This window comes from Camarhynchus parvulus, chromosome 21, assembly GCF_901933205.1.
Source record: "Camarhynchus parvulus chromosome 21, STF_HiC, whole genome shotgun sequence".
Lineage (NCBI taxonomy): Eukaryota > Metazoa > Chordata > Aves > Passeriformes > Thraupidae > Camarhynchus > Camarhynchus parvulus.
This window is the reverse complement of record NC_044591.1, coordinates 7,093,314-7,327,282: the sequence shown is the minus strand read 5'-3', so window position 1 is coordinate 7,327,282 and position 233,969 is coordinate 7,093,314. Positions and strand designations below refer to the sequence as shown.

Here is a 233,969-nt window from a genome sequence, read left to right as displayed (position 1 = left end):
ATGGAGGGATCCAGGGATGGATGGTTGGATGGATGGTTGGATCGATCCATGGATGGATGATGGATGGGTGGATGGATAGAGGGATGGATAGAGGGATGGGTGGGTGGATGGATGGATGGATCCATGGATGGATCCATGGATGGAGGGATCCATGGATGGATGGCGTGAATTTGTTTTCTGTCACAAGCTCTGGCAGACACAGCTCAAGGTCCGTGTGGAACTGCCCTGAGGGGACGAGGTGGCCCAAAATGAAGCTGTGTGGATGTTGCAGGGATGTGTCACCTCAACAAGATGGAGTTCCCTGCTTTTGGATGCCAAAGTGGGATCCAATGGGCAGGAAGAATCCTACCCAGGAAGGGAACAACAATAAAATATCCCCGTAACCATGGGACAAGCAGTGTGGCCCACGAGTCTCTGGCAGCGGCAGAACAGTGGGAGCTCTGTGTGAGCTCTGCCTCAGAGCTCCCAGAGCCACACAAAGTTGCCAGCTCTGTCCCAGGCTGTGTCCCCTGACTTACCTTCATGCAGAGCGGGCTGGGGGCAGATTGACCTTGCCTTGCAGCCAGTGAGGAGTGGCTTTGCTGTGTGACATCAGCCCCTGGCACAGCTGGCAGGGTCATTGCTGAGCTACCTCAGCACCATCCTTGTTTTGTGCCATTTTATTCTCAAGGAGCTCCAGCTCTGGGATCCATCTTTGGCTCTAATGAAGGAGGCAGATCCACAGACCCATCAAACCCTCTCATGGAGGCTTTCAGGCTTAGGCTCTTATTCTTAATGCTCCTGATTGCTCGAGATGACAGGGGAAAAATCACTTTCTATTATCACCTAATGATCCAAGGAGAACGCTTGGAAGAAGCTGTGGGAGACACAGACATTTCTGTGGCAGTCAGAGCATCCTGGATGGAGGGCAGAGGGGCTGTGTGGTGAGAGGGGCTCACTCTTAGCTCCCAGAAACCTTCATTCCTGGCACATCCATCTGCACTGGGCTCTTGAGAGCTTTGGGCTCTTCTTCAGCCTTCCCTTGACTCCATCTTCTTTGGAACTTCCTGGGCCTGACTTCCTTGCACTTTTTTAAGGGAGTGGGGATTTTTTTCTCAGAGCTTCTTTCCTTTACAGCCATCAGGGTTGTTACTCTCCCACCTCCAAGGGCAGGGACAGCTTGGCCACAGCCTTCTCCAAGGGAAGGCCCCGTGTTTGCTCCAGGAGAGGCCACAGGAGAGCAGGACAGGAGTGGCCTCCATCCTGCAGGAGCCTTTCTCACCTGGGGAAGATGCTCTGGCGGATCTCAGGGAGGTTTGGGGGTGCAAGAGGCACAGGCTGGGACTGATGCCATCCCTGTCCCAAGCACTGGGTCGCTGAGGGGTCCTGCCTGCAGAGCAGAGAGAGCCCTGAGCTCCCAGCAGAGCCTGGGGTGGTTCAGCTCCAGTCTCTAATAGCAGAGCTTTTGGGATTAGTGTAAACAGATTCACCACTGGAGAGCAGATCAGAGAGCAGCAGGCAAATCCATGCACATGTGGAGAGAGGGGAGCCAGGTTTGCTCTGCACACTCCCCAGGGAGCAGCTGGAACAGGTTTCCCGTCTGGGGCAGGAATCTCTCCGAGGCTTTCTGTTGTTGTGTGTGTTTCCAGGGCACCAGGCAAAGTGAAAGCATGAGTCTTCATTTGCTCACAGAGCACAGCAAACAGAGTAAATAGTGATCATTTCTCAGCATTCAGTTCCCCACCTCTGGGATACATCACCCGGATTGAAACAAAACCTCTCTCAGGTCAAATGTGTCAACAACTGCCAGGAGTTACCTGTGCCAGAAAGTGCTTTCTAAGTGGAGATAATGCTCCAAGCACAGCTCTTCAACTTAAGAAAGAAAGATTTTCCTCCACATCCTATCACCAGTTTCAGGGACAAATTCCTTATCCTGGACATTCCTCCACTACTCAACCAATAAAAGAAGGGAAAACTCCCTAGATGTGACTTATTTACATGTGTTTCAGCAAACCTCCGAGTTTCTAACTCACATCAAAGGTCCTTTGAGCTGTTTTAAAACCTGATTGCAGATGCAGGCCCTCATTGCAGGTACAGGAAAGACAGGTTGAGGCTGGGAGGAGAGAGAATCCCAGCTACCTGTCAGAGGAGCAACCTGAGCCCAGCAAGGGATCCAGAGCTCCTGTCTGTGCAGGATCCAGCACAGATTCCATCCAGAGCTCCTGTCTGTGCAGGATCCAGCACAGACATCATTGTCTGTGCAGATCCAGCAGCCTCCAACCTGTCTGTGCAGTGCATTCCAGGCTCCTGTCTGTGCAGGATCCAGCACAGATTCCATCCAGGATCCAGCACAGATTCCATCCAGAGCTCCTGGATTCCTGCAGGATCCATCCAAAACTCCTGGATCCCTGCAGGAATCCAGCACAGATTCCATCTCCGGCACAGATTCCATCCAGAGCTCCTGTTTGTGCAGGATCCATCCAGAGCTCCTGCCCCTGCAGGATCCAGCACAGATTCCATCCAGAGCTCCTGGACCCGTCCATAAACCCATCCATAAACAGATTCCATCCATAAACCAATCCAGGAACAGATTCCATCCATAAACAGATTCCATAAACAGATTCCATCCACAAACAGATCCCATCCATACCCCCATCCTCTCCCTACCAAAGGACAGGGAGGAGAGCAAGGAGCCACCGCAGCACCTCCTGAGGCAGCCAGAGCCATCCCTCGGGCTGTCCCCAGCCTCGGGGACAGCGGGGCTGTGCCACAGCCAGGATTCCCTGGATTCTGCCCTCCCCTCCCTGCTCCTGCCAGGGATGGGGATTGCAGCACGAGTAGCCTCGGGCCAGACTGCTCCATTAGCAGAGATGTTCTGACAGCCCAGCCTGGGGAGGGCACTGGGAAGGGCTCTGCCTATAAAAAATGCTTTCCCAGGAAAGCTGGGCCATTCCTCCCTTAATCCTGCTGCTGCAGAACGCTGCCTTTTGTTGGGGTGGAAGTGCAGCACCGTGGTCCCTTCTGCACGTTTGTTATATTGGAACAAAACCCACCAAGAGCATCCCCACAAACAGTCCCGGGCACGAGCAGTGAGCTCACAAACACAGTCCCAGAGCATTGGACTCAGCCCTCACGCACAGCTCGTCACTGAGGAGCTCCTGGGGCAGGACCACACCAGGGCTCCTCTTGTTTGGTTCCATTTTCTCTGAAATCCTACAAACCAATAAAAACAGTCTGCTGGATATAAACCATGACTACGCTGCAACAGAGGGCTTTAATCAAACAGAAACTTAGATAAGAGATAAGGAAGGGATAACCAAAACAAAACAAAGGGAATTTCAAAAAACATGTAAATAGGCATTTGCATATTTGGATCTTCTCGTGGTGATTTGAGTTTCTTACAAGAGGAGCAACTTCTCTGCTCCTTCACAGCCAGTGCAGAGCGCAGAGGAAAGCTGCTGCTGCTGCAGCTGCTTACCCCTGAGTTTTATTTGTTGTCAGACTTCCAAAAGGGATCTTTTCTACGTGTGGAGTCAGGCATTCCAACCTCTGCCTGTTCTGTGGGGCTGCAGCAGCACCTGGGGACTCCAGACTCAGGTGCTTCACTCGCCAGCCTGGGAGAAAACATCTCAGTAAAACTCCCGAGGCGTTTCCAGCCCATCCTGTGCGTTTGCAGAGCTCTGTTTCTCTCAAGTTCAATAACTCAGCCACTGAGCAAAACCAGGAATTGTGAGCAGCACCACAGCACACGTGGCAAAGGCAGAAATGTCAGAGCAAGCTGCTTACAGATCATTTTAATGCCTGATGCCTAAAATTATTATCTAAGCCCTCTGGCAAACACAAATCACTGTTTTGTCCACAGCAGGAGGGAAGGGTTTGTTTGTCACACATCCTCCTTCAGCCAAAACTGCTGCATCCAGCCATGGCAGCCCTGCGTTCCAGCACACATTTCCTTCCTGATTACCTGGGAAAGGCTGGGGAGGAAGGTGAGGCCCATCCCTGAGGATGAGGAGCAGAGGAAGGAGATCTTTAGGAGGTCCTGTTGTCCCTTTTGAGTCCAGCAAGCAGCAGCCACTCCTCTGCACCCATCAGCCACAAACCACTGCTCAGGGGTTAAAGCTGCACTGACCCCCAAATAAAAGAGCCTAATGCACTGTAAATATCCAGGAGACCCCCAAGTCTATTACAGCCCAGTTTTTCAGGAGTCTGTCTCTCTGCTGTGGTCTGTACTCACAATTGCAGCAAAAACACTGATTAGGGTGCACATGGGAGCAGCACAGGAAGCAAATATAAAATTGTCCTAACCAAGTAACTGCATTTGTAAGGATGGTATTGCTTTTAATTAGCCTGAATTTCCAAAGAATTATTGCTTGCTCAAAAAAATAAAAATCTTTATGGATCCATGAATTATTGAGTACAGGATTCTCCCCCTGCCTCCTGCTGATACCTGGGAGAGCAGCCCCAGCATAACTCACCAGGGAATTCTCTGAGTTTGACTGCAGGAATGCCTGGTGCTCCAACCCATTCAGTATTTCTGTCAGAACCCCAGGGACTGGATCAGCTCTGGCTGAGTGAAAATGGAAATCAAGTCTCAATCTGGATTCACTTTCAGAGCAGCACAAGTGTGCTGTGTTTGTTGGGAGAGTTATGTGTTTGCACACAAAAAAAGGAAACTGTAAAGATGTATGTGACAAAGAAGAGGCCATTGGAGAGAAAACAGGAATAAATCTTAGCAGTACCTCAGCAGGGACTGGAGGGTGAGTGGTGCCAAGCATTCCTTCAGCAGAGCACTGGAAATCCCTCTGGGATTGTCCCTTGATTCAGGACACCTCCTTCCCTCAGCTCCCAAACCCCCAGCAGCAACCTCTGGAACCCCCTCCAATTATCAGATGAGATGCAGGAGGATCAAAGGGAGAGTTCCCTGCGCTCCCGAGGATAAGCAGGACTGGGGGGTAATTAGTAATTAGCAGCCCTGAGTGCTGCTGAGCACCTCTCCCTCAGTTAGCAATCCCCAGCCCCAGGTCCCCTCCTGTCCCTCCTCACCAGCAGCTGCCCTGACCCAGCCCCAGAGGGACCCCTGAGTGTTTGGGACTTGGTTTCACTGCCGGCAGTGGGGACAGGAGGGAGAGAGAGACAAGAGTTCAGGAGCTCTGGGGAGCCTGGACGTGGCCACAACCAGGGGACACCACGACAGAAATAAATAATAAACAATATACAGCTAAACAATATTTCCACTGCTGCCTGCTTTCCCTTGTGTCCCAGGAGCTCTGCTCAGGGTGGGAGAGGTGTTCCCACTCTTTTTCACCCGGGCAATGCCCTGCAAGCAGCACACAAGTTCAAGCCTGAAAGGCACCTTAAGGATCACGGGATCAGCTGTCAGGAGCGAGGCTGAATTCTGAGTTCCTTGTCCTTGCAGAAGAAATGGGGTGTCCTGTCTGTCACACGTGGGGACCCTGGAGCTGTCTCAGAGGACCAGGGTTAAGGCCTGAGCTTTCCAGGGAGAGCAGCAGCCAGGAGCTCTCCTCCATGCAAGGGACAGACCCGGCCAGAAGGTGCAGAAGGGAAACCTTAGCCTGCAATCCCCATCACAAACAGAAGCATCCCCCCCAAAAAATGGGGGAATTTCCAGCCAACAAATCAGGCCTTACCCTGATGTCCCTGTCCCAACACCTGGAGCAGCCTCGTGTCCCAGTCCCAGGGACAAAATCCACGGGAGGACACACTGGCTACTGCCAGGGGAACCAAACTGATGGGGCTCACAAGGAATTTGCATGCAAGGAATCAGGCGGGCTGAAATGAGGCTGAAATGTTAATGAACGTCTGGAAAGCACTGGGAAATTCTTGGATTAGAGGTATCCTAGGAACACAACACAGCCTGTGACAGCAGATAAGGTCAGCCTGGGGACTGCATCCAGTTTTATCTAAAAATCCAACTTTGCATACGGTGACTCAACAAAAATGCCATAAATGTAAATCGTGTAACAGTGCTGCCCTGTGGATTTTGAGTCGTTTTTCATCAGGCCTGGCTGGCAGGATGCCACAGCTCTGACCCCACTGCCCGGAGCCCAGGCCGGGCACTGCTGGAGCCCAAGCAGACAAGCACAGCCCCAGGGCTGTCCCAGGCAAGCAGTGCCTCACTTTTACCGTCTGATCTCAGGTATGGGCAAGAGCCAGAGTGAGCTGCAGCCCCTGGTCTGCAATCCAGCTTCCAGAGCTGAGAACCCACAGTGCCCACGGAGTGCAGGCTCTGCCAGCCTTGCCCAGCTGCCCTCCCTGCAAGCCTGCAAACCCACATTTCTTGTGATTAAGGAAGGGCTGAGTGTGTTTGGGGAGCCAGGAGTCTCAGCCCAGCGAGCCTCTGGGACGCTCTGCTGGAACTCTGTCTCCAGCATCACCCACCCAAACCACGGGCACAGAGGCACCAAACTCCCTTTGCCCGAGCTTAGCCGGGGAGCTTTTCCACATCAGCCTGCAGAAAAGCCTTTCCCTGCTGCCTGTCCCGTTCCGAGCAGCGCCGGGAACGCTCCGGGAGTGCCCCGGGACAGCGGGCCGGGGATGCTCGGGGACAGCGGGGGCACCGCGGGCCGGGAACGCTCCGGGACAGCGGGGGCACCGCGGGCCGGTGCCGAGCGGGGACAGGGACGGGGCACAGCCGGGCTCGGAGCGGCTCGGAGCGGCACGGCCGGGCCAGGAGAGGCACAGCCGGGCTCGGAACGGCGCTGCCCGCCCGTCGCTGCTCGGGAACCCCCCGGCCGGTCCCCGGAGCCGCCGCGGGTTGCTGGCAGCGGCCCCGGAGCCGCAGCGCTGCCGCCGGGGAGAGAGGTAATAAATAACCCGGGGAGCGCGGCGCGGAGCCCGGCGGGCGGCGCAGACTCTGACCTGACAAATACCCACTGGAAAATCATCACCTCCCGCCCCCGGGAGCCTGGAGCCAGCCCCGGGCCGGCCCCAGGCGGGGGCGGCGGAGCCAGCCGGGCCCGTCCGGCCGCGCCGCCGGGGGTGGCGGCAGCGGGGGCGGCCGCGGGGCCGGGCGGGGCCGCCATGGGGACCCGGGGATGCAGGGAGGGGATGGGGATGCAGCACACACACACACACACACACACAGACACACACAGAGCGGGATCTCGCCTCGCCTCCGCCGCGGCTCCACCCGGCCCGGGGCGCGGGGAGCGGGCGGGACCGTCCCGCACAGCGGCGGGGAGGGATGGGGATGTTCCTGCTGGGAATGGGGATTTTCCTGATGGGAATGGTGCTGTCTCTATGGGGAACGGTGCTGTCCCCACTGGGAACCGGCATATTCCTGTTGGGAATGGTGCTGTCCCCACTGGGAACGGGGCTGTCCCCACTGGGAATGTCCCTGCTGTCCCCCCACGCTCTGCCTGTGCCGTGGTGGGTGCTCAGCCCCGGAGCCTCCTCACCTGCCCCAGGAGAAGGCAGCACCCAATTTGCCAGGGGTGGCAAGGAGGAAAAAGGGGGGAGGATGGAGAGAGAGACGCTTTATTTTCTGCCCCATGCAATAAAGTGTGATTATAAAGAATATACCAGGGAGCGCAGCTTGAATTCCAATCGGTGGAGGGCCTGTTGTTAACCATCAGGGACCTATTTATTCTCCAGCCTTACTGGTGCTCCTTGGTCAATAATGATAAAGGGGGGAAAGGAGAAGAAGTTGAAGCCATTATAAAGCAGCAATCCCATTACAGAGGAGCAGCAGCAACAGCCCCCCCAGAATCTATGATTCCCTCAGGTCATGTCTCATGTGCTCAGACCACTGGCCACTGTCAGGATTTACCCTGCATCATTAACCCACCAAAGAGGGTTTTTTTCCTTGCCAGAAATGACTGATTTCGCCAGCCTGATGGCAGTCGTCGTTTGGGAGACAGAGCAGCGCTCCCCTGCTGCTGAACTATCTCCAGAGATATTTAATAAATAAATAAAATAGCTGGATGCTCGACCAGCTCCTCGGGAAAAGGGAAGACAATGTGGCTGTTTATTGTGATTAAATACTTGCTGCTCCCTAATTCTGACACTTATTCACCCACACAGGCAGCACCCGTGTGTGCTTGATCAGCTCCCCAAACATTATTTATCATTTGCATTTCTCTTCCACCCAGGGCCAGGCTGTCCCAGGCTGTGCAAGGAGCAGCCCCTGTCCCACCCAGCTGCTCTGCTCTTCCTTTGCCTCACTGGATTCCACGTGAGCTGTGCCGAGGTTTCCAGCAGGATCAGATCCACTTTGCGCCAGCTTTAGAAACTTCTGGCATCCAGCGTGGATGCCAGATCAAAAACCCCAACCCCGGCACAGAAACCTAAGCCCAGAGCTTGTCTCCTTTGCTCTGCCCCAGGGGAAGGGGCTGGCCTGGAAGGTTTTGGCTCCCTGGGGGCTCCACGAGCCCCTCTGGCTGCACAGCCAGGGCTGAACACCCAGCAGAGGGGCCCGGAGCCTCCTCACACTGCCCAGCCCATGGAAAACTGAGCTGTCCTGGCCTCGGCCACACCTCAGCCCCTCATGCTGCATTCCCGTTCCCAGGAAGGGTCTCAGAGCCTTTCCCAGCTCAGCCCCATTATTTCCCCAGTGCAGACTATCCCTGGCTGTGTCCATCGCCATGCCACAGGGAGTGGAGGCTGGGGTGGGGCTGTTTTTATGGTTGTCATGGCTTTGCCATAACTCACGAACAGCTCTGGGAAATCACTGGTTCCTGGCAGCTTTGCCTTCCCTGTGCATCCAGGAAAAGTCCTCCAAGCACAGCAGTGGATGGGGGAGAGAGAGGAGGAGGCTGAGGGGAGCGTGGCTCTGGCAGAGGATGGGATTCGGGGGCATGAGCTTCAGCCTCCTTTACATTTCTTTAAATGTTCTGCCCTTACCTTCAGAGCAAGCTCCTTCTTCCAGCTGAGTTACCCTGTTACCCAAACAGGACCTTTTGGCTCAAAACCTGTCACTTACAGGCTGAGGCTCCTCCGGGCAAACACTGAAACGTTTCTGGCAACTCAGGAAGCATTTTGCACTTGATCACTGTTGTTTACACACGAGGACCCAGGTGGGCAGCTCCCACTCTTGTTTTGAACGTTGGAAACGTCCCTCAGCTGTGACTGATTTGTGGAGGGGCACTGGGTGAAGCTGCCCTAAAGCAGCCAAGGAAGTTCCTCCCCAAACAGAACACAGATTACTTCAAGGGCAATCATTGAATTAATCTCTTTTAATAGGCAAGATGGAAATGAAGACCTACAAGAAGCAGAAGGAAGGACAGCAGCAGAGGAACCGGAGACCACGAGTTTAGATAAAAGCTTGACTTGAAGCCTTGGTACAACTACACCCAAATCCTTTTGTGGGAGCCCAGGAATGAGGTTCCTAATGGCTGAGGAGGAGCATTAGAGCTGCTGCTGGGGGACAAAGCCATGTTTCTTCCCCTGAACAGGGCTGCTGTCTTCTTGCTGTGTGATGCCTTCCATAAGCTCTTCTGGAGATGGGGGTATAAATCATAATAAAGCCGTGGCACGGCATATAAATCATAATAAAGAATAATGATACGTAATAAGGATGAATAATATTAGGGGGAGAATTGTGTGAGAGAGCCCTGCACACACACACACCCACAAAAACACACACAGAGCTGTGCAAACACAGGCAGCAGAGGTGCCTGCTCCTGTTCCTGCCAGCACACTGACCCCAGCACACTGCAGCCCTCCCTGCACACGGCAGGCCAGGGAACAGCCCTGTGCCGGGATTTCAGTGCTCACAGGGCCCCAGGAGCAATCACAGAGCAGTTTAAACCCCCAGCCCCTGGGGCTGCCTGCACACAAAGCTTCCCCTCTGCCAAACTGCACATGAGCCCCACCTGCCCTGCCCGTCCCAGGCGATGGGACAGGGACACTGCTCCGTCTGCAGCCTCCAGGGAGGCAGGGATGGCAGGGCAGGTTCTAATTCCCCATTCTGCTGATTGCAGCCCTGGATTAGCACTCCAGGTTCCCCCTGTGCAGATGTGTTTGTCAATGTGCAGCGAGGGAGGGAAATAAATCCTGGCTTGAGATCTTCAGGGCTGGATGCAAAGAGCAGCTGAAGTCAGTCCCCAGTGCTTGGAGAGCGCAGGAATCCAAGTTCCACATCCTCCTCCTCCTCCTCCTCCTCCTCTGGCCTGCTCAGCTCCTCTCACAAATGGATTCATCCCCTGCCTGCAGATCAGCCACATTTGGGGGTTTTGTGTGTTTGGGTCGGCAGCTTCTCCACAAGAGCCTGACTAGAAAAGCTCAGGGATCACGAGATGGCAGGATCTCTGATCAGCCAAACAGCAGGGCTGGTGTAACTTACAGGATACAGTTACATTTACAGTGGAACTGACTAAATTTGGGCTACTGGTCAAGACCCATCCAAAATTATCAGCTGGCTGAGCAGGGCAGTTCCATTCTGGGCAGGAGGAAACAGCTCCCAGGCACTGAACATCAGCAGCAGAAACAGCACCAGGGGAAGATTGTTAAATCTCCCTGGTTAAATGTGTATTTAAAATGCTGATAGCCCACACCGAGACCCCAGGAAAAAATGTATTTATCATTGTTATTAACAGTAATAGAAATAAAACCAGTTCTAATAGCATGCAGGGGTTGATGCATTTCCCAAATAAAAGGATTTATTAGTTTAGAGCCTGGGTATTTATTTGTTTCTCTCTCCCCAGTCCTGCCCCCCCCCTCCCAACCCTGCTGAATTTTTAATGCCCCTTGTTTCTAATGTCAGCCGTTTTTCTTGTAAAGGTTTTTTGACATAACTTTATATTGCTGCATCCTTTTGTTGTTGCCGTTCCCCATCCTTGTTAGAGACTCCACTTCCCTAATGAAGCTCGGCTCCTGCCAGGATAATAAAAGGAAATAGATGCAGGGCTGAGGAGAGCCAGGGAGAGGGGAGTGCCTGTGAGAGCTCAGAAATGAGGGTGGCACAACACAAATGCAAGAGAAGTGTCCTCTGGGGGACCCACGGCTGTCCCTGGGACTGAGCGTGTGTGACATGCACAGACACACAAATGCACAAAGTTTGTGTGGGTCTGTGTGCACACTGAACATGCACTGATGTCATTTTATACACACACACTGACGGGGTGGGAGGACACACTGGGAAAATGTGCCCTGCAGGTGCCAGAAGCTGGGGACTAATTCTGCCAAATTAAAAAAAAAAAATAGGATTTAAACTATCCCCCTTGTGCTTTTGGGGGCAACTCACAATCTTACTGAAAAAAAATTTACCAAACTGTACAAAGCTCCTTTCTCTTCTGTCCATTCAGGATGAGAAACTCCTCCAATGACAGCCAGGTCTGGGGCTTCAGCAAGAACAGAAATCCAGAGCCAGCCAAGCATTTGCAGCAGGCAGGAGCCTTTCAGGGCTGCTTTGGACCCTGTGCAGCAGCACGAGCCCTGCTGGGGCTGCAGCAATGCCTGGAGTGCCTCTGCTCCTTCCCAAAGCAGGGCAGGGAAAGCAGCACCAGGCGAGCCCTGGCCCCTCTGCAGGAAACGTCTCCAAAACCATGAGCAGAAAGGGTTGAGAAGGGCCCAGCAATGCACAGATCCATCCCTGAGCCCAGCTCACCCTCCTGGATCCTTCAGCAATGCACAGATCCACCCCTGAGCCCCAGCTCACCCTTCTGGATCATTCAGCAATGTACAGATCCATCCCTGAGCCCCAGCTCACCCTTCTGGGTCCTTCAGCAATGTACAGATCCATCCCTGAGCCCAGCTCACCCTTCTGGGTCCTTCAGCAATGCACAGATCACCCGGCCCCAGCTCACCCTCCTGGATCATTCAGCAATGCACAGATCCATCCCTGAGCCCCAGCTCACCCTTCTGGATCATTCAGCAATGCACAGATCCATCCCTGAGCCCCAGCTCACCCTTCTGGATCATTCAGCAATGCACAGATCCATCCCTGAGCCCCAGCTCACCCTTCTGGGTCCTTCAGCAATGCACAGATCCATCCCTGAGACCCAGACATCACCAGCTCCACGTGCACTGGAATTACCTCAGGGACAGCTCAGTGCCTGCCCAGAGAGCACAGTGGCTCCAGCTGAAACTGCAGGGCCTGAGGATCTGTTCTGCCTTATTTCCAGGGGGATCTCGGGCTTTTAAACCCATCAGACACATTAACATGAGGAGAACCTCCACATACTTGTGGCTTTCAGCCTCTGAAATATTTAGGGCCGTGCACGGCCCCGCTCAGCTGTCGGCAGCAGTGCCACAGGCTCGAGAGAAAACTCTAATTTCTCCCCAGCAGAACAATTCCAAAATTCAAACCCCAGAGTCATCATGTCTAGGCTTGGCTTACACGCTAATTCTACCCTGAAAAGCTTAATTGAAATTTCAGGTGGAAATTAATCTGGCCACCTCTTGTTCCCTAATGGATTTTGATCTATTTCTCCACACTGTGACAATTCCTGGCATGGTAAGTGATGTCTGTTTTGAAGAAGGCTGTAATTATGAAGTCTGCGGGGAACTGCAGGTCAGGCCAGAGATGCAATGACATAGCTCTTACTAGACCAGAAAAACAGGAATGACGAGGACTCCTGACACTGCAGGAACAGTGACAGATCAGGAAGGAAAATCCTTGCAGCAGACCTGTCTCTATTTCGTTTTTTGAGATGCATTTTCAGAGCTATGGAAAAACATCTCACTAATTTTTATAACTAGAACATCATTTACTGTTCCCCTTCCAAAATTCTGTGGCCTGTGCTGTCCCTGAGGACAGGGCACACAATCATCTCCTGGTGACAGGAACCAGCCCCACAGTGCCTCAAGGTGTGCGTGTTCCTCAAAAGCCTTTTTTGGCCTCAAAGAGCTACAGAGACCTTTACCAAATCAACCCCAGGGTTAGCTTAGTCCTGCTCCCTTCTGCTTTCTGGGACTGAAATTCTCCACCCTTATCTCATGGTCTCCTCTTATTCACCTGTTTTGGCATCCTGTCCCTGGCCAGCAGCTCCTGACTCGAGGATGTGCCCAGGTAAAATTACCTCCGCCTTTGCTGGAGAGCTTTCGTGCTCCCGCAGGGCGGGGTCCGTTCCCGAGGGCTCTGCCCGTGTCCGAGCCCGGGATGGGCTCGGGGTGGGTTCGGTTCTTGCAGGCTTTGCCCGGTTCTCCAGCCCGGGATAATCTCACACAGGCTGGGTTCGGTTCTTGCAGGCTTTGCCCGGTTCTCCAGCCCGGGATGGGCTCATTTAGGCTGGATTCGGTTCCCGTGGGCTTTGCCCGGTTCTCCAGCCCGGGATAATCTCACACAGGTTGGGTTCGGTTCTTGCAGGCTTTTCTGGTTCTCCAGCCTGGAACTCTTTCCCCGGGGCTGGGTTCTGTTCCCGCAGGCTTTGCCCGGTTCTCCAGCCCGGGATGGTCTCACGGGTTGGGTTCGCGGTCTTTGCCCGGACCGCGTCTTTCTCCCGTCGGGTTCTCCGGCCCGGACTGCGTTCCCCTTGCAGGGCTGTGTTCCCCCCGGTTCTCGGCAGGGCTGTGTTCCCCTCAGGCTGTGTTCCCCCCGGTTCTCGGCAGGGCTGTGTTCCCCTCAGGCTGTGTTCCCCCCGGTTCTCGGCAGGGCTGTGTTCCCCTCAGGCTGTGTTCCCCCCGGTTCTCGGCAGGGCTGCGTTCCCCTCCGGCTGTGTTCCCCCCGGTTCTCGGCAGGGCTGCGTTCCCCTCGCAGGGCTGTGTTCCCCCCGGTTCTCGGCAGGGCTGCGTTCCCCTCGCAGCCGCCCCGGGCCCCTCGGGGATCGGATCGGATCGGAGCGGGGCGGGCGGTGCCCGCAGCGCCCGGGGGAGGCAGCGCCGGGCCCGCCGCGTTAATTGAGCCGTGGCGGCGGCTCCGCTGCGCTCCGACCGCGGCGGCGGCGGCAGCGCCCGGGGGACCGAGCGGCGCCAGCCCGGGCCGGGCCCCGGCCGAGCCCCCGGGGCCGAGGCGGCCCGCCCGCCCCGCATCCCGCCGGGATGGCCCCGGGATGGCTCTGGGGTGGATCCGGGATGGTCCGGGATAAATCCGGGATAAATCCGGGGTGGCTCCGGGATAAATCCGGGATAGCCCCGGGATGCTGCCCTGCCCCCGGGATAGCCCCGGGATGCCCCCGGGATGCTGCCCTGGTCCCCAGATGGCCCGGGGATGCTGCCCTGCCCCGGGATGCCGCCCCGGCGGGGAGAACCGGGGGGAGCCCCCCGAGCTGCTGATGCCGGGAAGCAGGAAAATTCTAAAATTCTCCCCTAATTCCCGTCCCCACTGTGAAAGTAATTCCGCACGGTGGAGCGTTCCCAGAGATGGCGCTGGGATTAGGGGAAAACCTCTTCGCTCGCTGCTTTGATTCCGGAGAGGAGATAATCGGATTACTCGCAAAGTCCCTCTGATGCACAGCCTACACGGGAAGTACAATGCCGTATTGTTTTGTCTCCCCGCGGATTCCCACACCCTGCCAGAGACACACCTGGAGATGTTCTGCCTCTGTAGCATGGATTTTTTATTTATTTCCCCCACTGTTTTCCATGTGTAGTCACCACAGAGATTAAAAGAGGGCCTTTACCCCAAGGGGCTGCAGGAAGGGCATCCTGAAAGTGTTTAGACATGGGGGGAACAGTTCCCCTTCTGGAAATCCTGGAGTCAAACATCAAACGTAAGGAATGGGGTGGAGGGATTGGGAGGGCGTGGAATTGTCCCAGGTGGGGATCACCCACAGGCAGCATGGAGACCCTGTTTGACACGTCCTGCCCGTGGCACAACTCCAGCTTGTTCTGCAGAAGGCATGGCCCTGGCAGGTGCTGATGGCAGCAAAACAAATGTGGAATAGGTTGTGATAAAGGGAGTTCTCCTGGGAAGTGGAAAAAGCAGCGATAAATATCTTGGAACTGCTGGATCACAGGAAGACTGAGGATGTGTTTGTTGGAGCACTTGGGGACTGTCCTCCAATGCATCAAATGTTTCATCTGGGGGCCCGATGAAAGCCCAAGGTTTCAGTTAAGTTTGTTTTCTTTTTTTTCTTTTCAGTATTTTCCTCTCCAAGGATAGACATTTGCCTGTCCCAAGGAGTCACAATAAATTTGGTGTTATTCTGGGACCTTTTTTCTAAAGGAAGACGTGATTTTGGGTCCCCTCTCAGCTGATTTGGGTTAGAACCTGGTGGCTCCATTTCCTCCTTATCTCTGGCTCTTTCTGCTGCCATCTACCTTCCTACTCAACCCTTTTTCCTGTGTCTGCTTCCCAAGCATCCACAGCCACAGCCAGGCCTCAAACTTCTCAATCTTCCCCTGGAGCAGCATCCATCCTGCGCAGGGCCTGCCTCTGTGCCAGGGCTTCCCTCCTCCTCTCCCCAGGATGCTCTGAGCCCCAGCCTCCCTGTGCTGAGCTCCACCCGTGCAATTTGCTCCCAGCAGCTCGGTGACAGGAGCTGGCAGGGCGCTGGGGCTGTCACTGCCTCAAAGGACGGGATCTTCACCCAAAACCTCGCTGGCAAACAGCACAGGAGCCACGGCCCAGCCCAGCTGGGGACGCTGGCAGGGAGGAGAGCAGGAGGGAGCAGTGTAATTAAAGATGGAAAAGCCATCCTTGCCGTGCAGCATGAAATAGGAGCGAGGCTGAGGGGCTGGCTGCCGGCGATCCGGCTGTGGCAGCATGAAAAATGAGGAGGAGCGCGATAAGAAACTAATAATTTATGTTCCAAGCACAGCCTCACACCAGCGCGGAGGGAAATTCATGCCAATAACTCCTACTAACTCAGAAAGGCACGCAATCTTTTATTGCACAAATTATTAACGACCAGGAAATAAATGACTCTGTAATCAGATTGGTGCTGCCGGCGCTCCTCGCCTCTCCCTCGTTTGTGTAAATCCTGCAGCCTGTCCCCCCCCGAAGCTGAGGCAGGGGGAACACAGGGCCCAGCGCCCTGCCTGACAGCAGAGCAGATTGAACGAGGTCCTGGTGTCTCTCTGCCATCTGAGACGGGTTTGCTCCACAGGCGTTGCCCCAGCAGCAGCTCTGTAGCTGCACGGGGCTCCTGCTCTGGGTCTCCAGTGCAGAATGACTGGAACAGTCAAAGAAGAGCACAAATGACAGCTCCCAGCGTCTCCTCTGTGTTGTCTTATGTATCAAGTATTCTATCACCCTCACAGTGCAAGGATTCCATATCACCAGAGCTTCATACCTCCTCGATGTTTCTCACACACAGCTCCTCTAAGCACAGACTGTTCCTGCTCCTTGCAGTAGTCATCATCTGACTCCAGATCCCACCAACCCACTCTTTTATACCACTGTTCTTATTGCCTACAGGCGCGGTCTGTTGAGATCTGGCCTGCTCCTCATCTTTAGTAATTGGTCCAGCTGCACCTCGTTGGGGGATGAGATGACATTCTATACCACCTTCATTTACCCTCACTGCATCCCCCTGCACCTCTGGGCCCTGGCCTTCTCCAGGCTCCTTTCTTCACGTCCTTCCTTTGCCCTTGGGCTGCTGCTGTTGCATTCCCTGTGCTCCTGCTCTGGGTTTTCAGCAGTTGTGCTCCATGCTCAGGAGTGCTGAGCACCTCCAGCAGTCACCAGCTGGACTGGAGCTGGGGATCCTCAGGCCAAGGGGAACTTGGCCCCTGTGCCTGCATGGGGAAGGGAGCACGAGGAGCTGATTTATTTACCTGGGAACACAGCATGGAGCACTTCCCTGCCACTGCACTGCATCCTGTGATCTCTCCTGAGTGACAGTCTTTATTAGGATGATGAAGAAAAGAAGCACTGATGAGAACGAGACACCCTGAAGAGGAAAGCCCTGCCTGTGACAGCCCAGAAAAGAAAAGCCCTAGGCTGGGATGTGGGCAGGAGGCTGTGGGGAGGCTCCTGACTCTGATTCCCCAGGTGTGCTGTGCTCCAGGTGAGCTCTGCCAGCCCAGGTGAGCTCTGCCAGCCCAAACTCCTCGCTCTGATTCCTCAGGTGAGCTGATTCCCCAGGTGTGCTGACTCCCCCAGGTGAGCTCTGCCAGCCCAGCCCCTGGCTCAGCCCCTCTCAGCCCCCTGGCCAAGGTTTGCAGGTGATGTTTCCTCACCCAACAGGACCCTGGAGGATGGGAATTCTCTGCATGGCACCAGCAGCTGCTCCTGTACTCCCTGTGTTTCTCGGCTGGTGGAGGAGACTCCGGAGGGGCTGAGACTTCTCCTCTCCCCTCGCACTCCCCTGCCCTGTTTTGATTATGTGCACCATATGATAAGGGAGAAAAGTGTTCCCATTGTTAATTCAGCCCATTTGTTATCAGTGGCACCATCTCCCTGATGGCTTCATCTGCAGGGAGGAGGGAGAGCTGCTCCCCCTGCCCTGGTTTATGGTCAAGGGGTGCTGGGGAGGCTGCAATAATGAATAATGTGCAGATTGTTCCCGGGCCTGGGAGTGTTTTATTAAGGCAGGTTTGCTTAGACTGAATGCCCAATCACCACAGAACCATGAAACTCAAATTGCCTCACAGCTCTCTCATGAACATAGTTTTAATCTCATTGACCTGTCGTTATACTACAACACATAAATCCACATTTGGAGATCTTATGTCCAACCATAAATTGGGCTGGCAGACTTCCGACCCACAGAATAAAACTGTCTCCTCTGAGGGGGGGTTTATTCATCAGTGCTGGGGGTGCAGTCAGCTTTTCTTAATAAACCATTCCTTAAAAAAAATGGAGGGAAGTAAGAAACCCATCGTGAAATTCACAGAGAGGAAAAAAAATAATAATAAGGTGACGTTTAAATAACGTGAGCATTAGACATAAAGGCAGAAGGTGGAAAGCTGGGAGTTGAGGGATGTTGACTTGTGCTAACATCACAGAGAAAGCAGAGGAAAGAAAAAGGAAAGGGGAAAGGAAAGGGGAAAAAAGGAGAGGAGAGGAAAAAGGAAAGGGGAAAGAGGAAAGGAAAGGGGAAAAGGAAAAGGAAAGGGGAAAAGGAAAAAGGAAAAGGAGCAGAGGCTGGGCAGTGCCAGGCTGACAGCTTTGGCCACAACTCAGTGTTTTTGGGGCAGGCACGGATGTGGCAGGGTCAGAGAATTCCTTCCTCTTTCCCTGTGTCCTTTTGTTCTTTTACTGAAGTGAACAACCCAGAGGAAATCTGATTTCTCCCCCGCTCTCGCTCTGCTGTGTTTTACCTGCACTCGGATGTGGTTTGGTGCTCCAGCAGGAGCCTGGATGTGCAGGGAGGCTCTGCTGGGCCGGTGCCAGCTGTGGCTGCTCCTGCAGGAGGGTTCCCTGCGTGCTGGCAGCTCACAGCCCCTGACCCCTGCCCAGGAGCTCAGCAGGGCCCCTGTGCGGGCTGGCACTGCACAGGGACAGCTCCTGCTGTCCCCAGAAGAGATGTGACACCTGAGATGGGAGCACAGCTGGGAGATTCTGCCTCTGCACGGATGGGCACCCTGGGCACCTGCACCTGCGGCTCGTTGCTGCTCAAAGACCAAGAACAGCTCAAAAGGTCTCCTCAAACCTTGGAGACCTTTCCAGCAGAGCCTGTGGTGGGAGAGGCTCATTCCAGGAGCATCCCAGGCTGCTCGTGGCCCGTGGAGAGCAGCTCTGGGAGCTGCAGAGTTACTGCATGAACTCCTCAGGCAGCTGTGCCTGCCCTGCGGGCCGGGCTGTGCCCTGGGCTGTGCCCTGGGCTGTTCTCCTGCCCCCAGGGCCCAGCAGAGCCTGGCTTTGGGCAAGGAGCAGCTCCTGAGGTGCCCCTGCCTGGCTTCTGCTCCCTCCTCGTACCTGGGGCACAGCAGCAGCCGCAGGGGGGTGGGTGAGGCTCTCTGGAGCCCTTCCCCAGGGCTGTGCTGTCCTCACAGCCACTTCTGGGAGCTCCCTGCTTCCCCAGTGCTGGGATGGATGGAGCCTCACGCTGCAGAGCCAATTCCAGAGCAGAACTGATTGGGCTCTATCCCAGCTGGGGCTGGAAGGAAACCCACGGCAACTGGGAGTGGCAGTGTGAGCATTAGGAACCCCAAAAACACGCCTGGCTTTGCCATCCCTTTGAGTTAAATGCAAGCTGTGAAACGGGGGCAGGGAGTGCCCTGGTGACTGCAGAGCTCAGAGGCAGCAGCAGCAGGGAGAGGGGACTGCCAGCCTGGGCTGGGCTCAGAGCAGGGCTTAGAGGAGGGTTAAACCTGGGGCTGGGCTCAGAGCAGGGCTTAGAGGAGAGCTAAACCTGGGGCTGGGCTCAGAGCAGAGCCAGCAGGGTTAAACCTGGGGCTGGTTTAGAGCAGCCCAGGCAGAGGAACCCTGCACTCAGTTATTCACGTTTCCTGGTTTATCTCCTCATCTCCAGGGCTTTAATTGTAAATTATCCAGCACGCTGCACCTCTCCCTGGGTTCCCTTCTCTGAGCCCAGAGAAACTGCTGATGCTGACAAGTGCAAGGGGGCTCAGGAAAAGCCTGCCCCCTCGGAGCTCTGCCTCAGGGCTGTGCAGCTCTGAATTGTGGCGCTCTGTGGGCTTTCTGCTGGGATTCATCCCTGCTGCCCCCAGAAAGAGGGGCCAGAGCTGGGCTGCAGTGAGCAGCTCCTGTCTGAGAGCCCAGGATGAGGCACCTCCTGCAAACAGCTTCCTCCTTTCCCCCCTTCCTGGCATTCAGGCATTTTCCCTTTCCCAGCTCAGTTCCTCCCCCTGTGCTCCTGTGGGGCTCCTGTGTGCAGCAAATAAAGCCCACGGTTCAGCACTATCCATCTAATATCCTCTGACTGCCTTTAATCATAGCATTTTCCATTTAATTGGGAAGGCAGGCACACTTTGCATATTAATCCAGCCCAGCCTGCACCTCCTGAGCGCTGCAGCCGTGGCTGGGCTGTGTTTGTGAGCCTCACTGGGGCTGGGATGGGTTCCACCATGGCTGGGAACCTGCTGGGGCCCTTCAGCAGCTCTGTCAATGAAATTCAATTCAAATCGACAGCCACAACAAATTCTCCCTTCCAAAAACCACATTTTTATGGATTGTCCCCATTTAAGGAGCTGCTCTGCAGGCAGGGCCGCTGTGCGTCTGGCTGCTGCGCCCATGGCCTGCCTCAGATCCCAAAGGGAAACAGATCATCCTGCCTTGAGGGGCTGCTGGCTGTGGAGCACATTCCCCTTGTGTCATCCATCCATCCATGGATCCATCCAATCCATCCAGGGATCCATCCATCCATCCATCCATCCATCATCCATCCATCATCCACACTCCTCCCCCCCCCCCATCATCCATCCATCATCCTCCATCATCCATCCATCCTCCATCCATCCATCCATCCATCCATCCTCCATCCATCCCCATCCATCCATCCATCCATCCATCCATCATCCATCCTCATCCATCCATCCATCCATCCATCCATCCATCCATCCATCCATCCATCCATCCATCCATCATCCATCCATCCATCCCTCCATCCATCCATCCATCCATCCATCCATCCATCCATCCATCCATCCATCCATCCATCCATCCATCCATCATCCATCCATCCATCCATCCATCCATCCATCCATCCATCCATCCATCCATCCATCCATCCATCCATCCATCCATCCATCATCCATCCATCCATCATCTGTCCATCCATCCATCCATTCCTCCATTCCTCCATCCCTCCCTCCATGAACAATTCTTTCTTCTCTTGGCTTCACCCTGGCACCCTGAGTGAAACCCCTGGGTTTCTCTTGATGTCCCTGTGCCTTTGATGAGTTGGTCGGAATTGCAGCAGCCTCACCCCCATGCACTGGGGTTAGGGTTATGCCCAGGGCTAGAGTTGGGGTTCTGAAAACCACCAATCCCAGAGCTCCAAGCACACTGCAGCTGATATAATTTCCCCCCTCAATTCAAGCCCTTAAAAACCTCAAAACTTAAACCCAACCCTAACCCTAACTTATTCACCCAATATATTGGAAAACCAGGGGTTTTCCTCACTTTAAATTTCTTATATGATGGGAAAAGGGGGGTTTTTCTCCCCTCAATTCAACCCCTTAAGAACTCTAACCCTTATATAATGGGAAAAGGGGGATTCTCCCCCTAAGTTCAAGCACATAAAACCCCTAAACCTAACCCTAACCCATCAGGAATTCCTGCACAGCTGCCCTGTTTCAGGCCACAGCCACCACACTGAATGCATTTAGCAGTTAAAATGATGTTATTGCACGGTTCTGTTCAGTGGGAACAGCTCCAGCTCCTGAGCCCTTCACCGAACCCTGCCCGTGCTCTGGTGGCATCTGGGCACTCAGGCACAACATCAGTTCAGGAATATCCATGTCCTGCCATGCAGCCAGCCCTGCCCAAAGTTCCCACACTTTTCCATGGAAAAAGTGGGAAATATTCCTCCATTCCCCCAGGCACCAAGCACTCCAGGCATTGCACAACACAGCGGGGACTTGGCTTGGTAAAAGTGACTGTTCCTGTCCTCGGGGAGCTCAGCTCACTGACTCCACCAGCCCTGTTTATGTGAGCAATAATTACTGCTCTGAAGGAGGGATTAAATCTCCAGCTATTAGACTCTAAAGTAAAAGCCCCAGTGACAGACACTAATCTCTTCAGGGTATAAAAGGAGTTTTTAACTGGCTGGGTGGCATCTTCCAGAGCCCCTGTTCCATGCTCAGGGTGTGTGCCCTGTGTCCTGCCAGGGCCCAGCCAGCAACCCCAGTTCTGTTATATATATATATATTTATATTTTTAAAAAATATATATATAAATATATAATATATATATTTTATATATATTTATATTTCTATATATAAAATAAATATTTTTATATATTTATATATTTTATATATATTTATAGATATAAATTGAAATATATATAGAATTTAAATATATATATTTAAATATATATATATATATATATATATATATATATATATATATATATAAAACAGAATTGAGCATTGATGTTTTTCCACCCCAAGCTGCAAATTCCTGCATTATGACTCTCCCACCATGCCCCCAGTTTTTTTCTGCTCAGACTTTTCCCCTTCTCTGCCAGACTCTGCTGCTGCAGAGGGGGATTCAGGAGGGCTGGGTGAGCTTTTAACCACGCCGCTGATGGAAATATTTCTGATTGCATGAATAGATCTCTCTGCTGCCTCCTCCCCAAGGCTGGTTACTGCCTTGCTAACAGACAACACTCCAAACTCAGTGATTACCTGGAAATTACAGGTTTGGATGAGAACTCCGTTTCACTCAAGGGTGTTTCACACTGCACTGATCTAAAAAGAGCTGGGTTTGTGACTGATCAGGGCTCTTAATTTTCCCACTTATTTTGCAGCTGCCTCTTTGAATGATTGGGGGTTGCAGGGCAGGCACATGGAGCTTGTTCCTCCACAACCACAGAGCATCATTGTCCTTTATTTCTTCAATTTGTCTATCAATCTGAGTGGGCTTTTATATATATACATATATTTTATATATATTTATATATAAAACACATACACATATATATATATTTTAATATCTATTTATATAAAATATATATTTATATATCTATTTAATATATATAAACACATAAATATAAATATAAATAAATATATAAATATATAAATATATAAATATAAATATATATAAATATATAAATATATAAATAAATATATATGTGTGTGTGTGTGTGTGTGTGTGCGTGTGTGTGTTTTAATTGACCACAGGAGCAGTCCAAATTTACATATGCAGGAGATGCAAAAGAGTTAATGAATGCACAGCATTGCCACCACACCTCTGGAATTCCTTACCTTTCTGCTGTGTTTTGTTTCTGAGCTCCTTTGGGTCCCCCATCTCTGGCCATCCCTGGCACATCCTAAGGGCTGGTGCTTCCACATTCCCTGCCCAGAGTTTGTAAAGTGGAAATTGGAGCAGAGGGAAGGGCACAGCAGGGCTGGTTGGAAAAACACTGTTATTTCCTGTATTTAAGCACACTTTATGTATTTAAGCACACACACTATTCCATGTATTTAAGCACACATTATTCCATGTATTTAAGCACACACACTATTCCATGTATTTAAGCACACATTATTCCATGTATTTAAGCACACATGTTATTCCATGTAGTTAAGCACACACTATTCCATTATTCAAGCACATGTTATTCCATGTATTTAAGCACACACGTTATTCCATGTATTTAAATACACACTATTCCACGTATTTAAGCACACACTATTCTATGTATTTAGAGAGAGAAGGAGGGGATAAACCCCACCTGCCCTCAGCAAGCAGAAACCAAATTAAACAGAAAGAAAGGGCAGAAAAGGAGCAAGGAAAGGGAAAAGCCTGGGATTAACTCTGGCCCCAGAAAGGAGCAGCTTTAGGAACACTCAGCTTCCATCTGTGTCAGGAATGAGCTGCACCTCCTGAGCCACTGTTGGTGTTTTTCATTCTGGAGAAGTTAACAACAAAACCAAAATAAAGCCCCCCTGGCACTCGCAGCCCAGCTTCAAGGAATGGGATCCAGACACACTGCTGGAGGGAAGGAAGGCTTTTGGATTCTGATTTTATTTTATTAGGTGCAAGTGAGTTATTTTGATTATGTTGGCAAGGAGAGGGAAGAAAAATCCTTATGGCAGCAGCTCTGTCCCCTCTCTGCCCACATGTGCACTCCCAGCACCACAGCCACAGGGCTTGGCCAGCAAAGGCCTCCACAGTGCATCTGGGAGGCAGGAAAACCTCTTCTTAAAAAAAATATTATATTTTAAATCAAAGCATGAAGGCAGGGGAAGGAAGGGGAGGAGCAATCCCCCCCAGTTTGGGGCATTGCCCTGGGGGTTTGGCATGAATGAATGAATGAATAACTGGAGTTCTTTGCAGGCTGCCCTGGAGCTCAGGGTGTGTGGAGCTCTGTTTGCACCCTGAACCCTGCCAGGGGACCTGGGGTCATTGTCTGTCTGTCCCTGGAGCTCTGTGTGCACCCCCAGCCCTTCAGTTCCTGTGCTCATCACATCCTGGTGCTTCTCACCTTTCAGAGGGACCAGGGAAACGGGAGCTCTGCCCTCCCAGCACTGTCCAAGTCATTAAAATTTTAATTTCTGCAAAGATCTGGAAGATTGGCCTGCCTGGGAATGCTGTGTGCAGGAATAGATGCATAGCAAGGGCTGATCCCAATGGGAAGGGACACAAAGGGATGGAAGCGCTCAGGGGCAAGGAGCCTTGCCAGGAACAGCAACCCAAAAGTGAAAAGTGGAGCTTTGACTTCCCCAACCGGGGAAAGGGAAAGCTGTGCTGCTGCTCACAGGGGTTTCCTGGGTCATTTCCCACAAGATTTTAGAAGCTATTTATTATTATTGTTTCCTGGGTCATTTCCTACAAGATTTTAGAAAATATTTATTGCTTACCTTCTCAAGACCGCTCTCAATCAGGAATCACTCACAGCGCACATCTCACACCAGCAGCATCTCTGTCCTGTCCCTGGCAGGGAAGCAGAGAAGAACAAAACTGCATTTCTCCACGGTGAAACCAGTGATTATAAACGCCCAGATAAGAACTTGTCAGCATCTGTGCCCCCAGGCAGCACCAGAGAGGCAGCTGAGGTGGCTTTGAGACCCTGCAGAGAGCCAGACACTCAGGGGAGCACCCCACCCTTCCCTTCCCAAAGGAGCACAGACCCTGAGCCCAGCAGGGGGATGGAAAATCGCAGCTCAAGGAGGAGAACTGTCCCCACAGAGCCCTCCAGAGGGTCCCAAACTCCCAGGAACCAGAAGCCTGAGGTGTGGCTGTGGAGCAGAGTCCTGGCCCAGCTGTTGTGCGCATCAGGCTGGGCTCTGCTCCCAGCCCAGCAGAGGCTGCAGGATCAGCCCTGGGCTGAGCAGAGCTCCCCCTCACCTGGCATGGCTCAGGGACGGGAAAAGCTGCTCAGCTCCCCTTGCTGGATGCTGGGAAGGGTTGCAGCTGGAATTCCTCACGCTCCAGCCCAGCCTCCCTGCCCACGGAGAGGGGTTTGTGCATTGAGCACCCCTGGCAGGTGGAGAGGAGTGATGGAGCAGGCAGATCGCACTCACAGAACAAACCTTCCTGCCTCAGCCCCCAGCTCGGGTTTAACAGAGCTAATCTGTAACACATCTATAGCATATCTAGCTGTAAGATATCTATAGTATATTTATCTGTAAGATATCTATATTATATCTATCTGTAAGATATCTGTAGTACATCTACCTATAAAATATCTATGGCATATCTATAGCTTATCTGTAAGATATCTATGGTACATCCATCTATAAGATATCTACAGTATATCTGTAAGATATATATAGTATATCTATCTGTAAGATATCTATCTGCAAGAAAGATATCTATGGTATAGCTGTCTGTAAGATATCTATAATATATCTATAAGATATCTATGGTCTATCTATCTGTAAGATAGCTACAGTATATTTATCTGTAAGATATCTATGGCATATCTATCTGTAAGATATCTATAATATATCTATAAGATATCTATGGCATATCTATCTATAAGATATCTATAATATATCTATAAGATATCTATGGTCTATCTATCTGTAAGATAGCTACAGTATATTTATCTATAAGATATCTATGGCATATCTATCTGTAAGATATCTATAATATATCTATAAGATATGTATAGCACACCTATCTGTAAGATATCTATAATATATCTGTAAGATATCTATGGTATATATATCTGTAAGATATCTATAATATATCTGTAAGATATCTATGGTATATATATCTGTAAGATATCTATGGTATATATATCTGTAAGATATCTATAATATATCTGTAAGATATCTATGGTATATCTATCTGTAAGATATCTATAATATATCTGTAAGATATCTACACTATAAGATATCTATAGCACATCTATCTGTAAGATATCTAAGATATCTATAGCATATAAATGTGAAAGATGTCTATGGTACATCCATCTGTAAGATATCTACAGTATATCTATAAGATATCTATGGTGCATCTATCAGTAAGATATCTATCTGTAAGATATCTACATATATATGTGTAAGATATCTATGGTACATCCATCTGTAAGACCTCTGAGCTCCCCGGGGCAGTGAAGCAGAGGAGGGAAGGAGCCCAGGGAGGTGTTTTGCAGCTGCTGCTGCTGCTGGGGCAGTGCTGCCCTGCCCTGGTTTCCTCTCACAGCCCCAGCACTCTCAGTTTCAGTCACAGACTCTCCGTGTTCCCCCAGGGGAGGGCTCAGCCAGGCTGGGTAACCCCAGCTGCCACCCACCCAGGGGTTTTCTCTGCTGCTGTCTCGGTGTTTCCCTGCTGCCCAGGCACCCTGTGTTCAGAGAAACCCCGTCCCCGCCAGCCCTCAGCCCCAGCTGGCCCTGCTCTGCACCATCACCTGCTTCCTCTGGCCTTTCTGGGCTTTTTATAGCCGGCCCTGAGAGGCAGGGCAGCACCGTGTGTGCCGTGGGGTGAGCACGCACCCCAGACACCCCGGTGTGTTTACTGGGGGGTTTGTGTGGTGGGTTGTGTGCTGTGGGGTGAGCACGCACCCCAGACACCCTGGTGTGTTTACTGGGGGGGTTTGTGGGGCAGGGCAAGGCTGGGTTTTCAGTTCGGTTTTGGTTTTTCCCCCATGAAGTTCATAAATGGGTTCCTGCTCACAGCACCTGAGATGCTGAAAGGCTCAGCGAGGCTGTTGGCTTTAACAACCTTTATCAGGCAGTAAGGCAGTGAGACCTGGGGGTTTGAGGGGAGGGAGGACAGGGAGCCACTGTCACCCTGTGTCCCCTCTGTGTCCCCATGGCACCAACGGGGCTCAGCCAGGCCTGGCTCAGGGCACCTGGGGCTGGTTTGTGCACAAGGGGGAATGTTTGGTGTGAGCAGGGGCAGGGACGGCAGAGACTGGGGGGCTGTGGGAGAGGAGAGCCAGCAAAGATGGCTGTTATTTACATTAATGTTAACGTTGTTTACATTAAAATGTAAATAACACCAGGGGAAGGATGGAGGAGAGCCTGGAGAGAGGAGCAGCGCCCACACATTGGGGGTTCCAGCTCAGAGAGGCACAGAAGCTCCCCCAGCAGCCACGGGGGCTGCAGGGCAGAGCTGTGTGCAGCTGAGGAGACAAGGGGTTAATGAGACAGGACCAGGGAGCAGCACAAATAAAATCAGAAATGACATTCTGGCCAACAGAGCATCTCCGGGCTGGGGAAAAGCCCAGAGACCTCACTGGGTTCTATTTTCTGTCCTGCCTGGGGACGAGCTCTGGGCTCAAACTTCGCCTCCAATCTCCTCCCTGCATTTGAGCAGGGCTGTGGTGCCACAGCCAGGGCTTGTCCCAAAGGCTCTGGATGAACCCGGAGCTCTGGGGAGCTGAGCATCGCACAGAGCCCAGCCAAGGCCCAGCAGCTGCCCTGGGCTGCAGCTCCAGCCCAGCCCCAGTGCCCGGCACTGCCGGACCCTCCCAGAGAGCCCCCGGGTGACCCTGGCACTGGCCCCCACTGCTCTGTGCCTCAGTTCTCCAGCCCTGACCAAGAGATCGTTACACAGCCGCGAAATCCCAGCGCAAGTTAATGAATTCAGCGCTCCTGAGGCGCTGGCACAGCAAGGCCCCATCAGAACAGAAACATCCCAGGCAGCCCCACAGGAGCTGTGCAGCCCCAGGGCTCCCCGAGCCGCGTGTGGCCAGCCCGGTTCATTAACCTGGCCCCAGGTAATTAGCTAATTACCCTGGTGGGGCTCCCTCTCCAGCAGGCACTCTCTCCTTTTCCAGCAGGAGTTCCTGCTGGAGCTGCCAGGGCAGGGCTTGGCTGCGGCTCTCAGAGGCAAAACTGCAGGGTTGGTGCTCCTGGACGTGGCTGCTGCAGCACAGGGGTTCCCTGCTCCCGTTCCGCAGAAATTGCAATTGCAGGAGAAAACTCAGGCCTGCTGCAGGATTGATTCAAGGGGCACAACCCTTGCACAGAATGACTGAGGGCTGTGCTTGGGGCTGGCTCACCTGCCTGGGCTTACGGGAGCCCAGTGGATCCCAAGGAATATTCCAATAATATATATTTAATAGATATAATTGGAATATATATACAATAATATATAATAATTTAATATATATAATTGGAATTTATATAATGTATAATAATATAGGTTATCACTATATATTATAATATATTATTATATCATATATTATATATAATATATTATATATTACTTTATAGATAATAAAATATATATTTATTATATAAAAATATATATTATATATAAAATATTATATAATTTATATATATTGTTTATATACATTGTTCTATATATAAAAATATATATTTTTATATTATTATTTATATTATAAAAATATATAATATAATATAATATAATATAATATAATATAATATAATATAATATAATATAATATAATATAATATAATATAATATAATATAAATTTTAATATATTATATATAATTGAATATATAATATATAATTGTTCATATATTATAAATATATAATTAATTATATATATTATATATTATCATTATATATTATATATGTTTTTATATTTTATATATATGAATATATATCTATTCCAACATTCCGATGCCAAAATTCCAACAGCCAAGGGAGCAGCCAGTGGGCAGTGCTGACAGGAGCAAAGCCCCCAGGGAGGGCTGGGATGTCTCCTTTGCATCCTCATTTTCTTGCAATGGACAGAGTTGTCCAGATGGAAACGGATGGTGTGAGCTCCACCTTCCCAGAGGGAGAGCGCACCTCAGCTGCTGGCAGCACTGGTGATTTATAAGCAAAGCTTTGGATGTTCAGTGGGTTTCTCAAAGCCTGCACTCCTGCAGTCAGCGCCTGTGGCTGAGACCTGCATGCTCCTCACTCTCAAGGAGAGTTCCTGGCCTTTGATGTAGCAGCAAGATTTGAAAGCAGAACTGTTGGAATGTCAAAGTGAAGGGGTAAAACAGCAGAACAACAGAAACAGGGTGGAAGGAAACGCTCCTCCAAGTGTCTGTGTTTCATTTGCCTGACTTTGCTGCCAGCCCCAGGTTTTGGGTGCCTGACTCCTGAATACTGGAGCCCTCCCAGCTGACAGCACAACAGCCTGGCTCAGACATCAGCCCAGCAGCTGCCAGAAATGACAGGGAACTGCACATTCCTTCTCTTTTTTTTTTTCCTGAGGAGCAGAAGGAAAAGACAACAACCGAAAAATGAACTCCGGGGATGCAGGAAATGCGAGGGTTGGGCTGGGAACCTTCTGTGCAGGTGGAGCTGCAGCATTTGGAGTGAACAGCCCCACTTTGGAGGGCTGGGGGGTTCTCAGAAGGAACTATTGACAGTGCCTGCCAGCAGCCTCCCCGAGGGGAGCAGTGTCACAGCACATCAGCCTGCTGGAAAGGAAAAAGCACATGCAGGGGCTGAGGCTGGGGAGCAGCAAAGCTGGAGCACTCACAGAGGTCTCTGGGGCAGGAGGTGCCCAAATCCCTCCATCCTCAGCAATTCCATCCACCCTCAGTATTCCACCCCCTCCCAGTATCCCACCCCAGTGTGTGCCTGCACAATCCCATTCCCCTGAGCCACCTGAGCTGTGTTTAACCCACTCAGAGATGCCCAAATCCCTCCATCTGGGCAGGAGGTGTTCAAGGTGCCCAAATCCCTCCATCCTCACAGCAATCCCACCCCCTCCCAGTCTCCCAGCCATTCCCAGTCTCCCACCCCAGTGTGTGCCCGCACGATCCCATTGTCCCTGCCCAGCAGTGCCAGGGAGGCAGGGAGGGGATGTTCTGCCAGGTTTGCTGCCCCCCCCGTGCCTGTCCTGCTGTCTGTCCTGCTGTCTGTCCTGCAGTGATGGATGGCTGCTGGCTCTGCCTCCATCCCAGCACAGATCTGTCACCCCGTGCCAGCAGAGGTGACAGCAGATCCATCAGCATGGGGACAGCACTCACTGGCAGATTGCTCTCAAGGCCGCTGGGGGCTGGGCTCTGCCTTGCCTCCCACCCCCCTGCCTCCCCTGCTCCCCTGTTTTACTCAGTAAATCCTCACCTGAACAAACCATTTGGCCCCTGAGCGCAGCGTGGGTCACACAGCCCGGCTGGAACACTTTGAATTAGTGTGGTACTGAAAGGAAAGGAAACAAGAAGGAAAAGAAGGAGTTTTCCAGAGTCTGGGTTCAGGTTCTGGGTCCCCATGGGTTTATCAAGCCCAGAGCATTGTTTGACCCAGAGTTGGGCCAGGGCTGCTTCCCCTCAGGGCAGGCTCAAGGGTGGGAATGCAGAGAGGCAGGAAAGGGGGAGATGGCAAATATAAACCACAGCTGATAAAACCAGAGCAAAATGTGCCCATTCCACACAGCACTGACCTTGTTCAGCCCCTGGACAGGACAGGAGCACCCACCCAGCTGCTCCCACCTGCCCCAGGCTCCCCCAGCACAGGAGGATTTATCCTGCTGCAAGTGCAAGCTAAGCCAAATCAGCTGATTTAGCTGATTGAGAGGCTGCTGGAGATCCTCACAGAGGAGGTTTGACAAAGCCTGGCGGTCACAGACACCTTCCCTTCCCCTCCCCAGCACCAGCAGGTGATTCTTGGTGCTCAGAGAAGGAGCCAGGGCCAGCCTGGCCTTGCCTGGGGCTGGTGGGACTGAGCTTGTCCAGCATTATCCACACCTGAGGGCAGCCAGGGACATCCTGGTGGCTCCGAGGTGGCACAGGAGCACTTTGGAGGCAGCAAGGCCCCATTTCCCCATGGCACCCCAAACACCTCCTGCTCTGGCACTGCCAGCACAGCCAAAATCCTGCACCCAGCACAGCCAGGGCTGCCAAAATCCTGCACCCAGAGCGGGGCAGGGTGACAGAATCCTGCCCCCAGAGCAGGGAGGGCTGCAGGGTGACAGAATCCTGCCCTGGGAATGTGCCTGGGGAACCACCTGGGTGCAGCCCAGAGGAGCTGCAGAGAGCACCCTGCAGGCAGGGCCAGAGCACCCACAGGGCTGCTCGTGCAGGTGATTTAGGATCTCTGCAGGTGCCAGGTTCCACCACAGGGCTCTGGACCAGAAGCCCAGGGCCTGCTGCTTCCCCTGCTGCAGCCCTGCAAACTTCCCCTAAAGTCAACTGCTTTGGCATTTTAATATTTTAAGCGCTGACCCCTCATCGATTCCGTTCAGTCCTTTAAATCTTTAATTTACTGACTTCTTTGGGTTTTAAACCTTGCCTGCAATTGCAGCTAATTAAAAAGCTCGTTAGTTGGCATCCTGAGCTGGCTCCCTGGGCTTTATGTGCTGCACATTCTGCCTCCCGAGGCTCTGAGCCGTGCCTGGGGCTGCCCAGCCCGGTTCCCCCCTCCCCAGCTTTATGAGGTGTTCCATATTTTGGAAAGCTGCTCCCCTTTCCCCTGGTTTTGTTTGAAACCACCCATTGCTGCAGCCTGCAGGAGGCTCGGGGCCGGTCCGGCCATCCACAGGAGCTGGGCCACAGATTTACTGACCCAGCATGGAGCAGTGCATTCCCAGCCATGGAACCCAGCATGGAGCAGTGCATTCCCAGCCATGGAACCCAGCAGAGAGCAGTGCATTCCCAGCCATGGAACCCAGCAGAGAGAGGGATCAGTGCATTCCCAGCCATGGAACATAGAAGGGAAGGGAGGAACCCAGCAGAAAGCTTTCTTTCCCCAGCAGAGAGCAGGGATCAGCGCATTCCCAGCTATAAAACACTGCATGGTTAAGGAGAGGAGGGAGGAACCCGGCAGAAAGAAGGATCAGTGGATTCCCAGCCCTGAAACTCAGGATGTGCCAGGAGGGAAGGAAGCTTTCTTTCCCCAGCATGGAGCAGGGATCAGTGGATTTCCAGCTATGAGACACAGGATGTGTCAGCAGAGAAGGGAGGAACCAGGGTGGGAGCAGCAGAGAGCAGGGATCAGTGGGTTCCCAGTCATAAAACACAGGATGGTTAAGGAGAGGAGGGAGGAGCCCAGCCTGGAGCAGGATCAGGGCTGAGCCGGGTCTGGCTGAGCCCAGCCTGGAGCAGGATCAGGTCGGATTTCCAGCCCAGCCTGGAGAGATCAGGGTGGCTGGCTCCGCAGCGAGCCGGAGGAACAGGGTGGGAGCGCCGAGCAGCGAGGGATCAGGGCTGGGTTCCCAGTCAGCCCAAACGAGCAGGATGGTTCAGGGCGAGCGGGTTGGCGAGCCCAGCCTGGAGCAGGATCAGGGCTGAGCCGGGTCTGGCTGAGCCCAGCCTGGAGCAGGATCAGGCAGGCGAGCCGGGTCTGGCGGAGCTGCCAGGGCAGCAGCAGCAGCAGCACAATCACCACGCCGGGAGCACACGGTGTGTGTCAGAGCCCGGGGCTGCAGAGAGGCGATGTCCCGGGTCAGGAGCGATGCCCCTGGCACACCCAGCAGCTGCCAGGGTTTATCCCGGGCTCTGCGAGCTGCGGATGCTCGCACAGGGCACACCGGGTCGGATTTCACAGCCGGGCCCCGCTGCGGCGCCTGCCAGGCTCCCCCTGCCGCAGCAGCCGGGATTCCTGCGGGGACACACGGGACACATGGGCTCACCGGCAGGTGCCCCCAGCCTGCCCAGCCTCCTGCACGCCCTCAGACACAGCCCTGCTGCTCCCAACCTCCCAAAGACAGCCCTGCTGCTCCCAAAGGGGCTGCAGCCGGGCTATCTCCAAATCTGTTTCCCTGCCGAGCCCCCAGAGAGCTCAGGGAGGGGATGCTCCCGGTGCTGAGCTCCTTCCCGGCTCACTGGTGCCAGGGCTGTGCCAGCCCGTCCCTTCTGCTCCACAAATTCCAGCTGCTGGCACAGAAACTCCAGCAGCTGGCAGGGAAATTCCAGCTGTGGCACAGAAATCTGCTGTTCCCAGATCTCCATTTCCCTGCCTTCAATCCCCACTGCTGTTCCCAGATCTCCATTTCCCTGCCTTCAATCCCCACTGCTGTTCCCAGATTTCCATTTCCCTGCCTTCAATCCCCACTGCTGTTCCCAGATTTCCATTTCCCTGGTTTCAATCCCCACTGCTGTTCCCCAGCCAGTGCCAGGGAAGCCCAGCTGCCTCAGCAGGTATGCTCTCATTAATGAGCAATTAGCTCCCAGCCTAATTGGGCAGCAGCATGGCTAATGAGCCTGGCCTGGCTGGCTGTGCCCTCGTTACGCTGAGCTCAGCCAGAGGTGAGGCTGAACCTCTGTCCCATCTCCTCAGAGCTGCTCCAGGGCTGGTGGGTTCTGCTCTCTTTCCCCTGGAAAAGCTTCCCCGAGCCCTGCCCTGCCCAGCACACCCTCCCTGTCTGTCTGTCTGTCTGTCTGTCCGTCCCCTCTTGCTCACTCAGGGAGTTTCTGATCTCTCCTCTCCGTGTTTATGGCTGTGAGCACAGACACACACAGACCTTTAACTGGCTGCGCCCACATCAATATTTCTGTTGTCATTGGTCACCTGCACACAGGGCTGGCACCTGTGCAGGGAACAGGGGCTGTGCAAGGAACAAACCAGGGCTGTGCAGGGAACAGGGGCTGTGCAAGGAACAGGGGCTGTGCAAGGAGCAAACCAGGGCTGTGCAAGGAACAGGGGCTGTGCAAGGAACAGGGGCTGTGCAAGGAACAAACCAGGGCTGTGCAAGGAACAAACGAGATCAGTGCAAACCCCACAGCACTCCCAGGTCAGTTCCAACCTCAGAGCACTCCCAGGTCTGCGTGGAGGAGCCGGGGCACTGAGAGAGGCTGGGCCAGCAGTGGCAGATGAAGCTCCCCACACAAACCTGCAGTGCCCTGAGCCATCAGCAGCCCCAGCAGGGCCTTTCAGGGCTCTGTGATGGATGGGAGGGATGCTGGAGCACGAGGCACTTAGGGAAGCTCCTCACGTCCCTCCCCACCGTGTGCTGAGATCCTGCCTTGCCATGGGAGAGGAGAGGCTCAGTCCTGTGCCTGGCATTGATTTCCCACCAGCCCAGCCCTGCACAGTCCCAGCGTTCCAGCAGGCAGGCAGCAAATGGATTACTGTGTGCATGTTGGGCAGCCTTGCCTTCACTGTGGCCTTTCTTTCTAAAATCCCTCCCTGTGTGCACCTCTGGGCTCACCCACCTGCCCTGGCTGATATTTTATTTATTGCAGCCTCACCTGGCAGGGAGCTGGGTGTCCCTGCATGGGTGCAATGGGTGCAAACCAGGGCCAGGAGGGCAGGGATGGGCTCTGGCAGCCCCAGCACCATTCCCTGCCCTATGGACTGCCCAGAGCCCACAGCATGGAGCAGATGGATGTCACCCACCAGGCCAGGTACCAGCAGAACAATTCCTGCATTTCACTGCAAGCACAGCCTGGCCAAGCCTGGATACTGACGCAGAAAAAGCAACACAAAGCAGGAGACCTGGGGGAGTTGTTCCTCTGGTCCCTCTCCAAACACTGATTACCAGCTCTGGGTTGAACCTTGTTGATCCCAAAGTCATCTCCCTGCCTTTGAAACTGCCAAGAAGCTCACCCAGCTGGGATCCCAGACTTTGGGTTTCCTTCTCAGGGAATTCATGGCTGGTTCTCCTTTCTGTGCCTTTGAACCACAGTGGAGATGAGGGGAAGCTGTGGGTGCAGAAGGGGGGCTGAGCCCGGGCTGGGGGTGTGCAGGAGAAGTTAAATGGAAGGGCAGCTCTGGGAGCAAGAATGATGGAGTCTGAGGAAATGTCTCCAGAAAATCAGCAGTAAATCCTGTTCACTGCGTATAAGAAATCAATATTGCCATTGGAGCAGGGACATCAGGGAGAGCAGAAGGGAATTTCATCCTGAGAAAAGTATTTACAGCAGAGAGAGCTCAGCCAGGTGAACAGAGAGCTGCACCTCGCCCAGGGAGCTCAGGAACCACGGGGAATCACCAGCAGCCACTCCTCAGCCATTGGAAAAGACAAGAACAGCTCGGCCATCCCTGCCAGTGAAGGCAGGGCAACTCAGAGGAGGCGTTTCCTGCATGGTTTTGTACATGGACGCAGCAAGAAGGTGATGAAGTGGGCTCATTTACAGGGCAATAAATGAAATTTAACCAGAAGAAGCTGGTGGCAACTCAGGCAGGGGCTCTGGGAGAGCTTTGACACCTGCCTGGGGGGAACATGGAAGCCAAAGGGGGCCAAAGGGGGCCGCAGGAGGCCAAAGGGGGCCCAAGGGGGCCACAGGGGGCTCTCTCTGCCAGCCCTGGACGTGGGGCAAGCAAAGTGAATCAGGACTGGCACCACTCTGCATGGCCAGGCAGAGCCAAAGGTGCCACCCAGGCGGGGAAGAGCAGGAATCAGATGGGAGGGATGCGATGGACCCTGGCCCACGTCCCCCGGGGATGCCAGCCCCTGTCACACCTCTCACCTGCAGGAGGTTTTGCTGCTTCCATCATTCCAGGTAAATCCAGGTACAAACAGCTCCTCTACCTCAGGATGCTGTGACGGCTCTGATCATTCCAGTAATCCGGTACAAAGTTCTCCGCAGGGGATCTGCTGCCATCCTGCATCATTCCAGGTAAATCCTGGTACAAAACGTCACCCGCAGGGACAGCTGAGCGCCGCTTGCATCATACCAGGTACCTGTACAAACAGCTCACCACCTGCAGGAGATGCTGTGATCGCCGCTCTGCATCATTCCAGGTAAATCCAGGTACAAACAGCTCCTCTCACCTGCAGGGGATGCTGTGATCGCTGCTCTGCATCATTCCAGGTAAATCCAGGTACAAACAGCTCCTCACACCTGCAGGAGATGCTGTGATCGCTGCTCTCCATCACTCCAGGTAAATGCAGCTGGACTCCCCGAGCAGCTGCTCGGGCCGGGTCCCTCCAGGGCAGGGAGCCGGTCGGGGCAGTGAGAGCAGCGCTGCAGGGGCTGCAGCACCCCCTCCTCCAGCTGCACAGCACCACAGGACAGAGCAGGAGGTGTGAATAAGCCCAGCAGCCAAGGGTCCAACCACGCTGACATTGTGGCACTGCACTCACAAACCCTGGAGCCAAGAGGGTCCAAGGCTCTCAAAGCCTTCACTAAGTTCTCTTCCATCTCTGTTGCATAAATAGTGGAAATCCACTTGTCCACAGCTCTTTGGAAAGAACTCAAGTGTAATTTAGCGGCAGAAAGAAGCGTCACCTCTGTTCTGTGCACAGGGGAGCCAAGGCAGGGCAGCAGCAGCCTGGGAGTGGTGGCAGCACCCGAGGGCACCTGGACAGCTTGGCACAGGCATCAGCCAGCCCTGGGGACAGATTTATCCTCAGTCATTTGTCACGAATGCCGGGCTGCTGCTGGAGAGAAGGAAAAGCCTGGAGGTGCAGGCAGGGTTACACACCCAGCTCCCAGGGCAGAGCAGCTCCCGTGGGCATCCCCCCTGCCAGAACTCACCCGGGGCACCCCAAACCGCAGCCCGGGGCACAGGGAAACTAAACACAGGCACACCAAGTCCTGCTCATGGCTGCTGCTGGCAGGAGATGCACATACAGCATTCACACTTTAATGCAGAGCACAAAATACATTTAAGAAGTTGTTTTTGCAGTTTGGTGTGGCCCCTCCTACCTGCTTCCCCTTTCCAGGGGTGCGGTCAGAGAATGTCAAGCCGACTTTGTCCAGATGTGCAAGCAGATGTTTCTGCACTGGGGTGACTCAGAAAATCTCTGCTTGTGTCAGAGACTTTGTGTTTAACTCCCTCACTCCACCCAACCCAACCTGAGCCTGTCCCAGGCTCGGGGAGGAGCACCGGGAGTTCTCTCCTCTTTCCCTGTGTCCATTATTGAGGCACCTTCCTTCTGTCCCCCTCAAAACCCCAAACTGCACCTGCTCCCAGCCAGACCCACAGATCCCTTCTCCTCCTCCTCTATCTCTGCTCCATCTGACACACCTGCTCAAAAACAAACGCTGTCCCAGCGGCCCAGAATACATTTCAAATAAACATATAAAAGAGCTTTTATTGACATGAATAAATTGATTGGGACCATTGCTTTGGAGCTGCTTGCCACAGAAAAAGCCTCTCAAAGGCAGCCCGAGGCAGGGCAGCAACATTTACATTTAGATGAAGGCATTTCTGTCACAACACCTCCCAGCACTTTCTGGCCCAGAAACTCTCCAGAAGAAATCAGTGAAGCCAATGAGCTTGGCTTTAAATAACACAAAAGGAAAAGGGAGAATTTGTTTCTGCAATCCACTGCATGTTGTAGTCTGGAATCACAATCTGCAGCAAAGGAATCTGAAAGCAGAGTGGTGACACCACAGAGTGTTCCTTTACTCCTGAGGGTGCCCTGGCACTGCTTCAAACACTGCTGCTGATTCCATTTCATTCTAACACTGCTGCTGATGCCATTTTATTCAAACACTGCTGCTGATGCCCATTTCACTAAAACACTGCTGCTGATGCCATTTTATTATTTAAAACACTGCTGCTGCTGCCCATTTTATTTGCCACTCCATAAAGAGCATGAAGCTGTGAATGAGTGAACTGGAGAGAAGGACAGAAGTGACAGCTGGGTGACACTAAAACAATCCAACTCAGAGGAAGGAAAAACCCCCAGGGTTATTTTATCTGATCCCACCTGTGCTGTTGGAGCCTCCCAGGAGCTCTGCCAAGGTGCAGGTGACAGAGGCACACAGCTGGTGGTTCCAGCTCTCACCCTGCCACAGCACAACCCCATTAACACAGAACCACAATTTAATACCTGCACTGTTCCATTTATCCGGGGCTAAAAGTCCTCCCCAGCCCCGTCCCCGTGGAATTCATCATTTTACAGCTGGAAACTCAGGACCTGTTCAGCAGGACAGGGCAGCCCGAGCCCCCTCAAGTTCTGCACTGAGCACAAGGAATTAAAAAAAGCAACGTCAAAATACATAGCACAGGCTCGGGAAAAGCACTTTGAGAAGCTATTTGCAGCAGACAAGAGCTGACCTTCCCCTCATAAAATGCCAGGGGTATAAATAGAGCAGCCTCTCATGCCATTTGTCATGGAGCCCCCTCCAGCAGCAGCTCAGAGCTCTCTCTGTGTGCTCAGAGCAGCGATTACCCTGCCCCGAGCCCAAATTCCAGATTGCTTTGATATTCCTGATAAATCCCAGAGCAGGGAGGAACCTGCCCACCTCCCTCCTGACCAGCACTGCTCTGCAAAGCTCCCTGTGCCATCCCAAGGCTGCCCTGGCACCTGGAGATGCTGATCCTCACCTGCCACACACTGCAGCCCCTGGGGAGCACCAATTGATGGCACTGAAGGCAAATTTCAGCTTTTCAGTGGGGGAACATTGAGTTACTGTGCTGATCCTCACCTGTCACACACTGCAGCCCCTGGGGAGCACCAATTGATGGAACTGAAGGCAAATTTCAGCTTTTCAGAGAGCAGTGAGTTACTGTGCATCTCCCTCTCTGCAATTTCCCCTGTGCAGGGCAGCTCTGGCCAGCTCGGGGTCAGTTGTGTTCAACACTGGCACAAACAAGGAAAAATCTGTTTCCAGTTTCTTCTGTCAGGAAAAGCAATTCCCAAAAATGCAGCTGCTGGGGTATCCCCAGGGTATTACACTGGGAACTGAGCAGCAGAGCAGCAGTGGGACTCAAGGATGCAGAACTGGAACTGGACCTGATGTTGGTGTTTGTGCACTGTGTGTTAAAAACAAAATTATCTCAAAGACGGAAAAAATAAAGCCAAAAAAGACAGGTTTGAACCAGACAAGGTGGCCACGGCAGCGCCCACATCACCCCAGCTGAGAGCAGCTCCTCTCCCACCAACAACAATCACGAGACACATTTCACTTGCAGGCAAAACCTGGCTGCTGTAGTGTAGCTTGGTTTTATTTATGTCCACAAATATTTCAAAAAAATTACAAAATACTCAAATGGAGAGAACACAGAAGTCACGATTTCTGGGTTTCTACTCTGTTTACACTGTGTTATCCCATGGCAAACTACTCATATATACATTAAGCTTCAAGATATATATAAATGTAGCAGTCAGAATGTACACTCTGCTCAACGGTGCAGTGAAACAAGCTCAACCATGACGACATAGAACAAGAGAGACGGTTCAAAAACACTAAAGCAAAATCTTAAAATAAACTTTCGGAACAGAGGAAAAATAAAGAGAGATTTCTTGAAAGGAAATCAAAAGGTCTGGGTTGGTTTTTTTAACAGGGCATCGAACACCGAGATGGCTTCAGAAGCCACTGCAGGTAAAGTTGTAGTTAATCACTGGCTAAAACTGAGGAATTCCAATGCTTAATTGCTGAATGATGTGAACAAAAAAGCTCCCATAAAATTATTAGAATGCTCTTCTGGGAAAAAGAAAAAAATATCAATGAACAGCTTTAGAACAGACAGCAACTTCAGCTGAGAAATAAGGAATACAGAGAGGACCACTGGAGGGAATTAGCTTTTCCTTTTTCTGAAGAACTATGGCTAAAAAACAGCAAGAGAAGAGTCAGAAGAAACGGATCAAGTGGCTGAACTCTCCCAAACTCCCCAATTCCAGAGAGTAAAACAAAAGGAGGGGAGAAACGGAACTGAAATGTGCCTGATGAGACCTTTAAAGCACTAAAACTAAAACTGAGGCAGTCTCTGCTGAGCTGGCCCATCCTCCTGGCTGCTCAGCCCTGAGCAGAAATTATCCCAGCCCCACAAGGAACCCTCTTCACCCCAGCACTGCCACAGCCATGGAGCAGGAGTTCACCTCCCTCCGTTGTGCACTGACCTGGGGGTTCCCAGCCCAGAACACAACCTGTCCCTCCCAACGCCCAGAGTTAACACAGCAGCACTGATCAGACCCCTCAGCACTGCAGACTGGGGCACAGCAAAACGGCAATTTCAGCAGGAAAAGCCCCTGCTCTCCCCTCTACCCTCACCTTCGTGGGCCTAGAGCATTTGAACTGTGGGCTGAGCAGCCGAGGTGGAGGAGCACTGTGCCTGCAGCTGAGTAACTACAACTTTACCCGAGGGGCTCAGGACAGTCCTAGGACACGACCATCACACTGGACAGGCTACAACAGCAGAGAGCACTCGTGAGTGGAGAGAGAGAATGGGGGAGTTGTGCACCAGCAGGAAAAAATGAGCAGCAGGTTCAGATGTCCATTGGTCGCATCGCCCTCTGCTCCAGCAAAGAAAAATTCGGGAAAAAAACTTTAAAAATCTGCCTTGTGAGCAGAGCTGTCTCCTTTAACGCTCTCTGCGTGCTCCTCTCCTCTCCCCATCCTGGTGGAAGCAGCAAGAGGAGCTGCCCTGCAGGACTGTGGGGTGGGAGGCAGTGCCACTGTCCCAGAGCACTCAGTTCCTCGGGGACACTGCAGTGCTGGCAGTTAAGCAGTTTCTGCTTACAAAAAACCCAAACTCAAACAGTCAAAGAGAAAACCAGACTGGTCTTTGCAACACAACTGAATGAAAACCAAGTTGCCAAGTCCACTTTCCTTAAGAACTCGTGCAGCAGGAGGCCAGGAAAAGCACGTCCTCCCCAGGTATGCACTGCATGCACAACTCTGGCTGCACTGGTCTGAGCCATGGAACAGCTAAAAACGAGATTTTTACAACAGATTACTTCTCTGAACTTTCTGCCCAAAGTTAAACCCAATGGAGCTAGGTTAAGTTTCAAATCTCACAGGAAAGAAGTGTTTTATGGCCACACAAAAATGAACCGTTGAAGGTGGCACCCAAAGGGCCAGCGGGGTCCAAGGGACATCTGAGCTGCTGAGAAACCCAACTCAACAAAATCAGCTGCAGAACAGAGAGATGGAACACCAACAAAAACCCCCAAACAACCAAACCAACCGAAAACCAAGAACAGAAACAGTCATTTGCAACATTATCCCTGCAAATCCCTTTAATGCTTATTGTTGATATCAAACCAAATGTCAAGCTTTTACCCATTTGAAATTATTGATAACCCATCATTCCCTTTAACTAAAGGGATAATTATATATATATTTTTTATTAAAAAATCAACTCTGTATTCTGTCAATACCAGGTAGGAATTCACAATTTGTGATGTTACTGAAAATCAAGATAAATGTTTCTGGAGTTTGTTTTGTTTTGTTTCTCCCCTCTACCCAAAAAAAGTTATTTACAGACTTAAAAAGCCATGCTGCAGAACTGAGCTCTCTTTTAAAATTATGAAGATTTCCTACAATGTATTAAAATAAAAGTAGATTTTTTTTTATTATTATAGCACTTGGATTCAGAGCTTGTTATGTCACCTACTTGCAATCCTTGTTTTTTTTTTTAATTACCTATAGATGCATTGAGTGTCCCTTCACGCACAGTGACTTGTGTTGTGAACCTGATTCTAGCACCTACTGAAAACAAACTAGTAAGAAAAGAAAAGAAAAAAAAAAAACCAAGATTGCAGGAAGTTCTCTGAATGTTCCACACAGTCCTGTATTTCCAAGAGGCTTCTGAATACGTTTTCATGCAGGGAGACCCACACCAGTCTTGAGAAATCTTCTCTACAAATGAACACTATGCTGATAAGTCTCTACTTGTTGGGTGGTTGCTTCTGTTTTAAATATATAAAGAAATCTTTATAAGATATTCTTTTCCTTTTGTAGCTCTTCTTGTATGTAAAAATGTTCCACTCCTTCCCAAGGACTGGGGTTTCCATAGCCAGCGTTACAAATAAATAATTTATTACAACTGTTTGTCGCCTTCTTTTTTCAGTCGACTGCAAGAGAAAGAAAACTCATTTTAACACAACAAAGGAGGTGTGAGACACAGGAGACTGCCCTGCCCTCCTGCCACCCCTACAGAGAGCAGGGGCTGCAGGTTTGGAACTCTGAGCACTGTCACAGACATATTTTATGAAAAATCCTTTTGTTAGCATCTTTTCTCCTGAGAAGCTTCAGCTTCCCCATGTTTTGCTGCTTTGGAATGTGATTTGGAGGATTGTTTACCCAGCATGTGAACTTGTTTTTACCTGATGACCAATGACAGCCAGCTGTGTGGGGGCTGTGAGCAGTCACAAGATTTTATTATCATTCCTTCCTTTCTTTTCAAGCCTTCTGATGAAATCCATTTCTTCTTTTAGTATAGTTTTAATATATCATTTTCTTTTAATATAATATATATCATAAATCAGCCTTCTGAAACATGGAGTCAAGATTCTCATCTCTTCCCTTGTTGGGGATGCCTGCAAATTCCACTGAGCACCACCCTGGGCACTGCCCTGGCACAGGGAGCCCCACACCTGGGCATGGGCACCAGTGCCAGCTGTGCAGGTGGGACATGGTTGGGGATTCTGCAGTAGGAGACACTCAGCTACTTTCATGTTGTGTCAGAAACCTGGACCTCACTTCCACGTGCCCAGAGCAGGTCTGAGCACAGCCCTCACCTGTACTTGCATCGGGGCTCAGCGCACAGCAAGAGAGGTGAAAATTCCCAGGGAAAAAGAAGGAATGTGGGGAAATACCACGGAATTCCCAGGTGCCCAGAAGGCCTCCTTGCAGGCTCACCTGTAATAATCTTCCTGACTGGGTAGGTGCCCGCCGTGCATGTGGGGGTGGCCGTGCAGCCACTGCTGCTCCATTGCCAGTCTCTGCAGCTCTGCCGACTGCGCGTGCATGGCCTGCAGCTGGTGGGCTGCTGACATGGGAGGTGGGATGGCACCAGGCAGGTCCCGAGGGTAGGGGGTACCTGGGGACAGGCACCACGTTCACACTCTGCTTTGCTCCTTGTTCACCCCAATGAGTCACCACAACCACCCAAAGCCACAGCTCGCTACCCCCACTGAGACATGTTAAACCCCACAATAAAAAGTAACACTGCAGAACAAAGCCAAGCCCTGCAAAGCACCATAAAATGCTCTCACCAAAGACTGGATGCCGGAGCATTTCATGCTCGTGAGGTGGCTGCCCTAGCAATGGGTTGGGGATGGTCCCAGGCGGGTAGGGAAAACGTGCCAGGTGGGGTCCAGCTGCTAAAGGATCCACCAGGGGATGGACAGGTCCTGCTGAGCCTGAGAGAGAAGGAGAGAAAGAGTTTCCACAGGGGAAAGGAACAGAGAGCCAGAACAATTCCCAGCACCAATGTGGGGTCATTCTACCCTCTGTTCATCCCCACTCTGAGGAGACACAGGGGTTGTAAAGCCTTCATCACCAGTGGAGCAACCGGGAGCAAGAAGCACCCAAGAGCCCCTGACGGTGCTTGAACCTGGCAGAGCACAAAGCCAAATTACTGCTCAAACACACACAGAGAGCCTTGGCAGGGAATTGCCTTGGCTGTGTCTGCAGCAGCCTCTCTGCAGTGGAAGGGACAATTTACAAGCCATGGTTTTGTCCAGAACAAGCACCTGGGGAACATCCAGACTCACCTGCACAGAGGTGCTCCGTGACTGCCTCACCTGGCAGCAGAATCCTTGTACACACACGGCCTGGGTCAGACTTCCTGTGCTGTCAGGGGGTCTGCAAACCTGCCTGCACCTGAGCCCACCTGTGATTTCTGCAGTGAGCCTCAGCAGCTTCAGGAATGCTGATATTCAGCATTCTGACATCTCCTACCTGCAACCCCCCAGCCCTCAAGAACCTCACACTGCCCTGCTGCTTTCCTTGCTCACATTCCCTCCAACTCCAAAAGTGGGCATCCCAGCACATTTAATGGACACTGCTCCAGGGCAAAGGATTCTACATCTGCTTGCACAAACACTGCAATGGTAACCAGACATCAGAACCTGCATTTTAAGTACTCTGATTTTCCCCTCCCCTCCCTTGGCAGCTGCAGCACCTGGTGCCTGTTCTCTCCAGTCTGTCACCAGAAAATGTGAAAACTCCTGCTGAGTGCCTCATCTCCAGGGCTCCAGACCTCTGGAGCAGTAACCACGGATCTTGCTACAGAAATGGGCAAGGCACAGATTCACTTCTGAGACCATTAATTATTACTACTGTAAGGTGCTGCTCTAGGACAGCAGAACTTAAAAAAACCAACCCACAACAAACCAGCAAAGCTTTCACAGTGAGAGTCTGAAGGAAGATCACTGTGGTGTTACCATCACCCTACAAAAAGTAACTGCATTTTAGTTACCACAACCTTCCACAGCACAGAACCACAGCACAAACATGGCAAAAGGGACTTTTGCTGTTTGAGTTCCAGGGTCAGACCCATTCTGAGCTGCTCCCCAGGGAAGTGCCCAGCTGCCGGGGCTCAGGAATTTTACTATTTGAGTTCCAGGGTCAGGCTGGGCTCGTTCTGAGCTGCTCAGAGCTCCAGGGTCACACTGGGCCCATTCTGAGCTGCTCCCCAGGGAAGTGCCCAGCTGCCGGGGCTCACCTTGGTGTAGGGGGTCCTGCTGGTGTAGGTGTAGATGCGAGTGTATGTGCGAGTGCTGGTGGTGGTGGGGGGTGACGTTGAACATCTGCAGCCGCGCCAGGGGGTCGTTGGTGAGCGAGGCCATGCGCTCGGCATGGATGCGCTCGGCCGCCAGCCTGTCCGGGTAGCTCATCTCCGGCCGCAGCTGCGGCCCCGCCAGCGCCAGTCTCTCCCTCTCCAGCGGGTTCAGCCCCGGGTGGAAGGAGGCGAAGGGGTGAGGCCCCGCCGCGGGCGGGATGGTCAGCGCCCCGTGCCTGGCGAAGTGCTCCATGGGGTTGGTGGCCGGGTGCAGCGCGTCCAGCTCTGGGGGCTTCACCTCGAAGCCGGGCTTCATCCTCTCGCGCAGCTCCCGCTCGCGGATCTCGCGCTTGCGGATCTCGCGCTCGCGCAGCTCCCGCTCGCGGATGCCGGGGTCCACGTTGTACAGGCCGGGCATGTGGTAGGCCAGCAGCGGGTCCGTGGGGTTCAGGGGCACGAAGAAGGGGTGGTTGCGGTTGGTCGGGGACATGACGTGGGGCCGCGCGTACTCGCTGAGCGTCCGCAGCGCCGGCGTGTCCGGCCCGATGTACGGGGGCACGGCCGCGATGGTGGTCGGGGGCGGCTCGAAGGAAGGCCTCATGTGGGCCGGCCCGCTGAGCTGCGACTCGCCCAGACGGCCCTCGTGCGAGGAGCTGGACACCTTCTGCTGCACACAGCGGGGAAACAGCCTCAGGTCAGCACAGCTGCCTTGGAGCAGCTCAGCCTCACACACAAACACACCCCTCCCCTCCACCGCCAGCCCTCTCCCAGGAGACAGCACTCGTGTGCCTGCACAGGACACAAAGGCATCCACTGTGTCTGCACTGTGCTCTCCTGCTGCAAGGTAAATGCCAACAATTGGCCGCATTCTGCCCAGCTGCTCTGGCTTCCCACAGACCCAAACCTGGGGCAGAAACTCTCCATTTCCTTTAAGGAGAAGACAGTCCCAGGCAGGTCAGAGGTGCTCAGAGTGGGCTGGATTTCAGTCCATACACACAGCTCCATACTCAGAGAGCCCTGACAGGGTTAAAGTGCTCCTGGGGATCTGCATCCTGCAGCCATCACCCAGGTCAGACCCAGCCACCAATTCCCTCCCCCAGCTCTGAGCCAGAACTGCACCTACCGCAGCTCTTTCCGCTTCTCTCTCACGCTCACGCTCCCGCTCTCTTTCCTTCTCTTTTTCTTTTTCTCTTTCCCTCTCTTCCCTGGCTTTCTGCTCCGCTTCCCTTTTGGCCTTTTCGATGGCCTCTTCTCTCTTCTTGGCCAGTTTGGATCCTGCCAGAGGCATGAAGTACAGGTCTGCCCTGGAGCATGAATTGTAGCCACGGTCCAGGTGCTTATAGAACCTGAAAGGAACAAAACAGAGAAGAGCTCAGCTCTGGGAAAGGTGCAAAGTGTCCAAACTAAAAAATATCATTCTACACTCAGACCAAACACTACAGCTTCCCAGAAAGCCAGGAGAAAATTCACTGTACTCTACTGGTTTTATATATACACAGTGGAGTATAAAGCAGGGAAAGCAGAGCACTGCTGAAAGCTCCTTACCTGGCTGACTGACTGGCATGACTGGGGATGTCCACCACCGTGGGCTCTGGGGATGGGCTCCGCGGTGGAGGTGGAGGGCTCTCCGGCTCCTCAGCCTCATCGGGGACCTCCTCCTTGATCTGGATGGGTGGCAGCGTGCAGGCTGTCACCACGGGCACTGTCCCACTAGAAGCTGCTGACGTGGAGATGGGGGTCTGCAGAGGGATGCCAGGCACGGTGGGCGGCGTGGAGGTGGAGGGGCACGAAGGAGGCGTGATGGAAGGGGGGCCCCCAGGCACAAAGGGGTGCTGAGAGAAGGGGGGCTGCGAGGAAACCTGATGGAGTCCGGAGGGAGGGTGACTGGCAGGAGGAGGAAGGCTCTGGCTCTGGGTCAGAACAGGAGGCTGGGCCTGAGAGGACTGCAGAGGCTGGCTCTGAGGCATCAGCTGCAGGGGAGGAGGGTGCGCCGATGGAGGGTGGTGAGTGGACAGCGAGCTCAGCGGCTTCAGAGCGGGCGGCGGGGGCAAGTTGGAGTTCATGGAGAACGGAGACGGCCCCGAGAGATGGGGAGGGTGCTTGTGGGCCGGGGCAGTGGGGAGCTGCGGGATGGGGGTGGTGGGGGGAGGTTTGATGTGAGGCATGGCCATGGGGGCGGGCGGCAGAGGCTGCTCCCGGGGAGGCTGCGCCGGCTGCAGCGAGGCCGTGCCGGGCAGCACGGGCTGCGCCGCCTGCAGCCCCGAGTGCGAGTGCGACGGGGCCTGCGTCTGGAGGGGCACCTGAGACTGAGCGGGCTGGGCGGGCAGGGAGAAGGGCTGGGCAGGCCCGGGGCCGTGGGGCAGCAGCGGCTGCGCCTGCAGGCGTGCGCGGGGCAGGCTGGGGCTGGCCGAGCAGCGGGGCTGCGCCGGGCGGGCGCGGGCTGGCTCTGGGACACGCTCAGGGGCTGCAGGGGAGGGTGGGGTGACGGGATTCTCTGCGGGTGCAGCGCGGGGGCCTGCTGGATGTGCGAGTGGGGAGCTGGGGAGCAGAGGGCTGGGGCTGGCCCGAGGGCTGCGACTGCGGGCGGCGACGCCTGCGTGGGCGCCGGGCGGCGCTGGACACGGCGGCGCCGGCGCCGGCAGCGGGGCTGGCACCGGCGGCGTGGGAGCTGCAGCCTGGGCAGAGCCGCTCGGGGCCTGCAGCACCTGGGGCTGCGCCTGCAGCACTTGCTGCTGAGCAGAGGAGTCCGAGTCGCTCTCGTTGTCCTGGGGGCTGGGGATGCTGGGGGACGTGCTGCGGTTGTCCTGGTCGATGTCCTTGGGGTCGCTGCTCCCCTCGTCGTTGACGCTGCGGCTGTCAGAGCTCTCACCCTCGCCCTCTCCCTCCGAGGGGGAGTTGGGCCTGCTGATCTCCTGTGGGGAGAGGCAGCAGTGACCACTGAGCCCGGGACACGCACACCAGGGCACTCCAGGTGTGCCACAGGATGGGGTCTGTCACATGGGCTGTGCAGACACAGGTGCAGGTGCCCTTTGAACCTCCCACGGCCCAAACCAGCACAGGAACACAAATACCCAAGGGAAGTGCAAAGACAGCAGAACCAGGATCCCCCCCACAGTGCCCAGGGGCAATAGGAACAAACTGAAATACAGGAGGGATCCTGCTGAACATAGCAAAACTCTTCACTGTGAGGGTGACCAGCAATGGAAAAGATTTCTCTTGTGACAACTCCAGTGGTGGTCTTCTAACTTGTCAGAGAAGACAAAACCCAAATTTAAATTTACCAAAGAAATGGAGGAAAGGAATGGAGAACAATCCACTGTACTCCTATATGGTTGATTTCAATATTAAAACAAAGAAAAAATCCAACTTCTGGACTTACCCCATATCACTCCACTGTTTTCAGCAGGAGGAACACATTATAACATTGGTTGCTTTCCAGCCACAGATAAAGTTACAATTTGCTGTGGCTTAAACTGATTTAATGTTTTTGCTTTGTTACCAGATTTGCGCCCCCTCCCCACCTCAAACCATTCTCCTAAGAGGAAATACTCCTGTGTGGGACTCACTTGAGTTTTGGATTTTTTGGCATTGGACCTGTCAGGTTCTTCCGTGTCAGACGCTGCCTTTTCCCGCTGCCTCTTGGAGTTCTTGAGAGGAGAAGATACCTCTTCTTTTATCTTCTGCCACAAAGGAAACAGAACACAACACTCACCAGTGGTGTAAATGCAAAGTAAGTTGAGTGTAGGCCAGTGCCACTCTTTTTAACACAAATTAAGGAGCAGCAGAACTCAGGAGCTGACATAGTCAGTATTTAAGAGCACTCCAATGCACACCAAACCGGTAGGAAAAAGGCAAAGTTCATAAAGCATTCCTCATATGAAGGGATATTTTAAAGAGAGCTGGGCAGGACCAAGTCCATCAGGAACTCACAGCAGATCAAGTGGCCCAGGTTACCCTTCCAACACAGACCAACACAGTTATTAACTGGTGCAAGACAGAGCCAGAATTTCTGCAGGAGACAGGATAAACCTCCTTCTGCTGCATGAAAGTCTTGCTCTACTCTTGATATTTTGAGAGGAATATTTTTAGATCCCCTCAAATACAGGGCCAAGAGTGAATAGCTATTCTGAGATTACTACCTTCTCCCATGGCCTGGAAAAGCTCTGTGCATCACATAATTACCTAACTTTAAATTCTGCCAAGTTTTCAGTTTTATAATGTGAAAACTTGCTCCATGCTCATTTTGATTTTTTTTTTTGGGTGTAATATTTATTTTTAACTTGCTACTTCTCAATTCACACTGCTCAATGGTAAGCCTTCAGCTTCATGTGGCTTTGTTTCTTTAGAACTCTCTTGGAAAGGCACTCAATTCATTTGAACAGACTCAGCTGTCAGCTTGCTCTGAACAATCAAGCAAATACACCTCCAGAAAACAGTAGCAGAAGCAGACTCAATTACTGAATGTTCATACTCCATTGTAAACACAGATTAAGTACTGCTTACAAAAAATCCCCAAAACTGTCTACTTGTCTTAAATTCAGCATTTCTGATCTGCATTACTCCCCTGAGTTTAATGCTCACATTTGCATCCAAAGTGGAGGGATTACTTTACTGTGAGAGCAGTGAGGTGATGCGGGGCTACTGGAGAGGCTGGATCGCTCCCACCCCTCCCTGGCCAGGCACAAAGCATCTCCAGGCTGCCCCACACTCTGCCATATCCACACTCACAGGGTTTTTGGGTCACGGAGAGATTGCCCAGCCTCCTGTACCTGCTCGAGGGGCCTCAGGTGTGCAGCCCTGGCCAGGAGAGCCCAGGGGAAGGGTTACCCGCCCGAGGCAGCCCAGGTGTGGGGTTACCTTGGTGGATTTCTTGACGGACTCAGCCTTGCTGTCGTTGCTGGAGGTGCTGGCGGCGCTGGGCGAGTTGCGGCCGCTGGAGCGCACGTCCTCGGCGATGGGCGAGGCGCGGCCATCGGGGCTGGCTGCCTGCTTCTTCCTGCCACTGCGTAGGGTCGACATCTGGGGACAACAGCCGGGTCAGCTCAGCACCGAGACACCCCTCAGAGTGCTCTGCCCCGCCAGGGCCACGGGGAGCACAGCCCTGGCACAGCCCGGCACCAAAAACCTGCAGCATTTCCGCACTTCTTCCTTTAAAGCCCAACCGGACTCAAATGTAAAAGGAGGCAAATCCTTAATCTGCCTACTCATAAGCTTTAAGTGCTGATTATTTAATCAGCAAAAGCTGTTAGAAATGGCATTTAGGAAGATGTTCCCATACACAGCACACACACGAGGGGGCCTGAGGCAGGAGAGGACCCCATGTTCCATTAAAAATGCTCCATCTGCTGGCAGCCAAGGTCTAAACCCCCAGTTCCAGCATGCTCCTGCTATGCTTTAGAAAGCATAAAGCTCTATCTGACTACCTACTCTATCAGTAAGGGATCAGTAGAGTACATTTCAATAATTAATGCTGTTTCCCTGCCAGTTTGGCAGTTTTTGGAGGACTGACTACGAAAGCCAACACTCCCCAAGAGTGGAGCCTCACGAGGTATTTACAATCAATGGTCACATCATCCTCTTCAGAAAGACAGAGAGGGGAGGGCAAGGAAAGAAATCCATCTGCTGCTTTCCCTCAGCTAAACCCAAGTCCAAGATAAATCACCCAGAGCTGCTCCCAGGAAGGCTCCTGGTGCCCCACCCGAGTCACAACTCAGAGCACACCAACCACAGAGGCAAAGCAGAGCTCTCTGTAGGGAAGAGGCTTTAACTCCAGTAACATGAGGAGACCACATGAACACCGTCTGATTTTTTCTAACCCCTCCCAAGGGCACACCTCTGACAGGATGCAGCTGGAAGGAGGACATGTACTAGCACAGGATCTGTAATGCACTGTCAATGCCCCCTCATGGTGACAGCCCACTGCCAGTCATGACAGAGAAATAACACAGCCTGCAGGGACATTCCATCCTCCTTTTCCAGAGACAGCTCAGCCTGAGCAAAGCCCCCCCAGCACACACAGGCAGCAGGAGCAGCACAGCCCATGGCAAACCAGGCAGTTCAGGGCTCTGGCTCCTTCTACCCCTGCATTCAGGAGGGTGAGACGCACCGAGCCTCGACTGCGCCGTGTCCTCATGCTATGCTTCCCACTGAGGCCATCATCTTCCTCCTTCACAGGCTTGAACATAAAGGGTGGGGGGTCCACGGGCTTCTCGATGGGCGGCAGCTCCCCGTACTTCTTGAAGTGGATGCGGCAGTCCGTGCACAGCAGGATGTTCTCCCGGCCCCCGTGGTGCCAGTCCTTGGAGGCTTGGGGCAGGGAAAGCAACAGCTCAGCACCCCACAGAGCACCCAGCCCAGCACAAACACAGGGAATTGTTAAAAAAAGCTGCTTTTCTATGGGTAACGGAGTTGGAAAAGGTTCTGGAAAAGTTTGTCCTGTCCCAGCGCACATCCTCAATATTCAATTTTTACAAACTATGGTTGCTTGCTTAAGAAACTACAGCTTTGAGGCACAGAAAGAAACCTTATCTGCTCTACCTGGGAGCTAACAAGCAGCTGTTGTCCTTCAAACCTGTGGTTTCTGCAAGAGAAGTGAGCTCTGAACCTCTAATTTCCTTCCCCATTCTGGGGCTTCCACTTTCAGCTGCAAACTCCCCAGCATCAAACAACCTTCGGGAGCAGCCACAGGAAGGGAGGGGGCTGATGCACAGGAGATTTGGTGCAGCACCAGGAAGTTCTGTGTGTGACAGCCACAGCCCAACAGTGACTCATTAGGTCACAAATTGATTACATAGATTATGGATTATGCAGATTTAGTCCTGTCGAAATGTCTACCTCAGGCTCCTCCTTTGTATTAATTTGCAATGGCAAAGCCTGATTAGCTGTTAGGAACGCTGCATATTTTAGCTGATTCACCCCCACACTGCTGAGAACAGCTGTACCAGCTCAGGAGCTGCTCCTGCTGGCTGGAGCCAGCCCCAGGCAGCAGCAGAGGGGAGCCCCAGCAGGCACTGGCACTGGCACTGGCACGTACTGGTGGTGAAGCAGTGGCGGCAGGCGTAGCCCTTCAGCTCCTGCTCGCTGTCCTCGCTGTCAAAGTCATCTTCACTGGCCGAGCTCAGGTCCACTGAGGGTGGGAGAAAGAGGAAAATGGAAAATAAACACTCAGCAGGATTTTCTGTTTCCTCCTACTTGGCTAAAATAAGCATTGAGTGGAACAGATCGTGACTCCCCACGCCCCACCCTGCCTTGCATGGCCGTTATTTCTGATTTTTCACACTGAGCAAAGGCAGATCTCATCATGCTGCAGGTTAAAGAGGATCCCAGGAATGTGCCAAGGGATACAACTCCTGGAACCTCTGATTCAGCACGTGCCACATTTCCAGGTAAGTTGTCATTCAAATACCATCCATGGAGAGTTCAAGAGGTTGTGTTCCAAACCCACAATTTTCAAGAGAAAAGGCATTTATCTCTAGAATCTGGTCAAATTTGAAATCAAATATTCTATATTTAAAACCTGCAAGATTCTATTAACAGGTCCTGTAGTGGCTTTTCTGGTTTTTATTTTGTTACCCAGCAGTAGAGCTGTTTGTGGGTGGAGGAATCAATGCTTGCATACCATGGACCTCTCTGAAAAACATGTTGAGATCCTTTTGGATGAGAGGCACTAAAGGATAACTAACACCAGCTCTCCTGTCCTTAACACAGGACTCAAAGTTTTAACCTATGGCACACTTACACTGCAAAAATGTCATGTTCTGAAGAAGAAGAGAATATGCAAAGGGTCCCTTTCTTTTGTGGCAAATTAACTGATTCCACATCTATGAGCTCAAAAGCAGCATCTAAACCACTCAAAATACGCAGACATCACAAAAGCTGTATCTTACCTTCTAAACACCTCAGGAGTAAATATTTCCCTTTTGAGAGCACTGCATTTTTCTAGTCCCACCACTATAAATTCACAACGTAACAGGGCTATAATTTGGCACAAGCAGGAAGCCCTCAGGCTTCTTCTGTTCTAATCTTTAATTAGAAGAGAAGTCCTTGATACAGGAACAGTGTTTTTCTAAAGGTTCCAAGAGGATGTTTTGTACACGCAGGTTACAGTTTATGGATTAAAGCTTACAGATTCTCCTGTACTTGCCATCAGCATTTGTCAGCAACTCATTACCCTTCAAATTAACAGAGTTACATTTAATAGCTACCACTGCCCTGATTCCTACATTAATACTTGCAGGTGCTCAAACCCTGACTGCAGAGCTGACCCCAGGCCAGCACTTGCTTTCTTTGGCTAAATGAATTTTGATTCTCATGCTGCAGTCAGGTCCATAAGGATGGGTCCTCCCAGCCACAAGCTCTCACGTGATGGCTATCTTGGATTGAGCTGTGGAGTCCAGATCCTCACTCCTTGTGCACACAGAGACCAGCAGTAACTCCCACCAGTTCAGCAGGGAAAAGCTCCCAGCCCTTTCCTGCCCCCTCACTTGTGCCCAGGACAGAATTCTGTGTCCAACCTGCTCACCACATCCTCCACCTGCCCATGTTCATTTTTACATCTGCCAATCTGCCTTCCACAGCCCCTTTTCTCTGTGAGCAATGTGGGTTTAGGAAGATTTAAACCTTTCCCACATGGACAAAGGTTTCTGTCCCTGTAGGGACCCTGTGCAAGGCAGCAGGCACTGCACTGGGGAACTGCTTTGGGTTGGACACTTCTGCTCCAGGCAAGGCCACTGCTCCTCCAAGACTGCCTGAGACAGTGCTGGCTGCAGCACAGTCTGAGCTCCAGCAGAGGGTAGGGGTCACCCAGAAGGATGGAAGGGACTTATTTCTACAGGCAGGGAGCACTTCCTTCCTTCCTTCCTTCCTTGTGCTTTCCAATCCCCATTACTGTAACAAGCCTGGAGAAAATACAACACAGCACCAAGAAAAAGAGTAGGGAAACCCAACCCCAGGGCAGCATTTCCATCCTCCCAGGATGCTTTCATGTTGAAGGCCTGCACACATCCCTGGCTGATCAAAGGCACCTTCCACGTTCCAGCAGCAAGGTGCAGGAGCAGAGAGGGCGGCTGCCCCAGCTCCATTCCCCGCTGTCCCCGGGAGGTGTGGCACCATTCCCCGGCTGCTCCCTGCCCAGACAGTGCCCAGCTGGGGCTGCACTCACAGAACTCGCTGGAGGGGGGTCTGGAGGGGGTGTTGACGGGCGTGGAGGCCGTGCGGGTTTTGATCCTGCGGAACACGGCCTGGCGCCGGTGCCGCCGGTGCGCGCGCGAGCTCGCCGCCTCGGGGGTCTTCTTCCAGTAGTAATAGAAGGTGATCAGCTCCCCCTGCAAGCACACAACAGCACACAGCACGGGGTTACAGGGACCTGCCAACCTGGCTGCCAGCTCCCCGCCTGCCCCAGCTCGCTGGGATTTTCCCAGGAAGAATCACAACGGATTTCAGCCAGAAAAAAGAACTGTTCAGGTAAGATACACAAAAAAAACCTCTCAATATTTTCTGCCTGCTTTTGCAGAGGAGGAAAATAAGTAAATAAATGCTTTTTCACTCCTCCCCATAGGAAAGGAAAGAGGCTGGGAAGCACCAGGAGCCAGCCTCCACCTGGATGCCTCAGAAGAGGGTGCCCTTGTGTCACTGTCAGCATCCCCTGGCACTGAGCTCTGACAGCCACCCCAAACCCGACAGCCACCCCAAATCTGACAGCCACTCTAGATCTGACAGCCTCCCCAAACCTGACAGCCACTCTAGATCTGACAGCCACCCCAAACCCGACAGCCACCCCAAATCTGACAGCCACTCTAGATCTGACAGCCTCCCCAAACCTGACAGCCACCCCAAACCTGACAGCCTCCCCAAACCTGACAGCCACCCCAAACCTGACAGCCACCCCAAACCCCACAGCCACCCCAAACCTGACAGCCACCCCAAACCCCACAGCCACCCCAAATCTGACAGCCGCTCTAGACCTGACAGCCACCCCAAACCCCACAGCCACCCCAAACCTGCCCCAGTTCCTGCTGTCCACAGACAGAACAGGGCTCAGCCCAAGCACACTCTGCCATTTTGTCAGCCATTGTTCAATACTCTGTGTAAGGAGCTCAAAGTTTGAGTACAAACATGTTCAACAACAAGCCTATAACCGTAACACAACCCCACCACACTAAATCGTGTTTTAATTTGAATATATATACCCACATCTAAATTAATTAAGCAGTTAAAAGAGCACACCTAGAGAAATGAGTGATAATTTCACAGCATAATGAATCTGGCTTGCATTCAGGAAGTGCAGCAGCTGCCACTCAAACCTGGGTTTGCAAGGCTGAACCAAAGAACAGCATGTGGTTTTAATCTCTTTTCTCTTACTTTGAAACCCCATCATTTCCTGGCGACTTGTCTGCCTCTAAGGTAAAAGGTGTTGTTGCTTTCAAGTTGCAAGAGAAAAACGGAGAAGTTCTAACCAGCCCCTTGAAAAAATCAACATCAGAACAAACATACCTGAACTGCCCACAAAAAGGGTTTCTTTGAACTGTGTTTTATGTGATCAAATAACCTCAGCCTGCTGCCTCCGTGGGGAAATCCTGCAGCCCCTGCTCCGGGCAGAGCAGGAGTTAACTCCAATAACGACCCTGCCTGAATCCAAACCCTCCCCAGGGCCCCAAACAAGCAATTACAGCCACAACCAATACCTGCACCACTGAAACACTGCAAAGACAAAGGGAGGATGTTGTTCTAGACATTAACTGCTGACATTTGAGACACTTAAGAATTTTACCAGTGCCTAATTTAAAAATAGAAACCCCAGAAGAAAGAACATGACCACATTCTGGCAACAGGCAGAACAGATCATTTTTAATCTGTGCTGCCACAGACTGGGATGATGCTGCTGATCCTCACCATGGAACTATGTTTGAGTATCATATATTAAAATAACAAATATTCACAGCGATGGCTGGGGAGGAGGAGCAAGTGGGCAAAACCTTACCTACAATTCTTGATTCTGAAGGACTAAAGCCCTACTAAAAATATTAAAAATGTGTTCCTCTGTAGAGGATCTGCAGCTGCCTGGTGATGAGCAAACAATGCTCATGGCAAACTGGGCAGAACAGCAGTTCTGAGCCCAGCACCCTGCTCTGCCCCTGCCTGTTCCCTGCACGTGTTTGCTTTAGAAATGCCATTTCCCTGAGCCCATTAAGTGCGCTCAAAGTCCACCCAGGCCAGCTGTTTGTCCACTTGGGGCTGTGCCTGTGCCAGGAGCCAGGCTGGGCTCTGCAGGGAGGCTTTTGCAATGCTCTGCACAGGCTGAAAGTCTCTTGCAAATGAAACCAGTCGTTTTTTACCTATAAATTCATTTGTATCAAATCTGAGGTGTCAGCACCAAGGAGCAAGTCAGTAAATCCCATGTCTTTATGTCAGTGAATTAATGTGTCCTCTGACACATGGCAACAGCAGAGTGGGAACCAATCTGTTCTCCTCCCATCATAAAATAGGGAATGGGAACCTATTAGAGCTCCATTTACACATTGCAAAGCCATCAGGTCCCGAGGGAAGTTTAACAATTTATACATGCAGATCATAAACCAAAGTTTAAAAAAGAAACTGTGGATATTTATAGAAAATGCCAGCCTCATGACCATAATGCTTTTTCCCCCCGAGACTGGCTCAGAAGTGCAGTCACAACTGGGATAAAGATGAAGTCAAAGTCTATTTATTCAACAACCAGTTTTACCCCAGCTACAACGCACAGATGAAAAGACCAAAGAATGCTCTGTACTTGCAGTTCATGGCCAGAGTGCACAGTGCAGCACTCAGGAAAGGGCTCAGGGAGCAAGAGAGAGTCAGAGGGGGACACACACAGAATGCCAGGTTACACAGGTACCCACGGAAAGAATTCCCTGCAGGATCCCCTGGGCTGCCCAGGGTGCCACTGTGTGCCCAGGGATGAACTGCTGGGGCTCAGCCTGGCAGCATCACCCCCATCCTGCTGCCCAGGGATGAACTGCATGCCCAGGGATGAACTGCTGGGGCTCAGCCTGGCAGCATCACCCCCCTCCTGCTGCCTGCACGGGTGGCACAGGCTGGAGCACAAAGGGCTGAGTCAGGCAAGCTCTGGTTGCCCAAACAGGGAGCAAAAACAGCTTCCAGCCTCACTGCAAGAAGTCAAATGAGCTTTAATCAAACATGCACAGTGCGTGCTGCTGAAAGCCAGGGCACATAAATTCAGGAACAAAAGCTGCTGCAGAAATCAATAGCCTCCTGAAACATTAACACAGGCCAGCATTGATCAAAGGCCCTGGGACAAAAGGCTGCCTTGCAAATTAGCTGCTGCTTTTGCTTGCAAGCAAACACAGAGGCATGAACGCTCTGACATGAATGGCCTGTAATGATCATTTTGTTCCCGGTGATCTCACCTCAGCTCACCACAAGGTCTCGCAGTCAGCACATCCCACATCCCTGAGCTGTGCCAGCCTGGGAGGGCTGGGCAGCTGCTCCAAAGCTCTTTTTGTGGCTCCCAGGCCATCAGCAGGGCCAGCCTGCAAACACAGTGTCCTTGTCCTGCGGGTGCTCTGGGCAGGCTGGCCATGGCTGCAGCACACAGCAGAACCAAGGCAGGGCAATAGCCTGGCTGGCCATGGCTGCAGCACAGCAGAACCAAGGCGAGCAGGCCCCGGCAGGGCAATAGCCTGGCTGGCCATGGCTGCAGCACACAGCAGAACCAAGGCAGGGCAATAGCCTGGCTGGCCATGGCTGCAGCACACAGCAGAACCAAGGCACAGCAGCCTGAGCCACCCCTCTGTCACCCCCAGACTGGCCCAGCTCAGGGGGCAGTGACACCCCTCTAATGAGCTGTAATTTATTCCTTAATTAGGCAGGGTGAAACCTCTAGGGTGACAGTATGTGCCACATCCCTGAAGATGCTGTTAGTGCCCTCCCAAAGCACCTCCAAGGCCCAGCTTTCTCTTTTCCAGCACTGTGGGGAGAAGATTCCTTTCCCTTCCCGGGTTCTGGGCTCCCCTCCTGGTCACTCAGCCTCACCTTCCCTCCATACACCAGCGCCTCTTCTTTCCTGCACACACAGCTCCGTGTTTCCATGTTAACATCTGATTAACTGTCCCCAACACACAGAAAGCAAAATGAGAAGCGTTATTCAGGCTTTTAACGGCACATTTCCCTGACAACACCTACATTCCCAAGTTTCACGAGGCAGAGGGGATTGTGTTCCTCACTAAAAACACCAGCTCAGCTTTCAGCAGCTCTGAAATGCACGCAGAGCTCACGACTCCAGTCTCCTGCCTGCTCCTGCCAAGGCCATCTCACCCCACCTAGTAGGTGCATATAAAAAAGTCACACTTCATCTCCTTTCAGCTCTGCTCTGCAGGTTATTTCTGCCCAGGAAGATGCGGCTCAGATCCCTCCTGCAGGAGCTCACAGCAGGGAGGTTTCTCTGCAGCTCTGAGCTGACACCTGCAGTGCTCCCAGCCCTCACCTGCCCCAGCAGGGACTGTCCTTGCCAGGGGCCACCTCTCCCCTGCCTGTCCCACTCCTGTCACTCTCACCCGGGTGTTGTGCCAGCTCCATCCTTCCCCCAGCACATCACCCCCACCAGAGCAGCCCCTCTGCCTCAGCAAGGCCTGGTTTTCTATTTCTGATCAGCACTTTTCAAATGTAAAACCCACAGCCCGAGCTGTTTGTGTTCAGCCTTGCCTGGCACACCAAGGGTTAGGGCTGGGTGTGCACCCCTGGACAGGAGGGCCCTGACAGCTCCTGTGCAAGCCAATCACACACACACCAACTTCCCTGCAAGGATCTGTTAGGGTATAACACAGCGAGCAAACACAATAATTGCTGTTTAATTTCCCCAGAGCCGAGCTCTGACAGGGAAAAAAAAATCACGGGGGAGGGGAATAGCTTTGCAGTAATGAAAGAGAAAAGGTAAATGACAGCACTCCTCACTGGCTGAAACAGCCATGGCAGAGCACAGGGAACAGACTGGCCAGCTGTGGCCTTAATGAATTCACAATCTTTCTGGAATGCTTCAAGATTTTATTAAGCCAACTCAATTTAGCTAATATTCTTACAAAGTCCTGCAGTAAAAGCAGTCTCCAGTGCTTCCCTAGGATCCCCTGGCACAGGCTGCTCCCAGAATGTGCCCAGGGCAGGAGCAGAACACGGGTTTGGATCACGGCAGAGTGGAACACACTGAGCCTGAGCAGGGTCACAAATAAGCCAGGACATCGCCCTGCACTGTCAGGAGACAGAACTGAAAACATCCATCCCTTCCATCCCACAGCCAGGGCAGGGGGGAACAGCACCCAACCAGGTGTATGTGACACCTGGGGACAGGTGCAGGGCTGGGTTAAAGCCTGGCCTCGATGATCCTGGAGGCTTTTCCAGCCTTAGTGACTCTGTGCCTGGTTCTTCTTATGATCCATGCCCAGGGAGAGAAGAGGTGGAGCTCCTGAACAAGCTGGAGGGCTGCAAAGGGCAGCAGGGCCGGGAGGAGCAGCTGTGAGAGCCCAGGAGCTGCACTTGGCCGTTTCTGCAGTGAGGGGCTCAGCTCCACGCCTCTGCCAGCCACGACAAATAGCTCTGCACATGCTCTAATTAAGCACTAAGTCTCAGCAGCTTGTTCAGCAGCTCTGATTAATGTCCACCTTGGGTGCACAGGAATCCTGCATATTCCAACACATCACTGAGGTTTTAAGAGAGGCTTTTAAAAATCGAGCAATATTTTACTTAATACCACAAAAAACCCCATTAAAAATCGTGGGATGCTCTCTGAGGAATCCCCTGCATGTCTGGGCTCTCTGGCAGATTTCAGAAGTACAAGTTCAGCCATTTTACCTTGCAGCCCCTCTGGCCATTTGTCATCTCCTGGATGGCAGCACAGCCCTGGCTCCGTGGCCCCTGCTGGAACTGCACTCCAGTTTTGGGAGATTGGCTGTCCCCCACTGCCTCCCTGCCCTGCACACAAGAGGTTAAACTCCCCGGGTTCATTCATTTATGTGAAACTCCTGGCAAACAGGCTGAGCAAGTGGCAATCCAAAGAGGAGACAGGTGTGTAACAAACCCAGGCTGACTCCTTGGGTTTTATGCTCTCAATTTACTCCCAGCACAGGAACAGCCACAGAATTTCCTGGGAACCCAGCCGAGGCTCCATCTGCATCTTCTGGATTTCATTTTGTTGTGGAAAAATCCTGCAGTCAGACAGAGCTTTATGCTTTCTAATTGTTTCTGCTAAATGAGCACGGGTACCCTGCTCAGCCCTCACTCACCAGGGCAAGAGGAGCTCCTCTCTCCTACAAATGAGGGTCCTGTTCTGTCTGAAGAGCTGCCACAGGTCCTGAGAGAACTCCTGGGAGTGCCAAAATGAGCTTGGGACCTGAAGATTTCACTCCCAAGTTCCCCAAGCAGTGAAGAGACTAGAATAATTTCACTGTGCACCTAAACACACAGGTGACACTTCTGTAACTGCCCCAGGAGAATCTGTTTGCCCTTCTGAGCTCCTACTAATTGTCCCACAAAATGGGTGACTGATGGAATCACTGCTGGAGGAATGAAATCACTGCTAGAGGAATGAAATCACTGCTAGAGGAATGAAATCACTATTAGAGGAATCACTATCAGAGGAATGAAATCACTATCAGAGGAGAGAGTCAGTGCAGGGGCTGCAGAGTCAGGGGGAAAAAGGAAAGGAGAACATGAGCAGGATGTAAATAAACAATCTCTCCTTCAAAACAAACATTATCTGCAGTAACACAGCAACACTCCAGCACTGTACAGCATCTTCACTTGATGACAAAGTCAATGAAGTTTCACAAATGAAGTCCCAGCACGTCCTTTTGAAGTTTTATGGTGTGGGGAAACAAAGAGACACAAGATTTATAAATTGGCCGAGATCAATCCAGAGTGGGAAGGACAATTGTGCTGATTAACCTCCAGCTCTGTGAGCAGCTCCAGCACTGAGAGCCCCTGAAACTCCCTCAGAATTCCAGCCCAGGCCTGCAGGACAGGCTTATCCATCCTTGGAAAGGCCTGGCCCAGTGCTCAACATTCACTTTCCTTGTGCCCTACACGAGCTGCTCTTTCTGACAGCTGGAATCCCTGCTTTGCTCCTGCCTGCATGGCTTTGGCAAACCACAGAGAAATTGAAATTATCCCCAAAAAACCACCAGTAACTTCTCTGTGTGCCACATCGAACTCGCCATTTCCATGCAGTTCATTTGTTCATCTCTTCCAGTGTTTGTAATTAAGGTTGCACAAACTGGCAGCAAATTAGATAATTAACATTTTATGGAACTTACCCTGGCTATGCAAACAACTCTTTTCTCCCCTCCATTTTTAGGGATTTAAGTACCAGCTTTAGCAGCTCTGCCAAACAAATGCAGAGCACACTGGGGCATTGTTTTAAGGCTGAGCCCCAGTTAAAAGCTGCCACCCCTCTCTGCATCAGGCCAGAATGGGAAGAAAGCTTTTGTAATTAAGGCTTCTTCCTCCAGAGACTCCTCTTTGTTAATCAACAGAGTTCCCAATCCCCACAGGAACTCACACACTGTTGGCTGCATCCATTATTAATTATCAGAGCCTGTCTTTGGCAGTGGTGGCTCCCAGGCCTGTGCAGCCCTGCCAGGGTCACCAGGAACATCCCAGGGACATCCCTGGGGCTGGAGCCACCATGGGGGTATCAAAACACGGACAGCTCAGGACCTCAGCCTTATACACTGATTTTCTACTGTATTTATTTTTTATTACAAATATATTTTTATATAGGTATATTTATATATAAAATGATATAATATGTAATATATTACATATCATTATATATAATGACATATTTATATATAAATATATAGTTATATATTTATATTTTTGTATTTATATATATTATTTTATTTTTATTTATTTAAATTTTTGTATACATGTATACAAATTTGTGTATAAATTATATATATATAAATATATAAATATATAAATATAAATATAAATATAAATATATATATAAAATTTTTTGTATTTATTTTCTACTCAACTTTCCCCTTGCAACTTGCATTATCAACGTTCCTGGGGTTATAAATCCTGATTTTCTCCACCACTTTTATCTGCAATAATTTAACTTCACGTCTGGTGCTGCCCACACCTCTCAGCCCCTGCCCAGTCCTGCAGCCTTGCTGGGATGCTCTCAGCCCCGAGCACTCACACAGGGCCAGGGAATGAGGAGCAGAGCTGAAATGCCCCTGCAAGGTGGCACAAGGTGCTTTCTCCTGAGCCAGCAGAGCTCCTGTTCCATTCCCCAGCCACATCCACCCCTGGGGTGCACAGGCAGCATCTCCCTGCCAGCCCCTTGTGCAGGACAAACTCTCCAGCTCTGAACTCACACTCCAGGACTGACAGGGAGTGGGATAAATACCCAGAGAAACTGATGCCAGTTACTGAGGAAAGCTCTCAGGGCATTGTCTGCGCTGGATTGTGTCTCTCCCACTGCACTTCCACCTCCCCACCAATAGTGAGAATGACAATGAGAATTTAGCAGCACAATACCCAGAACAGGATCTGCTCAATGGAGGTGCCAATTATCCCTTTTACTGCACTCTCTCTTTGCACCAGCTCCATAATTAAGGTTCTTGATTGGGTATAGTTGGAGTTCAGGCCGAGGAACAAACCCCATTTCCCTGCTGCTGGCCACCCTTCCAGAGCCCAGGACCGATCCCATTTCCACTCCAAAGCCAAGGGAGCCTGGTTCCTGGGGGTGTGTCAGTGACACAGCCACGAAGCCATAAAGCGCTTCCAACCAGCACACTCCATCCTGTAAACATTTCTCTATTTATCTGCCCTTCATTACATGCACAATCTTATTATCCCTGCACATCCTCAAAGCGACAGCCGTCAGGGTCACCCATAAAATATACATGGGAATGCTGCAGCTAATGACTGGAGCAGGCAGGGAAATGAAGGATGGGAGGAGTGGGGAACCGCAGGATGCTTGAAAGGGATCATCAGTTATATCTGTGCATTTCCTGAGGTGATAATTGAATGACAGTGGCTGGGAGGAAAATCCATTTCTGAGCCTCGGAAAGGGCTGTTAAGAAAGAGCTGGTTTTGTGCTGGCAGCATGGAATGGCTGCCAGGAAATGGGAACAGCTCCTCTGCTCCCTGGGTTTTACACAACCACATCCAGCACCAGCAGCTACTCAAGCCAATAAACAAATATCGACAGATTTTGGTCATTTCAGCTGCCACCCAGGCTGCCTGTTGTTGTGGCTTGCATGTCAGCTTTAATTAATTTAAGTGAAAGGCCAATTTGTGCATGTGCATGAGAAAGGGACACTCCGAGCACAAGGACAGAGCATTGTCTACTTTCATAATTCCTGTTCAAACAAAGTATTAAAAATTTAATTCTGCTATTCAGCAGGGAACTTAATCCCCCTGCATCTCAGGAAGGTGTACAGATGCTTATTTGTTTCCCAACACCTGAAATTAGGCTTGTAATGATTAAGAAAGTTTTACTACTTCAAAAATATTTTCATTATTTCCTCATGCCAGTTTTACAAATAGAATCAAACTATAATCACCAAAACTTTTTCTGAGTTGTAACTGGGAGCTGTTTTTGCTGCTAGGTGAGTACTTCACAGCAGTAATTGCAGCTGGTATTTGAAGCAGCCCATTGCCAGGAAGTGTCCCTTGGGATCAATTCTGCCACCAGTGCAGCATCTTTGGGCCACCAAGGACTGCCTGCCTGTTGGCTGGAGCTGCTGCTTCTGTTTGCTGCCTTGTAGGAGGCTCCTGGGCTCCCCAGGTGAAGTTAGAACCCAGTATATTGGCAGTTTTGTATGACCAGGTGCTGGACACTGAGAAGATAACATCCCACAAAACCAAGGAGACAAACCCACTGAAATAAACAAAAAATACAGAATCTGAAATTTCCATTTTCGACAGGGCAAGGAGAGCTGAGAGGTGAGGAAGAATCAGCCGCTCGTTTCTCAAATGTCCCATTCTGTAAGTGCTTTTATTTAAACACAGAACTCAGGATGGAAGGTCCCCCAGCAGTGCAGCTGTGCCAGCAGCAGCACTGCCTGAACCCCTGATGTGCCTGAGCACTGACCTGCATTCCACACTTCCAGGCACCAGATGTTTCAGGTTTTCCAAGCACATCTGTGCTGAATCCCACAAAGCCTGGCCTGTCAAACGTGCACACTCCCCTCCCTGACACAGCTTCCTCCTGACCCGGGGGGGAGCTGCTGGGCTTTAAGGGTTTATTACAAACACAAATCAGAAAATACTCATCATTACGTACAGGAGACAAGCTCTGCGAGATTATCCCCACTGCTAACGAGGAATGGGAAGATTTCATCTCCTGGAAACAACAATTTGGAAAGTCCTCGCACCTGGTTATTTCACAATGTAAACTATCAGCCCCTCTGATTCCATGCTGAAGACAGACACAATGTGACCTCTTAATAAAAATCACTAGCACAGGATGTCCAACATCTGAGCAGGCCAGATGGAGGAAGAATCCCACCCCCTGACACCTGGAAAGTATCAAGTGAGCTCAGAGAAAGCAGCAGCTTATCAGTGCAAAGCCACCACGGCACACAGGGAGAGGGAGGATGGCTCCTGCCCTGAGTTATGGACACAGCAAACACAACTCTCAGCACAGTCCCTGTCATTAAACCCTGATTTTAAACAGACTCTGTTCTCAGATCTGCTCCCTGAACAGCTGTTTTCCTTTTACTGCTCTCCAAGAACAGCTCCCTAAAGCAGGAGATTTTCTAGATTAAGTGTGGAAGGTTGAGGGGTATTTCAGTGTTTTCCTGTTTATCAGAGCCATGTAAGAAAAGAGGAATATTGAAGCAGGACATCAAGCAACCCCCCACCCCCAAACCACAAAGAACTGCCACGTAAGCTGCTTATCCCTCACTTATTGTTGCTTCCCTCCAGTCTCAAATTCTTTCTGTCAGGAAAAATCCTTAGCAAGCAAAATGTAACTAGAAGACAAAGCTAAGAGTTGTAAAGCAGCATTAGGAAGAGCAATTCATTGTAGCTCACTATAATACCTATACAGTGAGCTCAGAAGTGAAAGAATTACCAATTCTTTCCAGTCCTGTTCCACCCTGGTGTCTCCAGCAAACATTAATCTGAGATCAGAATCCCTCAGAAGGTGAATTTGATCCCCACAACCAGGGTAAAGGAAAAGTACAGCAGGAGTTTGGGGCATGGCTCAGGGCTCTGACTCCTGAGGTGCTGCAAATGGAGCTGCAGCTGAGCCCAGAGCCCCTGCCCTCCTCTCACCCAAACACTGCAGGCTGGGGACAGGGACAGTGACCCTGGGGCAGGAATTGCAGCTCTGCCCCGTGCAGGAATCCAGGAATCCTCCTCTGTAGCAGCCAGGCTGTGCCAGCAGCCCTGGGCACAGGGACAGTGACCCTGGGGCAGGAGGGGACACCCCTGCCCCCTGGCCAGCCTGGCAGGAGGGATCAGTGTAACCCCAGCTCGGATTCAGCACTGAGGGGTCAGAAACCAGGAGAGAAGCCCCCAGAAGGGGGAACTTCACCCCAGCATGGCACACCAACACCTGCTGGCCTCCTCCTCTGGGAGCCTGCTGATGTTCCACTTGTGTGGCTCTTGGAAGGACAAACTGTTATTAACTGATAAGCTGCAGCCCCAGAGCTTCTCCAAGTGCTGGAATCCTAATCTCCAGCCCCTGCACTGTCTGCAAACAAAACTGCACACAGAAACATCCTGCTCTGCTTCATCCCTGATAGCCACAATTCCCCACTGCATTCTTCCCTTTAAACTTTATTTTTCTGGAACAGGTTTGCTTTCCCTGCAAACAAACCAACCATCCGGTGGTTCCACACAAAGCACAACAGCTTTCATCTGTTAGAAATCTCATTTCATTCTGGATTTCACTGACTACAGCAAAATATCACACCCTAAACAAATTCTTCAGAAAGATGCAGTGACCCAGAGGCACAGCTGAGTGCTGGAAAAAAGCCTGACATGGAAGTTCAGGGTGCTGATGTGTATGCATGGAAACTGGAGTGATAAAAGTGGATTGGGGGGGGACACATCCTGATTTTCCCTTCTGGCTGAGGAAGATTTCCATTTGTGAAACAAGAGCAGTGCCTGACACGGTGCTTGGGCTCGTGGCCAAGCTCAGCACGCAGGCACAGGCAGGGCACAAGGAGCATTTCCTGCAGACATGAGCACCTGCAGCTCCTGCAGGGCTGTGTCTGCGCTGCCCCTGTGCACCCACCCTGCAGGAGCAGCCCAGGAGGGCTGGGGACACTGTGACAAACCCTCCTGGGAGCCCCCAGCTCGTCCCCACCCAGCCTGCTCCTCCCAAGCTCCTTCTACCCTCCACAAACCCCAAATTTCACAGCCTTAGCAAAAACCCAGCCTCAGATGCCAGTTCCTGTTTAATTACAAACACATCCAAGCACCAGGCAGCTGCCACAAGCAAGGCACAGATCTGCACTACCAGGGATTGGAGACGTGACACAGCTCTGGAGAGGAAACCCTGTGCCATGTGAAAGACACACCACAAGAGCTATTTTCTCCTTAAAAAACCCACTTTACTGCGCTTGATCTGCCCACATGTAAGCACAGGGGAAGTTGTGAATGTCTCATGTATCATCCCACAAGTAATTCCACCTCTCCTGCTTTCCCCCTCATTAAACTCATCACAGCAACACTGCTAAGACACACAATCTGCTTTTGGTCCATCCTTGCAGGTGTTCTTTGTAAGGTAAACAGGCAATTTCTCTAATTATTTCCATTGCTCAGGCCTGACATGTGAAATCAGCCTGGAATTCAGCCCATTCCCACAGGATGTGAGGGTAACCAGGATTCTCTGTGCTGACACTGCTGTCAGCAACTGCTACCCAGCAAACAGGACAAGAAGTGGCATCTTTGGGGGAAAATGAAACCAAAGCTGCAAATTAAGACCCATGTTTTCATGCAAAAGGTGCCTATGATAAAACTAAAAGGGAAAACACTGAAGAAGATGCACTGAACCCCTGGAATCTGGAATTTTTCCAGGGTTATTTCTCGCAGCAGCACTGCCACCTCTTTGAAATGCCCCGTGGATCTTTCACACACAAACACCTGCCAGGCAGCCCAGGCACGTGGGGGTTCCTGGAGAGTTTCATTTGCAGCATGTGCAATTCCCTCCCACAGGAGCTGGGAATTCCAGGCCCTCCCCAGCCCGTGCAGGCAGGAACGGGACTTTGCAGGGAGGAGGAATTCTGCACCTCCAGCTCTGCAGCATCAGTGATGGCAGAGCTGAGCAGCACCCCAGGGAGAAAAGAGGAGCCTGGGGGAGCAGAATAACCCAGGAGTGAACCCACTCCCACCCATGCACAACACTGGAGGGAAAATCAGGGAGCAGCTCCTGGGAGGTTGTGTAAATGCTGATGGAGCTGAGGAGAGCAGCACTGCAAACCCTCACCCTCCAGTGAAATGGGTATGGCGAAGCTAGACAATTACTAAAACATTACAAGAGTAGGAGACGAGGCAGCAAATGCAAAGAAACACCCCTTGCAAATAAAAACCAAACAAAAAACCCCAACAGACCTGCAACTAATACAAATGATTTCCTCACAGTCACTCACAGGAGTTACCTTGAGCAGGCAAACACCCAATAAACCAGAGCTCAAACAGGCAGAAGTTCCCACAGCACCCACAAAAATTCAAGTTTTCAAAACCACATTAAAAGTGGAAAAAGTCTGTGTGTGAGTATCACACATAACTGAATTAGAACAGCTAAGCTCCTGCAGTGCCTGGGGAGAGACTGAAGCAGAAATATCTGAAAAATCAGAACTTCTAATTCCTAAAATATGAAGTCCCTGCTAGTCTGAGTTTGGGTTGGGGTTTTGTGTTGTTGTTGCTGATTTGTTTTGGGGTTTTCCCCTCATTTTGACGTGACCTTTATGGAATGGCAAACCCAGACTGAGCAGTGCCCCAGAAATGCTGTTTATCCACAGCCTGCAGGATTCCACCCACAATTTCAGCTCAGGGATGACAACTAAAGCAGCCAAACATAATGCCAAACTCACTTTTAAACGTTTCCCACACCTTTGCTATGTAAGTTCCCTTGAAAAGGTCAAAGCAGAACTTCAGCAGCTCCAAGAAATGTGAACCCTTAGCGCTGGCACAAAGAGCTAAGCCAGCAATTCCGAGGTGATTCACAGCATCTGTTCATGCTCCTTAATTGCCGCAGCCACGAGAACCCCGCAGTTGCAATGTGTAAGTGCCAGCAGGGCAGAGCTGTGACTCAGGGCTGTAAACAGGGCAGGAGGGCTATGAAGGAGTCACAGGGGACTGGCACTGACACACGGAGCAGCCCCTGGATGTCTCTCAGCAGCTCTGTTCAGGTGCTCCATGGAAAACCAGCCACAGAGGGGCAGGTGGGGTCATCCCAACCACAGCCAGCAGCTCACGATGTCCCTGCTTCTCTACAGCAGCTACATTCCTATTAAATAAAACCTTCTCAGAGCCCAATGCAGGATTTCCAAATATCTCCTGGGCAGTGCTGGGCTACAACTCCCTGGTTACTCAAATCCAGACTTCCCTCCTCTTCATCCTTTAGCTGAAAATCATTTGCATAATTTTTGAAGTCCAACAAGTTTAAGACACACAGATTTGCCTGAACCAAACCATTATGAACCTTAATATAAAATAAATAGGTGGCAGATTCAGGAAGAGCAGTTTTATGCCCACAGTGAGCAGATCAATTTCTTTTCAGAAGCTCTAAAAGCAATGTTTTTCTAAAGCCAGGCAACAAGAAGAAAAAAAATCTCTCCCATCAAATGGCACAGAGTAAGAACATGAGGTGGAATTGTTAAATCAATACAACTTTAGCACAGCACTGAGGGAGGGAGGCCTTTGTCCCTGTCACTTCTCCACAGCAAGGTGAAGGTCCAGTCACACAGCCCAGAGCTCCTTCAGCAGTGGGATCAGGAGAAAGGAGCTTTTCCATATGCTCCTTTAGAGCCCACTCTGTGCAAGGTTTATGGCACATATTTGCCATCACATCTCCATGGGCAAGGTTCTGCAGAGCAAAACCAGGGCCCAAACCAAGCCCTCCTGTTGCTGCCTGTTGTTCTCCCAGGTCCTGAGCCATTTTCCAGCTGTATTCCTGCAGTGCAGTGAAGGAACCCATGGAGCAAGCGCTGTCTGTGGGACAGAGCTGCAGAGGAGCCAGACAAGCTCCAGGGAAGCACAACCACCACAGGTGAACAGCCCTGCCCAGGCAAAAAACAACTTACTGCACAAAGTAAACTCTCCCTCAAGCCTAAAAGCAGCTTCAGAAAGGGAAAATAACAGATGGAAAGCAGCAGACTGCAGAACAGGGCAAGGAGAGAGAAAAGGCCTGGGTTTATAGCTTAGTGGGGTTTCTTTTGGTTTTACTTTGGCTTGTTTGTTGGGGAGGTGGCATGATTTACTTCTCCAGCTCCCTCTCATTGCAGCTGAGGTAATGAAAGACTTGGGCTTTGGCAAAGATCCCCTCCTTAGCCATAAAAATAAAATAGAACTGTAATTAAACTTACCAGAAACAAAGTTAATCAAACTCAACAGTAACAAAGGGCAGCAGAAACACGTTCACTGTATCAGATCTTCCTTGCTGGCCCAAAGCCCAGAGTTTTCATTACATTTTTTTCCTTCCCCCCCAATTTCACAACAGCATTAAGCAGCCCTGGCCCAGGATGCCTCAGCTTTACAAACTATTTGTAGGAGATCAGCTTTTCATGATCCAAAAACCCAGCATGTGGAAAGTGTTAAGTCTTTCATGTAGTACAGGAGGTTCTTAAAACTTCTACTGTTCAACTCAGAAATCTTGGAGCTCCACAGCCCATTAGAGGTTTGTGAACCACAGAGAAGGGCAGAGCTAGCAAAATAAATCAAGAGTTCCTGTGGGATGTCCTGGTGCTTTACACAAGAGGCACAAAGCAGGCCCTGGGTTGAACACCAGGGAGGAGTTCTCAGATTGCAGGAGCAGGAGCTGGTTTACAACCTGGAATGTGCTCTCCTCTCTTTGAAGGGTCTGGAGGCATCCTACAAAATCACAGTTTGTGTCAGGGGCACTGCAGGGGAAGGGGAGCCCACAGAGTGTCTGGGGGAGGGGGAGGATCAGCCCAGCTCCTCCAGCCAAGAACAAACCATCCCACCATGGCAATAAAAGCGCTGGCCAGCACCCTCTCCTTGCTGGACAGGAGTTTGGTAGTGGAAAACAAACAATCTTCCCTGCCAATGCTGCTCATCCCAGGTGACCACTCAGGAAGATTTCCCAACCACCAGGACGTCAGCAGCTGGGATTTTGTCATCATTCCTGTAACACTCTGTCTGTTTTTTAAAGCCCCAAGTCCTCAAATACAGCAATTACCCTGAGAGCAGCTCCTTCACTTACAGCTGCCCAGCTCCCAAAGTGTGCAAAGAAAAGGGCAATGGACAAACTTCACCTTGGAGGATCTGAATCAGAAGGAAACACGCCTGTCACCATTCTGGCATTTAAAAAAGAGATGCAAGAAGCAGAAGATTTTCTGTGGAATCTGCTCTGATCACTCAGGGGGTGCTGAGGCATCACCTGCACCCTCTTAGGCAGCCTGAAGCAGGAAGGGAGGGAAGGCTGGAATTCTGTTCTGCAGGATGCAGCCCCTCCTGGCTCCAGGGAAAAGGCACAAACACCACAAACGGGCGATCCCAGCCCTGCAGGATCCTTATTCCTCGTGAGCAGGAGTAGGAAACCCAAAGCCTGAGCACTTCACAGCTTTTCCACATACAGGAGACATTAATGCACCTTCTGGCAGGGAAAGGAATCCCTCCACATCCCATGTATCCATAAATCCCCCCTGGTGCAGGTGTGCAGGGCTGGGGCTGACACTTACAGCCCTCCTGGCACCCTGCAGAGCAGGAACAGGAACAGGAGAAGTTCACCCCAAACGACATCACCCTCACCTAGAAGTAATCACCAGCATGATTTTATGTGCTGACAATCTGAATTCCATCACACTCCTCAGTGTTCTCCCTTCAGATACAGACTGGAAAGGAAAAACAAAGCAAAAGCAAATGCAGCAGATTTCAATGTGTGATGTTAAATGTTTCTTCTGCTTACAGAGCCAGTTCTACCCACAAACTGCTTCACCTCCCCTATGGCACAGCCTCTATTCCAGCTCCCCATTCTCACTTTATTCCACCATCTCTGTAATTCCTGGGAGCCTTCCTTGGCATGAAAAAAAAAACCAAGCAGCAAAAAACCCCCAGTAATCAAGCACTGCTTCTTTTTTACAGCTGGCTGGAAACAAAACTGACAAAATGAGTGCATCTGTCTCCTGGAGTTGTTATTGTCTTTTCTCCCAGCTCCAGCAGCACATTACAGGGTATTTAGGAGTGACTGATGTGCTGGGGCTGCTTTGGGGCCAGGGGAGGGCAGTGGGTGCTGTTCTTACAGGCCCATCAGGGGCAGGAGGTGATGCCTGAGCCCACGGATCTCCTGAGCAAGAATACAGTTCATCCTGTGCTCTGTGGCAGCGAGGCTCACTCACAGCACACGTTGTTCTCTGCCCCCAGAGGGTTTTCCTATGCACAGTGCTCTGCCCCAGCTGTGAACCCCACAGAGGCCAGGCACAGCTCCCTGTGTGTTTACAGAACCAAGGTCTGCTCTGACTCCCCCAGAACACAGCTCACGTCTGAGCTGCTGGTGTTTATTTACTCCTTGAGCTCCAAAACTCCAAGCAAACTGCTGCGGTAGCTCCTGGAGCTGTAATCTGTGTCCCACACACTGTAAATACCCACGGAGAGCAGCACACACAGGATTACCTGCAGAGTTCCCCTCCTGAGCCATTTCCAAAGCCAGTCCCCAGGCAGGATTACACAGATGCATTTCCTCCAGGAGTTACCTGGATTTTAAAACATTAGCACTGCTCTGGGACAGGATGTCCCACAATCAGCACTGCTTTATTTCTGCCTTTCTGAAAGCCATTTTCAAGCTTTAAAGCTCATCTTCAGTCAGTGACTGGATGGGGAGCAAACACCACCAAGGGTTTGATGCATGGCAGCCGTGGAAAAGTCTTGCCAGGCTGGGACACTCAACCATGAAAATAAACTGCACAAATCCTTTACCAGACACCTATTTTATGTACCTGCAATTCACAGGACCTCAGGGTTGATGTCTGAGTATTTGATACAATCTGACAACTGCCAGGGAAGAAAAAAAGCTGCTGGTTTTCCTCACAGGGAAAGAAAACAGAGAATAAATATACAGCTGTTGATGAACAAAAGCATTTTAACCAGAGTCACACATACCCTTCAGCACAGATGCAAAAGAGAATTCACAATAGGAAAATAAACAGACTGAAATTCCTTAGGACGGTGAATTATAAACAGAAAGTAAGGAAAATGCAGGGGAACAGAACGCTGAGGAGCAGCATTGTGTTCTCTCAGTTGCTGAGGAAGGCTCAGACAATATTGTATCAATTACCCAAATAATCTTGGCTTGTATCTCTGAGTACAGACTTTTCCCTACAAAGCAGAAATTGTCCTTCCTGGCTCCCTGACAGAGCTCAATGCAATTGCCTAATGGCTCTCTTTTACTTGCAACAATATTTTACTCCTACCTACCTCTAAACCTTCAGAGAAAAATAAACAATGAGATCCAATCTTGTAATGTAAAATAATAAAAAAAAAGCCACTGGAGTGCAGAGCTGATTTATTGCCCATGCTAAAGTCAATTCTAGAGTCCAGCTGGCACAGTGAACACACCTTCTGCTTTAATGCTCTCCATCTACGAGGGTTTCTTAGGAAGAAAGTCAAATAAGCAGCTCATTTTTTGAGCTGATGACGCTGTAAATTACCTCTGGCATACAAAAGTAAAACGATACAATTGAAAATTAATCCTCTTATTGTCTTAGGAAAATGCTTAAGAGATTTAAAACAAAAACAGCAAAAACAAAGCACATTTTAGGTACTTCCTTTCTTTGGTTTTGTCTGCTTCAGCTGGAATCGAGACAGGCAGGTTTGGGAAAGGGTATTTTGGTCTTTGGAAGCTGGAGACAGTCCTTAATCAATCATTAATCAGTGAGCACACACGTGGCACAGGCCAGGGGAAAGGGCTGCTGAGAGGCAGGCAAGATGCACCTCCAGGAGATGGGAACTCACTCAGGGAGCTGAACTAAAGGAACACACGTGTGTGAGCACCTCCAGGAGATGGGAACTCAGGGAACTGAACTAAAGGAACACACGTGTGTGGGCACCTCCAGGAGATGGGAATTCACTCATAGGATACACCCAGGGAACTGAACTAAAGGAACACAGGTGTATGGGCACCTCCAGGAGATGGGAATTCACTCATAGGATACACCCAGGGAACTGAACTAAAGGAACACAGGGGTATGGGCACCTCCAGGAGCTGGGAATTCTGCCTGCCAGGATCCGTGCTCACCTGAGCACCTGCAATCCCTTCAGAGATGAAGAAAGACACCATGGTGTGTGTGAGTTAAACCTTTACGTCTCTTTAAAGGCCTTTCCAAACCTCCTGGTTTATTATCCAATAAAGTTATGGCATTTGCAATAGGTTTAACAGTTAAACTTCTGAAAACAAACCAGAGCACAGCGAACACACACACTGAAGATCCCTCTGCAAACAGCCTTCAGCTCAGAGCCACTTAAATTCAGGAATATCTCCATCTGAGCTCAGCATGTCATTACATTCCTTGGCTCCTGGTGAGCAGCACCAAGGGCCTGGCTGCAGCTGCCTCAGCACCCTGCCTCACCTGCAGCCAAACACTGACCCAGTGCTCCTCCTCCCTCAGCTGAGACTGCTCACAAAAACAGGAAAATAAAAAAATAAAAAGGCAGCAGGCTCCCTCCAGAAGAGTTTGTTATGCAAATGACTCGGTGGTTTCACTTACACAGGAAAAGCAGCTGCTGCCTCTGCCCATTTTGCTACCTGGACTGAAGCCCAGGAGGATATTTGCTGTGACACAGAGAGAAGTCTCAGGCTCTCATTTGAAATAATTTGGGGAAGGTGAAGCCCACGAGCCCCTGAGAGAACAGAGCAGAGCCCTGTGCCTGCAGTGGCCACGCTCTGGAGGCAGCAGCAGCAGAGAGCAGATGAAATGAAAAGAAGCAGTGGCTGTTTATGTTGGCAGTCGCTTCAAACTCTAATGGAAAATTTCAGCTCTGACTGCATCCAGGCTAGAACAAGTTATTAAAGAAAAAGGTTCAGCTTTCAAACAGAAAAGGCTTCCACAGCTTGTCCCTCTCTGAACAGCAAAGACAAGCAGGAAATAATGTGCCTTGACTGCAGTGTATTAATATTCCATCATTGGGGGAATATGGCCTCAAATAAAGCAGATTTCCTTGGGGAGAGCAGGCAGGGATAAAGCCCACGCCACAGCTCCTGCTACAAACAAGGCTCACCACTAAATGCAAATATTAAAAAGCCAATGTAGGGCTAAGTAATCACTTTATACCAACAGACCAAGAGATATTCATCTAATTATCCCCGTGCTTTGATCAAAGGCACTCTGCTATTTGAACAATTGTGTCGAGGGAGCAGCTCTACCTTTCAGATGCTCAGGAGAGCCTTGCACAAATATTCCTGGGGCTGCTGGCTGCCATCAGGAGGCCATGGGGAGGGGACAGACACCTTGCCAGCCTGCACATATGGTAACTGCACTGACCTTTCAGCCACTCCACGTTTGCACTATATTTAAGTGCTACTCAGGAAGCCAATATTGTGTATTATGTAACACGAGATTAAGCATTAATGAGGCAAGAATAAAATTGTTTATCTAAACCCCAATCTAAAATTAAACAGAAGTTTATGCTGAAAGCTCACACTGCACTCGTTCTGCCTCCTAACACTAACAGAGCACAGCTTATTTAGTCTCTGAGTTAAGTCCCAGCCTCATTTAATTTGAAGAAGAAGATTTTACTATCAGAAGAGAGACCATTTTTCCTAAAGAAATGATGCATATTTAGCTCTTCTGTGCATAGATACAGCACACTGCAGGTATTTCAGTGTCAGGAAACAGCCAATATTCATAACTCCTGTTTACACTGTGCTTCAGAGCTAAATAAAGGAGCATCCACCCAGAGGCAAGATCTTTGGATTGCACTCTGTCATCTCTTGCTCAGCAGCCAAACCCAGAATCACACACACCACAGATACCTATGTGCTCAGCAGGGAAACTCAACCCAAAATTAGCCTGGAGTCTGTGTGCCTGCACAAAGAGGCACTGTCCTCCTCCCGGGCTCCCTGCAGGGCCAGTGGGGAGCAGAGAGGGGCACGGGGACCTTGCCCACAGCCCTGGGCCTGCAACTGTCCCTGGGCACCACCGGAGCCTCTGCAGAGCCCCAGAACGTCCCCAGAGCTGTCACCCAGCTCCCAGGAGGGCTCAGAGCGCTCAGGCCCATCCCCAGGAGGGACAAGGTGGCTCCAGAATCTCAAGTGAGCTGCAGCAAAGGCCATGGCAGCGTGACAGGGTAACAGGACACCCCTGTTCCTGCACCTAGGAAAGGGACAGTCACACACACCCCCACTTGTGGGGCACTGCTCAGACAACTCCCCTGGCCAGGGCAGGCTGCAGGAAGCCCAGGAGAACAATCCTGATGCTGCTGGGACAGCTCACACAAACTGCAAGGGCAGCCTGTGCTCAGGAGAGCAGCACAAGGACAGGCTGGGCAGCAGGAGCCAGCCCTGGGTCCCAGCAAGGTGACACCAGGACCTGGCACCCTCCTGCTCTATTCCCTGTTTGCATTTACCTCCTGCACCAAGCCAACAGAGTAAAGCTGTTCCCAGGAACACAGGAAGGCAATTCCCAACCTTGGAGGCATTTAAGTACCTTTATCTCAGGCCTATCACAATGCTGGTGCTTCTAAAACTCTCCAATTCAAGTAGCTCAGTGTAATCATCTAAAGAATTCAGAGCAGAATGTTAAATACTCGGAAAATCCTGTATTATCACGAAGTTTTAGCAAATTATCCCAAAATGGGTGGATGGGAGGGGAATAAAACCACATTTAAAGCCAAAGCAGACAGTTAAGGAAACTGTTGCCAGCTGTGCACCTTTCATTGCCACAACATGGGAATTTAAATTAAAGTAATTATTGAAAACTGTTCATGCCACTGAAAAGCCTCCAAAATTCACTTCTTCCCATGCAGAGCAATCAGAAGTGCTGCTAAGCAGGAACCAAAGGGGAGCAGGGCAGTTCATCCCTGCAGCCAAGGGGAAACCACCCAGGGGAAGATAAAAGCAAAAAAGCTGCATGGAAATAGAGGAGAAGGGGCATTTCAGACAGGTCAGTGGAAACCCAAGGAAGTTTCATTTTAAAATCTCCTGGCTCAGGTACACGGAGGCACTTTTGCTCCAGGTTAGCACTGATCCTACATTAAAGCTGCACCTCCCTTGATCCACTGCAGTTATTCACTCCCACGCCCACTGGGAACCCCTCCTGGACATAAACATGGAAATAAACTGGAAATGTGAAATAAACCAGCGGAGTGGAGACCCAAACAAACACACCTTTGATATGGAATAAACATTCTCTTTCATAAAGCTTTTTTCCTCAAGGATTATCATTTAGAAGAAATCATTTAAAAAATTGTTGAAAAACTATGTTAAACTAGTTAAAACACACATTGATAAATACAGGGTTTTCTCAAAAGGTATTGCACACTAACTATGGAGGGGAAAAAAGCCACGGCACAACTGAAATAGGACATTCCTCAGCACACTTGTGAAAGCTCAATGCAGGATGGCCTGATTGTCATCTCACCACGGCCACGTTACACCTTCCCAAAGCAGACAAGAAATACAATGTCATGTTCACATCCTGATTTCCTGCACAGCAGCCTCAGCTTGGGTTAACATGAAATAACATGGAATAGGCCTGGTCTCTACCAGAATTCCCTGTTTCTGTCGTATTCCTTTTCTCCCACTGTTTCCAGGTTCAGGGGAGAATTTCCCCCAGTGAAGGGTCTAGGAAAGGACTCATTTTACAGAAATCATGGTAATAAGGAGATTTAACTTTTAGTGGGGATTGCTGAGACAAAACCCCCTGGGTCCCCTCCCCAAACCTTCAGTGACCAGGAAGGAAAACTGAATAAATGAGATGTCTAAGAGCCATTGGGGCAAGTCACTGCAAAAATGACCCTGACACATCTTTAAGCACCTGGAAGTTGCTTTAGTATCCATATAACAATTTTTTAGTTTTATCAGTTATCCATTATCCATTAGTATCCATTTAACAACTTTTTAGAGTTTTATTGATGCTAATATGGAGGCTGAACACGAGAATAAAGCTTTTTCCTGGTGTTTCTGGAATTGCTACAGGGTTACTTCACACTGCAACAGAAAAATGGCAGGCAAAGTATCTGAAATTATTCTGGTGATGAAAAAATGCAGACAGATTAATCCCACAGCCTTGTCATTTACATTACTCATTATTCCACTTTAAGGAACAGAAGCAAAACTGTACAGTCAAATATTTACTGCAGCCTTTATGCTGCAATGTCTTCCTACAGCAGAAGGGCTGTAAATTTTGGCTGGAAAAGATTGGGAATTAAAGAAAGCAGAAGTGAGGCCTGTGGGCGAAAATAGGAAGCAGAGATTATAAACAACCCATGGTAGGTCAAAGGTTATTTGTAGATCAGTTACCACAGGGGCTAAAAAAACCCCTGAGCCCAAACCCATCAACGTGATACTTCCCACAGCTCAGACTTAATATTTAGTCTTCTCTGTAGTAAAAAATTAGACCTAATGAAACAAAAATATAACACTTGAAAAATGAGAGCTTCTGTGAGGTTTAACACCACTTGCAAAACTTTTACAGAAACCCCAAGGCTGATATCCAAGCTCCAATGCAAGAAGTTAAGCAGCACAAACAGGGGCAGGCACCTGCCCCAAACTCTCCATTTTCAGGGCTTTTTTTTTCCTCCCCCCTGCAAAATGTTTTTTTCCATCACAAAACAAAAAAAAAAAACCAAAACCCCACTTTTCATATTAAAAACAGATATTTTAGATAATTATTTAGATTATTATAATAGATAATTTATAAAAACACAATATACTTCAGAGCTGCTGTAATTCAAACTCAGAAGATCACTTTTGCCCCTCAGCAACTTTACCATCAGCAGAATTCATTTCTAGAAGCAAACACTGATTTGTTCTAGACCCTTTCTGGGAGATATTCTGGAGGAAAGAGGAAAAGCACGATATGTGTAGGTTTGTACGATGCTGATAAGATCCACACTATTCCAGCATTCCCTCCCAGCTGTCACCTTTCCAGGCCTCCACACCTCAAAATCCAACAGGATCCTCGAGTCCACCAAGACTGAGCAGTAATCTGAGTTTCCTTTCTCAGCAGGATGAGTGAACTCGTAATTGTCTCATCCTCCCCTTCCTTTTTAACTCACACAGTGTTACTATTTACCACCCAGAGATTCGTGTTATCACAGCACTGTCTCACAGGAACCTCGGGGAGGAGAATGGAACCATCCCACAGAAACGGAGAGCTTTTTAAATATCATTACAGCCACGCTCTTCCCCAGTGCACATCCAGCCTGCACACCTACACAAGTCTGAGCGCTCCGTGACGCTTTAAATCACTAGCACGCTGCTAGAAAACAGTCCAGCTCCATTTTCACGGAGCTGCCTCCCTGCTAAACCCAGAACAAAAACGAAAGCGCTTTGCCAAAGGCTAGAGGACACCTGCAGGACAGAGCCCGAGGCTCTTTTGGGGCAAATGGCAAAGGGACCAGGGCTTCCCAAGGCTCCCAGAGCCCGTGTGCTGTGCGGGGTTTGGGGCGCAGTGACGGGGTTACATAACCCTGCAAGAACACCGGGACACGGCGCATCCGGGCAGGGGAAGGGTTAAGCAGAGCCCGGCACGGTGCGGGTCACAGGCAGACCCCGATCCCATCAGATGCTGCCTTGGTTTAGGTTTTCTTTATTTACCCGATGCCACTCGAGCCCCACCGGGTGACACAAAATGTATTATCCCGTCGTAATGTCAGAATTTAAAATTAGATTCGCTCTCCATAAATACACTTCAGCCAGGCTCAGTGGCTCCGTCCAGCCATGACGATTATTTTATGTAACATCTTTCACAGCCCAAGACCTAAAAACTGCACTAAAAACCAGCAGCTGCCTTGGCTGGCTGAGGATTTATCTTCCGTTTATCTGGGGAGAATTCGGGGTAAAAAGGAAAGAGTTTCGCAAGATCAAACAGCAAAGCAGCGAGAGAAAAAGCGAATTACATAAAGTCCAAATGTACTTACGGTCTCCTTATTGGGAAGCAACTCCTTTCGGATTCTGAAGAAGTTCTTGCCGTACTGCCTCAACCCCTTAATAAACCGTTTCTGTGATGAAAGATTAACAAAAACAGCGTGTCAGCAGCAGCAAAAAAATAATTGTTAAAAAAAAAAAGATTAAAAAAATTCCCCCAAAAGGCGGCGGTGAATCGGCGCGGGGAGCCCGGGGAAGCGAACGCACCTATAGAGCTGCGAACGGGGGAAAGGGCTCGGGAAAGACACCGAAAATCCCCAGCCGCATCCCCTCCTTCCGCCGGCAAGTTCAGCGCTCGGAGCTCGGCCGGGGCCGGAGCCGCTCGGGGCCGGAGCCGCTCGGGGCCGGGCAGTGCGGGCAGAGCGCGGCGCGGGGCTCGGGGCAGGTGCCGCAGGGGTTAAAGGCTCGCAGCCCCCGCGTTCCTCGGCGGGGCTCGCTCGGGCCGGGGCCGGCAGCGGGGCCGGGCAGCGGGGCCGGGCGCGGAGCGGAGCCGAGCCCCGGAGCAGCCGCGCAGGGCCGGGCGGAGGCGGCGGCGCCCAGCGTGTGATGGCGGCGGGGCTGGGCGGGCGGCTCCGCGGGGCGCGCCGCAAAGGCGGCCTGGATCGCCGGCCCCCCTCAGCCGCGGGCCCGGGCACGGCCCCGGCACCGCCGCCGCCTCCTCCGCCCGCCGGGCTCGGCCCCGACACCGCCCCCGGCAGCCCCGGCAGCGGCCGCCGCCCGGCCCCGGCCCCGGCAGCTGCCAGCGCCGAGCGGCCCCGGCACCGCTCCCTCCTCGTCCTCTCTCCTTCCTCCTCGTCCTCTCCCTCCCGCTCGTCTCCTCTCTCTCCCGCTCGTCCTCGTCCTCTCCCGGCCCCTTCCCCCGGCCCAGCCGCGGCCGGGGGGCTCCAGCCCTGCCCGCGGCCTCTCCCGGCCCCAGCACATCCCCACAGGAGCCAGCAGCAGCAGCGATGTAAGGCTGAACAAAGTGCCCCTCTCTATTCTAGAGAAGGACTTTCCCTGTGCACACCGAAATAAAAAGGGTTTTTCCTTTCCTATCAACACCGTACGCGGGTATAAACAACAAGCAAATAGGAAATTTCTGCCTGCAAAACTGATAGGGGATGGTGAATATGTGGGCCCTACTATTCCAGGGAAAGGAGGGAAATGACAATTCGTAATTCCCTAAAAAGAAACAAACAAAAAAATAAAAGGCCTTTTCCTTCCCTATAAACACTGTGTACAGCTATAAACAACAAGTAAATAACAAATTCTGTCGGCAAAAATGATAATGGATGCTGAGTACGCGGACCCTGCTCTTCCAGGGAAGGGAGGGAGACGAGATTTTAAAATCCCCTGGAAATAAACGCACCTCAAGTTGGCCTAATGTATTTTGGACCGCATCTTTTTGCAAACATCTGCTGGAAGGAGGTGGGCAGGGATCAGAGACTTCCATGTCGTGAAGGGCATGAGGACTCCCAAAAAGGTGAATTCTCTGCTCAAATGGAGCTCTCAGCTCCTCAGCCCAGGAAGAGCCTCTCTGGAGCCTCCAGGATCCTGCAGGTTTGCTCCCACAGGGATCTATCCTCACCTAACCCTGACCCTCAGAACCAGCAAGACTGCAGAGTTCGCCAAGAACGTGCCCGGGGCCACGGAGACGGGAATTAACCAGCGCTTGTAAAGGCTTGGAGATTACAGTGTGAGATTTACTCATACCCACCTGCTCCTTCCAAACAGCCCACACAGCACCCCCGAGTGAAGCGTTCAAGGGGTGCCTGAGCTCCCAAACATGGGAGGTTTTACTGTCTGCCCCCAGACACAGGCAGAAGTCACCCAGGTACCTGCAGAGCAGGATGCTGAGTGCCCACAGCTGGTCCCCAATGCACTCACACACTCATTTTTACCAGGTGAATCTTCCCAAGGAATTCTCATTATGCTGGGGTGGGTGGCTGGATCACTCCCCTGGCACCACAAACCTCTGGCTGGTGCTCTGGGCAAGAGAAGGTGGCAGCAGCAGTGACAAACACAGCCCAACACCACTGCCAGCATCCCAGAGAGCAGTGCAATTCCCATCTGCAGGAATTCACCCAGCTAAATGGGGAAACATGGAAAGGCAGGCACTGCATAAAATGAGAACACCCAATTTCTATTCCCTATTTTGCTCGAGACTTACTATGGTGCACTTGAATTCTTGGGTAACCATTTAATTTATTTTTTTAAGATTCCTTTTAACCAAACTATGTTATATTTGGGTTGTGTTGTGATTCAACTCTATTAATAAAACCTATGACAAACTGTTTTCCTTTGACCCCATGGGATGCCAGAAGCCCCTGCTGGAAATGCAAGCCTAGCACGGAGCCCATCAGAATAACAGAATTAGAGGGACCTTGAATGCTGCTCCAAATTTCCAAGTAGGAATGAAGTCAATCCTTCTGGCCAATTCTGCTGTCAGCTTTATTGAGGTACAGAACTCTCCCTGGGCCACTGAGGCACTGAGAGATACCCAACTCTAAAGGAGCTTTGTGCCCCTTGGAAAGGCAAGAGAGAGACACTTCTTAATATACAAATAACAACAAAGCACACAAAAATAATTTCAGAAGCTCAGACAGAAAGTCTAGAGCTTAATAATACTTTTTAGAAAACAATTTTCAGATTTTCCTTCCTATTCTAGACTTCAATTAATTCAGGAATCATGGTGCATTCTCCCTGCAGCAAGAATGGGACTTTTCTCCAAGTCAAGCCCAACACAGACCTCAAAATGGCTTTAAACATAGCAGAACAAAATAGCTGCACACCAAATCAGAGGTGACCTGTTGCTCCCCGGTGTCTCACAAAGCAGAGTGCCTGACACTGATTGAATTTGCTCTGCCCTGCACAGATGACATGCACCAGCGCTGCAGGAGATGCTGCACTGCTCACAGGAGGCATCTGAGAGCGACAGCTGCCAAGCTAAAACAGCCTCAAACACAGGGCTGAGGCTCAGGCCCATGGATAAGTTTGGGTAGGAAGTGGAAGTGGCTCTGAAGCACAATGGTTTCATTTTTACAAGTACATAATTTGGATTTTTAGGACAAACATTTCAATTTCAGCCCTTCTGTTTAACTTTAAAAGATTGCTTATGGCAGGATTCTGTCAGCATTATTGTTTGTGCCGCTCACTGAAGACAAACTGTGCCACAATTAAAGTGCTGTGGGTAATGAAGCAGCTTTAGGAAATCCCAGGGCCTGTGGGGCAGCCAGTGCTGACAGGCACAGCTCAGTTTTATGAGGTGGTTTCCATGGCTATTGACCAGCCCCAGCACGAGGCCTCCTCCTGCCATTTGATAATTTGATGAAATGCATCAGATGCTGCAGCATCCTGCGTGTCACAGGAGCTATAAATAACCAGGGCAGAACAAGGAACAAGCGTGGTAATGTCTGCCTGCTGCTGCTTGCAGGTCCCCTGTTTCACCCCGAGGAACAAACCTCCTGAAAGATCCACAGAGCCCTGCAGGTGCCCTGTTTCACCCTGAGGAACAAACCTCCTGAAAGATCCACAGAGCCCTGCAGGTGCCCTGTTTCACCCTGAGGAACAAACGTCCTGAAAGATCCACAGAGCCCTGCAGGTGCCCTGTTTCATCCCTCCTGACAAGATCCACAGAGCCACTCTGTGCCTGACAGAGCTCAGCTGGCACCTTTGGCACGGGGCTGGCACTGCCAGCCTGAGCTCCTGCGTCAGGGTTTCCATCATGCCCAGATCAGAGCCTGGCAGGAGGAGCTGCCTGCTGCAAACCCTGCACCCCGTGTGCTCCTCCACCCCAAAAACCCCAAAGAAAGCTGCTGCTGAAAGGGTGCACCAGTAACATCCACTGCCAAAACAACCACCAACCTGCTCAGTCAACTTCCAGCTGAAGATTTCCACATGAAACCTTCAGAAAGGCAGCACAGCTCTGATGAACCTGCAGATTCATCACTGCTATTAACGTGTCTCCTCTGACGTGGTGCTGCAATCCAGTTCAGAGCTCATTGTTTTCTCTAAGAAATTCCATGTGCTGCTTCATTCCCTCCCTATGATTTCCACCTGGTTAATGAGTGAAGAGCATTGTGTAATGCAAAACATTTACACACAGGGCCTCTTCTGATCTTTCTCAATCCAGGAAATGAGAATTTTATTTCTCAATCTTTCTAATAAAAAACAAAATCAAATCACCTCTTTAGACTATGTCCAAGAACAGTAAGTTCTTCTCTCAACCTTTTCCTTAATTCTAAGCAAACAAAATGGGAGATTTTGCTGTTATGAAAGCATTAAGTTTAGTGCATGTCTGGAAAGGCCAGGTTTTCCAGGCAGATGCCAATGGAAGTTGTCACCACCTTCCATATTTAATATGCATTTTAAAGTTTTATAATAAATATGGTAGGAAAATTTATGAGGTTTCCATTAACAGCAGATAAACAGTAAATACATGAAAGCATCTTTACTTCTTGATCTTCACAAGCTACAAAACTTCTGTTCAGCGTGCAGCACATTTAGATATCTGAAAATAAAATCACGTTTTCACCCGGTTCTCTCAGGCAAAGACACAGAAAACCAAAATGTTTTGGTGGCATTCATTAGACCCCAGTGTGTAGGACAAGGCAGGGATGTTCCCACTGGAAATTCAAAGCCCTGTGCAGAGTGCAGCCCTGGTCACCCACACGTGACACAAACCCTACACTCCCCAGGCCATCTGCCCGGGAGATCAAGTGTCCTCTCTAAACAAACTGACAAGGAATACATCAGCTGAAAGCCTTCAAGGTGCCCAACAATTTGCTCTCTCCCTCCCGACTGCATCGCTTTGTCTTTCTGAAAAATTATCCTGAAAAAGGAGAGCCTGGCCCCAGTGCGGGGGACTGAACCCAAAGCTCTGCGGGAGAGGCACCTCCCAGCCCGAGCTGAGTCCCTGCAGCAGCCACAGCCAGTCATTAACAGCTCCCTCGAGGGAATGCCAAAAGATCCTGGACGATAATGACCCCCCTTCCATGGAGCTGCTTTTGTTGGGAACAATGGAGCTCCCATGGTACCTCTCGCTGGCTGGAAATATTGGTATTAAGTGAGCGTGAGCACAGCTGTGTGTAAATGACACATATAAACAGATTAGATTTGTGTATTTATACTGGATGCAAACACATTAATAGCACATTTGCATACCCAGTTGGCTAAATGAGATTGCATGCAGAGCAGGATTACTGGTTACAAACACATTTATTTAGGATTTTCAATAAAGTATTTATATTGCCATTCAGGAGGTCAGAGTGGATTCATCATCCCTTTTCTCCTCCTTGCCTCTCAGGCACACAGAAATGCTCTTGTCAACATGCTCAGCCCTCCTCACAGCCAGGCTGGCAAAGGGCTCCAGCCAGCAGGAGCTGAACTGAGGTGCCCAAAGGCTGCCCCAGCTTCCTCCCAGCACCTCACTGAAGGGGATGCTTCAGGGGCTCTCCTTGTGACCACAGCATGGACCATCCCTAAATGCCAGTTCACAAACCTCCTCTTCCCCTGCTCTGTTTAATGCCAGGGATCAATGCAAGAGTCTGCATGAAAGGCAACACGATATTGAAGGTGACACAACAGCTCTCGGACATTTCCAGAGCTGCAGGAGAATTCAGCTCTTCCTTCACCCCGGGCCTGGAGCTGTCAGGGTGTTGCTAACCTTTTGTGCTGACCCCAGCTGTATTTTCCCATCAGGATTTTACCCAGAGCTGTTTTTACAAAGAGAAAGATTACAGGTTCACCCCAAGGACCGGGCAAAGTTTTGATTCCCACTCTGTGCTGTACCTGTGTCTGGAGGAGGCCTGATGGGAAAGAGAAAACAAAACAGCAGAAAAATAAAATAAAATAAAAAAAATTTAAAAATCAATTCTTTCTAAACGAGGAGCCTTTCTGTTTGCCCTAATTGCACCCTGATTATCAGCTCTGGGATCAAACACTCCCAAGCCCTCAGCCCCAGGCCCCTCCTGTTAAAAGCCCCACCATAAATCATCCCCAATAAATCATCCCCGGTGTTGGGAGGCACCAGGCCAGGTTGCCAGGCAACCTGAGCAGGAGGGATGCAGGGATGGACGCAGGGATGGATGGACGGATGGATGGATGCAGGGATGGATGCAGGGATGGATGGATGGACGCAGGGATGGAGGGATGGATGGACGCAGGGATGGATGGACGGATGGATGGATGCAGGGATGGATGGACGGATGGATGGATGCAGGGATGGATGGACGGATGGACGGATGGATGGACGGATGGATGGATGCAGGGATGCACGGACAGACGGATGGATGGGAGCTGCTGACAAACAGCCAAGGGGCTGCACCACCAGACTGTCCCTGTGCCTCCCCATCCCTCCTCAGGCACGGCTGTAAAACCCAGCTCCAAAGGCTCCTGTGAGGGACACCTGCCCCCTGCTCCATTCCTGACTGCTGTGAGCTGTGGGAGGCAGAGATCCCACAGAGATCCCAGAGATCACCCAGAGATCACCCAGAGATCCCACAGATCCCCCAGAGATCCCACAGAGATCCCACAGAGATCCCACAGAGATCACCCAGAGATCCCACAGAGATCCCACAGAGAGTGGCAGCAGCCATGTGATCCCCTAAAGGAGATAAAATCAGAAACCTGAGCCCAGCCCAGCCCAGGCAGAGCTGCAGCAGCAGCTGGTGCTGGGATCAAACCCTGCCCTGGGCATTAAAGCAGCAGCAGGAGAAATGAAACCTGACTTTCCTTTCCTGCAGCCCTGGAAGGGCTGTTGGATAAACAGCCTCCACTCTGGGCAGAACAGTTCCTGCATCATTCCAGGCATTTCAGCCCTGCTGACCTCACTAATGGTCCCACATTTCAGCAGGGGATGAAGAGGAGGCAGAGATGAACCCCCTCACATTTAAGGCTGCTCAGTTTGCAATTTCCTCTTCTCTGACCCTTTCCAAACCAAGGCACAGAGGGGTGAGGGCAGGAGGACCCTCCAAAGGGAACGACAAGTCCTGGGCCTGCCCAAAAAGAGCTTTTTGTTTATCCAACATCCTCTGTCTCCTGCAATCGACAGCTCAGTGCTGCTAACAGAGCCAAAATGATTTGAGTGTGTTTTTTACATAAATGATTTTTTAAAGGTGCCTTTTAAGAGTTAAACAGGACAAAGGTCTGGCACATTTGTGACCCAGAAAAGCAAAACAATGTGCTGCTGACAAGAGACAACAGAAAGCTTTTGATTATACTCCAGATTGCCTTTTCAACAATGAGATTCATTTCTGGTTGTTATTTTAAGCTGCTGTTAAAATGCTGGCATACCAAAAGCCTTCTTGTACCTCAAAACCAAAGAGCAAGTGAACAGAAAGAGCTGGACATGTTCCTTTTCAAGGACTACCTGAAATATCTTGTGTCATCCTTCAAGGCTCACACACAGCATTTCCAGTGAAGTTCCCTACTACAGAAATGTTGTTCCCTTGGGACTTCAAGCATTATTGTCAATTATTCTGGAGACACTTTCTGCAGTCAAACAGGGATTTTTATGCAAAATGGCAGAAGGAAACAAATAAAAGCACTTCAAGAGCCCCCAGACTTTGGAGCAATGAACAAATCCAAGAAAAATGAGACAAAATGGGAATGCTCCCTCTCAGAGGCAGGTATTTCTGGAGGTGCCTTCCCAGGTAAATCATTAACAGAGGGCCTGAGACTGCAGCCATGCCCAGGGTGGAATTCAGGCACTCAGATACAAATTCCAGGCTTTGACCCTTGCCAAAATGATACCAGGCAACCTCTGGAAACTCCCTAAATTCCTCTCAGAGCAGGCCTGGCTGCAGTGGAGTGAAGAGACACCTGAGCATGCAAAGCTCCATGAAAGAAATCCTGGGGATGGCAAAATCAAATCCCAGGCTGAGGGACACATCCTCAGCAAGGGGGAGAATGGGGCCAGGAGGGAATAAGGGACCACAAATAAGAGAGGAAATGATTAAAGATTTGAAAATGAAGGACAGAATTGCAGCTGTAACGAAGCTGAAGGCTGCAAAGGAAACCTTGAAGGTGGATATTGTGAGGGGCAGGGGGAGGGGGTGCTGAGGCTGTGGAATTGCCTCCCCAGACACGTAGAACTGGACAATGCCTCTCATAACAGATAAATGAAATATGCACCCTAATAAAGCAGAGGTGCCCTCTTTGCCTTCCCCAATTTGTGGCAAATGGGATGTTTGATTTGAGGGCTGAAGTTATTCCAGAGCACTGGAGGGGAATGTGCTGCTGGGCCATTTATCAGCTCCTCTAAATGCATGAGGCCGGGCTGATCAATCTCCCCACAGCCTAAAAGCCATATAAATCTGAGGGATGCAGCCAGAGGGCTGGGGCAGCAGGGACACAAGAACAAAAGGCTGGGGAAACCCAGGGTGGATTGAGCTCAGGGGGAGCAGGGGAGGTTCTGTGAAAGCTGAAAGCACAACCACAAACCCTCACCACAAAACAGTCACAACCACGAGGCACAAAGTACAAAAACAACACTGGGCAGAGCAGCACGTTTGAACTGCAGCCTGCTGGGCACAGATCAACACCTGTGAGCCAGCACGGGGACAGCACAGGGCATGGGGACAGCACAGGGACAGCACAGGGCATGGGGACAGCACAGGGCACAGGGACAGCACAGGGCACGGGGACAGCACAGGGACAGCACAGGGACAGCACAGGGACAGCACAGGGCATGGGGACAGCACAGGGACAGCACAGGGACAGCACAGGGACAGCACAGGGACAGCACAGGGCATGGGGACAGCACAGGGACAGCACAGGGACAGCACAGGGACAGCACAGGGCATGGGGACAGCACAGGGACAGCACAGGGACAGCACAGGGACAGCACAGGGACAGCACAGGGCACGGGGACAGCACAGGGACACACAGGGACAGCACAGGGACAGCACAGGGACAGCACAGGGCACGGGGACAGCACAGGGACAGCACAGGGCACGGGGACAGCACAGGGACAGCACAGGGCACAGGGACAGCACAGGGCACAGGGACAGCACAGGGCATGGGGACAGCACAGGGCATGGGGACAGCACAGGGACAGCACAGGGCACGGGGACAGCACAGGGCATGGGGACAGCACAGGGCATGGGGACAGCACAGGGCACAGGGACAGCACAGGGCACAGGGACAGCACAGGGACAGCACAGGGCATGGGGACAGCACAGGGCATGGGGACAGCACAGGGACAGCATAGGGCACGGGGACAGCACAGGGCATGGGGACAGCACAGGGACAGCACAGGGACAGCACAGGGACAGCACAGGGCACGGGGACAGCACAGGGCAAGCACAGGGCACAGGGACAGCACAGGGACAGCACAGGGACAGCACAGGGACAGCACAGGGCACGGGGACAGCACAGGGACAGCACAGGGCACGGGGACAGCACAGGGACAGGGCACAGGGACAGAACAGGGACAGCACAGGGCAGCTCCCCACGAGCAGACAGGAGCTGGGTGCTCCAGGAGCTGCTCTGGGCCAGCCACAGTTCAGGGTGAAGCTCCTCCATGGCCAGGGATGGACCCCAACTTCCTCCCAGGGGCATTTCCACCCCAAATCTGAGTTTCCTTGCAGCCCACAGGGAACCCCTCTGGTTGGGAGCAATGTGGGGCCAGGTTCACCAAGGAAGGCTCTGCAGCCCCAGCAGAATTCACAGGATGCTGGAGCATCCCGAGCTGGAATCCCCACAGGAGCACTGATCCAACTCTCGCCCTGCCCAGGACACCCCACAATCCCCCCTGTGCCTCGGGCAGTGCCCATTCCCTGGGGAGCCCCTCAGTGCCACCTCCCTCTGCCTTCCCCACTGCAAGGTGTGGAGCTTCCCCTGGATCCTCACTGCTGCCAAACCCCTTCCATGGCACCATCTCCATCAGCTCTGCTGGCACTGCTACCCTTGTAACTCATTAGGGATCTGGGATGGATGCACAAAATGATGAATATTTAGTCCCTACTCATCCACTACAGAAGCAGCCTATTATCAAACAAGTGACACCTTTACAAACTTAAATTAAATAATGGCTCCCGTGGAGGATTCCCAGCCCTGACAGGATGGCAAGTGATTTAAGGAACACGAAGCTGAGCAACTGGTGATGGATGGTGGCTGAGCACGGGCTCTGTTACAGCCTGCAATGGAACAAATGATCATTTCTCAGCCTAATTGAACGTGGCCGCCCCGCTCGTGCACTGAGGAGACAAAGCTCGGTAATTTGCTTCATTAAAATGCATTTTTATGTCATCGGAAAGATTAAAAAAAAAATTGGTTCTGTTGATAGGGGAGATTAGAAAAATAAAATTTATCATGCAAACAGCACTTGCAAATGAGGTGTATTTTGGCATTCATACTGCTTATGTTGTGCAAGAAAGATAAGCCCTGAGCACTAAAGCACACAGAGCATCCACATCGTGACAGTAATCAACGTTTCTTCAAGAGGAATTATGTCACTACACCTATTTGAAGAGCATTTTGTCATTTGCTGCAGCAATGGCCACTGGGCCAGACTAAATAATTCCCAGCTAAGCTGTTGGGCAGAACACAGAGAATCCAGTGACATTCAGGAAGTTTGGGGCTTTGGGGCTGTCAGCCTCCGTGTTCAAACCAAGAATCAAAGCCAAGACTCAGACACAGACCCAAACTACCAGGGAAAACAATTCAAAAATCAAATATCATCTTGTCAAGTGGCAGACAACGCTGTCATCTGTCTGCACTCGCTTTGTTTTAGGGGTTGGGGCTCTTGTGTTTGTAAAGCAATCTTGTTAGGAACAGCAAATTGCCATTCAGACAGCAAACAACTCCTCCAAAATAAAACAGACACTTGCCACGTCAACTGATCCATTCCTCTGTGAGTTTAATAAAGTGTAATTCCAACATAAGCATTTGAAAAGGAGATGCTTTTACCTATATCAACTTGGACTAAGCCCAAATCACTTGGAAAGAAGCTGCAGATTTCTATCACACACTAAACCCAGAAAAATACCAAAGCATTTCATTATTTATTACTCTATTCCAACTGCACTTTCACCACAAGCACCAGAGGTGAGTTACTGCCCCTCCCTTGCTTCTCCTGCTGTGCCAGAAGCACTAAGCTCAGCAAATCCCCCTTGTGATGATCCCTGCACTCCCCAGCTGCTCCTCAGAATGCCATGACTCAGTTTCCTTCTGGAGCAGCACAGGATACAGCAGGAGGTTAAATTTAACCCAGACTCCGGATCTATCCCTGAGCAGATAAAATCTGGATAAAAGGTCAGGGTGCAGCAGGCAGGAGCTGGGCCCAGGCAGGAGCCTGGGGCTGTTCTGTGCCCAGCACAGGGCTCTGTGCCCAGCACAGGGCACTGCTGGGCTCTGCTTTTGGGCTGGGACAGACCCACGGACACCAAACTGACCCTGCTGCTGAGCAACAACAGCTCCTTGAGCCCTCTCTGTTTATCAAACCACCCCTGTGCCCTGAGGGAGGACAAAGGCAGCCCCCAAGTCCCCCAGCACTGGCTCCCATCTGGAAATGCACACCCAGGGATGATGGAGAGCACCAGGGAGTGCCAGGGAGCTCCATTTTTGAGATGCCCTTGAAAATGAGCTGGAAAATTCTGACAGCCAAGCTCTGTGGTGTTTATTAATCCTGCAGGCAGCACATCCCTCCCCTTGGCGAGAGGGAGAGCTCAGGGGCTGGGAGTGCAAACCCTGCTCTGGAAAACACACCAGAGCAGCTCCTGAGAGCAAACCCTGCTCTGAAAAACACCAGGAACTCCTGAGTGCAAACCCTGAGTGCAAACCCTGCTCTGGAAAACACACCAGAGCAGCTCCTGAGAGCAAACCCTGCTCTGGAACACACCAGGAACTCCTGAGTGCAAACCCAAACCGCTCTGGAACACACCAGCAGCTCCTGGAGGAACCCAGGATGGTTTGGCCTGTGCTGGAGCTGGAATTTGGAGTTTCTCTCCCATCCCACCCAGAAACAGCTCCTGGCCAGGCCAGGTGGGCTGGTGATTTTGGGATCAGCAGCACAGTGAGTGCTCAATACATAAAAATATTCCACCATGAGGGCAGAGATGGCAGATCAAGGAGCACACACAGCTCAGCAAACCCCAAAATGATATTGTAAAGGAAACAGCAACTCCTCTGGCAGCTGGGCAAAGATCAACATCAGGGAAAGCACTGAAATCACCCACTCTGCAGCCAAGGTCACTGACAGGATTTATGGATTTATCCCTCAAGAGCTTTTGCTGAACATGAAATGCTGAAATAATTTTTTTTAATCTCTCCCCCCGCCCCTCTGGGCTCCCTCATTTGCTGGAGGCCTTTAAAATTCATTCCTTTTCACAGCTGGTTAAACAATGGAATCTTTTGGCAAACTAAAAGGACAGAATTGATTGCCCTACACAAACTTTTCTGCACGTATAATTGATTTTTAATTCACTGCCTTATTTCCAAAAGGACTTGACAATAAACTCAGTGCTGTACGTGCAGTATTGATCCCTCTCAACAAGGGCTCGGATCAAAGACTGATGCAAGTTAATCACAAACAAAAGATTGTTATCTTTCATCTAGGAACCTGTGTTTAAACCAAATTCCCCTTTTTCAGCTGTACTACACCTTGTATTTTCCAGCTGTACTGCACCTCAGCGTTTTGTAAACCTGCCAGCTACTCAGTAACTATAATTTTATGCAACCTTTAAATAACAACTTTTCCCCCCAAGCAGAATAATTTCATCCTTCACTGGTCACTTTTGACTGCGAGGGCTGACGGTTCTTTTCCACTCTGAATTCTTAGAATAAGACACAGACGAGACCTTCCCACATGTGCCTAAACTAAAATCTGATTTATTCTTAAAACACAGCTCCTACAAGGCCACAGCGATCTGAGCTTGGTGGTTTTTTATCTCAGTGCTCAGCTAAGTTTCAGTTGTTCCTGATTATCACACATGCAGACGTGGCTGGATCACTAAATCCCAGGAAATGTTCATTTAGGGGGATCTCACTGTTTGTTTTTTGGGGGTAGAACAATGACACTGAGCAGTCACTGGTGTCAACCTTCCAAGCCCACGGCAGGAGTCAGCCCTGCAATGTGCTCAGCTTTTCCAATACCCCTTTGTGATTTCTTTCCACTCCTCCATTCCACAGGCCCTGTTTCAATCTGGCTCTGAATTTCTGTAGCTGCCACATAAACAGTAAATAAAATCCATGGTAGTTTTGCCCCAGTAAGCAGCTCTGAAGAGCCCTGGTTTCAAAGGAGAACATGAGAACAATGTTTTCACCAGCACACACTCCAAAAAGGGTGGATGAGACCTTTGAGGATGATTCCAGGCAAAGAAGCCAAGCAAATAAGTCTGTGGGTTTTGCATAAGTAATTCCTTGACCTGCCACACTGGATTACAAACACTTGCAAACACAGTAGGAAAGGAGTTTGCTGTATCTTGTCCTTTCTGGCAGAAGCATCTCCACTTGTGCTTTATGATAAACGAGTTTAAGCTGAAGCCAGGTGTGGATATTTGAAAATGTATGAACTTGTAAATCGATGTACACGGCCAATTAGGATTTAGCAGCAGCCAGGATTAACCAGCCCTGCACATAAATGGAGGAGCTTGTTTGAATGGAGGTTGTTTACCTCAACTACTCGACATCAAGAGCCATGTAAAATATTCAAAGGCAGAATATGTCAGGATAAAAGGCAGATATCAGGGATGCACAGGGGTGCACATGGTCACAGAACCTTCCTAGGGAACACCAGGCAGCTTCCTCTACAGAATTTAACACGGATGGAGCAAAGTGTAGAGCAGAAGGAGGAACTGCCCAGCATAAAAGTTCAAGTACAGCTTCACCCAGGTCTCCTTCAGCTTGGGAAGACACAGCCCCGAGTTCCAAAGGTGCTGCAATTAAACCTCAGCAGGTCTCCATAATGCTAATGAGGAGCACAGCTCCATGCAGGAGAGCATCCCTGTGCAATAAACGGCAGCAGAGCAGCAGCAAGCTCTGCCTGCAGCAAGCATGCATAAATAAACAGAATTAATAACTACCCAAGTGTGGACGGTGACTTAATCTGTTTCCATTAGATGCAGCTCAGCCCCAGGCCTTTGTGGTATTTAAAATGTGTTCATCATGTTTAATTAAAAACCTAATAAACTGCAGGTTCCTGCAGTTCTGATTCAGATTTCTCTCTCCTGGAAGCCCTATTGATTTCATCAGAACTTTTGATAAAGAGAGAAAAAAGCACATTGGGAATGAAGAGATAGAAGTGTGAGCTGGACCTGGGCTGTGGGGTGAGCAGAGCCAGCTCCTGTCCTTCACACCTCAGCACATGAAGCACTCCAGAACAGAAAACCTTCCCATCAGGTTCCCCAAAGCAGAGATGCTCTCTGTACCCTGTATCAATCACACCCTTTGGTAGGTTATTGATCCCACAGGGGAGCTCACTTCAGCACCTGGAGCAGGCTCAGACCTGCACTGACACCACTGGGGTATAAAAGCCATTCTGCAGAGAGGATTTTCTCCCAGGATTTTTCATGGTAATTTTTTAAGGCCAGTTTGTCCTGGGAGATGCTCCCAGTGGAACCACACAGGGGATGGAACAGGGATGTTCATTTAACCTCAGCTGGAGCAGCTCCTGATCCCAGCTCCAGGTCTGGGACCTCAACTCCACCATCAGGGCAGGCAGCAGAGGAACAGAGGCACTGCCAGACCCACCTCAGGCTCCAAACCCCCTCCAGAGCAGGCAGCAGGGATTGCCCAGTGGGGCAGAGCAGAGCAGCCCCACTCCATCCCAGGGGGGTTCTGGCTGCCTGCACCCAAACCCCACACCTGGCAAAGACTGACAGGGGCATTTCCAGAGGAGACCTCGAGGTGCAGAGCAGAACTCAGTGCTCTGAGCCCCTGGGCTGGCTTTGAGAGGAGATTTAAACCTGCAGGAGGCACAAACCAGGAGGGCTTTGCTCCTGCCTTCTCCCCAAACAATCCCCTCCTCCATGCTGCTGCCTGTGGAGATGCTGCTGGGGCTGTGTGTGCTCAGAACATCTCAGCCAGGCATTAAATGTGACAATTGCTGCAGCCTGCCCACAGGAGGGAATTCCTGAGCATTGCCAGAGACACCAAGCCCTGCCCATCAAAGCTCTGCTGGAAATGGATGCTGTCAGGTGGGGAAGGAGCCCTCAAAACAGGAAACAGCTGCTGGAGCTGCGCTGCAGAGCAGAGCAGGAGGTGCCCTGGCCACTCTCACAGGCTGTGGGCAAGGCTGGCTCTCACCCTGGGCCTCTGCATTTACACACTGGGACAAAAAAAGCTTTAAAAACAGCCCCAGGTTCAGAGGCACGAGGGAAACAACAAAGCCCAGCCCTCATACTTACACAGCCCTCATGTAACTCCATCAGTGGCCAATTTTATCCTCTGTTTAATTCCATCTAAACATCTGCAACCACATCAGCAGCAGGAAAAATAACACACTCCCATCCTTGGTTTCAGTCAGGTCTGACACTGCCAAGCAGCTCCCACCTCCCAGTTTGGCAGCAGAGCTGCTCTAATGGAAAACAAAGGCTTTGTCTTGGGCCAGCTGAGAGCCCACAAGAAGTTCTAAATGTGCTGGCATTATTATCATTATCACTATTGTTATTATTCAGGTTAACTGACCAAAGCTCTGTATCAGGTGTGGGATCTGCTTATTCATCCAACTGCACACTTAAATCTCAGTATTTAAATTTAAAAAGGCCACATTTGCTGGGCTGCCAGGAGAGATTTATTACAAGTCCAGCCCAAATAAGGACAGGGATTGGACCTGGGTCTCCATTTCCCCCAGAACTCTCTGGGATTATCCCCCAGCACATCCCTGGCCCTGAGATGAAGGCACACACAGGGTTAATGCTGCCACCACAGTTTCACTGTTTGGGCCAGATGAGGGTTTGACACTCGGTATTTTGTGAGCAACACTTCACTGCAGAATTCCTCTGCAGCTTCAGCACCCTGTGGGTCAGAGCTCTCCCAGTTTCCCAGGGCTGCAGTAAGGAAACCTCCCCTGCAAGGCTCCCAGATGCAGCAGAGCTGCTTGGGGCTGCAGCTGCAGGGACTGGGAGGCTCTGAGGCTGTGCAGGTGGAGCTCTGCTGTCTGTAAATAAGAGCACAGTTTGATCTTTGGCTCTGCCCAGCCTGGAGGGCTGCCAAATGTTTCTGGAAACTTGGATGGAGCAGAACAAGAACAAATATGATAAAATGAGCTGGGGCTGACAATGATTTACGGAGTCAGTGATCATTACTCTGTGCTCACAGGCTGCACTCCTGCAGTAAAGCTTCACTTTTCAATAAACTTTGGTTTTTTCCATTGGTAAGGCTCAATTCTCTCCAATTTAACATGGGTGGATCACCCAAAGCCCTGAGTGCAGCAGCTCCAGCACCCACAGCTCAGGGCAGCTGATGGAAAAAAAGGAGAAAAAAGCTCCAGAGGGAGAAAAAGAGAGGGGCTGGCACAATTTACCCCTGTGAGCACAGGCTGGAGCCATCTCAGCCCAACCTCAGCAAAGCCAGGGCAGAGCCCTGCAAGGGTTGGTTCCAGCAGTGCCAGTCCCACACAGAGCTCCTTTTTGGGGTGGGGTAAGTGCAGAACTGAGCAGGGAGCGAGTCCCAGGCCCTGCCATCCTCCCTCCATCCTCAGGCAGCCACAAAGGGTCTTTGTTGGGCCTGGAACCAGCCCCAAACAGGGGCTCTGGGCTGGCCCAGCCCCTCCAGGAAGGTTTCAGTGAGGAGAGAGCAGAGCACAGGCCATGCACTGCAAGAACTCCCTGGAAGCCTTGCAGAGAACCTACAGCTCAAAACACCTCTCCAGCCACTGCCTGAATAATTAAAGCCACTAAGAGAACATGAGAGTTTCCTCCATTAATCAGTTCTATTTCCTAACACCAATGCCAGCTTTATTAGTAGCTTAACAAGATCACATTTTTATTTTTGCTTACTTCTTGAAACACTTCACCAATTAACCAGCTTAAAAATTGACTCACTCACGGCAAAAAAAAAAAAAAAAATCAACCAAACTTTTCTGCTGCCACTTTTCCATGAGTAATTAATTCTGTCATGCACTGGATCAGGTTTGTTGTTTGTTTATCATTTATACCCATGCATGTGTATTTTTATTTACACACCCACCCTCTTCCTGCTCATAAAGAAAACCTCTTTAGGGAAAAAAAAAAAAACCAACATAAAAAAGCAAGAGCAGCAAGGTGAACCATAAAGGCTGGAGGAGATAAATCATTTCCTACCACTTCATCTTCAGTCCAACACTTCTCAATCAGCTTTGGCACAGGTTTCTTCACCAGGCGCTGCAGGGCTTTCCCAGCATCGTAGTTGCTTTCATGGAGCTGAAAAAGAAAAAAGACAAATAGATCATCCAAAGGAATTAGCAGTGATCTGATATTGGAGGGGAAAAAAACCACTACAGGGAGCCACATGAGATGTTCTGTGCCTAATTATTGTTCCTGGTGATGTATGAGGTGCGTGTAAACAACCTGAGGGGTAACTGAGGCTTCTGAGGGGAAGCAGCAGCACCAAACCAAGCAGGGATCCCCCTCCTCCTCCACGTGCCCCAGGTAATGCCCAACCCAAAGTCTCACTGCTCCCTCCCCCTCACAGGGCTCAATGTCATGGCAGCCATGGCAAAATAAAAATTAATACAAGATGGGTTACACTTCACACAACTTGGCTCCAGTCTCCTGTGGTCAGCAGGAGGAAAAAATAAAAAAGAATTTAAAAAACCCAACTTAAAAGAAAATAGTTCTAAGGCTCCCGTGGTATGCAATGCCTACTTACAGGCATGAAAATAAGATGTTGCCTTTTCTGCTGGGTACACATTAATTTTCCTCCCTGTTTGCACTCCAGCACTGGGAACAAATCCATCTCAAAGAAAAAAGCACTGTTTGTTTTGCCAGCTCACCTTGCAAACGCCTCTTTTCTGTGCATGCCACTACCTAGAGGATTTTTCACTCAGGAGATGTGACAGTGCTGAGGAGAATGGGGCTCCTGTTTCCCTCCCCTCTCTGCTCCCTCCCCAACAGCAGCAATGCCAGAGCTCTTTGTAACTTGGAGGGCATCTTTGTCCTGCCTCAAGGACAACACGTGTTTTTCCCTGGCAGCCCCGGTGCCCAAGCAGCTCAATCTGCAAGGAAAAGAAACCAGACAAGCCCAGAAAGAACAGCCTGGGCTGACAGGCAGCTACTCCAGAAAAAGAGAAGTTTGCAGGCCAGCAAGGCTGTCCCAGGCCAGCCACAGATTATATGGGGTGAACTTCTGAGCAAGTAATTCATTCATAACAACCCCAAACCCCGACAGCACAGACCTGACAGAGGAGCCATGGAGCAGAGAAGACCCCTGTGAAAACATGATACAAGCTTAGAGGCTCCTGAAAAATGTTAATTTTAGCAGGTGGGAGTGGAAAAAAATGTTTTACAAATGCCAGGAGTAGAATAATGCAGCAGAAAGGGAAAATATTTTCTCTAAGTGCTGGAGTTAAATTTACATGTTCCAGCCTGGCTCTCTGCTTTCTACTTTCAGCCATTTAGTATTGCTGAGCACTTTATTGGCAAGATCCAGAGTATAAATAACAGCTAATGATGACTGCCTCTGGTTTCATTAACTTCTGCTTGAACTTCTCCAGGTATTTCTATAAACACTGCATCATTGTCCAGCCAGCCAGAGAATCTCCATTTTTAGCATTAACTCTGCATCCAAATTTGGCACCACCGTGAGATTTGATCTGTGAACAACTGCAACAAAGGGAACCACCACAAATGTACCTTGAAACAGAAAATACAGCAACTTCTGCACCACAGGACAGGATTAAAGCACAATTCTGCATGTGCACGTGCCCAAAAGGCTCCTTTACAATGCTTTACAGAAAGCCAGGTCCCAGGGAAGGGGTTTCACATCAAGGCTGCACAATCCCACAAGGTTCCAGTTCCCACTGCAGCCTCTGAGCAGAGCTGCCATTGCTGTCTGGGTGATGCTGCAAATAAATTCTCCTTTGGCATGGCTCAGCTGTCAGGCACCTCCAGTCTGTAATGAACCCATGAATTACATCTTGCAGCTCTGACATCTCTGGGCTTGCTCATCAAAATATTGTTCTTCAATTGTAATTTATAACTTAATTTAAATGTCCCTTTCCTGTGACCTTTTTAGAGCAGAGTGCCATTGCATCTGGCAGCTCCTGCTCCAGCAAGGCTTCCTCTGGCAATTACAGCCATTATGCTGTGCCTTGAAAAGCCCAGCTCAGGCAGGCTGCATGCAGGGCTCAGCATTAAATAATTGCACTCCATTAGGAGCACTGAGATCCCAGAGCCTTTTTCTCCAAGGAAAAATTGCTGCAATCTCCTGGGAGTGTTACTGAACTGCTTCAGAAGCAGAGTCCCAGCCTGGGCTGGGCCTTAGAGAGAAGGGATTGTTCAGCCAAACCCACTTTAATGGGGCTGCAGGACATCCAGCATTGATGGGACAGCCCTGAATTCCAGAGCTCCCCAGCTCCAGAAGGGAACTCTGGAACTCAGGGCTGTCCATGGGATGGTGACTTGTCCTGGACAAATCACATCCCAAGATGAGGGAGAAGGAAAGACAAGGAAAATGAGGAGCAGGATGGGGATTAGTGCCATGAGCAGCTCCATCTTTGGGTGTGATAACTCCAACCCAACACCTGATTTAATACAAAAATGTAATTCAGGCCACTTCTTTCAGCAGCAGAGCTGACAAATTTCAGCGAGCTGAGGATATTCTGTACAGCTATGGACATCTTGCCCTACCATGAAAATGGAAAATGCTCCTTTTAATTGTTATCATTTCTAAAACCCAGCAAGACAGGAGCCTCAAGTGCCCTTTGGGGTCTAATTTGGGTATCAGACAAAATCAAACCAAAAAAAACTCCAACTTCCATCTCTTTCCTCCAGCTCCAATCTATTTTAGGCACCTAAAGAGCTGCTGCTGAAGATTCAAAAGCCTGATGTTTGTGATGCAGCCACTTTGTTGTGCCAAAGAGCCCAAATGCAGCTGCAGAACAGCTGTGGGGCACTGCAGGCATGGCCAGGGCAAGAAATGCCAATTACCTGCAAAACTCACCACAGCACTTTCAAAACACCTTCCAAAAAGCAGCAGTATTTTGCATATTCTCCCAGAATTTTACCAGCAATCACAGCAGTGGGGTTTGGCCCTTTCTGACCTGCCTGTAAAGTGAGGATGAGGATGAATGGAAGTTCCAGAGGCAGAACTGTCTCCTGCACTGGGACAGGCCTGGGCAGGGAGCCCGGCCCAGCCTGTGTGAACCAGGAGAGCAGCTGCTCATTAACATCACCCACCAGCAAAACCAGTCACAAGGAGAAATGCTAACATATATTTAAATATTTTTTTTATGCTTTCAACTTTGTCTGTAGTTAATGAACAAGAAAATCTGGTCTAAGGGCAAGTTAAAACAGGGAGTAATTTGTCTGTGTGACATCTTAGTTAGAAGTGAATTTCCTTGCACTGAGATTAGCCTGTCATGTTTGTCACTCATAATGACACGTTCCCATGCAGCAGAGCCATGAGAAGGCACAACAACACTATTAGTAAAGAGAGATTTACACAATATTAGCATATCATTGTTTGGGCTCTCCTGCATGTGGCACTACATGAGCTTAAGTGGTGCTATTTTTTTCATCTGCTGAGGATAAATAGGAGTGGCTGGCTGTGACTTCCCCAGCAGAAACATGAACCAAACCCCAGAGATTCTGAGCTCCACACTGAGTTTGCAGCCTGCCTGCTCCAGGCTTTGCTGGTCCACACAACACCAGGCAAGGCTGACCTCTGGGAATGAATTCTTCCTCTGCAGCTCTGTCAAACCCGAGCACAAAGCAGGGAATGAATCCCTGCTTGGCCTGGGATCTGCACTGCAGAACCTCTGAGCAGCAGGCACAGGTCAGAAGGATGAAAGAGGTCATGAGTTCCTGCTTTGCACTGCTGTGGACACAGAAAGGATCTTAAACCACATCTGGTGCTAAATCAGAGTCTGGAGGCAGAGAAGGATGGAAGGAACTGCTCCCAAACCTCCCCCAGCTGTCCCTCCCCAGCTCTGCCAGCAGAGCAGGGTCTGTGCTCAATACTCACCTTGTTCCCTCCTTCCCTGCATTCCCAGACCTGGCACCACCTTCCCCCAGGGCAGGAGGAACTTTCTGGGATCATTTCCTCACCATTATTGTGGGGAAGACTTGCAGGAGCTGCCGTGTGCTCCTCAGCCCTCCCAGTCCCACCATCAGGAGGGCAGCAAACCCCAAATGAGAACTCCATTTCCCTCCTAAGGGTTACAGAGACAAACGGGGCAGCAACAGCCAAACAAAGGACCAGGAGCTGGAGTTCACCTGGAGTGCTGAGTGAACAACCCTTGCAGTGAGCTCAGATAGAAATACATGTATGTGATGTCTGGGTGTTGCATTGTGCCTTCCATGATCTTCATTTCTATCTGGCATAATTAACAATCAATCATTCTGGGGGCTTACAGCACCTGTTATCACATAAATAAAACAGCACCAAAGGAGCTTGTCAAGACTGATTTATGTGAAGTGGCTGCCCTGAAGTTTATTGGATTTCCATAATAAGAAATCATAGCACACCATTTTCTTTTACATTCATCTTCTGGGTTGCATATGGTAATTTCTAAACAAAGACACAACTTAGTGCAGGTTAAGAGGCTCACAAATCATTTATCAGATAAATCTGATCTCTTTTAAATAGGTGGTGAACTTAAAGACAAAAGAGGTACCATTTTGTCAGGACAACAGGTGAGCTATCTGAACTGTTTAAAGTCAAAAAGCAGAGTCTCAGAAATAAGTCAAAGTTTCTTAAAATATCCCTGACAGAACTATCATTGATAAGGAAACTCTTCTAGAAAAATTCAAAGTGGACAAAGAAAGCATTTCCTAAAATAGACATGCACTAGAAACACAAAGAGAAAAGAACCAGAAGAACAAAACCAAAATATTTTGGGACTAATCTAATTTCAGAAGCAAGAACTCCACAAGTGCAACTGCAGATCCTGGGGCTGCCAAGCCATTAAAGGGAGTAATTAAAGTAGATAGAGAGGCAGTGAAGTTAAATGAATTTTCTGCATTAGGCTATTATTATAGATAAGGGCAAAGAAATTCCAATTCCAAAAGCTCTTTAATGATTATTGACCTTAACAGAAATTTGAGTCTCTGAGAAGGAAGTCAGGGAAGAGCTCAGCCAAGTGCAGAGGGGTGAGGCACTCAGGGGCCTCCATCCCAGGGAAAGGAACACAGGAGCAGAGTGCAGGCATTTCAACTGCAGCTAAAACCCAGACTAGACCCAAGAGGCAGCTCAGGGGCAGCTGGGCCAGTCCCAGTCCCAGCTGGTGGCCCTGAGCTGAGCAGCCTCCCAAAAAAACCCACTGGGGTCACCCTCGAGGCACCACCCACGAGTTCATCACTGAAATTCTGCAGCTCAGAGCTCTGAAAGCCACCTGGTGTTTGAGAGCAAGTTCCCACCAAGAAATGGCATCCCAAAGCCCTGATGCCCTCAGTCCCTGCTGTGGGAGCCCAGAGGGGCAGAGGGCTGCTCCCAGGTCACTCACCGTGTTCAGGGCGTTCAGGGTGGTGTCGTCCCGCGAGGCAGCCACGCATCCATCCTCTGTGGAGCCCCCATCACACATCCCTGCAAAGGCTGCCATGCTCCTGCAAAGCCAGGGGACAGGGGACACTGCTCAGCTGGGCTGGGGGCACCCACAGGGCCCCACACACACACTGGGCTCACACCCCAAATCATGCATTTCAGGGCCTTGTGACACTGTGCATCAAACAAGGCAGCACAGAGCTGCAAAGCTGAGTCACCCCAGCACACAGAGTAAATCCAGCATTACAATCCAATCTCATTCGCTTCCGTCAGCCACAAGTCTGCCCTGCCAAAGCAGCAGAGCCTGAGCAGGATTACAGAAGCTGAAACCTGCAGACAGAACAGTCTCAGCAGACAGCAAACTTTGTGCTGTCATCTTGGTTTTAATATGTCAGAAAACTGACTGAAACTGCAGATTCCCCAGCCTCTGAATTCCTGCAAGCTACAAGTAATTTCCTGAGACTCTGGATTTCTGTGAAGCCCACCAGTGGTTTGCTGAGCCCACCAGGGAAGAACTGAAGTGCAAACTGGAGCTCCCAGGGGATTGACTCCCTGCAGGGATGCTCTGCTGCTGCACCCAGAGCAGCTCCTCCCTTGCACCCATCCCACCCCACCCTGCTGCCCTTGCACTGCATCTCCAGAGCCACAGAGGATGGGGGGTCCTGTGCTGGCCCAAATCTCAGAGTTCTCACCTCAAACCCAAGGTCTCAGCTGATGCCCCCACACCCACAGATCCCCGAGGGAAGCAGGGGCTGCAGCCAGGCCTGCCTGCCCAGCACACAGCAGGAAGGTGCAGAACTCACCTGGCTGCCCTGAGGTACATCAGCAGGTCGCAGTCGTTGACTCCTGGCATCCACACCAGCTCCTCGTGCTGGGTCACCGTGTCCCCGTCCGGGGATGGGAACGGCTGCAGCTCGGGGAGCTTGGCCTGCAAACAGGGCACACACACACACACATGGCACTGGGCTGCAAACAGGGCACACACACACACACACACACACACACACATGGCACTGGGCTGCAAACAGGGCACACACACACACACACGGCACTGGGCTGCAAACAGGGCACACACACACACACATGGCATTGGGCTGTAAACAGGGCACACACACACACACACACATGGCATTGGGCTGGAAACAGGGCACACACACACACACACACACACACACACACACATGGCATTGGGCTGGAAAAGGGCACACACACACACACACACACACACACACACACACATGGCATTGGGCTGCAAACAGGGCACACACACACACACATGGCATTGGGCTGCAAACAGGGCACACACACACACACACACTGGCACTGGGCTGCAAACAGGGCACACACACACACACATGGCATTGGGCTGCAAACAGGGCACACACACACACACACACACACATGCATTGGGTGCAAACAGGCACACACACACACACACACACATGGCACTGGGCTGCAAACAGGGCACACACACACACACACACACACTGGCACTGGGCTGGAAACAGGGCACACACACACACACACACACACACACACACGGCATTGGGCTGCAAACAGGGCACACACACACACACACACACACACACTGGCATTGGGCTGCAAACAGGGCACACACACACACACACACACATGGCATTGGGCTGGAAACAGGGCACACACACACACACACACACACACACACACACACACACACATGGCACTGGGCTGCAAACAGGGCACACACACACACACACACACACATGGCATTGGGCTGCAAACAGGGCACACACACACACACACACACACACACACACACACACACACACACACCCATTGGGCTGCAAACAGGGCACACACACACACACACACACACACACACACACACACACACACACACACACACACACATTGGGCTGCAAACAGGGCAAAAAAACACACACACACACACACGGCATTGGGCTGCAAACAGGGCACACACACACACACACACACACACACACATGGCACTGGGCTGCAAACAGGGCACACACACACACACACACACACACACACACACACACACACGGCACTGGGCTGTAAACAGGGCACACACACACACACACACACATGGCATTGGGCTGCAAACAGGGCACACACACACACACACACACACACACACACACACACACGGCACTGGGCTGTAAACAGGGCACACACACACACACACACACACATTGGGCTGCAAACAGGGCACACACACACACACACACACACACACACACACACACACACACAAATGGCACTGGGCTGCAAACAGGGCACACACACACACACACACACACACACACACATTGGGCTGGAAACAGGGCACACACACACACACACACAGAGGCAGCTGCTCCTGGCTCAGGAGCACTCACAGCCCCTGGAATTCTCTGCAATGGTGGCATCTGGCAGGGGAAGGTGTTCAAACAGCTGGTGAAGGATTTGTTCCAGGTTTCAGAACTCGGAGGATGCTGGGGCATCCAGCCCAACCCATCCCCTCCATCCAGCACTCCTGCCTCACAGGGGCAGTGGCTTTCCTGATGATAACCCCGGGCTAACACCACCTCAGCCCCCTGCCAGTGGAGCCCTTCTGTACACAGCAGCAGCAGAGATGGAAGGAAAGCCCTGTGCACTGCACAGCCCCTGCTTTGGAGCTCCAGAGCTGCTGGACAACTCCCCTCAGCCACAGCAGCTGCATTGTCACAGGGATGCTGATCCAGCTGCTGCCTGCCTGCCTGAAACCCTCCCAGAACACACATGGAGGGAGGCAGCTACCAGATGGGTCCCATTTGAAATCAGCAAGAAACCCCACAGATCTGACACCAAGTTTAAAATGAAATGCTCGGTAAATCACTGGAACTCTGAAGGGAAACAAAGACATTTCCTGAAAGGGAGACAGCTCAGCAAAATGAACACTGCCTCTAAATAAGTATTACACTCTATCCAGAGACCCAATTAGCATCTTTAGTCATCTCCTGCTCCGAGATGAGATAGCTGAGAGCCTCTTCAGAAACAGCTTTTAAGCCCTATAATTACCTCCTATGCTCACAACGCTAAACGTATTTGAGAGGCAACATTTATACATAACCAGTAATTACAAGTCACAGGTTCAGATGTCTTTCATGTTCTGCTCTTTAATCTGTACTTTATTTTACTTCTTGCCTGGGAAAACGGGGATGTCATTGAAGTTCTCTTCTGGCTGGGGCTAAGGCAGCGCTGGGATTTCTGAGAGAGGCACTCCAGCAAGCAGGGGCTGCAGCAGCCCAGGCTCAGCCTCCTGTACCCTTGCCATGCGCTCAATTATACCCCAGGAGCAGCTTCCTCCTCCTCACAGCATCACTGAGGCTGCAGGAGATCTCCAAGATAACCAAGCTGTGACCTGTGGCCACCTTGTCCCCAGCCCAGAGCACTGAGTGCCACCTCCAGGGCTGGGCACCCCAAACCCCCCTGGCTGTCCCAGGGGCACCCAAACCCCCCTGGCTGTCCCAGGGGCACCCAAACCCCCCTGGCTGTCCCAGGAGCACACCCAAAGGAGGGAGGTGAATTCTCAGACCCCTGCAATCCTACACAACATCCATCTCCTCTCGTGTCCCTGCTGCTGTGGGCACACAGGCAGGAGTGTGGGGGATCAGAGCACTGAGTAAAGCCCAACCCAACTCCTCTGAACCTGTCCTGGGCACAGCTGAGGGACAAGGAGGGCTCCAGAGCCTGCTGGGAGCTCAGGCTCTGCATTCTGCTGCTCTCTGAGGGGTGTCAGTGCTGATTTGTCAGAACCAAGGATGAGGGAGGGAACAATGGAAGTCTCAAGCAAGAATTAACAGTATTCTAAATCCATGGACCTTCTTCCTCCTTTTTCTTCCCCATCCATAAATGCACGTGGTAATTACACCTCAGAGCAGGGTGACTAATGCCTGCCAAAATATTAGATGACAATTTGAGATGAAAGTTGTTTTGAAGGTATCATTTACAGTACTCTTGTTATGACTACTGAAAAGAACACTACAGGTTTAATTGCCAAGGACTTTTTTCCTCTGAAGGCAAAACATCCTCAAGAATGTGACATCAGGTTCCATAAATATTTACTTTCACTAGTTCTCAAACAGGATTTTTAAGAGAGTCTGAATGAATATTCATCACTTGGATGCAAAACTCCAGCACTTGGACACTACAAAGTCAATTCCTCAGGAGAAGGAGAGGCCCCAGCTGCCAGGGACAGATCTGGCCCTATGAACCACAGCAAGCTGTATGTTAATACTCTTTAAGAACAGATTATTTCCAATGCTTATGAAGGATTTCTCTCAAATTAGAATTAACATACCAGGAACATCTAGAGTCTTAACCTTATTCTGCTTCCCAGTGTGTGAACTCACTCAGCAGCTCCCTCCATTTCTGTATTAACAATCCCAATGACTTAAAGCACTTCTTTAACTTCCAGCAGTTACTCACATTCCCTCAATCTTACTCAAGAATTAACCCAACAGCACTTCTGCTGCAGAAAATCATGAACATATCAACACCTGACACAGAAAAATCTCAGAGACTGAGCTGAGGAGGGCTGAGGAACTCACTGGAGTGAGTCACCTAAAGATGATCTAAAATCCCTCCCCGTGTCTGAACACAGCAATTGTAAACAACTGCACACATCGAGAGGCCAGAGCACCTCTGGACACTGAACACAAACAAAGCCCTTACCTGGTGGCTGGGTCCCACTCTGATTTCACCTTGGGTACTGTTTAGCCTCCTAAGGTACAAAGGAAAAACAGCAATGAGAAAGAATTGCAATCAATGAAATTCAGGGTGATACTCTTTTTTGTCACTGCATTTCCAGTGCAAATGGAGCAGGAGCAGAAATAAAACATCACTGAGAGAACAGGAGGGGATGTGCTCAGGTGTGCTGAGCAGCCTGGGCAGGTCACCCTTCCACCTGTGGGACAGTGCCACCCCCAGGAAGCAAATCCACTCCAAACAGGAGCCAAAAGCCTCAGAAAACAACCAGAACACGTCAACATGTCTTCCCCCAATGCATATTTTTGCAGGACAACCTGCCACTGTTTTCTTTGTTTTCAGGCTATGCAAGGAAATGACTGAAGTAGGAAATCGATTTTCTATTTACAAAGTCATGCATTAAATACCAGGTTACTACAAGGTGTCAGAATCCTTCCCTGTGAGGAGCAGAGGGGAAGCTGACAACAGAAAATGCTGATGCTCTTCCTTCCCTCCCAGAATTCATTTTAAGGCCATGCACACGCCTGCTCTCAGTGTTCTTGTGCAGGGTTTGTGCCCACCCTGAGCCCAGGGCTGGTTTCAGCTCGGACAGGAGGAACCAAACATCCCCCAGCTCCCCATTTCTTCAGCTGCACCACACTCAATATGACAAACAGACCTTTAAGAACCAAGGCTGGACCATTGCAAAGTTCAAATCAAAGTTTGGGGTGGGATTTCTGCCCCCAGCTCCCTCCGTGGGAACCCAGTGGGGCTCTCCAGCCACTCCTCATGAAGCATGGCCAGAAATATTTCTGTGTGTCCTTCCACCACCAATCCCCATTTCCTGGGAGCATCCCCACCTCGAGGGGCTGGGCTGAGCTGCTCCACATCCCCCTGGAATTTAACAGGGCACAGAGCCCCTGGCTGCTCAAGGACACAGGATCTGCTCTGTGATTCCTGCTGCTCCCACAGCCCCAGCCATGGCTTTCAAATGGAGAGGAAAATTCTCGCTATGGAAACTAAAATGCAGTGCAGATTTGGAGCTAAATCATATTGGTGAGGGCAATTACAATGAGAATGGAATGGCACCCTTGTTTATTCCATGGGAAAGGGAAAAAAGGAGCCAACGCTGGATATGAAATGTGACACAAAAGGAACTGCTGTAACAAAGCAGTATCCATAGCAACAACAACTTAATATTTCAGTCCTCCTCAGCTGCAGTGGATTAAATATAATGACAAGATGTTCCCTTTGAAAAGTAACCTGTTGCCATGGCAACGTTGTGTTCTGCAAAGTAAACAGGGGCTGGTCAGAAAGGAGCTGGGAGCCAGAGCTGGAATATCAAAGAGGCAGGAGGGGAGCAGGGCAAGCAGCAGCCCTGGTGCCCAGGGCAGTGCCCAGAGCCCAGCAGGGCAGGGAGCAGGGCCAGCTTCCCTTGGCCCCTTGTGCTGCCCCTCCTGAAGCACCAGGGCAGCCTGCAGGGCACTGAGGGCAGATCAGGTGAGCACAGCCTGGGGCACAGCTCTCCTCTCCCACCCTGGGAAGGAGAGAGGGAGGAAGCTGGCACTGCAGAGCCTGCACGATTCCCAGCACAGAAATGAGCTTCGTTCTCTGTTTGTCACCTGCCTTGTTGTCCCCACCACTGAGCAGTCACCCAAGGCTGGCACAGCAGAGCCTGACAATTCCCAACACAGAAACCATCTTCATTCTCTGTTTGTCACCTGCCTTGTCCCCACCACTCACCAGCTTCCCAAGGCTGGCACAGCTGGCAGCCCTGTCCATGGACACAGTGCCACCAAGGACTGGGACAAGGCCACCAGAGGTGCCCAGAGCACAGCAGAACAGCTCTGGGGAGCAGCTGGGCTCAGGGTTCTGCTCCAGAACGCCCAGAACTGGGCAGGAGGCAGGGCTGGCAACTCAGAGCACAGCTCTCCCCAGGCTGGGGCCATGGCAGAAGGGCCTGGGGGCTTGGGCACAGCCCTGTCCCTGGTGCCAGTCCCAGGCAGATTTCTGCTGCGAACACTGGGGCTGGATGCCCTGCAGGGCCAGGGATCACCTGCAAGGTGGGAGCTCAGCAGTGCTGCTGCTCCTTTCACCTTTCCCTTTCCACTGCCAGAGCTCAGCAGCAGACCTGCCTGCAGGAAATGCACATTTTTCACCCTCTGCAGCCGCCTGGGTTTATCTGTGCTGCTGTGGCCACCCTGCCCTCAGTGCTCTCCCCTGGGCTCTCTGCCATCCTCTGCCAGCCAGCTACAGCTCCAGCCCCAGAGATAACTCAGGGCTGCCATTCAGTTAAAAACAACCCAAACAAACCCCAAAGGCAAACCAGAGCCCCACATCACACACAGGACAGCATTCTGTGCCACCCACAGAACCACCCCGGGCATCCCTCCCTGACTCTGCACACTGAGGTGATCCCAAATTAAATTATAGGGATGCTTCAACAGAAGGAGGTTTTTAAACCAACCACAAACCTCCTGTCAAACATCTGAGGAGGTGTCCAAAACCAGCAGGAAAAGGTCATTATTTCTATATAGGCAAAGATTAAAAGAAGAAAGGCACATCTTAAGGCCATGCTATCGAGGGTTGGGCTGTATGTTTGTTTTTAATGGGCAATAACAAACTGCAGCACTGAACAATGAATCTCAGGAGATTTGGGGTTCTGTATCAGGCCTGGTATCAACACCAGTGGCTTTACTGAATAAAGCAGGCCCATGTTAGATACATGTGTTATAGAATAATTATCAACTGCAGTCCCACACTGGGCACTGACTAACCAGCCATTATTAATGGCCAGACAATCAGTTACATCCACTGAGAGTGGGACACAGCAAAGCAACTCCTAGATACTTGTAATTTCTGCAACATTAATAGAAACTCCCAAGAAAAGGCTCTTTTAAAAACAATCCTTTCATTCAAATAGTCCAATACCCAAGATGAAAGACCCCTGCTCTTAAGAGGGAGCTCTAAAAACATCTGGCAAGGATCATTTTGTTCCATCTTAGAGGGACAAAATGGGGGAGAACAAAATGACTCCACTCCAACTTGAGCAGATTAAAAAGCAGTTTATCAGGGCTGAGAGTGACTGGCACTGCAGCCAAGAGCATCTGTTTATGGTCACTGTTGGGAGGCAGGAAACTGAGCCAAGGGGATCTGTAATTTTAACCCAAAATTATCTTATGTCATGTTCAAACACTGCACACTCCAAAATACAACACGGACAAACACGTTCAGGCTGCAGAACCTTTAACCAAAAAACCCCACAACTGCCTCAAGCCTGAGTTAAATACCTCAGAGGAACAAGTCTCTGAATTCACCCGTGTCCTAAACCGTCATCTTTAAAGCAAGATTTTAAATTTCATTTTACAGAAATAGTATCCTCATGCTCAGAAAATATCCTTGCCCCTTGTATGCTTAAGCTTCATTTCAAACCTGTTGTAACTGTGCGTTGCAATAATTTTAAAAAAGAAAAAAGGAAAAAAAAAAAAAGCAGAAGCAATTTTGTCTTCTGGGTGAAAAATCCAAGCTGTATTTCAGCAGATGAGCTTGCAAGGAAGGCTCGGAGTGCCTGCTCCCCCCGAGCAGCAAGGAGCAGACGTGTCCCAGCTCCTGCGCTGCAGAGCGAGCCCCAGCCTGCCCCTGCTGCAGGGCAGGACCGAGGCTGCTCTGCACCCTGTGCTGCTGCCAGCAGGAAGCACTTGCTCAGAGAGACACACAGGAAAAGCTTTTTCAACATCAAGTTGTTCTTTCGTCATGTTTATAGAGGAGGAGGGAAAAAAAAGCCACAGAGAGTCCTCAGTGCTGTCCCCTACCCAGAGCTGGATGGAGGTGACAGAAATTCAGCCAAGTTCAGCCAAAGGAAGGAAATGTTCTCTCCACCCAGGAATTACCTGGGAGAGGAATGTTTGGCTGGCAGGTGCCATGGGGCACCTCTCTGACACCTGCTCACCTCCAGACAAGGCAGACACCTTTTTGCATTCTGATCACAAGTTCACATAAATGAATGACTGGGAACCACTGCACAATGCAAAGGTTTTTTATGTGCTCCCATGTTATTTAACAGAACCAGGGTGCTGTTTACCAGCAGCATTGGCACTGGGGAGTGATGTGTAAATGAGCTCAGCATGGACTGGTGCTGCTGAAGAGTTTGTCCTGAACAGTTCCTGAAATGGCCAGGCAGTGCCTTTGCACTCCCCATACTGCCAAATACTCACTGTTGAACCAGCCTGGGCTCCCCAGCAGCAGCACAGCCCCACTCCTGTGGGACCTTCTCCATGAAGCTCCATCAGACCAGGGGCAGTGATGAACCCTGGGCTCTGAACCTGCCTGAGAACACAACCCTGCAGCTCCCTGAGCAGCACACAGGGCACAGGCAGCAGCTCACAGGTGTCACAGGTGATAAGCATGAAGAATGGGAGGCATGAAAGGAGCTGGGAGGTATCCCTAGTTCCACCTGGAAACAAGCTCTAATTAAAACAAATTACATCCTAAGGAACTGGAAGGAAGGGGAAAGAGGTAATCCTGCTGATTTATGCCTGGAAAAAAAACTGAAATGAAGGCAGAACAAAGGGAAGAGACTATTCTTCATCCAAAGGACAATATTGAAGCACTTCCCAGGATATATCAGCAATTTCTAACAGCTGTTTGGAGTGGCACTACCTCCCCAGACCACCTAGCAGCAGTGCCTGAGCTGGGAGCACCTGCTGGGCACGCAGCCAGGACAAAGCTGTGCCTGGGGAGGGAATGGCTGCAGGAGCCCAGCTGCACTGCCAGGGCAGCTCAGAGCAGGGGGGAGCAGGGGGGTTGGGTTTCTGGTTCTGTTGTTTGGTTTTATTTTTTAAACCCAATTCACACAAACCTGAGGAGCTGCTTGCTGATGACCTGGCTGCCCAAGCCCTTCTCTTCTGTCCAGAAGGGAACATTTAAAACCAGTGCTAAGGACACAAGCTGCCACATCCCTGTGTTCCTGCAGAGCACTGCTGGATGCCTGCACACACTCGGGGAGCTCCTTTATTAGGAATAAGAATGTGTCCAAAGCTCAGGCCTATGGAGACTCCTCTCTGAACCATGAGGAGATCCTGCCAGGCTGAGCTCTGTCATCATTAGCAGGACTTTGCTCAGCCAATGGCCAAAGTGATCCACATCAAAGAGGTGTTCTTGGTTTTTTTATGCTCTGCAGGTACAAAAGGAGATGGTTACAGCAATGACACTTGGGGCAGGACACAGACATGGACATGGCACTGACATGGGCAGGATTCTGCAGGTTTATCCATCGCTCATTCCTCAGCTTCTGACAAGAATCACAAACTGAGTTGGGTTGGAAGGGAAAGGGACCTTAAACCCCATCCAGTGCCACCCCTGCCATGGCAGGGACACCTCCCACTGTCCCAGGTGCTCCCAGCCCCAGTGTCCAGTCTGGCCTTGGGCACTGCCAGGGATCCAGGGGCAGCCACAGCTGCTCTGGGCACCCTGTGCCAGGGCCTGCCCACCCTGCCAGGGAGGAATTTCTTCCTCTCTTCTCATCCCAGTCTCTGCTCTGTTAGTCTGAAGCTGCTCCCCTTGTGTGTCCCTCTGTGCCCAGGTGAGCAGCCCCTGCCAGGTGAGTGACAACGTGTGCAGGGCTAAGGGCCACCCCCAGCTCCCAGGTGTCACTGTGAGCAGCACTCACAGCCCTGCCCCCTTTCCACCCAAAGCCTGCCCAGCTCCAGAACAAGGTCCTGAGTCCTGCAGGGCAGGGCAGGCCAGGCACAGGGACAGACCCTGGCAATGAGAGCACACACACACAGGTGTGACCCGAGCACAGCCCCAGGTCCCCTCACCCCCATCTCCATCCAGAGTGACACTGCTGGCTGTCCCACAGGGACCAGAGCCCTGCCCTTCATCCCATCAGCCTGACCCCGTGCCTTCTGAGCCTTGTGGTGCTGCACAGCTGCCCCGAGCTGCTGCCCTGAGCTGCAGTGTTGCACAACTGCCCTGAGCGGCTGTCCTGCACAGGGCAGTGATGCTGTCCCGCACAGCTGCTGCCATTCAGATGCACCAGTGCCACCTGCACGGGCAAGACAGGCCAGCACAGCCACAGCAGCTCCTGCTCCTCTCTCTCACCTGGACGGTGCCAGGCTCAGTGCCAGGCTCAGTGCCCTCCATCAGCAGGTACCACCCATCCTGTAGGCCCCATCCTGCTGCATCCTCCCCCTGTCACAGCATCCCTGAGCTGCAGGGCGCTGCAGTGCCCACGGCTGCATGCCCACAGCTGCATGCCCACGGCTGCATGCCCACGGCTGCATGCCCACGGCTGCCCTGGAGCCCGCAGACCCCGCAGAGCCGCCGGTGCCCGCCGTGCCCCCGGCAGTGCCCGCTGCCGCGCTGGCAGGAGCGCCGGGGCGATGCCCCAGCCCCGCGGGGAGCAGCGGCAGTGCCCGGGGTGCTGCTGCCTACCTGCAGGGCCCGAGGGGATCGTCCATGGCTGTGCCAGGCGCCCGGGGCCGGCCTGGATCGCTGAGCCCGCCGCTCCCGGCCCGAGCTGCGCCTTTTGCCCTCTCGCAGCTCAAAATGGAGGCACATGCGGGCTGCCCGAGCTGCCGAGCCTGCACTGAGCTTGTGCTGTGACCTAAGCCCGCACGCAGAACGCACAAACTTCGCCCTCGGACCGGCGGCACTGAGCATGTGCTGTGACCCTCCCTCCCTCCCTCATCCTCCTCCCTCCTTCCTCCTCCTCCTCCTCCCTCCGGAACGGCTCCGCACGCCCCCGCTGCTCCGGCAGCGACTACGGCGGGGTCCGTAATACAGCGGGTGAATAAATACAGCGGGGATCCGTAAATACAGCGGGGATCTGCTGACAAATACAGCCGGGATCCGTGAATAAATACAGCGGGGATCCGCAAAACAGCCGGGGATCCGTGAATTAATACAGCGGGGATCCGTAAATACAGCAGGGATCCGTGAATAAATACAAAGGGGATCTGGAAATACAGCCGGGGATCCGCGGATAAATACAGTGGGGATCTGTAAATACAGCCAGGGATCTGCTGAGAAAATACAGCGGGGATCTATAAATAAATATAGCCGGGGATCCGCTGATAAATACAGCCAGGGATCCGTAAAAACAGCCGGGGATTTGCTGAGAAATACAGCAGGGATCTAGAAATAAATACAGCGGGGATCTGTAAATAAATACAGCAGGGATCTGTGAAAAAATACAGTGGGGATCTAGAAATAAATACAGCCAGGGATCCGCTGATAAATACAGCAGGGATCTGTGAATAAATACAGCAGGGATCTGTGAATAAATACATTCAGGGATCCGCTGATACAGCCGGGGATCCATGAATAAATACAGCCAGGATCCGCTGATAAATGCAGAGGGGATCTGCCAATAAATGCAGAGGGGATCTGGGAACAGAGCCAGGGATCCACTGGTAAATACAGCCGGGATCTGCGAGGCACATAGTAGTCTCCCATTTAAGGAATATTCTTCTCCCATTTAAGGAATATTATTCTTTGGCACCCAAGGAGCCAGGCTTGATTCTCCCTGCCTGAACCTCCTGCAGCAGCCTGCATCTCTGACCCTATTTATATGCTCTTGGGTACCCATTTATGTGAAGGCAACATCCCTCCCCCTCCAGCACACAGAGCTTTAGTTGGGACACATCCCTCTGTTTTCCAGTTTCTGAGATGCCTCCATCTACCATGAGGCTAAAGAAGGATAAAAAGTTCCCCAAATATTCTATTTTGAAAGACAGAGTAAGCAAAACAGATCAGGCCCCAGAAAAATCCTTTTTTTTTTTTTTTTGTAACAATCCAGTGAGGAATGTTCATTGTAGCAGAGATGGATACACAATTTCCTTGTGTATCACAAGTTTCAAACAGCTCAGAAAGGACAAAACAACCCTTCCTGGAGCTCTGCGTCCTCCAACAACGAAAGGGCCTCGTCCTACATATCCCCGCCAGTGCTGGGGATGTTTCTGCAGTCTGGGGTTTTTTCCAACTTATTTTGCAAATACAAACACACAGAAATAGCTTCTTTGCAAACATATAAACACACTGAAATAGATCCCAAACATGCTGAGCTGCATCTGAGAGAGCTGCAGAAGTTTCTGAGCCTCCCATGGTGAGCCCAGAGTGTCTCAGGCAGAAATCCCCTTACACACAGTGCCCAGCTCGGGATTGTTGGGGTGCCACCCCACACTGGAGCCTTCAGAGCCTTTATCACAACAATTTCACACAACCAGGGGTGTTTCTCACCCTCCATGGAACCAAAACACCTCCTTAGGAAAGCAGAGCAAGGGGAAGATGGAACTGACAAACCCCCAGAGCCTGCCCTGAAATGTGCCCCAAACACTTTCACTTCCCACAGCAGAGGAAATGCGGCAGCAGAAACTCACAGAGCGCCACGTGCACCAAAACACAGCTCAAAAATCACCAACAACCTCCCTGCGGCTCCTCTCTCTGAACCTCCCCCACTCCAACACAAAATACACGCCTGAGCTACAAAAAGAAACCTGGCTGCAACCAAATGAAGAAAAAGCGACCTTGCAGAGCTGGCTAATTGGAGTAATTAGCTGATCGCTAAGTGCTCTGCTCTGTCCTTTCATTGATCCTTTCAGCTCAGTCATCCTCTGAGAGCTGGAAGAATTAACAGCTACCTCTGCCCAGACAGTGGGTTTAAAACCACCCAGACAGCACCAAAAATGCTATTTCGCAGGAGAAATCATCCCTTAGGCACCAATACCAACACTCCAACCCCAAACTGCAGCACAGTGACAAGCGCGGGGGTCAGGGAGGATGCTGAACATCAGAGAGGGGCACCACAAAATCCTCATCCACAAAAACCTCACCAGGAACACCCCATCCAGGAAAACCCCACCAATGAAAACCTTATCAATTAAAACCTCATCCATGAAAACCCCATCCAGGAAACCCTCACCCATGAAAACCTCCCCATAAAAACCTCATCCAGGAAAACCTCCCCATGAAAACCTCCCCATGAAAACCTCCCCATGAAAACCTCCCCATGAAAACCTCCCCATGAAAACCTCCCCATGAAAACCTCCCCAAGCCTTGCCTCGTGGACCCCTCAGAAGAAGACAGCAGTGGTGTTCCAGAAGCATTTTGGGGCATGGTGTTTGAATTTGGGATATCCCCAGGGCTCAGCACCAAGAATTGCCAGAGACAGGGAGATGCCTGAGGGAGGGAGTTTCAGCAGTCCAGCCCACCAAGACAGCCTGGGACACCTCAGAGTGAGGCAAGGAAGCCTCATTAATAGGCAATTTCATAATAAACACCACTCAGGGAGCTCCTCCTAACTGCAGGCACTCAGTGGATGGCAATGCCCCCGAGCACAAAGATCCAGATCTGCTTTAGAAACAATAAATCCACTACAGAACAAGTCAAATATTTATTATTTACATGCTTATCTAACCCCCAGTTCAAATGAGACTTTTGTCCAGGATATCTCTGGAAATCAAGGAGCACAGCTGACTGTGTTCAAAGAACAATTCCCTTCAGTGGGCACAGACCTGAGCCAAATTCTTCATCTCTCACTCATGGAAATACCCCCTGAACAGCAAACTCCTCAAGGCTGGCACTTGTGGGGCATTTTCTGTGCTAGAAAATCCCACAAATGCAGAAAACAACCAAGCCACAGCCTGGACTGAGCTTTCCCTCCAGAGCTGCCCAAGGCTGGCTGAACAAACCCCAGGCAGACTGAAGAGCATGGACACACCTTCCTCAAGTATGAACTGATCCCAAAAAAATCCTTCCTGCGCCTCTCTTTGTTCTAGGCAGCAAGGCATAAACCAGGAATTCCTGACAGGGACCCTGGACAACCATTTACACATGAAAACAGCAATTTCCACACTTAAAAACTTTCCATTTGATTTCTTAGAAGTGTCAAAATTTCAACTTTGCTGACTAGAATATGCAAATGATTTTTAGAGGTATTTTCAAGGGTGTACATTCAGCCAACAAGACAGCCAAGGATTCCTGCTGAAGTTTGCAAGTTTTACAAAACTCCCATATTTCCAAGAATCTGTTTAGAAGCAGCACATTATTTACCCAGAGATGCACCTGGATATCAGGACTCACTGCACAATTTTATTTTCTGCTCTTATTTTTTTCCTGTATAAGCACACACTCAGAAATCTGCAGCTTCTACCTTGCATCCCTCCCAGCCCAGCTGGGTTTGAACCTTTCTTCCCCTGAGTGATTTTCATAGAATTGAGGTTGGGAAAGACCTCCAGGATCATCGAGTCCAACCTTTGAGTGAACAGCAGCTCAGGTCAGTGGTGAAGTGGAGTTTAAAAGCCATTTTCACTTACCTTGTCTCTGGATTGTAGCCCAGGATGTAGAAAAATGAATCCACTCGTGCCTTGAACTCTCTAGCAGCAAATATGTCAGAGAAATGGGAGATGTTGCACTTCCCTCTGCAAGGAAGAAAAAGGAGAAAATGGCATTAGAATTCTAGCTTGAGTAACAGCTACTTTAATTAAGTGCCACTGCAATCTGGGGAGAAGCCACAGGCATCCCTGCTCTCATAAATGTCCAAAACACCATAAATACAAAAATCCTTTAACAGAAGTGTGGGCTCTTCCCACGGTGCAAAGGGAAGGAGATGCAGTCCCAGTGGCTCAGATGCTGCTCTGCAAACATTCATTAATTCTCCTCCAGCCAGCACAGCCCAAATATCACCAGCCCAACAAACAACAGCTCGAAATGCAATGCTGACAGTCTCCAACGTGCAAAGCTGTTACTGTTACAGCCACAGCCTCCAAAATTCCCCTCTCCAAGGTCTGAGAGGCCCCCACACACCCTGAGTGCCAGCCTTGCTCTCTTCACACTCATTTCCTCCCTGCAGGCTCACACTGCTTCCCAAGTTTAGTCACTTAGACAGACAGAAAGTGAGCAGGGGGGTTTCTTTTGATATTTCACATTTTAGAAGTATTCTAGGGAAAGAGGTTTGGCTTCCTTTCAGTAATTCACCTGGTAGCTAACAAGCGCTTTGCAGCTAAGCTGCATTGTCTCTGTGGATGGCAGCAGCACCTCCTGTTCCCAGCACTCCAGACCAGGAGTTCTGCATCTCACCAGAGAGGTAAAAAGCACATCATGTTTATCACACACTTCCACAGAGATCTACAACTACCCTCTGGTTAAATTTTTCCACTGGTTAGAGCAGAATATTGCTGCTCTACAGTTACAATCACTGGTTTTTATTCCCCAGTTTGTCATCAATCCATTGTGTGTCCAGAGCCATTTGTTTGCAGAGGGCAGAAAAATAATCTGGCATTATAATAAATTAGAATCTCATGTTAACCTTTCATGCATCACGACACACAGTGCCTCCCCCATGTTCTCTGCAGGAACACCATGTGCAATTATCCTTCTGCTCATCCTCTGCACTCACAGGTTATTTTTCAAGTTTGTTTGGCACACATGTAAATTCCATTTTTATCTTTCCATCCCTATCTTTTCTTTAAAGGGAAACTGAGAGGATGTGACAGGGGAGTTAGAGCAGTCCCAGGGAAACTGCAGCCACAGAGCTGAGTTTGTGTGTTTGATTTCCAGATTTCCAGCCTGGCTCCTGGTCTAACACTGGGACTCAGCAGAGGCACTGGGGAGTCCCAGGGGCTCCCAGCACACCCTGCAATGCTCTGAGTTCATCAGAAAGGTTTAATATGTAAATCAGAGGCTTTCCCCCACCAGAACAGAAGCCAGTTTGTCTTGAAGTAAGTGGCTTCAGCAAAGTGACTCTGAACAAAAAAATGTCTCCAGATGGCTGTGGTGAAACACCATCTGAGCACCATTATCAGGGAGATTATTCAATTTGCATCTTGACAATATCCATGCATGTTTGGCATGCTGAAAATCAGCTGACAAATAATGCCTGGCTGCTGGGCTCTGAGAACATCTCCAGTGAGGGTGCCCCCCTCAGCCTGGGCAGCTCCAAAAGCCTGGAGGGTGCCAGGGCAGCAGGGCAGAGTGAGGGCACACACCTGGGCCACTCCCTGCTGGAAGCAGGGATCCCCCTCACCCTGGGCTGAGCTGTGAGCAGGGACAGCACCCAGAACAAGCCTTTAGTGCAGCTCAGCAGAGAGCCAGAGCTGCACGAGGGGCTCTGAGGGAAGGGCAGTGCTGCTGCAGGAACCAGCCATGCCCTGGGCTGGCAGGGGTGGCAAACAGCTCCTGACTGACTGCCTGGCACAGAGAGGAACCTGCAGGGCTGCCAGTGCTGCTGCAGGAACCACCCTGGGCTGGCAGGGATGGCAAACAGCTCCTGCTGGGCACCACTGAGTGCCTGGCACAGAGAGCAGCCTGCAGAGCTGCCGCTCCCTGCTGCACCAGGGCACAGGACACTGCAGGGGAGAGGACACAGCTGGGCTGGGGGGCAGTGACCCCAGAGACCTCTGTCCTCCCTGGCTGTCCCCACAGAGCCCCTGACAGCTCTGTCCCAGCCCCAGACTGTCCCCAGGCTGTCCCCAGCCCACTCCCAGCCCCAGGTGTCCCCAGCCCATCCCCAGCCCGTCCCCAGGTGTCCCCACCTCAGGGCAGCAGCGTGGTACGTGTCCACGTAGTCGGAGATGAAGAGCTCTCGGTTTTTGATCACGGGGTCTGTGATCACCAGCTCCCGTCCCGAGTCTGCAGAGACAAACAGCAGCACAGCCTGACACAGCAGCTGGGCCACCAGGGCCACCAGCAGCAGCAGCAGGGCACAGCCCCAGGTGCTCCTCAGGTGCACTCTGAGGTGACAAACACTGCTCGTGTGGGCTGTAGGAGTTAATGTGGAAGAACATCACTTCTATTCTCATCCATCAATTCTCCCAGGACTTCTGAAGGGAAAAACCTTTCCAGGGGCACTGGGACTCATCCTGACCACTGGGAGCAGTCACTCCCGGGTGGGAGGAACCAAGGAAATGAATCTGTTTGGTTTCCAGGACAAGGTATGGGCTCCTGTGCATATTTAATGCCAAATCTTCCACAAAATCCTGACAGTGGTAACTGCATTGTGCTCTGGCTTTGAGGTAAATATTGACATTCATGTTCAAACACAGAAAATTCTGAGTGCTAACAAAAGAACTGGAAGACAACTTTTTCCATGACTTCTTTCTAATACCTTTGAGGAAGACACAAAAATACTTCTCCACACACGGGAGACTGCATTAAAAGCAGCCATGCTATCAAAAATACTTTTTGACACTGTGCCTGTAATCTCATTGTTAGAAGCTTCAAATAAATTAGTAACAGAAATGTTAGATTTGTGGAGCTCGTGCTAAAAGCACACAGAGAATGTCCTTTAAAGGGGGAGCGTGTGCTCAACTTTGTTCTGTCAGGCACCAGAAAGTTGCTGCATTCCACATTTCAATCATCAACTTTTATCAGCACGGTTCACCTTGGAGTATCTTCAGAATTTTTAACAGTTGCCTCAAGGAAATTTCCTGGTAAGAACAGAAGCAAATGTTATGTCTTCCCTGGAGGCAGGAGATAAATGACACTGGGATATGTACTAAAGTTCCTTCTGCTTCTATGAAAGCCAAGATCACACTTGTTTTTGCAAAGAGAAAAGGGGAAACAGCTCCAAGTGCTTCAGTTCCATCCCTCACTGCAATATTAATCACAGTGAATATTCACTGCAAGGGAGCACGACTGAGAGACACAGTTCTCGTGGCACTGTTCATGGCAGAACCACAAAAACCAGAGGGGATCCCCAATTTCTGCAGATAATTTGGTGCTCAGTTCATTATCAGCACAGTGTCCATGAGGCCTACCAAGGATTCGGGGTGATTTTGCTTTTCTATTCTCTCTCAAGGAGATAATAGTAATCATCATCATAATCATCCTCATAATAATGATAATAATTTTGGTATGCTATTATTAATACTGTTGCTGCTGTTGTTATTAATTATTATTAATAATGCACCCCAGCACTTCCAGCACACGTGGAATGCCCCTGATTACAGGAACAGGACACACAGCAGTGACACCAGGCAGGTAGAGAGCACCATGTCCTGCTTCCATTCCCCAGTGCAAAGTGTTCTGTTAAACTGGGATTGGGGCAGGGCAGGGCAGGCTGGCTCTGTTAAACTGGGATTGGGGCAGGGCAGGGCAGGCTGGCTCTGTTAAACTGGGATTGGGGCAGGCTGGCTCTGTTAAGGCTGGGATTAGGCCAGGCTGCCCCTGTTAAAGCCAGGATCAGGGCAGACTGCCCCTGTTAAAGCCAGGATCAGGGCAGGCTGCCCCCACTCACCATTCTCGTTGTGCCTGTCCTGCACCAGGTGCTGGTACACCGAGTCGGGCACCTCGGACTGGCGGTAGTACCACTTGACGTTCATCAGCAGATGGTCCCTCTTGCTCTGAAAAACAACCCTGCAGTGTTACTGACAGGAATCAGGCACAGCCCCATAGCCCTCACTGGGAAACCCCCAGGTCAGAGGAATTTCTCCAGCCTGTGCTGGTGACAGATTGATTTCCAGCCCAGACAAAGGCAGGGAGAACCTCCTGCATCAGTTGTGTCTCTGCATCTGATCAGCAAACCCCAATTTACTCACTCATGTTAATTAACCCAAGGAAAGAGGCAGGGATCAGAAAAGGATTGCAATTTTTGGCCTCATGCAGGCTGCTGATTTCCACAAATAAGAAGTATTTATGGCCAAACATGCAGAAAAGAATACCCACAGTAACAGCATTCAGTGGAACCATTCTGAGCAGTGGGAACCAAGAGATAATAGATTTTTTCCCCCAAGGACAGATGGATCCAGACATAATCATAGATGTTCTTTATTACACAAAAGAATAGGATACTGCACTTCAATCACAATAATTACAGGCTTTGACTGCTCATCAACCTCACAGCAAAATTTACACAAAACTGTCTTCCCCAAATGCTCTTTTTTCACTGAGGCTCCAGCCACCAATTTGTTCCTTCTTAGAAGGAAACTGAACCATAAACACCACTTAAAGAGAACTTTTAGATGGAGTCGCTGCAGACTCTGCTCAGTTCATCTCCAAACCCCCTGGTCTGCAATTCTCCCTGCTGCTCCAAAACAGAGAACAACAAAGGCCTGAAGGGAAGGGAACATTCTTCTGGCATGAGGCAAGTGCAGCCTTGTTTTCCTCTGGGCTGCAATCCCCTAGAGCAGTCTAAGGCTGCTCCCGAGCTCCTAAACCCATTCGGGCCTCCCCTGCAGGTCACTGGGCTGTGGGCAGGTTCTGCTGGCTCCCCTGCAGCAGCAGCCTGGTGTCCGAGCTTTCCTGCTGAATAAACAAGAGCCAAACCTTCCCGGGAAAGGCATTTCCCGAGCAGAGCTGTGTAATACCGGCAGACCACTGCCAGTGGCAGCATTGTGCCAGGAAAGCTGGGACCGAGCCACTTCCACCATCCCCATCCCCAGAGCCTCTGAGCATCGCTGGGCTGAGCATCCCCAGCTCAGCCACTTCCACCATCCCCAGAGCCTCTGAGCACCGCTGGGCTGAGTCACCTCCAGCATCCACATCCCCAGAGCCTCTGAGTACCGCTGGGCTGAGTCACCTCCCCAGTCCCCATTCACATCCCCAAGACCTCTGAGCATCCCAGGGCTGAGCCACCTCCACATCCCAAAGCCTCTGAGCATCCCTGGGCTGAGCATCCCAGGCTGAGCCACGTCCACATCCCCATCCACATCCCCAAACCCTCTGAGCATCCCCAGAGCCTCTGAGCATCTCTGGGCTGAGCCACATCCTCAAACCCTCTGAGCCTCCCCAAACCCTCTGAGCATACTGGGCTGAGCCACCTCCACATTCCAAAGCCTCTGAGCATCCCGGGCTGAGCCACCTCCCCATCACCATCCCCAGAGCCTCTGAGCATCCCAGGCTGGAGCCTTTTAAACACCACAGCTGCAATCAGAGCCAACGAGCTTGGAAATGCACTGGGAAAATCAAAGGGACAGCAAGTGAGAGGCTCTGATTCCTGCTGCCTTGCTGCTCAGGAATTGGGGCTGCAGGCTCAGTTGTTCTGCTGAAATAATGCTCTGTGCACCACAGCTTCTATGGGCAGTCTCTCTGAATTCTGGAGACTAAAAAGCCCAAGTAAATAATCTGTTACCCTCTCACTAAGAGTTCATAAATTCTCTTAGTGGAGCTCGCAGCAATGACGGGAAACATCCACCCAGCATCTCTCTGCAAATTCTCTGGGTGTTTTTTGGGGGGAAGATGAGCTGATCTCTTTCCTAAACACCACTTTTTACCACTCTTGGTCATTTTGGTCCAATTCATTTAACAGCTGCACCCTGACAACCCCTCTTCTGTGCCCACTCTCCAGCACAGAGCATTTTGTGGGGTTTAACCCGAAGCTTCAATCTTGCTAAAAATACAAAATGTCTGTCAGAGTCTCCCTTCTCACATTTCCATCCCTCATGGCACAGAAATTCCTAGACATGAAATTTTGCCAGCCAACTTCCTAAATACTCATGTCATTTATAAAGCAGGCTGCACTCAGAGGTGTCAAGGCACCAACTCCTGTGGCAGACTCTTTATTTCCAAACCATGTGCACACAAAGGAAGTGCCCCCTCCCTCCTAAAAGTGTGACTTTTTTTTTCCCCCTTTTTTACACCTTTACATGTGAAAAGCTGCAGACAGTCACATGCCAAATCCAGGCTTGCAGAAAGTGCAGCCATGGCAAGAGCTTTAAATTTCAAGTGTCTTTGTGTCAGCTCAAACGATTCCCTGTGCTGCAAAACCACATTCTCCCCTTTAATGAAAATATTGTCTTTTGCTGCAGCGCTCACAAAGTGCTCATTTGGGGGTTTTATTCTCGCTGACATTTTGGGTTTTGTTCCTTTTAAACAGCATGAATCAGTTTTGGACATTGAACAAGAATTAGATGGGATCTGTAAATGGATTAAAGCATCTCCGTTCACAAGCATCTGGTCAACTTCTATTTAAAATGAGCCTCTGCCTTGAAGGGGAAGAAATAATGCTGCAAGTTCTCTTTAAAAAGCAAGAATGTCCTGATTTCCACAGCATTTGTGACAGTTCCAAGGTGCCTGTTTTCCCTGGGGAAGCAGAGTTTCAGAGCAGAGTTCCTGCACACCCACAGAGGCTCCGGGTTCTCCATCAGGGGTGAGAACCCAAGTGTGCATCCAGCACAGATGTCCTGCAGGGGGAACATTCACTGAGGGAATAATCACACTCCCTGCCCTGTTTAGAGCCAGGTTCAACCCCAGCCAGCTCTGGGAACAGCGTGCCAAGGGCTGGGGATGACAGATGGGCACAGACTAGCAGCAATCGCAGAGAAACAAACAGGACAAGGAACAGAACATCTCCATTCTCAGCCTGTTTGCCACAGGAAAGCTCACTCCTCCTCACTCTCAGTCCATTCTGACATTTACTAATAGTCCAAGAGAGAAAAGGAACAATAAAAACCACTCAAATTCACTGTTTTGGGGTTTTTTTTCCCCACGGAGGGGGCACAAATGAACCTATCTGGAAATCAGGAGCTAAGGAGACACAGCAAGGATTATTTCTCTTCCCTCTCCACAGCAGCAAGTGTAATCCAGTGTTCTCAGGGTATCTTTTTGTAGGCTGTTTGCTAATTAATTAAGAAAACTGATCAGCTGTTTGTAAGCCAAGCAAACCCAGCCTGGAAATGCAGAGGTTATTACTACAAATGAATGTTATTTTTGCAGCTTGATTATTTAATTCAGATCCCTGCATAGCAACACATAATTACTCCTTGCAAACAGAGCAGCATTGTCAGTGTTCAGCAAGAAACACAAATGTGAAATAAAAGCAGTGATGTGGGCACATGCAGATTAACCCTCTGTGCCCCTGCCCAGGGCAGGGCTGTGCTCTGACCCCGAGCCAAGGCAGAGCCTGCAGCCCTAAACCTGCTCCTGTTATCTAATGCTCCCTCTACAGGGATTTCCTGATGGAAACGTGCCTGGCTGGCTGCTCTGGGCACAGAGGCTGTGGTTTGTGTGATTGGGGCTGATGGAGGGCACTGATGGAGGCAGGAAATGAGAAGCCCTGGGAAAGCTGTGATCATCGATCAGAGGATCCACCGAGTGTGAGCTGAGCTGGGAACGAGCTGCTGGGGGAGCAAATATTGCTGTTTGCAGGGTAAAGGCCCATTCCTGTGATCTGTGCAGGGCACAGTGTCATTTATTGACAAAACAATATTGAATTTTTTCACAACTGACATTTGCTGACTGTTTACAGCAAGAGTTTTTCACGTGTCCTTTTGATTCACAAACAAAACTCCTTTTGGAATCCACTGAGTCACCTCAGCATGCCGGGAATGGATCCAGCCTGGTGTAGGAGGAGCTCTGAGGTGGAAAGCACTCCTCACGCTCACCTTGCCCTGAATTCCTCACACTGAGATGTAAAACACTCCTGACTCACCTTGCCCTGAATTCCCGGCTCTCAGAGCACTGCACAGCTGCAGGGACACAGCTGGCCCAGGCCTGGCACACTCAGGGACACTGCTCACAAGTGCTTGTTCTGCACCCACAGGATGGGAGGCAGCACTGGCTGCAAACATCACACACAGGTCATTTGTGTTCCTCACAGGAGGACAGGGGGAGGCACCAGAACACACCTGAGCCTACTGAGCCACCCCAGTATCAACCAGCAGCCTGTGCACACCTTTAAAAACTGCACGCTGTGCCCAAACCCACTCTTCCAGCAGGGCACATCATCTCAGGGCTGTTTGCGCCCGTGAGGCAGCCCCAGTCCCCAGGGCTGGAGCTCTGCAGAGCACTGGTGCCCGCCCTCCCTGCAGTCAGCGCCCAGGAGATGCCATCTGCTGTCTCCCAGCGTGGGAGCTTGGCACTGGAGCTGCCAGACTCGCTGAAAAACACAGCTCAGCACAGCCCTGAGCTCAGCACAGCCCCGAGAGCACAGCCCTGAGAGCATGGCATGTTCTGCTGCGACATGAGAACTGTGGCAGCTCTGCAGCAGGACAGACCCACCAGGAAATGCAATGAAAGGCACCAAACTGAGCCTGGGGAGCCCAGCAGTGAGACCCACCTGACAAGAAATGCAATGAGCAGCACCAAACTGATCCACCTCACAGGAAATGCAATAAAAGGCACCAAACTGAGCCTGGGGAGCCCAGCAGTGAGACCCATCTCACAAGAAGTGCAATGAGCAGCACCAAACTGGTTCTGGTGAAGGCAGCAGGGAGATCCACCTCACAGGAAATGCAATAAAGGAAATGCAATAAAAGGAAATGCAATGAACTGAGCCTGGCGAGCCCAGCAGGGAGATCCTGAGACCCACCTCACCAGGAAAGGCAATAGAAGGAAATGCAATGAACTGATTCTGGTGGAGCCAGCAGTGTGACCCACCCCACCAGGAGCCAGCACTGGAGCTCCCTGTGCTCCAAGCACAGTGCAGCTCTAAGGAAGTTCAGCAAATCCAGCAGGTTTTACAAAAGCTGAGTGATGCGGAACAAGTGTCAGCCCTTTGTTTTATTTAGTGTCACTCTCACGTCTCACCTTGAGCACAGCTTGTCCAGGGTTTCAGAGGAGACAAAGAACATGATTCATTTCAGGTGATGACTGAGAGATGTCTGTATTTAAAATCAACTCTACTGTTTATCCCATCAGCTTTCCAGCTTTACCAAAACAAAGCTGCTCACTGTGCTGAGAACCAGCAAGTCACCTGCTCTCATTTAAGTCAAATACACTTGGGTACAAAATACCCTTAAAATTTCACTGTCATCCTAAACGACACAAGATAATTTCATCTTGTTAAAAAAAAAAGCAGTTATGCTTAAAAACTGACTGGCTTAAAATAAAACTATGATAAGATGTTCCATGAAGGTTATGGGTCATTGCTTGCTACCTCATTTAATCCCTTTGTGGTCTCCTTCTGCTCCGTTTCCTTTTTCCCATTCAGGTTTCCTGGGTTTATTTCCCCCTACGCCTCCACATCCAGTGGAATTCCAGGAAATTGTGCAGTGAAGGTGCTGCCAGCCCCCAGAGCTGCTGCCCCTCCATCAGTGGGTACCACCCTGCACCCAGCTGGGCAGGGAAATCCCATTTACAGCAAACCCACCAATGTGCATTTCATATAAACTCACAAATCCAGGTGAGGCCTGGAGGTGCCACAGCTCTGCTGTAACTGCACAAACACCCCAGAGCCATTAATGGGCTGTAATTAACACCCCTGAGAGAGAAATCAGCTCTGGTTCTGACCACAGCATCCCTGCTCCTGCTGCCTGCCTCTCCCAGGCCACGCTGGTCACAGATTCGCAGATTTTGCCTTTCCCAGGAGCAGATGTGGGGGAACTGCTGACCCAGAAGTGCCAGGGACCCTCCTGAGCATCCCCTGCTCAGCTCAGCACCAGGAGCCAGCAGCCAGCACCACCCCATGGGATCACAAATGCATCTCACTGAGCAGCGAATGGATGCTCTGATAATTAAATTCCATTAAGGTTTTTTTAGCGTTGTGCCAAAGAAGTGCACCACTGAAATGAAGATAGCACTCGGGCCCCGCCTGACATTTGCCATTAAATGTCATTTATAGCACATAGCTCAGATCTAATTGCAGAGCAGCACCAGCCACAGTATTTATCACTTCTATTAAAACAAGCAGCACTCAGCAGTGGGGCTATTCAAAGCCATCATCCACAGTTTAAATAGATTTCTCACCTTTTAAATATCAAGAGGCCACATTTTCTTTACCATCTCACCGAGGGGTTTACCTTTGAACAAAGACACACCAAGAGCTGGAGGATAAAACAAGCAGGAGTTTGCTCTGCAAACCCAGCCCCGAGTTTGAACAGTCACTGCCTGCTAAAATATCACCTCATGGGCAGGCAACTTATAACAGGAAAAATTAAAGCACTTCGCCAACAGGCTGGGGTTGGAAATTACAGAAAGAAAAGGAAAGAAAATGCACTGAGCAGCCAGAGCCTGAGACTGGGCTGTTTCACCACAAAAGCAAACGCTGCTCCTGGGAGGAAACAAAGTGTGCTGGGAAGTGAATGTTTCCTTGAGCAGCTCCCCGGAGGATGCCATTCGCTGGTCAATGGTCACTCACTGAAATGTTCACCTCTAACGTGTGTGTCACCGACCAGCTGACGGCTGGGACCAGAGCAAAACCAGCTTTTCACACAGAATTCAGCAGGGCTGGCCAACAGGGCCAGACAGCCCCACCAAAACCCTGCCTGTAATTAACGGGCAACACCAGAGAGCTCATCAAGGAAACAAAGCAGCAATCTTAAAAATGTCAGTGAGCAGGAGGCACGGCTGTATCTCAGCACACGGGGAATTTCTGACACAGACTGGGGCTGCCTGCCCTGGTGTCAACAGCTGAATTAGCAGCACCAGGTTTTAGAGTTTTTGTGTTTGTATGTAAACCAGGACTAAATAAACATACCCCAAAGCAGCTCCACAGGCTGCAATCTAATCTGAACAGAAAGATTGCAAAGATGCTCTCCTTTCATCTGGAAATAGCCAGATATTGAAAACACTAAAACCAGAAATAACTACACTGAGGATAAACAGGATGCATTTACCTGCTGGAAGAGAAAAAATCTCAAAGGAAAAGTTGGGAGAGAGATACAAAGAAAAAAACAACTTTTCTTGGGTGCTGGAAGTGTAAACATATAGACAGCTGGGATGGTGCGCAAGAAAAGCAGCTCTGAAATAGAGAAATGTGGTTTTTAAACCTCATGGCCACCATGAGCACTCTGCTTTGAACTGCAGTGAACACAGGCAGCCAAGCTAATGCACAATTCCAAAGTGAATCGTTTGTCTTGGGCCATATAATCAGCACAGCATTACAACTCCAACAAATGAAGCCACTAATAACTTCTATTAAAGAAGTCAAGGTGTTAATTCACTGCCAGGTCCAGCAGCAGAAAGCTCAGAGCCCAAGCAGCAGAAAGCACTCGGTCCTCGTGCAGAACTCAAATTAATTTCCTCTATTACTGCAGGCACTGGATGCAACCCGCAGTGCCAGCCTCAAAGGCTCTGACTCCAGAAGCCTCCTGAGGATGATGATGATGATGAGGGCTGATGCCTCTCCCCTGGCCTGGGCACAAGGATTCACCCCAAGGGAACCAGCACAGCCTGTTCCCTCCAGACCCACTGCAAACAGGAGGATTCTCTGAGCTACCAGAAATGCAGAAACTGGCAGGGACCCTTCCAAAACAGAAAAATGACCAGAAGTCATTCAGAGAATTTGTAAAAAACTTGGTTTGATGGTTTAGAGAGCTCACGATTTACATCAGCTTCCTTTCATCAAAGAGAATCTTCTCAGAAAGGTTTTAACACTTCCATCAACTTGGTTCTGCAAACTGCCTGTCTTTGGGAAAATGGAATGTTAGAGATTGTGTAATCAAATGAGGAGCTCTGCCTCTCTGTGACACACAAGTCAGGGGGAGAAGCCTTTGGATCAAGACTGAAGCCCATATTCCAGCTGCCTGTGCAGTTGTCTGCAGTTCTGGCTGGGCCATCTCCCTGGGAACCTGCCCCAAAAAGCCCCGGAGCTCCCTGAGTGCTCAGTACCTTGGAAAAGTGCAATAAAATATTCATGCAGTGGCACCAGCAACACTGACAAATCCAGAGGCATTTCCCAGCACTTGAACTGGTGTAAACTGCAGCACTCGTCCCACAAGTGCTTCCCAAGGAGCACGTGAGAAACTCATCTGCAATGGGAGGCAGCATTAGCTCCAATTTCAATATTTACTGTGCCTGCTGCAAACGCAGCCATGCTCCAGATGTGCTCCCAGCTGTTTGTTCTCCTGGCCCCGTCTTTGGTAACAAACAGCCCCTTGGTTTAATCACCTCCAGATCAGAGATCGAGGGGGATATTTCACCACAGTTCATGGAATTCTGCAGCTGAAAGGCCCAAAGCAGCTCAAACCTCCCAGCGTTCGTGTTCTGAGGGTGCAGCAAAGCCACACCTGAAATTAGGAGGCACTTTTCAGGAATTTCCTCCCAGATTTGCCCCAGCTCAGGGAGGGCAGCTCTAATTCCCAATCCAGGCTGGTGCTCATCACCCTGGATCAAGAGCCCAGCACAGGCAGAGGGAATTCCTGGGAATGGGAAGCACCACAACCCCTCAGAACAGGAAAACTGGCACCAAATGGCAGCTCCCCTCCTGACAAACACCCCTCTCCATCCTGTCAGCCACAGGCATTGCACAGATCTCCCCAGGACAGCTCCTGCAGCCCTGGCTGCCATTCCCCAGCTGCTGCCCGCAGCCTCTGGGGTCACACATATCAAAGCACCCAATTGCCTTTGCTTTTCTTGCCTCCTTTTTTTTTTTTAAACACGAGGAATATGAAAGCACCCGCTGAAGCTGGTCCTTGTTAGCAGACCCATTTTCATCTCTTTAAACTCAAAGAGAGCAATTCCCTTGAAAACTGTCACAGCATTTTCCCAATCCATAAAGAGGAAGTTCAACAGCCTCGGGTCACTAATCGCAGATACAGAGCATAAATTATCTCTTTCTATTGCACAGCACTGAAACATACAAGTTCTTTTATCTTACTTATGTGATTCTCTCCATAAACTGAACCTTTTAGACGTGTTTGTAGTCTGAAAAGGATGTTTTACAAATAAAAGGGAAGCACTTTGCTGTTTACACAGCCTTCCTTCCGTGGGGTATATTAATGTATCACATCCAGGTGGGTGGACAAGAATTGCTTTACACAACAACACAACCTGGGTGTTTTCCCAAAGGAAAAACTTCATTTGAAGTTTAAGAGTTGCTCAGCACGGGTTTGTTGGTCTTAATAATTTTGCATTGCTTTTAACCTTAAAATGTGCCAACAACCAACTGAAGGGAATATGATTTAAAAACCCCTAGAAGTTCTGCTTAGAAAGCAGGGCAGGATGCTTACACACTACTAATTTAATTAAAGAGTTATTTTCCTTTCAAATACCCTCTAATGGCCCAAAACGAACTGAGGCTGCTTTAAAAATCAATCACTTTAATCAAAATTACAAGTCCAAATTCTCCATGGATTGGTGTTCAGTGATTGCAGTGTCAAAAATGCAGATCCATCACAGCCCTGGCTGCGAGTGCCAGGCAGGGACCCGTCCCCAGAGGTGACACCAGGGGACAAAACCCAGCCTGAGAGCATCTGCAGCTCTGCCAGGCACAAGGTGGAGCTGACTTGAAGGGTTTTCCTAAGTGGCTCTATCAGTCCCTGCTGAGGAAAAGGGAGATTCTGCCTTTCCTGCCACTCAGGTGCTCAAAAAAGGGAGATTCTGCCCTTCCTGCCACTCAGGTGCTCAAAAAAATGGAGATTCTGCCCTTCCTGCCACTCAGGTACCCATAAAAGGGAGATTTTGCCTTTTTTGCCACTCAGGCACAGAACAGGTACTCAAAAAGGGAGATTCTGCCTTTCCTGCCACTCAGGTACTCAAAAAAATGGAGATTTTGCCTTTTCTGCTCCTCAGGCACAGAACAGGTATTGAAAAGGGGGAGATTCTGCCTTTCCTGATACTCAGGCACAGATCAGATATTCAAAAAAGGAGATTTTGCTTTTCCTGCCCCTCAGGCACAGAACAGGTGCTCAGAGAGCATCCACACCTTTTCCCCTCCGTGTTCCTCTGTCCCTCTCAGGCTGTGCCTTTATTCCACAGCAGCACCAAGAGCGTCACCTCCTCCCCACAGAGCAATCCCAAGCACATCCCTGGGGGTGGGACACTCTCTGGAACTCAGTGACATTTCACATCCCTCAAGGAAACCCTTCGGAAAGCAGGAAAACAAATTCCTTTAATGAATTATCCTCAGCAGCTCACCAAGCATAACAATGTGCCTTTGGAGGCTGAGCAGAGCCACAAGAAATCTGACAGTGCTCAAGTAGCCCCAAATGACCAGAGAGAAAATTTCGACTTCAATAATCCTAAAGGTCAGAAGCATTATTAAACATGACAGATGCTCTCACTATTCAACACCAGAGGACATGGCTACATTTATCCTAACTCCATTTTCTCTTGCTACATAAAACCCAGCTAATGTACAATTTGATACTTTTTTTTCCCCTAAAAGCCAGAGATAACATTTTTTTTCTGGGTATTTTCCAGCTGGCACACGGTGATTTATTTAGCACTCAATTATCTCAGCACAGGTGGAGGAAACAGGTTTACCTTGGGTAAGGGGGAGGAAACAAGGCAGGAGAAAGGTAAAATAGAAAGCTAAAGGTGGTGAAGACACGCTGCCATGACAAAGGGCTTCATGAAATTATAAATATCAGCCCAGGGAAAGAGCCCAGGAGCCTTTCCTGGGGGAATAATCCTCCAGTGCTCCTGTGCCAACAAGCCAGCCATGAGAATTCCAACTGCTGGAGGCCAAGTGGGGCAAAAACAAACAGGGCAATCACATTAAAAAGGGAAAAAAAAATCAAAACAACCCCCAGTGGATTATTCTGTGGGGTTCTTTGTTTGTTTTGGTGGTTTGTATATTTGTTTGGGGTTTTTTTATGTAGCCCCTAAGTTGTAAGGGCTGGATTGCAGAGATCCAGGCCATATGGAAGGAATGGAGGCAGAGCTGGATTTGAGCCCTCAAAAGCACACATACAGCCTTAACTTCCAGCTGTTAATCCTCACTGTGAACAATGCTGCCATCTGCTTTACACCCCCAAACATGAACACTGCCTCTCCAAAGGACCACGGTGGAATTGTGACATAACTCTGCAGCTCTGGAGGAATTCATTCACTGCACTGGTGCATTACCCTGTCAAGGCTACTCAGAAAAACAAACCCAAAATCCCACAAAAATGTTAAACATCGGTTAATTGACAAAATAATGGCACTGATGAAATGACACATTTGAGCCAGGTCTGAGCACAGCATCTCCACACAGCCCTGAGCACCCTGGGAATGCAAAATATGCTGGGTTAGCAGCTTAGAATGGATGGTTCCTGCTCTGCCTTCCTTCCCAAGATGTACAACAGAATAAAAAGAATGTTGCTCTATATTTCAGCCGAGTCCAGTGAAACTCCAGTGCCCATAAATCCACAGAGCAGCCTCGTGCCTCAGTTCTGAGGCTCACCTGAGAGACACTGCAAATCCCCTGCTAATTTAACAGCCTGAAAGCAGCACTTAGAGAACAGCCTGCCATACAAAAAGGATTTATTTTTACACAGATGTGACAAGCCCAAACCTCACTGTGCAGCACAGCTTAGGATCTGTGTGAGAATTCAAAGTGGCATCTGGGTAATAGCAACTAAAAAAAAATACACAGAGAAGCATTGTAAAAAGGAGGGGAATTATCAAAATGGATTCATATGCATCTGGAATGATTTTAATACAAAACACCCAGCAAATCTCCCTGTGCTGCTGACAAATCACCAGCTGAGGTAAATCCCAGATAATGAAACATTGTAAGGAAGGCTCTATTTAATAATTTAGCCCCTGTCAAGGAGTTTGTATTGATTCTTGTTTCCAGCACAGGCAGAGAATGTTATCTGCAGCCTCACGGCTCAGTGACAGCATCAGAGGATTTAATCACTGAGCAGCCCCTGCCCTGCAATCCTTAAAGTGTCACCTCTGCCTCTCCATCAGCGCCTGCGCCCACATCCCCGGCCTCATCTGCCACCCCACCCTGCCCCACTGCAGCCACAGCAGCACCCCCATCTGCTGCACATTACACATAAAAGCCAACCTCATTTGCAGGCTAAATTTTTGATTTTAAATAATTCAGTGTCCCTTCAAAGGCCTCATTTGTCTGGCTCCCGTTAGCAAGGCTGCTCTGGCCCTTCGTGGCATTGTGAGCTGCTCCAAGCTGGGTCCAACCTCGCCTTGGAAAGGTTTAGCCGTGATCTGGAGGAAGCAAAAAATCTTTTTTTGCCTTTTTTTGGCCCTAGAAAGAGCGATGGATGTGGAGAAGCAGGGAAAAAAAAAATCTGTATTAATCAGCATTTTTTCCACACCAAAAAGGAAAAGGTCACGCTGCCTCGGAACTGGCCAGGAAAAATTTGCCACAAATTAATTCAGCTGCAGTTCAGGAACAGAACATCAATTCATCTGCAAACAGAACGAGGCTTTTAAATACATAAATGCTTGTGGCTACAGAAACCTCACCCAGATATTTGCATGCAAAAACCCCAGCTCCTGTAACAGTGCAGAGAATAACAGATGTAAATTTAACATGTTTGCTAAAATGCAAGGCCATATGCAGGAGGAATGCAAAGGAGAGGAAGCATGAACTGCATAATTTGGAAAAAACAAATTTCTTGTGATTTTCCCCCTCCTTTATTCCAGGTGAGGTGCAATCCTTTCCATTTTATAATCCTTGGGATGGGAGCAAAGCAATCCCAGGGGCCCAGGCAGCCAAGGTCATCACAGCCAGATTTTCTATTACAGGGCACTAGCAGCATTTCACAACTGTCTTTTTATGCACTTCTGCCTTTCCATGCAGACTATAAATTGTTACAAGGCCCTGGGGCAATCCAGCTGTACACTCCATTCAAATCAGGCTTCAAGGAGAAAGCTCCACAGTCAAGATGCTTCAATCAAGTAAACACACAGGCACAAAGGGCAACTGCATCACAATTAATAACGTTTCCTTTTGTGTGGCAAATTCAGCGTTTTCCCGGTGTAAAGTTTCCCTCTGATGCTCCCATTCAGAGTGTGGCCATTAGCATTTTAAATGTGACATCAAATTAAGGCAGGATGCAGAAAGCACAAACAGGCTGCTGAAATCCATCTGCTGGTGGTGTTCTGGGTCCCTCTGGAACACAGGAAAACCTTAAAAAGGCAATTTGGACTCATTTATCCAAGCTGGAAATTCACACCAGGAAAGGTCTGAACGGCAGGATGGGAGGGCAGGTCTGTAGCTCTGCTGTGTTTGTAGGAATGCAGAAATAAATGAGTGTAATTGCAGCAATGAGCTGCTCTCAGCTCCCACAGAGCCTGCAGCAGCTGCCTCTGCTCTGGCACTCCTCCCTCACCCCGTGCCTCTGCTGCTTCCTTCTCCACCTCTGCCTTCACCTGCACCTGCTGTCCCAGGGAAAAACGCACATCAGCTCCTAGGTTAGAGTGCCAGTGCTCCTGTGCCTGCGTCCCCTTCCCCTCTGGCTGAGCTGGGGCTGCTGGCGCCAGCAGAGCTCACCTGAGCTGCTCCACGACCATTCCCAAACCAGCAGAGCCATCAGAGCTCACCTGAGCTCACCCAAACCAGCACAGAGCTCACCTGAGCTCCAGGACCATTCCCAAAGCAGCACAGAGCTCACCTGAGCTCCAGGACCATTCCCAAACCATTCCCAAAGCAGCACAGAGCTCACCTGAGCTCCAGGACCATTCCCAAAGCAGCACAGAGCTCACCTGAGCTCCAGGACCATTCCCAAAATTCCCAAAGAACAGACTCACCTGGCTCAGGATTCCCAAAGCAGCACAGAGCTCACCTGAGCTCCAGGACCATTCCCAAACCATTCCCAAAGCAGCACAGAGCTCACCTGAGCTCCAGGACCATTCCCAAACCATTCCCAAAGCAGCACAGAGCTCACCTGAGCTCCAGGATCAAGCAGAATACCTGAGCTCCATTCAAACTTCCCAAGCAGCAGAGCTACTGGTCATTCCAGAACTTAAAGCAGCACAGAGCTCACCTGAGCTCACCCAAACCAGCAGAGCCTTCCTGGCCCAGCTCAGCTCTCAGGCAATCCCACCTTGTGCTCGTGCCCCTCTCCCAGACACCAGAACTCAGTGAACTTCTCCCACTCTGATCTCTGCAGCAGATAAAGCCCTTTTTTTCCCCACAGACATGGCTCTGCACTACTTTTGATATTTAAATTAAGCCTTAATCAAAGCTGGATCCGCATGGGTTTACAGGCACTACATAATTAATATAGTCATATCTGAAATGTAATTACTGCTGTTGCATCATATATTTAAAGCCAACAGCTGGCTATTCAGGTGAGGAAGACACTTTGATTGGGATAAAACAATCCTGTAACCAACACTGCAGGGCTTTATTGCTCACAAGCACTCTGAGGCAGCTTCACCAGGGACCCGAGAGCCCGGGACACTTCCCCTGGCTGAGCTCTGTGCTGAGATCCTGAAGGATTCACAGGGATATTCCTGGTGGATTTCCCATCACAGCCTGTCAGAGCCCTCCCTTAATCAGGTTTAATTTCTATATCCGGGGTGTGGGGCTATAAAATGTCCCTTAAGCCACTGGGTGCACACAGGAACTGGATTTCTGCACATTTATTGGATTTTCTCACACAAGTCACTCAGCTGAGTTTTAATTGTGTGTTTTCATCAGCCAGAAGTAATCACAATCAACATTTTAATTAAGATAAAGAGAATGGACAGAATTTTAGGACTTGTTAACCACAAACAAAGAGATAAAAGGAAATTTCACTGTTTATAATTCTTTGTATTACAATCAGTGTAAACTACAAAAGAAACACATTAAATACTACTATTTGATTAAAAACCCCTTTAGCTCTGAAGCCATACCCTCAGCCTGAAGCAAATACAAATCTGTTTCTTCAAATGGCCTGATCTGAAAGGAAATTCAGTGAGGATTTCCACTTCCAAAACACAGCACTGCTGAATTAAAAGAGAATTTTTGACAGAAGAATTTGTTTCCTTTTGGGGTGGAAGGAAGCAGCCGAAGGTGCTGGGTGTGAATGACACACAGGACTGGCTGAGCAGACCTTTTGCCATTTCCCCCACAAATTCCAGATGCCATTTTTGTGCCAGAAGCTCAGGAGATCAAAGAGATTTGGGGCAGGTTTGATGAATTCCCAGCAGAGCTCAGAGCCCACAAGAGCAGGATCAGCAGCTGCAGCCAGGCTGAAGGACATGGACTGAGTGGAGACTGGAACAATTTGGGGGAAATGAACTCTGAGGGGAGGTGAAGCAGCACTGGGTCCCCTCTCCCCAGAGCTGCAGCCAATTCCCAGCTCACACAGGGCTCAGCCAGCCCTGCTCTGCTGCCTGGGCTTTCAGCAGGTATTTGTAGCACCACAGAGCATTTAAGGAACACTTCGCCAAGCCTGCGGATTTTTAACGTGTTTGACTCGTGCCAAATGAGAATGAAGGAGAAGCATGCTTCCCTAACCTCCTGATGAATAGGGAATGGGCATTCCTGACAGCAGCAGGCTGCTGGGGGAACAACTGCACTGTTAAAAATGCACTGGTGCTGCTGCAGAATGAAGGGAAAAGAGCAGATTGACATCCAGGAGACAATTCCTGATGTAAACAACCTGAACGTTTTCCACAGGAAAAAAATAATCAGAGAAACTTATGTTTTTTTAATGCAGCAGAGCATTTACTGCTTCCATTTTATCGATTTGCCTGTGTAATTTAAACCCCAAGCTGTAAGATTGTTCTGGAACAAAAGCACCCAGAGCAAGCAAAGCCTGAATCCCAAGTTAAGGATCCCACTCTCACCATCCTGAAAACAACATTTTCCTCCTTAGAGCTGCTCAACAGGCAATGCCAGGAAAGTATTAAAGCCACATTACTCTGCCCCTTCACAGGCTTTCTCCACCTCCCAGCTTCCCAATTACATTCTGCTGTTTCCTTCTCTTAAAAACAACATTTTTAAAGTGACTGACATTGTAAGCTGGACAGGACAGGCTTAAACTGGGGAAAGAAGTGCTCCCCAAGGGAAAAACAAGGTAGGAAAGTTGCTTTAAAGCCAATTGTGACCTTGCATAATCCAGATTTCCAGGGGACCACTTGAACCCAAGCACTGGCTCAGCTGCCCCGACAGGAGGGAGAGCAAATACTGAATATCAGCAGTGAAGGGGGAGCTGATAACCAATAAAAACATGCAAGGCAATAGAGCAAGCTCAGATTGAATCCTGCCTCACCACAGCTTGTTCCTAATCAAAGTCCTCAAGAATAATCTGGTCTTGAATCCTGAAAGAGGATAGTATTAATCCAAAGAAAATGAACTAGCACCAAAAAGAGATTAATAAAATGTTCTGGGACACAGACAGCACAGAATAACCCAATCAGCAGAGAAAAAAATCATCCACTGCCTTTTTTTTAAATCCAGACAACTATCACATACTCTTCTGAGAGACAACAGCAATTTTACCCAAAATGTTTTAAGCTCAATAATTCAAACTGGTGAAGTGAAGCAAACAAAGAAAAGCATTTATGGATATGACACCTCCTCACCTGCCCTGCCACCCCATCCTTCTGTGAGGAGAGGAAAAGGAAGCTGCACTTTTACCAGCCAACACTCACACATTTCAGTGCTGGAGGGCAAAAATAAACCAGTGGATTCCCAGAGAGCTGCTCAAAGTTCTGTAAAATTCCAAACAAAACCCAAAGCGTCACAGTGATCCTGGTCCGGCAAGGACATCCTGATTATCACTGGGTCATCTGTAACTCCCTTTCATTTTTTAAAATATAACTTTATGTTCCTGTTTTATCAGTAAAACACCCCCATAATTCCTGCCCCCAGACTGCACCTAGAACCAGGGGAAGCATAAGGTAAGGCTCACACACTCAGCCAAAAACTTTTATTTTGTGACAACCAACACATAATGTATTTAATTAGTGGGCGACATTTCAAAGCTGTTGACTTTAACTTTCCTGCTTCACTTGACATATTTAGCTGAAGGCAAAACAAGGCTGTTTTCCTGTTGGTATCTCACACTAGAAGAGAAATCAAGTGTCCTTTCCACTGCTCATCCTCCCTTTCCCCAACAGGAAAATCAGCAGCCACACACACACTGGGGATTTAGCTTTGCTGGTATAATCAGCATCCAGAGGGTTGTGGCTTTGTCATTTATACAAGTTCCTTTTATGCATTATGTCAGTAAGAAAAATTAAATTAACAGAGAAATTCGAGAACTGTGAGCAGGAAAAAGTAAACATAGAACAGAGACACTGTTTCCATGTCAAAAATTATGCAAAATTGCCAGCAGCCCTGGCGCCAAGTCCTTTGTGCGCTGAAAACACAAGTGAAGAGAAACCACTTCAAAACCATCTAAAGGTACTAAAGCTGCAATTCCCTGAGCTGAAATGAGTGGCCCAGCCCCAGAGGCTGCAGCTTTTGTTCATCTCCTGAGCAATTCCTGCAGCTCAGCAGCACCCATGGGAACTGGAACCCAGGCAGACCCCAAGCAGCCCCTGCTGATGGGCAGGAGGGACTCCCCAAAAACAGGGGGAGCAAAGAGGGAACAAACCCACAGGTACCAAGCACCAGCAGCGACAGCAGCACTGAGGAACATCTCTGTGCCTCTCACAGAATCATTGGAAAAGCTTGGAAAGAAGGAGGGAATGAAGGCAGGTTTATTCTGATAGCAGCAGCCTGGGTGATCTATGGCTGTGGACAATACATTGATAAGGAGAGTTTATTATCTGCTCAGGACTCAATACAGCAATAAGGAGCAGCAGAAACAAACTCCCAGAGGTGCCCAAATCTCCTGCTCACAGAAGTCTGCCAGGTGCCAACCCTGTGCCCGGGCTGTGAGCAGCTCCTGCTGCAGCCAGAGGGGACAGGGTGGGGACAGGGGGACAGGCTGAACCTCCAGTGGGGACAGAGGGGACAGAAAGGGGCAAATCCTTCTCTGATTTGCTCCTGCTCAGCTCCCTGACTTCTCACTGCTAGACAATGAAGTGCTAACAGTCCTTCAATGTTATTTTCTGTTTCTCCCCACTAAACTGGCCGCCCTGGTGGGATGTCCCCCAGCCCATGGCCAGCTGGGATGCACAGGCTGCCAGGGCTCTGCCTCAGCCCAGAGCTGTGCTGGACAAGGCACAAATGAACTTCCTGAGCCCCAATTTGCCCACAACACAACTCAAAGCTCAGGTTTCTGTTCAGCTGGACACGCCAGGGATCTCAGCCTGAGCTGCTGAGGCTGCCCCAAAGACAGAGCTGGGGTTTAACCAAAACCAGCTCCGGGTTCAGAGGGCAAAGCCTCACTCAGAGGGGCTGCAGGAAGGGATCCAGGCTAAGAATATCCCCCCTGGAGCCTGGGGCAGGGGAAAGGAGGAGAGGTGAAAATGTTCCTTACCAGTTTGAAGTCTTGAATGCTGCAGATGAAATAGGGCGTGTTCGGCCGGCGGCTTTCGATATAAACGCAATCTTTAAAAACACAAGATTTTACAATAATGGGCATTAACTTCTGTGCCTCCAAGAAAGAGCATAACAACAGGATAAATTCAAATACAGCTCAAACTTTGAAAGAACCACCATTGCATTTGCATATTGTGTAATTTATTCTGAGGGTGATCTAAAAATAGAAACTATTTATGATGATAAATAAGGGAATCAACTGCATAAAAATTAACTTTGATTTGAATAGACATTTTGCTAGGAAAACAAAAAGAAAGGAATTTAAAGACCACTCTGGATTGAGTTAATAACAATGACCAGGTCACAGCCTGCGAACCAGACCAAAACAAGAGAGGAAAGTAATCAGATTTTTCGTGGTCAGCTCGCCATTAAGAACCGAGCACTAACATATCTGCTCTTCTAATTGTGAAGAAAACCAAGGCAACCAATCACAGATGAAACACAGCAAACTTAAATTAGATTTACCTCGGGGAAGGCCTGCGCTTCCTCGAATTACATTTGACAAGACAGAAACACAGTAATTATTTTTGTTTGCTTTTGACAACTGCGCTCTCCAAGGCTGCTGTAACATAAGGTCTGTTGTGCTCAAAACAGTCTTGGCAATAACTACAACAAAAGCAGTGCCCTCGGAATGAAAACACAGCACGGATGGGAGAGAAGTGCCTGATTAATGATCCTGACCTTGGAACTCAGCAAGCTCACACACAGCTTGCTAAACAGAGAGATGCCAACCCCAAAGCCAAGCACATATTGAAGGGAACGTCCTGGTGACCCCTGGGACACACAGATAAGGAGCTGCTGCTCAAAACACAGCAGGGACAACAAACACCGCTGTCCTGGGAGGGATTTTCCATGGGCTTTTCTGGATTTTCACAGAAAACCTCCAAAATCTCAGTGTTTTGTAAGACACATTTCAAATCCAGCTCATTTGGGAGATCCAGCAATTCCAGCACATCCCAGCACTCCCACAGCCCTGGTTCTCACAGATTTCCTGGCTGATCAGGAATTGTTCAAGCAATTCCTCCATATCCCAGCATTCCCACAGCCCTGGTTATCCCAGATTTCCTGGCTGATCAGGAATTAATCCAGCAATTCCAGCACATCCCAGCATTCCCACAGCCCTGGTTATCCCAGATTTATCCCAGATTTCCTGGCTGATCAGGAATTGTTCAAGCAATTCCTCCATATCCCAGCACTCCCACATCCCAGATTTCTTGGCTGATCAGGAATTAATCCAGCAATTCCAGCACATCCCAGCACTCCCACAGCCCTGGTTATCCCAGATTTATCCCAGATTTCCTGGCTGCCCAGTGCATTGGCCAAGGCTGCAGTCCCTGCTCAGGACCAGCTGGACCTTCCATGCACATCCTGCTCCTCCAGCAGCGAGTGAGATTCCACACGCACACACAGCACCACAACTTGCAAGATCTTTATTTTATTTTATTTCTTCCCCTTGGTATGCGGGCTGTGCAAGGCTCATTTTGCAGAGTTCGACCAGGCAGCAGGCAGAGCCAGCAGCCCAGCATCCCTGTGAAATGGCTGGCACAGAGTGAGGGGCTGTGGCATCTCCCGTGGATAAAAACTCGCTGGGTTGCACTGAGGGAGGCACTGCTGGCTGCCTGCCAAGCCTAAAACAATGATGACATCCAGTTACAAGGCTCCAAAGCACCAGAGGCCAGGCAGATAAGAAAAACAAGTTTATCCAGGTGCACAGCGATGCTGGGGATGGCAGGAACTCCAAAGATGCCCCCCAGAAAAGGAGAATGTTTACAGAGGCACTCACATCAGCCACCCAACACTCAGAAAAGTTCAACACCTGATGTGTTCAACCACTGAGTTTAGCAATGCCAAAGCAGCAAATGCTCTGAAAGGAAATTAACAAAAATAAAAATAAAAATAAAAATGCTTTCCATAAGCTTTGCAAAACAGAGTAAGGAAACGCTGAGTGCCCCGCACAGCCCCTGGATTCCCTGCCAGCCTGAGCCAGGAAAGCATTGCTCACTTCCCTATCTCGTGTCAAACGTCCCACTGGAGATGAAGCATTTCCCTGACACATGGCACAGAGTCATTCTGCCTTTGGGCTCGTGATACTCACCAGATGTGCCCTACTTCTGAAGGGTTACATTAATATTCCCACACTAAAAGCTGCTTTTCAAATTAGAGCTTCAATGCATGGATGTAAAAAATTCTCTTGGAAAATCACCCCAACCAGCCCCATTTTCTGAACCTTTAGCAGCCTAAACGCTGCAGTTTTTGTAGTAACCATCCTCACAATTAAATCCTTTCATGTTTCACCTAATGAGTCAACACTTCCATCATCCAAGGAACAAAGCCACGGGCTCTGTGCACGGCACACACTTCCACAGGGAGGATATTCCTTGAAAGCCTTTGTCAAGGAATCATCCACAATCCATCCCCATCAGGCCTCACCAGCCACAGCTCACTCTGCATGTGTGTACAGCCATGTACAAACCCTGAAATCAAGCTGTGGGACCCAGCAGTGGGAGGATATTTGCACTCCTGAAATAAGGAATATTTACGTTCCTCATCCTGGTACCTGAAATGAAAAGGCCCAGTGGTCCCAAAGCCCTGTGCCAACCCCTGACCTGGCCCCTTCTGCAGAAACTGCTCTGAGCCAGAGCCAGTGGGAGGCCCAGGACCCTCCCAGGTGCTCCAGCACCCCTGAGCACCCCCAGAACAGTTAGATGTGAATAGGGTTAATGTCAGCACCCCCAGAACAGTTAAATGTGATCAGGAGCAGGGTGCCAGCAGTTACAGATCATTAATGAGCAAGAGGTACTTCCCAAAGGATCAGAATCAACATTTACAGCACTCAGGGAGTTTAAAGGCTGAAATGTGAACTTGCCTGCACCCCAGGCTCAGGAGAAGTGCCAAACCCTTGCACACAAAGGTCAGCACTGAGACAAACCTGCAGCAGCAGCAGCAATGCATTGGGAAGGGGCTCAGTGCCAAACCTGCAGCAGCAGCAATGCATTGGGAAGTGCTCAGTGACAAACCCACAAGGCAGCCAGGGGGGCTGGCACTGCCAAACCCGTGCTGGGGCTCCAGCAGCATCCCCACTCACAGGTAGGGATCTGTGCATCCCCACTCACAGGTAGGGATCTGTGCATCCCCACTCACAGGTAGGGATCTGTGCATCCCCACTCACAGGAAGGAGATGTTCATCCCCACTCACAGGTAGGAGATGTGCATCCCCACTCACAGGAAGGAGATGTTCATCCCCACTCACAGGAAGGAGATGCTCATCCCCACTCCCAGGCAGGGGCTGTGCAAGCCTCTCCTCCCCACGTGGCTGACAACACACAATTTGCCAGGCTGATCTTGCAGTGGCACTTCCCGCTGAGCAGATTTCAGGCAGCGCTGCTGGCTCCTTGTCAGGGAACAGGAGCTGGAGCCCTCTCTGCAATAAATGGCTCAACCAATTTACTGTGTTCATTTGAAGCTCACAGGAGTATTCCCAGTGCCTGGACTATAGTTCTTATTTGGCAAATGATTTTATTATAAACCGGTATCATAGTGAATCCATTTTCTTTAAGGGGTTTTGCTGCTGTTTAATGGACTGTCAGTATAATTTAGATTTCATCTATTTAAACTCATTCAAGCCTGGCTCCTGATTGTACAATAAATGGAACATATTTCTATTCAACAAAATTAATGACAGCTAATTGTACTCTGCAGTTCCCAATTTCATAAAAGCAACTGTTCTGCAGCTCAGGCCCCCAGCTACATCATTTCCCACACCAATTATTTTCCTGCACTTTTCAAGCATGTCCACAACACTGCACAGTTCTCCTTGTAAGGTGCACCCACACATGCTTCATTAACAGATCTGTACAAAGCAAATACTTTTTCACACCAAGCTGTGTCCCCAGCAATGCCCCACTGCCAGCAAAGACCCCATCTCCTGCCAGGGCTCCTCCTGCCTTGGACTTGTTTTTTCAATTAAACACATGAAAAGGGAGGAGGGGTGGGAACAAGAATCCAGGCTGATAAAATAAATTAATTAAATAACCAGTTAGTCTGAAACTCCTCCTCTAGCACAGATAGGTTTTGCTGCACGTGTGCCACTCCTAACAGGCTTTTCCTGCCCTTTTAGGGCCACAGGAAACTTTTGCTGGAGGTGCCAGACTTGCCCCAGTGCTCCTCAGTGATGTCTCACAAATCCCCATGGGAAATCCCACCCCTCCCAAAGCTCTTCATGGCCAGTGTGGGGGACACAAGGACAAACGGCACCAAAAGTGCACCACAGGACTGCAGGACCTCAATGATTTATTCTGAACAGCCTCGAGCACACCAAGAGAGCTCAGAGAGAAAACTCTGCTGCTCCCAAGGCCACCGCAAACACCAAGTGGCTCCTTAACTCCCCTAAAGTGTGACACACCTCAGTACCTCATCAGCATGGGGATGGGCTTTATTTGTGTAGCCTCAAACAGAAACAAATGTCAGCATGTCCCATTTCCCTGCTAATGACCCCTCCCTTCCCCTTGCTGGTCAGACACAGAGCACAGCCCTGGCCACAGCCACGTCCAGAGGAGGAAAATCAGATGTGCCACTGACGAGCAGCTGCCCTCCCCAGCCCCAGGGTTTGCTGCCTGGCTCCTGCAGGCATTCCAGCATTCCCCCTGCCTCAGCTCCTGCTGAAGGGCTGTTTGTGCAGCCACTGATGTCACTGCAGAAACAGAGCCCCACAAATCCCTTTAATTCCTGCAGATCCTTTTAAATGGCTCTACGTAGGCAGAGCAAGCAATGTTGTCCCCAGCTGCAGGTGACAGTCACCTGCTCTGCCAGGCTCCAAACCAAGGCAGATTTAAGCCAGCACTCCAGGTGCCACCATAGCACCACAATATCCTCAGCACTGATCCTGTGGCGTTAATTCAATCACAGCCCTTCCTGAGGTGGATTTTGGCAGAAGCCAGGGACATAGAAGGGATCAGTCTGCATGGGAAATGGAAGGAAAATCAGCATTAAATGGTCTAACTGAAATCCAAGAGGAGAAAAAAAATAACTCTCGGTTTTAACACAACTCTCTTTCATTGCCATCTCCCTGGGCTAAGGAAGACCAAACCAAATTTGAACATCCACTGTGCAACAGAAATTAATGCTACTCCAACAGGCAATGTGACAACAGCAAGGTGAGAACTGCAAGGGAAAGAAGAAGGAAAACCCCAGAGAGAAGATTTGGAAGGAAATGGGAGGGAGGGTGTGGAGACTGAGAGGACAGATGGGGAACTGGGCCAACAAGCTTTTAGGCTAGGCCTGTGTGATTTCCAGCAAAGTAGAGAAGATTAATTGCACAGCGTTGTCTAAGCCCTACTCAATTCTCTTTAATACATTATTTAAAGCTGTGCATGCATTCATTATATCTATGCAAATTAATAAGAGCAGTATTTACATGGTAACAATACAGTGAAACCTTTCACTCGAAAAAAATTTCAATGATCTTGATTATCTGTTTATTTACAGTTTATTTGCTATTACTCCAATACAGCTGCTGAGCTCAGCACAGGAAAAAAAGCAGAATTAAGTGCTGGATTAAGTACTCTACAGCAATGGGGTAAACACAGAATGGGATTTTAACCAAGAAATGCAGGCCTTGAACTTTCATCCACGTCAGATGAGAGCACTTAAGAGAAACAATCAAATGATTGGAAAGGATTTCCCCTCCTTAAAGCCCAGAAGATGTAAGCTGAAGATGGCTATCCCTTCTGCACACACCTTTAATTTTCATCTCTGTAATCCTTGCTGTGTCTCATTAATTTAAACTCTCTAATCCCTCTTAAAATTTCCGTAATTTTCACCCTTAACCACAAATACATCTCCCTGTATGTAAGGAGCTGGAAGAGCTCCTTCTGCAATGGATGTTCACATTGGTTTAGAACACCTCCAGCACAGGGATGTGGAGTCAACATCTCACTCCTGACAAGAAATTCCCTTTAAAATCTAATTTTAAATGGGTATATTCAGTTCAGGGCCCAGCCATACTCAGGTCCCTCCAGGGCTGAGCTCATGTTTGTTCTCTTCACTCAGCAGTTTCCAAGACAAGTTTTCCAACAGCACAAAGAGCCAACACAACAGAAAAGTTTCAATGCCAGGGTACATCTCTTATGCTGATTACTATTAACAAAATGTACATTTAATAAACAGGGGTTTAAGTTACAGAACAGCTACAAAATATCCCCATTATCACCAACAGAATGGCTCTCCTTGCTCCTTCCCTGGACAGCCTCCTCCAAGTCAGCCACAGCCACTGCTCCATCCTCCTACAGAATAAAACTGACACCACAAACTGATTTCCCATCTTCATTTTAAGCAAACCCTTTTTGCAATAAAGCCAGTGTATCACATTGTACTCCTGGGCCCACACAACAGCTGTTCTCAACAGATTCTGAATTATTTTTCATCCTCTGACACTGAAAATAAGATTGCCACCAAAGCTGACGCTTCCACAGGCTCCCAGCTGCCCCTGCTGAAAAACAAATATTCCTGACACCATGGCAAAAGCAGCTCCTTGGCAGTGATGGATGAAATCAGCTGAAACTGAAGCTGAGGCATTTCAAGAGAGAAGCTGTTCTGACTAACACTGGTCCAGCTAAGAGCAAACCAGAGTGCTCAGGGCTCCCGTGGGAGGAGGAGGAGGATGGAACTCAGCACATCCCACCTGCACCTGCCCCACACACAGCACTCACACCTGAGCACTCACAGCCACTCAGACTGCAGCAGCACCTCAAACATCCCCAGCTGACCTGGGAGAGTGGTGCAGCTGAGCTGAGCTGCTCCTCATGGAGAACCAGAGGGGACCTGACCTCCCTGGCTCCCCATTCCCAGCCTGAACCCATCTCTGCTTTGCCCCAGCAGTGCCCCTGCAGGGTATGAACCTGCCAGGACCCTTAGGCAGTGCTGCCAACAGAGCAGCCAAACAAACACAGCCCCAGCTTGGGGAACAACTCCAGGCAGTATTTCAGAGTGCTCTGCACACAGACAGGGAAGCTTGGACTCTCAAACGGGAGCTGGGGAATCTCATTTTAAGGAAAACATTCCCTGGCAGCAGCCACAGGTTAGACCTTGACTCCGTACAGGAGACCCTAAAAACTTCCTTGGAACTTGCCAGTAGTCAAGAGGCACATCCAAGGCATGCAGAGCACACTGCAAGCTGCTGCTGCTGTCCCCAAACATCCCGGATCCCAACACTGCTCTGCCCAACAGCTGGGCACAGGCAGAGCCAGGAATGAGGGGTGAAACCAGTGCAAGAGCAGCTCTGAGATCCTCACTCCCCTGGGCTCTGTTTCCCAGAGCAATCAGAGATTCCCAGAAAAGCTTGCCAGAAAGGTTGAGGATGTCTCCACATCCCCCAGCTCAGGGTGGGTCTGGCTCCAAAGTGGGAGTGAAGCATTTAATGCATTATCCAATTTAGCTTGCAAACTCCCAGGGACAGAGATTCTATGTGATCACAGATAATTCATGCAGCAGAAAGCAAAAAGGGGAGCCAAGTTCCTTCCCACAAATCAGATACCACGAGATACAGCCAGGAGTGCTCCATGCACACCCACATCTGTCTGCAAGGGCAAGGCTGCAGCCTCCCCAGGACAGGGGCAATTCCAGCTCCCAGGAGCAGCCCCCAGGACAGGGATGAGCACACTGAGCCCCCAGGACAGGGGCAATTCCAGCTCCCAGGAGCACACTGAGCAGCCCTGGGCCACCAGAGCCAGCACCAAATGAGACTGATGTAACTTTAGGATGATGTAACTTTAGGATGACATAATTTTACAATGACATAACTTTAGGATGATGTAACTTTAGGATGACATAATTTTACAATGACATAACTTGAGGATGATGTAACTTTAGGCTGCCCCTTACCTCCAGGCCTGTAGACCACGTCATCCTCGGTGATGAAGGACGTGATCTCGCCGTTGTCGGTTCTCTCGTAGCGCGACTTCTTCTTGGGGGTTTCTTCTTGCTCTTCTTGGCCGACTCCTCGGTGGTGGCACTGTTGTTGTCGTTGTCCTCGTCCTCGCTGTGCTCGCTCTCGGCGTAGTTCTTGGCGCCTCCCTCCAGGGTGCAGCTGCGCCGGGGCCGCGAGCTCTCGCTCTCGCGCGCCTTGTCCCGCTTGTCGCGCTCCTTGTCCCGCTCCCGGTCCCTGTCCCTGTCCTTCTCCTTCTCTTTGTCCTTCTCCTTGTCCGCCGTCATGATTCGCCACGTGCCTTCTTCTGTCCTCTCACGGCTGGGCCTCCGTGAAAGGTAGACAGTGAGCCTGGGCTTCAGTCTTCTGAATTTCTCACGCAAAGCCAGGAAAAATTCAACCACTCCAGCAACCCCGGCGTTTCAAAAAGGTTCTTGAGGAGGCAAGGGGAGAGAAAGAGGGAAAAAGCCCATGTTAGTATTCCAAGTTCCTTCAATTCCTTAAGATAAAAATTAAAACCGAATAAAACCCCACATCCTAAAGCAATTCAGTGTGGAAAGCACAAGCAGTAAAATACAAAGCAGCCTTTTGAAGACTTCCAGACACTGAAGTTACCAGTTCTGTGAAATGTTTGAAGCTACCTTCATCCTCAAAAAAGATCCCTCAAAAAAGATCCCTCAATTCCTTAAAAAAATTCTTCAGCTGGCTGCAAACACATAATAACTTCTGGAATGGGCAGTGCCCACTGAGCACAGGTACCACTTTACAGCTGGAGCTAACAGGGAGCATGCCAGTGCCAAAAACAAACCCCATAAAACATTTAAGAGAGGACAAGTGCAAAGAGGAAGAGTCCCCAGCTCTCCTCTGGAAGCAAATGAGGGAGTTCAGCAAATGGCAGTGTTGTTTCACATCTCAGCACCACTCACAAGCCATGCCCTACAAAGCTGGTACAGGGTAAGGGATGCCATCTGCCACTTCCAGGGCAATCTGTTAGCAAGTCCTGCCCCTACCCTGCTTTGCCAAAAATAGAGCTAACCTGTAATCCACAGATTACAGGAATTAATTAATTGAAACCAAACCAAACCACAGTAGTTACAACTGCACTAACGAAATCTGCTTTTCCATATATAAAAACAGGACCTTTCACGAAAGGAGGATGCTTCTAAAAGGAGGCATTCAACTCACAAAGGCAAATTACCTTTTTTTCCCCCCTCCTAATTCACCAATAATGCTGAATCTGCCCACATCCAGTTCCTCAGTTTCCAGGAAGCTACTACGTGGTGCAACTGAGAATTAGCCCACGGTGTAGGATGTCTGAAAGGCAGGGACCTGAGAACATTGATTGCTCATGCATTAAGCTTTTGAAACCACATCAGAGAAGGAAAAAGGCTGGTTTGATTTTTGAGAAGTCAGCTGAGGAGTCCTTGATCCCGTGCACTGGAAATTCCTTCAGTCCTACAGGAAATTCCTACAGCCCTCAGTGCTCCTGTCCCTGCTGCTCCTGGAGCAGAGGGAGCAGCAGAGGAGACAAACAGAAGAGACAAATTGCTGCTGCTGCAGTGAGGCTGTGCCTGGGCTCAGGAAGGAAATTATGGCAGGTAGGAAATGAAGGCAGGTAGGAAATGAAGGCAGGTGAGGAAATGAAGGCAGGTAGGAATGATGCTGTTTGCTGTGCCCCCAGCAGCTCTGACAGCTCCCAGGGGATGTGATGGAACTGATGGCAGGGGAGAACACCTCACTGAGCCTGCCAGGGACTGCTGAGAGCCTGCAGGGATTCAGGGACAAACCTCCTACACTTCCAGACAGGAGGGAATTCCCCAGCAGCAAAGCTTGGGGTTTTTCCTATTGCTGCTCATATAAAAATCACCTCAGTGAAAGGATCACACCCCTCTTGTGGCACAGCTGCAGCACAAACCCCTTCCTTGGACTGGCAAGTGCAAAATGTCCATTTTTTCCCTTTAAATAGTTTTCAATTTAAAAAGTCCCCATCAGTCGCCATTTCATTATTGAGGATGTAGTAAATGACAGAAGGAGCAAGTTTGAAACCTGGCCAGCTCCAGGGCTTCTCCTTGAAGCCTCAGGATGAAGAGCTAAGAAGGTGCCAACCACCCCACACCTCTAAACTTAAAGGCAAAATTATTTTAAAGTTCCTGTCTTAAGGGCAAATAAAAAAGTTGGTTAGTAACTGACAGATAATGCATCCACATTTATTTTACCTGCATCTGAAACACTCTGAGCTCCACCTCGCATTGTGTAAGTCTCGAGGAGCCAGAGCTGTGCAAACAACTCTGAGAGAGCCACAATTCCAGTGCAGGCTGCTCCTTGCTAAACTTTCATTTCCAAGTCAATGTCAAGTGCAGCAGTTTGCAGCAGTGGAGCCTGTGCTGAGGCTGCCAGCACAGCAAACCCTGTGAGCCTGCTGGGTGGAACACTCCACACAAGCCCTGCAGTGCTTTTATTACAATTACTATGGGGATCTTTTCTCCTGGGTTTATTTTCTTTGCACAACACAGTCCTGCATAGAGGAGAAACACTGAATAAACAAACACCACGTTCAGATTATTTCATTGACTGGAGGGCTGTGCAAGAGGCAGTGTGTGCCACACTTTGCTCAGCCTGTTCAGCTGTGAAATTTCCACTCCAATGGTCACTTTCCTCACAGCTCCCATTTCAGGGATCCCATAAAAAATAATTTTCACAGCCATCGCTTTCCTACATAAATATATCACATTTCCAAGTCGATTTCACTCCAAATATTCAACTTCAAAAGATTTGGCAGGATTAAACTAACATCACCATGAAGCACTGACTACTTTGTCTAAGAATAAAGCACTCCATAACTTTCAGAGTAGCTGCACCAGGAAAAATCCACATCTCACACATTCTTTCTTCACCCACCACAGAACAGGAAGCTGCTCCAAACTCAACGTGCTGCCTGATCACTCTTTACCAAAATGTGAGCAGTGAAAACTCCTCTGCTGACTCAACACCACTCACCATTCCAGCTGCTGAGCGGGCTGAGCGCGTGTGCCACTCTCTGTGCAATGAGGAACGGACACTTGTGCCACTCTCTGTGGAGTTAGGAACGGACACTTGTGCCACTCTCTGTGGAGTTAGGAACGGACACTTGTGCCACTCTCTGTGCAATGAGGAACGGACACTTGTGCCACTCTCTGTGGAGTTAGGAACGGACACTTGTGCCACTCTCTGTGGAGTTAGGAACGGACACTTGTGCCACTCTCTGTGCAATGAGGAATGGACACTTGTGCCACTCTCTGTGCAATGAGGAACGGACACTTGTGCCACTCTCTGTGGAGTTAGGAACGGACACTTGTGCCACTCTCTGTGGAGTTAGGAACGGACACTTGTGCCACTCTCTGTGGAGTTAGGAACGGACACTTGTGCCACTCTCTGTGCAATGAGGAATGGACACTTGTGCCACTCTCTGTGCAATGAGGAACGGACACTTGTGCCACTCTCTGTGGAGTTAGGAATGGACACTTGTGCCACTCTCTGTGCAATGAGGAACGGACACTTGTGCCACTCTCTGTGCAATGAGGAACGGACACTTGTGCCACTCTCTGTGGAGTTAGGAACGGACACTTGTGCCACTCTCTGTGGAGTTAGGAACGGACACTTGTGCCACTCTCTGTGGAGTTAGGAATGGACACTTGTGCCACTCTCTGTGCAATGAGGAACGGACACTTGTGGCACTCTCTGTGGAGTTAGGAACAGACACTTGTGGCACTCTCTGTGCAATGAGGAATGAACGAGGGACCCCAAACCAGCAGGACAGAAACCGCAGAAGCACTGGGAGCTTTCTCTGCTCCCTGCAGTAACCTGGGCTGACACATCCCTGGAGCAGCAACCACACAGATGTTGGGTTTGGGATTAGGGCAGCACTAAAATCTGCAGTGGGGCTGGCCAAGCTCTGGCCCTTGGCTTTCTGGGCATTTTCCCTGGCAGCTGCTGGTTCTCTGTGCACCAAGCCCACCAAAGCAGCTGCTCCTGCCCTCTGTCCCAGCCATTCTGGGCACAGCACCAGGGCTGCAGGGCAATCACTGCCTTGGGGGGTAATTCACTCTCCTCCACAGGGAATCCATCCCAGGAACAAGTCACGGAAGCTCAAAGGGAACCATCACTTCACAACAGCTCCGTGTGCCATACAAAGGAGAGGGAGAACAGCCCCTGTCCTTCATTTGCTCAATGCAAGTTGAAAAACGCCAGGGAAGATGTTAATTTCACTGCAATCACACCCCAACACCTTTTTATTGTTATTTTCTAACTGGAGTCTCAGGAGCTGGCCATTTCAATAAGTTGATTACATGCACTCTGGGATAACTTTTATTACATGCACTCTGGGATAACTTTATTTATCTCCACCCACTCTGCCATCAGCCTTGCAAGGTCTTTTTTATCCTGAATTGCTTAGAAATCAAACACGAGCCAAAAATGTGTTTGCAGAGTTACTCACTAAAGTCTCCTTTTTTCTGCTTTGGAGCAGAAAATGCAGATACTGACCATATCCCATCATATTCAAATGTTGATATTCCTGTTAAAATGCTCAGGCTTCCAGTGATGAGGAAACAAGAATTCCCCACCAGGATTTTGGAGAAATCCAGCAGGCACAACTTAACCTTTAACTTCATCTAATAATCTCAAGTGCAGAAGTTCATAATCATTATTTTCAACTGATCATAACCCCATATTCACCTGGTTCATTTCCCCACAGCCCCCCCAGCACTTTAAATCTAGTTCAAATTAAAGTTTCAACTTTATTTACAGCCACAAAACCCTTCTCACACTCCAGTCCCAGTCTGGAGAGGAGGATCTTGCTACTCCCACAAGTGACCTGCTCCACACAGTTGCTCTGTATGGACACCTGGAAACCCCTGCCAGGGCAAAAGGCACATATAGCACCACTCTGCACATTAAGTACTTAAACCTCTTAACCAGAATTAAAGAGTCAGGTTTTAAAGACAACGTGAAAGCAAGTCCACCAGAAATGCTACAGGAAGGCATCTAAGAATGCAGGGCAACCAAAAATATGGAGAAGAGCTCCTTTTTCTTATTTAAGCTAGACAGATAAATCTTTTAACAGGATTTGTTTGGTCATGTGTTAGCAGTCTTAATAAACACAACAGGACCATTCTTCCGTAAGCTTTTAGTCTCATATTGCCAGATAAAAAGGCACTGTTTTCAGCAAATGCCAGATTAAAGGAAGTGTGTGCTGCCACTGCTAGAGTTCCTGCCACAGAGCTTTTCTCATTTTGATGTCAAGGGAGAATTTTAACACAGTTTAAGTGCAAGGGATTAAAACTCAAAAAAAAAAAAAGAGAGAAAACAGCTCATAAAGGTTTCCCCATATATTTATAAGGTTTTAAGAACTGCTTTAAGAAAAGCTCTGAGATCACTTGTGAGAAATGACACAAATTGGAATGGAAGCAGAGCTGAACTCCAGGAATCCAGGAGCTCAGACCCTCACACCCTGCTCAGAGCAGGGGAATTTCCACACAGCCCACCCTGCTGAAGCTCATTAGCTTCAGGGCAGCCACACACCTTTAACCTCCAGCCCTCAGGAGAGACTGGAACATCTGCTATCAACTTTCTCCCACATTCCTGCCCTATCTGCTGCTTGCCATGGCAAATAGGAGCTGCAGATCTTGAGGGACCAAGTGCATGAGGAGCTCATGGGGACATCCCTCAGAATATTCCCCACTCCAGGGTCCATCCATCATCTCCCACCGCCAGCACCACACCCAGCAGGGCAGGCTGAGGGCAAACTCACAAACCAGCAGAGGAGGGGAGGAAAACGGGGGGGAAAGTAAGAAAAAAGGAAAAGGCAGTACAGTAAGTGTTTCACCCAACAATTCTTGGGCAGTTTTTCACTGTTGGGGTGAGGTTTTACTAAAGACACTCGCCCAGCTTTGAAGATCCAGATCCTGCTGGGTTTACGTACAGAATTTCCCAACCAACCACCACACACAGAGCCAAAATCCAGATCTCTCCCTGCCAGTAGTACACAGACACACAAAGCATTTTCCCCATAACATGAATGCCCCAGTCAGTAAAAATGTTCATTTTCCTCCTCTGTGCCAATCCTGCTGGTGCCCAGTGGGTGCTGAAGGGGTCCCACTGCCTATTCTGGAATGCTCAGGGGACAAGTCTGGGACCCCCTGGGAAAAAATATTTGCTTAAAGTCTTAAAAAGCCCTTAGGAGTCTCTCCAGTGATCGATGTGCCCCTTATCAGGTGTTTCCCTTATCTCCTTCCCTGGAGTTCATAACACAAACTCAGCCCTGGAAGGCTGTGGCCAGCACTGGTCACTGTGAGTTACATTTTACATTCCCCCAGCCCCTGTGAGCCCTGTCAGTACAGGAATTAAAGGGTGTTTGTTCCCTTTGTGCTCTGTGCCCACCATCCCCAGGCCAGGGGGAACAGGCAGTCCTGCTCCAGCAGCCCCTGGGAGGTCACTGCCACTCCAGGCACGCAGCTCCAGGTGTTTCCCATGACAGGCTGCGACCTCTCCTGCCCCTCTGCTGTTTACCCAACTCGACCTGAGCACAGCAAACAGGAGATCTCACATTTCTGAGCCAGGGCTCAGCTCCCCTGCACATTCCAGCCACGCTGCCACAGCCCTGCCTGGGCACGGGGGCATCACCCAGAGCCAGGGGCTGGGGGACACTCCAGGGACACTCCAGGGACACTCCAGACAGGCAGGCTCACAGCTCAGAGAGCATCCTAAGGCTCTCTCTTCAACACAACCCTGACGCTACACAACTCAAAGGAACAGGGGATGATGCCACACAACTCAAAGGAACAGGGGATGATGCCACACAACTCAAAGGAACAGGCAAAGCAAGATTTCCCACTGCAGAAACACCCCTGCACTTAGGAGAGAACGGTGCCAGGTTATTGCTGTGTCTGCAGTCACCCTCTCAAGAGGAAACTGCCAGGGAAGCCCAGGCAATCCTGAGGATTTTTAAGGACCCAAGACAGCAAAGTAACTTTTCCCTTTGTGTTATTCTCATGGGCATAGGGAGGACAAGCAGAACAACTTTCTATTTGTGAGAGGTCAGGAATTCAGTGAGGACTGGGAGTGAAATTCTACAAGAGTCAGCTTTGAGCACTGAGCAGACTGAAGGGCTGGGGATGAGGTTTGGAGTGACCACATCAGCTCCTACCTCCTCCAGAAATGGACGGGCAGTTTCTGCACCACATGCACAACAGTGAAGTGCCACCACCTGCCTTTGGACAGTTTCACACACAGGCTCCCACGAAAGGAATGTCATCCTAAATAAACCACATTCTCTCCACGCTGGCTCAAGAGCAGCAACATAGAATCAATGCACCCTTAGAAAGTCTCTGCACTGCCAAAATTAGCAGATCAATTAGGCAGGCTTTCTGTGCCATTAGTGCCTGGTGAGGAAGGCAGAACAGCAGGGGCTGCCTGCACACTCACGGGGACAGGGACAGGGCTGCTGCTCAGGTGTCCCCTGGCTGTGACACACACACAGCACCCTGGGCAGCCTCCCCCAAACCCAGCTGTGACACACACACAGCACTCTGGGCAGCCTCCCCCAAACCCAGCTGTGACACACACACAGCACTCTGGGCAGCCTCCCCCAAACCTAGCTGTGACACACACACAGCACTCTGGGCAGCCTCCCCCAAACCCAGCTGTGACACACACACAGCACCCTGGGCAGCCTCCCCCAAACCCAGCTGTGACACACACACAGCACCCTGGGCAGCCTCCCCCAAACCCAGCTGTGACACACACACAGCACTCTGGGCAGCCTCCCCCAAACCCAGCTGTGACACACACACAGCACCCTGGGCAGCCTCCCCCAAACCCAGCTGTGACACACACACAGCACTCTGGGCAGCCTCCCCCAAACCCTTCCCAGCTCCAGCCCAATCCCCAAGGGTGTTTGGGGTGAGCCAGGAGCAGAGAGAGCCCAGCTGCAGGGCCAGGAGGGAGCAGAGCCCTCACTCCCAGCCCGCTGCACTGATCCGTGCCCTGAAGTGGCTGCTCTGAGCTCCTCCTGTCATTTCAGAGCTGCTTTAATGGCCTCTGTACTCACAGCGCAGGCAGCAAACAGACAATAAATATGAGCGGTGTATTTACCCTGCTCTGAAGTCATTCAGCCTTAATGGAAGTGATTACCACAACACGGGGCTGAGTAATGTGGAGCAGCCATCCCATCACACCATTAAAAACCAGAACTTTAAAAAATGACCACATAATGTGGGATAGCTCCCTCCTATACTGCAGGATAACTCCCCTGTTAGGGGAGAACAGGCCCACAGGACCTGCAGAAGCTGCTGTTAAAACAGGAACAATTATCTGGGGAACCTGAAGTCATTTGGAGCCATGAAAACATCTGCATTATGAGGTTGCTTAACAACATTTAAAACAGCAAAAAAAAAGTTGAACAAGACCTTGTTGTTCTACACAGCAATTTGTTTTGAACAGATAGACAGACTTTGAGGAGCAACAAGGGTAAACCCTGAAAAAGCATGCAGATGGATTTCCTGACAGGCAAGTCTGTGGCAAAAAAAGAGAAGTCTGCAGTATTGTTACTAAAATAGGTGAAATAAAAACATTCCAAAGTGCTGTAAATTCAGCTCTGGGAAATACCAACAAAGAAATCAAAGCATAAAGAGAAATTCCTGGCACACAGTAACAGCCAAGCCAATGGTACCAGGAAAGAATCCTTCCATGGAACAGAACCACGGGTCCCTCTCAGAACAGCCCTGGTTTAATGGCATGCCTGATTATTGAAGCCACCAGGACATCACCCTTTGCTGCCTGCAGGTCACTTATTTTAAGACAAAAATGAATTCTGCACGATACTGACCACATTCATTTGTGTGTGTTTATAGAACCGGCCCATTGCTGCTCTGCAAGTGCAACTCATCTCCAACTCCCAACTAATTCCTGTTTCCATTCTGAATTTTATTTTGGTGCCTCCATCTCTGGAACATGTCTACAAATATCTACCAAACTGTCCCTCCCTGCATGTTTTTAGCTGAGCTTTTCTCCACTGGATGTTTCATTTTTAAATGGCTGAACACTCAGCTGTCCCCTCGCAATCCTTTCATCCTCCAGAAAGCTTCAAACTACAGTTATTTAAATCACCCCAAAGAGAACTAGATCAGGTTATTTTTGGAAAACCCCTTTGAGCAGGAAAGGCAAAACCTCTGGTCTTCAGCCACATGAGCTGTTTTATTTAACTGCAGACACTTGTGCATCTGAGCTTCTCAAAAGCGAAGAGTAACTGCAGGGTGGGCTCCACCACGAGCTGCCTGGCCAGACACTCCCAGGGAAACGTGCCTATAATTAAAGCAATTTCTCTCTAAAGAAAGCAGCATCCTGAGATATAGAGACTATCTGTAAGACTAACTAAAGCTGTGCCACCTAAGTGCTCCATAAAATTCCCTACCAGAGGAAACAAAGCGATCCTGCTCCCAGTCAAAGGACAGAGGATGGCATAAGGTTGTCAGGATGAGCAAGAGACATTAAGAGGACATTTTTTCTTGTCCACTGTTTTAAAACACTTGATGCATAAGCATGAAGACAGATGATATTTCTGTCTGGAGAAGCTGCCTTTAATTTCAGCCATTGGTCTCATTTCTCCAAGGAGCAGCTTATTTTGGTTAATGACAGAGCAGACGTCAGAGCTGCTGCCCAGCCCAGGGCAGAGCCTGGCTGCTCTAATCAGGAGATTAAGTGTGCTTATTCATGTGTGAAATGCAGGCCTGAGCCCTGTCTCACATTAGAGCCTGGCTGCAGCCTGTTCCTCATCAGCTCAGAGCCTTAACAACTGAGATGGATTCAATTACACCTGGCTTCCTTTCCTGCACGCACAGAAAACACAAATATCCACTGTTGAAAGCAGTAAATCCTCAAATACAGAAATACCCAGAATTTAAAGCACTAAAACCTCAAACACAGAAATATCCAGTATTTAAAGCAGTAAAACCTGGCTGGGCAAGGCTGACCTCTGATCTGTAATCTCTGCTGCACGAGCAGGTTGTGCCACGAGGCAGCAGGAAAATGATTTGAAAAGCAAACAGACACTATCCTGGGCAAGAAGAGTAAGCACAAAGCTGTCAGACAAAGGTGCACTGCTGAAAAAGCAGTTGGTCAGCAGCAGTCCGGCCCAAGAGCTCCTCATCCCCCTGGGCTGCTGCTGCAGGGCTCCAAACACGTGTTAAAAGGTATTTGCACAGGGGGTCTGTGTTCCCAGGGATCATATGAGCTCTTGCGTGACCTTAAGTGAGAGAAACCAAAGCTGTCAATGTCAGCCTTTGACTTCCAACATATTTTCACCCCAGAACTGCATCTCAGAGTCTCTCACACATCCCTCTGCCCGAGGTGAACTTCCCAAAGGAGCCCCACGCTGCCCAGCCCCACAAACCCCAATTTCCAGTGCCCCGAGGCCCCCAATGGCATCTCACAGCCTTTTTCCCTTCAGTCTGGTTTGCTTTTCTGCAAGTCAGAAAGGTTCCTTCTAAAAAAAGAGAACATGGTTTCAAAGACAACTGACAAATTCACCTTCTCTGCAGCCACATCACTGCTCCTGGGCTACAACCAGAGTTCCTGAGCAGATTTTAAGAAATATTTTTTAATATTAAGTATTAAGAGTATTTAAAAAAAAAAGACCAGCTGTCAGCTCTCACACATTGGGTATTTCAACTCTATAAAATTATGTTCAAACAGCAACACCTCTGCTACAGCAGTGACCCCATCAGCTCCCAGCTACCCACTGCTAATGAGCCCACTGAAAGGGGCTTCACCGCTGGGCCCATCTTCCATGAGAAGAAGAAGAAAAAAAATATGAAGAAATGCTCCGAGTGATTAATCTGCTTCTAATCTACACCAAGAGGAAATACTTTAACAGTGCATGAAATAACTCCTGGCTGTGGTCACGCTTCAGACATTAATATCATTTCTGCTGGCAGGGCTCTGAACTGCAGCGCGGCTCAGGCAGGAGCTGCTGGGGCAGCACGAGCTGCATCCTGCATTTGGGGCTGATCTTGTAAGCTGCTGAGAGAACAAGGCTGCAGAGTAAGACCTTAAGCCATTAAGCACAGAATAACCAATGCAAATAACCACTAAGCTACACATGAAATGGGTGGCCTTGTTCATGCTGTGGTACCAGCACACCCCACCACTTGCCACCAGCAAAACCAGGACGTGGCACAGGTCCTCTGGCAGCAGTTTGGGTCTGTGGCCTTGCACACATATAAAATATAAATAAATATAAATAAAATTGGGGGGGAAAAAGGCAAACCTTCCCAGCTCTCATAATGACACACTAATAATCCATGACATGCAAATGAAGATCACACAAGCCATGTCTCATACTGGAAACACCCTCCAAATGGAGGCTATTTTCCTGAAATGAAGCAATATGAAACTCCTGACTCTATTTTCAAGGTGAAGCTTTAAGGTTAGACACCACTAACAGCTCTGAAACAACATGAAATGTTTAATAAAGCAACCTGCAGCCTGTAGTGGAGCAGACACTGAGTAGAGCACCATGAACTGAGCAGAGCAGTGTTTGATCCATCTCTGACCAAAGGAAAGCCTTTCAAGACCTTCTTTATCCCACAATAACAAACTGGGGTTACCATATCTCTTGTTCTTTCCAATGAAAACCTGTGATCCCTCAGCAGCCAAAGACAGCAAAACAAATTACATGATTTATTAGGGATGCGATGCACTGAAGTTTTTTCCCCTGTAAAAGCTCAGCTTTGAAGGCTCCTGCCTGTGAAGTTCCCATCCCTGCACGTGAGCAGCAGTGAGGATGTCCTGGCAGGCAGCGGCTCCTGAAACACAAACCCCACCAGGGGCTGACTGCACAGCTACCTCCAAAACACTACAGGAAAATTCACTGGGTGCCAGGTGCCCAAGCAACTGGGAGCTAATTAAATGCAGGCAGCACTTGAGGGATTAGGCAGTTTGCTCCTGCCTCCTCCAGCCTCTCCCCTGAGATAACACACACAGCTCTGCTCACATTTATTACTTGCTGACTGCTCCTCACATATGCTGATCTGGCCTTTGAATCAGAATGAACTTGGCTAGAAGTGACATTTCAAAACTGTTCTCAAAGTTATCTGCTGTTTTTTATTCAAAACATGAAATAAGAAGTAATGTAGAGCATTTCAGTATCTAATGGTATGGATAAGACCAAGAAAAAAGAAACTTTTAGAAGGGTATTTATCAAGCTCTCAGCCTAACAGCCAAGTGAAAAACTTTTCATTATTTCCCACCAGTGCTGTGTGTATTATTTCTTTGTCCACTGCTTCCCAGACAGGGATAACTCCACACTTGCTGCTCAGTTTTTAAAAAACCCTCCCATAACAGTCTTTTTGGAGAGGGGACCAAAAAAAAAAAAAAAAAAAAAACACAAAACCACCAAGCCAAAACCTCCAGAAAACAACACATCAAAGCAAAAACCCCAAACAAAGCAAAAACCGCAGCAAGGGTTCTAAAAATCCCCATATAAATCTAGACAAAAAAATCCCCTAACACAACCACTACCTTCCTCACACATCATGCTTCAAAACAAGAATAAACTGAAATTGTCATGAGCACCGTTTAGGCTGGAAGAGGCAGGGAAATTTCAGCCCTCTCCATAAGACAACCACGAGGAAGTTTTTATTATTTATTTTACTCCTCGTCTCTCCAGGGCTGAAGCACTTGTTTATGTGCCCAAGAAGAACAGGTAGAACATTTTAACTTCCATGGAAGGGCTGTCCCATGAGAGCCACAGCAGCCTCACATCCATCCCAGTGAGGCTCCCCAGAGCAGAAAAAGCCCTCAGAATTTTATTAACCTGACACACAGCACTTCTAATCCATCCCCAGCAACTCTGCACTGAAACTGAGATGTGCACTGAACAATTTCCCTGTCAGGACTTTGTCACCTCCTGAAATCCCAAACCACTGTGGAGTCCCCCAGGAGGGAGCAGAACCAGGGTTATATTTTTATATTTTTATATTTGCCTTTGGCACCTCAGATGCCACAGCAAGCCCTGAGAAGAGCCCAGCCAAAAGCATGGATTCAATCAGGTTTTGTGCCAGAACAGAACTTTATACGGCAGCATTTGGTAAAAAAGCTGAAGTCTAAAGTTCAGCATGTGCATGTTTAGCTGCATTCCCATTTATATTGCTGACTCCATGCCCTAAAAATCCACAGGAACTGCTTTTACCACCCCATGGAGGTTGAACATCTTGTACATCTTCCTAGGGCAAATACAGGTACCAGAGGAATAAACCTGACATGGCACACGAGGTCCCAACCCTCCTAAATTCCAGTGCAACTGCCAGCCCCAAGGTGAATCAGGCCTAGTTCTATTTAAAATCACAGCTGTATTTATTTTTCACATTACTGTAGTCACAAACTACAATAATTCAAACCACAGATCTCATTTTTTTGCACTAAAGACTAAAACTCAATTTTTACTTTTATCTTAAAAACTTCACGGGAGCATTGCTCACTTGCTACCTGAGTTACAAACTCAGCATCAGGACTGTTTGTTTCCAAACCCCACCTTAGCAAACAGCAAGGGATGGAGCTGTGAGAGCCCTGCAGCTCCTGCATCCCTTCCATTTAACCCAGAACACAGTGCACTCCCTGAGCTCCCCTGGCAAGGCAGCAGGCCCAAGGTGAAAAACCCCGCACAGACACATGGCATCGCTTGGGTTTCCAGCTGCAAGTGGCAAACGCTCAACATGCTCTGCATGTGCAAAGGATGAGCTCAGCACAAAGGGGACAATGCAATTCCTGCCCAAGAGGCACCAGAATGTGCAAACAGCCTGCACCCATCTCCACACAGCACTCACGATTACTTTATTGCACTGGGAAAGGGCAATTGCTTCCCCAACAGCCTGATAACCCTGGGCTGCTCTTAACTCTTTAATACCAGTTCTAACCACAAGCCCGGGCTGGGGCTCCAATTTAAGCCAGCTACAGCAGTCTGATATTAAACACACAGGGCAAATCAGCTCTGTCTCACAGACTCTCACACATCAGCACACACAAGACACCAAAGAACATTCAATTATTAAGCAGGAACTGCCACATATATATAAAAAATCCATCCCCAGCTCTAATCTCGAAGGAATGGCTTTATTACCAGGAAATGGAAATCTGATTTTTGGCTTCTTTGTTAGATTTCAATAGGAAAAGGAGCAAATACAGTGTGTTTTGACTGCTTGGAAGAATAAATTCTGTAGGGATCTGTTACTATGTCAAACTCAGGGAAAAAAGTCCCCAACCTTAAGTGCTTGAATTGTATTGACTCATGTTATGGCTCAGTCATTCCCACACTGATCTCACTGCTCACTGTGCTCATCAGGCACTGAGCAAAGCCAGGAAACTTCTCAACAGCAAAAACCACAGGTTCCATTTGTGCCTGGCTTTAGAAACCTGCTGTGGGCAGGACCAGAAATGCAGAGAACTTCCCACAGCAAGGACAGAACTGCAGATGCTGCTGGAACACTTACTGCCTATTAGCAAAATTTCAGTTTTATTTCAAAAAAACCAAGTAATTTTGATCTCTACAAATAAGCAAATTCACCAAGGAAACACTGCCAAAACCAAGGCGTTTTTTCTTGCTAGTCTCAAGAAAATTCAAATCAGCATTTAAGACAAAATGTATTTCATGTACAAAATTGGTGTTACAGACGCAGCAATTATCTACACCAAAATTGGTTGCTTTCAGTAAAAGATTTACCTAATCACAGCTTTTTACAGTCAGCTCATTTTAAAAAAAAGGGAAAAATAAGGAATGAAAAACCTGCAAGTATCTAAACTTTTAGGTCCCAGGGCTAACACATTCCAGATTTGTTATTTCACACTGTATTGTCATCTCATGAAAATGAAAGTGATATCCATTCACAGAAGACTAATTAAAGCAAGTTTCCTTTCAAAATTTGCCATTCCTTCCCCAGAGAAGAGCACAGCTACATCGTTAATGCTGAATTTACAGCCTCCACTTCTTCTGTACTTCTGCTAACATTAGAAAGTGCCTGAATTCCAAACACACCAATTACACAAGAAAAACATTATGAGAGAATCTGCACATCACAATCAAACACTATCTATTCCACTAGTAAAACATTAATCCAATTACCAAGCCCTTTTCTTGGATAAACTTGACACAAATGTTTCCTAGGGAAGGCCAGCTTGTTTTAATCATTTACATTTTTCAACACTATTTGTTCTCACTTCGTATCCAAAGGTCAGAACTCAAACCACTACCCCAGGCAAACTTTGGAATAAATACTATTTTAGTCCACTCTTTTAGAAGAGTTTCACTTCTGCTAAGAAAGCTGAAGCATGATAAACCAGGTTTCCCTCTGATTCATTTCAAGGCGCCTGACATTATTTTTCATGAAGTTGTTCTGATAGTGTGCATTTCATGGGTCCTCTTTATTTATCTGGGACTGTTACATCATTAAAGGCTTTTCCAGTCTGTAGTAACACAAATTTGTGTTCTGAAGCACTGGAGCACCAGGCAAACAAGGAGCAAGGCTAAGCAAGGTCCAGGTGACACGAGTTTGGATTATCCAGCTCTGCTGACACAGCCCTGCTCCCCCAGTGCCCTTCCTGACATGGTTTTATAACATTAATAAAGATTTGCACATTAATCTGCTGTTGGGGCTGCTGATCACTCCAGGTAAGGCTGCCCACTGCACTGAAGGTTTATATCCACCCCAGCAGAGCACCAGGGTGCCTGCTGGTCAGGACTACCTGCTTTAGAAACCATTTCTCATTTTATTTACCTTTAAAACACAACCAGAACTACTCAGTGCTCTCATGTGTCATTTACTGAGTCTGGCACTTTAACAACACAAGGTTCAAGTGAAAATAAAAGTTACTTTAGAGCAGGAATAGGTATCTTGGCCAGAACATTAGAGCTCACAAAAACCAATAAAAGTGATCTGCACCTATTCCTGCACCCTGCCTTCATTCACAGCTGCTTTTCTCACTGGCTCTCAGAAATATCCTGTTAGCCACATATATCAACAAGTTACAAAACGCTGCTCTGCACTAAAACAGAACAGTGTGTGCCTTCCAATCCAACATACACCAGATCAGCAGAACCCCCACATCTCCTGAAGTCCCAGAACAATTAACAATTAACATGTGCACACTGACCCAACACTCAGAGCCAGCTCTACCAAGCTGTAGAGCCATTAAAGAATTAAATAGTAAGAAATGTAGAGGTTACTTCTGCCTGCTCTGCAGCAGAACAATAGGTAGCATAAAGAAAGACAAGGAGGTTTAGGATTAGGTCAGTGATAAACAGCTTATTTCCTTCCCCACACACAAAAATCAAACCCAAGCTCACTGGCAGGGAGCTGTTAGCCACTCACCAGGAGACAAAGCCCCATCCTTGTCACCTTCACACAAACAAAAGTGAGCAAAAGAGGGTTTGAGAGGCGCATCAAGGGATCCTCCACAACCTGTAGTAAAACTGCAAAGACAGTTCTGACACAACAGCTGTACACATCATTATGTTAATTAAAATTAAAGTCTCATCTACTTAGCATACAAGCAATTCACTGAACCTTAGTGACAAAAGGAAGGAACCATTTCCTCAAAGGGACACAATCACACACAACTGGAACAAGTTGTCTGCTTACACTGAAGGCCACAGCAGAAAGGAGATAGAAAAGTATTCAAGAAGCAGTCCTGGCTATTTTAAGCAAAACAAAGCACTATCAACTCTAAAACACACACAAAGGAAGTGGTCGGATAGATTACGTCAGCCCTCGCCTCAATTCATAAATCCTAACCACAAAACAAGACAAATTCTGAGCTGCCTCTCTCTGGAATCCTGTTTAAAGCCAATACACGCAGTTCGGGTCTTAAAATACGCTCTCGAACAACACTCGCTGATGCATCACTTTCAAACAGCAACCGGGGGGTGAAAAAAATTGTGTAATCCAAGTGAATTCTATCGTGCTGCCAGATCAAATAACATTTCCAGAAGTGCCTGCCAAGCACCCAGCCTGCCAGAGCACAATGAGCACTCAAGTGCTCGGGACTGAAAACCACCTTTCACTGCTCCCAGAGATCTCTATAAAACAGTTTAAACACTACCAAATTACAGCGTTGGAAAAAACAAATAGAAGCTTTGAAATGCTGCTCCTGCGCCGTTCGCAGCCTGCTGTCAGTCTGTTCTGCTGATGGTCACTGGGCACAGGGATTCAACAACGCCTGCAAGAACAAAAACTGAGGAAATGCGGGCTGGGCTGCACGTCTGGAACTAATTGCCTGCAGATTAAGGGCTTTGCATGGAACAGCGCTGTCTGTGGGGCTGGAACCCGGCGGATCCGAACCGGGCTCCCAGAAAACACAAATCTGTGCAGCATCTCAAAGTGCACTTCCCCGGGCTGCTATCGCCACTTCCTTCTGCTTCATGCCCAGCAGTAATGTTAAGTTTAAAACAACAAAGAAAGGAATTAAGTGGCCTTGTCAAGCACCATTTCCACTCCCCGACAATTAAAGCAGCCCCATCTGGCTGGAGGAGCCATCCAGGCACACGATGCCCACGCAGGGCAAAGCCACATGGACCCAGACGAGCTCAAATCCAACTGCAAAACAAAGCAGAGCTGGTTTCTTCCTCAGGAAACAAAGTGGCCGAGCAGGTCTCCTGTCACTATCTTAAACACCATTAAACATCGTTTAAAGAGTTACACCACACACTGTCCCAATTAGTGCTTCAAAGGCATTCCATTGTACCGAGCGTAATGAAAAAGTACTTTCTTCCAGGATAAAGAAAATGCAATCCTTATCTCCTCATCTCATTCGCTTTTAAAAAACAGAATTAAACACAGCAGTCCGGCTACCCCAACTGTTTATATTTAGAACAGGGAGGTAAAGCATTTGTTATGGAAAAAGAAAAAAAATCAAAACAAATCAAAACAAAACCAACAACCCTGCAGCCTTTAGAACGTTCTGAACTTCCCAGGCCAATAACACCCTACCCACGCCTCACCTACCAAGTCGATCCAACTTTTTCCGAAAGAAAAAAAAAAAAAAAAAGCCAAAAAGCTGGAGCAACCCAAAGCGGAAAAGATAATTAAGGCAAGCCTTTCCTCCATCCAGGCAGCTATCGTTAGCCAGGTAACAAATAATCAACTTGCAGAGCAGCCTTAATTCTCCTGCCGGGAACACAAGCGGTAAGGCACCGAGTCCCGCGGTCCGTGGGCACGGGGGGCACGGGGGGCACTCACCGCGCTCCGGCTGAGCCCCGAGCCCGGCCCCGCTCCGGCGGCGGAGCCCGGCGGGAGGAGCGGCGGCAGCAGGAGGAGCAGGAGCAGGAGGAGGAGGAGGAGGAGGGCTCCGGGAAGGGCAGGCACGGAGGAAGCGGGGCCGGCAGCGCAGCTGCTGAACAAAAGGAGGCCCCTCCGCCGCCGAGCAGCTGCGGCCGGAGCGCAGCGGAGCGTCCCGGGCCCCCGGCCGGCCCCGCTGCTCCGGCGGGCTCGGCACCGGCTCGGCACCGGCTCCCGGCCGGCCCCGCTCCGCCTCCCGCCGGAACCGGGAGCCCCGTGATTGATGGCAGCGCTGGAACAGCGCGATCGGACAGAGAGCGGAGCGGGGAGCATCCCCCGGGCCCGGCTGCTCGGGGGGGAAATGCACATGGGGCACGGCCGGGGTGGGAAATGCACACCGGGCATGTCCAGGGTGGGAAATGCACATCGGGCATGACCAGGGTGGGAAATGCACATGGGGCACGGCCAGGGTGGGAAATGCACACCGGGCAGTTCAGGGTGGGAAATGCACATCGGGCAGTTCAGGGTGGGAAATGCACATCGGGCATGACCAGGGTGGGAAATGCACATCGGGCACGTTCAGGGTGGGAAATGCACACCGGGCAGTTCAGGGTGGGAAATGCACATCGGGCATGGCCAGGGTGGGAAATGCACATCGGGCAGTTCAGGGTGGGAAATGCACATCGGGCATGGCCAGGGTGGGAAATGCACACCGGGCACGGCCAGGGTGGGAAATGCACACCGGGCATGACCAGGGTGGGAAATGCACATGGGGCACGGCCAGCGTGGGAAATGCACATGGGGCACGGCCGGGTGGGAAATGCACACCGGGCATGACCAGGGTGGGAAATGCACATGGGGCACGGCCAGGGTGGGAAATGCACATCGGGCAGTTCAGGGTGGGAAATGCACATCGGGCATGACCAGGGTGGGAAATGCACATCGGGCATGACCAGGGTGGGAAATGCACATCGGGCAGTTCAGGGTGGGAAATGCACATCGGGCAGTTCAGGGTGGGAAATGCACATCGGCATGGCCAGGGTGGGAAATGCACACCGGGCAGTTCAGGGTGGGAAATGCACATCGGGCATGACCAGGGTGGGAAATGCACATCGGGCAGTTCAGGGTGGGAAATGCACACCGGGCAGTTCAGGGTGGGAAATGCACATCGGGCATGACCAGGGTGGGAAATGCACATGGGGCACGGCCAGCGTGGGAAATGCACATGGGGCACGGCCGGGGTGGGAAATGCACATGGGGCATGACCAGGGTGGGAAATGCACATCGGGCAGTTCAGGGTGGGAAATGCACATGGGGCACGGCCGGGGTGGGAAATGCACACCGGGCATGACCAGGGTGGGAAATGCACATGGGGCACGGCCAGGGTGGGAAATGCACATCGGGCAGTTCAGGGTGGGAAATGCACATCGGGCATGACCAGGGTGGGAAATGCACATCGGGCAGTTCAGGGTGGGAAATGCACATCGGGCAGTTCAGGGTGGGAAATGCACATCGGGCATGACCAGGGTGGGAAATGCACATCGGGCAGTTCAGGGTGGGAAATGCACATCGGGCAGTTCAGGGTGGGAAATGCACATCGGGGCACGACCAGGGTGGGAAATGCACATCGGGGCACGGCCAGGGTGGGAAATGCACACCGGGCATGGCCAGGGAGCCATCCCGGCCAGGGCCACACTCTGACACACACTGCACAGGGATTTGGCTGCCCTGTCTCAATTAGTGAGCCATTTTGTTCAAAATCTTCCCTACGACGCCTCCCTTCCCCCCATTAGGAGCAGAAATTCATCTGCTTTTAATTGGATTTTTTATGAGGAAGAAGTATTTGTCTTACTGTGCATCTCCACGCAAACCTGTAACTCATCCCCCAATGTCTTGCGCTGTTCCTCTACACCACAACCATGACCTTTCAGTTGTTAGTACTGCCTTAATTTTCGAGCAAAGCCCTGCTATTTCCCTTGCAGAATAACATGCAAAACAAGTCATCTGTGTAATCCATTACCTTGGGGCAACATACACTTTATCCCTGCCGAGCAAATCCATTTCCTAGCTGTACAGTAATATTTTACCTATAAAATAAATATGGGAGTACACCACCTCTGAGCTAGTTTTACAAAGCCAAGTTAAAAAAAATAGGAAAAATGATAATCATTAAGGTTCACAGACCCGGTTAATTAGAGCAACACCCTCAAGTACTGCCTGCCAACTTCATATTTCCAAAGGCTGCTAATTATTTGTAGTTGTGTATCTTCCTGCTATTTATCCATACCCATTTCCACCATTTTCATACTAGAGCCCAGGAGTCCTTCAGCAGACAAAGATCTAAGTTTGAAATTTATCCTGTACTTTCTAGAAATAGCTGCCTAAAAGCTGATTAATTCCAGCGTGCAGGGCTGCTGTGATCAATACAAATTGAGGCGGTGCAGCACGAGCTGCACTCCTGCAATATTCATGGCACAGCAGCTCCTGCACTGGAGCTGCCTTGGCTGGAGGTGGTGCAAAACACACTTTGTGTGACAGCCCCAAACCTGCCAGAGCTGGAACTCAGTGCTCCAGTCAGCACAAAGCGACCACAGCGCCTTCAGCCTCGCTCCTCCATCTCCTCATCAAACCTGGCCCAACACCTGGCACATGCAGAAGGGAACTCACTGCTCCGGAGTGTATTCAAATCAGCTTTGTTCCTAATGACTTCCAAAAGAGCTTTCCAGCAGGAAGTTAATTCAGGCCAGGTTTCATCACTTGAAAAATACCCTGTTTGATGGTTGTTGTTCAGAAATACCTTATCCCTCGGGGGCAGGTGACTCAGGCAGCTCGGATCACAAATCCCTAAAGTCAGTATATACTGGGGAAAGGCATTCAGATAATAATAATAATAACAATTTTTCAATGCGTGGATTTCTTTGTATCCCGTTAGGATGAAAGTTGTCCAAACAGTGCAGAGCACAGCAGCTGGCAGTCTGAGCACAGCAACAGAACTGGAGACTATTCTTGAATCTCAGACACCGTCTTGCGAATCCAACACAAACCAACTTCCGAATTCAGCAGTGTGGGAGATGGCAGAGAAATCATCTCAAGTCCCATCTGTTTGTATACAGCATTCTGGAGATCCTTGAGTGAGCAGAACAGCCACAGCACTCAATCACCGACATCAGAGACAACTCAACTTTCACTAATTGGCTTTCCTAGGAGATATGGAGATCTGCCCCCATTTCAGAGACTAAAATAAAAAACATGCACAGAGTACAGCCTCAAGCTCCATTCTGCAATGGGGACTTTTTATCTGGTCTTTTGAAAATGGACTAGAAAAGATCTTTTCCTGGCCATGAAATACACCTTTGCTAGCCACAGCATTATCAACTTACAACAGCATTTCTTTTTGTATCCCTTCTGAAAAGGGGGGGGGAATGTGAGTTACACATTCACAAAGCCCATCACGACCAGGCAAAATCTGCTTCCACATAGGTCAGGAAAACACTCTGGAAAGAGGAGACCTTGAGTGGATGGGCAGGGTTGGAACCAGTGCCCAGAGAGCTCTCAGTGCACTCTGTGGTGTTTGGTCCAGCGTGCATCAGTCCTCGGGTGTTGCACAATGAAACAAAGCTCGACTCCACCGCCTGCAAAATCCATCCCAGCTTTCTTGACAGGCTCCATTTATCAAAACAAGCCTGTCATGTCGAGTACCATTAACAGATAATGAACTGAGACAAGGGATGCAGTTACAAGCAAAGCACTCTGCATGCTACAGGCCTGAGCACACAGCCAAGGGAGCTGATATTTACTATAAACATCATAATTAAATAGAACACCTAGCTGAAGAAACATTAAGGTCGTGACAATAAACAACAGAAGCTGGAAATCTGAAGAAATAAGGCTTTGACTTGCTGTCAGTAACTCGTGACACCGCTCAAAGGCGTGTGCACATCCAGCCCTGCACACCTTCTCCTGTGGCAGCTAAAATCTGGGAAGCACCTGTTAACTCACAGCTTTGGCTTTCAGCGCTTCCCCGAACGCTCTAACACTTTGTATCCTGTACCCACGCACTTCAGCTCATGAAAGATTGAGCACTGAGAAGTGACAGACAGTGTATCTTCAAAGGGCTGGAAAATGTGCTGCTTTCGAGACACACGACTCATAACAAACGCGAATAATTCATAACTTCGCACCACTCCGACCCTATTGGAAGAATATTAAACACAGACACACAAATTGGAGGAATATTAAATAAAGATGTAATCCCTCCAAGACACGAGACCCATCAATCAGCAGCATTCCCCACTTCTGACAGAATGAGCCACGGAGCACACGTAAACATTCCACCAAAGGAGCCATTCCTGCTCTCCCAGGTATGCAAACACTTGGAGCACAAACTAGCCCTAAACAGCCTTAATGAGATTATACAGATTAAACTGGTCCATTAAGTTGTTTTTTTCCCGAGAGACGCTGATGACAAAGGTGCCACAAGCACTTGGAGCAGCTCACCCACACAGCCAGGTTCAGAGCAGGCTGCAGAACCCCGGTGGCTCACACAGACTGCATGAACACAAAGGAGCCTTAAACTCCTTCTGAGAACACGGGCACACGAGCAGGGCAAGTGTTTCCTAAAAGCCAATCCAACACAACCTCCCTGTCTAGCACTAACCCCCAGCTAAGCTGGGCCTATCTTTAAAAGGAGACTCAACAGTGCCTTCAGAGCTCCACTAAATCAAGCTCTCCCCTCGGATTTAACCTTGGCCACGGGGAAGAGGAAGGGAGTGGGTTCATGGAGGACAAACTAACAGCTCGGTGTTGTCCCAAGAGTGTTTTCCTTGTGTGTCATCAGTCGCAGTGCTCACCACAAGTTTCCCAGTCTGTGTCAGTGGTGTCACCCCAGCCAAAACCCCCAGTAAAACAAAACCTGACACAGAGGCAGCTTGAACTGCAAGTGAGCTGGAGAATTCCAGGGGTCACCTGGAGATCTCTCAGCAGGGGAGAGGAATGGCTGGCTGGGCTGCCAGCAGGAAAGGTCACCTCCCTCTGCTCCACAGCAGCACTGAGTGCCTGTAACCCATTTCTGATTGTTTGCACTTGCACATCAAAGCACCGGGCTCTATCTAGACACAAAACCTTTGGTCAGGTGAGAGGTGAGCCTCTGTTCCTGTAAATAATGCAGTTTTCTTGGCACAAACAGCGAGAGGAACTGATCCCCAGCTCCTGACAAGCCAGTTACTGCTGTCTACACACACACTGCTTCAAATCCGCTCGCAGCAGGAGCCGTGCCTGCACTTGCAGATCTGTGACACACACAGGAAACCTGCTCTGAGCTGTGGCAGCCACAGCACCGAGGCAGCCCCTGCTCCACAGTTCCACCAGGCTGCCCCTCCACACTGCTGAACACAGCCTGTGAGAGGAGGAGAGCCAGGGCACTGCTGCTCCTGCCCCAGCACAACCCAGAGGCCATTTGGTGCTGCACTGCCAGCCCAGGGAGGCTGTAAACTCTGCTGTAACCTGCTGTAAACTGCTTTAAATTCAGCTGTAAACTCAGCTCACAGCTCAACAGCCACAGCCACTTCCACTGCACCACACTGACACACAGAGCACTTCTCACAAACCAGCGTGCCAAGGGTTAATGCCATTCACAGTGAAACTGCTGGCATTGGCATGAGCCATCTCCTTGCCTCTCTGCAATCCCCAGAAGGAACCTGTACCCTGGCAGACCAAGGACCTTCAGAGCTTGTTTTTGTTCGCTGGGTTAGGTTTTGTTTGGCTGGGGTGAGGTTTCCCTGTTAAACAGAATTACCAGCACTGTCATACATTTTATGGCTCAGGAACTGAGGCTCCCTCCCTGTACTCACCTGGTGCTCAGGATGTTCCAGTGACCTCTGGCCAAGCCCTAAGTCCTCACGGGTCCTGTTAAACTCCAGCACCACAGCAGCACTCTGGGCTCACAGAACATCTGAGGAACTTCAGCCTCCTCTTAACGAGCCCTGGCCCCAGAATTGCAGGCAAAGCCCTCCTGTAACTGCCACCAGCAACTGCCACCAACTGCCCAGTGCCAGCCCTGCGGGGCCAGCCCTGACAGAGCCCAGCTGGGCACACAGCTCAGAGCTCAAAGCACAAACACAACCAAAGGCTGGCACAGAAATAAACCCAGCTCAATGCCCACACCTGTGCTCACTGCTGCTTGTGAGGAGGGAAAAGCTGCCTGGGACTGCCTGCCCCTCAGCCTGGGAGCTGGGACACAGAGTGCCCCTGGCACAGGCAGAGCATCCCTGACAAGGGGACAGGACGCCAGTGGTGCCTCCCTGCGCTCTGGGTGTGCCTGGGATAAAGCCCTGGGCTGTCTGAGCACACAGGCATCCCGGCTGCTCGCTGCCTTTCTGTCACAGCAGGCATCAAACAGCAACAGCGCTCCCCCAGGGAGCTGCCAACACCAGGCAATTCACATGATAACACCGAGAAAAGCAGGCTTCTACAGGAAGGCCTGGCTTAGGAAGTGCTGGGGAAAACAAACAAACCAAAAATACCAGAAAAACCCCAACCAACCAACCACAGCCCAACAAGAAAGAGCCCAGCCCTGTCAGAGCTCACTCTCAGGTGCCCATACAATGAAATGAGTGCTCCCAGCAGGGCCAGCCCAGCCCCTGCTGCCTGCTCTGCCCCCCTGAACACCCAACTCTACCAGGATGGAAACCCCAGACCCCAAATCCTGCTGAAACTCTGACCCCAAACCATCCTGAACACCCAGCTCTGCCAGGATGGAAACCCCAGACCCCAAATCATCCTAAAAATCCTGACCTCAAACCCTCCAGAACACCCAATTCTGCCAGGACAGGAACCCCAAACCCCCCTGAACACCCAATTCTGTCAGGATGGAAATCCCAAACCCCAAATCCTGCTGAACCCCTGACCCCAAACCATCCTGAACACCCAACTCTGCCAGGACAGGAAGCCCTGTGGCCAAGCAGAAGCAAACCTGAGGCAGAGGAGGGGACACAGCAGGGTTAAAACCCAGTTCTAGAGCAATGATCTCAGATAGCTGCACCTCAAAGAGGGTAAAATTCAGCCAGAAGTACAGGATGATTTTTCTGGGAAGACAGAAGGGGAAAAAACCCCTTTTTTTTTGTTCTGGTACTTCTCATCTGGTTTGTTTCCTCTTCTCTGTAGGGACCAACACTTAAATTCAAAAGTGTTTCTGTAAAAAAAATCCCTGCCCTGGGAAATTCCAGATCACAGAATGGTAAACTGTAAGCCAAGAATATTAAAACAAAATGCAGTGTGTCTGCCAGATTTTGTGGTACTTAGGGCAAGACACCAACCTGTTCAGCAGCTTCTTGAATTTAACACAAAGGAATGCACACAAGTCCTTTTAGAACGTATTATCTTACATAGAACAAAAAAAAATCCAAATATTTGTCGAAAAAAGTCATTTAAAAGGAAAAATTTACATACTTGAAAATGTAACAAATGGATTAAAACAAACAAGAAGCTCTTTGTTCTCAGATGAATATAAAAAAGCAAACAAAATAAAATTCTCAATAGTTAAATGTGTGTGGCAGGGGTGAAGCCAAAGGAGGGAAGGAAGAACTGAGCACATGCATCTTTTCCAGCTCTATCAAAGCAGCTGTAAAACAATGGGAGTTTGCCTGTTCTTCCCTCCAGTTTAAACTAAGAGTAACTCTGGGAATGGAAAACTTGATACCTCCATCAAGAGCCTGTGGAATGTTTAAACTGTTGTAGCATAAAGCAAGCTCGTACTCACTGAAGGAAATGACTCCCAAATGCTTCCTCTGCAATCTTCCTTCCAGAGCCAGCCTGATCCTCCACCAGGGGATTTCCTCCACTCAGCAATGGAACTAACAGAGATGGAACATTTGCAATGGATTTACAGCCTTTTATTGAGATCACAGAGGGGATGGGAACTGAGGCTGCAGCTCGGTTTTTGGAGCAGTAATCACTCACACATTCAAAGGCCTCTGAAAATTCAAAAGATTTTTTTTTTTTAACAAGTGACAACAACCACAGGATGTGACCGTACCTAGAATAACCTCTCCCTCCAGACAGGGAGATAAAGCCCTAAAAACAGGAAGTTTCCAGTGTAATCTTGAGACAATATCAACAGCCTGAAAGCACTCGGGTCCCGCTCAGTCCCAGGAGGAAGGAACTCTTCACTTCCCAAAGTCACAGCCCAGGGCACTCGGGGAGGGCACTAACCCAGGCATTGCTCCTCCACACCTCCCAGAACCCCCAAATCACGGAATAATTCTCATTTTATCCCTCTTCTCTTGCCTGCACAGCTTCCCCAAGTAAGCAAACAAACCAGCTTCACTCCCACAGGAAGCATTATTATTTTAGCAGTTTGCTGGACGCGTTTTGATTTGTTTTTTCTCCAGCAGACAGGGATTTACTGGTGCAGGGCTGTGTTTCACACAGCACTCAGTCTGCAGCCACCTACACAGGAACTTTGAGTCAACTGAAAGGAAGCAGCAGATTTTTGATAGCTGCTATCAACCAATTAACAGCCAAAAAAGCTTTTCAAAATGAGTTTCACAATGTTGCTCACGCTGGAGATGAGGAGGTGGCAACAGCTAAGCAGGGCTTACACCAACTTAGCAAACGCTCTCAGAAGGAAAGGATCCTGCTGTATATTTCAGCAGAAATCAGCTCCGAGCTGCTTGTCAACACAATGCACGTTTTATGTCAGAATCCAACACAAAACAACAGAATCACACTGAAGGCTTAAGAATCCAATTCTCATGGCTGTGTTCTGACTCTGAACTTCCTTCAAATTCTCAAGTAAAACACACAATAGTATTAACTCCATTTATGTTGGTTTCACGTGTACCTCAGCTACTACAGGAATGTTTAAATTCAGTATTTTTAGGAAGGCTAAACCTGCAACACATCAGTTCTTCCTTTACACAGTTCCTTCAGTGGCCTATTAAAGAATTCAACATAAAAGGCATCCCAGGTTTCTATTTAGCTTCTTGTGATACGGAGATAAAACAGCAGAAACTTCAAATACATAACCCCCACCAGCACGAGGCAACCAAATAATTGCAAGGCATCCTAGCAGTGAGGATGTGTGAGAGGATTCAGTGGAATTTCCCTGGAAGTCCTTGCAGAAAGCTGTGAAATCCCAGAGTGCCATTCCCCCAGTGTAATCCATGTCCCAGGCATTACGTGTGGGATGAAATCCCCTCCTGCAGACTGCAAACCCAGCCCTGAAACCCTCACACAGGTCAGTTCAGAAAACAAACACTCATTAAGGAAGTCCTGCATGGAACCCACAGGAAAAACAAACCCTCCTGGAGCAGGAGGATGTGAGACAATTCCTCACCTAACAACAAACAGCTTCAGAGGCAGCACACACTGCAAACCCCTTGAACAAGAGGGGCCTGAGCTGTGCCCGGGCTGCAGGGCGCTGCCAGGGCATTGCAACTGGGTTTGCAACTGGAAATGCAACTTCAGTGCTGCTAGTAGCCCCACTGAGAGCACTGGGGGAGAGTCCACAAAGCACAGAAATCACAGAAATCCATAAAGCACAGAAATCCACAAAGAACAGAAATCCACAAAGCACAGAGCTCAGTGACATCCCAGCAAACCCCTGAGCGTGCCCAGCTGCCAGTGCCCCCATGGACTGAGCCATGGACCAGGGAACAACTGAGCCAGCATGGAAAGGGCACAGGGACCCAGAAAGGGGGCACAGGCAGACCCCAACTTGTGATTCCCAGAACAAACCACAGCACCTGAGTGCTGCTCCCTCCCTTTCTGAGCTCTCTGTCAGGGTTTGGAGAGGTGAATGACAGGAACTGCTCGTTTTTCATGCTAATGTTTTATCAGAAAGAAGTACACATGTCACATCACGAGCTCGTTAACAATCCATTCCTAAGACTTGTAGTAAAGCTTGGCAGGCAACTTCCCCCTGAAATGAGATCTGCTGCTTTGCTTTTTAGGATCTGAACATGCTGGTGTGGCACATCAAGAGGTAAAAACACCATTTAAAGGTTACACTTTGCTCCAGTTTCACAGAATCAGCATTGAGCAGTCACAGAACACACGCCAGGCTGCCCAGTTCACTCTTTATTGCCTTCAGCCATCAAGTTCCAGGAGGAAACTCTGAAATCACTTCTCTGCTGCAGCACACGTCTGTGTAAGCTCACATGCAGGTAAACATGCAGCTGTGTAAGTTCACATGCATGTAAACATGCAGCTGTCACTCCACTCCCTTCCCAAGGAAATCTCCCCTCTGTGGTACCAAGAGCCAGCCAGGAAACTGGATTTGAAATGTATCTGAAATAAGCAGAGCTCGCTGGACAAATGAGGTCAAGAACAAGGCTGACAATGGCCTTAGATTCAGTTCTTGGAATGAAAAGACAAAGTCCCTTTCATGGCTCCCACTACAAAGAAACCCATCATTAGACCTCATTTTTGTCAGTTCATACAAAGGCTGAAGATACAGGCAAGTGGTGTTTAAAAGAAAAGCCTTTGAAATCAAATGGCTCCCAAGAATATCCCTCCAGCCAGGGCAGATGGAAACTTTCCTCCCTTCCCTTGTCAGCCCAGCTGAAGGTGGCAAGCACCCTGTTTTCCTCATTAGTTCCAGACCTGGGCTGGGCTCTGTGGTTTGTTTGTGGGCTTGGTGGCTGCTTTTGTTTTTTAAATAACCTTTAAGACATCTCTCTGTTGATTAAACCATTTTCATCCTTCGATGAGTTTGATTCCTATTTGTTCAGACTGCAGAGAAGACATTGATTTTTACTATGCTCAGGATCAAGAGAAGTAACAGCTTTTCCAATTAAACAACTGCTCACCACGTTAAGTAGAAAAATATGTCCACAGCAATAATGTGCAAGCATCCAGAGCACTGTGCAATGCCAGCAACAGCTCACACACATGCTTGTAATAACTTTAACCTTTAACTCAGGAACAGGAAAACTCCATGAATTACAGACAGCTCAGCCCCAGTTAACTCTGCTGATAAGAAGCTGGAGCACTGAGAGGCTCAGAATTACAGACAATTCATCTTCCAGCTCAGAATTACCATCATCCCACCACACAAATCACCACACTGGGCTCCCACCTACTAAAATAGAAATCACAACCAGAAATGGTCAGAGGCTGTTGCTGCTTCTCTCAAATGAAGCTTTTATACCAAACAAATCCATACAGTTCTTGTGTTACAGCCTTTCACAGGGCTGCACTGTAAATCAAATATTTTATTCCACACCCTGCAGCTATTTCCACATTTAATAACTGACATGGGAGACAAGTTTTAATCTCCATCAGGCTGAAACAATTACTGTCCTCATAACCACTCAAGTCAGAGGTAAAAATTACGAGATTTCTATTACCCAACTGCATATTCAGGGGGAAACAGTTACATTCTTCCAGAGGAAAAACACAAAGAACCAGCAGTGGAACAGAAAAGGGGAGCCCAAACAACCACAGTCTCCAGTTTTTAATGTGCCACAATGGCCACTGCTGGCACTCAAGGCTTTTCTTTAAGCCAGAAAAGAACAGCAACAGCCCTGCCAAAAACCAGCACAGAGACGAGATCTGCACAGACGTGACACTCGCAGATGTAAATATTCCCTGGCCAAAACCTCCAGCTTTAAACTTTTTCTTGGCATCAAGGAAACAATTGCCATGCTTGGAGGAAAAATCAATTAAAACTCCAGCTGAATTAGAGACCTGGGAGTCAGCCTGTGCTGGAGGCAGCCCTGAGCACCATCAGCACCTGGGGGCTTTGCAGAGCCCAGGAAATTCCCTCCCAAGGACGTCTGGGGCAGGGTCACAGGACTGGAAAATGAAAGGAAAAGATGAAAGTGTCACACAGACACTTACAGCCAACAGCAAAAAAAACCCTGTGTGAAACCTCACTGTGGAATTTGTCTGTTATTACATGTTTTACTACCAGTTATTACTGGCTGCTAGAAAGGGATATTAAAAATCACAGCAGGTCAAGACACTGCTTCTTTCTCTATTAATATATTGAGGCAAAAATGCAGTGATTCACCTCCTGTCCAAGAAAGGGAGAAAATGCCATCAAGTCTGAACCATTCATCCTTTTATTTATGTTCCCTAAAGACCTCCAAAGATACTTAAACATCCAAATTATTTAAATCAGCATGAGAACACACGAAGGATGTTAGAGCTCACAGTGCAGGAATCCCCCTAGAGCTAAATAATTAAGCAGCATCTTGCAGAAAAACTCTCCAGGCCAAACTAATATTCAGGTTTCCAATAAAGTGCGAGCCCATGTGCTCGGGGAGGAGGGCAGGAGGGAGGCAGAGCCATTTTTATTGTTTTTCTTCAGCAAAACGTCACCAGTGGCTGTTCAAGAGGGGAAGGAGACGCTGCCTTGGTTCAGAGCACCCTCTAGAGCCAACTCCTCATCCCTGACACCATCGGGGTCCCCTCGCACCCTGCAGAGCTCTGAAATCAGCAATATTTTACCTTTGCATATCGGGAAACTCAGCAGCACTCGGCATGCTTCAGGGAATAAATGTATTTTCTAAATTTACACCCAGGGTACATTCATCTCTGCTCTCCCTGAAGTCCCATCCGTGTGCTGATAACAAAATTAGACACCACCTCTGATCAAAGTACAAAGCTATTAAAAATAAGGCACTGTTTCCCGGCTGGAGGAGAATGAACCACCTCATCCTGAATAAAGACTCAGCTCTGTTTTCCAAAACTTCACATGCACCTTTCACTGAAGTGAATAAAGCAGCTTTTCTGTCTCCCAGATTTTTTATATCAGGCAGAGCATGGATTGCAGGAGCCATCCTTGAACTGGAATTTTTAATTATTTGTAAGTGAAAGATTTTAAGGCATAGGATTTCAGTTAATTAACATCCACTTAGTTATCAAACTATGACCAAAAGACCCATTTCAACCTCAAAGGAGGGCAACTGCAAATGTGCCATTAAGTTCTCACCGACTGACTGTAAACTTTTTGCTTCAAGCAGGTACATCTAAAAGATAACAGTGACAGGAGGAGCTGGGCAGAAAGCCTCTAATCAGGAACTATGCATCAATTCAATTATTAGGGATTCATTTCTTCCAAATCCCAGCCCTCAGGAGGAGAAGGACCACAAAAAACCCAGAGTGCAGAAGGCAGTGATGTCTTTTTGGTTTTATCCCCCAGATCAGGCACACTCCAAGAGCTGGCTGAGGACACAGAACAAGTTACACAACCCCAGCAGTTCCCAGGGAGCTATGCAGGCAATCCTGAAACAAGGGGCAATGTTGTTCCTTCATCCCACCACCCTCATCCTCACTCAGGGCCACAAGGAGGCAGGGAACACACAAGGTCAGCTCACCCCTCAGACCTGAACTTGTCCTTCAGAAAATCTACAATTATCCTGCTCGTCTGATGAGAATTGTGAGGACACTCATCCTTCATTTGAGGGGACTCCTCTGGACTCAGGCAGAACTCTGAGGGCTGTGAGAGCTCGGGGCTACCTCCAAACAGCCATTCCTTTAAAGTCAATCACAGGGGAAATGAGGAGTTTAAATAAAATTATTTAATATTTAAACAAGCTCAACATAAAGCCAAAGAGGCAGAAGAAAATAATTTGTCTCTTCAACACAAAGTCACTGCCAGGAAAATAAGGATTTGGAAAAGGTCAGAAAAATTCTTGGCAACACAAACAGGAAAGACTGATGTACAAAAAGGATAGAGCACACTTCCATCACAGACTGCCTTCCTCAGAGATCCTTGCTGCAAGAGAATCACGGCTTTTAAGGCCAAATTAAGTGTCACAGCCAGCCAAGGGATCTCCCAGACTTCCTGCTCACAGAACCTGCTGTTCTACAACGCTCAGTGCAAGAAGCAATGTGAAGTTTTAAGCTCAAGCCTTCTCACAAGTTTCTTTGCCTTAGAACATCAACCAAGAATTAAGCACAGTAAGTAAAACCTCATCTATTGAAAGGCAAACCTAGAGCCTCTGACAGCTCCAAACCTCAGCACAGACTCTTCCCAAAAAGGATTAATGTGCAGCCCCTGTTTTAGCAGAACCCATCCTCTCTGTAACCCCCCTGCTCTGATTCTGAACATGAGCAAACTGCTGTGCACCTAACAAAAATTACCTGCAATTCCACTGACAGAGCAGTAATCTTGGTGGCTCTCACATCTTTTGCTAAAGAGCAGTTCTTCAGACCTCATTTCCCTTTCACTTGACCAAAATAGAAAGATTAAGGTAAGCCATTTACAGCTCGGAAAACTTATTACGTGTTATTTTTAACCAGCTACACTGAACTTAAAACCATTTCCAGAAATGATGCCATGGCTTTCAGCAGCAACATTGATGCCTCCCACAGCTAAAGTCTGGGCATCTTCTCCCTCCCTTATATTAATGTGTTTATCCATCCATAATTCCATTAGCATTATGTAACACAGACAATCTTCTTAGGCATTTTGTCATTGTCTCACCCAAAACTCACCCTGCACACACGAGCACTGACTGTGGGGCTGTGATCCCACAGCCTGTGCTGACACAGGAACTGGCTGATGCAGAGCTGAGCTGACACCTTCAGCTGCTGAGCAGCTCTGCCTGGATCCTCAGCCAAACCTCCCAGAGCACAACAGGGTCCCTGGCCAGGGCATCTCCTCCCCTCACAACAATAAATTATCCTAGCCCCTGTGATTCTTCCTCGAAGAAAACAAATAATTTAAAAATATCTTTCATGTTTATCAAGTGTCTACCCCTCCTGCACACTGAACACAGCAAGTACTATTTGCAGTTGTGTCTGTAATTTGACATTAATTCCTTAATCTTCTTAAGGCAAGGCAAGCTTGTAGATCATTATGAGGTTATTTAGAAGAGCACATCTCAAGTGTTACATGAAATGTACATTTTATTAAGAGAATATGTTAACTCAAGTTTTGTGTTTTGTCATTCCCACACCTGACAAATAAATCAATGTCCTTTGGAGAGCAGTGAGAAGATGCCCTGTGCACCAGTGCAATCCTCTTTGGGGTGCACAGTGGCTGCTAACGAGATTGTGGGGCTTTCCCAGGGGCTCAGCAGGACTGTGCCCTTTGCTGACACTATTCCATAATAATGCCAGAGCAGCATCTCCCCTTGCTGTCCTGTCCCAGCTGTGAGCACCTGGACAGCTCCTGCTGCTGCTGTCCCCTCCTGGGTCCCACCTGCCCCAGGCCAGGAGCAGCAGCAGCACAGCACACCAAGCACAGGCTGCTCCAAAAATCCACATTTGGCAGCCTCTGAAACCCCACAGGGGCTTCACGAGGCCTTTCCAAAATACTGGTAATAAACAAAATCAATCAAACCCCCGGCCAGCACAGGGCAGTGACTGCTCTGCACCCACCACACACCATCCTCCTCCTCCCACGTACAAAGGTCTTCAGCCACACCAATGCTGAAATCCAAGTTCCAAGCCAAGGGGTTTAGTTAAGCCAATAAAGATGAGCTTAGAAACAGCTTTTAAAAAATTACCTGGGCAGGGTCAGCTCCTGAACTGAGTCCTGGGACTCACACTGCTGCCCTGGTGAGAGGAGCAGACCAAAGCCACACCTTCCTGAAGTTTAAATTGTGTAAGCAATTTCTGTGCTTAAGTTTCCAGAGCAAGATTCGCTCTGATGCAAATTCACATATTTCACTTGCTCATACGATGGCTCCTAAAGCTGAGTTTGTGAAAAACAGGATGTGAAAGAGCAGCTACAGCTACCAGCAAAGTATTTCTTGCTAGTTTTACAATCACAAGGCATTTTGTAATTAAATTGCTAATGCTGCAGAACCTAGTTTTGGTCAAATCTACATCTAATTACATTCATCAATTAGCCTGTAATTGCATTTTGCTATTTTTAATTCCTAAGACTTTGCTGGGTATATTTGACAAACTGATGTTCCCTGGTTTTGGTTCCTGGGATGGAGTGGATAAAAATGCCAGACTACAGAAGAGGCTGAATGCTTGGAAATATCCTTATGCTCTCAAATTCAGGTTTACCTGGAACACAGCAAATGATCTGCAGTAGCCAGAGGGACAGAACGAGTGCACACAAGCTGAAAAGGGATTCCATCACTACCCTGCCACATTCTGGTTTCTAGGTACTTCTGAATGCAGAAGTGAGCTCCTGAAACTGGTTTTTTCTGCCTCAGAAAAGCTTGTACCCAAGTGATTACTGTAATTTTCAGGGGAGATAATCTACCAAAAACAAAGGAAACCCCATTCTGAAATTTTATTTGCACTGTGAGCTCATCTAGTGGAAAGAATGACATTTCAGTACCTTTTCCTCCAGAACACCAGTGGAAGGAACACAGAGTGAGGAATACTTTGCTTCAGGGTTTTGCCTGAAGGTTCAAGACACAAACAATTATAAAAACAAAGTATGAGCTGAGTAGGAAACATTTTTTGTTGTCACGGAAAGCTGGAACCCAAAGTGAACAGGCATTGATCATCCACCTCCTCTCTGTAGCACATAATTAAACAGACAACTTTTATTTCCAGTACCAAGACATAGCTGAGTCCATGAAACAAGAAGCTAAAACTTTGCCAGACATCCCCACAATGACATAACGAAAGCAGAGGGTTTGTTTCTCTGGGAAGGGCTTTGTTTCCAAAAATAAAGATGCAGATTATCCCACTAGGAGTTATCTGCTATTTCCCCACAAGAGTCATCAGCACTGTGGTACTTCACCACTGCAAACCCATAACCCACGTCAGAATCAGCACACTTAAAAATCTTCTTCAGCAGCAGTAATACCTTCCTCAGGAGCAGTAATACCGTCTTCTCAGCCACTGCAGACTGCTCTGCTCTGGAGTGGCTCCTGAAGCACTCCTGGAATCCTTTAGAAATTATTCCCTAAGCAGAGAGCCCTAAACTTGTCAGGGAGCAAAGTTTACAGGGATATTTATACAAACTTCCTCCTCAAAGAGTCACGACTCCTGTTGAGATAGTGAATTACTCTGGGCACACTTCACCCACAGAAATTCTGCTCTCCGTGATGAGCCAGCAGTAATTGTAACTGAGAAAAACTAATCCCACTTTAAGAACTACTTCTAATGAATTTCAGCTCTATGTGCCAATTCTGGTTAAGAACCCAATAACTTTGGTGCTGCAGCTGATTAGGATCCAACCGAGTTGGATTTGTTGCCATTTACATTTCTCAGAATGCCCTAATAAGATCAAGTGTGATCCAATAGCAGCAAATACAAGATTTTGATTTTTTTTTTCCACCAGACACCACAAAAGAAATCTGAGTTATTACCCAAGGTAGCAAACAAGTCAGCACGCCTTCAGCTGTGGTTAGAACCGAAACTGTCAGGCCTCACTTAGCACGTAGAGCTCTGCCTTTGCATATTTCTGTGTTTGTCTCACAGCTTATTAAGTTTTGCAAACAAAAGCAGTTGCGCTCTTGCCAACAGATTATCGCGTTTTATTATCAGGGATCATTCCAAACCATCAATGTACCTACAGAAAGGAGAGGCTCGAGCTGCAAGTGTCTCTGGGCAATGGCAGGGGGGTTTTCTTTGTATCAGCAGCAGGCACACAGGAGCGTTTGGAATTGCAGGATGGTGTTTTCATCTGCCATGACAGCTGAGGCTGTGTAGATACCAAACACACAGTAAATGCAGCAAGCATTCCTTTTAATAAACTGCCACGGAAAAAGTATGAAAAAAATGATTCAAGCTGAGGACATATTGATGGGTACAAAATCCTCGAGGCATTATGCAGCTCACACAGGCTCATGGATCAGTATTATTGCAGCTCCCAGAACCCGTCAAAGCCAATTACCCCGGGGAGAGGGGCCGGGGCTCGGGGCGGCGGCGGCGGAGCTGTCACAGCCAATTACTGCCAATGTTTTATTTATGGCAGGATACACCTGATCAGCCAACAATAAAGCCATTTTAGAGAGGCTGATTACAAAAACAGAATGCAAAATGGCAACAGCTGGCAGGGAACGGCAGCCACACGCGAGGGACGCTGGCCACCCAGGACATGGGGAGCGCGCTGGGGACACGGGGGTGGCAGCCCCTGCTCCTGCTGTGTCCCCAAACCTGTCCCCAACACCCTGACCGAAGGCTGGCGTGCCCACAACTCCTCTCACACACATGTGAATCCACCTACTACAATGGATTTAAGGAATTACATTTGATATGGAAGGAAAGCAGGCAGGGGAGAAGGGGGAGCAGAAAACGCTGACACAATTTGGAGATAAGCCCACAGAACATCTTTTCCAGCCTTTATTTCAATTGCCCAACTCAGCTGACAGAAGAAAAAGGTTATCTGCAGGAAAAATATAGAATTTTTAACATTCTCCAAGGCTTGAGAACCTGCTTTGTACTTATCTGTCTTCATCTTACAATATACTACCTGCATTTTGAAGTTAAACAGATTTAAGTGGACTCAACATCAGATCCCAAAGAAAATATTGATTTTTTTCCCCACAGATATATAAACTGTGTCTAGTTTTATTCACAGCAATTTCCATTACTTTCAGGAAAAGGCCACTGCACAGAGCTGCTCTGAATGAACAGATCAGCCCTTATCAGGTGAATATGCAGTGGGAAAATCCCCCTTTAAGCAGCACTGACCTCCCAGGAGAAGCTGTATCAGCCACCGAGCTGCAAGTTGGCACTTACAGATAATTTTCTTCTATTATTTTGCTGCCTTAAGTTCTAGCTGCCAATATTTCCTGTCCTCCCTGCTGGAGGCTGTATCCTGACCCCATTCCCAAAGCCACCACAGAGATGTGCAGGAGATTCCACCCAGCACTGCTCTGGAAATGGGATTTCCACGCACCTGAAAAGGCCAACAAGCCCCAGGTGGGCCGGACAGTTTTTGTCTCAAGTACGGCCTTTTGAAGTACCAGATCTAAGCTGAATGGTACTCCCAGTATTTTGTAAACTTGAAAAATCTATGGAGAAATGGCAAAAAGAAACTGAAAGCCCAAAGACACAGGAACTAAAAACCCCAGGACTACATATATCACTTTAAAAGGTATTAAGACAGGCAAGACACAAGAGAATTGGGTATGGCCTTCCCTGGAGCAGACTGCAAAGAGTGCAAAAAATGGGCATTTTGGCCCTGAAATCAAAGTATGAAAGGAATGGCTGTTGGGTGCCAAGCTGAGCACTGGATACTCGGGTTCTCCCCTCCCTTTCACATATCATATATGCAATATTCTTCAAAGGCTCGTTTTGTTCACAAGGCAGACACTGTGCGAGTACAGCTGCAGAATAAGGCAGCATTTTTACACAAAAACACACTCCCTATGCAGAGTTTTGTGTGCACTTTGATACATTTTTAAAAATAATCTGTCCTGTAGGTATTCAAAGGAGCTACACGGGTATCTGCCAATAAATTTCATCTTTATTCTTTTCTCTCCAAATGCACGCCTTTGAATTTAATCTAACTGTGCCACCATCACCCAGCCTATTTGTGTGTGTGATGCTGCAAACAGATTTAATCAAGGCAATGTTCCCCACTGGAGTGCCTGAGCTCCCCAAGTCCCCTGGAGAATGCATTTGGTTTCGATCTGAATACCTGACAGGGACACCCCACCCCTCAGAAAAAATAAAATCAGGAATCCAGCAGATCTAACAGGGTGTCTCACAATGGAGTTGCACGGCGTATGCACTCAATCGCTCCATTTCCCAGAAGATTCATTACAGTTCCATTAGAAAGTCAAATCAGGCAATTCTGCAGTCTGGTGAAAGCTAGCATATGAAAGCAGGTTAATACAAAAGAATTTCATTTTAAATAGAGGACATTTAGGACTTTTAAAAGCAACATTATGATAAAAATTTCAGGGTGTTTATTCTGGCTTCAGAGCACGCTTTTCAAGTCTTGTTTCAGTGATGTAGCTGATTTTCTAAGGACAGAGGGAGGGGATGCTGGATCTCCAAGGTTTGCCGTGTTAATTACCCTGTGCTGCCTACGTGGCTCAGAGTCAGGACAGATGTCCTTGTCCCCCCAGCAGCCAGGGCAGGGCTGAGGCCAGCTCTGAGCAGCAGAATGAATTCCCAGTGAGCGCATCCCTCCCCAGTGAGCGCATCCCCCCCAGCTCCCAAACCCCAGGGGGCTGCATCCCAGACAGAGGTGCCATTAACTACAACATCCCAGGCATTTGAAGCTTTCCTGCTTACCTCACAACACAGGTATTATATCTAATTATTACCATTTAGAACCTTGCCTCCATCTCAGCGAGGAAAATGCAAACAGTGAATGTAATTACTCACTAAACTAATAATGTAAGACCTGATTGACAGGATGGAAGGGAAAAAAAAATCGGTTCAAAGCAATTTTAACTTGAGTATGAGCTCAGCTGAATGAAGACAACCAATTTCAGAGGCATTCTTACTACAAGCAAGGCACCTCCAAACACACAGGTCACACCCAGAGCCACCAGCAGCACCAAGCCCCCAGAACACAGAGTGGCTGTCACAGCAGCAGCCTTGGCAGCATTAATGATGAACTTCAGGCACCCCTGCCTATGTTTAATTTAATACAAAACCGAATGCAGTCAAAACATCTGGTGCATTATTGATGGTTACCATGATAAATGAGATTTGACATTTCACAGGAACTCATTAGATATTCTACTTACACCCCACATTTAAAGTGTTTCTGATTTTACATCTCTTTGGAAAACACACACTGGGTGGATATTGAACTGGTATTTTTGACCCCACTGTTTTAAAGGAATCGACTTGCACAGCTAATTACTAACACTGAGAATTCAGGCAGCACAGAGCACATTGTTGTTTTACCCTCTGCTAACCCAGCTGCTCCTGAAATCCAAGAGAATTTTTGTGCTGTCCCATCCGAAGGGCAGAGCTGACCAGGGGGACAAAGGATGGTGCCACTGCTGCCCAGGGATCCCGAAGTGACCCCCCAGGAGCCCCCCCAGGCTCCCTGCAGCCTTTTCCATGTCTGAGTGAGATAATGCAGGAACAAACGCACTGCAGGCCAAGCAAGAACTGCCTCCCTTTAATTTCTCACATCTCGACTCGAGAGCTGCACAAAAAGTTATTAAAATTAATGCAAACTATCATAACTCTGTCTTTTTATTACTGGTAATATTCCTTCTAAAATATTAGTCTCCTTGGCTGAACCAGCATGTCTTTTTGAAAATTGTCTTTGAAGATCAGAAACTCCTTAGCATAAAAAGTGAAACATGCAATCATGTTAATTTGACAAGGTAAAAGGGGGAGAAAAAAAATCACTTCAGCTTAGTATTTCTGAAACTCAGGCTATTCTTTCATTAAAAAAAAAAAAGGCATTTTTCTTTCCTGGTTCCCACTCCAGTAATAGAAGTGAGGATGTAACAAAGGCTTTTGGCACTCCAAGTGTTTTAAAAACAAAACAAGTAACTTTCAAACTCGGCGAGCAGCCAAAGCAAACATCTCCCATCTCACATGAAATTACTAAGTTTGAATAAATTGCTGAAGCTCAAACAACCCTGGCAATCCAGTGAGTGCTCATCTCTCCTTGTTTGCATAATCAGCACCACAGCTATATATATGTGTGCATATATATATACATATGTATGTAGATATATAGATATATATATATATATATACACACACACACATGTAAGGAGGAGGCAAGAGCCCCAGCACATGTGTTGTATAAACAAGAAATTCCAGCTGGAATTTCTCACTCTTCCTTCCCAAGTTAAAGTGAGCTGTGTGCCTGGCCAAAACACCCCATTATGCAGTTATTTTATCAAAAACAAACACAGAGCATCCCCCCATTCCCAGTTTTCTATCAAAAACCCCACAACCCAAGAACTTCATGAGCTGGCAGAAGCATCACAGTTTCCCAATACCCCAGTGCAGCTTATGGTAACACTTTGTGCATGTCAATGTTGTGTTCTCAAATCATTTGTTCCCCTGCTTTGCAGCAGGAAAGGCTCAGAGCAGCCCATTCCTCCCTGCTCCCATGGACCACAGTGTTCCTGTGAGTAATCCATGTTCCCATTCCCGTTCCCAAACATTTATGGGCACCTCTGCAGTCAGCAGTGATGGCAGAGCTGCAGAACAGCACGCTCAGGGCTGATCAGCACCCTGAGAGTCACAGACTCCTCAGAGCCATCCTGGGGGACAAGCGGAATGCCAGCCCCCAGGGGTGACAGGGATGCTGCCAAATCCTCCTGTTTCTCGGAGGTTATAATTGCAGGGGTACTCCCGGGGGTTCTGCCTCTCCTCACAGGTTCTCCTGAGCACAGAATCCAGGTTTCACAGGCACACCAATCCACCCACACCAGGGTAAACACACAGAGCCACTCTGGGCAGCTGTGACTGCTCCTGCCCAGCGCTGCTTCAAACATCCAACACCCAGCCCCGACTAAACACCATTTCCAGGAGTGCAGAGTAACCTCCTTTTCATAATTGCTCACTCCATTTTTAAAAGCGTGTTCCTCTCCCTTACACTTACAGAATGATTTCAAAAGCATGAACCCATTAGACATTTGCCTCAGTCTGCCCTCAACAATAGCCTGGAGAGATAAAACTCTCATTTGTTTCCACAGAGGCCCTATTGATTCTGCTGTCACAGAATATGACTATTCTCTCCTCATGCTGCTTTTCAGAACAGAGCATTCTGCCGTGGAGCTGCACTTTTATTGCCTTGCCTGTCTCCCAGAGCAGCTCTGGAGCAGTGGTTTCTCACAGCACCATCCCTCTCCATCCCAGCAGAGCTTTCAGCAGGCAAGGCACAGATAAATCTACCTCACACACCCCAGCACACAGCAGAGCTAATGCAAAGAAGCAGCCAGACTGTGGGGAACACCCAGACTCCTGCACGGAGTGCTCCCCACTGCTCCAGCAGGAACATCCAGGAGTCTGGAGCCAGGGGGAGAGGAACCACCTGTCCTACAGGAATCACCCACAGCATGGCTCATGGCTCTCCAGAAAAACAAGGTCAGAATTTCTGGCAGTGCTGTAAATGTGAGAGTCTGCAGGCTGATCCTGGGCTGTCACTGCAAAGCTGCCACATTTTATTAGGACCGGGGAATATCGACTGCGTTCCCTCCCTGGAATGTCAATGATGTGATCCTGCAAGGGAAGTCAGGCACAATTTCCATTTCTAGCATAGAAAAAAAAAAGACAAGGCAATGCAATGTACAGAAATTGATAAAAAGAATAAATTTAGCTTGCTGATATTTGGGTCAGTATGGACCAGTCCTGCAACATCTGCCACTGACTTCATTTCCACCAGAGTAAGGACTAAATAAAGACATCAGAATTTAGCACACCAAGTATTTTACAGAGCTTACAGTAGGACCTGGAAACATTTTCAGTGATCCTGATCCAACTCCAGTTTTAATGCTGCAGCTCACTGAGATGATTCTATTAACTGTGGGGAAACTCCAGCTTCTCTGGTAGCAGGGAAAGCTCCTTCAGTGAATCTGTGTCAGGAATACAAGTCAGCTTATGGATGCTGAGATGTTTGGGGATGGACTAAGCTCAGCCCAAGGGCCACAGGGAGCTGCACAAGGTGAGAACTGTCCCTGATGTAACCCTGCCAGGCAGCTCCTCGTCCAGCTGAACTCACAGTTTCCACTGCTAGCAGAATATTCCAACAGCCTTACAAATCTCCTCTTAACCTCCCCACTCTCCTAATCCCTGGCAGTACAGGAACTTTTCCCCAGCATCCTGAGCAGTTTCAGAGGGATATAACTCACATTGAGAGCTAATATGTAGTTCAAACAAGCATCAGATTCTTGCATGGTTTTCATACCAACCCTGTAATCCCTGGGTTCCTCACATCTGTCTTTCATTTGGGATATAATCACACATTTATTTTCCATTTTATAGTTTAATTTCATATACTGTTTACTTGATCTGGGGGTCTGATCTTGCTCCTCCTTACCCACACAAACATGGAGCTCACAAAGTCCTGCAGCTCTCCTGCTCACCAACAGACCCCTGTATTTATGGAAGAGAATTGCTCACACATTCCTCCCCCTAAACTACAAACATAAACTCTTAATACTTCACAAAAATCTAGCGGGAAAAACGACAGAAACTTGACCAGCTCTTCTCTAAACACTTACAAACAACTGCAAAAGCTTTAAGTGTACTGGGAGGTGAGGGGGCAGAAAGAGGTATCAATATTTAATCCACTGCTAAAAGTGGAGCATCAAAGCTGCATCAGGGTGGCATAACGTTGCAGCTGGTTCCATTTTCATGTTCGTACATTAAGAAACCAGCTTTTCCTTTTGCATTATGTATTAAATAGTACATATTTTAGAATCTCAGAAAATCATCTCTAAGCCTCGCTAAGCCTTTATAATTGAAAAAATTGCATTTAGCATTTTACCAGCTAGACATGCACGAAATACTAAATTCAAGGGCAGAGCTCATGGTAATTTCTCTATAGTCTCCTGTGATCTGTGGACCTTCTCAAACTCACCACATCTGCAAAGCAGAGCCATCAATGTAGTTCACATCCTAACTTAAAGCACACTTGCATTCTTCATGTTTGAGCATGGGAAGTTCAGGCTTTCTATCCACACAGATTCCTTTCCTGAGAAAATTGCCACCATGTGGTGACTGGCCTGTACACTGGATGCTCCCTGAATATCCTGCCTGGCTGGAGGAGCACTGAGAATCCAAGGAGCTGTGTTTGAAAACACAGCAATGCACTTCTCACCAGCCTGGCCCTGACAATCTGGGTTTGCAGGTTGCCCCAGACAGGAGTTGTGTTTTCCCAGCTCCAAAGAGCAGCCTGGGGATGGTCAGTGCTGCGTGACTTTCCAGTTAAACCCAGACCCTGGACACAGCCCCTAACACCAGGCAGGCACACGTTGGCAGTGCCAGCACAGAGCAGCCTCACCCCGAGCACAGGCAGTGAAATTGGACATATTGTTAACAGAACACATTTTTGGCAAGCAAAGAGCAATTACCATCAGAATGCTTAATCATCTCGAGCATCCCCACGCTGGAGAGCTGGGTACCAGGCTGGGCAGAGCCAGGGCTGCAGCTCTGGCACAGCCCTGCCAAGGGGCACCAGCCACACAGACCCAAACAACCGCCAGGCAGCTTCTTGTAAAAAGGAGAGGGAAAATATCTTTTTTACACCACATCCAGAGCAGAACATGCACCACATTCCTGCAGCGCCACTGAAGGCACTGGAAACTGGGTTTGCTCTACCTGCCACAGAAATTCATCCCACAGACCATCCCTCAGTAACAGCCCCCGTTTCCCCAGCAGAATCACACAATGTAAGTTTGGCCTGTTTGTTTTCACTCGCTGCGTGTAAAACACACCAAGCGCAGCCTGGAGCTGCCCAGGCTGCCTGGCATCCATTATTAAAGGCAGCAGATGTTTATTGCCACTGTGCCTGCATTGTGGCTGCAGCACACAGGCACCGTTCATGGCCCAGGGGGGCCAGGCACCCCCTGCTCCGGAGGGACCCCAGCCCCACAAAGGGGCCCTTTCAGCAGCCACAACTCGCTAATGGGGTTTGATAACAGCACAGACACCCGCTGTATTCTTCATGCTGCCCGACCTATTTCACAGCTCATTCTAAACAGGTCTGGATGCATAAAATCATCCTAAGAGCTGCGTTTAAAGACATTATCTCCCTAAGCACAGGATCCCTCCAACACCTCTCCTGTATTGATCAAATGACCAACACAGCGAGGATTTACAAGTCCACTATAATAGAAACCATCTCCTCCAGCATCTGCTCATCAGTTCTTTGTGCTCCTTTATCCCCTCCACGCTTTAAGTGGTTTTCCATTTTTTTAATAAAATACATTCCTGGTCACACTATTAAGAGCATCACCAGAATGTAAGAGCACCAAAAACACTGAAAACAATATTCTTCCACTCGATATTTCCGAGCAAGCAAACATCACATTAAAAGAATAATAATACAAAAGGCAATCACTCTGAAATACGGCCTGGTTTTGTCAGCTAGTGTAGATTTTAAAAGTCAGATGCTTGCATTTTACTTGTCTTCCATTACTGGCAAATTAAAGCTATGAACAAATGCTGCGTAGGCAACAAATAATTCTACTAACACGCCAACAATCACTTTAATCTCTTCCACTTAACAACTCATGAACCTTTTATGAACATAATCTTCTAGAAGGTAGCTGGTAATACAAGATAATCCCAGTACAAGTTTAATTAAAAATACAAACTACATATAGCTCCATGCTTACCAAGTCTTTCAGGCTGAAGGAGCAGGAGTGGCTATTACTAATGGCTCCGTTAATCTGGCAAGCTGAAGTGCACAGGAACATGCAAGAGAAGCATTCAACAGACCATTTCCCACTGAAAAAAGAGCCCTCACAAATTCTAACTTGCCTTAGCACAGCATTTAAACCCCCCCTGTTTCAAACAGCTCAACTAAAGCTTGCTTGCAGAGTTATGGATCCTACTTTTATAAAGAAAATCCAGTACAAGATTATTTATTGTTCCAGGCTACAATGGAATTAATCGGAAACTAAAAATAAAAAAGCCATTTTCCTTTAGGAAACATAGAATTTGAGTCACTTGGCTGTCAGATGGAAGTCAACATAGATTTCATTTGACTGCCAAGAACCTTATTTGACTGGACATAAAAGACATTTGCTATTTTTAAACATACCTCATGTAATCATTTAACCAGAGCCCTGTAATTCAGACCGGGGAGCTCTTTCCACATTCAAAAGCTGATCAGAGCACGGGTCTTTACAGTTCTGTTTAAGAGCTGGCTTCTTTCCAATAAATACAGTTTGCACTCCCAAGCTCCCCTAATAATCATCTGCACAGCTCATTCCCCTTCTCCTAAACCCAGGCAGAAATGCTTCCAACTGCCTGGGAGCCTCCAGAAAGCTTTTTCTGCTTCCTCTGACCACAGTCCGTGCCTCAAACGTGTGGCAAGCAACAGCCAGCCCAGGCAGGCCACCACTGGCCACTGCAGGGCCAGCCAGTGCCCACGGGTGTGCCCAGCTCCTCCCTGCTCCGGGAATAACGAAATCCAACATCTCACTCCAACGACCAAACTGCCACAAACACAGAAGTGGCACCTACCTGTGGCCCAAACCTGAATCGCTTTCTCACCTCAGCCTCCAGCTGTGTAACTCTGAGCTTTACAGTTGCTCAGTCACAGAAGGAATTCTCTTTAACACAGATGAGCAAATACATCTCTGATGAACTCCCCTGACACACACAGAATGAAGTGATGTGTAGGTGAGCTGTCACATTCTTTTTGAGAAGCACATTCCCCAAACCCTTCAGTTTTCCACTCTTTTTTTTTTCCATTTTCCTTTTGGATGGGGCTGTGCCATGGTGAAAGGCACTCTAAGGGCTCTTTTTCACATCAAGAAAATACCAAGAAACCCCATGCTAGAGAAAAAAAGTGCACAAGCAAGCAAAATTAAACCTTGTGATCTAACACAGATCCCTTTAAACATGTTTCAGCTCTGACACTTCACTGAGAACCAAAGGCATAGCAAATATTTTTGCCTCCTACAAGAGAGAATCAGATTTTAGACACAGCTGAATGAGTTACCACTACAGAGAAACGTGGGTTTCCTCAAGCTCGGGATCATCAAAAAGCCAGACTACACAAAGGCTTTGTCCTCTCAGGAACACACTGCACTGATGGCAGCAGCCAAATGCAATTCCCGAGGATTCCCAGCTCCTGCAGGGACCTGGGAGGGTGCTGGGGCTCAGGACCTCCACATGTGCAAGCCCTTGAGATGCTGCACTCTGACAGCATTAAGCAGCTCCCTCCTCTGAAATTATCTGATGCATTTCCCTACCCAGGGCTACCCCCAAATGTCAGACTCCAGTGCTCCCTCCCTTCATCTCAGTTTCTCACTAATGTGAGAGCTCCCAATTCAGGCAGCGCTCGGTCCCCAGAGCACTCGAGGTTTGTTTTGATACCAGCGGCTTAAAAAACAAACCAAAACACCTCAAAATTGTGCCGTGCTATAGAGACAACACTGGCAGCCCTCGCTGACAGCCAATTTATCTGCAGCCCAAATCCAGAGCTAATCAAGTCACCAGAGCAGGCACATCAGGCACGTGGCACGCTCCAGCTCCTCCTGACAAACACTTAACATCTGCAGCCTTCTGAAACTGCAGGAACATCTCCCCACAGCTGCAGGAGTCAAAGCCTGCCATGGATGGCTGGCCCCTGAAGCCCTATTTCTGCAAGTAGGAACTGATGACCTGAGAACTGGGAACATCAGGGAACTAAGCAGGCAGCAGTCTCCCAGGGATGCTTAAGGATGCTGCTCAAATAGGTTCTGCCCACACAAAAATCCACTCCTCTCAAAACTGCAAGTATTTTTCTGAGGCATTTGCCTGAGCACTGAAGACAAGGGCTTTGCTGCTGCCAAGAGGTACTTTTAAGGTACCTTTTAAGTCTGGTGTCTTTCTGTATCAACATAATGTGGAAAATGAATGCAATGTACCTGAAAAAAAACCCAACTAGAGGGGAAAAAAATAAGTCACATTCAAGAAATGAGGCAAACTCATGCACATGCCTAAGTACAGTCACAAGAGAAGGAAGCCCTCCTGCCCCAGCCACGCTCCCTGGAAATTGTTTGAGTTTTATTTTAGAATTTAAGGACTATTTTGGTTTTGCTTGCGACACCAGCTCACTACAGCCACAACCACTTCTCTAATCACAGCCCAGACAGAAAGGCCACAGCAGCTCAAAAACACATCCAGGCACACAGAGAATAGACCTGGTTGGACTTCAAACAGAAACTTTAGATCACAGAGGAATCAGTGTTTCCTGCACTGCAAGTATTAATCTCTTCTGCCTCATTTTCCTCCCCGGAGCCCGCCCTTCCTCTCCCCAGGGAAGAGAGAACACAGATTTGATTCTTCATACACCCACTGGACCACAGACTGATTGAAAAACCTTATTTAAATGAGCTGCAAATTATGTTCCTACTGAACTGGATTCTGCAGAACATATTTTTATTAAAACCAAACACGTACATAGGAAATATCCCCCTGGCTTTTCCTCAGCCTCCAATGGGGCGACTCCACCTCCTTCCACCCTGGAAGGCTCATTCAGCATTCAGAACTTCACCTTTGTGCACCTGAAAGTGAAATCCCAACCCCTGCAGTTTCAGGAGGCAGAGGGAAGGTTCCTCAGGGAATATTTCCAGTGTTGGTTGGGAAGGAACAGGAGGGACACCAAGGGCAGGACTCAGCACCAGGAACGCCCAGAGCTGTCCTGCCTCATCCTTCTGCTCCACTGAATGCACAAATACCTAAACCAAGGGCAAGATTATCCCTACAAAGCTTATCTTAAAGGCAAACTTGATCCACCACAAGACATAAAAGAGTTCTGAAAACCACGGAAAACAGCAAACCAGAAATTTGTTCTAAAAGTTTTAAGGAAAAGAAAAATTAATATAGCTCAAATTTGGCATCTAACAGAAGAGGCATTTTAAAAACAATAAGAATAATTTCCATTCAATACCAAGGAATTAGATATTCTACACAGCTGCTGGTATGGCAAAAGCCTAAACTATTTGCTATGGACAAGTAATACCAAATAGACACACTGGGACACAAAATAACAAATGCAAAGATACAACACACAGTTGCCATCAGATTAAGCCCTTTAAGTAAAAGAAAAGCAAATGCCTTAAACTCAAAGGTACAGCGAGAACGTGGTGATGTGCAGTGACATGGAATTGAGCTCAGTGATGTTTTGATGTAAATATATCATTATATGCATACATTTATATATATATTTTTTATTCATTAACTACCTGTTTTACAATCACTGAGAAAAGGAAACATGGTGTTTAACTAAGTTAAACACATTTTTAGATTAGCAGAGTAAACAGACACAGCAAATTGGCACTTTCTTATTGCCCAACAGCTATAAAGCTCCCTGATAACAAAGCACCCTCACACCTCTCCTGAAAGCAGGAGAACACAGCTGCAAGGAGTTTCTTGGCTCAAGGTCACGCAATGAGTTTGGCCACTTTTGTGTCTGGAGCACAACCCAAACATTGTGGTACCAACATCTAAATTCTTGTCAGGAATTAACACCCTGGACTCTCCCCAGTCTCGCTTGTTGCCTGCTTGTGCCCCGACCCTTTATCATCTCCAGGAATGGAAGATATTACCTCAGTGTAATAACCTGGGGATCTAACACATGCTCAGGTTCAAACAGAACTCCTGAACCAGGGGCTCTCCAGGAATCCCTCCCAGCCCCTCTCCAGAACAGCCCAGATGTTCCCCAGACCAGGACAGCGAGGAAAGCGTGAACGGAACTTCTGGGGACTCCAAGCCTTGACTAAACACACACAAAAGTAATTACATTCCACATCTTGCCAACTCGTACTTTGGGACAAAAGCCGTGGAAGGAGTTATTTGCTGACTAATTAGCGCAGGGAAGAGCCCGTTAATTGAGGCAGGGCTGCAGAGAGCAGTGAGCACCCAGAGAACCCGGCGCTGCTCACGCTCCAAAGAGAAGCACTTACACAATAAAACCCAACAATGAAGGACTGAGGCTATTCAGCATGAAGACAAGCAGGAAATAAGAATCAAATTACTTTTTCCAGGCAGAAGAATGAGCAGATATGCTGTTTACAGGCTGTTTAACAAAGCCAGCCCTGGAAGGTGAGCTGTCACAGGGACTGAGACTCAGGGAAAAAGAAACATCCTCAAACACTCACATTAATCACAAAAAGCAGAACAGGGAGAATCTCAAAGTCTACAGTGGGGAAATGGGCAGAACTACGAAAAACACCCAAGCAGAGGGAGAAAATAAACATGTTACAAGTCACATACATTTCTAGTGACCTGCTAAAGGACATGTGAGATGCAGGAACGTGTCACTGATAAACCCAGAACCTCCCTATGAATTAGCACAATTAAAAAACAACCTTCAGATTAGCAGACTGTGTGCACCACTGCCTTTTCACCTACTGCCCTCCAAGAGCTCAGAACTCTGATCAAGCATTCCAACAGCAGCCAGGACTGTTCCAGCAGAGCAGAAGAGAACCTGGATTCTTACTGGTTTCCCTGATCAACCACAGACAGGAGGGGCACATCAAGGGGGAAAACCAGTTATTTCCTGGGGAGTTACTAGCTGGGCATTTGACACACAGCAACCTTTAAGTGTCCAGGTAAATAGGTTTGTTGAATCATGGAGTAAAGGTTCTCATCTGAAGGGTTCATGTTGGAAGGCAAGTAACATAATTCAGTGGTTTAAGGAGCAGTCAGAGCCAGGTCTATTAAGTTTCATGAAAATGAATGACCTTAGAGACATAAATTAGATTTCCTGCATCTCACTCCCAGTTTGTAGAAATGAGGATTAAGTGTTTAAGTCTCCTGCACCGACCTCATTAGAGGATCTTTAATGGAGACTGCATTCCTTCTTAGGCAGGCTGCACCCCTGGCACAGCAGTACCAGGCACCAAAGGACACACAGCCATTGGTAAATTGTGTTTCCTCCACTTAAAGCAGGGAGCAACTGCTCTGATGAACCTGTGTTCTTCATTCAAAGCCTCTCTGAAGGTCCCAATTGTCTGACACCACTGGTTTTACTGGGTATTTCTCAGGGAAATACAACCCTTAAAGCACCAGAATTCCATGATCTACAGCACTTTCTCCTTTCATATTCATGGCACTTTTCATGTAAACATATTCCAGTCCCTTGTGGATGCTGGCATCAGCAGACTACTGCCATATATGCACTTGTTTAAGAAGATTCATAATCCTTAAACACATATATTTAATAGCTTTGATATTTAGCACAAAGCTGCTGATCCCCTAACACCCTATAATGCATAGTTAATTACTAACTGAATTTGCCATTTTCTTTAGACCAGGGAATAAACTGGTTGCCAAAACAGTAAGCTTTGACAGAAACTATCATATTCTGGTTAAATTCTCTATTTCACCACACCAAAACACTCAAGTCTAGATCATCCTGCTTTACTTTGCAATGCAACCACATAATTACTGCAGGTGCTCAGGTTTAGAACATGGTGCAGCCCTACCAGCTCCCTCCAGACCACTGTGACCTCAGCAGTGACAGAGAAAAGGCCTCTCTGGCTTCCTTTTTGTTGAAATTTTAAAGACATGAGCTCAAATGAGAGCATGTGTCAGTTTGTGCAATACATGGGTGGTTATGGAACAGGCTCTGAGTGCAGGGCTGAGCTCCCAGGAGCCAGAGCCACTCTGATGAAGTGTCCAGAGCCATTTCCTACAGCACAGCCACAGAAGGGCTGCTGGAAGTCACCTGTGCTTCAGGGCAGGAGAACTGGCACCTTCCCCGTGCTGCCATGGCACTGAACACCTGCTGCATGTGGGGAAAATGCTACAAACACACACACAGCTTCACACCAAACCAGACAAAATCTGGGCTTCCTAAAAGTTTAAACAGTGACTTCTCACCGGTAAGAAATTCTGCTCCTTACTGGTTTTACTCATTTTCACTACATGACAGGAATGTTTCCCCTGTGTCTTTTACCGATAGTTGTAGGAGATGCCTGCTCCCAGACCAGCTGACACTACAGTACTTCTAAAGAGCTCTAAAAAAATAAGAAGGAAAATCTGCAGGAAGATGGGCCCAGTGCCCAATAATTTGTCTGCTTCCACCCCAAACCAGTTGGCCACATGAAAAGGACCAACATAAAGGAGACACTGCTCATCACCCAGACAGAAATATTTATTAGCACTGGATGACACAACTTCCTTTCTCTTTCTTTATCCCCTTTCCTCAGAGAAAACAAACTTCCCTAATTCACCTCAGTTCCCCCTTCCCCCCTCCCCAATTCCCTCCTTCTCTTATTTCATGCCAGTAACTTGTAGTGCATAATGAATTTCCAACCAGCCTGCCACGACAGTCATCTCAGCAATAACCAACATTCCTGAAAGTTTTGTGCAAGCCAGCAGATGGATAGGAAAAAACTCTCTAATTAATTACATCCCCAGTAAGGCATGGCCAGACAGAAAGCAGCATTTGGGGTTTTGCTTGGCAGCCAGGAGCCCGTAGGCACAGCCATGTTATTGCCCACTCAACTGCTAGAAAGGACAGAGGAAAAAAGAGGATTTCACTGGCAACAGGGATGGAGGGAGCAAACTTCAGGACTTATCAGCTCCTGTCTCCTCAGCAGAAACACTAAAACAGAGCCTTTGTTAGTCCTGCTGATCAGGAAAATCAATTTACACTCCAGCCCTCACTGCCTGTACCAGAAAAGATCACGGAACACCCATCACCATAAAAGAGAAATCCTGTTACATATCTGAAACAGGCCAAAATTGACTCTCAGTCAGGGATTAATAATACCACAGTAACTTTTTTTTATTACAGACAAGTAGATTAAATGCATAGATTAACTAAGACCTCAAAATTAACGAGCACTCATTTTCTTCCACTTATCCTGAATCTTATAATGTGAACTGGTCTCTCATTTGTGTTCTGTAGGAAGAACAAAAGACAACCTACACAGTCAGCCCATTTTTCATTAACTCAATCATCAAAACTTACTTTTTCATCTATGGAATTTATGTGATACCCAAAGTGATCCACATTTTCAGAACTGCACTTCTAACATAATTAAGATGCCAAACGCAAATAGAACCCTTTCTGTCTGGAATCCAGAGAAACACCAGCACCTCCACACAGTGCATTCCAAACACACCTCTCTAAGAATTCCAAATGAAAAAAACCCCAAACACAAAACGGTGACCATTCCCCCCGCTGGGCACAGAGGGAAAAGTGATGTTTGTATCCTCGCTAGTTTCACTTTTCTCTAGGTCAGTGTACAATTCTGGGCGCTCAGTGAACTAACAAACATTTGCATTAAAAAACAAACCCGAAGCCAAGCACACAACACCTATTGAGGCAGGCACAGCCAGGCCAATATTTCGATCTGCTTGTGCTTTTCAGTCCCTTCCAGGCAGCCCTTGCCCCGCGGGCTGAAGGCACAAGGAGCCAGCGCAGCATTCATATCTTGTTTGCTCCTTTGTTCCCCCATCAGCCTCTCTGAAAGGAGCACTTGGGCACAGCCACCAACATGAGCAAAGCCTGTGCTGGCAAAGCCACAGCCGGAGCACAAAGCTGCCTTGTGGATCTGCTCCGCACACCTCTATCGCTGCAAGCAGGGCAGGGGTTTCTCCCAGCAGCTTGCTGGACGAGCCATTCCCTAAAGCAGCTGATCACACTCACCTCCCTCAGCGCCCCAGCCTCACACACCTCCCCACACCCCTGGCCCAACCAACTCCTCAGCAGGAACCTGCAAACTTCACTTCAGGCAGCTTTAAAAAGAAGCACATTGAATAAACAGGTTTCCAATCAATAGGGGGTTTGTTCTATTATGGTTCAAAGATAGGTTTCACTTAAAAATACACTGCATTTTCAACCTATGGATTTAAATTTAAGCTCTGAGCTAAAATCAGAGAACATGCATCCCTTTAAGTGAAGCAGGATGATTTGTTTAGACTTCACACAACTGAGACAACTGCAACATATAGTAAAACCAGAGTGAAAAATAGCTGAACGTTAAAAATAGTTAGTCTAGCCAGGATGCCACTTAAAAAACCCCAAATACCAGTTCATGAGAAACTTAGAGTTGGTTGTTTTGGGTTTTTTAATGGTTAACTCCAACCCCAGCCACCCCTTTTTAATTTATGTCCTTGCTCCCTCATCTCATTTCAGGATCACATAATAACTAATTGTTTTCCAATTGTCATTATTTTCCCGACTAGAAATGAAGCACAATCCGGGCACTGTTCACACCCCAGGAGCAGAGTGTAACCTGGCACTGAGGCTCACAGGGTCCCTCAGAGAGCTCGGATGAAGTCAGAGCCCCTCGGGCAATGCAGGCTGTGAACAGCCCTGCTGGGAGGGCACGGCACCTTCTGCAGGGCCATTACCCCTCCACTAACACACCCTGAATTCCCTGTGCCGGGCACACCTGGGGCCCCTCCTGTCCCAAAAGTGAAAGAAGTTCTTTATGGCTGGAACAACCACCCGGCGTGGCTTCCACAGGAACATGCATTTTGGAGCTGTGAGAATAAATTTACAGATTGAGTGTTATTTTAAAAAGTCAGCTAATAAACCACAATATCAAAATGCCCTTTTTCTCACCTAAGCTGCAACCGGTGTTAACAATTACAGGATCACAGAATCTCCTGAGCTGGAAGGGACCCATGAGGATCAGAGTCCAGCTCTCAGCCCTGCCCAGGCACCCCAAAATCCCACCCTGGCTATCCCTGAGAGCTCCTGGAGCTCTGGCAGCCTCGGGGCCGTGCCCATTCCTTGGGCAGTGCCCAGCACCCTCTGGGAGACAAACCTTTCCCTGAAATCCAACCTGACCCTCCCCTAGCACAGATTTATAAGTTCACAGCTTCAAAAATCACACACACATCTCAAACCCATGAATGTTGTCACTTACTCACTTTGCTGTGGCAGCCCTGAATCTGCACCCACAACTCCAAAGGAAAGACTCTGCAAGCAAACAGCCCCCAGCAAGGTAAAACAAACCCATGGATGCACAGAAATCCCTGCCTGCTAACAACCCCCAGCAAGGTAAAACAAACCCCTGGATGCACAGAAATCCCTGCCTGCTAACAACCCCCAGCAAGGTAAAACAAACCCCTGGATGCACAGAAATCCCTGCCTGCTGAGCCACAGGAATGGCTGGCGAGGGCAGGGCTGTGCCTCCTGGTCCCAGTCACCTTTTCTGCCCAGGAAATGCTCCCTGTTTTGCACAGGAGCTTTGTCCAGGGGCAGAGTTACCCATCCCAGTCCCTGCAGAGTAGAAATTCACAGGGCACAGGAACCCCAGAGGCACAGAGAGGCAGCACAAGTGCTTCCCTGCACCTCTCTCACCTCACAGCATTCAGGCAGACAATAGCCACGGTCTCCGGCCACACCAAAGCTGGGAGTGGGAGAAAAATACCCAAAAAGTGTCCTCAAGCCAGAGGCAACCGCCACATTTCATTCACGTGAGGAAAATGAAGTCATTTACCCCAATTACACACTGAAGTCAGCTAAAGAGTCAAAACCAAAACTAGGAGACCGCATGATTAAACTATGACAGTCGCTGTTTCCTGTTTTCCAAAGGATCCAGCACACTGGCAACTTTTGCTCAACAACCACGTTATTTTTCACTCCCTTTTGCACACCTCAGCCCCACCAGCTAGCCAGCTGAGATTTTACCAGACCTCACCACCCCAAATCTCAAGCCCCTGTGCAGCAGTTTGTCCTTTCCATCCCCAGCCCTACAAGGAGGAAGGGGCTGCACTCAGTGACCCTGGGGGTGCACCCCAGCTCCAGACACCCCACAATTCCACAGCTGCTCTGACAGAGCCTTTCCACACACACACTGCTGGCAAAACAAAAGCCTCAAACAAGCACCAGGAAGGGAAACCGTGTATACACCGGAGTCAAGCTCTGCACTTCCTCTTGCTTTTGTCATCCCCAGGCTTTTCTGTGACGTGCCCTCCCCTGGCAGCAGCTTCCCCTGCACACGGGGCGAGCCCAGAGGGGCAGGGGCTGTGAGGAGCTGCCAGACAGGGGGGGTGTTCGGGGAATGAGGGAGAGGAAAAGGGAAGAGGAAAAGGGAAGAGGAAAAGGGAAGAGGAAAAGGGAAGAGGAAAAGGGAAGAGGAAAAGGGAACAGGAAAAGGGAAGAGGAAAAGGGAAGAGGAAGGAAGCAAAGTTCAATGGAGTGCACTGCACTTCCCAGCCTCACCTCGCGTGCTCCCGCTCCATCCGCCCCGCGCAGCACAGCGCACACGCGGGCTCCGGCTGCCCCTTTTCCTGCTCCCGGCCACCGAAGGCCGTCCTGGGCAGGCAGGGGAGGGCAGGACCGCTGCCGGGGCTGTGCTCCGTGCCCCCGCTCCGGAACAAGGCGCCGTGCAGCAGCGGAGTCCCGGCGGCGGCGGGCGCACAAGAACAATGAGCTCGCAGCCCGGGCATTGTGTGCAGCCGCCTCCTGCTCTGCCCTCCCTCGACACCCAAAGCCGGCCCTGGGCACGCCAGGCACGGACAGCAGCCCCCTCCGGCATCCCTGGGGCCAGCTCCAGCAGCAAAACCAGGAGGAGACGGCTTTAGCACAAGCGCTTTTATTATTATCATCATAGAAACGGTTCCACGCCTCTTAACCACCATGGATTGCTCAGTTCTAAGGGAGCTGGGTATCAAAAGGAAAAAAAAAAAAAAAAAAAAAAAAAAGAAAGAAAACCCCAAAATGTTTGCCTGGCAATACCAGAACAACAACAAAATATGTTGTACATTTGTATATTGCACATTATTCAAAAATTTCACATGCGCCTTTCACGACCAAGAACTACTTCTTTTGACACAGTGTTCATTTTTATCTGGTTAAACCCCACATTTTAGTACCTGAATTGTCACTTCAGATCTGTTCTGAGAAAGCATTTTTACTGAATTCTAACAGGGTGAACTACTGCGTGAGGCTCCTCGATTCAGCTGCACGGGTGCACAGGCGAAATAACACCTTTGATTTCAATAATTGGCCAATGTAAGCCAGGAGTAAACAGCCATCAGACAGCAGTCTGCTGACTGCATAAAAACCCTCTGAGCTCCTCATCTCCAAGAACGCTGCTGCTTCGAGGAAAAACTCAGCATAAGAACTCAGCAAACCAAAATAACTGCAAGCAGCCTGTAAAAATAAATCTAAGGGCAGAGACACCTCAACAATGAATCATATTGTTTTCTTCCCAGCAATTTCTTGAGCAGTCAGTTTCAGCAATGAAACCTCCAATGTTGTCTACCTCCTACTACTTTCCTGATTCTGGGCATCTTCTTATCACGCTTTAGAAAGAGAAATGGGAACAAAACAAAACAAACGAAAGAGGAAAAAAAAAAAAAGAAAGAGAAAACCCCACCCCTTCCTATGCTACCGAAAATGTTATGATTAAATCAATTTGCATAAAATCTTCATTTCAGGATTCCATACCTACACACATGAAAGCAAGTGTGCCTTTTAAACAGCCGAGCCGTTCACCCGTGTGCGCGCATTTAAATCACATATAAGTCATACACCCCCTTTATTTGGATGGCTAACAAGTTAAGCCTTTCCCTGAGCACATTATCCCCACGGAGCATCAGGCAGGCGCGACGGACGAGCAGCAAAATAAAGAAACAAACCCAGAGCCGCGGCCGAAGCAAACAAATAACCGCGGAACGCGCAGCCCAGCCCCGGCAGCACAACTCCCGCTGCCCCCCGAGCATCCCCGCGGCCCCGCCGGGCTCGCCCCCTCCCTCCCTCCCCGCGGCCTCTCCCGCCACCGCGGCCCACCCACCTCGGCGGGCTCTACACCATCCGCGGCGGCTCCGGGGCGCTGCCGGGACAAAGCGGCGGCGGCGGCGGCGCGGGGGGGAGCGAGCGGCGGGGACCCCGCGCGGTGCGGTGCCTCAGCAGCGGCAGCCCAGGGGCATCTTCCCGGGAAACAAGGAGGGGACGGAGGAGGAGGAGGAGGAGGAGGAGGAGGAGGAGGAGGAGGAGGAGGAGGAGGAGGAGGAGCGGCCGCCGGTCCCGCGCTGCCCCCGCCCGCCCCGGCCCTCGCGCACGCACGCACCGCGGGCACCCAGCAACGCCGCCGGCCGCGCGCCCCGCCAGTATCGCCGCGCGCCATTGGCCGCCGCGCCGCGCCGCGTGACCCGCCCGCCAATGGCGGCGCGGGATGGAGGGCATTTAAACGCGAGGGGAGGCGGGGGCGGCGCCGGGCACAAAGGCGGCTGTGAGGGAAGGAGGGAGAGGGAGGGAGGGGCGGCTTGGCCCCTTCTTCTTCCTTCCCTCTCTTCCTTCCTTCCTTCCCCTTCTTCCTTCCTTCCTTCCCTCCCCCTGGTTCTGCGGGCCGGTTCCATGATCGCTGTCCCGAGCGCCACGGGGATGGTTTGAGGTGTCTTTGTCCCTCGCCGCTCCCGGCCCAGCTGTCGGCTGTGGGATCGCGACACCGGTGAGCTTAGAAAGGAGCTGTGGGACATGGAGTCCAGCTCACGGCCTGTGCCCACCGTGTCCTCCTCAGCCAGAGCGCTGAGTGCCACCTCCGTGGTTCCCTGGGCACCTCCGGCCATGGGGACTCCAACCCCCCTGGGCAGCTCCTGCCAGTGTCTGACCGCCCTTAACGTGAGGGAATCCCGAGTGTCCAAAGGTCCGGCCCTACAGCACAGACCTGCAGGGGTCCCACCTGAGCCCTCCGGTGGAGTGGAAATAGACAGAGCCGCTGCATGGTTTGGCTTGGAGGGACATGAATTAGTGAACAGTCATCAATGGATCTTCCAACCATCCATCCCACAGCTTCCCCTGCGCTGGGCTGGCCTGGGACACTCTGAGGGACAGCCAGCCCAGTGAGGGTGACCCCGGTGCCCAAGGCTGGCCCAGGACACTCTGAGGGACAGCCAGCCCAGTGAGGGTGACCCCGGTGCCCAAGGCTGGCCCAGGACACTCTGAGGGACAGCCAGCCCAGTGAGGGTGACCCTGGTGATGGTGGCCCCAATGCCCAAGGGTGGCCTGGGACACTCAGGGTCGTCCAACCCTTGAGGGTGACCCCATTGCCCCAGGCTGAGCAGTGCTCAGTCCCTCTGTCCTAGACATGCCCAATGTGCCTGTTTGCCCCAAGCTGGCTCGTTCTCATGAATTAGTGAACAGTCATCAGCCTTAGGAGTAAATGTGTGTGAAGTGTCTTCAATGGGAGGCGAGGTACAGAATTTTATGGCTCTGTCAGAAGCTCCGGCCCATCAGCCCTCCAAGGTTCACACTCTGGATCAGTCACATTAAGCTGCTGTTGCTGGCCCTTCACTGAATGTTCAGATTATGCATAAGTGCTTTGCTGGATAAACAGCTGATGCTGCTTCTTGCTGCTCTGTGCAGCGAGGAAGTTGACACAACAGCAGAATTCCAAATTACCGAGTAGCAATTAATAAAACCCTTGGTCACTTAGGAGATTTTTTAAGCTTCTTCATCTCCGAGCTATCACATATTTAGACAAGATAACGCGAAGGTACCGGAGCTGAAAATAGAGCAAACTTGTTATTTAACATTAACCTCACCTCTCCTCCACAGGCCAGCAAAATAAATCACATGGCAGTAAAGAAAGTCACACATTGTTCCCGGGCATCTGAGCATTTTCATGTGGAATTATATCTTCCTTCTGAAAAGGCACTCGGATATGTCAGGGCAGATTTTGCCCTCAATTACACCCGTGTAACCCCAACTGTTTGCTGTCTCTGTAAACTGTCTCCGTGGTTGATTCCAGTGGTGCTGCAGAGATAAGTTTGAGGCTGTTATTGCCTTCAGCAGGGGAAGTGGGAACTGTTCTCACTGAAGAGGAGGGAACACACAAGGAGATCTGAGCTCGGCACATCAGAGGAATTCAGTTCTCTGCCCTGCACACACAGGACAAATTTATCCCCAGCATAACTTCGGGGGCATTAGCACCAGAGGGTGAGACACAGAGCAGATTGTGTTCTAATAACTCATTTAGATAAGGGTCTGGCAACGCACATCAGCTCAGTGGCTGCCACAGCCATCTCGGAGCTGCACTTAGGCTGTCCTTGGTGGAGCCCGATTCCATCTCTCCTATTTTCTGCACTAATTACAATTTCATGTTCCTTGGCCTCTGGATGTCTGCATTAAAACCTCCATGAATTGCCACGGTGGCAGGTTTGCCTTCAGCTTTTCCCAGTCACTCTCTCTGTGATGGGGAAATTCTCCACAGCAGCCTCTGCCCCTTTCCCTTCCCCTTTCCTCTGCCCTGCTGAGGGAGTGGCCACACAAGGATTAGGAATGTTTACTCACAACATTCTGATGCCAGAGTTTGTCGTTAAACAAACCCAAGCACTCCTGGGGGAAAATAGCCTCACAAATATATGTATAATGTGTGAATCCTAGTGCAGAGCAGGACACCACCTTGATTAGAGGGATGGGGCACAAGGAAAGGCTGAGAGAATTGAGGTTGTTCACCCTGAAAAAGAGAAGCTCTGGGGTGACCTCACTGTGGCCTTCCAGGACCTGAAGGAGCTGCAGAGAAGATGGAGAGAGAGGATTTCTGAGGGCTGGAGGGACAGAAGGCAGGGCTGGGTGGGATATTGGGAATTAAGAATTGTTCCCTGGCAGGGTGGGCAGGCCTGGCACAGGGTGCCCAGAGCAGCTGGGGCTGCCCCTGCATCCCTGGCAGTGCCCAAGGCCAGCCTGGGACAGGGGGAGGTGTCCCTGCCATGGCAGGGCTGGCACTGGGTGGGCTTTGAGGTCCTTTCCAACCCAAGCCAGTCTGGGACTCTGTTGTGTAATAAACATCTGTGTACCCCCCAGATTATCCCCAGCCAGTCCTAGCAGGCAAAGCCACATCCTCACACCACCACCAAGTGATCCAATTATGAGTTTGGTTCACAGCCAGGGGATTGCTGCAGGAATAGCACTTGAAGCTGCTGCTTTTTTTGGGTTGTCTTTTTTTTTTTTTTTTCCCTTTGGCAGAGATGCAGCTCTCCCTGTGGACAATAATAAACAAAGCCACAGAGCTCGTCCCATAATCTTCTCCCAGCTAAAGCCACGGGGTTCAGTCAACACAAGGAAGATCAGGGAGCCCCCAGATGCTGCTGAGGGACACCTTTGTTCCTCTGGGTGCTCACTGCAGATCTCTGTGGCTCACAGCCATGTGCAGAGAGGTCACTGGTGGGACCAGTGGGCACGTTCTGGGTGTGAAATGTCTGATGTTCATGCAGATTGTCCCTGTTGGGAGCCTGGCAGGCTCTGCTCTGGGTGTTTGGTGCCTCTGTCTTGCAGCACTCCTGGGAGGTGGGAACTGCTGACACAGAGAAAGCCTAATTGGCCAAATCCACAGAGACACCGAAATTCCAGCGTGCCACAGGGGTACCCACACAGAATGTTAATCCTCACATTCCTCTCCTTACCCCTGGATGTTTGTGAGGATCTGAGCAGCAGAGTTTCTGCTGAGTGTTCTGGCTCTGGAGCACTCCTGGCTCCCTGCCCCTGCTTGGTTCCCCATCTCCCACACTGTCCCAGGGCTCTGGCCTCTGGGACCCTCAGTCACAGGGTTCAGCTCTTCTGGGCACCCCCAGACCCACTGAGGAAGGAAACAGCAGGAGCCTCAAATTATTCCTGTTATTGTGGTGGTGGTGTTGTCACGGAAAAATCACACCACGTTTCACCTGTTACCATTCCATCTCCTTCATTTCAGGGGAACAAAACCAAACAGTGGCAAAATTCCACTGGGGCGTTCTTTCTCCCTTTGCCAACCTTTGCACCTATTTTATTGGACATCCATATGGCAGTGTATACACTGTATTTAACTTTTTAAATTACCTCTTTATAAATCTGTTTTAACATGGCTCTATTTTTGATGACTGACATTTTGCCAACTGATTGAAACAAAAATCTACGAGGAAAAAATCTAACTAGAAACTATGAAGTCAAAACACACCAATACTGAGAAATTTGTGAACGCCATTTCAGCCCAACTAGTTAAAATAATGGAGGGGGGGTTTTGGTTTTTAATTCTGCAGTCATGAAATTACAAACCAGTCCTTGACCATGACAGATGAGTCAGGTTGTAACCTCAGCAATGCAGTAAAAACTCAGCTCTAATGAAACAGGCAAATGTCAATACAGCGATTAGCTCGGGAGATAATATTCTGAGAGGCTTTTACAGATGACCTAACTCCACTCACAAAAAAGGATTATATTCTCTCTTTCCCTTTGTCATAGCTGAATACCAGCCCTTTAGCTGAAAACTGTTTGCTTTGGGGGTTTTCTGTTTTGTTTACTGTAGAAATCTCAGGAATTTAAAATCTCATTTCCACAGATATTACCAGGGAATTTTTGGAAGGCTCATCCCACTTGGAGGCCAGTGCTCTGGATATGTGTGAACTCCTCCTGGACACAGAGATCTCTGCCTAGAAGTGGCTGTATGGCTTGCAGTGAAAGCAGAATCATGGAAATGAGATTCAAATCAGTCTGGGCACATTCACACCCACTGGAGGGAGCAGCAAGTGCCAGGGGCTGAGCAGAGCCCTGGAAAAGCCCAGTGCCCTTCCCTGAGCTGATGCAACTTCTCTGAGGCTGGAGGAACAAGTTCCCGGCAGGACAGGCTGGGCTGGCAGGTGACCGTGGCACAGCCAGCCCTGGTGTCCCTGTGGGACAGGGAGGAGCTCTGGGCACTGCCAGGGGATGGGAATGAGAGCAGGGAGCCCGTGGGACCAGCCAGCCCCACCTCGGGGGCTCCCTGCACATCCTCAGCCACCTCCTAATGCATTTCCTGCCACCTGAAAGTCTCTGTATTGGCCCTGTCCTTCTGTTTCCCAGCAAGTTTTGAAGCCTGGGCCACAGAACTGTTGAGGTGGAAAGGCCTTTGACATCACCAGTCCAACCATTAACCCCAGCCAGTGCTCCACCAAACTGTCCCTGCACACCTCCCAAACAGCTCAGGAATTTGGGGGGAAAAGCTCCATTTCCTGTGTGACCATTCTCAGGGTTCTGACACACAGCACATACAACCACAACGTTTCTGGGTTTCATATTTTGAATATTTTAAATCCCGGAAATGTAAAATGTTATAAATTAGTTTCCTCATTAAATTAAAAAAAAATTTAAAACCTTTTCATCTTTTAAAGGTTTTCAATTTCCCTGACTCAGACCATTTCCTAGTGGGTTCTGCATAATGAATATTAGCAGAGGTTGGCTTACCACAGTGTCTGGTGAGACTCATTTATCAAAGCCCAGGATGTGCGCCGTGCAAAGGGAAAAAAATCCCATTGAAAGGGAACAAAAAAATTTCAGCCCTAACAATCGCTCCTCTCATTTCTGTAAACTTGGGCATGTTCCAGTGCATGTGGAGAGGGGACAAAATGGCATCTGCAGAACATGAAACGTGTCTAACGAGAGATTTGTGCACCTTGAAAGGCAGCGGTGCTGAAGCTGCAAATGACTAATGAGTCTTTCCTCAGGAGTGGGATTAATTGCATCACCCCTTGATGCTCAGCCCTGGATCCTGCTTACACCCAGGGACAGGCACAGGAGCCCATTCTGGATTTACATACCAGATAAAACCTGCTAAACAAATTAAATAGCACTCACTTGCCTTTAGCCCCAACCAGGGCCTGGATTGTACCAACATCACAAACTGGCAGCAGCCCTTTGAAGCAGGGAGATGGAAAAGGGATCCAAGCACAGGAGGATTTGGGGCAGTTTTTGGTGTGTTTTTTGGTGCCTTTTCACCTTCAAGCCTCCCAAGCCCAGTGTCTGAGCAGCCACTGGACACTGAGCTCATGCACACTCACTCACACAACCCCAGGGGCACCTTCACACCCAGCTCCATGACCACACACTCCAAACCTTGAGGCTTTTCCATCTCCTTTCCTACAGCAAAGCAGCTCTCCAGCAGGCCATGCACAGGGACAAGGACAAGGTCCTCGTGCAGATCCAGTGGGATCTCACACAGCTCACAGTGGGGTTATTTTCAATACTTCCAAACTCCTGGGCTCTGCTAAAGGGAATTCACAGTCAGCCACAAGCACAGCACAGAGCTGGCTCCTTTCTACATTCCCTACAGTTCATATCAATTGATTGCTCATCATCAATTACCGAGCAAGCCCTCACCATGGCAGCAGATGTCAGAGCAGCTGAATGTGACATCCAGGGGAGGCCAAGGAGCCCAAACCAGGGGCTGTTTGCCAGGGCTGGCCTGCTGCTCCCTGCCTGTTCAAAGCTTTGTCTGGCACTGCTGAGCTGGGACTGACTTCCCAGCTGGGCACTTCCTGCATGCCCCTGTGAATGCAGCACTGCATGCACTCCTGCAGTGCAGGGAGCAGCAAATGCAGCACTGCATGCACTCCTGCAGTGCAGGGAGCAGCAAATGCATTTCCAGCTTCTTGTCCTAAGTGACCCACTTGGCTCTGAGCTGTTATAAATGACCAAAGCATTCAAGGGAGAGATGGATTGATTTCAGATTTGCATTTTTATCCTTCCCACTGCAAATTGCTCCTCCAGGAGGAGGTGCCTGGCTCCCACCTCCCCCTTGTAGCTGTCCTTTCCCTGCTGTTGCAGCACTGCTGCCTTTGATGCACCTCTGAATGGACTTTTCTGAAGGGAGAGAAAACAGAGCCGCAGCAATGGGAATATTTCCATTTCAAGCACCATCTCCTTTTTCCCCTCAGCACTTGTTATCTTCAAAGCACTGTCCAAAACCGACTGAGGAACCCTCCCCAGCGCCCTGGGAAGTGTCACCCGTGCCTGGGGACAGGTGAGACAGGTGAGCAGCGGGGAAATGGCCCAGCAGAGCCGAGGCCTGGGTGCGTGGCCAGGGCTGAGCAGGGCTCGCACCTGCAGCTCCCCATGGGCCTCTCTCCACTGGGGAGCCTTGTTCCTAACACCCTTCACCCCGAGCAGCTGGGCAGGAAGAGCACATCAGGCTTTGTTCAGCACCACAGACCTGCCTGGGGGCTGAGGACAGGCCCAGAGCTGAGACTCTGCCCTCTGGGAGCAGGTGCCCTGCCCTGGGGCAGCTCCAGCCCAGCTGCTTTCCTGGCTCCTTTTCCAAGGGAACCCCACACCCTGTGCCCCTCACAGGCACCCCCAGTCCCCTGGTGGCCCCATCAGCAGGGGGACACTGGCCCGGGGCTGCAGAGCCAGGCTGGCCCCAGGATGCTCCCTCCTGCAGACACTGCTCTCAGCACGGTGTCAGCTTGCCTGGCCTCTGTCCAAGGGGTTTCTTTTGCAGAATTAACCCGCATTCCTCCTCTCTCCTGTAACTGAAGCCTGTAACTGGCACCTGGATGATTAAACCTGTGTGGTTCCAGACAGAGCTGTGCCTGTGCCTCCTGCTTCAGGCCTGAGATTTCACCACACACTCACTTCCAGTGTGGCACAAGGAAGTCATCTGGGCACTGTGATTATTTTCTTCCTCATAGTTTATTTTGTATCTGTCATTTTTATCATCTGAGTTCTTTATTCAACCCCTTTTCTTCCTCCATTCCTCAGTTCTCTTCCTTGTTTTTTTTTGTGGGGTTTTTTTCCTCCTCCTTTTTTTTACCTCCAGGCTTTCCTAGCAGAACTGAGGTCTGCAGCTGGTTTGGCTTTGTTTCTTCTCCTCGTTCCCCTTCTCCACACCCTGCACTTCCAGTCTCTGAGGGTGTCTATCCATGGAGCACAAAGTGCACGCAAAGTGCCCCAGATCTGATGGCACCTGGGTCCCTCTGGGTCTTTTTCCCTGCAGAAAGGGCCAGACCTGGGCTCCAGCCCCAGCCTGGTGACCCAGGAGCAGCTGCAGGGAGAGGCCCCATTCCCTCCTCTCCTCAGAGGAGGCTCCTGCATTCTCACACCCACCCACAGCTCCTATCTGCAGGGAAATCATTTCACCCTGCCACACAAATGAGCAGCAATCACAGCTCTCCAAGGGAGTGCTGGGCCCGAGCTGGTGCCTGGCACAGCTCCCTCAGTGCTGCCACAGCCCCAGAGCTGCTGGGGGAGGCAGGGCTGGCTCTGAGCCCTGTGCCAGTGGCACAGCCAGCCGGGTGTCCTGGCAGAGCCCAGCCCCAGCCCCAGCTGCTGGGGGAAGGTCAGGAGTGCTGTCCTCACTGGCACCAGGGGCTCACGTCTGGCAGGAAAGCCAAGTGCTGAATCATCAGGTTTCCCAAGATCACCGAGGGATGGCAACATTCCTTCCTGCCCAGAGCAAACTCACTGGGACAGGGCCTGGACCAGGCCTAGAAACCAACATGAGGAAGTCAGTGCTAAGAGCAGGCTTGGCTACAAGGCAGAAAAGGCACCCCTGTGTTGTCATCTTACTGTAAATCTCCCATACCTTCTCAGTGATTCCTCATGGGCAGCTCCTCACAGCACTGACTCCTTTTTCTTCTTCACAGCACAGCCAACAAACTCCAGCTCTCTCTTCTCACCCACCCAACCCACTCTTTTGTAGCACTCTTCTTCTTACTGGACACAGCTGTGGCCTATTAAGGGCAGGCCTATTCCTAATCTTTGGTGATTAGTACAGCTGCAACTCCTCAGGTGTGAGACTACCTTCTGCATTATCTTTATTTTCTTACATTCTATCCCTCCGCACCCCTGCACACCTAGAAACAGCCAGGGGTAATGGGGGAGCTTTCCCACTGCACTCCTTTGCATCACTCCATTATAAATCCTGCTCCTGAACAGCTCCCAGAGCACCTCCTGCCTCTCCCCTCTGCCCATCAGTCACCACAGCTCTGCTTTTAAGCCTGGCTGCTATTCTCAGAGCAGCCTCCCAGCTCGTGTTTGCTAAGCTGATGCCTCCTCTGCTCCAAGGAGTGCCATCCCTGCAAATTATTGCAGTAATAAAGCCACTGGCTGTGCCACATTTGCTCTCTGTTATAAAGCACAGCCTTTCGAGTCCAACTCCGTGGGGACAGCAGGGAAAGGTGAGGAGCTGTGCAGCAGGAGCTGAGCCCTGATTAAGGAGCAGACACAGCTCCCCCCTCTCCAGCACTGCAGGTTTAGGTCTTGATTTTCAGCAATCAAATCTTGTTCCCTATTCACTGATTCCCCTCACTCCAAACACACACAGCGTTCCCAATCATTCACTTTTCTCTGACACGCTTAAAATCCTTATCTCCAAACCCCAGCCCCACGTTCCAGCACTTCCCCTCTCGGGGCTCTTTTCTTCCTTTGCAAGGGACTCCTTTCAACGCTGCAGCCTCATTAGGGAGAGCCTGAATCCGCTGCAGCTGGAAGCCCCTTGCTGATCCGGCCCAAATACTCTCAGAGATTGAACTTGAAAGCTTTCTGAGAGGGGTTTGATGGGACAGGTGAGCACAGCACCTGACACGGCAGGATTGATTCACAGAGCAGGAGAACACACGGTTCAATGGCAGCTGACTCCAGTTTGGGGCTGTACAGCCCCAGCAATGTTCTAACCCTGCCATTGCCTGGTTATTTTAAGGCACCACACACCTGGTAATTGACCTGTAAGTGTTCTCTCCACCTTGCTCTGACAAGGTGGGAACGATAATGAATTCATTTGCAGTGATAGTGGAAGGGGCTTTTGTCAGAGCTGGGACTGAGCTCTGGCTCTGAGCCAGGATCCAGAGTAGGATTCCAGCCTGGCTCTCCCCACAATGATGGGGCTGCACACAAGCACAGCAGCCCAGGTGCCAGGCCCTGCTCATGTCACTCATTTCATCACAGCCTCACTGCCCTTCGGGCTTTGCTCCAGTCACTGACCTGATTTTCCAGCTCCTTTTGCTTTCTGATCCTTATTAAAAGAAAAGCACCAGGTGGAAATAGAGGCCCAGGTAAGGGGTTGAGCATTTGGCTTCACTTACTGAAGCGCCAGGTGAGGAGCAGCCCTACTCGTGCTCCTGAACACAGCTCTGCTAAAAAGCTTCCTAAACCATTCTGCAGATAGTAGAAGCTGCCTCTTTGAGAGAAGAAAAATCCCTTGATAGGATTTGTGTGTAATTAGCTAGTTTATTCATTTAACAGGTCTAATTCAGAGATCAGCTAAGTGTGAAAAGCGCAGTGGGCTTCAAATTTGCCACAGAGTGCAACCAGCTCAGAGCAAGGCCTGGGGAAAGGACAAATGTGGGAGAGAGGAGGCCCTGGCCCAGAGCTGGGGCTGGTAAATTTGGTATTTATAGCAAAGCTTTTCTTAAGAGCAGCCTGACAAAGGAGATAAACCTCCTAAGGAAGCACAGTTGCCAGGTGCCATGGGAAGGCTGTTTCCCCGTTATTGCCACACCAGAACTGAGAATATTCTTTAGGGTAGCAGGTAACATGTGCCCTGCAGCAGCGCTGGCTGTGCCAGCCCCACGGGGAGGATTTAAAACATTAAAGAAACAGAATTGGTTTGCGCGAGTGCGGTGCAAGGCCCAGCGCGCCCACCGGGTGGCAGCACCGGGCACCGCAGAGTCATTAGCAGAATCGGAAATTAATGATTTTCTTACTAATCTGACACTACGGAAAAAAAGCAGCAAGAACTGGCCTAGACATCCTCTCGCTCAGTTGTGTAATGATTTGTTTTTTCCTGTCTGGGAATGGACTGAGGTCACAACTCTGCTCCCTGTGACAGTGCCCACACAGCAACAGAACCACCACAGGGACAGACACCCCAAAAACTCCTGCCAAACCCCAGGAAAAAGGGCAAGACGAGCCTCAAGGTCCCTTCCAATATAAACCATTCCATGAGTCCACGATGCAAAGGTGGGAATCCCTGCTCCCCAGACTCCTCCAAATACTTCCAAGCCACACACACATTGTTGAGTTGTTTGATGCTTTTATTTATCACATGTAAAAACACTACTGTCTCTGTCTGCAGGTACCTCTTGCTGCACTGCAAATCACACGGCTCCAAACGTTGAAGATGAGACAGAGAAGGGAACTAAAGTGTTTATGCCCAGAATCACAATGTCATGACCCCCGAGGGTGTTAAATACACAGAACACCCCCAGAGACTGTTCTACAGAAGCAGCAGAGCATTACAATTAACAGACCAGAGCTGGTGAAAACACTGGGTGAAGGGATCATCTAGAGGATAAGAGGACCTGCAGACTGGTCTTTTCCTTCAGCTGCCCTTATCTTTCTAGTACAGATAATTGTGATCTAAGTCAATATCTAGTGCTGAACCAGAACAAAGGGGACTCTTCCACACTTAGTTGACACGAGGGTTCCTGAAGTTCCTCCCAGCAAAACGAGCCTTGCTGCCGAGCTCCTCCTCAATTCTGGTGAAAGACAGAGAGCACTGGGGGTCAGCAGCCAGCAGAAAACCTCAGCACTAGCACAGGCCTCACATTGAACACCTGGCCCACCTGGTCCTGAAACACCTGATCCATGTGGCACTGAAACTCCTGACCCACCTGGCCCTGAATCTCCTGGTGGTGCCCACCTGGCCCTGGAGATCCTACAAGAGAGCTCCCACCAAGCCCCTGCACAGTGGGGCAGTGCCACACATCTGACACAACCCAAATGCCAGAGATGCTTGCCAAGAGAAGTGCCTCGTGCACAGAGGACAAAGTCTCAGCCCAGCATCCCAGGATGCCTGGTGTGATCTGCTCTGGACCTCACCCACCCAGCTCCTCCTGTGCCACGTGCTGCAGGTGTTTCTGAGGGGCAGAGCCCCACAAGAGGAGTGCCCTGCCCCAGCCCCAGGCTCACCTCAGCAGCTGGTTGTACTTGGCCAGACGCTCGGATCGGCACGGGGCACCGGTTTTGATCTGAGGGAAATCACCAAGTTAGTGAAGAACTCTCAAGTGCCAACACAAAACTTGCTCAGGGTAATGAGCATCATCACAAGCTCTGCTTGGGCATCAGGCTCAGTGTCTACACAAGCAAACACAGCAGGTCTTGGGAGCAGTAGAGGCTGTGCATTTGCTATCAGCTGCAGGACCAGGAAAGCCCAGTACAGCCACTGGAGCCAAGACCTTTGACATTGCTGATTAAAGGTGAGCTTGCAAAAGATAAGGTGTTCCCTTGTCACAGTCCATTAACAAATCAGCTCCCTGCAAACAGACACAGCAAACCTGCACCCCTGAGGCAGTGCAGTGCACCCTGGCTTTGGCTTCACCCCCCAAATTATCCCATCAAGCAAAGAGGCAGACTGCAGCAGCTGCAGACACCAACCTGGCCAGTGCAGAGACCCACTACCAGGTCAGCAATGAAGGTGTCTTCTGTCTCTCCAGAGCGGTGGCTCACCATCACACCCCAACCATTGGACTGGGCCAGCTTGCAGCTGCAAGAGACCAAGAGAAGCAGCTCAGAGCATGCCCTGTGCCCAGCAGCCAAGGGGCAGCACAGGGCTCTGCTCTGTACCTCCATCTCCCCCAGGTAAAGCCAGCCCCACCCCGGCCCAGCCCAGAGGGCAGAACTTACGCCTGCAGGGACTCTGTCACGGAGCCAATCTGGTTGACCTTGAGGAGGAGGCAGTTGCAGGCCTTCTCCTCCACAGCCTTGGCAATTCTCTTAGGGTTGGTCACAGTCAGATCATCACCAACCACCTGGATGTTGACGCTGCCAGTGAACTTCTTCCAGGCACCCCAGTCATCCTGGTCAAAGGGGTCTTCAATGGACACCACTGCAGAGGGACACAGCAGCTTTAGGACAATGCCAGCACAAAGGTCCTGTTTGGATGAGTGGCACCAAAGTGCTGCAGACAAGTGCTACCCACTTCCCAGAACATTCCTGAGACCCTGAGAAAGGCAGGAGCTCTCAGTCTCTCCTGCAAGAGGGGCTGCACACCAACTCCCTCCTTCAGCAATCAACCCTGATTCTCCACTTCCACTGTTCTCCCCCTGATGAGCAACTCACCAGGGTAGTTCTTGACAAAGCCCTTGTACAGGTCAGCCAGCTGGTCAGGAGTGATGTATCTGCTGGGGTCATCAGGGGATTTGAAGTCCAGGTCGTACTTGCCATCCCGGTAGAACTCTGAGGCAGCCACGTCCATGCCAATGACCACCTTGTCAGTGTAGCCAGCCTTGGCAATGGCTGTCTTCAGCAGCTCCAGAGCTGCAACACAGACAGCAGCTGCTGAGGGCCTGCAGCACCCCAACCCCTCAGCTCCCACTGCCCAACAGCAGCACACCCACTGGGCAAACCATCCCCCTCACCCCTTCAGGAAGCCCAGAGGAAAGGGTTCTTAAATTCTCCCACTTCTGAACTGACTGGAACAAGATATTACTTTAATACTGCTTTTAGCTTGTAATACCCTTGAGACACCATTATGGGATTCCTAATCTCTTCAGGCAGGACTACATGTCAGTCCAGAAAGCTTAATACTAGATGATTCCACATCCTCTTTCAACTTTATGCATGTGGGCAGGAAGCAGTGCCTGCACTCTAATCCCTTTTAGCTCCAGAGCAGGTGCTGCCCATGCAAGTGCTGAGCATCCAAACCCTGGCAGCAGGGAGACAGAGCCTGCCTCTGCACAGGAGACCCCTCTGGGCATCCACCTGCTCCCCACATGCACATTTACCTGCACAAGAGGGGACAGAACCACTCAGAAGTTGTCTCTGGATGCTGCCCACTGTGCTACTGCTGGCAGAGTCCCAATGACCCCAAGTTGCAGGGGAGCAGCAGGGCTCTGTTTGCAGCAGGAAGCTTAGATTAAGTGTTTTCTTTTGTTGTTGGGTTGGTTTTTTGTTTGGGTTCTTTTTTTGTGGGTTTGGTTGTGTTTTTTAAGATGCTAATGTAGCACAAACTGCAAAAACAGCTGCAGCCAGCAACAAAAATTCCTTGGAATGTAATTGTCATTCAAGGTCATCTTCCCTGATGTCTGCAAGGGCACAGACCCAGCAGAGCTGCATGTGACACTGGGACTCAGAAACAGCACAGCTTTGGTGCTGTCTCAGTGTCTTCAGAAAAGGCAGTGCAGGTCACCAGTCCCCTCCACAATAACACAACCAACAGCTGTAAAGCAAAAAGCAACTGATCTGAGCCCATGTCCGACTGCCTTGTGAGCAGCTCCATTTCTGGAGAGGCAGGGAAAGCTCCTCTGATGCAGTGTTTGTAGGAACAGATATTTTGCTTCCCACAGACAAACTGTCTCTCCCACAGGTTCCTGAACAGAACTGTTTGGCCATGGAAGCAGCAACTGCCTCAGCTTCCCAGGCAAGCCTTTGTGCCCTCCCACACACAGCCAGGCAGGGCACAAACTGCTTTCCCTGTCTGTCTGCAGAAAAACAACTCCATGATATCTGACTGTTGACTTCTGGAACACCTGCAGTGCACAGAAGTTCCCACACCACTCTTCAACTGCAAGGGCACAAGGTTCCCTTAAGCTGCTATAGGAATGAGAGTAATGAGGCCCTGAAGTAAAAACCATCCTGTCCAACTGCATAAACTGATATCCAAGGGAATACTTGACCACATCAGTAGAGCATCTCAGGATGTCTGCCAGGGTAAGAAACAGAGTAAAGACAAAGCAGGAAGTTCTACACCTTTGATCCTATTGATCCTGCTTGTCATTGCATTGGCCAGACTATCAGTTACATCTCCTCCCACACTTGGCTCATTCTCACCTTCTTTGTTTTCCAGGATGTTGGGGGCAAAGCCACCCTCATCCCCGACGTTGGTGGCATCCTTGCCATACTTCTCCTTGATGACATTCTTGAGGTTGTGGTAGACCTCTGCCCCGACACGCATGGCGTCCTTGAAGCTGTCTGCCCCCACGGGCAGGATCATGAACTCCTGCATGGCCAGCTTGTTGCCAGCGTGGGAGCCCCCGTTGATCACGTTGAAAGCCTTGGAGGAAGCAGGAAAAGCCAGGTTGGAACATGGTACCAGCCCTTACATCACACTGCTCGTTCTCTAGAGCTGGATCCAGGAGCACCAGGCTAAAGGCAAAGCAAGGCTGCCCCACCCAGGGACTTACAGGAACTGGCAGAATGACCTCTGGATTTCCAGCAAGGTCGGCGATGTGACGGTACAGGGGAACACCCTTCTCAGCAGCACCAGCTTTGCACACAGCCAGAGACACACCCAGGATGGCATTAGCACCAAATTTGGCTGAAATGGGAAGAAATTGATTAGAGAAGTGTCTTTATAAAGAGAGACTCAGCAATACCAGCCCATGGTTTGAATTATGGCAGTGCAGAGCACAAGGCCATACACTGGCTGTTGGTTCTGGTAAATAGAATTCTGTTGACCCGTATTTATCTTTTCACCCCTCAGTGCAACACAAAGCCCACTCACATTTGTTCTCTGTCCCATCCATTTCCAGCATCAGCTTGTCAATCTTTTCTTGTTCCACAACGTTCACATTCTGCAGAGGGAAGCAACCAAAATGCTGTTTGACACCAAGCACAGGCCCACGAACCCTCACCTACCCACCCCCCCAAGGGCAGCTGCCAAGAGCTGACCTGACCAATTCCTGTCACTATCACACAGCAGCAGCCCAGGACTGACAGCTGAGCTGATGTGCCATCACTTTACCCACTATCACTCAGTTCTGCACCAGCCTTTGTAGGCCAGGCTTGGTGCCCACAAAGCACAAAGGAATCTCATTCAAGCAGACTTTTCTAGATCCTCTCAGATTTCCCTCCAATCACCCTGCTTGGATAAAAGCTAGCCCCTCCTCATCATTCAGGCACTCTCTGAAGCATAAATCAGCTTGTGTTCCAGCTGCACCCCTGCAGCTCCCAGGGCTGAAGTGTTTCTGCACACCACAACACCAGGCTGCTGGAGAAGGCTCCATTACGTGTTAGATGTGCACTCATTAAGTAAATTAAGTAAAACCATTGCTGTGGTCAGTTTGTTCACATGCACCCCAACACACAGGCTGACACCCCCCAGGTGCCAGCCCAGCAGAACATGGTTTGGACACTGCCTGGCTGTAGGAGATGTTAAGAGAAGACAGATTGCTCCTACCTTGCTAATCAGTGCAGGTGCAATCGTTTTATTGACGTGCTCAACAGCTTTTGAGACACCTGGAAGGAACAAGCAAATCAGACACTGGTCAACACACAGGTTATGCAGGGATTAGTAGGGGATCTCAGGAACACCCAGGAAAACCACTTCATGCTGCCCCAGCCCCAGTCCAAGCTGAGCTCATGGCCAGGTGTGAACACAGAGGCCCCTCGCTGGACTGGGAGGCACATGAAGGATGCATTGGCTAGGACTGGTCCAGGAATGCCAGTTAGTCTGCCAGGCCATGCACTGGAGAGACTCATCCGAGTGCCAGGCTGCACTGGGAGCACATCCATTACCTGTGTGCACAGTGCCGTGGCCAGGAACTCGTTAACATATTTAACAGCTCTGGAGACACCTGACAGAAGCCAAACAGACACCCGAGTCAAGGCACAGGTGAAGACTCAGCCAACCCACAGGAATGCAGCAGAGGACACAAAGAGGCAGCAGGAGCCTGGCACTGAGCACTGGACCAGAGACAAAGGCTCAAAGAGCAGAGGAGGCTGTGCAAGGCTCTGTTTGGGCTCCACACCCAGGTCTCTGTAACTCTGCCATCACCACTGCCAGCCCAAACCTCAAGGGCCTGAACAACAGCATTTAGGGAAGGTTTTAGGATGGGCTCTCCTATCAACAGACAATCCAGGAGTAAGGCGAGGGAAAAGGTCTCCCCAGCAGTTACACAGGCAGCAGCTCAGGCACTTCACTACCTGACACTATTTTGTAACACTGCTATAGCATCACCTTATTTACTGTGCAGTGTTTAAAGACCTCCAAAAACCTAAGCTTCAGAATGATGAATGCTATTTGACTGCATTCTAAGCAATATTAATTGCTTTTCCAAATGGTCTATGTCTGCAGACTTCTATTACAAAAGGCCTAGCAGCTATCTGCAACTCTTCCCATTTGATAATTATTTTTTCATAACTCATGTTATTTCCCAGCTGACAAAGCCCTTCAGCTACAGCCTGTTAAGCACAGTCTAATTAAATGCCATTAAGAACTGCCCATAGGATCAGACTTAACAGGCCTAAGCACACACACATTTAGCACAGTGAGGTAAATACACATTTATTCTTTGCAAGAAAAGTGCCCTGGGTAAACAGCACAAGAGCCTCAGGTTTTTGGGGCATTCAGTCATCCAGGCATTTATTCTCTGTTAAGGCATTAACAGCCATGAATCTTCTAAGACAAGGCTCTCCAAGTTCAATTCAGCTATCCACTTTAACTGTTCTTTCTTAAAAGGCAAAAGATATTTCAGCTTCTTTTCACCTGACTGGCAGGTCAGCAGAGCTGCACATTCAATGGACAGAGCTGGCATAAAACCTCAGGTTCGGGATTCAACATGCTGGGAGATCTAAGGAGTCTGCAGTCTCAGAGCTGACAGATTTAAGGGCTCTGGGAAAATCTGATCTATGAAAAGACCTTGTGACTACCTGCAGGATGACTGAGGCTTTTGGAGCTGGCAGTTCAGATGCCCTTACCACACTGGTAAAGCACTCTGCCACGCACCAACACACAGTGCAAGAAGAGCAGGGTAACAGAATACACCTGGACACCCTGTACCAGAGACATTATCAGCTGGCTGGGTGTGCCCAGCTCCATGCAGGGGCCCTGCCCTGCAGCACCAGGCAGCTGCACTGCTGGAGGCAGTCACCCTGCAGGTCATGCCCAGCAAACCAACCCTGCCCCCTCCGCTTTGCCTCTGCCCAGCTCAGCCCACGCCTGACAGGAGCTGCTGTCTGTCTGTCCCTGCCCAGCTGCCAGGCCTTGTGCAGGACACAGACAGTGGGACAGGAGCCCAGCAGTGCCAGTGCCTGTCCCAGGGCACTCTGGGTGCCCAGGCCCAGCTGTACCTTTGCCCATGTAGCGTGTCTTGTCATTGTCACGGAGCTCCAGAGCCTCGTAGATTCCAGTTGAGGCACCGCTGGGAACAGCAGCTCTGAACAGACCTGTTCACAACAGCAAAAAACACCTTGGCACACTCAAACACTAAACATCCCCCAGCCAGACAGCATCCCAGCCCTGCAGCTGGAGAGGGAGTCTCCAAACCACACCTCTGCTCACATACACAGTGATCCCACAAGGGCTTTCTGCTCATTTACAGCATCACCAATTTATCAGCATCTCCCTCACACTCACTGACCAACAGCAAACTGACTCCTCCTCTTCCACTGGCATTTCAAGAGTTAAGGAAGGCATCCATTCCCCTTCCAAAAAGGACAGCTTCATTCACTGGATCTGCTTTTGAGCTCAGGCAAGGCAAGCTCTTAAATTCTTCTAGGATATGGCATAAAAGGGACAATTAGGAGACCTATTTTGTTAACAGGAGTTCTGAGCTCTTCTGGCAACAGCAGAGCCACCCAGACAGCCCATTCCTTCAGCCAGGGATGCTGAACTTGGAACCAATCTGCACACTGGAGCCTGCTCTGCCTGGGGTTCAAGATGCCAACTTCAGCCTCCAGTCTCTCCCTTATCCCACTAAATCAAAGAGCTTAGTGGGGGCAGTCTCATTAAATGACTGCATTAATCTTTTGAGGCAGAAAGATCAGCTCTTTAGTCAGTGTATTACAGCCATTGTGTTTGCTCATTCCACCAAATCACATTGGTATGAGCTTGCACAATGCTTTTGTCAGATCCTATCAGATGTGGGATGAACAGCTAACAAACCAAGGGAAAGTCCTACAATAATTAAAAATATAAGATGTTACATGTGAAAGCCCAATTAGGCATGTTCTTCAGTCATGCCCGAGTACTTGGGCAGAGGAGAAACCATTACCCAAAACTCAAATGTGCAGCAGAAGACTGTGTCATTACAGAAAGCCACTGCAGACAAATTGAGAATTAAACCTCAAGTGTACTCATACAGAGTGTGGGGAGCACTGACCACCAGGGCCATTAGCAGCTGCTCAAGAACACAGTTTCCAAGTGCTGTCCCAGTTTATACTGGGGCAGGGGAAGGAGGGCAGGTTTGGAACAGCTCTCCCACAGTTTAGGCTGTAAGAAGCAGCACCTGCCAAAAGACCCTGCACTGCCCAGGCCAGGAACTTGAGCTCAGCAAACTCATCCAACAGAATGAGGCAGAGGCTTTTTCTGCAAGTCTCACAGCAAGTTCCAACAAGTTTTATGTGTGGAGGAAGAATTCAGCACAGTTCCACTGCTAGGACAGAACTGGCTGTACACTTCTGCCTGCTCAGGTTCTATCAGCTCTAAGCCAGGGATGAACACCTGCAGCTGAGGACTCACCTTTGTTGGTGTAGAGGTCTACCTCAACAGTGGGATTGCCACGGGAGTCAAAGATTTCACGGGCATGGATCTTGGTGATAGACATCTTTAGTACCTGAAAAAAGGAGCTTACAATTACTCACTGAATGGTTTGGGTTGGAAGGGACCATAAAGCTTAATCCATCCCACACCCTGCCATGAGCAGGGACACTTCCCACCAGAACAGGTTGCTGGATGAGCCTCATCCAGCCTGGCCTGGAACATTCTCAGGGATAGGGCAGCCACAGCTTCTCTGGGCAAGCTCTTCCAGTGTCCCATGACTTTTATTATTAAAAAAAAAATCACTTCCTTATGTGCAAGGGACAATCTCTTGATGTTTCCAAATGACTTGAAGTGCAGTATCATCAGACCCAAGACAGCAGCAGGAGCAGATGACAAATCTAAAGGAACTTCACCTCATCATGTCAGAGCAGCGAAAAGCTCCCAAAACAGCAACTCTCTGCTATCAGTTAAGAGTTCTTTTTGATAAGAGACCTGAGTGCAACAGCTCTCAGCATGCACAGAGTGCTCTTAGTATGCACAGCAGCTGCTCAGAGCCAAACGGAGCCAATGACGAAAGAGAAGCAGCCACAGCTCTCATTAAAAACTTGCATTAATAGTTACACCCTGTTGAGCATTTACAGGAATAGTTTTTCCTCTTAACTTTTCATCTTAAAAGGAATAAAAATCTCCCATGTCTTTTGAATACTTCCTTTCTCCCTTCTCACCTTTATCCACTTCAGAAAACAGCAGTAAGGGAATTCTTACATAAGCCCAGCTACATTTTAAAAATCAAGTCATACACATGCCTGTAAGCCATTGACTGGCACCAAACCCAGCCCATCTGCACAGAAGAAAGCTCAGCCTCAGAAGCAGAACTATCTGGAAGCTGATTTTTTGGCAAGCCAATGTGGGTGGCAATCCTGTTTACAGAAATGGTCATGAATCCTTCCACAGTTACTGCAAAGTTAGAAAAACATGACCTTAGCAATGCTGCTGCTGGTTCACAGTCTGTGAGTGAGGGGGTGGCTGCACACTCTCGTTCCTCCCCCCCAGCAAACTCTGCCCTCCCCAGGTCAGAGGCACAGGCAGCCTCTGCTCTCCCCGTGTCCCTTCCAGCTGTCCTGCCCCTGCATGCTGTCTAAGATTTCAGTCAGACCCCCACACTGACACACGATATGACTAAAATATGAAACAAGACAGCTTCTTCGAGCTGACCTTCATGCTGTCACTACCTAGCTTCAATCAGGGAACACACAAGCTAGAAATAAATCCCTGCAAGTCTCTGCTTATCAGTCCCACCCACACCAACACTCAGCCCTCTGCAGATGCACGGAGCAATGGCTAACAGGAAGAATGCCCACTTATCCAAAAAGGGCTTTCAGAGTTTATCAGGCTGGCACCTGCTAAACCTTACTTTCATTTTTAGAACCTTGGCTTTGCCACAGAACTTGAGGTGGCTCATTCTTTGAGAGCATAGCCAGTTCCCAGGACCCCTGAGTGCAGTGCTGCAGCTGCTTGCTGACCTTCAGGAATACACACTGCAAGAACTTCCACTGGAAATGTCTGCCAGGTCAGACATTACTCAAGCTTCCTTGACAAAGGACCACGAGTCCCTCCCTTCTCTGCAGAAAGAGGCATTTCACAGCACTGCATCACCCCAGAAATCCTTGATGATCCTTTTGCAAACTCCCCACTCCTATGCTCAAGAAACAACTCTCCCTTTGAGCTAGAGGGTAAAACTGATGCTGTTTAGCTGACCACGATGTATTCTGCCTCAACTGAATCAGTCAACTCACCTAGAACACAAGGGTCAGCCCCTGTGTGCCCAGGTTCAACCACAGAAATGCTGACTGAAGGCAGAGAGGTCACAGCAGCACTGCCTGCCCAGACCTTTGTCCTCTGCCAAACACGCAAACACCCCGGTGGTATTTAACGAGCACACTGCCTTAAACCTTTTTTTGCAGCATAATCTGCTGACAAGGTCACTGTCTCCCTTCAGGGGAAGCCACACACTCCAGCTTGCCTGGCCTACTCCAAGAGTAAGTTACAACCCCTGCCAGCTCCGAGGACCTTCTTCACTACCAGCTCAAGTCTAAGAAATCACCACTTTTTCCTCACCTAACCCTGCACAGGCAATGTAATACTCTCAACTGGAGATTACTCCAATTGATAATTATTTGAATTATAACAAAAGATTTTTTTTTTACACCAAGCCCTGTCCTTGTGAGCTATCTTGCAGCCACACTTCTCTAAAATCAATATGAGGTTAAGGCTGAGCACTGCAAGCATCTGAATGGAGATTTAAAAAGCAACACTAAAGTTTAGCCATAGAAATAACTGCCCTAGTGAGTGTCCTATTACAGGCCTGCCACATTTATCAGTGGAAGCCTCTCTTGACACTTAAAGGTCCTCATGACCCCAACTCTCATACCACCAGTGCTCTGAAAAAAGCCGAGACCTTTGAGTGCACTCTATCAGATCCCAACGTATTAACTCCCCTGCCAAAGCACTCCTAGAAACTGGACAAATGTGCACATTCCATCCCTGCTCCTCTGCACTCCACGGGGCATTAATCCACCTCTACAACATGATCCAACGGGTTCTAAAGGATGCCTGGCAGGGAGCAAATCACAGACACGTTCAACCACTTTCTCTCTCTGTGCTTAGTAAGATGGAGGCCTGAAACTGCGTTGGCTCATCTCCTGTGGGTTTGCATGACAAACTTCAGTACTTCCTGCCAGGCTCGGCGAGCCATGGCCCTACCCTGTGACTCAGCAGGCGAGTAACGGAGCAGGAGAGAGCCCAGGATCCTCTCTGGCAGCCCTGCACGAGGCAAGATGGTTATAACAGCAGCTCCTTATCCACACCTGCACATCCAGGTGCCTCCCCCTCCAACCAGCGCTGCCCTGGGATAACCAGCACCTAAATACCCCTAACAGACCTCAGGCACAGACGCATTGCTAGCAAACGTTAAATATTTGAGATGGGAAGCTGAAGGGAATCCACTAAAGAGGGGAAGGTCCAAATCACCGCACGCAATCCGAGAGCGACTGTTAATGATTAAAAGAAAGAGGTTAAATTCTGCGTTTGAGGATGCCTTGACCCACCACATCCCCGATTCCGCCCCCGCCCTGACCCACCATACCCCCGTTTTTAACCCCCACCCCCGCACACTGCCGGGGCTCAGGCCTCCCCTCCCCGCCGGTGCTGCGGGAACACATAGCGGCCTGCACACCCCGGGGACCACCGAGCCTCGGCCCGGCCCTTCGCCACGGGGACGGCCAGGGCTCCGCGGCCGCTACCCGGAGAAGGGAAGCGCGGCCTCCGGGCCCGCGGGGCGCCGAGCGGGGCGCTGCGGCCGCCGCACTCACCGCTGTGCCGGCAGCCCCGCTCCGCAGCCGCTCCGCTGTCGCCGCCCCGGCTCTGACTGAGACCCAACGGCTCCGCGCCCGCCTGCCTATAGCCGCCCTCGCGCACAGGGCCCGCCCCCGGCCGCGCCCATTGGCCAGCGCCGTCCCCCGCCGCGCTCCGATTGGCTGCGGCCGCCTCGCGCCAGCGGCGGGCTCGCGTGCGTGCGCTACGTGCGGCCGGGCCGGGGCCTCGTGGAAAATCCCCGGGCGAGGGGGCGGGGCCGGCGCGGCGCATGCGGGCGGGGGCAGCGGGCGGGACCATGTTGAGCGGAGTGCGGGGGGAGCCGTGAGGGACAGACCTGGCGTGAGGGGCGGCTGGGCTGGGGATGGACACTGGGCATCAGCCGGATGTGAAACCCTGCCGTGGGCAGCCACATCTGCCACTGCCCCAGCTGAGGGACAGGCATGGCGTGAGGGGACCGACACTGGGCATCAGCCCGGTCCGAAACCCTACCATGGGCAGCCCCATCTGCCACTGCCCCAGCTTGCTCCAAACCCCATCCCTCCCTGCATGCTTTCAGAGTTATCCCCCATCCAAAGTGCCGTGTGCCAGAGCCTCAGCACCCTCACAGGGAATTTGTTCCTAATCTCCAATCTAAACCTGCCCTCTGTCAGGTTGAACCCATTCCCCTTGTGCTGTCACTACTCGCCCTTGCAGGCAGTCCCTCCCCGCCTCTCCTCTGAGTTCCCCTCAAGCACTGAAGGCCATGAGGAGGCTGCCCCAGAGCTTCTCTCCAGGCAGAACAATCCTAATTCCCTCAGCCTTTTTTCACAGTTGTGTCCAATTCTGGGCTCTTCAGTGCAAGAAAGGCAAGGAGCTACTGGACAGGGTCTGGTGTTGGCCAAAAATTTGGGGCTGGAGCATCTCTCTGGTGAGGAGAGATGGCAGGGCTGGGCCTGGGTAGTCCCAGGGAGACCTGGAAAGAGGAAGGCTGGAACGGATGTGTGTGTTTTTAATAGTTCCAGGGAAAGGTTAATTACAAACACAATAAATACTCACTCTGATTTTGAAGTGAATAACTATCACACTTCCTGGGGGGGAGAAGGAGCACTAATGGTGGCTGTGACTCTTCACACCAGTGTGCCAGCAGGAGCACAAACTTTGCCCAGTGTGGAAAAGCTGGGCTGTGACACCTCACACCAGGGTGCCAGCAGGAACACAAACTTTTCCCAGTGTTCTGGGATAGTGGAAGGTGTCCCTGCCCGTGTCAGGGCTGGGATGGGTTGAGCTTTCAGGTCCCAGCAAGCCAAACCATTCTGTGTTCCATCTGTGAGGATGTGGCAGTGCCCAGTTCACCCTGACTGCACTAACAAAGCCGTTTTATTGCTCTCAGATCAGTGAATTTTGTGCTCCTCCAGCCTTGAGATCAGTGAAGTTTGTGCTCCTCAGCCCTGCCTCGCCCTGCCCTGCCTGCCTGTGCCTGATGTACCTTCTGGGCACATTTTTCTTTCCTTCCTGAGAACATCCCCTCGGGACAAGCTTAAAGTCTAATAAAGAGCAAAGGAAGTCAGCTGGACTGAGCTTCCCCAGGCATTGCAAGTGCCCTCAGACCCGCTGTGACCCCAGCTGGGACAGCAGAGGGACGAGCCCGGTGCCAGCCAGGCTGGTCTGTGGCAGTGCCCTGTGTCCCCTGTGCCCGCTGTGTGTGGGGTTTGTGCCTTCCCTGCACATCCCTGTGGCTGCACAGCCACGAATCAGGGCGGAATGCTGCTGGGTCCTACCCAGCTGAGTTAAGGCACCATTGGGCAGGAAAAGCCCTTGGAATTAAACTGGTAGATAATTATTTGAAGTGCCAGCCCCCCCCCAAACTGCACATTGTACCCCTTATAGCACTATTGCACCCCTTGGCAGCACTGGCTTGTCCTGCAGCCTCACCCTTCCTGGTGTGAGGGCACATTCCCTGTAAAAACACATTCCAGATGCTGGAAATCCTAAAGCTGCATATTTATGCTGCATTTTAACTGCTGGATTACAGATGCTTCGCTGTCTTTGCCTTTATTGCCATGCAGGAAAATCACACAGAGGTGTCGAGTCTTGTAATGAGCTAAAGAAAATGGAGCACAAGAAAGCCTGAGGCTGAGGGAAATTAAACATTGTGGTAGGCAGCAAAGGCTGATGCTGAAGTACAGCAGGGTGCTCTTTGGGGACAAAATGTCTTCTGAAAGGTCATAATTGGCCTGGTGGGGGGCAGAGGGGGGGTTTAAAGCAAACCCCCCTGCCCAGAGCACTGGGCTCTCCCTCAGAACTCCTCAGGAGGGGTTTAGGACTTGTCCCTTGCCTCACCCTCCTTCCCTTGTGGGCACAGAGGCAGCACAAAGCAGATTTCCTCGGCTGGAGCCTGCCATTCCCCATCCCAGCGGGACCCTGGCCACCGTGTCATGCTGGCCCCTGTCCCCAGGAGGCACAGCTGGGGACACTGGGGCTGCCGGCAGCAGCGCTCAGGCATCCATGAGCACAAGCCTGGCGCTGTTCAGGTGTTGGTATAATTTTTTCCTGGATCAGCAGATTTAAACTCGCGCTGTGCCATGCATGTTAAAACTAAACTCCAGGCTGGTATTAGAAGTGCTGCTGCTCAGTCGTGTATCCTGCCTGATTTTTCTTTTTTTGTCTGGCTTTAAAGAGCATCCCCAAGGCTATGAGGTTTCTAGGAAGCAGGAGTTTCTTTGGGAATCCAAGCTTGTTACCGGTTTATCAAATACTCAGTACACCCTTAAAATATTTCACGGTTTGGAAGGGGCCTGTCTGGCTAATGGGGTGGACACTGGGGACAGAGTTTGGGGACACACAGAGCCAGTGTTCCCAGCAGGAACACTAACACAGCAGAGGAGAAAAAGCACAGCACAGACCTGGCTCCCAGGCACTCACCAGCCAGAAATGGAGAACGACCCTGAGGAGCAAAATCCCTCCGCTTCAAGACCTTGCATTCCTTGCGCTTTGCAGGTAAAATTGGAAGTGTGATAAATATACATTTTTGGTGGCTTGCAACAGGCTGATGAGCACAGAAGCCAGCCAGGGCAGCCTTTCCCAGTTCAGAGCAGTCGGGCAGGAGCCCTGTGAGCCCTGCAGAGTGTGAAATCGCTGCTCCAGGCAGCTGAGGGTGCCGAGGCAGAGCAGAAGCACCACAGATCGGGACTTGTTTGCGATGCATTCAAGTGCTAATAACCATCAGCAGTGCAGGGCACATTCCAGGGCGTGAGCTTTCAGAGCACCTTGAAAGCACTTCCTGCACGCTCTGGGACTTCTTTCCCCCCAGTGCCTCCCAGAACACCTGAAGATGTGCCTGGGTGGCTTCGTGGGCACCTCCCTCGCCTGCTCCTTCCACTGCAGCCAGTGCCAGCCTGCTTGTGTTCTGAGCAGGTTCCTTGGGGAGGGCAGCTCTGCATCTCAGGGAGCTTTGCACCTCACTTCAGTCCAGGTGGGATCTCCAGAGGGAAGCCACTGGATACAGACGTGAGCACTCAGATGTCTGCTCTTCATCGACCCTGCAGAGCCTGGTGTTTTTAAGGAGCATTCATTGCAAAGGTAATGGCAGAGTCTGACTAATGTTCTTTCTGGGTATCTATCACATTGTGGAATGACTCTTCAAGATGTTTTCTTCCAGGCATTCAGAGCCTGCTCTGACTTTACATCCTTCTCCCTCACTTTTCATCCCATTTTCTGCCGTGCCTTTGTCTCCCAGCCTCACCCTGCAGTGAGGCACCTTTAGGCACATGAATAGTGAAATGGCTGGAGGTGACAGACCTCATGGCTTTCTTAATGCTCTTAACTCCCAGCACTTCCAGCTTGCTTAATGCTCTTAACTTCCATCTTCATTATGCTGTCTTCTCCAGGGCTGTGGGGAAGGGCTGGTTAGTCTATAGTGGTTAGTGTGGGTCTGTGCAGTGTGGCTCCATCATCAGCCTCCCTGAGTACTCCAGGGCTCTGTGAGACACTTGGGACGAGGCAGGATATTCTTTAGTACTGGAAATGCTAACCTGCATTTACAAGTGCCACATCCATTCTCAGAGCACGGGCAATGGCCATTTGGAAGGGAACCAGTGCATGAATCAGTGTGCTGATACCAAAGAGAACATTTCCCAGGAGCTGATGATCTGATATGGTGATTTGCAGGGAGACTGAAAGAACCAGCTGGACATTAATTGCCAGGACTAGTGGATCCAAAGGCCACAGCTGCTTGTTGCAACCATGCTGAAACCATGCAGTAATCCTCTCTGTGGAGGCCAGAGTGCAAGTCCTGCACTGCCTCTCTCAGGGTGTCTGAGGCTCCTTGCTGAGCAGGGCCTTCTCCCCCTCTTTGAAATATATTCCACTATAAAGGGGAAAGGAAGCTAGGAATTGATTTTTGGTGTTTAAGATTGGGGTTTTTTTGAATGATAACCTGAAAAAAAATAAAGTAGTCCAAAACCAACTAATTTGTTTCCTTAATGTGTGCAAAATAGTTATGTAAAACACAAGAGTTATCAAGCAGGATCCTCTTGCCACAGAACAGGTACAACACAGACAGTAGGATTTAAATTTCCTTCATGTTGTCTTCCTGCCTTAAAAATCAACCTCATTCTCATGGGAAACACTTTCAGCTCCCATCATCACTCTTACTCCTCAGAGAGCAGTGGTGATGAGCTGCTGGGAGAGGAGGGACTGTGGGCACTTTGCTCCTTCTGGAGGTCCCTGCAATGACCTTGCCTGCAGACAAAACCACTGCAGGGCTGAGCAAGCAAACACTGGGCACTGATGAAGTTTAAGGTGGCATCTCCTTGTAGTCACAATTCTTCCATTCCACCGCTGCATTTCTTAATCCCAATCCACATCTGTGCTGCCTTCCCTACCTTCCACATCTATCAGCAATGTCCTCTGATGTTTTCAGAAATTCTCTGCTGAAGCTTTTTCCTCAGGCCAGGCCTCTGACAAAGGATCTCTTCCAAAGCAGCTCTGGTCCTCCTAGGATCTCTCAGCTTTCCCCATGTTTTCCTTTCTTTTTCCATGGACTTTTTTGCTCTTGGGAAAACAAGCACAATCCATCTCTCAGGTGTGGCCTCTTCATCAGGTGCTGAGTGAGCTGCACCTTTCTGATCCCTTATCTCTCAGCTCCTTGCCTTGGGGCTGAAGGTCCTGCCCTCTGGTCCTGCAGCAGGTTCTCCACGTGCCTGGAGAGCTGATTGCCATGCCTTTGGAGAGTGCTGTCCCCTCCCGTGTGTACTTCTGGGATGGCTGCATTGCTCACCCCGTGAGCTGTGCAGGGGTTAATGGATACGTGCTTGTGCAGCTTTTTGAAGATGAAAAGTGCCGTGGAAGGGCTCTGTTATTGTTACCCCGTATGAAGAGGTCTGTACCAGACCCAACCGTATTGTGTTTGGCCACTGGATGTCACAGCTGCTCAACACACAATGCAGAAAGGAAAAATGCTTACCCAGCAACGAGCAGCAGCACTTTCCAGAGCCCTTACTTGTTCTGTGCACTGTGTTTGTTTGTTTGCTAAGGGCCTTGGAGTCTTCTCCTTTGTTTGTGCACTGCTAATGTCCATTTTCAGAGAGATGGAGCAGCAGTTGTGCTTCCCCTGCCTGCCATAACCCTGGGAGATGAGGAGCAAACTGAACATTTTTAGGGGAGCAGTGCAGATACCTATAAAGCAGTGATTACACCGTGAGCAAGTATTGGCACATGCTGCCTTGTCACCCAGTCATTCCTTCTCTGTCCCACCCAGTGCACAGCACAGAGCCCTGGCACGATGGAAACCTTTCTCCAAGGCTCTCTCTCACACAGCTCCTCCATCCCCACACTCAGACCACGTTCCAGGGCTCCTCACACACAATGCAGTGGCAAGTCTGGCCTCCCCCATCCTAATCCTGCCTTCACGCTTTGTTTTCTTCCAAAGTCTCAAGCAGAGATCCAGAACATGAAATCCCCTTTCAGCAAAGTCTGTAGAGCAGCCCTAAAGAGACATTACAAGGGCTGTAATGACATTTCTTGGAAATGAAAATGAAGAGGGATTATTTGACCATGTTCTCTCCTTTTTATAGCATCACATTGTCCTTTTCTCCACCTTGGGGAAATGGCAGTGAAAGGCTGCTCCTGCCCATGGTGCAGCGAGGTGATAACCACCCCAGAAGTGATGTGAACATTAAAAAGGGAAAACTATTTTAAGATAATCCAAGGGTTACAGCTATAACTAAGAGTAATTGGCTGAAACTGAGCAAAAGAAAATTTAGGTTGACAATGAAGTGCAGGTAGCTAATGCTGAGATCTGTTAGACCGTGAAATGGAATTCACAGAGGAAACCTCTTTGCTTTCAAATGGGCAAATCCTGCCTTTAGGAGCACTGGTGTAGATCTCTGGTGTCTGTCTCTGACTGCCTCAAAGCCCATTTCTTCCACAAAGCTTCAGCAGAATCATAAAGGTGTCTGAATTTATATCAGAAGAAGGGAAGAAGGTGTCCCTGCCCATGGCAGAGGGTTGGACTAGATATTCTTTAAGGTCCCTTCCAAACCAAACCATTCTGATTCTATGATTAAATTTAGTCAAATACATCAAAATATTGTATAAGATGAAGGAGGTCTAAAGGGAATGTGTGAACTGGAGAAATGAATTCCAGCGCTTTTCTGTCCCTGTGATCTCTGTATGCACTTGAAAACCAGGGGCAAAAAGGGAAGGAAAAAAAAGAGCCTGGGCAAAATATCAAAGAAAAGAGGGCCAGTTTTGGAAATAAGATGTAGAAACATTACAGGAATTGTTGAATAAAAGAATCTCGTGTTTCAATCCACACAGCTATTGTCAGCTTTCCTCATGGGTCTGGGCCTGCCAGCACTGGCTGATCTTTGCCTTTCATAAAGCTTGTGCAGGCTCTGGATGCCTTCACTCATCCAGCACAACCTCAGCAGAGAGAGCTCCGTTTGAAGAGGTTTTAGACTCACTCAGAAAAACCTGAATGGCCTGATTGAAGGCACTCTGTCCATCTCACTTCAAACAGCCTGTTGCTGGTCAAATGTTTGCTGGGCTGGGGAGTGATGCAGCTCTTACTGCAAGCCCTGATGGAATTCCTGCTGATTCAGAGGCAGAGGAGTTAACCCTTTCAAGTTCTGGGTCAAAGGAGCACTGAGGTTTGAGGCAGCCACTTCAATGCCACATCAAGGTTTTAATGTGGCCACCAATTCTCAGAATGTCAGACCTGAGCTGAGCTTTAGGCCAGCGAGGACAGAGAGAATAGCCTGGGAGAAGCAGGATTTAAAAGATGGCAAAGAGTCAGGGGAAACTGTAGAGATAAAAGTGAAGAGCATGGAAGCCAACGATGTGGGATAAAAGGCTTATTTCCTACTGCAGTGGAGGCAGGAGGGGGAAGGCCGAGGTCTGTGTGAAACTTCCCTGCTGCTGGGAAGAAATCATGCCAAGAATATTCATGGCCGACACACACAACATCAGATTTTCTCACTGGCTGAATCTCAGTGCAGGGATGAGTCCTGTTCCAGTCTCCACCTGTGAACCCCCAGCTCATCTCGAGGCACAGTGCTGCTCTGCTGCCTGGAGTGCCCAAGCACTATGTCCATTCTTCTCTCCAGAAAATTATTCTAGAGAAAATTATTCTCCTGAAATTACATCCCAGCAGCAGAAGAGCTGTCCAAGACAAGCCTCAGGCCAGCCAGGTTTAATACCACATACACTAAAAAAGCCCCAGGAACCAGTAACCAGTGGTTGATGTGGGCAATACTTATTCAGGAGGACTTCCATAACATTCAGCTCCTAGTTAAAAGCTCACTATCCAAATACATTTAAAGAACTTAATTGAAATTATTGTTCTGTCCTAACCCCCAAAGAAATTAATGCTTTGTGCAATTAGTAAATCCTTTCCATGGATTGCTGTGTCTTAACAGAATCACGGGATGGTTTGGGTTAGAAGGGACATTGAAGACAAGAATTTGAGCTAACACAGATATGGGTTTTGGGTGTGCTGAGCACCCATAGCCCCTGCTGATGTCAAGTGAAATGTCACAAATGTTGCAAAAGCTCCATTAAAAATGAATTCCAGCGCAGCTCTCCAGTGCAGAGGTGACCCCCTGTGCCTGACTCTTCTTCACACCCTC

General features: G+C 49.7%; 2 protein-coding genes across 2 annotated transcripts; both read right to left on the bottom strand.

Moving 5' to 3' along the window:
• Positions 1-38,497: 38,497 nt before the first annotated feature.
• On the bottom strand, positions 38,498-203,300 carry RERE (arginine-glutamic acid dipeptide repeats). The gene is given in 25 exon segments (XM_030963899.1): positions 38,498-41,451; positions 42,239-42,419; positions 42,595-42,741; positions 44,049-44,769; positions 45,229-45,451; positions 45,651-46,518; positions 46,521-46,716; positions 46,718-47,017; positions 47,672-47,785; positions 48,963-49,124; positions 50,212-50,411; positions 51,139-51,231; positions 53,266-53,428; positions 78,378-78,458; positions 95,607-95,705; positions 100,949-101,048; positions 101,790-101,914; positions 105,685-105,733; positions 116,013-116,117; positions 118,230-118,326; positions 119,933-120,038; positions 138,615-138,685; positions 146,555-146,644; positions 146,647-147,030; positions 203,134-203,300. Coding segments are annotated over 24 exon segments (4,563 nt in total). The 5' UTR covers positions 146,885-147,030; positions 203,134-203,300; the 3' UTR covers positions 38,498-41,417.
• A 10,781-nt stretch (positions 203,301-214,081) lies between these two features.
• Positions 214,082-225,967, bottom strand: ENO1 (enolase 1). The gene is made up of 12 exons (XM_030963705.1): positions 225,858-225,967; positions 222,466-222,559; positions 221,076-221,171; positions 219,184-219,242; positions 218,509-218,578; positions 218,189-218,322; positions 217,836-218,058; positions 216,126-216,323; positions 215,691-215,892; positions 215,442-215,550; positions 214,977-215,035; positions 214,082-214,543 (listed from the first exon to the last, which is right to left on the bottom strand). The coding sequence occupies exons 2-12, from the start codon at positions 222,548-222,550 to the stop codon at positions 214,474-214,476; spliced, it is 1,305 nt and encodes a 434-aa protein (XP_030819565.1). The 5' UTR covers positions 222,551-222,559; positions 225,858-225,967; the 3' UTR covers positions 214,082-214,473.
• Positions 225,968-233,969: the final 8,002 nt, after the last annotated feature.

Coding starts and splice junctions, on each gene's coding strand:
- ENO1 (XM_030963705.1), bottom strand. CDS start 222,550: ATGTCTATCACCAAGATCCATGCCCGTGAAATCTTTGACTCCCGTGGC. Junction 219,243..221,075: donor GACACGCTACATGGGCAAAG/GTACAGCTGGGC, acceptor TGTTCCTTCCAG/GTGTCTCAAAAGCTGTTGAG. Junction 215,893..216,125: donor CTTTGTCAAGAACTACCCTG/GTGAGTTGCTCA, acceptor GTCCCTCTGCAG/TGGTGTCCATTGAAGACCCC.